This window comes from Podarcis tiliguerta, assembly GCF_965153285.1.
Source record: "Podarcis tiliguerta genome assembly, chromosome: Z".
NCBI classification, from domain to species: Eukaryota; Metazoa; Chordata; class Lepidosauria; order Squamata; family Lacertidae; genus Podarcis; species Podarcis tiliguerta.
Genome location: NC_139553.1, coordinates 26,998,059 through 27,241,851, shown reverse-complemented (window position 1 = coordinate 27,241,851; position 243,793 = coordinate 26,998,059). Strand labels below are relative to the sequence as shown.

At 42.0% G+C, this 243,793-nt stretch overlaps 1 long non-coding RNA gene across 1 annotated transcript; it reads right to left on the bottom strand.

Annotated features, from left to right (window-relative positions):
• Positions 1–389: 389 nt before the first annotated feature.
• LOC310669777 lies at positions 390–176,836 on the bottom strand. The gene is made up of 3 exons (XR_014507379.1): positions 176,289–176,836; positions 3,891–3,971; positions 390–639 (listed from the first exon to the last, which is right to left on the bottom strand). It is a non-coding gene; the product is annotated as an uncharacterized lncRNA (long non-coding RNA).
• Positions 176,837–243,793: the final 66,957 nt, after the last annotated feature.

Sequence of the window (243,793 nt, the reverse complement as noted above, 5' to 3'; positions counted from 1 at the left end):
CTTCTGATTTTAGTAGCATCTGCAATATTTATCAGCATCTTACATGTGTTGAGTTTAACTAAATCAATAATTAAAGTATCGAGGGGTAAATGGCTGCAGGATAGAGAGCATGTGGAATTCCTCAACCTTTTAACCACAACACATGGCTTGCTTTTTCGTCTCCTGTAAAGTGTTTCATCAAATATATTCACCTCTTGCCTATATTTGCAAGGTTTATGCTATGGTCTATTTATGTGAGACATTATCTTAGCCTTCTGCTTTCACTGAATATTGAATGCTGGTTCATATATATTAAGGAACAAATCGTGTTTCCTTGACTAACTTTGTATTTCCAATTCCTTGGCTTGCTTTCTACAATTGATGCTGAGGTTTCTAAGAATACTAAATACCTGTAAAGATACCAAAGTTTTCTAAAGCTGCTAAACAAAGGAGGGGTAGTTGACATGGTACTCTCCAGAGGTTGCTGGACTGCAGCTCTGAACATCTTTGACAACTGGCCTTCCTGGGTAAGGCTAATGGGAGTTGTTGTCCACAATAACTGGAAAATACCATGTTGATTACTCCAGGCATGGAGCATAGACACTGGCTAGCCCAGGACTGAAGGGCTTGCAGAGATTTGAGGAGTCTCTGGAGGCAACACTGGAAAGAAAAATATGTAGTAAACTTTATACACAAAGAAAAAAAGGAGATCCTCCCCCCACCAATATACAATATACAGAAAGAGTCTATGAGGCCCATAAACAACGTAAAAAAATACTATTGCTATTTCCAATAACATTCACTGTACAGTGGTACCTTGGTTTGCAACCATAATCCGTTCTGGAGGTCCGGTTGTAAACCAAAACAGGATGTAACCCAAGACGCACTTTTGCCAGTGGGGCCTCCCCACCTCCAAAAAGGGTCGTAATATAAAAAATGTTGTAATCCAAAAAAAGGGACACGCACTTCCGGGTTTGACGTGGTTGTAATCCAAAACGGTTGCAAACCAAGTTACTGCTGTGTATATATATATTTTTTTTGTGTGTGTGTACGTACGTGTGTGTATGTATATATATATATATCAATCCCACAATATTCTCATCTAAGATTCAGCTTCATAGGGGAATTCTGTATATTCAGTTCATTCAGTGGCCTTTTGACTACAATATGAGTCTCTCTCGCATGTGTTTTTATATAGCATTGTTGCAATTTATATCATACAGTACACGCTTTTATGCATTCCTGTTACTATAGATTGTATTGCTTTTTCCAGCAATAACATCCACTGTTTATTATATTCTTCACGGTCCCCATTGACTTTGTGTGTGGTATTTTTGAATAGCTAGCTTTATAAAAATGAGTAAACACTCTGTATGAAGATAGAAAAACTTCAGCTCCCATTGCCCTCCTAACTAAAGCGCAAGTCCAGCAAAGAGTTACTCTTTCATCATGGTTACAGCTAAATCTTTGTAACACATGCAATAATGATTAGGAATGGTAGGCATATCTCATTAAAAGAAAAAGAAAAATCAAAGTCACACATCCTGACCATTGGACAAGCTTTATAAACATTTGGAGAAGCTTGGTAGTTATCTACTAGGAAGCTAAGATCACGCTCCTTTTTATCATTTTCATCATTCTACTGCCAAGATCACATTGCAATGCCTGCATGTCAAACGATGAAACACTGGGCAATATGGTGCCTCAGTGTTACGACTGCCAAGGGGGAAATTTCATCAACCTGCAACAGTTAGCCATTCCTCTCCTGGCCTTCCCTTTATTGTTCATCCCTTGGAACTAATGGAAACAGCACATGGTGCCATCATCACTCCCAAAGGAAGAAAAGAAAAGAAGCAAAGACAGTCATTAATAAAACAAACAAAAAACAAGACAAAAAACAACAACCTAGCACCAGTCATTAGAGAAAATAAAAACTGGAGACTTGAAGGCTTTCTTTTCTCATTAGACAGCAGATCTGCAGAAAACTCAGAAAAATCTCGACTCCCCCTCTCTCCTGGAAGAACACAGTTGATGGAGCAAACCATTTTTATGGATGTGAGTTGTATGGGGTGCAATCTTCAAAGAGGATCATGAGCAGCATGATTGCTGCTGCTGCTGCTGCTGCTAGAAACCTGAAGTCACATTGTGAATGTTATGCTGTTTTGCTTTCTTTCTTAATGTTAGTGGTTCAGATTCCCCCCCCCCCCCCGAATCATGGAATATGGGTGGGCAACAATGGGCTGTGAGTAGGACCATGCTCTTCCCCGTTTTACTTTATCTGCTGGAAATGACTGGTCTGAAGATGTTAGCATGGTACTGGACCCTGGAGGCAGCTGATCCTAGATAGATAGCTGGATAGGCAGGTAAGTGCAGTAGGCAGGCAGATACTTCATTGCATCAGCCACTGGCCTTTGAAATGCGAGTTAGAAGAAACAATACATACTCAAACAACTAAACAGGTAAAATTGCCAAACGAAATTAAAACACCAGTCACTGCAATCTGAGTAAAAATACAAGCGGAAGAACACTACTGAGAAACTAAAATTACCAACCTCAATTAGAATTTTCAGATTAGCCACCTAATAAACTATAAGTAAGAATGGAGCGATTAACTCTTTAAGTTACTCACTCTGTACCAAGAGCAAAATGCTGATACATGAACAACAGTTCCAGCACTTCTCTTTCTCTCTATCTGGTATCTGAAGAAGTGTGCATGCACACGAAAGCTTATACCCAGAACAAACTTAGTTGATCTCCAAGGTGCTACTGGACAATTTTTAATTTTTTTTATTTATTTTGGCTGCATCAGGCCAGCACGGCTATCTACCTGAATTGCTCTCTCTATGTATGTACACATCTGCTTTTGCAATGGGATTCTCTTACAATGACCTTCCAGCCAGTGGCATAGTGTGTGGGGGGTTACTAAGGGGGCCATTGTCCTGGGTGCATTTTTTGGAGGTGGCACAACCAGGTGGCCCCACCATCAGAGCCTGGCTTCGGCGTGTGAGGGAGCTGTTGAGGCAGCTTCCTTGTATCCAACTGCAGCTCCACTCCCAGGTCAGTTCTGACCCGGGGGCGGAGTGGAGAGTTGGCAACAGAGAGCTGCTGCCCCTCTCCTCTACTGGGCTGTGGCAGGCTGCAGTGGGCTTCTTCCATGCCTTGCGCCCCTTGAGGATGCTCCCTGCGAATGCACCCAGGGCAGCAGAAGCATACGCTCTGCTACTGCATCCAGTACTGCTGAAGGAATTCCATTCAGTCATGCACATATATGATCAGTAGTGGTGCATTTGGTAGAATGATGCCACCTTCTCAACACCTGTGTCACAGCTGTTTGCCTGGACTGGGGTGGCAGCAGGGAGGGGCATGTAGCTGCACTTGCTGTATTATCTGATTGACAGCGGCTATCCCACTTGTGCAACCATGTTGCATTGGCTTCACCATCACCCTACTTTTTATTCAGGAAGCAAGAGCAATAAAATAAAATAAAATAAAATGCTGCCCTACTTCACCATGCACTGCTACTGTATAGAATGCACCCAAAGAGGCTGTGAATCATGGGTGGCAATGACATTCAAGTATAAGCTAAAGGAAAAAGCATAAGGCATTGTATAATCATTCTATTAATTTCTCTTGATGTCATTGTGTAAGTATCGTCTCAAGGATACATTTAAGTGGGAAAAATCTTATAGCTGTGTTATAGAAATACTGTTTAGGAAGCTGATAACAATATACGGTACTTATGCCTGTATCTGCATCACCAACAACAACACAGCACATATTGAAATCAATGAATGCAGTGTGTGTGTGTGTGTGTGTGTGTGTGTGTGTTTGAGTATAACTCCTGTTATCTCTCCCCCTCTAGTTTTCAACCATTTCAAATTCTGACCTTATACTGGTAAATTTAAGGTTACCTATTTTCATTGTGCTTTCAGGTATTAATTTCCAACCTGTTTCAACTTCAGATCCAGCTTCAGAGACAGAAACTCTTTTTCCTGAAGAACATAACAATGAAAACGACATGTTGAGAGAGACTCCATAGTACCAGATTGCTTTCAAAGCATCTTTCAACGCTGTAAAGTGAGAATTTGCAAAGTAGTTTGATTCTACAGCAAGTGGGTCAGGAGCAAACTCTGTTGAATTCATTGGGGCTTATCCCTGGTAAATGAAGTTAGGGTTGCAGTCTAAGTCAGCCTCCTCCACCCTGATGCCCTCCAAATGTTTTGAATTACAAGGTCAGTCAAACATCTGGAGGATACCAAGTTTGGGATGTATATCTAAATGTTAGGCAATGTACACATATATTTAGGTGGCACAAATTATAACAGCTTATTTTGTTTATTTATTTAGAAAAAGAGGGAGTAGACAGTCCAACTTCCATGCTGTGACCCTCCAGATGCCAGTGGTTTCCAACTCCCATCAGCCACAACCAGCATAGCTAATGGCCAGGGAAGATGGAAATTGAACAATATTTGGAGGGTCACATGTTCCCCATCCTGGCAGGATAATCAGGGAAAGGGTCAGATGAATCTTCCAGATCAGAATTCCATAGGTTGATGACACTTCCAGACTTGCTACATTCAGATGGGATTCAGCCACAACCAGAAAATTCAGGCTGCAGAATTATTGGTGATTGGGAGGTCTTCTGCAACAAAACTACTTGCCCAAAAGTTTATATTTGCTGTGGTAAGGAAAGTGAAGGGAAAATGCATTGCAAAATTCATAGCCTATGTTATGAAGCAACATAATCTAACCTCCTTGCAAACAAATCAGAAGGAATGCTAATTATATAGCCAACACCATCTAATAGCCCTATAAATAAATAAATATTTTCAGGACAAATACTTACTAAATAGCCAACATCATTTAATCTCCCTATAAACAAATCAGGATGAATGCTCAATAAACAGGTCACCTGGAAGCATTCTGGGTGCTATAACTGAGGTACTCTGTCCTGCCTGCCAACCATGCATTGGTGAGGCTCAGAGCAGGGCCTGCATTAAAGATCTGAGTAGGTGGGTAGGAACACATGGTTGGAGGTGAGCCTCAATATGTTGACACTAACTACTTAAGGCTTCAAAGATAATGGATGGCAATTTGAATTGCAAACAGACTCAGAAACAGACCAGAGACTGGCATTACTGTTCACCTTTAGACAATGTACACGTAATCTGAAATATTCCGGAAAGTGGGTCAAACAGCTTCCATCTGATGGCATATCTGCTTCTTACTTTGTAACCATATATTCACAGTTTTTTAAAAGTCAAAACCTTCCACATGGACTGGCTTACATGATGACTTGTAAAGTGTAAAAGGATGCACAAAGTGGTATCCATATTCAGACACTGAGCAAGGACCCATTATTTGGGTCTGATGAACAGAGAGAGAGAGACAAAGACAGAAAAAGTTGTGGCCTCATCACCAGCTAGCTGTCTAGAGCATAAATGGTGGAACACCAAACCCAAAGTTCCTACACATAGCATAGAAAATTATGTTTCAGCAACCCACTATGACATGTCTGCTAGGGATTTTTCAGATTGTCTGGAAACATCTGCTGTGTGCATAATTCTTTAACTATCTATCATCACCATCCTCTATTACAATTATACTTGAGGATGCTGTGAGTAATAAAAAGGGGAGCTTTTAAAAGTGAGCTCTCACTTTGATTGCTTATGGAGAGATGTGAGTTGAACACGGCTCGACCACAGGCTACAGGAAGAGCTTGAGCACAAGAAAAACCCAGTAGGACCAAATCAAAGGTCTATTTAATTCAGCATTCTGTCCCCACAGAGGCTAGACAGATAGGAAGTCCAGAAGTAGGGGGTCAGTACAATGCGCTCTTGCTATTGTTCCCCAGCAACTGGCAGTCAAAGACAAGCTATCTTTGACCCTGTAAATAACACACAGTCATCGTTAGAAGTAGCCACTGGGCACTTCACGTGCCTTCCATCACTTCCATAATAGCCTTTCCTTTTTGTCTCCCTCCCCAATAGCTTTCACAATGCAAATGAACTGAAGTGGGATTTTAATCTGTGACTATAATGAAAGGTTTCATTGCCCCACTCCCAAATGCTGAACAATTTTAATAATTGGCAATTCAACACAGGCACATTAAAATTAGGGGATCCTACACTTTACATTTTGGCATTCCTTAAGTGGGATCCATGAAGCATAAGGAGCCTGAAGTCAAGAGTGCGATCTTACGGTATTTCCATTGCAATGACTTTATCCCTTAGGCTACCGAGAATAAATTCCCAAGTATGACAGATGGAAGGCAGGCTAGTCATACTGAATATATGTGTTTGATGATGTCAGCAATACAGATTATGGCTTCTATCCAGAATAAAAAAAGTGTGATAAAGAGGTTCATTTACAAAGGGAATTCAAGCAAGACCTTCTCAAGTCCACAATCACCTTCTGACTGAATTGCTTTTCAGTTATACCTAATGCAGTTCATACATTCTTTCTTATTAAGTTACACAGAAAGAGGGGGATATTCCCCCCCCTTTTCTCGAAGGGTGGTTAGTTAGAGGTGTAACTGTTGAGAAGGAGTTATTGGGACATTTAAACAAAGCTCAAGAATTTCTGGTCAAAGGTCTCATAAGTTAATGAAAATCACACAGTTGGACAAAATGACTTGGAAATGTGTCCTTGTGAATAGATTGATAAAAGCCAGCCCTCAAGAGGCTGTTGATGAAATACCTTTTCAAATCACAAAATGTTGTGTTAGAGGCTTCATATTTCTTCTGCTTATGTCAGCACCACCATTGATGTATTAATGTTCCCATTTTGATAATAGTGTATAGAAATTGTAAAAGGAATTTTGCAGGGATGAACGAATCAGTCTATTACACATCTGTGCAATTTTCAGTTTTTTAAAAGCAAACCCATCCCTTCCCATTTCTATATTAATCTGATTTTTTTAAAAACAACAACAACCCACACAAGCATTCACGTTTATATTTAAATAGGCATCCACATAAGCACTCACATTTAAATAGGCATTTTCCCCACCTCACTACATGCATTTCTATACAAAAATCATTTCAAAATAATAGATTCTTAAAACATGTTGATACACTTTGTAACCAGGAACTGCATCACAACATCTGGAGAAATGTGATATGCTATGGACAGCTCCTTTCTGACCTACGCTTTATACTCAGAGTTGTAGTCAGATCCATTTAATTATGATAATAATTACATTCCCACCCTTCACTATAAGGTCTCAGGATGACTTACAACAATGTAATAATAAAGTAATAGTCAGTTAAAACAATTTACAGTTCGTTAGTATTGGAATTCACAAACAGCGAATTGCTCAAGCGTCATTAGAATTTTGCTGCTTTAACCACAGTCCGATGTTTAGCTGAAACCCACTTTCCTGCACTTTTCACCTAATGGTTTTAGTTAAGTAATCACATTTCATTCCTTTAAACACCACTTTTAATTGCACTAATTTTCTGATAAGTAGCTGCAATGTAATGGTGCCCTTTCCCATTTAAAACTTATTTCTGTGTTGCTTTGGCAGAGACTAGAGGAGTATTTTTCTTTTTACCAGATTACCCATCGTTTAATAATAAATAACACTGGACACTCATTAAATATAATAATAAATAACACCGGACACTCATTAAATATTTACTGCCTTTAAAGCAAGAAATCAAGCATTTTTGAAGAAGACACCAAAAGATATTGTATTCACTGGTATTCCTCAGAGTGATGGAAGACTCTGTCATACATTGGATGGCTCTATTTACAGAACAAAAGGGAAACAGATTCTGGCAATTTCCCCTCCAGCTAATGCCCCCCTTCTGCCCCCCCCCCTCTAGAGAGTTGGGGGAGCTGTCAGAACTGTGTGGGAGATGACATGAAGGAGGGAAGTTAGCAAGATTTGTCTCCCCCCTTCCTTTTAATGGAGGCTTCCCCTAGATAAAAGAGGCTTCTCTCAACACAGGAGACACTACCTGAGCTGGGCCTGTCATGAACTGCACTGAAGAACATGACTCAGGGGCAGATAGGGGCTGTGGAATAAATGTCTCCCATGTGCCTTGAGCCTACACTGGCGGAATAAGTGTTGACTCATCACACAGTTACAGACTCATTACTCAAGTTCTAAATGGCTAGCAGCAGCTGTTTGGCACAGCTAAAGCAAAAAAAGAAAGAAAAAAAGGACCTTCTTGGTGGCTGCTCCCAGACTCTGGAATTCTCTCCCTAGAGAAGCTAGACTGGCTCCCTCCTTGCTGTCCTTTTGCCGGCAGGTGAAGACCTCCTTGTTCCAACTGCTTTTAATGAAAGAGCTGGTGCCACACTGTTTATATTGTACTCATTTGTATGTTCTAAACAGATTTTATATATGTATATAGGTTTGATTCTGTTAACATTTAATTGTTTTTAATTATTGATTTCCCTTTTTCTTTTCTTTTTACTGATTATTGTTTTTCTCTGTAAGCCATACTGAGTCCCATCAGGGGAAAAGTCAGATTATAAATAAATATTTAATAATAAAGTGAGGCCCCATCTACACTGTACATTTAAAGCACCATCATGCCACTTTAAACAGTCACAAGGCAGTCTTTGAAACTGAACTTTGCTAAGGGAAAGGGATTGCTTGTAAAATCAGTATGGACGCTGAGCACCCCTTTCTGAAGTTTGTCTTCCTGGTATCTACCACCCACTGTAAACATTTCATGTTTTGGCTGAATGAGGAACAAAGCCCCTCTTCCAGCCCCAAATCTCCTCACATTTTTAGTCTTGTACTGGATTATAAGATCGAGGGTGAAATTCAAGACTGTAGGGGTGAGGAAATGATCTCCAATATAATTAGGAGCTGCTTCACTTCTGTGGTCTTCACAAGAATAAGTCACTATGATTCTGACAAGGTGAGAATTGGCTACCTTTCCTTCTTTTATTTGCTTTCTGACATGCTGTCTCTTTCCCACCAACTGGGAATGGCCTGCAGTTATTGCTTAGTAGTGAAGTAACACCTGAAAGAGCACCTCAGCATGTCTTTCCATAGCTTCTAAGAGGGCAAACAAGCCTTTAAGTGCCCTTACCAAACTCAGCCGTGGTGCTGTTCTTTTTCTTTAACAAACATTATGCACCCGCACAGCAAGTTTACATTTCCTATTAAGATAGCTGAGAGGAATAAGCCAGCAATCAGTGAACCACACACAAACATTGTGTTGTCTATTGCATTTAGAAGAGCAATGCAGCTTCTCAGATATACAGTCTTACAGCAATAGTAGCTCTGAGGAAGTTACGGATCCACTCCCCAGTCCTTCTGGAATAAATCTGTCAACACTTGAATCTGAACTCAATCCCCTGAACCTCAAGGAAGTGCCTCTGCCATTAGGCTCTGATTAAAGGATCTCAGTGTATCAGTAAAGCCTTCCAGAGTTTTCTCCAAAGACGTTTCTGCAGCTCAAAACCCTGTTGCATAGAAGGAACCAATGACTGCATAAATTGGCACTGGACCTTTAACTATCCAGACATAGGACAGCACTTTGGTATTAACTTTCTAAGCCAGGCTATAAGACCCATGACTGTCAAAATGTTCCTTCTATCTCAGCTTCAGGGTTGCTAACTATGCTCCTGAGCCCTAGCTCCTGAACTCAGTACCTCGGTCCTAGCCTTGCCTCATTACTAAAAGAGGCTTTGAGACCCTGGGACTACTCATTTCCATATTGCTTGGGCCTCCCTGCAGTTGTGGAAATTCAAATTTATTTGATTGATTGCTGAATATATTGATATGGGAAAGACAGGAGTCTCTCTCATGCATGCACACACACACACACACACACACTTCAGAATGGTAATATAACTAGAAACTTGGGGTGCTATCCAGTGTTAGTCATATACAGATTAGGTTTATTGAAATCAATTGACTTAAGTAATTGATTTCAGTGGTTCTATTCTGAGTACAGTCATACCTTGAGTTGAATGTGCTTCGGGTTGAGCGCATTCGAGCTGCATTCTGCGGCAACTCGGAAGTAACGGAGCGTGTTACTTCTGGGTTTCACCACTCGCGCATGCGCAGACGCTAAAAATGACGTCACATGCATGCGCAGAAGCGGCAAAACGCGACCCATGCATGCGCAGATGCGCCGTCGCATCTTGCGTTCAGTTTGGGATGTGAACGGGGCTCCGGAACAGATCTTGTTCGCATCCCGAGGTACCACTGTACAACTTTGCTGAATATTTCTTTTTACAGTTGTCCACACCTGCCTTATCTGTAAATACTTCTGTATTTTTACATATAAAAACCATACCTTATTTCTTTTTGTTGATAGGCTTCCAAATATTAGCCCTGAAAGTGTTGGAATGTTAAATTTTGAACAGATCTTGTGGCAGAACTCTGAAAGCAGTGGTTCAAGATGACACCAGGGGAAGTTGATGCTGCTCTTGGAGATTTTGATTAAAGAATCGGATTCAATTTTTAGAAACTTATGTGTCTTGGTGTGTATAACTCACAGAAGTTGAAACAGCAAGAAGATAAACTGGAAAGCTCAATCGCTCTGTGATATCTTATCATAGCCAGCAGCATTATTAATGTCCCTCAAATTAAGTGATTTAGGAAACCTACAATTGCATTTCAGCTGGAAAATTTGACCAAAGAAATCAGACTTCTCAAGGACCCTTGAGTGCCTTTGAATATTATTGCTATCTATCAACTTTCTGACAGTTTGCATATTAGTGTCAAATTTTAGTTACCAACAGCATCACATTTTAAAAACTGAAAGACACTATGGTTTCTATTTCTTTTGATGGACAGGATCTTAGCAAGGATATTTCTACCCCAGCACAAAAAATGTTTTCTACCTTTTTTAAAAGAAGCAGCAGCAGCAGCAGCAATATCCCAATTCCAGCCATGCTTCGTTTTTTGTAGCAGTGTGGTCGAAGAGGGTAGACTGTCAGTCATGGATATAAGAAACCGAGTTTCATATCTCATAAGCACAGTGACCCATAACAGATATTGGCAAATGACTATCCATTAATTTGGACATTTACACCATACCCTTGAAATAACTTTCACAAAGTGGCTTGCAACCAAATAAAACTCACAAAATTAATGCAGTAATAAGACAATCAAGCAGCAGATAAGATCAGTATATCAACCATTAAGAATAAAAAGTCTTTGGGACCACAGGTCCCAAAACCCTGAGCAACAAGTCTACAGAATCCCTTTTCATCACAATAGTGACTAGAGGTACTCACCAAGAACCCAGGAGGGCATTAAATTTTAGTCAATTTACATGACATAATTAATTTAGGACTACACCAAACAGGACTTAGTAGCATACAACCCACTGAAATTAATAGACATGACACTATTTCAGTGAATCTCCTCCAAGCAGAAATTAGATGGGTACAACTTTCCATTTGTAAATCTATGTTCCCACAATACTCTGCCGCTGTGACCACCCTGCCTAATTATTCAGCGCCACTCAATATAAAATTCTTGTCCCATTGAATTAGTATGGTGTAGTGAATTAGTATGGTTATGTCCATGAACCGAACATTCCATAGATGACGAACTGCTGTACCTACTTTACCACTGTTGGATAGATGGATAGGTAAGTACCATGAAGAGGGCCAATGAAGGAATGGCTTGGATTCGTATAGCTCTTTTGGCCCTGCCACATTTGCCAGCTTGTGTACAGATAAAACATGACTTCCACATGGTTTCAGATGCCCCTCCAGCTTGGACACAAGTCCGTCCCGACCTGATGCTCTTGCTTAACTGACTACTGACAACTTTGTTGAGCAAACTGAATAATGGAAGCCACCAAGGTTGAAAAGGAGGACTTGCTATAGGTTATTTGTTTTCTACAGTGTACATCTAGGTGCCAGTAACTTGACACTGTCTACAAATAACTATTGGTGGTTTCAAAATAAAAGAGCAAGTGTCAGAATAACCTGTATCAGTACTGCAAGCAACACGCATATATTTAATACCAAATTGTGCAACTCTTAAAAGTGATCTACAGATGTCTCTGTCCAGTTGGAAAATATTGGCTCTTGGTCTTTAACCAGTTTATTGCTAGCTTGGAAAATTACTGGCAATGGACTCATCTGTCTCCTTCTGTCGGAGAAGGTCTATTTATAATTACGGACTCATGGCCTTTAGTGGATGAAATATTCATGTAAACTCAACTGCCAAACTGCACTTAACAGCACTGTAAACTGCAAGCATTACCATATTAAAAGTGATTCAGCAACGCGCCCCATGCCAACTTCATAAAACTATCACTTTCAATGTTGTTTAGGAACACTAATTCTAACAACTCTTCAACAGAAAGACCACCAAAATATGTTTATTCATCCTGATATATTTGGTGACACTAGAGTTTAAATGGGAAAGAAAAGGTTGACGCCAAGCATATCACTTCCAAGTCATGAAAAGCAATAAGGGGAAAGCTGTTCTATATGGGGAGGACATCCCTCTCTTCAATTGCCCCTCAATGTAATACTTTATCTTCTTTGTTTATTTTTGAAGAGTTCTCTGCTTGGCAGACATATGATAAGAATCGCTTGCCATTTTCTATGCACAATAAATTTAGACAATGTGGATCATCCAGGAGATATATCTACAATGTGTTGTTTACACGAAGCATTCATAAATCTGTATTTAGTCCACATGTCAACTGTCAAGATCTGCTATCTCTCTGAAAACCAACTAGGTATAGAGAAAATGGGTGAAAAGAGTGACATATCTGATGCCAACTGAGCCTGCAGTGGAGGCATGTAAATAAGGATGAATGGCACACTGACCCAACAACCTTAGTCTGTCCTCAACCAGCACCTACCTGCTTACTTATGTGCAGCTCAGGTGGTGACTTTGGCTGTTAGGTTCCTCCTCCTTGGTCTTGATGTTTCCCTTGGAGAAATAATTAGGGAGGTGGATGGAAACAAAACCAGAAATAGTCGGCTCTTCTTGTCATTGGCTCTTGGCTCTGTCTCTCACTGGCTCTGGCTCCACCTACTCTTGGCCTCTCTGGCTTCTGCCCTATCAGACCCAATGGTCACCAACCACCAGTGTGTGCCCCATCCTGGGTTTTTTGTGTCAAGCAATACTGCCTTGCAGATTCAGGTTGTCATCCTACATACCAGGGCTAGGGAAACTTTATTCAGCCTGAGGCTCACAATATCATGGCCAAAACATTGTTTGGAATGGTTTTTTCGAACCTCCAGAAATACCATTTTTTGCTACTGTATCCAACAGTGGGATTTGTTTCTGAAGGTCCTTGTGATTTTTATTTTTTGTCAAGGAGCTGCACAATTGAATTATTGTGAGGGAATACAGGCAGCTTGCACCATAGGGAAGGTTTATAGCTTTGTGTGTTATACCAGGTCTCAGTTCAATCCCCAGCATATTGAAATAGGACTGGGAGAGATCCCTGTCTGAAACGCTGGATAGGCGCTGCTGGTTAGTGTACATAATACTGGGCTAGATGCAGAGCCATAGCTAGGTGATCTTGTGCCCTTGGCAGAACCGTCCAGACTGCGCCCCCTAGCCACGAACAAATTAGCTCTTCTTTGTGCCTCTCCTCCAACCCGCCCCCCCCCCAGTTCAATTCACCCTCTATTTAAAACCATTTCTTATGAGGCAATAATCAATATTTATATTTATGGACATATTTTTAGCCGATTTTGCACCCCCCCATCGCCTGTGTCTCTGGCGGGGGCCCACCTCCACACCCCCTAGCTACATCCCTGGTTAGATGGACCCAGTTTGTCTCTGAATACCTGTTGCTCTGAATGACTACTGTGGTGCTCAGACCCTGCTTTTGGGTCTCCAACATTTCTGGTGCCTGTATAAAACTTTATTGCTTAGGCAAGCCTATTCAGGCACATAGATGCTGATGTTTTAGTCTCTTTTTAGTCTACTGTTAATTTTAATTATCTTTTAAACATATTAGTTATTTCTTTAAAACTTTTTATTTTAATATTTACTGTAAATAGGTTTTGTTAATTAATTAAAAAACCACACACAGAGACACAAAAGTTTCTGGGGAACACATGGGGAGGAGCTGGATGTGGGCACCTCACAGGTATGTTTGGCCATACCTGAATAAGATGCTGGATTAGATGGGCCTTTGGCATCATCCAGCAGGGCTTTCTTTACATTGTTAACCTCAAAAGGAGACGCTAGAGATTGAACCTTGACATTTGATATCCAATGCGTGCACTCTAGCACTGAGTTTTTGCAGCATGGACTGGATATGGGTGCAAGTATATTTTCCCTTGTGCAGCTAATAACAGCTTGAGGAGAAAGAATTCACAATGGTGAGTAAGCATCAAGAAAAAATTAGATTGTCTTCTCACTATATAGTGGTGGATTTTGGGGCTTTCAAATTTCAGTGTTCCCCTGTGCAGTGCCAAAATTCAGCAACCCCCACCTCTTGCCTTCCAGTCCACATGATTGTTGTGGTATACCCTGTGGCACCCTCTTGGCTTGGCGGGTAAACCTGTTGTGCTCCCCTAAATCTGCCTCTGACCTCTACTTCAGATTACATCCAAATCAGGTGTTATGTACTGAAGTTCTCACCCTGGGCCAGCAGGGGGATACTGTAGATAGTTTTCACTCAGGTCCACGTCAGTTATTTTAGGCGGGAAACCCTGGGTTGTTGTTGCTACAACGTTGACAGCCGGCTGACTATAAAAGCAGGCCGGCTGAGCTGTTTGCTGTTCAGTTCTGTTCCAGCTTACAAAATAAAGAGCTGCTTTGGAGAAATCACTGTGTCATTTGCCATGTCTACCCACTATTCAAATCAGGGATTCTCATGGCTGCCTTTGGAATAAGTAAATTTCATATACTGTTTAGCTGGGCCCATAGTTCTTGCCCTGTTTTTGGTGCTACTGTTAAAACTTCGAAGCTTTGTTTTGTGGTGCATTGCCCTCGTGCACTGTTGATGTCCATATGTGCAGGCATAATCAGAAACTTTTTCTCCAGGGTTGTTGCTTGAGTTTATTATTTCTGTGTGATGCAAGTCCACTTCCAGCATCAAAGTTGTATGCCAAATAATTCCTTTGAGTGTCATCATGACTTTAATTTAATCACAGCAGTAATTGATTCGGATAGTAATCTTCATGTTCTTATCACTTAGCTGTTTTGGAGAAACTCAGAAGGAACCCTTCCTGGCTTGTGACAATGAAACAAAAACACGCTCTGCTCTTAAATACCACATTCTGTTTCAGATGTTCCTGTGTTATTGGCATATTATGAGGCTCTGGAGTTGACTGCAGATGGCATTAAAGGTTGCCAAAAACCCATGACAATGAAAAAGAACCCTAGTTCAAAACTTTAAATGAACCTGCTCTGTTTTTCCATAAAGCTAGTTCATGCAGCAGGGTCAAAAAGCGATAGCATTCCTACAGAAAAGTATTTTCATGTGATGGAGAACCGCTATCCATGATGAAAGATTTTGAGAACAAGCCTATCTTTTGATAATTGCAGTTCATGAAAATGGCAAAAATAGCAAAAAGAAAATAGAAACATATTTCAGATGCTGTTTATCTATAAATCTATAAATCTGTACTTACATACTAAGTTTGCATGCCAACTGTCACTGTGTGCTGAATCTCCAAAAATACAGGCGAAATAGTTGAATTGTGCATTGTGGAGAACAATGCAGTTATATTGATCCATCTATTAAAAAAATAATGTATTGCCCACCTTGCCTAGCAAGGACTGAAGAACAGGTCCCACTGGCAAAACAATAATAGTTGTAAAAATAGTACTGAAATTTGGGAGGCTTCATACCATCTGAAGGGGTGACAATGCCTGTAAATTATCTCTCTCTGTGTGTGATATAGAAATACATTTCCTTTTTTAAAAAAAATCCTGATCAAAATCTATAGGTGACTTGCACAGAAATCACCCAAAATATGTCTGAGTGCAATATGGCAGGCTTAATCCACTCTGGGGTGGCTCCTATATCTGCAAATTTCACCCACTTCTGTCAATAAGAGAAAAAGCTTTAGCCATTATTGTGTCCCTATATTAGTAAAAAATGGAAACAGATCTTCATTTTTAATGAAGCTGATTCAGACTCAAAATACAAGTTTAACCAACAGATGTCAGAACTCAGAAACTGATTGAACATTCTATGGCCTTTTAAATGTGTAATGGTAAGGCTGCTTGTTTGAGAATGAATTTTTACCTGATGACCTGATTGCACTTGGGGTAAAGGTAAAAGGTAAAGGGACCCCTGACCATTAGGTTCAGTTGTAACCAACTCTGGGGTTGCGGCGCTCATCTCACTTTATTTGCTGTGGGAGCCAGCGTACAGCTTCCGGGTCATGTGGCCAGCATGACTAAGCCGCTTCTGGTGAAGCAGAGCAGCACACGGAAACGCCGTTTACCTTCCCGCTGGAGCAGTACCTATTTATCTACTTGCACTTTGACGTGCTTTCGATCTGCTAGGTTGGCAGGAGCAGGGACCGAGCAACGGGAGCTCACCCCGTTGAGGGACTCGAACCGCTGCCTTCTGAGCAGGAAGTCCTAGGCTCTGTGGCTTAACCCACAGCGCCACCCGCACTTGGGGTAGGAATGGATAAACTTGTCAATTTCCGTTTCTCTGAGTTTCTAGTTTTTCTAAGCTTATGATCAGTTAATCACATTCCCACATCAGTTTGTGATTTATTTATTTTTAGAAAAAGATGTTTTCATAAAAATTCATCAGCATTTTATTGCACATTTTACTACACAGTTTTCCCCAATATAATGTATGTTTTGTATTGTATTTTCATCAATATGTGTGTTTTATGCACACTTCTTCCTAATATAGACAGTTCTTGTTTGGAGCACAATATCACAATATTTTCCAAGAAGTGCAGATTTTGAAGGACAGCAGGCATTGTGGTTTGTTTGTGGTTTTGGGAAGTGCAAGAGTTAATTAACTAGGTCACAATTTAGGCAGGGCCATAAAATGACTAAGCAGGGTAAGATGATCACCCAGAGGAACCTTTATAGTGACAGGGCATTGCCAAGACTTACCCCTTAGTGCAATAGGAGCCATGGGTAGTGGTGGTGAAGAAACATATTAGAAGCCTAACCAGAGTATACAGCCAAAGTTGTGGAGGTTGGGAAAAATGATTTGGTAGGTCCTCTCTCAACACCTGAAAAGTGACACATACTACTCAGGTCACATCCTACTCCTACAGATGTATTATTTGAGTGTTGGGCAATGCTATTTTTACTTAGGAGCACAATTGCACTTTTTGGCCATGTCAACAATATCCCACCAGCTTCCTTAAGCAATTAAATATTCCATGTGGACATCTGTAAATCAGCACAAGGGCATCATTCCCTTCCAGTGGTCACATGCCAGTGAAGCAGGAGCAAAAGTGAGTGGAGCAACCAATGGTAAATTTCACTTTTGTACTGTAGGTTAGCTTCTACGCCCCTCACACAATTCTCTTTAGTCTCCATCCAGGCAAGCAAGAAGCACTCCAGGAGTATGTGAAACAAGGTCAGTGAGTGGTGTAGTCTGTGAAGAGGGGGTGTAGCTGGGGGGGGGGAGTAGCCTGAGGAGAATCCCAACAGTCAGTTAAGCAAGAATGGGGAGATACATTTGGCCCCCAGGCCTGAAATTCCCCATACCTGAACTTGGTCATGTTTAAAGGCTCCAGTTGATCTGGGCACCCAGTTGTGCAGGTATTGCCCCCCCACAGTTTGGGCAATGTCTTCCCTACACTGCACTGCCATACACCTGAAAAATGCATGTATCCCTTCTGGCTTGGGACAGAGCTAGGTTGACTCATACATATGTGAAGAGAAGATTGACCAATATATCCATCACTAGTGATGAGCATAGGGACGCGGGTGGCGCTGTGGGTTAAACCACGGAGCCTAGGACTTGCCAATCAGAAGGCCGGCGGTTCGAATCCCCGTGACGGGGTGAGCTCCCGTTGCTTGGTCCCTGCTCCTGCCAACCTAGCAGTTCGAAAGCACATCAAAGTGCAAGTAGATAAATAGGTACCACTCTGGTGGGAAGGTAAACGGCGTTTCTGTGCGCTGCTCTGGTTTGCCAGAAGCGGCTTAGTCATGCTGGCCACATGACCCGGAAGCTGTACGCCGGCTGCCTCGGCCAATAATGTGAGATGAGCACCACAACCCCAGGGTCGGTCACGACTGAACCTAATGGTCAGGGGTCCCTTTACTTTTACCTTTAGTGATGAGCATAAGTGCATAGGTGAGTTATGTACTTATGGTGAGTTAGACTATTGGCAATGTATAATTCTTAAAATGGCTCTCTGTGGATTGAAGGAGGGGTCTAACCTAGCCCTATCTTCAGATTCAGCCTGAGACTTTCTGCATGCAGGGAAAGTGCTCTACAACCCCCATGTTGAAAAGAGTGATATATGCCAGGTGACTAAGTAGTTTTTGCATCAACGTATCATTCTGGACTTCAGGCAGAATCAAACTTGCACCTGGGACAAAGCTGAAATCAGTCTCCCCTCCTCCTCAAAGTGGGATCAGTCAAAATAGTAACATCCCTTTGTCTCAACAGGGTGACTGTGACAAAATCTGAGAACTCTTTCTCTACTTATACCTAGCTGTCTAAGCTGCCAATTAAGTGAAGGGTAAAATAAATGAAGGAGGAAAAAAAGAGTTGTAGATATTTCTGAAGTGTTGGCGAAACGGCTTTCATTTGTTTGAGTTCACCAGAGGGTGCTAAGCATGATTCAATACCTCAGCTCAAATGCCCTGTAAAATGGCCTCGTCATCTCCCTCCATTACAGACTGTGAAATGGAGTCCTAGATTTTCCTAAGCTACTCTTAAAATTGTTCCAATCTTCTTTAGGACATATGTCAAATAGCATATTCAACCTCTGCCCAGAGCAGTGGGAGATTGAACTCATTACATACAGTATTGCTATATCCTCTGATCCTTTTAAGGTATTCATAGCCAAATAGATCAAAAACTGAATGCACATTCTCTCTCTCTTGGTCTGATTTGATCCTTGACAGCAAACAGTTATATTATGTGGACTGCCAACTAACCAGGATTTCTGTAGTCTAACCAGCTGAAATAAATACTATAATATTGAGTTGTGGGTGATGCAATCAGAATACTTAATCAGAATGAGAGCAGGGGGTTCCCTCTCCTTTAATGAGACAGGATTCGAAGGGGGAAAACCCCCACCTTAAGCAATATTATTGTTGTTATAATCAAGAAAAGCATGGTTGCTGGCTAGCAAACAAACAAAGAAGATCTATTACTTCTGCTTGGATAGCTCAGTTGATTAGAGCATGATGCTGATAATGCCAAAGTTGCAGGTTTGATCCTTGCATGGGACAGCTACATATTCTTGCATTGCAGGGGATTGGACTAGATGATCCTCAGGGTCCCTTCCAACTCTGCAATTCTATTATTCTCCCAGGGCCTTTTAACTGGAGTTGCTGGGGACTGAAGCTGGGACCTTCTGTTTGCTAAGCAGATGCTCTATCACAGAGCTATGGCCCCTTCCATAACCATGCCCCAAATTATTATTATTTCATTACATTTACACCCTACCATTCAAGGTGGGTTTATTCCATTTTATTCTCCAACTCTCTAACAACTCTATGTGTTAGAATGAGAATGTGTGACTGGACCCAAGTCACTTAATGAACACCATGAATGAGCATATTCAAATCACCGTTGTTCTGGTTATAGTCTGACATTCCAACACAGCACATTGAGATAAATATTTTGTGCTCAGGGAACGCTATAGGCTTCTGGGAAACAGGAAAGGGGAACACTGACAATTCTTGGGCTACAGATGTCCTATTCTCCACAAGATTGGACCAACAAATATGGGCAATGTTCGTGCTAACCGACACTATCTGAATCCCCCAAACAATGAAAAACTGGCCTTTGGAATTGCAGCTTCAATTTAAATACTTTCTTGTTTACACCCATCAAGTTGTGTTTTGTAAGTTTTATGATGGCAGTAACACTCTTTCATGAAGTATTTCAAATCCTCTATTCATGGGGTTAGGTCCATCTCTCATTTTGTAATGTGACGGTTGGGACACATTGTAAATAAAATGATTCTGATTTGTGTGATTTACACAGTATAATCTGGATTTTGCAAATTTGTCTTTCCCAGTGTCGATATGAATCATATCACAAGGTGAGTGTGTGTACATTTACAGCATTGCTACATTAAACTCACTGATACTGCAAGAAGATTCAGATGAATGAATGTGTTTGTCCCTGAGACATTCTGCTGATCAACTACTTCGGTTTAAAGCTCTCTAGCTGTCGGATTTGCTTCCCTAGTTTTCTGAAAACAAAAAGACACTCTGGAAAGAAACTTAAGGAGAAACAAACATTTAGACAGAAAGAAAACAGTGAGATTCGACTGAATTTAATTATATATATGGAAGCTGCCAGATTAATAGAAATGGTATGTTCTTCTTGTTGTAGGGGAAGGGGGTATAACTAAGAGGTACAGCATCTACCTTGTGTGCAGATTGTCTCTGGTCCAATCCCTGGCATCTCAATGAGTGGTTAGAAGAGAGCCCCTTCTATCATCTATCTATCTATCTATCTATCTATCTATCTATCTATCTATCTATCATCTTACTGTTATAATGAGCCAGTGTGGTGTAGTGGTTAAGAGCGGTAGTCTCGTAATCTGGGGAACCGGGTTTGCGTCTCCGCTCCTCCACATGCAGCTGCTGGGTGACCTTGGGCCAGTCACACTTCTTTGAAGTCTCTCAGCCCCACTCACCTCACAGAGTGTTTGTTGTGGGAGAGGAAAGGAAAGGAGAATGTTAGCCGCTTTGAGACACCTTAAAGGGAGTGAAAGGCGGGATATCAAATCCAATCCTTCTTGAATCCTGGAGAGCTGCTACCAGTCGGTATAGATTATACTGAGCTAGGCAGATCAGTTGGTTTGACCTGGTCTAAGGTAGGGTTGGCAAAAACGGCACTACCAATGTGAGCTGCCATACGTCCAGATTTTCCCAGACATATCTGAAATACTGCTGTCTGCAGCTGTTTTCGGACATATCAGACAAATGTACCGGAAAATCTAGACGTATGGCAGCCCATATCGGTAGTACCATTTTTGCCACACACCCCCCCCCCAAATAGCTCAAAAATGGCAAAGTTTTCTTTTGCAAATTTGCTAGAAAAGCTCAACAGCTTTGGGCAAAAATAAAAGCTCAACAACTTTTCTGTCCAAACTTCCACTGTTTGAAATATGGCAACCCTATCTATGTATAATAATGCATATCACAGGCAAGAATTGTTCCTATTTTAAGCAGATCTAGTTAAAAAAAATTGAACTAGTGTTTTAAAGTTACGAAGTGAATGGAAACAAGGAAAAAAGCAACCTGTGCTACAAGCTTAACATTGAGATTTTGAGCAAGTTCCTTCCCCAAGATATATTTTATCTTACTCGGGCAGACTATGCTTACTGCAAATCACAGCTCATTGCCAAACCTGAATTGGTAACCCAGCCCAAACTGCGTTTCAAGATCGCTTAAGACTTTGTATAGTTGTAAAATAATGACAATAGTATGGTGTAATATACTTGGGAAGAAGAATGATCATGCTTAGTAGTCTTTGATTTCTCTATCTTAAAATTTAAAAAGTCAGTTTGGTGTACTGCTTAGGATGTTGAACTATGACCTGAGAGACCAGGGTTCAAAGCCCCACTCAGCCATGAAGCTCAGTGGTTGACCTAAGGCCGGTCACTCCCTCTCAGTCTAACCTACCTCTCAGATTGCTGTGAGGATAAAATGGAGAGGAGGAAAACTACATATGCCTTCTTCAGCTTCTTTAAAGAAAGGTGGGATACAAATGCAATAAATAAAATCAAATGAACGTGAATATGAACATGAAAATTCCTATACAGTGGTACCTCGGGTTAAGAACTTAATTCGTTCCAGAGGTCTGTTCTTAACCTGAAACTGTTCTTAACCTGAAGCACCACTTTAGCTAATGAGGTCTCCTGCTGCTGCCGCGCCGCCGGAGCACGATTTCTGTTCTCATCCTGAAACAAAGTTCTTAACCTGAGGTAATATTTCTGGGTTAGCAGAGTCTGTAACCTGAAGCGTATGTAACCTGAAGCGTATGTAACCCGAGGTACCACTGTATACAGAAGACAATTCTGTGCATCTCAAAATTATAAATACCAACAAGGAAGACAAAGAATCAAGGGGATGTAAAGGGCCTTGCAAGAAATTCAGCATGGGAGCATTCCCAACAGATGGCTGTCCAATGGGAACCCTCCATTGAGGGGTAGCCTTCCCCAAGTATTGTATTTCAAGGATACAAATATCTTAACTAAAAACCATCTCAACCTGTTAAGTTCACTTGTTCAGTACAAATGTTCAATTGGTGATCACATCAAAAACGTTATAATTACTTAAGAAATTAATTACTGTCGCTGCAGTGTTCAGGGACTTTGAGTATTCCCCAAACTAAGTAATGTGAATGCAAAAGGGAATCCAATCTAATTGCAAAGTCAAAACTGTTAAGATGTCAGGGCAACCATTCTATATGCATCTGTTAATTTCCTATCTGCATTGCAAACATCAATTAATTAACACCAACCCTTGCGAGCATGCTCCAATTTTTGGCTTCAGTACTCAAACCACTTCCACTGAAGCAGGTCCACCAATTTAAGAGAGTTTCATCTTCAGCAAAAGAGTGTTAAAGGTTCAGTGTAAAACCAAGTTAATGCAAATATCTAACACTTAATGCTGCAACCCAAATCCCAAACCCACTGTTCTGGGTGGGGTGGAAGTCTCCTTCCACTAAGCCCAAACAACTCTGCCATTCCCCACTTGTAGAATCATCACCCATCCAGGGTAGAGTACCTTGTTTCACCCGCTGAAAGTGCAGATGGGTGGAAGTACCACCAAGGAGATTCCAAATGGCAGTATCCTATGGAAAGCCCCCAAATTAGACATTCATTAGCAGGGAGGTGCTGAGCTAGCTCAGGTTCCACTGGATCCCAGGCCTGACCCATTGCCATAGCTTGATGGCACTGATCCTCATAGGGCCCTGATCACTCTGTCAGCTCCAGTATGGAACAGGCTTTTGCTTCCCTCCCTCCTTTCCCTTTTACTCCAGCTGGCATGAGTGGCACGGGTTCAGATGCAGTATTTGCTATGCCACACCTGCTGCTGCCCAACTAAGGTTATGTTTGCTGTGTTAGTCTGGTTTTCCCAAAAAGACCTATTGAGCCTATTATGCTTCATATTACCAACATTTTTTTGCACCAAAATCTACCAGTAATTTTTATTTTATTTTAATGATGGGTTCAAGGTTCATTTAAGTTAGTGGGGAAGAAGTGAAATTCCTATAATTATTAAATAATTTGATTTTGCTTCCTCAATTTACTTCCTTGCAATTTCAGTGACTTGATTGCTCAAATTATCTTGTTATGTTGAAGTTTGCTAGCAATAGTAGGAACTGAATTAAAATTTGGATGGTGCAAAAAAAAAAAAGGTGTTGCTTTTGGGGGGCAGCCAAGTTAACTTTAACTTTAAAGCATAAGCAAATATGTGAAGTAATTTGTCAACAAAACTTGGAGTGGGGGGAGGATGTTTCCTGCTGGCTTTGAAGTTCATTCTTCATAGGGAAAAAGTGAAGGGAAAATAGTGAAGGATTTGCTTTATCAGCTCTGCAACTTTTACAGATCAATGATCATTTTATTAGTTATATAATATAGACTGCTTTCTTGTAGAGAAGAATTCCCCATCATATATCCTTTGCTCTTAATTGATTCTTGCAGCACTGCAACCAAAAGCTAAACGGATAACTTTTACTACATCCCTTGTCTGCAGGAGAGAGGCTGGGTATTAGAGAAACATTATCTACTTGGTGTCTCAACGCTGCAGGAACCATGTGTCCGCAGCAGCAACAGTAGCTTATGTTCCAAAAATAAATAACTGGCACCAGCAATGGTGCATTCTGGGCCAGAATGACAGTTTTACCCCCCCCCCCCGGTGGCAATGGCAAGATTCCAAGGGTTCCAGGCACTCACCTAGGGTTTTCCTTTTGGAAATGTGGCACAGCCAAGACTGTGGTGTCTTTATGATATATGGTTTATGTGCACATATATACAACCTGAACATATGATGGAGGTGTTCACAGTGATACCTTATGTTACATACACTTCAGGTTACATACGCTTCAGGTTACAGACTCCGCTAACCCAGAAATATTACCTCAGGTTAAGAACTTTGCTTCAGAATGAGAACAGAAATCATGCTCCGGTGGCGTGGCGGCAGCAGCAGGCCCCATTAGCTAAAGTGGTGCTTCAGGTTAAGAACAGTTTCAGGTTAAGAATGGACCTCTGGAATGAATTAAGCACTTAACCCGAGGTACCACTGTATCAGCATTCCAATAGGGTTTTGCTTCCCCCATAGGCACAGCTTGGATTCAAGCAACAACATCATGCTCTGCCTCTTCCTCTCTAGTGCACATCACAGCTCTCACCTTTGTTGTCCTAATAGCCTCTGTTGTCCTAATGGTCCTAAAGGAAACCTGGTTTAATTAACTAATTAAAGCCTGGTTTAATTAGCTGTTAACACATGCTGATTCCAGAAGATGTAGAAGTGTCTAGTTCACAGCCTAGTACACAGGATCTTGCTGTCATTTCACACAGTGTCAGGGACTGGACTGAGGAGGAATGGTGGGGGGTCGCCAATGAGGGACTTGTGAGGACTGAGGGTCCTTCTCCCCTGGGTCCTTCCCAAGTAATCTGAGATGGCGGGGTGGGGTGGAGGGAGAAAAGCTGATCACAGCAGGAGGAGAAGACCCCCTGGCTTCTTCAGCAGCCTGCCTAATCTCTGCCTCTTAGTCTCACCCTGCTTCTGCCTCTGCCTCAGACTGCTCTCTGCCTCAGACTCTTCATGCTCACCAAACTATGTTACCACTTCTGACACCTCCTACTCCCGGTCTTCTCCCTCTGACCACTCATTGTCATCCCACCACCAATCCCCTGGCTCTTGGCCTTCTTCCCCTGGATTCGGCCAGTCCATGACAGATGCTCAGTAAGGTGTGGTGTACTGGTTAGGGTGTTGGAAGAGAACCTTACTCACCCATGAAATGGACTGGGAGAACTTGGGATAATGACTAGGGTTGTATTCAAGAAACCTCTACTCAGAGTAGCCTCATTGACATTAATGGACCTTCTTTAGTCATGGTCATTAATTTCAATAGGACTGCTCTGAGTAAACATCAGTTGTATACAACCCACTGCCTCTCTTAGCTTCATCTAGAGATAAAATGGGGAAGATGAGAATCCTGTATACCACCTTGAGTTCCTTATAGGAAGAATATGTAAATGATTGGTTGCACTATTGCCAAATTAATGAAATGCTTAAAGAGGGCTTAAAGAAGAAGGGATTTGGTTATACTAAGTCAAAATTTGAAACGGAAATTTTAAATAATAATTTTAAAACATTATCTAAAATGTATAAATTGCTGTTGGAATGGCATTTGAAAGATGAAGAGGTTAAGTTGGTTATGATACATTGGGCCAAAGATTTTGGTTATAATATAAAGTTAAAAGACTGGGAGAAATTGTGGAAAGAAGGAATAAAATTTACTGTATGCAATACCCTGAGAGAAAATATGATGAAAATGATGTACAGATGGAATATTACACCAGTGAAATTAGCTAAAATGTATAAAATAAGTAACAAATGTTGGAAATGTAAGGAAGAAGATGGTACTTTTTATCATCTGTGGTGGGAATGTAAAAAGGTGAAAGGTTTCTGGGAAATGATTTACAATGAGATGAAAAAGATGTTGAAATATACATTTATAAAAAAGCCAGAAGCATTTTTACTTGGGATTGTAGGTATGGACATTAATAGGCAAGATAAAAAACTGTTTTTATATGCAACAACGGCAGCAAGAGTATTATTGGCACAGAAATGGAAGCAGGAAGAATTGCCGATGAAAGACGAATGGCAGATGAAATTAATGGACTACGCAGAATTGGATAAGATGACAGGAAGAATTCGAAACCAGCAGGACCAGAAATTCTTGAAGGATTGGAGTAAATTTGCGGGTTATTTGAAAAACAATTGTAATCAGCTGACTATGCTTGTAGGACTACAAGAAGTTTTGTAAGGAGAACTATATGAAATATTACAGGAAAAATTTAGGAGAATGGACTTTAAAGTATGGATTATTAAAAGTAATTGTTAAGACTAGGAAATGCAAGACTAAGAGAGGAAGGTCGAAAATCACTAGTCATAGTTGATGGAAATCTTAGGCTTATAGCCAAAATGTAGTATAAAATGAGAGATGTTATGTTTTATTTGGAAAATATATGTAAAAACCAATTAAAATATTATTATTATTTTTTAAAGAGTTCCTTATAGGAAAGTTGGGATATAAATGTTTTAATAATGACAGCTGCTTCCACCATGGGGAAATTAAGAGTTAAAATATGACTTTCCGTTGGATTTTGCTCATAAATAAAGCAATATAATAAACTAAAGAACTGATAAGTCTGAAAAGAGGGACATCCAAAGAGAACCACCATTACAGTTGCTATTTTTTAAAATCCAGCTTAGGTAATTGAATCTATTTTTTTAATGAATTCCCAGTGACTCCTTTTATTGATTCTTCTCTATGAATAACTGAATAATAACATTTTTTTTCTGGTGCTTAAATTGCTGTAGAATTTGTATCCTACGCAGACACACCTAAACAGCAATTCCAATAATTGCTTTTTTGCCAATGATCATACAATTTGCGTATTTATGCTGACTTTTAATAAATCAGGAAGAAAACAGTTGGCAATTAATGTATAGATGGCACAGGAGATTTTTATATTTTTTTTAAGAACTACATTCTATTCACATTATGACAAAACGACATCCAAATATATAGTTATCTTTGTCAAAGTCCCAAAATTCACAAAAAGCAAATGCATGAGGTGCATTAGCAATTTGAACTTTGCTGTAACTGTATAGCAATTTAAAGTATCATAACAGGGATCTATAGTGTCAAGCAAGGATAGCCAATGCGAGCGCTTGAGTTGATGTTGGACTACAACTCACAGCATCCCCAGTCAGGGATGACAGGTGTTGTAGGACAGCAGCATCTGGAGAGCACTGCATTGGCTACCCCTGCCGAAAAGCACTCAGGATTATTTGGTGGTGATGAAGGCTCTAGCCAGTGGTGGCTGGTGCTTACTGGGGGGGACCAGCAAGTGGAGACAAAGCCAACAACAAGTGGAACAAACTAGCTATTGTATTGTCCCTATCCTCTTCCCTGATTAGTTCTACAAAAGCAACTCAGAGACTAAGGATGAGGAAGCTGACAGACAGTGGCAACCTCTGGACAGGTTGTAAGTAAGAAGGCAGACAGGTAGGGGCAGGCTGAGGTTGTTGGGGAGACAACTGTCAATGTCTCTTGCAATAACTGGATGAAGTGTTACGATATTATAAATGGGTTCCTTCGCATTACGAGAGGAACTGAAGCCAGTGTTACCAGAACTACTTATTACAGCCATTTTTGACTGCCTCATATACTAGAAATGTAAAAATGTAAAACATTTTTGCCTGGGGAAATTACTTACTTAAGAAATACTATGGAGAAGATGAATGGACGAATTGGTCAATATATGGTCCATGCCACTTTCCCATGTGTTCATTCATAAATTTGTTCTGTTCTGTTCTTTTCCAGCATTAATGTGATTTTAAATAAATGCTTATTTTTTATTTTAAAAAATCTACATACATATTTTGGAGTGGGTTCCCCCACCCTTTTAAGTACGTTTGGATATTTATGTATGTATGTATGTATGTATGTGTGTATGTATGTATGTATGTATGTATTGCACTAAGAACTGTGTCACAAGATCTGGAGCAGTATAAAATCTGACAGACAGCTATGTTTCAATGCTCACATTAGCCTAGCAGGCAGGGGATCAGGTCAGTTCATATCACAATTTGCAAATACTGAATTCCTCAAGCTTCCCTACTAAGAACTACAGGCCAACAGCACTCTATGTATTGTTAGAAGTGACATTTTACTCTGACACGAGCCCATTGTTATAATTACAACCTATTGCTGAATGGCTCGTTTTGCCTAGGATATGTCAACATGAGAGCAAGGCATAAAAGGAAATAAGATGAGTACACATTTTTTAAAAAAAAAAAATTGCAGGGCTGGGCTGACATTGGGAGTGGGGGCTCTAGGATCCAGACTTCTCAACTGTTTCCCTTTCTTTGCTGCTGTTACCTGCAGTGATCTCAGTGCTCATTGTGGTGTGCAGAGCCTCCATTTCTGCCTCTAGAATAACAATCTGTACATTGGGAGTTGCTTTATGCCAGGTCAAACCATTGGTCACCTTTGGCTCAGTATTGTCTACATTGGCTAGCACTGGCTCTGCCACTGCCAGCTCAATGGTCCATCTAGTTCAGTACTGTCTACACTGACTCACAGCATCTCTCTAGGTTTTCAGGCAGGGAGTGCCTCCCATCTCTAACTGGAGATGCCGGGGATTGAACCTGGGACCTTCTAAGCAAAAAGCAGATGCTCTGCCACAGAATCGTAGCCCATCTGGGAGCTGCAGTTTGTTAAAGGTGCTGAGAGTTGTTTTCCTGTCCCAGAGCTACAATTCCTAGAGTTCCCTGAGAAGATGGATTGATTATTAAACCACTCTGAGGTTTCCTCTCAGCATGCTTAATGAATGAGAGAGATTCATTGAGGAACATCAAGACTCTTTAAACTGGTAACATACTGCTTTAAACGTATGGTGTTAATGTGGCCCAGGTGGTGCTGGGCAGAGAGATATTTGGTAAGAGAGCCACTGCTGGTTGGTACAGTGGTACCTCGGGTTACAAACACTTTGGGTTACAAACTTCGCTAACCCGGAAGTAGTACCTTGGGTTGAGAACTTTGCCCCAGGATGAAAATGGAAATCGCACGGTGGCAGTGGGAGGCCCCATTAGCGAAAGCGCACCTCAGGTTAAGAACGGTTTCAGGTTAAGAACGGACCTCAGGAATTAATTAAGTTTGTAACCCGAGGTACCCCTGTATAAGCAATGCTGCATTTAGGATCAGTATAGGACCAATGATCTGACTCAGTGTCATCTGACTCTTGTGTTCTTAAATGTGACATTGATGGATGCATTTGTTTATTCATGTGTCTATCCCATTCACATGTAATGCCTAGCCAAGAAAGAGGGCAATCTTCTTCCCTGAAGAAAAATGGAAGGGTGATTGGAACTGAACCCTCCGCTTCATCTAAACATGTCTTTCATCCCAGATAGAGAAGGATAGAGCTGTGCATAAATCATTTCTCCTATTCCTGGATTGATAATGTTTCTATTTTTTCCAAAAACAAGACAAAACAAAAAACCTGCCCGAAAACATAGAATCATCGAATCTTTGAGTTGGAATGGACCCCTACGGTCATCTAGTCCAACCCCCTACAATGCAGGAATCTCAGCTAAAGCATCCATGACAAATGACCATCCAACCTCTGCTCAGAAACTTCCAAGGAAGGAGAGTCCACCACCTCTTGTGGGAATCCGTTCCACTGCTGAACAACTCTTACTCTTAGGTAGTGCAAGTAGATAAATAGGTACCACTCTGGTGGGAAGGTAAACAGCATTTCTGTGCATTGCTCTAGTTTGCCAGAAGCGGCTTAGTCATGCTGGCCACATGACCCGGAAGCTGTATGCCAGCTCCCTCGGCCAATAAAGCGAGATGAGCGCCGCAACCCCAGAGTCGGCCACGACTGGACCTAATGGTCAGGGGTCCCTTTACCTTTATGAATTAACTAAAAATTATTTAAATGTGTAGATCACATTTCAAGTCCAGGTCACTTTTAGTATCATGGCAGAGGGTAGTGAGGGCCTGTTCTTTCTTCCTTTGTACTGTGTCTTTCAGGTTCTAAGTCAAATATTGTCACATCTCTCTCTCTCTCTGTGTATATATTATGTACAGATTGTTATTCTAGAGGGAGAAAAAGCTTTGGGGGTGTTTTTATACCTACCTTCATCTGAAGATGAAGTAGTTGCTTGGGAGAGCTCAGTCAACAAAGCATGAGACTCTTAATTCCAGGGTTGTGGGTTTGAGCCCCACCTTAAGCAAAATATTTCTGCATTACAAGGGGTTGGACTGGATGACTCTCATGGCCCTTCCAACTCTGTGATTCTGTGATCACAGGGTGGTTCCCAATATAGAAACACAAAACAAATACACAAAATAAAATAATAATAAAACAATAACAAAACAAAACAATAACACCCCTCCCACAGACATATCATGTTAGTGGTGTGGGTTCCGCGCTGGCTGCCTATTAGCTACTGACCCAGTTTTAAGGTCCTGTTACTTACATAGAAAGCCCAAAATAACTCTTGACCAGGTTACCTGAAAAACTGTCTTCTGCTATCTGGTAAGGCCACTACAATCAGCTGGTGGAACCTAATTAGTTTTGCCAACGCCTGACCAATATCAGCTTGTGGTAACATAGAGAAGGGATCTTTCACTGATGGCAGCTAGTCTTGTTGAACACCCTCCCTACTGGAAAATGAGAGGCCCTATCTAAGTTGGCATTTGGCTGGCTCCTATAGACCTGTTTAGGCAAGAACTTCTGGTTTTATTGTTTTAACCCCCCCCCCAACTGTTTAATTCTTATGTCTTTTAACTGTCTGTCTTTTAATTAAGGATGTTTTATATCATCTCAGTGCTATAAAAAGGGGTGTCAAAACTCACCATGAACTTCTCCCTTGCTCTCTTAGAATGGCAATGGCATCCACCTGAGAGGTGCTAGAACTGAGTTCTGGCTGAAAAAAAGCTCTGATTGATCTTGTAAGTTGTAAACTGCTTAGGAGCCATTTCGGCAGGTAATCAATATCTGAGGAGGATGATATGTGCAGCCCACATCAGTGATGGACCCTGGCATCAGTGATGGACCCTGAAGCAGCGCTGTGGCATCAACAGAGGACGAGGGAAGCTGTGTGCTGCTGGTGGTGTGACAGATCTCAGGTGACTGCTTTAGCCATTTAACAGAGAACTTCAAGAGGAAAACCATTTTGGTGCCCATTTAGGAATAAATGAATAGTGTGAATCTCAAGGGAATGTTGGGGGACTGCCAAGTCTGAATGTTATTTTGATGCCTGATATGAAAACCACCAACTCAGCCTAGCTTTGCGTGCTTGAGTTCTAACTGAGATAGTAACCAAGGTTTTCAATGCCTTCATCAAGGCAAGGGGAGAGGGAGAGGGAGAGTGAAGGATTTGAAATATGAGACTGGAGGAAGCAACAGATGCACATCTGTTTGCTTACCTGCTTCGTTATTAAGAAGATCGGATTTTATCAGAGAAGGGAAATTAATGAATGAATTAAATCAGCATAACTATTGACTTTTGATCTATCCTTGTATTTGACCTTTTGATCCTGCTTGTTTTATACAAAAAGAAAATGTTTTAAAATAAAAGGCTAAAGTAAAGAGAACAGCCCCCATTCTTCTTTTCCTGGACAATGCTATTTATTTCTGTTCTACTCACTTGAGATTATAGCTTCCTCACTAGCGAAACTGGTAGCTGTTAATGTTGCATACTCCCCAACTTCTAGGAAATGGTTGTCACTCAGGTAAGAGGTCTTGGCCTTTCACACTGGCCCTGTGGGCGTACAGATGTGCTTGCCTCCATCATGTGTCATTTGGCCTTACATCAACACAACATGATTAAATCAAGGAATGCAATTTTAAAGTTAAATGTTCACTAGCTCAGATGTTCATCAGAGTTTTATGTCTTTGGCCTATCTTTCAGTCTGTATCTATGCAGTCCATGTTCCCGTTCTTAAGCAAGCTTAGTTTAAAAGGAAGAACATTTGAGTTCTTAGGCACAGTTAGTTAAGGAAATTTTACTTTCCCATCTCTCTGTATCTTGATTCCAGGTCCAGTCAGGTGAAGCGGCAGAAACCTTCCTTTCCATTCCAATACCCATGCCTAATCTCTCCTCAGCAGGGACTTTAATTTTAAATTTCGTATAAGAACTAGTTCAAGATTAGAGGAAACTGTATATTCAGTTAGGCTGAATGTGTAAAGTAAAATGGAATTTACAATGTGGTCTTACTTTTCCCTTAAGCACAATTATGAGACCAATGAACCAGCATTTTCATAGAAGGCTTCAAGTGTGTGCTTATTGATTTATTTCAAGGATGTATAGGCCACATTTCAAAACAAATGTTTTTTCAAGGCCTTTTATAGTCTGTATCATAAAAAGCCCTTTAAAACAGTATCTGTAAATATTCTCCACTAGCTGAGGACTGAAGTTCAGTGGTAGAGCATCTGCTTTGGGTACAGAAAATCCCAGGTTCGATCCCCAACAGCTGCAGCTAGGGCTAGGAGAGGCACCTCTCTGAAACACTGGAGAGCTTCTGGCAAACAGTGTAGGCAGGACTGAGCTAAATGGACCAATGGCCTGATCTGGTATAAGGCAGCTTCCAAGATTCCTATGCAACCATCTTTAAAGGAGTAGATTTAATAAACATCTCATGCAGTATGCTTCCTTGCCAGGCTTGGATCTCTATTGCCTGCTTAATCTCTATAGGCATAGTGTTCCACAATACTAGCCTGATGAAACTTAAGGCTTTATTTCTTGGTGTTATCAAATGAGTCTTGCCAACTTGGGTAACACCAGTAGTGCTTCTGCAAATGATCTCAGTGATCAAGCTGGGATATAAGGGCTGAGGCAATCTCTGAGCTACCCTGGACCTAAGTTGTACAAGGCTTTGTAATTAATACAAGGACTTTGAGCCTGACTCGGTGGAAGATGGGAACCCATTGCACCTGTTTTAATCATGGTGTCACATGTTGTCAGCCAGTCTGGCCACTGCATTCTGCTGCATCTTCCAGAGAGAATTGCTCTTTTTCAGACCATCTCTGCCCATTGTTTTTGTTGTTTGGGGGAATACACTTCCTTTACATCTATTTTATTTTATTGCAATAGTTATTTGTGTTTCCAATTCTTGCTGTTATCTCATGAGATGTTATTCCGCCCAGTTTTCTGTCCTATGTAGTTGAATTATTGCCCTTTCCTCTGTGCACCTTGCTCTTGGCTTGCACTTCAGTCTTCTCTATTTCTACCTTCTTTCCTCACATCTGGACATTCCTTTACATCGGTACTGCACAATGCAACTAATTGGTTTTGACAACTATACCTGTAAGGTGAACAGCTATTCTTACCATTTGACAGATGAGTAAAACTAAGGAACAAAGATTATGCATCTTAACAAGACCACTGAGGAATTTGCTGCTGGTACCCAAACACAGTGATTCTTAACACATTAGAGTTCCTCACTGGTATCTCTCCCTTCATTACTGTGGCTTAGCAAAGGAAAGTAGGGCTAACAAAGAATGCCAAATACATCGTGCTGCTCACAACAGCTTCCTCCAATTTTCCAGTGCTCTGAGCTGTTTTGAGAAGGCTAATTAGGTCCCACCAACACACCACAAAATGGACAAAACTGCACCTTAAGAACACTCCAGGAATTCAACATGGAAACCAACAAGGAAAAAATAGCTAACTGGAAACATTTGCTTATTATTTTGAGGCAGAAAAACTAGTAGAAAATGTAAATTGAACTTGTTGCTAATAGAGGTTAAAGCTCAGCGAACAATGGAAAAACCAAAGTATAAAAGTTTAAAAATTGGTTGCATAAGGTCCAGTTTGATCTGTAAAGCATTTTTGCACTTCTGTATGAGGCTCATATTTCCCAGGAAATCCAGATTCGGGGGGGGGGGGGCGGTTCTTAGCTTTCCATTTTTGGAGAAACAAATTCATCTGAGATCAGCAGTGGAACAGGATTGGGATATCATAAAGCAGGGGCTGGTGAACCTTTCTAGCCCAGCAGACCAAATTGTTATCTCCCTACTGCTAAGGGCCAACTTTGGCAGATGAACAGAGCCACTCGCCTGTCAATCACTTCTATATTTTTATTTACTTATTAAAAACACATTTATTCAAAAGTTAACACTTCAGCTTTGTCCACCATTTGTCCTTTCTCACAGTTACACAGATTTTAAAAGCTTTACCTTTTTCCCCTTGAACTTTTTGTCCACTCATGTTCACCCTTCCAAAACATCTCAACGTTCCCCATTGCATTTTGTACACTGCTGTAAACCACCCTGGGATCATGTTGACATGATGAAGGGTGGTCTACAAATTTGGTGGAACCAAAGTACAAAAGAGCAGTTTTGTTGTCAAGTTTTAGCATTTTACCCTCAAAGACCCTGAAGGACAGATTAAGGGCTCATTGACACTTCCTCTTGTCCTGTACCTCAAATATTATGTTCTGCACAACATTATGTGCTGCACAATTAGACTCCCTAGTCTCATGTAAAAGTGAGAGTTCATCATTAGCTGGCCTGCATAGCTCGGTATCTTTTGTTGAGAGCTGAAATTGGAATGGAATGAAATCTAGCTTCTCGTATGTGAAGAGAAAGGAGGCTGTAAATTTGAAGGGAGTTCTTAGTCTCTGGAGAGCGAACTGGAATTAATTATTCTAGCGCACTAATTTTTATTAAAGTTAAGATCTTTTTATGTACCTTCTTCAATTCTGGAGAAGTGAAGGGCCCAATATGATAAGCCCACAATTTTCTCAGGGGTGTAATGCTCAGTTGATCCTTATGCCCTCGTTTCCAATGGCCCATTAAAAGGCCATTCGAGAAGGGGGGGGGTGGAATCATTTTTGTCCAGAGTTTAATGGAATACATTTTCCTCTGTTGTGAACAAACTGCCCTCTGGCACAAGAACCTCAAAAATATTTGGCAACAGCCCTTCTGAAACCCATCTGTTTTTGAAATTAATTTCTTGGTAATGGATACATTATATTTACATATTTGGTTTTTATTTCTCAGTATCTAATTTAGGGAGGGAATAGTCTCTTAGGTAATTCATATAAAGCTCTTGACAGAGCCTTATATTTTTTTTAAAAACAGAGCAATCTAGAAGGCATGCTAGTCTGTGTTAGACCTTTATCACTAGAAATCTTTCAGCTGAAGGTCAGCATTAAACCAACCAACCAACCAACCAACCAACTTCTTTTATCAAACACTGCTGGGGATCCTGGAAAGCTGTCACTGTCATTAAACCCCTGCCCCATTTCAACCTTTTTTCTTTCTTTCTTTTTTTGCAGTAGTTTGGGAGTTAAGTTCACACAACACCAAACTATTTGTACTATTTCAATGGTGGGGAATCTTTAGGTCCAGGTACCAAATGCATCTTCAACTTTTGTGACTCCTCAAAGAGATCACCTCTTCCATAGGCCTCAGCTGTCCTGCTCAACACCCTACTTTTGGCCTTATATTGGCTGAAATGTATCCCTGAACTGTGATAATTCCTATTCTGCACCTTCTTACACCCCTAATTCTGAGTAATGTAAAAGCCCTCATCCAATCCACCCCCCAGTAGGAAAGGCTATGCTTGAGAAGGCAGCACAGTTGCACAAACGGAATACATTTCGTTTCCTCTTCCAATATTAATGAAGGGAGCGCGCGTACACACACACACACACACACACACACTGCCTTTGAAGAAGCATAAATGTTTAGGATAGTGACAAACAGATGTTGCCACAGTATCCAATAGAACAGAAAAATACAAAACTGAACAGCAGTTAAGATGTCACCCAGTGTTTTAAGTGGACAAGTGCAAGGCAGCAGTTCTGGCAAAAGGAAGAAAATGAATTTTGTGCTCTTGAATGCAGTGATAGGTCCTGATATTTAATTTATTTTCTGGATGCTTTAGAGAAAGGTCCACACATCATTATGGACAGCTCAATGCCAACATCTCAGTTTTTATACTGATGGTCAAGCAAATGGAATATCCTGTCATGTAGGCTTCATAAGGGGAATGGCAATGAGTAGACTGCTCAGCTATTTGTTTGTTTCTTTGAGGTGGCTTATTGCAGTAGATGCCAAACATTGTCTCTACATACTATCAGTGGCTCTCCATGGTTTCAAACAGTGGCTCTCCATGGTTTCATACAGGGGTCTTTCTCAGCCCTACCTGGAGATGACAAGAATGCAAAGCAGATGCTGTAATATGAGCTATGGCCCCCATTGCATCCTCTATTCATTTTCTGTCAGGGACTGCCACGTTCAAGGGAGCTTCCCGTTGCTGATTTCCTCCCACAAATGAAGTTCTGGGAGTGGGAGGCTTGTGCGTGCCTGATGGTGTACTGTATGGCATTGCACTTTAGTGTGATTGTATTATCTCCCATGAGGAGATAAGAAGAGGGCTCTTCCTGGATCAGAACCTGAACCAAAGAAATATTACCACCTGAGCTAAAGGATAAGAAAGCATTCTCAGCCCCACCACCCTTCCATGTGCAGATGGCAGCTGGTTGGCAACTGAATATTCAATTCTGACAACAGCACAGCATCATCCAGTGCAGATGTGGGCAGCAGTCTAGTTTAGGGGGTGCATGACGCACCTCTGAAACACATTATTCTAATCTCTGGCAAAGAGGAATGTGCTGGGAAATTAGGGAGGGGACTGCCACTGCTACTCCACCCGGCATTCATAGCCAGCCCTCAGAACATAAATCCATCTAGTCCAAAATCCCCATTTCTCCAGGTGACTAAGGCATGCTTCATACATATTTGAACTTTTAAATCTGTGATAGGGATTTATTATTATTATTATTACTCACCTTTGCAGTGAAAAGACCAGAGATAACAACATTACATGGTTTATAGGGTGGCCAGAAGCACAGGTTGCACACAATACTAGTCCTACTCAGAGTAGACTCATCAAAATTAACAGGCATGGCTAACTTAGGCCCATTAATTTCAATGGGTCTGAGTAACACTTACTTGGACCCCCATGCTTTTGAAATCCCACTGAGCTCAGCAGGGGGTTCTCCTCAGAAAATGTGCATATGATTGCAAACTTAATGGGCAATCCTATGCATGATTACTCAGAAGAAATACACATTGCATTCAGTGAAGTCTGCTCTCCAGAAAGTAAGGAATGCACACTTACCTGGGAATAATCAGCACTGAATATGGCGGGGCTTACTTCTGTGTAAACATGCATAGGCTTGCGCTGTCAAGCTGTCATCATCCATCTGTTAAGTTTGTTTTTAGCCAATATTCATAAGCTCTAGTTATAGCAGTGGTGTGTGTCTTTTGAGCACCTATGCAAATGAACCATATTTATCCCATCCCAGCTCTTCTCTATGCACTCACTCTAGCACATATAATAAGGATAATAAATACTTGAAGATGTCTATTTCTGCATTATTCATTCTGGCTCACTACAGTATCATCAAGGTATCAATGCTTGCACTTTTATCTCCCAGTGTGACTGACAGTAATTTGATTTCTTTTGTTTCTGCTGTCCCGTCCCACCCCACCCCCCCGCAAATACGCTTTTCCTTGCTGTTGTCAAATCCTTTTCATATCTACCACTTCACTCTTTCCTTTCCCTTTCTTTCTGTTATGTTAAGCTTTGGTCCTTGGCTACAGTTAGACCATTCATTAAGGAAAACTCATGAAGGAGACGTATACCTGAAGAGGCATCTCCACCCCCATCATTCAGCCCTGACACTGAGGTCCAGCTCCGAGGGCCTTTTGGCAGTTCCTGCACTGCAAGAAGAGAGGTTGCAGGGAACCAGGCAGAGGGCCTTCTCTGTAGTGGCGCCCGCCCTGTGGAACACCCTCCCATCAGATGTCAAGGAAATAAACAACTATCTGGCTTTTAGAAGACATCTGAAGGCAGGGCCTTGCAGAGCCAGGCTGAGGCCTGGGCCAGGTAGATAATGTGCCCCCCTTTTTTTACCCTGGGGATAAATGCTTCTGCGTTCTCCCCAGTGATTGTGAATATGCTGACTGAGGCCCCCTTTGGAATCAGAGGCCTGGGCCAAGTGGCCCATATGCCCCCCCCCTCTGTCTGGGCCTGTCTGAAGACAGCCCTGTTTAGGGAAGTTTTTAATGTTTGGTGTTTTATTGTGTTTTTAATATTTTGTTGGGAGCCACCCAGAGTGACTGGGGAAACCCAGCCAGATGGGTGGGGTATAAATAAATTGTAGTAGTAGTAGTAGTAGTTATATCAGTGGTGCACAATCATGAGCAGAAGTAGTCTATCTCTGAATACCAGTTGCAGTGCAGAGGCAACAGTGGGCGAGGACTAGTGCCTTCACATCTTGCATATGTGATTCTTGGAAGAATCTGATTGTTGACAGCTGGAAAGAGAACACGTGACTTGATGGACCGTTTGATCTTATCCAGCACAGGCAACGACCAATTAATGTGCACTCAAAAGACACATGCACACAGTGCCGAACCCAGAGTCTCTTAAGCCAATATTTTGAGTCCAGTTATTTTTTTGGAAATCCATGGGCAGAGGGGTGAAAGGAAATAATTTGTAGAGGGATGGCGGGGGACATTCAGAGCATTTTACAAGATTGGATGAATGGCTTTTCCTTAGTTTATTGGATAAGGTGGCCTTTGGGGGGGGGGGAGTCTAGCTTAGGCCCCATCTACACTATACATTTAAAGCAGTATCCTACCACTTTAAACAGTCATGACTTTCCCCCACAGAATCCTGGGAGTTTTAGCTTGTTAAGGGGTCTGGAAGTTCTTAGCTGGACCCTATTCATCTCACAGATCTACAATCTACAGAGTGGTTTAACACAAGAAGATCATCTGAACCCTTATATATTTAGCTGATCACTATTCTTTGCAAAACGGGGCCTCTAGCAGATTCCATCTCATCAGAACTTCCACTCCATATTATGTAGGAATTAGGCCTTTAGCATAGTGGTCCCTCCCCAGCACCAGAGTACGGTGTTAATAACACCAAGGTTGCAGGTTTGATCCCTATATAGAACAGCTGCATATTCCTGCATTGCAGGGGGTTGGACTAGATGATCATCAGGGTCCCTTCCAACTGTACAACTCTACAATTCTACAAATGCTAGATAGGTACTGTCCTTACTGTGTTTTTTGTGTTTATTTCTGTTTTCAACAAGTCTTTTGAGTTCTTTTTCTCAGTCTATATTGGAATTAAAATTGTTTTTACATATCAAATTGTTGCAATTGTTTTTATATATGAAATTGTTGTTTTTATTGTGAAATTGCTTTGAGATATTTTATGCAAATTCCTATAAAAACAAACAAACACATATATATATATATTTTGTTCTCTTGATAATGTTGTAGCTTTAACATTTTATGTTGATTTTTAATAACCTCTATCCACCTTATGGATTTTTTTTTTTTAATGGAAGGATGTTTCAAATAGATAAATAAACGTTCCTGTGCACACACAGAGGTGCAAATGGGCAATATGTGGCACATAAATCATGAATCCTTATTCCATTAATGTATTATAGATGAAAAGAATGCAATATGAACTTCTGAAGTACAGCTTTCTCTTGTATGAACCTGCTGATTCCTTAAGATCTTCATCTAAGGCAGAGTGAGAAACCTTTGGCCCTCCAGATGTTTCTAGACTACAAGCAAGCATGGCCAGTGACCAAGGATGAGGGCACTTACAGTTCAGCAACATATGGCAGGCCAGAGGTTCTTCATCCAAGTTTTAAGTCTGGAAACCCTACTTTCAGGAAGCTAGGCAAGTGGCAACGGGAGTAGAAACATTTCTGTGTAGGTGACCCACCCCATAGAAATTCCCCTCACCTACTTTTATTCACAATTACATCCTTACATCCTATTCAGCAGCAAGCCCCAGTGAGTTCCATGGGACTTATTCCCATTCCATGTGTGTGCACAGCTGCAATCTTTGGTACTAAGTCAAAAGAATCTTAGAATTCAGCAGGTATTTCTTCCTCTTCTTCTTTTTCCTATTATTATCTTGCTGCTGTTGATATTTCTCTTCCAGGATTATGGTACTTGGATAGATTTTAGTTTGGTTTCATTTGTATAAAATCATGAATGGTTTTATTTTGGGTTCCCAAGCTGCCTTGAGTGGGACACAGGTGGCGCTGTGGGTTAAACCACAGAGCCTAGGACTTGCCGATCAGGTTGGCGGTTCGAATCCCCGCGATGGGGTGAGCTCCCGTTGCTCGGTCCCTGCTCCTGCCAACCTAGCAGTTCGAAGGCACGTCAAAGTGCAAGTAGATAAAGAGGTACCACTCCGGCGGGAAGGTAAACAGCGTTTCCGTGTGCTGCTCTGGTTCGCCAGAAGCGGCTTAGTCATGCTGGCCACATGACCCGGAAGCTGTACGCCAGCTCCCTCAGCCAATAAAGCGAGATGAGCGCCGCAACCCCAGAGTCGGCCACGACTGGACCTAATGGTCAGGGGTCTCTTTACCTTTACCTTTAAGCTGCCTTGAAGGCTCAATAGAGGAGAGGACCTTACCCATCTGTGCAACTTCCACACATATTCACTCATAGGTTTGCTGCATCCCATTTCCACATGCTCTTTTTTTAAAAAAGAAAACCTTTGACATAAATTTGCATTTAAATAGGGTTTTTTAATTAAATAGTTATTTTTATCATTCATTTTCTCTCAAGATATTTTAAATTCATCATGCTACTTGGGAGTGGGAGCTGAAACCCTTTGTTAAGGGTGGGGCTGAAACCGCTTTGAGGTTTTCCTTACCATATAAAATAAACAAAATAAAATAAACCTGAAAGAGAACATTCAGGAAGTATGAAAGAATGTATCACTAAGCATTGCATCCCATGTCAGTCCTAGGCTACATACACACTGCAGTTTATTCTGCTTTCCTTTTATTTTGCACATTATATTTGAGTTTTCATACAGCGTAAAAGCCATTAGTGGAACGTAATGGATTACCACGCAAGTTCAGTGCTCATTTGGTGGTATTTGATTCAAGGAAAAATCCATTTGCAAGCCTGGAATCTGCTTGCAAGCCTGGAAGTTTGTACAAGGCAGTGCACCAATTGAAGCCCTTCAGGTTCCTTCACAGATTGTGGAGCCTCATTCCCTGCTCTTCCATTGCCTCCTCTCTTCAACAGGTGATTCTGCAGCCCATGAAAGATTCTGCAGCTGGTTTCCTTAGAGAAAGTTGCTTGTGGAATTCCCCCCGCCCACATCACCCACTCCAAATAACTGCTTGCAGATTATCATCCCCATCCATTGCTCAACTGGTGGGTCAGATCCATTGCTCAACTGGTGGGTCAATCCTGCTGTTGGTGGTGATGCTGCACAGGCAGATTTCCTAAAGTTAGTGTGCTATGCCCACCCTGTCCCCAGGACTGTCTGAACAGTTAAGTAGTTGATGGGTCGTGGTAGTGGTGGTGATGCTCCACAAGTAGGTTTATTTTATTTTATTTTTATTTTTAGGAAAGCTATTTGCAAAGCCTCACTCAGAACCTGCAGGATCACAGCTGCTATAGGGAGTGGGAAATGTGGGGGGAGAGATTCTCCTGGATCTCTCTGCTTATCAGCTGTTCAGCAGAGACTGGATTCTGATATTTAATCTTCCTTTCACACTGCAGTACCTACTGGTGTGAATGAAATTTTGTGCAACATGGAAGTATACAGGAACTGCAGTATGAGAAAAACATTAGAAAATGCAGTAAACTCAGAGTAGACCCTCTGGAATAAATGTGCATGCCTGACTTATATTCATTAATTTCATTGGGGCTACTCTGTGTAGGACTTAGTTGATACAACTGTAAGTTCTGATCCACACATTACTCTGGAGGTGCAGGTCAGCACAGCTTGGCAATCTTTGTATCAGAACCAGAACTGTCAATTGTTCAGATGTGGGGTGTGTTGACCTCTTCAAATGAATACAATCCAATGTATCTAATGCGAACTTAAAGCAACAGAGCTATCTCCCAACGGGCAAAGCAAATATTACAGAGTGATAAAAACACTATCTTAAGTATTCATATGTGTCTTCCAAAATATTTTATGTATTTCTAAAAGCAAACATCCTCACAATATTTTTTTTTGGGGGGGTGGGGGTGGGAGGGAGTGATCAGGGTTTTTCCAAAAGTCCCCTTTAAAAAACCTATCCCTCCATACAAATTGGTAAAGTCTGTGTTGAAGAATTTGGTCTTTCTCCCATCTGATTCACCGCACAGGCTTGAGAGACCGTAGATTTAGTAGCAGTATTTAAAGAATCTCAACATATGAACTCACCCAATGCCCAGAGGGATTTGTTTTTGAATGAACCAGATGCTCCCCTTCCTGTACTGTCAGAGACTATGAACTTTGCAGGCCACTGCGCCCAAAACTACACCAGATTCTGAATTGCTTTTAATTTTAGAAGAGCACCTATTATGGTTTTTTATAATCTTATGCTGCAGGAAATCTATTCTGCAAAGATTTCCAGCAACAATTCACAAAAAAATAGGTGTGTGTGTAAGTATGCCTATTCCTTTAGTGGAATGTCCTCCCATCAGATGTCAAGGAAATAAACAACTATCTGACTTTTGGAAGACATCTGAAGGCAGCCCTGTTTAGGGAAGTTTTAATGTTTGAAGTTTTACTGTGCTTTTAATAATCTGTTGGGAGCCACTCAGAGTGGCTGGGGAAACCCAGCCAGATGGGTGGGGTATAGATAAACTATTATTATTATTATTATTATTATTATTATTATTAGGCATAATGCACAACTGCATTTTCAAATGTATTCAGTGATCAAGACATTACTGGACAACACATGTACTAAATTTTAGTTCTCCAAGTTGTGGATGGGGAACCTCAGGCAAATGCAGCCCCCCAGATCCCTCTATCTGAACTCTCTCCAAGCCACACCCTTCACTGGTCTTGCTTTGCACCCTGAGTGCCTTGCTGGAAAGTGCATTTAAACTCTGATAATGCTTCTTGCTTGCCTGCATGGAGGATGGATACATAAATGTTGCTCTATCCACTGTTGTGTACAACCCACTGACATGTGACTATCATGGGCAATTTCTACTCCTGTTTTTGTCAAACTTCTCAGACATCTTTAGTTCTTCACTTCCTGATTCTTGGCTGACCACACATGTGGAGGGAGCTGAGACAGTCCACGTGAGTGCAGCACAAAGCCGGCAGCTTCAGCCACTTATTGCAGAGAATGGATTGACTACCCCAGATGCTGACATTGGCACTTATTTATGGTCTATTATCCTGAGATGACAAAAGAGCTGAGGACGCAGCTTCCAGTCACTGCCTTTTAACTCACATCAGTACTGGATTTATGTCCTTGATTGTGAAGCTAAATCAGATCTTGACATGAAGACTTCTCCCTCCAACCCCCAGGATATTAATGTCAAAAGGCTCTTATTGGGTCCATAACATAAGTGATGTTAATTTTCAAAGGCAAAGAGGTAAAGATGCAAAACTGTGAGGCTAGAACAGCAGTCAGAAAAGGTAACTAGCGATGCTTGACGCTTTTGTGCCAAAGTTGGGGGATGGGAAGAAGACCACTTTATCACGAGCAACTCCACTTCAGTCTCTAATCTCTAAAACATGTTGCTCCCTTTTCCTGATTTTTGTTGCTGCTCTTCTCCTCAGTTGCATAATAAACATTGTCATGACCTACAACCAGGGATGTAAAATGTTTTTTTGAATCAGCTTGCATTTAAAGGTGAACCCACCTAATTCTCACTTTCTGAAACAATATGCGAACCAAAACAACTAACCTTCAAAATTCACACTCTTCCAAATTTTGCAATGCAGTTCTCCAGCCAAGTCATGTATACTAAAATGAATAAACTAGGGTGACAAGGGCATACAAATGCAAGTACAGTGGTACCTCTGGTTAAGAACTTAATTCGTTCTGGAGGTCTGTCTTTACCTGAAACTATTCTTAACCTGAGCTACCACTTTAGCTAATGGGGCCTCCAGCTGCTGCTGTGCCGCTACCGCACGATTTCTGTTCTAATCCTGAAGCAAACTTCTTAACCCGAGATACTATTTCTGGATTAGCGGAGTCTATAACCTAAAGCGTATGTAACCTGAAGCATCTGTAACCCAAAGTACCACTGTATTAGGGAGAACATACAAAATAAATAAATAAATAAGGCATTGTGTTAGGAAAAGCAGGATTGCAAGAATTTTGTGTATTAGGCAAAATGGATACATTTGGAGAAAATTGTGCTAAAATGTGGAGAACTGAACATAAGATTGGGATGCCTACCTCCAAGTTTTGCAATGCTGTTCTCCAGCCAAGTCACGTGTACTAAATTGCATAAACTAGGGTGATAAGGGCATACAAATGCAAGTATTAGGGAAAAGAACATACAAAAAAGGCATTGTGTTAAGGAAAGCAGGATTGCAAAAATTTTGTGTATTAGGCAAAATGGGTACATTTGGAGAAAATTGTGCTAAAATGTGGAGAACTGAACATAAGATTGGGATGCCTACCTCTCTCTGGGATAGGGTTATGGCTGCTGGAAACCTCATTGTTGCATGTAATTGGGCGAAATTGGATGACATGTTCCCTGGTAAGTCCCATGCATGTGCAGGGGAGTGGCAGCAATATTGTGCCTTTCCTTCATGCCTACCCATCTGACCTACCACACTGAGTTGACTGCAGAATCTGGGCCTATAACCCTGAATGGACAGCTGCTGATGTTGCAGATTGGGGAGGCATGTTGGGCAGATAGAGGGCAAGTGTGCATCTCACTCCTACATGAGTGATACGCAACACTTGTGACGTAATCAGCTGTCTATGTGGATATGGCAAGCTATGTGTCTGCATGTGGTTACAGGCTCTCAGTGGTGATTGGTGCTCCTTCTGGGCACATGTAGACTTCCTTTTGCACTGCACTTTCCAGGCACAGGTCCGTGCTCTAAAGCTCTGTGTTCAAGCAATGCTTTTTTCTTTGTCTCAGTGCTTTCCTCAACAAAACCTGTGTCTTACTGCTGAATCAGAGCAAATGGCAATCAGAGGTAAAATGTGGGCTTTCCCAGGGAAAGCACCAGGACAAAAAACAAAAGCATGGAGCTTTAAATTGCAACCCTGTGCCTGGCAACACAACAAAAAAGAAGTCTATGAGCCTAAGACAGGTACGGCAGCAATCAGGGACGCCAGTGGTAGGTGGAGCTAGAGTCAGTGCTATTTTTCTAGAAAAAGAGGTGCTGGAACTCACCATGAACACATCCCTTGTTCTCTGAGAATAGCAACGGCGCCCACCTTAGCCCTGGCTGGAGTCAATGATAGCCAGAGGTGGAGCCATTGACATAGTTAACTAATTCTGGTTTTGTTTCCATCCTACTTCCTGCTGAGTTCTATAAGGGCTAAACTGAGACTTTAAGGAGCAGGAAGCTGAGAGCCAGGAACACACACTGGACTAGTGGTAAGTAAGAATGCAGGCAGGTGGGGGCTGTCTTAAGGCAGGGACGAAAGTAGGCTTTATTTCACCTGGGCCAAATACCCAGTTTGGCACACACGTGCATTTGCATGCACACACACAGGCTGGGAGCCTCAATGGTGCTTCTCCGGAGGCAGGGTTGGATTTAGGTTTGATGAGGCCCTAAGCAACTGAAGGTAATGGGGCCCTTTATTTAGCAGGCGGGGCCCATTAATTACATCACAGGAGCCCACACAACACAAAACACTGTTGATGTATGTAGGTTTATTTTATTTGTTTTTTTACCTTATATTTTGGAAAAGTACATCCACTTGTTGTTCTTCCTTTAAATTTTTCCTTTAAAGCTATATTTCCATATAGCTTGTTTAGCTTATATGTAAATCCGGCACTGTCTGGAGGCTTCACCCAGGGCAAAAAACCAACCACCACCCCCATCTCTGTAGCTACAGCACTGCTCAAGGAAAACTGAGATTGGTGGGGCAGTAACCCATCTGTCCTATCTGAACAGCCTCCACTGCACACTCAACCATTGCATAAAGAATATTCAAGGTGGTTAATAATAATAAAAAAACCATAATGGAAAATAACTTGTCCTCACAATGTATTAAGCAAAAACATAATAAAAATCTGATAAGAGATGATTAAAAGGTCTTTTTTTAAGCAGGCTTTTAAAAACATAATTAAATTAAAATACAGATTAAAACACAGGACAGAAGAAAAGAACAGTAGGCTAAATACCTATGTAAATTAAAAAAGAGGATGCCTGCTGACAACATCCATGGACAGGGAGAGAAACCTCCTTCATGGAGACTTCCAAAGCCTTCTTCAGCTTGCAGAGAATAAATAGGGAGATTTCTGAAAGCTTTGGAGATGATGATGTTGATGGTAATGATGACTTTGCAACTCAGTGAACAACAATGAACCATGTAGTTCATTGGACAGGGGAACTGTGGTCCTGGACTGCAGCCCCATTATCCCTGACAATAGGCCATGCTTGCTAGGGTAGTTGGGAACTATAGTTCAGCACCATCTGGTGGACCCCACGGTTTCCATGCCTGATACAGTACACCAGACCCAGACAGCCCACCAATAAAAACCTCTTAATTTTACTACACAGACTTCCATCTAAGGTATTTCCTTCTTTGCACAACAAAAACATAGCATAAGTTCCTCATCTTTTCCCATTAGCTTTTAATACATCTCGCTGCAATGGCGTCTGTGTTCCCCTCCCTGTTGATTTCATTTGAATAGCAAGGCAAATGAAACACATTCCTATTTGGAGTGGCTCAGAATGATGCCTCCTTTTCTATAAATTCACGAAGAAAATGATTATCATTTGTTGCCTGATGGCTTGCAAATGAAACAAAAATAATAACGCTTAGCAAAATCCATTAGAATACTTTCAGCATGAGTCATACTGCCCTTGAAGGTGCAGCTTAAAAAAGCAGAGAAATAGATTTGACACCACTTGGACTTGAAGCTCGGACATGCTGCATTAAACTGTTCAAAATTAATTTAATCTGAGCATGGAGAATAATAGCCTCTCAGTTCAAGACTTCAGATAGCAGCAATTTGCACCCGAAAGTACTTCCAAAGGGAAAGAATAAATGAAGGACGACTCTCCAAAACCGAGTGAGCAAATGTATTCAACTCAATAAAAGCCACTTGATCACCCTGTAAAAAGATCAGCCGCCGAAGCATCTTTGGAGGGTTGGGTGGCTGTGTGACGGTGCATGAGCTGGGAAATTTTCTCCTTCAAAGTCTGAATCATTCCTGAGGCGCATATATAACAGATCATTCAGGGAGTTTCTTTGAATATACCCTTTCAAAACCAGCCTTTCCAACAGGTAGAGTGATACAGCTTCCTGTAACCACCTAATTTGGGGTTTCATAAAATGGAAGCAAAATCACTGCATTTTTACTGCCAGGCAAGGGAGAGGCACTTGTGCGCTTCTCTGGACCTGACCATCCTTGAGGTGCCATGCAGTTTGACTTGGGAGGAGGGTACTATCTGTTGGGGCCAGCTCTAACAACAGGCAGAGTGAGTCAGCCATCTTAGGCAACTGATAGGCGGTGTCAATAAAATTCAATTTGTTGTTGTAATTTGACTTCCTGGGGGAATAATATTTTTGTTTCCTCACCACCACCACCCCATCTCAGATGTCAGAACAACTTGTGTCAGAAGCCTACTGTACTATGTTGATAGACTTAGACAGGTGGGTAAAGAGTGGGATGCCATTTGCTATTGCACCTCAGGGACCAAAATGACTTTGGCTACTACTGCACACTTAGAAGCAGGGATGATGTGGGGCCTGACTTAACTGTGAGTCTAGCCACAGGCAAAGCTCCTATGGGGTGTGCAGAGGGCACTCCCCCAGGACAATTAGTTATGGATGGGCTTGCTGCTAGGGAAGAGGCTGGATCAACTGGGGTTGTCGTTGGGCATGTGAGTTAACTTGGCCTCTGAACGAGAGTTGGAATAATGATAAGCTGCATCTGTGGTGAAAGCATGAGTGTGACTGGTGAGTATTTCATGATTTAGAAATTGGTACTTGAGTTTTGATTTTCCTCTTCCTTGTCCCCTTTGCCTTGTGTGCCATATTTTTTAGATTGTATGTCTTCAGGTGGGGACTGTCTTGTTTTGATCGTTATATAAGCTGCTCTGGGAGCCTTTTTGGCTGAAGAGGGGGTTACAAATGCTCCGGATAAATAAATATTTGCCCAAGCTTTTGAGTGACCACTAAAAAGATATGTTGACACATTGCTCGTATTGCCATGCTGCATTTAATTTCAGTTTTTTTAAAAAATATTTATATTTACATTAATTTTCAGTAAAACACTGTTACAAATAGTTTCATTTCTCATGTTTTAAATCTCTAGAACCTGATGAGCTGCACTCAAGGGTACTAAAGGAGCTAGCGGATGTAATCTCAGAGCCTCTGTCTATCATCTTTCAGAATTCTTGGAGAACAGGTGAGGTCCCTGCAAACCGAAGGTGGGCAAATGTTGTCCCCACCTTCAACAAGGAGAACAAAGCAGACCCAGCTCTGGACCACTCTGGTTGACCTCAATACTAGGAAGGGCCCTGCATCAGATAAACAGTCTGCAAGCACTTAGAAAAGGATGCTGCGATTACTCAGACTCAGCATGGGTTTCTCAAAAACTTTTTTATTTTATAGAGTTACAAGCTTGGTGGATTAGGGGATTGCTGTGGATGTAAAGTATCTTGATTTCAGTTAGGCTTTTGACAAAATCCCCCTTGATATTCTTTCAGAGAAGCTGATAAAGTGTGGGCTGGATGAGACAAGTGTTAGGTGGATTTGTAGCTGGGTTGGCTGACTGAACCCAAAGAGTGCTCACAAATGGTTCCTCATCATCAGTGGGATGCCAAAGGGTTCTGTCCTGGGCCCATTGTTGCTCAATGTCTTTATAAACAACCTGGATGAAGGAACTTTAGTGGATGATCACCCAATTTGCAGATGGCACCAAGCTGGGAGGGGTAGCTAATGCACGGAAGACAGAATTGGGATTCAAAATGACCTTAACAGATTGGCGAACTGGGCCCAAACTAACAAAATGAATTTCAATAGGGACAAAGGTAAGGTTAATAAGGAATAGCCAGCTGCACAACTACAGTGGTACCTCAGGTTACATACGCTTCAGGTTACATACGCTTCAGGTTACAGACTCCGCTAACACAGAAATAGTGCTTCAGGTTAAGAACTTTGCTTTAGGATGATAACAGAAATCGTGCTCTGACAGCGCAGCGGCAGTGGGAGGCCCCATTAGCTAAAGTGGTGCTTCAGGTTAAGAACAGTTTCAGGTTAAGAACGGACCTCTGGAACGAATTAAGTACTTAACCCGAGGTACCACTGTATAAGATAGGAGACATCTAGTATGTAAATGGAATCTTAGTAGACTACAAGCTTAAAATGAGTCAGCAGTGTGAAGAAGCAGCAAAAAAGGCTAATGCTATTCTAGGCAGCATCAATAGAAGTATAGCACCCCAGTCAAGGAAAGTAATAGCATCATTCTACTCTGCCTTGGTCAGACAGCACATGGAGTACTGTGTCCAGTTCTGGGGACCACAATTTAAGAAGGATATTGACAAGCTAAGGTGTATGCAAAGGAGGTTGACAAATATGATCAAGGGTGCATTGTGGGAGGCGGTTACTTGGTGCACAGTTTTATGGAACACACAGTATTTTTCTATAGAAAATAAAAAGAATGAGATTATGCAAATAAGCATTCACCAGCATCTTGATGAAATAGAATGATAAAAAGAGCTAACAGCAGTTCTTTCTCCCCTTTTTACCTATTCAATGTACCCGTACATGCAGAATGTTGATATATAGTTTTGGTATATTAATTGTGAAGGCTTTTCTTCTGTTCAGAGATATTATGACTCTGTGCAAATGCACAGCAGAAGTTCCATCAAGTGGCAAAGGGCACATATCATATCCACATTAAAGTTTCATTTCTAGTCCCTCACTTGCCTTTTCCTTTTTGCAAATTTGCAAGAAGGAAATGCAAAAGGTCTTTTAAATTCTCAAACACCACATAATTTCTTCCGAATTGCCTGCCACTTGCTGTTTGTTCTATAATAATTCAAAGAAGACTGGTTATGCCAAGAACCTAAGAAAAAGTGACTTTGGAACATATTAGAAAGTTAAAGGAAATTGAAAGCCTTCATGATGTTAAACTGCACAACACAGCTGGGGCTGAAGCACACTGTCAATTACAAGTACTTGTAAAAGTACAGAAAGATTTAAAAGAAGAAGAAGAAGTATGATTGTGGTATTTCCTGCTAGGTCCAATCTAGAAGCTATATCACTAACTCTGCTGGTTTCTTTTTTGCTTATATCATAGCCATTTTCATAAGGAAATATCAGGTTCACCAAAAGCATTGGGTGGGGGGAAGAGAGAAGCACCACACTTGTTGTGCCCCCCCTCCCCACAACCTCCAAGTGCATAGATTCTGCATGTGCTCTTGGGGACCTTGAGAGGCAATCAGCTATGTTTTACTCAGAGCAGACCCTTAAAAATAATAATTAATGTGACTAAGGCTGCATTCAGACATGTGGTTTAGTGTGTTACCTTGCTTTTCTTCTGGGGGTACTCAAGGATATGAAGGGCCAGCACACAGAAGCCTGTGCTTCTGTCCCAATGTCTTATTGTTCCTTTTACACAGCAAAGTTTGTTGCTTTATGGAACACATCAAATTTTAAATGGAAAGAACCGTATGCTGGGATTCTGCCCCAAAATTAATCCACGTGAAATTACAATGCTAAACTCCCATGCTCTTCTCAGTTAAAACAGTCTCCCCGCCCCCGGCAGCAAGCAGGATAGACATGACAGGACAAGACAACATGACATGCAACAGGACCATAAAGAAAGCAATGCCCTAGAGACTATTACACCAGTCTCTACATCCTTGAACCAATGGGAGGGTGAATGACCCAGCAAATCCTACACTCAATCTCTGAACATCCAGAGGTGGGAGATATGCTAACTCAAGACATAGAAGAAGCCATTGTTCACATTACACCAACAATGTGGAGGTTGGGAGTGGGTGCAGTCAGTGAAGTCTGGCCCATTAGGGTGGGTAGGATGGTACGTCACAGTGTAAGCCGGCCAATTTTCCAGCCCCCAACCATCTGCCCTCTTACGCTGGTTCAATGGACAGGTGCACCCCATTGATCACAGAACAGAATTTGGGGCATGTTCTTAACAGATGTTTTTCTCCCACTGCACTGTTGCACGGAAAAACAGGACCTTATGTTTCCCCATAGACATGAATGGTAATCATTCTCTATGGTGTTCACTGCAGTGAGGACTTTATCCTCTTGATGTTCCTGGGTGGTTTGCAATATAAAAACATAAAAAATACATATCATAGTAGCAAACAAAAACAATACCCCACCCTAGTTTAAAAGGCCATGGATTGTTTAATTAGCCAAAGGCCTAGGAGAAGAGGAATGTTTTGTCGAGTGCTTAAAGATATGTAATGAAGGTGCCAGGTGAGCCTCCCAAGCATGGGAGCCTCCCAAGCATCTCACAAACATGGAGCCACTGCAGAAAAGGCCCATTCTCATTTTTCTGTCCTCCAGATTACGAGGAAACATTCAGTTGCATAATAACAGGACCGAGCTCCTGACAGAACCTGAGACTCTACATTTAGGCCTGTATAAGGTACTAAACTCACACACTGAAGTCCTGCATGCACTTCAGCTGACATTAAGGAGGATTTAAGCATCTGAGCCATATGCACAATGAACAGCCAAAGGCTTTAAAATAAAAGCACTGTGTAGTTCTAAAATACTGCAGCATAACACTCCCTGTTCTATTCTGAAACGTGAAATTAGGAGCTACTTTTTTATAGGTTTGGAAACATTCTTCAGTCTTGGCTTTACCTTAAGTATTTATAGTTTAGAGAGGTAAAAATAGGTATGTTCCCACTGCTAGTCGTAACACCTTAATTTTGTTATACCATAAAATTTGATAGCCCTTGTACATTTAGAAACTAAATGCTGTAACACCAGTTGTCAGGGATTAAATGCTTTAAAGGGGTTTAGTCTAAACATCATAGCTCAGCCTTAAAAAGATAAGTGGGTGCAATTAACCCATTCAGTGACCTATGGCTCTAACATCTAAAAAAGGAACTCCCTCGTGGCTTCACGCAACCATCCCTCATTCTATTCAGGTTACAGTGGCTACATTAAAGCAGGCCTAGACCCAGAGTTCATCTAATGTATGGGTGCTCGAGTAGTTAATAATGCAGGTTGCTGTGGAGATTTATTTCTCCTTGTGGTAGCTGGTGGGATGAGGTGTGTTGGGGGGGAGTGGAATTTGTACTCTCAGGGGTTTGTTCTGCAAAATCGCCACCACATTTATACTCACTGGGGAACAAGATCTTGTAACAAGTTATTCCATGGTCAGGGCTACTTCAAAAGGTCTGGTGTCTATGTTGTGAGTACCTTTCTTCCTGTAGCGACAACCACTGAACAGTTCAGTTTACGATTGTTTCTTAGGCACAGTATATTAACATGAATGCGCTGCAGCAGTTTCTTGTTGGATATAGTCTGAGGCATCACACCTCACCCTGTACCCTGCCAGCCCCTCAAGTTCCTTCCCAGCACCTTCTGCCTTCTGTGCTTTGGTTCAATGGTGGACCCATCCTCACTATACATTTAAAGCATTATCATGCCACTTCAAACTGCATCCCTCAAACAACCCCCAAAGAATCCTGGGAAGTGTAGTTTGTTCAGACTGCTGAGAGTTGTTAAGGTACCCCTGTTCCTCTCTCAGAGCTACCATTCCCAGATTTCCCTGGGAAGAGATACACACTGTTAAACCACTCTGTAAGCCATAGATCCGTGAGAGGAATATCCTAACAAGGCCCTTTTTTTGTCTCATGCTTTCACTTCCCGCTCAGTTACAAGAAACTCTGATGTCTCACTGTCCACAGCTGCATCTCTCCCCAGCTGTTTCTTACCTGCCTTATCAGGCCTCCCTGCATGGAGGAGAAATAACATGGTTTCTCTAGCTGCAGGCTTGTCTGTATGTTTGGACATACGATTTATTAAATGATTTATGACAGCAGTAGCAGCAAAATACTGTATTTGTCTCTGGTGGTGATCAAGGAGGAGAGATTACTTACTTGGATGGTGGTTTAGGGCCAAGCTTCACTTTATGCAGCTTGCCCATACCTCGATATCTTAATATACATGGGTGGAATTCAACATCTTGCTAACCTGATCGTTCCACATGCCTATGTAATATATGGAGAGGCTGGCTAAGCCCACTCCCTGGTAGCCCGTGCCCTCACGTGATTCGCTGATTAGGCTAGCAGGTGGGACCAATTACCGAGGCAACAAGCTCAGCCCAGACACTTCCTTTCCTTGGGAAACAGTCCCCGGGACTTCCCATGTCGGATTCCAGTGTGTGTGTGTGTGGGGGGGGGGAATGCCAGTCTGCACTGGTGCCCACAAGAGAGGGTGAGAGGACTTACCAGATGGAAAACAACAACAACAACCTCCCTTCTCCTCCTGTCTCTCCAGAATGAATTTGGGGGCGGTGGGAGCAGGAGACAGAGAAACCCCCATTATATTTATGGGAGTGCTTCCACTAATGCACCACTTTAGTTAAACTGGGCCCATTATTTCTTTTCCTAAAATCAGCTGAGGGCACAGGTGCCATCTTGCACTGAATATTGTGGCTACCCGCAACAAAGTGCTTCAACTTTGCCCACTGATTTTGAGGAGGCCCAGCCCCAGCAAATATATTATTGTGAGTGTTGAATCACCCACGGCCCCCTGGAGTTGGCTCCAGTGGCTGAGGGAGGGGAGGTGAATTTAGGATTGTCACTTTCATGCCTCAAAAACAATAACCAGAACAAAGTAGATGCAGATTTGCATAAGCCTTGCATATGCTGATTTACATGTATAGATAAAATCTAGAAATATATACAATAATGCATATGGAGATGCAATATATCTCACCACATTGGGGAGCACTGTGACCAAATATGTCTACTAAGTTTGCTGTCCAGAGGCTCACTGTTGACGGGCAACATCAAGGCCCCTGTAGGCTCCATTCTCATCATCCATCATTTTATCTGGATTTACATTGGTCAGCCCATCAAACAGAGGATGTCTTCAAATGATGAACAGTCCTCCAACCACCCTTCAAATAGAGGATTGTCCTCTGTGAACTAGGGATGGGAGAAAAATCTCATTTGGCTGGTATTTTAATATGAACCCATGTAAATCTCATTGCCCGAAATAATACACAAACTGAAATGCAGTTAGCCTTTGAAATTCACATGATGCCAGATTTTGTGATGCAATTCACCAACTAAAAATGGGTATGTAAATTAGGGGGGAAGCTCATAAAAATCTATACATTGATGAAAACAACCTACCTAAATGCATTTTATTAGGAAAAAATGTACAGAAAAAATATGAATATATTAGGATAAATGTCCACCAAGATGCTGAGTTCTCATGAAAGAAATATTAACAAACAGATGCAGGAATGTGGAAAACTGAGCATAAGAATGAGAGAAACTGTAATGGACAGCTTTGTTCATCCTTACTGTAAACTATAACACATAGCCACCCTGACCCTACATTTTGGATCGGGGCTGCAGTGTGAAAGGAGGGGATTTATACTTTCTGCAATGCAAATCTCTCATTTTCCTGAATCTTCCTTGAGCCACAACAGGAAAATACAGAGGTAGAGTAATGGGTCCAGAAAAGCAGAGAACATATTAGTGAGGGTTGGGGTGTTTTGTTTTTGTTTTAGGGTGGAGGGAGCTTGTGTATCTTCGAAGGCTTCATTCACACGCTTAAAGCCAGTAGGCAGAACCAGTTCTTAGATGGGATGACTGGGCAATTGAGAAATACATGCCAGAGTGAGCTATGCAGTAATAAAGCAGTGGAGGATCTGCCTGCAATTTCTGGGTCACACAATGCAACCTCACAGCCAGCTGGGAGAAGGAGACTGATCATGCTCATCTTCCATTACCCACTTCCTCTGTGAGTCTAGGGCATGAAAGCAATAGCTGTTATACTCTGACTTCAAAGCCTAGAAGTTAAATATTGACTGTGTTTTTGTATACAACTGTAAGGGACAGGAGTCCATTTTGAATCAACTAGCCACTCATCCAGTATCAACATGGTCTCAGAAACCTCTGTCCTTGCCATCCTCCAACTCAGAAACTCTACTGCAACCTGGGTCTCATGCACTGTGTTGATTAGCTGATCAGTGGTGCCTCAACCCTTCTTTTGCTCAGACGTTTCTCTGCCTGCTCCACATATAGCATCAGGTGTAGGGCAGGTGGGCATGACGTGGCATAAATGGCCTCATGTGCAAAATAAGGAAGTTCCTCACTCTTGCCTTGCCAAAAGTGGTCAGGGGCAACATACCGATGGCAATGGACGGGGTCAAAGCAAAAAATATATGAATGGGACACTCCTTCTCTCCCTGCCTCCCTTTCATTAATCATCCATACAATATTTTGTCTCTTTCTCTCACACAAATGTACATTCATACCAGGTAGAGGGCCTTTTTGGTAGTTGCACCTGCCTTCCCAACAGATGTTATGCAGATAAACAGCTATGTGATTTTTTAAAGATACCTGAAGGGAAGTTTTTAGTGTGTGATGTTGTATTGTGCTATTACTACTTTTTGTTAGGAACCACCCAAAGTCGCTGGGGCAACCCAATCAGATGGGAGGCATAATAAATCATCATCTTCATCATACACACTTATTCATTCATCCAAATGAACCACAGTCATCCTCTCTCTTCAATCATTTATCCATCACTTATTCATTCTTTCTTGGCTGGTGGTGGGGGTGAGGAGTGCACCAAAGGAAGTGGAGGGCTGTGCACTTTTATGTCATTTTTACTTTATAGGCTCCTGGGATGATGAAAAGCAAGATACACTTTTTAAATGACCACAACACACCTTTTTATGCAGTTGTGCAACATAGGGTGTATCTGGGCAAGTGTTCCAGCACTGATAACCACTATTATGAACAGTATGACCCCCACACAAACATGGTGTGATACTTGATGTAATCTCTGACTGAGGGATAAATCACAATGTAAGGCAGGAGACATCCCACAAACACCACAACAAAAACAACAACTTGCTTCTTGCTTGCATAAAATCTAGTTGCTATTTTTGCTAGGTATTAATTGTTTTATGATAGCTTTTCAAACTGCTAAAGAGCTGAAATGATGGGTATACTCTGTCTCAGACAAGAGGCTTAATTGTAAAATTGCACAGTGTTTATTGATTCTCCCTGACCATGCCATGTAATTATTTGTCTGGCAAAAGCTCTTGTCCTAGTAGGCATCTGAAGAACCAGCTCTCCTTGAATATTAATATGAGGTCATCATTGCAAAAATAAAAATAAAGAATCCCACAGCAATAAACCTGTTTATGCACTGCCTGCAGAGAAAGGAATATAACCACAGCTTCCCACAGCTTCTTACTCAAAGCCTTTGATCACAAAGTGAGACCCTCTTGTGGGGGCCACATGTCCAGGAAGTATATTTAGTGTGATTCTATCCATTACTTTGGAATACACTCCCCTTGGAAATTCAGGTAGGACATCCTTTCCCCCCCCAACCAGGCTTTTTCAGGACAGCATTGTTAGATATGGTTCCTATAAGCTTTGCAAATGGATTTAAATTTTTGTTTTGTTTTAGCTCTTTAATTATTTCAATCCTTTTGTTGATGTTGTTGTACACTGCTACAATATTTTCAAATGGTGGGTATAGAGGTGGATTTAGGGCAGTGTAGCGGGTGGCGCTGTGGGTAAAAGCCTCAGCGCCTAGGGCTTGCCAATCGAAAGGTTGGCGGTTCGAATCCCCGCGGCGGGGTGCGCTCCCGTTGTTCGGTCCCAGCGCCTGCCAACCTAGCAGTTCGAAAGCACTCCCGGGTGCAAGTAGATGAATAGGGACCGCTTACTAGCGGGAAGGTAAACGGCGCTTCCGTGTGCGGCTCTGGCTCGCCAGAGCAGCGATGTCACGCTGGCCACATGACCTGGAAGTGTCTCCGGACAGCGCTGGCCCCCGGCCTCTTGAGTGAGATGGGCGCACAACCCTAGAGTCTGTCAAGACTGGCCCGTACGGGCAGGGGTACCTTTACCTTTACCTTAACTGGTCCCCAAGCCCAGGGCACAGAGGCCAACTGGGCAGGGCGCCTTTCTGCTTCCTTCCCAAAGCCTAATTAGTGCATACTCTGCTTTGGGAAGGAAATAGAAGGGCTCTAGAACCCTGCCAGAGCCTCACACCTCTACGCCAAAGCCCAGACCCTCTCCTACAGGCATCAAATTTTGGCCTTGCACAGGGCACCTGGTGGGAAACTTATAAACAATGGAAGGAAGGAAAAGGCAAGAAATTTGAGAATGTGGTAATATTGCAATTCTCAAAACACTGGGGATGAGCTTAGTAGTAGCCTCATTCTTAACACTAGAACCCGGAGTTTTCCAACGAAGCTCAATTTTGGAATATGAGCTCCGGAATTTATCACTGCAGGGTGTTCTGAGGGTCTTCAACTTGAATGACTTGAAGAGGATTAGACAAATGTGTTGGTTTATGTATGGATGAAGAAATATATACTCGGAAATAAATCACACTGAGGGTGATTGGTCAGTCTTACTCTTGGGTAAGTGGATAGAGGATTGCAGCCCAAATCTGCTAGAGTTCTAATTGGAAACCACTGCTGGCTTGCATGAAAAATAGGGCAAGGAATGCCTAATTAGTCCTAATTAGTGAGATATTTGCCTAAAAGTCTCTAATTGGAAGCTTTCTGCAACAAGTGGTACAGTTGTTTACTTCCATGAAATACTCAGCAATCAACTGACAGTATGAAGGATAGAGCAGGTTTTTGTTGTTGTTTGTGCACAGTTCCATCACAAACCTATGAAAATATTTTCAGAAGGAGAATTAGATCATGTTGTAATTTCAAAAATAGTAGGGACCTTCTTGAACTTTTCTTACAGTAATTGGGCATGCATAGCACAAATTGGGGACTGTACTTTAATTCCTCATTGGGCCCTTTCTTGTTGTTGATAAAAGGACCCAATAAATTAGCAAAAAATGATTTAGCATTCATATGGAAGGCATGCTGCAGCATCCTGTCTATATAAAATAAAAATAAACATAGCATGCAAATGTGTTTCAGAATATAATGCATAATGCAAGGACAGAGAATATCTAGAAAGTGGTAATATTAAGATAAATATCTTTAAATATCTGCTTTTTCAAAACAAAACAAAACCTGAGTGATATTGTGGCCTTGCATATCAATCAATTTCTCAAAAGCCTATCAAAGATGGTGTTCATGATCTATTTCTGATCCCTGATTTCCCATTCTATGATTTCAAGAGAAAATTCTATTTCACCAGAGAAGGCACCCCCCCCTTCCTCAAGGACCTTTAACGTTAGAGAAGTGTTTGCTCTTCTCTTTTTCCCTCCTAGGGAAAAGCTTTGATGCCCACGACACTTATAAATATTTGCAAGAGGCTTCAAAGAACAAATTCAACCCATAAAGTACTGCATGGAAGCCCTGGGTTTTAATGACTTCTTGGTCAAGATTACAACCAGTCTGCAACCGAAGCTCTCTTTTGAACTGTGCTGACACAAGGTGAATGCAAACTACAAATAACCAATTTTAAGACCTCTGCAGAGATACATTCCTTTGACAATTGACAGAAAGGCTGCAAAATTAGCATTGTGGTAAAACCTTTATTTGTATAAGATGCCTCTTTGCCAAGGAGAGTGTCTGTACAAAAGGATTAACCTATTGACAATGACTTTCAAAATCCAAACTCATTGAATAACAAGTACTGAATATGTTTACCTTTCTAACACCCACAATTCACAATGAAGCAAGCTTTCTCTAAAAGGTCAACTTCCATGAAGAGCTGAATCTCAATAGAAAAACACATACACATCCAAAAATTCACCGCCAGGGAAAGCATTTTAATTCAAGAGACGCAACAGTGGGACTAAATGAATTGTAACTCTCCAGACAGATGGAACATTTTCAAAATTGCAAGAAAATAAAACCCCAGACTTTTTCCTCTCTTTTTTTGCAACTGTGCTGGCAACACATTAGAAGGAAACAAAGACAAACACTTAATCACCGAGGTCCACATTCATGGTGACCTGGAGGGCTTGATTTACATTTGCATAATCTGCACTTTTTATTTCCCCATCATAAAATCCATTTGCATAATATGTGTATGAATGTAGTAGAGTGCAGGTCAGTGGATTTGGTGGAGACCCAAGATTTTCAAGGTATGAAACTGGCCTCCCTAAGGAGTCCTAGGCAATTGCTAGGGGAAGCAAAAACAAACAAAAATCCTCCTCTCTGACACTTTCAAAGCTGATGCATACTCATGACATGCATACACACACACACACACACGTGCACTCACTTTGAGGAGTATATACCTAGGCAGTGATATGCATTTCATCAATCAGATGTTTATTACAGTTGACCCTATCATTAAACTGTACTAAATATAAAGTACTGTATTTTATGTGTGTGTGTGTGTGTACTGTACTAAATATAAAGTAGTAGAGAAGCAGAGCTGCAGTAAAAACAATTATTAATTATTAAGACTGATAAGCTTAAGCACTAATAATCATGGCAGGTCTGGGAGATATTGCAATATTCAGATATATTCAGTAATAGATTTATTAGACCACCTCAAGGAAAATTCTCCAAAGGCTTTCTAAGGAGGTATGAATCTCTTTTTTAAAAAAAAGAAATTGACAAACAGAAGCAATGGTATAATTTCTTGTTCTGCTATAAAGATTCTACTTTAGGTTTCAGGGTTGTACCCAACCCCAAGTACCCAATACCACCAAGGTCTTCTCCCTTAGCAGTGGGACTACCTCTCCTTCCACTCCCCTGAAATCTGTTATGGGGGTTCTACAAATATTCCAAGGCAGATTGGTGGGGATGTTGGGGTGAACAGGGAGAGGAGAGGAAGTCCTTGGAATATTGGGAAAATTATATTGGATGCAACCCTCTGGGTTGTATTCAGCTAAGTCCTCCTCAGAGTAGACTAATTGAAATTAATGAACTCAAGTTGGTCATGTTTATTACCTTCAATGGGACTATCCTGAGTAAGACTAGCATTGAATACCATCCTCTGTTTCCAACTATTCTGATTTTCTTTTCTTTTTGTGCCCCAACACCTGGTATTCGGAGAGCTCTTCTTATGCATGTGGAACTTCAAATTGGTTATCATCACTAATACCAATTTAGGCTAGACCTGACCTCCAGGAAACAGCCTAAACTTGCCATGTCCCATCACCATCCAGGCACCACCAGCCCAGAGCTGCTTAAGATCTCAAAAGGAGCTGTTGCCATCCTAAAAGGAGACTATGAGTGATTTTGTAATGTCCTCATATGTGTGTACACTTATTTCTGAGGAAAGGAATAAGCATTGGTCAGGGTGTAGCCTGCGAGCACTATACTACACCAGTGCTGCTCTCTGTTGCCTAAATAAGCTCTTTCTCCACACTTAACGATGACAATAAGTGGCTGAACGTCTTCACACAGCACGTAATTAAACTATGGGATTTGCAATATGTAATGATGGCCACTAACTTGGATTGCTTTAAAAAGAGCTTAGACAAATTCATGGAGGTTAAGGCTGTCGGTGGCTAGTAGCCATAGATGTGTTCTACCTCTGCGGCTGGAGGCAGTATGCCTCATCGTTTGCTGGGAATCACACATGTAAAAGGTAAAGGTACCCCTGCCCGTACGGGCCAGTCTTGACAGACTCTAGGGTTGTGCACCCATCTCACTCAAAGAGGCCGAGGGCCAGTGCTGTCCGAAGACACTTCCGGGTCACTTGGCCAGCGTGACATCACTGCTCTGGCGAGCCAGAGCCGCACACGGAAACGCCATTTACCTTCCCGCTAGTAAGCGGTCCCTATTTATCTACTTGCACCCAAGAGTGCTTTCGAACTGCTAGGTTGGCAGGCGCTGGGACCGAACAGCGGGAGCGCACCCCGCCGCGGGGATTCGAACTGCCGACCTTTCGATCGGCAAGCCCTAGGCGCTGAGGCTTTAACCCACAGCGCCACCCGCGTCCCTATCACACATGAGCAGAGTGCTATTGTACCCAATTCATGCTTTTGGGTTTCTCACAGGCATCTGCTTGATAACTGTGAGATCAGAAAGTTGGACTAAATGTGCCTTTGGTCTGATCCAACAGGGCTAGTACATTCTTACGATAACTACCAACTTGTGTTGCTAGAAACTTTGCATATTCAACACTGGGAATGATTACAAAAGGGATTGAAAATCAAAATGACAAGTAACATGGTGCCATTATAAGAATCTATAGAGTTTCCAAAAATTACTTATGAAATTGCAGAACTGGAAAGCAATTTGCTGTGATTTGTACATAATGTGTCCTAAGATAATATTTTATTATTTGTGAATCATTAAAGGTCCTATTAATTGGTTCTACCACATTGCTTGAACAGTTTGCTTAACTTTATCTTATAATTCTGCCCCCCCCCCAAGTAATGAGATATCCCTCGAGCCAGCATCACTTCTAGGATTATATATTGCTACAGCCTGTTGACTATATAATAATATCATGATTGAGAAAACTGGGAAAGGTACAGGAAAGAGCAAGTTGAATGATGGAGTACTTTCTCAAGTGACATAAAAATTAGAGACCCAAGGTGTATATTTTTGATTTTAATAATGTTTCAGTGATTCACTTATAATTGCATTGAAACTTTTAGATGGAATGCACAAAGGGAGAGGTTTGATTTCTGTATGAGGTCCTAGGTTTTTTGGTTATGCCCTAGAGAGTAAAATGTTGTAAAATGCAGGCCCACATGAACCTCAGGAAAAAAGGCGAAAGTGTTTGTGGCATTCTAGTTTAGGAGGGTTTTTTTTCGTTTTTTTAAGCACATAGTGGAATGAGCAGTCATACCAAGACTACCAAAGAGCATGGGAAAAAATGACATAATGCAACAAAAGCCACAGAGTGGCATTACTATGTGGTTTTATTCAAGTAGCCATTGCATTCTGTGCAGTGTAAGCAAGTTGCAGTCAAGTTCTTTTTTAATTGCTTAGGATTCTTTTTAATGAAGCATGTGGTGTTGATTAAAAACCCATACATGCCCCAATTTCAAAGGATGTGTGCGAATATTTATATACACACTAAATTTGGCATCTTCAATCTGCCTTTAATCTGATGTTCAAAAATAGCTGGCACATTCTCACAGATTTTAATGGAAAATACACATTTAAAGCACATTTAAATACTCATTTAAAGTATACAATTCCTAGCACCTTTAACAAACTACACTCCACAGGGTGCTTTGCAGGAAAACATGTGCTTTGAATGTATGGTGTGGAACTGCCCTTTCATCCAAAAGAGCTAAATATTAGGGGAATTACACATTTATGGCAATCCATTTCCGGCCAGGGATGGACTAAGTAGCCTAACTGAATATTGTTTCATTTTGATAGATGCTCAATCATAGGTGCTCAATCATAAAAGATAAAAATCTGTTTTATGCAGACTTTTATCTTAAAAAAAATTTCTAATGAAAAGTCTGTATTTAAATTGTACACATTTTTGCATGTACATTTTATAAAGTACATAATTCCCAATGTATTTTCCTATAAAATATGCATTCTGATCACCTTTAAAAAAACTTACTTATGTGCACACTTTTTTTTTTTGCACCAAAACTGTATTGTAAAGATTGAGAGAAGTGCATAATCTACCTGTGTTCTGACCCGCAAAGTGTGTTCATCCCTAATGGATGGCCACAGGCAGTCATTGGGTAATTGAGTTTCTGGGGAGATGTTGCCAATTTGGGGTTGGGGCACAAAGGTTTTAAATACAGGACACCAGCTTTGGGCGTCCTCTTTTGCTGCTTGCATCAGATCACCCGCCCACCCTCCCTGAACTGGGGGTTTTCACTTTGACCTTGCTATGCCCGTCACGGGGTTGCCTGCTTTTGGGGCAGGGGCCTGGTAGGAATTTTGTCCATTTGGCTGATTGGTTGGTGCCATTTGGTTTTTGCCTACTGCATAGCAAATCGTCACAACTTGTAAGGTTTGCGGTTAGGCATTGGTTAAAAAATTGGTTGGTGGAGGGGTAAGTGCCTACCCCTCCAATGCTGGTGCTGCAAGGGAATTCCGTTAAAGGAATCCAGGGGCTTGCCATGCTTTCGTCCAAATCCCTGGCATCGGGCTTGGGCCGCGCAAGCCCCTGGGAGCATGTGGGGAGAGAAGAGGGTCTGTTGCCCAGCTTCATTTCTCCCCAATATTGTTTTCCCTGACTGGCTCCCACTGGAATCTGGAAGTCAGTTCTGTCCCTGGGCGGGTCATAACCAATGCCTAAGCAACCACACACATTTGTGTATTTAAATAAAGTTGTGGCCAAAATTACGCCAGAAACCTTAAACAAAAATTCTCTGTGAAGTGTGAGTTAATTTTGGAGCGGCTTGGGGACCTTGACACACAAACAAATCTAAAGCTGTTGAATCAGGTTATCCACTGTGAAAAGCAAACCTAGGTTTGAGGGTCTTGTCACTTCAGTCCAGGCATGTCCAAAGTCCATTTCAGGGGCCTAATCTGGCCTGCCGGTCGGTTTAATCCAGCCCCTGTGGCAGTTTATTTCCTGGGGTAAAATCCTTAAAAAAACTAAAGAATTTCAACCTGTGGCATCTGTGGTCGGCCTTCGCGGCCCTTTACTTCATCAAATCTGGCCCTCTTTGAAAAAAGTTTGGACATCACTGCAGTTTAGTCCATACAAAATTCTTTCTTTACTTTACTGTTGTTGGCACTTAAGCAGGAGATGTTGCATGGATAGGAGCACATGAATGGGGTCCTCCCCTCCAATATGTGACACAGCACTCTCCCTCCAAAGACGGTCACCTGGCACCAGTTTTTGTAGAAAATGAGGTGTCAGTATTCCTTCATTGACAAAAGTGGCAGGGGGGCCAGCAGAAAATGGCTGCCATGAGCAGCAAAAAAACCCTGAGGTTCTGGTGAGTAGCATCACAAAAATAGCCCTGGTTATTATTAGATAGTTGAATGCTTTTCAGCAGTAACAAAATATAGCGACCTCTGCAAATTACATTTGAATGTCATATGGAATGTACCTAAAAATACTCAAATACAAAAATACACAATTGGTTGATTGCTATTTAGATTTAGATTTCTCTGCATTCTGAATACTCTTGAGGGTATCAAAGCCAAACCCAGCCAAATGGAAAAATAGTTCATCTAATTCAGTGAACTGTCGGCACTGTTTCCTAAGTAACCTATTCTCAATTCTAATGCCAAACGCCAGCTTTTAAGGTCTTAACAAAGCTCCCGAAAGGTGCTCAGGCTTGAATCTGCACTGTGTGTGTGTTATGGGGAGGAGGAAGGATGCAAGGAACCCACTAAATATAAATCTTTGTACCGCTTGCTGATTAAGCCCTAAAGTGTGGATGGTATCATTAAAGCAATTTTAAAATACACCAGCTGAGTACAAAAAAGAGGGGGGGAACCAGTTTCAGTAGTGTGAGGGAAAGCTATTTTACGTAAAAAGGCTTTCATATGTCAGATAATGCAGATGCTCTCAGCATATTATCTCATCAGTAAGAGCTGGGTTCTCACAAGGAACCAATTTCTTTATTACCTAGAGGCCTGCAGGGAACCAAATCTTGGTCAAGAGGAAAACCTTTTCTTGGTAGGGGCGGCTTTCAAATGGACTTTCAAACAGCCCCACACTATTCCTTGAAACTCTGGTTTCCAGAGGTTTGAAGAGCAGCGTTGGGGGGCAGAAGTGGCTTCCAATAAATGGAAACTGCTTCCTGCTTCTGGAAACTGCTTCCCTCCCCCAGCTGATGGGTGGTGGAAGCAACTCCATCAAAGGGGCAACCGGGAGCTCATTTTTGCCACCAATGCTGCCCTTGAAGCCTCTTCCTTACCTGCCCAACCCCTGGTGCCATCTTTAGGGGATGGGTGTAGCTTGCCCATATGGTGCCATGAGCCAAATGGGGAGGTCTGGAGGGCCATGTTTGGCCTGTGGGTTGGAAGATCCGCAACTGTGCCAGATACAAAGCTGAGCTAGGGTTACCAATGGTCTGACTTGCTATAAAGCAGTCTCCTGTATCCCTGTGTCAGTAAGGCCACTTTGTCATAGCTCCATTGCAACGACAATTTCCTAAGCAAATGATTCCTCACTGACTTGGGCTCATAACCCATAAAAGAAGCCATTCATGGGCCATTTCTGCTGCTACCAGATGACTGGATATGTGTGTGTGTGTGTGTGTGTGTGTGTGTGTACACACGCACACACACACATTTTTAAGCAAACACACTTGGTGACATAACAAGTAATTAAAGCATTTCACAGCTTGGGAGGAATTTATTTCTTAACAGATGGCTGGATATTGTATTGAGACCCTCCCTCCCAAAAAGCAAACAGCCCTAAAGCAATAACTATATGTCTTTCAAAGCAATTAAAGTCAACGCATATTTATTATGGAAATTAAGCAGCTGGGTTATATTTTATTATTAAAACAGATTTGGATATTATTTATCTTAATGGTTCTTCTACTTTGTGTTGTATTCTTTCATCCTTTGTGAAGCGTCATTTTACTAAATATTGGATGACAGGGTGAAATCTAAAGTCACCTCAATGTCAACATACGTCAGTGAGAATGATTGATGAATCTTAACTATACGGTGCAGTAGCTAGAACTTGAGATATGCAAAACTTATTTTGTGATCCTTCCGCCCCGCCCCCGCCAAGCTCCTCACAAACGTTTTCTAGCTTTTTAGTTCATATTTCCCCTAATATACTTTTTCCACAATGTTCTATGTGTATATGTGTATTAACTGAAGTATGTGTTTTGATGCAAACTTTCCCAATACACACTTTTTATTTTAAGTTGGAGAACAGCACTGCAAAATTCAGAGAAATCCAAATCTTGAAGGATAGAAAGCTGCATTCCAGTTCACCTTGCTTTGGAGGTGAGATGTTGGTTCATATTTAAAGGTGAAATCAGTTATCTCCCTTACCTCTACTTCTGATCAATGACCAACCACTTGTCTGTTAGTATGACCACTCCCCACATCAAATGGGGGATGCCTTTTGTGTGGTCGCACACAGCCCCCCGGATCCCAGTGCGGCTCCCAGTAGTTCGGGTTGGCTTTGCCCTCCCCAGGCTGGATACCTGGAGGTCTCTGCCTACCTCAGCCAATCACCCAATCCCGGCTGGGGAGGTGTTGCCAGGGGAACGGCCAGGTAGGGGAAGGGACCGCCCTGCCCACACAACAGAAGGTGAATCTTACCTGCGAAGCATCAGTTGGCTCCAGAGCTTCTCCCACCCTGCCCCCCTCAGTTAAGCCTTCTTTTGCAGGTTAACCTTTTCTCCACAGGTACGCGGGCACTGCTACGTCATTGCTGTTGAAGGGCTGGAAAGTAATTTTTCTGCATTGGCAGGTTTTGCCTTTCCTGTAGCAAAACGTCACAACTTTGGCGGTTTCAGGCCTTGGGCGGAATCCTTTAGTCTATCTTCCTAAATGGGGGGGGGGGTGCGTGAAGCGGTGACCCCCCCTTGCAGCAGTGATCCCAGGGTTCCCCGTTAAAGGGGTATTGAGGGGAGGCATTGGCCGTACGCCTAGAGGTTGTCATTGCTCTCCCCTGTGACGGCAGCGAAAGGGGGGGCCGGGATCTCTGCTTGAACATATGTTCTCCAGAGCCAGCCGAATCCCCACACATTCTGGATAACCCTGATGTCTCCCAGATCCCCGGCTGGGGACTGGGAAGGATAAACGCCCAATGCCTGAGCCTAGGTCTCCCTACATCTGAAACGTGATAAAGCTGTGGCCAATTTTAATCCCATAGCATGTTGTCTTGAGTCATTATTCCACTCAGGGGTCGCCTGGGGTTGGGGGGACTCCACCTGTCCACGCAAATGAGCCACTATTTTTATACTATAGATAAAACAGTGCTCTAATATATAATACCCCTTATACAGTGCTTTTTTGGGGGGGTGCAGGGGTATGCATACCCCTAAATATTTTGTGAATCTTTGTACTTTTGTCCATCTACTGTATTTATTTTTCCTGATTTGAACTATAAAATGGTGGTTTTCTTGAGTCATAATGAAAGTATCCCTAAACATTTTTTTAAGAAAAAAAATGTATCATAATATGTATCATAATAGGATAATCCTTCCACAAAAACATACGCAGCACTATCCAGTACAATGGTTCGTCCTCAGGCACCTTCCCTATACGGAGCAGTATGGGCAATATGAAAGCTAGAGCTCTCACTCTAGCTGTCTTTGGCATATTCTTCTCCCTCTTGCTCTCCTGTGCCCTCAAGTCAACTGAAGACAGTGTGAGAAGGAATGGCGGATGTTTGTTCACACCAAGACAAAAGTGTGATAGGTCCTTTTCCAAGAGATGTTGTTTGCAGATAACATAGCCTTGACAACCCACACTGAGGGAGCTCATCAACTGTTTTGCCCAAACCTGCTTGGAGTTTGGCCTCACCATCAGCCTGGCAAAAGCCAACATCCTGGGTCAGGACATCACACATCAGCATTGGTGACCACATGCTTGAGGTGGTAGACAATGGTTCTACCTGGGCACCACCTTTCTATCGACACTGAGGTAGATAAGTTGTATTGGCAAGGCAGCTATGGCAATGGCTCACCTCTCCGAAAGGGTATGGAAGAATAACCAATACCAAGATGAAAGTCTCTTTTGTGGAAGTGAGTTCTGGGCAACTTATAGCCATCAAGAGTGAGGCCTCAATGCCTTCTATATGCACTGCATCAGGAACATTTTGGGCATCGCATGCAGGGTGGAGCCTCAAACAAAGATATGCTCTCCCAAGCCCACATTCCCAACATGTTCACACTTCTATCTAAGCAACATCTATACTGCCTTGGTCATGTACACAGAATGGAAGGTGGTAGGATCCCCAAGGATGTGCTCTATGGACAGCAGGCTTCAGGCACCAGGCCAATTGGAAGACCAACTCTGTGTTACAAAGATGTCTGCAAACATGACATGAAGGCTGGTAACATTAACCCCACTGTGTAGGAATCCCTTGCAGATGATCACAATGCCTGGAGACAGACAGACAGGTCATGTATCCATAACAGTGACCAGATGAATGACTGCTGGGAGAAACATAGAGAGAGGAAATACCAGGGTACACCTTCATCCGCCCCAACTGCAATAAAACATGTGGTAAGGGGACAGAAAAACCAAGATAATTTTTATACTGTATGGTATGATTTTATTAAATATACACATGAAACAATACATGAATAAGAAACGCCTACAAAATATACTGCAGTATGGTGTAGATAAACAGGCAATTGTTTTCCAAGATGATTTATTGAAGAATTCATTGAACTGGTTGATTGTAATCAGTTCATTATTATGTACTGTAAAATAATATGTTTTGTATTTAGCACCCTAGTGATCCATTTTTTTTCAGTCTTGTCAAGTTTTATGATTTATGTACAGTATGTACAAAGAAAGGATAGCAATTGTTTTGTTACAGGTTTTGTAACAGTAATCAATAAAAAAACTAAAAATACATATCAACATTTGCAGAGGAACTTTATTTTATTTATTTATTTATTTAAAGTGGTAAATAAAGAAAGACATGAAAAATCCTGTATAAATAAAATTAATATAGGAAGCAGACTTGTGGAAAACCCTGAAGAAATAAGACAGCAATTTGTGAGTTTCTATACAGAATTATATTGAGCTAAATGGGGTAATATAGAAGAAGTGCAAAAATATCTAGAGGACAGTGGAATATCTATAATATCAAAAGACAAACTGGCCATCTTGAATGGACCAGTGACAGTGGTGGAATTACAGCAAGCAATCCCACAGGAAAAACTTGCAAAGGCACCTGGACCTGATGGGCTCTCAGCAATATATAATAAGAAGTTACAAGATTACCTAATACAACCATTAAAGGACATTATGAATATGATTTTAAATACAGGTGTGCTCCCAGAATCTTGGAAGAATTCTTATATAACTCCGATTCCTAAACAAAATAGGGACCCTGAGCAGCTCAAAAATTATTGACCTATATCTTTGTTGAATAACGATTACAAACTTTTTGCAGATATATTAGCAAATAGGCTGAAAATGGTACAAAAAGTGGTAATCCACTATGACGAGGCTGGATTCCTGCCAAGAAGACAAATGAAGGACAATATTAGGAATATAACTGATATGTAGGATGCAGGATGCACATTCGCAACCCACAGCGTTCACAACCCGCAGCAGTGCTTCTGTGCATGGGCAAAGCGCAATTTAGCGCTTCTGCGCATGCGCGGCCGCCGAAACCCGGAAGTAACCTGTTCCGGTACTTCCGGGTTTTGGCGCGTCCGTAACCTGAAGAAACGCAACCTGAAGCGTCTGTAACCTGAGGTATGATTGTAATAGAATAGAATGAGAAATGAAAAACAAGCGGCTTAATAAGAATTTAGATGCAGAGAAAGCATTTGACAACGTCTCCTGGGATTTTATGTATAAAGTTTTAGAATAAATGAGCTGTGGAGACACTTTTATAAAAGGAGTCAGGGCAATATATACTGAGCAGTCAGCCAAATTGATAGTAAATAATGTCCTGACTGAGAATTGCAAAATAACTAATGGAATGAGACACCTGTTGTCTGTTGTCACCCTTGTTGTTTATATTAGTTTTAGAAGTATTGGTGCAAATAATAAGATGTAATCAAGAAATCAGGTATCAGAGTGGGACAGAGACAATATAAATTAAAAGCATTTGCGTGTCGAGGTCCCCAGGGCCACCCCAATAACTCACACATCACAGGGAATTTGTGTTTAAGATTTTTGGCATAATTTTGGCCACAACTTTATTAAAATACAAATTTGTGAGTGGTTGCTTAGGCATTGGTTGCGACTATCTGCCCCCACCATGGGGGAAGACTGACATTTCGCACAATGCGAAAGTCAGAATAGGGGAATACACTTGGGGGTAGTGACGGAGCAGGGAACCTGCCCTTACCCCAAATGCAACCAGGAGCTCATTGCTATGGCCCGAGCCCCCTTGACAGAGTGGACAATCAATAGTTAGCCCCCAATTCCTTTAACAGAATCCCTTGCAGCAGCAGCATTAGAGGGGCAGGCACAGCCAATCCATGTCCCTCAACCAACCAAACCATAAACCAATGTCTAACCGCAACCTTACAAGTTGTGATGATTTGCTATGCAGTAGGCAAAAACCAAATGGCCCCAGCCAATCAGCCAGATGGACAAAATTCCTACCAGGCCCCTGCTCCAAAGCAGACGACCCCATGACAGGCATAGCAAGGTCAAAGCGAACAACCCTATTCTAGGGAGGGAGCGATGGGCAATCTGATGCACGGGCGAAAAGAGGAAGCCCTAGCCTCGTGCAAGCAGTTTTAGCATTTCTGGCTGTCAATCAACAAATGGCAAGATTAACCTCTTCCCAACAACAAGAGAAGCCCCAATCGCATCAGTGGCCAACGGTCAATTAGCCCGCCCCCAACTTTGGAGTGTCCTGGCGGCCCCCACCGCAACACGTGCTCTCCATGAAGGAGAACACGCTTTACAGACAACGTGGTGATATCTGTAGAAGAACCAACAGAGTCAATCCTGAAAGTATTGAAAGTATTATAAGAGATGGAAATGCAAAGAGAAAGAAGGTATTTTTTATCATATGTGGTGGTCTTGCAGTACGGTTAAAGCTTACTGGGAAATGATATATAATGAATTGAAAAAGATGTTTAAAATAACATTTGTAAAACAAACCAACAAACCAGAAGCTTTCCTTCTGGGAATTATAGGGGTGGACCTACCTAAACATAGAAATTTATATAGAAATTTATTCATGTAAGCGACAACAGCGGCAAGAATGTTATTTGCCCCAAAATGGAAAGAGGTCCTGACTAAAGAAGATTGGATACAAAAACTCATAGATTATGCAGAAATGGCAAAACTTACCAAAAAAAAAATAAGAACTCAAGGCAACAAACTGTTTCAAAAAGGAATGGAAGTGGTTTATTGAGTCTTTACAAACAAACTATAAACAGATTAATAAATAATAATAATAATAATTTTTTATTTATACCCTGCCCTCCCCAGCCAAGGCCGGGCTCAGGGCGGCTAACACTGAATATAAATACAGTAAAAACATTAAAAACAAAACAAAACAAAAAAGATATTGGCAGGATTATTGTAAAAACCTGCAGTTTCATAAGAGTAAATAATGAAAGTAGATGAATAAAAGAATAAGTTAAGTTAATTTAGAATATGCCGGAAATGATAAATATAAATTTAAGGAACAATTGTAAATGTAGGAAGTAGGTCGAGTTTTGAAATATTAAAATGACTATTGAAATGTATATAATTGGAAATCACAAATATTTTTTTAAAAAATAAACATTTGCAGAGGAACTGCTCCCCAATGAAGCAGTGCTTTTTGATGAGAATCACACCGTGATTATGTGTGTGTGTATATTTGAGTGAACTATTGAAGAAAACCCCATCCTTAATTACATCTTTATAGAAAAGAAGATCAAAAAGAAGGCTCAGGTTGCAAGCCACAAACAAGTCAAAACATGATGCCTGAGCTCAAATAAGCATAGTCTCATTGGGACTAACCTACTTTAAAAACAAACGCAGAAGAGGAGTCTTGCACTCAACCTGCTACACCTGTGGTTAGTCTGCAGCATATAGATAGAGCATCAAAACAGTAGTCAAGCTTGTAAAAAGTCCTGTTTTCTTCAATGGTGCCTAAGAAACAACACAAAGATCACTCTCTTCCTATTTACTCAGGAAACAACATACAATTCACATGATTACAGACCTGAACACTCTACTTTTTCAGAGATTTGACTGTCAACAGTATGTTATGAGTAACCACAAATGATGTATCTATATAATACTGTATATCTGTGGGTATGCGTGCATACTTTTTTTTAAAAAAAATAAATGGATCTCCCCCTCACAAGAACCCTGTGAGGTACATTAGGCTGAGATACAATGACTGACCCAAGGTCACCCAGTGAGTTTCATGGTTAAGTGGGTCGCTAAGTCCAACACTCTGACCACTGCACCATACTAGCTAGCTCTCACCGCACCAGATACAAATAGTGAGCTGCATACAACTAAATTCTACCCAGAGTAGATCCATTAAAATTAATGGACCTATGTTAGCCGTGTTTAATAATTTCAACGAGTCTATTATAAGTAGACTTTACACTGGATAGGACTCATTGGTCTACTCATTGCGCTTTGAGGCCCTCAAGCCCTTCCCCTGAAAATAACTTCACAGTGACAAGTAATTTTAGTTTAAGTTATTGGGCAAAATGTAGGCCACAACTTTATTGATTACAGCAAAGTGAGCCGTGTTGGCTTAGGCATTGGCAACAGACTATAAGTGACTCCTGCCTCTCTGGCTGGAAGTCTGAAAGGGTAAACACCAAACGAGGGAGCAACAGTGATGAAGACCAACCGAAGCTCACCCTGGGGTTCCTGTGGTCCTGGCACGACCCTAGACCCTCAAGCGGACCAGACCAGATCCAGGACCCCCAGATTCCTTTACCGGAATACCCTTATTCATGGAGGGGCAGGTGATGGCCGCACCGCTCCTACCACACACTTCAATAAGCCAATGCCTAACCGCCAAACCTTACAAAGTTGTGACAATTGCTAAGGGGGTAGGCAAAAACCAAGTTGCTACAGCCAATCTGCCAAATGGAAAAATTCCTACCCAGCCCCTGCTCCAAAGCAGGTGACCCAATCCAAAGCACGGCCAAAGCAGCACCGCCTAAAATTAGGGAGGAAGGGCTGGTAATTGCTAGTGCAAATCAAGTGCCCCCGGTTAAGTCGCGCTGCCACTTTTATAGGCCCTAGGAATTGCGCCAACCACCACGATTGGCCAAACAGCCTGGCGCGATCCTGGGGCCTAACGGTTAAGGCTTGGGCCCCAGGATCGCGCCCGGCAACAACTCTCCCAGCGGGGATGCCTTAGGGGCCCGTGTGCAACCAGGACCCTCATTAAGGAGGATCCCATTTGTATGACCAAAATACGATGCAACATACACACCAGAACATGATGCATTCTCAGGAAATCATTTGCATAATGAGTCAACGATTGCCATTGGTTCCTATGGGAAAAACTATAATCTGTTCCCAACCATTGAATTGCCCCCAAAACCGCACACGCAAAAGGAAAACCCAAGGAAACCAAGGAGCTTGGTAAGCAAGGTAGAGAGTTCAAAGCTCTTTTTGTGGCAGGAAGACCTGCTAGGTGTGCGGGATGAGAAAAAATAAATAAATGGAGAGTGAGGAATGGCTCCATTTATTTACCCTCCCCCTCCCTAGTATAAGACAGTGATAATGTAAATAAAGTGAGCACAAATTGCGAGCCCACTGTACTTAAGACTTTCAGAAAGCTTTGGGTGATGTACCTTACCATAGATCCTGGAGTAAGTTTAGAAGCCATTGATTTTTTATTTTGATTTTTTGAAAAAAGGTGTCCTCTTGCGAATCAGGAGTTCATTAAGAAACAGAAAGCAGAGAGAACGAATAAATGAACAGATCTCCCGATGGAAGGTTGGAAGAGGTGAAGACCTCCAAAAATTTCACCTTGGGGCATCAGAAAAGGAATTGAAAATAAATTTGTTACTATCTTAATGCCACTATGTACAACTTAGGTCCAAGTTATCTAAAATACCACATTCCCTCATACGAACCTGCCCTGGTTTTGAGATCTTCAGGGAAGGCTAATCTTTCAGTTCCACCACCCACATAGGCACGGGAGAGGGCGGCTCCCCAACTTTGGAACTCCCTCCCTAGAGAAGTTAGACTGGCTCCCTCCTTGCTGTTCTTCTGCTGGCAGGTGAAGACTTTCTTGTTCCAACAGGAATTTTGGTAACTGACTTCTTTTAACGAAAGGGCTGATACCATGCTGTTTTTTATTGTAATAACTGGTATGTTTTAAAGAGATTTTATAGATGTATATAGTTTTAACTGTATCAATGTTTAATTGTATTTTAAGGATTGGTTTTTCTGATTTTTAGTTCTTATTTTTATCTGTAAGGGGAAAAGGTGGGGTGTAAATAAGTATATAAATAATATTCAAATCTATGGTATGATCACACTTGGAATTCTGCATACAGTTCTGCTTAAGAAAAACGGATATAGTAGAGGTAGAAAAGATTCAGAAAACAGCAACCAAAATGATCAAGGAGTTGGAGCAACTCCTCTATGAAAAAATATTACAGTATTTGAGGCTTTTTAGTTTAGAGAAACGGCGTTTCCGTGTGCTGCACTGGCTCGCCAGATGCAGCTTGTCACGCTGGCCACGTGACCCGGAAGTGTCTCCGGACAGCGCTGGTCCCCAGCCTCTTAAGTGAGATGGGTGCACAAGCCTAGAGTCGGACACGATTGGCCCGTACGGGCAGGGGTACCTTTACCTTTTAGTTTAGAGAAAAGGCGAGCAAGAGGAATAAAATTGTGCATGGTGTGAGAGAAAGTGAATAGAGAAAAGTCCCCCCCCCCCCCGCCAAAGCCCCTGACTCTAGGCATTGGGGCAGCCAATTAAGCTGAATGTTGGAAGATTCAGAACAGACAGAAAGGTCTTCAGATACCTCATAGTTATACTATGGAAGTTGTTGCCACAAGATGCAATGAAGACCACCACCTTGGTTGGCTTTAAAAGAGGATTAGACAAATTCATGGAGGATAAGGCTATCAATGGCTACTAGCCATAATTGCCATATTCTGTCTCCACTGTTGTACACAGTATGCCACAGAAAAATGTGGGAAATCACAAGTGGAGGGAGCTAGTGAGTACTGTTGCACTCAGATCCAGCTTGGAGGCTTCCCTTCAGCCACTGTGAGAACAGGATGCTGGACCAGATAGGACATTGTCCCAGTTCAGCAGGCTCTTCTTCTGTTCTGTTCTGTTCTGTTCTGTTGGGTTGGGTTTCTTAGAGAAACAGAATGTTCCAAGTAAGCAATATAAATAAATCAGCTTTTTGTTAAATTTCAGCAAAATTTCAAGAGGCTTCACAGTAGAAATGCTTCCACGTATCAAGAAAGGTTTAACAAAATATGGGAATTACTTACATTGGTGAAAATATTGCCCAGTCATAACGTTTATATTGTGGTTTTAAAATGTGTATTATCAATTAAGTTGATCCCTGGCAATTCTGAAGAGAAAATATGTAAGTCAAAACTGGCCTTTGCATTTTAAACAAATGCTTAGGTGTAACTAGTGGCCCTTTAATAAACCCACTGAAAGCAATGAATCTAGTTTAGTCATGTCCATTAATTGCAATGGTTCTACTCTGAGTAGGCCTAACATTGGCTACAACCCATTGCTAGTTTGTTCTTGAAAAAACATTAAAATGTTTATACTGTAATAACAACAAAACGCTGCCTAACAGTATAGGGAAGTGGAACAGCTCCACATTTTGTAAAATGTTCAAATATTGTCAAGCATGAAGTTCCAGGAATGCACTTCTTTGATTGCCCATCTTCATTGAATGCACGTCAATAAAGTTATAAAACCTCATTCACTTCTCAGTTTGCAGCGGTTAAAATGAGTAAGAGGCAGTGAGAGGGAGAAGAGAAACTCATTACAAGTGGGAAAGTGTACCTAGCAATGGCAACAGGGATGGCTGGAGGGACAGGTGATAACATGAGCTGGTCGGGGCTTTCAATTGTCAGAGGAGAAAACTGCCTGCACTGAAACCTTTATGATAGTCTTGGCAGTGCTTGCCATTTCCTAGGTGGAGGAAAAAAGAAGCTAATATTTGAGTATTGGACATAGGTGAACAAAGTCAAGCAATGTTATTTCCTTTCTTTTTATGCAGGAAAGAATTTGAGCTTTCATTTTAGGGTTGCATTGTTTCAGTGGCGTAGCGTGGGGGGTGCAGGGGGGGCCGGCCGCACCGGGCGCAACATCTGGGGGGGGCGCTCGCACTCGCAGCTCTCTGCCCCTACCTGGCTCACTCACTCTCTCTCACTGCAGTGCTGGCTGTGCAAATCCAATCCGAGCCGCCGGGTCGCCGCCCACTGTGTGGGGGGGGTGCCAGGCATGCGGTGCGGTGCGGAGAGAGCGCGAGGGACTATCTGGGGGAGGGACAGTGCAGCGGGGGGCACAAATTACTTGCCTTGCCCCGGGTTAGGGGACGCAAATTACTTGCCTTGCCCCCGGTGCTGACAACCTACGCAACGCCACTGCCTTGTCTTCTGAGTGCTATGTGCCAGTGGTGAGCAAGGCCAGAAGCAAAAGTGGGTGCAGCAATCAGTGGAAACATTACCTTTGTACAGTAGACAAGTTTCTACAGACATTCAAACACTGCTTTCCATCTTCCATCTAGGACACATTCTAGCTAGGCAAGGATGAAGTGAACCAAGACTGGTGCGGGATGCATGCTAGCAATGCAGTACCGTTTTCTAAACTGCATTGGAATATGCATTCAAGATATGTACCTCTGGAAGTATAAAAGACAGGCTGTAAAAGAAAAAAAAGTGTAAATCATATGATTGTTTTTGGATTGCTTTACAAAAATCTTCCTTCCATATATTAGCTTTATGGGGGGGGGGGAGAGACATTTCCCTTTCATTGCCTTAACTAAATCTTAGCTTTATGCAAATAAACATCTGCTCTTTAAAACAATGCTGGATAAATAATCCAGATTTCCTGTGAAACAGTGAAGCATCCAAGGGTATTGCTATGTAAGTTTGGTTTTTAAATTATTTTCTCTGAGCGGCATCAAAGGTCTAATGGTGATTAATTTTATTGCTGTTCTCCTGATGATAAACATATTTCTTCAAAGGGTGAGAACCGTAATTAGAGTAAATGCATACGAAGGGCATGCTACGAGCACCACACGGAATCTAAATGCGGCAGATCTAGTGAGAAAGAAGGAAGACATAGCCGAGTGTCAGAGCACATACTTCACGTTCAAGAGCTTCTAAGTTTAGTTTCTGGCTTCTCCATGTAGGTCTCTGAAATCCATGTAGGCCTTAGATCTTGGAGACCTTCTGGTCAGAAAGAACAGATGGATGTGCCTATTTCTGGTTCATCTCAGTTGTGAGTGTGTTCACATCCTGTTTGTGCATCATTCTGGATCTTGCATAAAACAACAGCAAAGAAACACACAAAACAGTTGCCTCTCAAAATGTATTTTGCACAAATACTCTTCTTTGCACAATTTTTCTCCTAAAATATGTACTTTTCCATGCAACTTCAAACATTCCAGCACATCTGCAGAAGTGCTAAAAATCAAGGGATAACTGTCCCAACTTGCATTAGTCTAGGAAGTGTGAACGAAAATGGTTCACTTCGAAGTGTGGACCAGGGGTCACTAACCTTTCTGGGCCTGCTGGGCACATTTGCAAACCAGAGAAACTGTTGTGGGTACCACATGTGCACCACAACTGTCCCCTTCCAAGCTGTATTCTGCACCAAGGAATCACTCCAACACCACACTTGCAAAAAGAAGAAGCCATTTGCTTAAAAAGGACTTCTTTTGGTGGAGAGACAGGCAAAAGAATGCAGCCATGTGGCCATGGGGAAATGCCTTTTAAGGGCACATGGGCATCCATGGCTGCCACAATGATGATACATGACCAGGATAGCCCTACTATTCTGTGTTAACAATACTGGAATTGATGGACCAGTGTTGACAGCTACTTAAATGCATAATACTTTTGAAAAAAAGAATGCCTCAAGAAAGGGAATCTATATACAAAAACACAGCTTGGATGCTCTAAGTTCAAGCAGTAGCTTGGGTGGGGGAAGTAAATAAGGGGAAATAGGAAAGAGGATTATAAAATGATGCAGTCTGTGTTCTTCCTCAATTGCTGAGGTCTTCTGTTGTGGACATGTTTGGAGGTCCCACATGCCCCTAAAGTCTGGCCAGCCTTTCCCCTGGGTCTGAGCGTTTAGAGTGAAAGGCTCTGTCCTGTGGAACTCCTTGCCCACCGACATTCTGTCGGAGTCATCTCTACTGTTTTTTATAGGTTTTCTAAAAACTATTATTTAGGGCTTTCAAACCAGATTTTTTTTTTTGTCTCCCATCTTGTACTAATGTGGCTCCCCTCCCCCCAATTATAATAAAATTTTAATTGAAAGTTTTCAACACAGAATACAATAAAAGCCAAACGAATCTAAATAAAAACAAAGAAGAGAGAAAAGATAGGAAAAGAAGATAAAAAGCCCTCTATAGAGGTTGTATCTTAACCCTTATTTCACACAAAGAAGAGTCAGGTTTTTGTTAGGAGCCACCCAGAGTGGCTGGGGAAACCCAGCTAGATGGGTGGGGTATAAATTATGATGATGATGATGATGATGATGATGATGATGATGATTTGATTGTTTCTTAAATTTGTATACTATCCTTTATCCAAAGATCCCAGGGTGGTTCACAACAGAAAAATACAAAAGGTGATGGGTTTGATTTTGTTCTTGTAATAGTGTGTTTTTAGTCTGTTTACTGCCTTGTGATATTTTATATAAGACTGGTTGATTGGTATTTAAAATGGAAAGATTTAAAATAAAAAATGATAGAGGAAAAATTGATGTTTTGGGTACTCCACAGTGCCTTTATAGGAAGGATTTGGTTAGTTCAGATAGATTATTGGCAATGTAACATTGAACATGAACACTGAAGCATGTGGCAAGGACATGTCTTGTGATGGTGTCTTATTTCTGGTCAGAAAGTATTGTTTGCATTAACTTTGTATTTGAGGAATCCTAGATATTTGTGGATGTCACACACTCTGAAATTATATCATTGCGGTGTGGGAATTAACAGATGTACAACAAAAGTGAATCCCATAAGCCTCTGTGGTAGCTAAGAAACTTCTGCTGCAAAAACTGGACAGATGAACACCCAACAGTGGTCTGCAGATGTCACTGCCCTTTCTGTTTTCGAACACATGGCTTATAATCACCAGTCTTGTTTACACTCCTGTTTGGACTGCTTTTATTAATCTATACATTTAAATAAGGATTGTTGGAGTGTTCGGGTTGTTAATGTAGGCAGGCAATGTTTTTGTTTTGTTTTTATTTTGTTCTGTTGTTTTGTTGCATTAGCATTTAAAAAAAAGGAAATTTAAAATAAAATTAAAAAAGAGTTAAGGATCTCTGGGCCTAAAAAATGCAAGTTCCTTCTAATCTTTACAAATATTTTTCATTACATTTATTAATACATTTCATTTACATTTACTAGCACAACATGTTCAATCACAGCATTTTATTTATTTATTTATTTTAAAAAAAGAAATGGGGCTTTGTTTTAAAGTTTTGTATGTTCAAGATTAGGCAAAGTTATACAACTCTTCTTGGGAAAAAATCGATGAGATATTTATTATCATTTATATTAATCTATTTGTGATATAATGAGGAGAACGGCTGACCTCATTGCCCAGCAATGCAGGATGTGTGTGAAGTGACAGACTAATTTGACTACTGGAAGTTTCACTGTAAGCTAATTACATGTGGTAATTTAGTCTGGAGGAAGACCAACTTGAAAGCGAATCCAATTTAACGGTGGGGAGATTGTTATAAGAAACATCTCATTGTGAACTCAGAAGGCCCTTAAAGTGCTAATTTTTCACTTCAATAACCAGATTGCTGCAGCTAGGATTTGAAAATTGCTTAATATTCACAGTGTATTACTGGCACTAAGAGGAAACAGAAAGTAAGAGAGTGGGGACTTTTTAAATTCCAATTTTATGTGGGCTATTAAAATGGCTGAGAGGAATTAGTAATATGCATTTTAGAAATTTCGCATAGCTTGCATACCAAACTTAGTAGGATTAATGGTAATAGTAAATAAATTATATATAACATGTCATGATGGGCAGACTCCATCTATCATATATAGATTTGAAAGAGTCCCATTAAACTGGATTAATTTGGAGAATGTCCACTGGACATTTGAAATCAATTCAATTTTATATACCTGTTATTTCCAATCAGAGAGGCTTCCAGGCTTTGGGGGATACCCATACTTAAAACCAAACCATTCCAGATTGACTCAGACATCAAGGAGGGGTGTGGAGTAGCTCCAAAATAGTTCTGGGAAATGGATGCATGAAATCTTGCATCAGACTGACCTTCACTCACTAACAGTAAGTCCTTCCACATGTTGATTTGTCTGTTTCATCAAAGTGCAAATACACCTGTGATAGCATCATCTTAGGATTTAGAGGTATTTAGTTCAGGTATGGGAAACCTGTGGCCCTCCAGATGCTGCAGAACTACAACTTTGATAATCCCAAGCAAGCATAGCCAACGGTCAGGGACAATGGAAGTCGTAGCTCAGCAACAGCTGGAAGGACAAAGATTACCTACAACTGATCTAGTTGGTCACCCTTTTAGCTCAGCGGCAGGGCTCATGCAGTGTTGAGATTCAAAAGAGAACAGGGATCCTGCACCTCTAATAGTTAACAGAGCAGGGAATTATAGCAGACATAGCTTGTCATGAAAACTAGTCCTGTTGAAATTTCCTCTTCTGCACATCTATTACAGATGCAGGAGCCTGATCTTCTTTTGCATCTGTCCCCCTTTGCATTGTACCCAGAAGATCTCAGTTACGATCCCTGGCATCTCTTGTTAAAATAATTAGGGAGCAGATGGAAAATATATTTGTCTGCTTGAGACCTTGTGGAACTGCTGCCAGTCAGAGTAGGCAAAACTGGACTGTTTTCAGACGTTCCCTGTTCCTGCCATCCTAGCAGTTCGAAAGCACGTCAAAGTGCAAGTAGATAAATAGGTACTGCTCTGGTGGGAAGGTAAACGGCGTTTCCGTGTGCTGCTCTGGTTCACCAGAAGTGGCTTAGTCATGCTGGCCACATGACCCAGAAGCTGTATGCCGGCTCCCTCGGCCAATAAGCGCCGCAACCCCAGAGTTGGTCATGACTGGACCTAACGGTCAGTGGTCCCTTTACCTTTACCTTATTATGGACGTGTGCACTGCATTGGTTCTTTGGGGAGGAAAGACAGGATAATAAAAAGAGAAATTCAGGAGTCTCCCCACTTACACAGGGGTTACATTCTGGGGTACCATGGGTATACAGTGATACCTCAGGTTACAGACGCTTCAGGTTACAGACGCTTCAGGTTACAGACTCCGCTAAACCCATGAAATCACATATAGTGGGGAATACTATCTAAAAAGCCAATCTCTGCCAAAAATCTACCACAATTGCTCCCTCAAAACCTCCTTTCTCAAACCCCAACTCTCCACAGGCCTCAAAGGTTGGTGCAAAGGCTAATGGGATGGCAGTTGCAAGGGCTCCTGGAACTGCTAGGTGTTTCACCACTCTTTTCAGTCCACTTTTGTCCTTTTCGTACCTTTTAACAGTTTTAATCAATTTATTTAATTATTTCCTAGCACCGCATGTGTATGCAGTTGCGTGCAAGTTGAACGTGCATAAGTGGTGAGACGCCTGTATATTTTTACACTTGCAAATTTTGACGCTCCTCTATTTGAAGGACTGTTCAGTCCAAGTATGGTATAAATGTAACACTAAGAAGTGAGCAGTGGCAGAGCTTCATGCTCTGGCACCAGGGGTGTGTGTGTGGAGAGCAGGCGGGGGCAAGACTGGCGGGTATCCCGGGGGGATGGTGCACTGCACCTGGGGGTGGGGCATGCCGCCTGCAGGAGCATGGCGCCCAGCGCGAGTGGGGGCACAGCCGCGATGGCACCCTACCAGGATTGCGCTGCTGGGGGCGGTGCACTCCCCCCGCACTCCTCTTCCTCTGCCAGTGGAAGTGAGAACAGGCTGGGCTGGGGTCTTGAGGTTGCCCATCAACAGGTAGGAGACTGAGCAGGCTCACAGATCACCTGCTCATAATCTTTCCCACTCTGGTGAGATGTATTTCTATTTAAATTGCAATACACATAAAGCATATGCACATTTAATGACAAAACATTTTTTGTTCTTTCCAGTGCTTTTTCCTTCTTCCTGGGGGCACTCAAGGGTACATAGTACCGGCACCCCCCCCGAAGAAAAGCACTGGTTAAAAATGTGCCACTTACTGAAATACCTTCACGGCGAGTGCTGACACCTCCCCCCCCCCAGAAGAAAAGCACTGGTTTTCTCTTTCCCTTTCCCTAATGATGCATCAATGGCCACCTACTCTATACTAGACTGAACCAATGGATTAAATTAAATTAAATATTAAATGAATAAAAGTTCAACCTAGTACAAGGTGTCTTCTTATTTTTCTTTTATTTTTAAAAAACAAACAAAGAAGCAAACAAGCCTCACTTGCCCTGAATTTCTTTAGAGCGGTGCTTTTTTTCCCATTTAAAAAATGTTTAGGGGTACTCTCATTTTGACTCTAGAAAATCACCATTTTATAGTTCAAATCGGGGAAAATAAATACAGAAAATGGACAAAAGTACAAAGATTAACAAAATGTTTATGGGTATGCTTACCCCTGCGTACCCCCAGAAAAAAGCACTGCTTTAGACTGAGTGTCATTATTTGAAAGCTTAGCCCCAACAGAAAAGTAGCTAGAAATTAAAGTTTTAGAGCAGCATACCAGGCTACATCATGTCGGTATGTTGAGGCTACTATGAATGTTGCTGCATTTAAGTATGCAAGTACCCTCCCGGAAACCAATGTCCCCACTGTGGAAGGACGTGTGGATCTAGAATTGGCCTCCACAGTCACTTACGGACTCATTGTTAAAACTGTGTTTATGGAAGACAATCTTACTTGGCTACGAGTGATCGCCAAAGAAGAAAGAGACCCTCTCTCAGTGGGCTATTGCAAACACTCATTTTTTCCCCCTCTTGAGCAAATTCTTACTTCTGTGTGTTCCGTCTTTAACTTTCGTTTATGATCTCCAAGACATATTAAATTAATTTTAATAGCACAATATTTTCATTTGTACTCCCAGGCAACGGAGATTAAACTAATTTATTTAAAAGATACAGTTTAGTGTTTTTTGTTATTAGATGCTAGCACAGGACAAATACAAAGTCATTTGTTCACACATAATGTTTTATCTTGATCGCTCCAACAAAAGGGCTTTGTTTCTCCTGGTGCAGAAGGCCTATAGAGCAATAGCCGTGGCTGCACAAAGAATTCCGGGGGGGGGGGGGGGACACACTCATAGTTTCTTAATTATGAGCGTATATGGTGCCTACAGGGTTACACGGGCAGAAATTAAATGTCTCTGCTCTCAAGGAACCTGCAATCTGAAATAGTCAACTGGGGAAAGCAATGGTGGTAGCTGCTGTATGGGGCAAATGGGGCACTGCTGCGCCAAGCTCAGCCTGGTCTCAGAGAACCCCCATCTGTATGCTTCCTTCCTTTCATGGAACATTGCATGTGACATTGGCTGTCAGCCTCCTCATCCATCTGCCATTGGCTCTGCCTCCTCGTGGTCTCCCTGCCTTCGCACTGGGCACCAGTCTCCACTGGTGGAGAGGGAGAAGCCAATGGACTAAGTGGAGGAACGTGGGTAAATGTAGTCACAGGTGCTTAACAACTGCTTACAGTTTGAAATGAGGAATAAGAATTTTAGGCTATATGGGCCACATTCAGAAATTACATTAAACGTGTATGTATGGGGCAGGGCTGGTCCAAGACATTTTGCCACTTGAGGCAAACCATAAGATGGTGCCTCCCAACCAGGGAAGAAGGTGTAAGTGAAGTTTTCCATCATGGACAAGGGAGGAATAAAGACCTACATCAGGAGCAAGGGTGGGACTCTTGCCCAGCAGCACTTCCTATTCATGAAGAGGCTGCTGTAGGGAAAACCGTAGGCGGGCTGCCGAGGAGGCAGCGGATCCAGCCTCCAAGGAGTGTGCCGCAGCTGTCGCTGCTACTACTGCTACAGCAATGGCAGCAGCAGTGGGTGATATATTCCTTGGCGGCTGGATGTTTTGCCCCTGTGGATCCTGCTGCTTGAGGCCGACACCTCACCCTACCTCATTGGGTGGCCCAGCCCTGGGTGGCAGAATGAATGCACTAATCCCACGCTCGAAGTTGCATGCCCCACAGACCCCATTCCAAATGCCCATGCATAGAGCAGAGTGTCTGCAAAGCCGAGGGGAACCAATGCACCAGTAGAGGTTCGTACATTAGATCAAACTGGGTGCTTCTCCACCAACCTCATTCTGCCCACCTGCCTGGCTTCTTACAACCACTGTTAGGGGTGGCTTATTTGTCCTTAGTCTCAGTGTTATGATTTGTAGAACTCAACAGGGAGGAGGAAGGGGACACACTAGGATTACAGGCAGGCAAGCATTGATTTACGCATGTCCAATCACTTGCAACTGCAACCGCACACATTGTGGCGAGCTGGAAGTGGCCAGAAAACTCTAAGTGGTATACAAACGGTATATCATTCAAACATTAAACATAAAACATAACCAAAAAACAGTAAAACAGCTGTATAAAAAGTCAGTGTGCTATAGTGGCAGCGATTCTCAACCTTGGGTCCCTGGAGGTTGTTGGACTACAACTCTCGTCATCCCTAGCTAGCAGGACCAGTGGTTAGCACGTCTGACCAAGACCTAACCAAATCCTCACTCAGCCTTGAAGCTCACTGGGCAACATTGGGTCAGTCACTGCCTCTTAGCCTAACCTACCTCATAGGGTTGTTGCAAGGATAAGATGAGGACCAGGGGCGGGCGGGGGGGGGGAAACGACAACAACAACAATATGCCATGTTGAGTTCATTGGAGAAAAAGGTGAGATATAAATGCAATAAACAGCATAATAAATAAATAAATAACATGGGGAAAGCATGTAAAAGCAAGTTAAACAGAAATTCAGAGGAGTCAAATACATAAAACAGGGCATGAACATATGGGTCGGGGAAAGTTTGGGCAAAATGTGCAAGATTTCTGAAGCAACTGCAATGCATATGGGAGAGGGAAGGGAATTTGACAGTGCAAAAGGGTAATGGCAGAACATGTTGATTCTTTGGTCCCTGTCAGATTCTGCAAGGTGTGTGTGCTGGTCCTGGGGGCTAACCGAGAGGCGAGGTCTGAGTCCGGTCCGAGGTCAAGGTATGGAGGCTGTCTGTCAAAGCTGTAGCTGGGTCCAAGGCAGGGAGTCGGGAGGAGTCAGGAACTCTGGCAGAAGAGCAGGACAGGGTGCAGGCAGGACAGGCTAGCAACAACGTTGCTCCCGTAACCTGGGACTGGGGCTGGCTGGCTTTTATCTGCCCCGAGGCATAGGGCGGCCCCGGTCCACAGGTGACTCGCCTCTCCTGGCCTGGAGGCAAGCACTCCTCCTGCAGGAACTTAGTTCCCTCCACCTCTCTGCCCCGAGCCTCTGCAGCTCAGGAGAGGCTGGAGGGTTACCGGACCCAGAGGCAACCTCCTCTTCCCCTGATGGGGCTGAGAGTGGAGCACCTGCAAGCAATGGGTCCTCCATCACCTCAGGGGCCAGAGCAGACTCAGCTGGTGCCTGCACCTGAGGAGAACCCTTCAGGCTCAGGGCCCAACCCAAGCTTAGCTGGTTCTGGAGGCGGGGACTCCTGTGCAGGCTGGGATTCTTCAGGTTCAGCCTCTGAGTCCGAATCCCAGGCCATCACACAGTGGTACCATGAGTATTATAAACTATTTTGAGGTTTTCCTCACAATCAAGTGGCACATAAACTTTATTGAACAGACTTTATTATTTTTTTTTATGTATTTATTTATTTAAATATTATTTATCCAGATAATCTAGTTATCTTATAGGTCTATACAGGGGCAGGTAGTCTTCAGGTAACCTGGTCGTGAGTTGTTCAGGGCTTTGTATGTTAACAACATGGCTCAGTAGCTGACTGATAGCCAATGCTGTTGACTCTGGCTGCTTAGTCAAGGTTTCTGACAGAGGCCTTTCCCACCACTTAGGCTAGTGTCACTTCACAGGTGGTGGCTGGCAGAAGCCAGCAGGACAATGAAGAGAGATACCTTCACCCAACCCTACAGCAGCCTGCCCTCCCCACTGCACAGAGAGGGTTTGGATTGTGCCTCAGAAATTAAAACATTTCCTGCTCCTCTCGTTGTTATAAACAGCACTCTTCATTGGCTCCCATGAGATCAACATAAATGATGATCTGGATAAAATGAATACAGCAATCAAAAGCTATTATCTAATGGGGAAAGGAGAAAGAAAAGCCAGCTAAGATACCAAGGAGGTAGCAGTGTTAGTTTGCTGCAACAAAAACAGAGTCCTCTTGTGACACCTTAAAATACTAGCAACTTTTAATACGGCATAAGCTTTCATGGGCTAGACTCCATTTCATACCATAATAAAATTTGTTAGCCTTTAAGGTGCCACAAGCCTCTTGATTGTTTCTGTTGCAGCGGAAATACATAACCTTAATCTCTGAGCCTGGATTTTCTTTCCTGTGAAATTCACCCAGCAGCTCCTGTCACCATGCAGTTAAAGAAAGATACCCCTTGGTAGCCAATTCACATCACGTTGGGAAAGCCACTAGCAAGCCTCCAATTCATTGCTTTCTAGTCTCCAGATCTATGCAATTTACTTGTGAGCACTGAACTATAACCACCTATCATCCATCCTGATTGTGTTATTGTGAATTCAATCATTGTATCACTTATATTTATCTTAGGGAAATTGTCACCTTCGAAAGCCGAGTGACTGGCAAGATCTATTACATTACACAAAACATCACCTGAAACTCCAAGCAATGTAATATATGTTATAGACTGCAAGTGCCCTGGGAAAAACATCTATGGACTCCTCCCCAGCTTATTGGTAGGGCACATGCTTGGCGTGCAGAATGTTCAGCATCCAGTTCCTGGTATCTCACCTGGTATCACCTATAGCATTCTTATCTTCAGAGCAGCTGCCAGCCAGGGTAGGCAATACTGCACTCAATGAAGCAATTCAATTTAATAAAGCCATTTCAGAAATCACGTCAGCGACTAAAATGTTGACAGTATATTGCAAGTTAGTGTAATTTAGATGACCACAACCTGTTAGGTTTGGGGAAACGGTCTAATCCTGGGTTATCAGAAGAAGGAGAAACATTTTGGCTCATCCTAAGATGTCGTGGCCTTAATTTTAAACTTCTCCCTATGATTTCAATTATCAGCAAGCAGAAATAAGGAGTTGAGACACCCTATATGCGTAGAGCAGGGCCATAATTGAAATATGTGCAGGGTTGATATTATTTGCAAACTAACTGGTTTATGAGTTCCCAGAATTCTTTGGGGGAAGCCATGGCTGTTTAAAGTGGTATCTTAATGCTTTACATGTATGTTGTGAATGCAGCCTAGGGCATGCCTCCTCTTGCCTCTGCCTGCAAATTTACTCACCAGACACTATACAGTAGGTTGGGGAGTGTATTAATGTTAATGATAGCCTCTCCTTTTTCAAGAATGAATCATATTTTGCATTCCATGCTTGTCTCAACTGTCTCCAAGTCACCGAAATTATGCTCTCGTTTTGAATATGATCTCATATTTATTATAAAGTATCTGGAAAGATTAAAACACAATAACTTGCAGGGAAACATAAAACTGTGCTGGCATTAACTCCTGCATATGATTACAGTGGTATACAAATTATTGTTTCCTTTGACAAAAGAATCAATGAAATGGATGTTTATGTAGTCTTATTTCTTCAGCATAACAATGTGATACTATCTATATTTTGCTTGGCTATTGTATTCGTTATTAAATTTTCAAACAGTAATACCCCCCTCCCAAGTTAAAAATTCACAGGCGGTTGTAAATACAAAATAGCTGTAAGATGGAAACTCAAGGGATCACTAAATTATGCATTACTTACTGTGGGTTGGCCCCCCCCCCTTTTGACCAGACTATTCAGTGCAGACTGTTAAGTGCAGTGCCACCTATAAATAAGTAAACTTGATGGTCCCGTTTTATTCTATTTTCACTAGGAAAATAAATCCACATGCTCAAATTTAAAAATAATATCCATTGGCTCCGAGAAGGGATGAGGAACACTTCTGGCACTCCAGATGTCATTGGATGACCAGCGATCATGGATGATGGGAACTGTAGTCCAACAACAAAGAGGAAGGGCTATTACAATAATGACAATCGGAACAGGGAGAAAATTATATTCACTTCACATTTAAAGGCGAATTTACCTAATTCATACTTTGCAAAAACAGTACGCAAACCAAAACACAGCCACCCTTTGAGATTCTCACATCTCGAAATTTTGCAATGCAGTTCTCCAGCCAAGTACATGCACTGTACTTTGTTAAAGCATGCACAAAAATGCATGCATAAGTGACCTCTGGTTACAGATGCTTCAGGTTACAGACGCTTCAGGTTACAGACTCTTCTAACCCAGAAATAGTATCTCGGGTTAAGAACTTTGCTTCAGAATGAGAACAAAAATCACACGGCAGTGGCGCGGTGGCAGCGGGAAGCCCCATTAGCAAAAGTGGTACCTCAGGTTAAGAACTGTTTCAGGTTAAGAACGGACCTCCAGAACGAGGTACCACTGTACTAGGGAAAATATGCTTTACAAAAACGTGAATATTAGAAGAACTTCACTTTTCATATTTTTTTAAAAAAATTGCAAACTTAAGTTGAAATTTATTATTGTTGTTATTATTGTTAATTGAATTTATATTCCGCCCTATACCCAGAGGTCTCAGGGTGGTTCACAGAAATGTGTGTGTGTGTGTGTGTGTGTGTGTGTGTATTGCATCTAATGCTCTAAACTGATTTTATTCTTGTTTCATCACCAGTGTGTCTTTTCTCACTACATTAGCTTGATTTAATGGCTTTCTAAAAAACATTTTGTTAGTCGTCTTTTTGTTTTTAAAGACAGAAAAGAGGGATGCAAAATATGCATTATTTGTTACCCACTCCCAGAGCAGAATGTTGGGAAAGTCTAGAAACCAGTATTAGTTGCATGTCAGTGGTGGCGAAATGGTAAGTGGCCAGCAGAGGGCGACAGGTAGGGCTATAGGGCCAGTCTAGGCCTTTGTCAAGGTCACTGGGCCAGACACAGCTGAGTTTACAACAGATATACACATGTCAAAAGGAGAGAAAAATATAATGTGTGAACACTCAGTAATGTGAAGAACTGGACTTAGGACTGGAAAGTTGAGAAACTGAGGAAAAACTGCAGTGGATTCATGTGTTCAGAATGGAGAAACATGTGCGCTTCATTTGTAGCTCCAGAGAAGAAAGTAAATGATCTAAGGATCATGATCTGAGGATATCCCAGGACCCCAATCTGTGTTCCGAAGCTTTCAAGACAACATAGGCAAATGTACATTGGCTTGAGATAGTTAAATTGGTTGAGCTTGAGGCTCTTAATCTCAGGGCTGTGGGTTCAAGCTTTGGGCTTTGGGCAAAAGATTCCTGCATTGCAGGGGGTTGGACTAGATGACCCTTGAGGTACCTTCCAACTCTATAGTTCTATGATTGGATTATAATCAGTGTTATGATGAGCTACAGGAATAAATGTTTCTGCAGTTCTGTATCAAGATATGTCATGTACAATGTAGCTGAGATTCCTACATCGCCAAGAGGTTCGACTAGATGACTCTCAGGCTCCCTTCCAAATTCTACAGTTCTATTATTCTATATGGAAGCTCTTTGTGGCAAAAATCCTTCAATACAGGGTTACAGACACTTCAGGTTACATACGCTTCAGGTTACAGACTCCGCTAACCCAGAAATAGCGCTTCAGGTTAAGAACTTTGCTTCAGGATAAGAACAGAAATCGTGCTTTGGCGGCGCGGCGGCAGCAGGAGGCCCCATTAGCTAAAGTGGTGCTTCAGGTTAAGAACAGTTTCAGGTTAAGTACAGAGCTCCAGAACGAATTAAGTACTTAACCTGAGGTACCACTGTATGTCTTATTATAGAATTGCTTGAAGGAGGGGATGTGTAAGAGGATAGGGGCAAGAGAGCATGAAGCTTGCTAAATAATCAAGCCAAATACATAGCAGTCTGGAAGGCGGAATTAAGGTCAAAAGTCTAAGAGGAATGGAACCACTGGCTGAAATGAAGAGTACATCAAGTGTACTGTACCGTATTTAGGCCCCATGATAGGGGAGGAGGAAAGAACTTTGATACAGGGGTCATGTGAGGGACACTTCACAGAAATATTGCATTAAGGTTGGGAAGTGGAGAAATATGTTCCTTTTAATGCATCACCCACAGTAATGGGCATATATAACGGCAACCTGTATCCCCCCCCAGTTCTTTCAGAGTCTGCTTTTCAGAGTGTAATATAATGGAGACTAAAATACATTTCACAGCAATCTTTTTTTGGTCTCACGCATCAGGATAACTGTAGTACCTTTTTGCTTCCCAATTCTCTGCCCCCACCCAACAGACACTAAGAAAGTCAGTGCACAGAACACTTTGGCCTTTAACCAATGCTAGTCCTACTCAGATTAGACCCGCTGAAGTTAATGTACATGGTCCACTTAGATCCATTAATTTCAGTGGGTCTACTATGAGTAGATCTTTGTTATAAAGTGAAACTTATTAAGAATAAAGCCCAGCTGTGCAGAATGTTATTTAAAAGGGTTGCGTATCAATTTTGACACAATTAAGGCCCAATTACATGGGGCTTGACTTGCCATTCTGAGAGGAAAACCTTTTTAAAAATCCACCCCCATACGGATGCAGACCTTGACCATTCAACTGAGAGTGTGTAAAACCTCCCCAATTATTTTTTCAGATATTTTCTCCTTGCCTTGAAATAGGCATTTGTTTGGGGATCTTACTTCCAAAACAGAATATGTAGTTTTCACAAAAAGGGGTCCCCCCACCCAAATGGTTACTTACTGTGGTCTTTTGGTGTTTTTTAAGTCAGAATGCAATAAATGGCTTGCCATTTCAATTAGTGCTGGGCTATTGCTCCTTACCATTTGACCTTCCAATATCTGACAATTCTCCTCACCGTGCAATAAAAATCTTCCACAACTATTTGTGGGTGCATGTATCCAGACTAACAGTTCAGTGCATTATTTTCTATGAAAGCTTGACTTATACATAATAAAATAAATAAATTTGTAGCTCTGTTTAAGACACGTCCCTAAAACTAGACATATATGACTTTCACCCCCCCCCCTTCTCCTCCCAAATATTTTTTTACATATCTGCCAATGGACTGTCCGAAGCCGGTCAGCTCTGCAAAGGGAAATACCCACAAACAGAAATCTTATAATAACAATTTTACATTTGAAAAATAAATGTGAGAGTAGGCTATAACTACACTCTTTTTAATTTCTTTTGAAAGGGTCTTTCTGCACTTCTATTTTATAGTGGTTTCTCTGGAGGTTTGTGGGTAGTGTTAGGGGATGCTGCTATATAATGTTGCCATCTTCCAGATGGAATAATGTGCTCATAAAACCACTTTTTCTTATAACATTTGTGAAATATACGGTATGCATCCTCAATATTTTCCATTTGTGTGGAATATGTTTGTGCATAGTCCCACTTTCTGTGTGGCGGGGTTAACGGGCACTGCCCTATGAATTTTAATCTGTCAGGCTCGGCGTTGCACTGAGAAACTACTCAGGCAGACACTGGTATTGTTTCAACATATTACCCATGGCAGCGATCACTGGCTGAAAGTAAAATGTAATCGTGATAACTTTTCATGTGCTTGTTGCAGTATTGTGAATTGAATTCTACTGCTTGGAGAACTCCTGGACCCTATGAGGAGAGTTTTTTGATCAAGCGGTTTATACACTTTCAAAACAAATAAGTAAGAACAGAAGTATTGCTGTTCTGAGACACATGGATCTCTTTCACAGCTCAGCTGAATTGCTCACATGATGTCTGGGCGTTGTACCTCCCAGACTCACTTGCCAAATTCTGATTGCAAAACAGACTCACCAGATCAACACCTCCTGAATTAATGTGTGGGTCAGACTTGAGTGCTGCTTCACAATTCATAGCCCCAGATAATGTCTTACAAAGTGATGCAAGGGAAGGGTTAGTTCCTCCCTCTTTATTTTGCCACACATTGTGAAAATGGGGTACACATGCCCGCTGGAAGCAATAGGATAGAATGAAGTTCTCTTGTTGGCAAAAACCACCATGTCTCAATAAGGATACTGCCCTCAAGGGACAGCCATATATTTCCTCCCCATACAGTGTTCCTGTGAGATTGTTTCAAGATGCACATGTTTGAATTCCCAGAGCATCCCAACACCCTATATCTCACTGCATTTTCTCATATGGATTGTACTTAAGGAAAGAATATACCATTAATTCACTGCACCTGGATGCAACACAAACTGAAAGATGAAAGTGTATCTGAAGATGTGTGCATGCATACGAAAGCTCATACACAGAACAAACTTAGTTGGTCTCTAAGATGCTAGTGTGGAATATGTTTGTGCACACTTTCTGTGTGGCAGGGACTTGCCGATCGCATGGTTGGCGGTTCGAATCCCCGCGGCGGGGTGCGCTCCCGCCATTCGGTCCCAGCGCCTGCCAACCTAGCAGTTCGAAAGCACCCCCGGGTGCAAGTAGATAAATAGGGACCGCTTACCAGCGGGAAGGTAAACGGCATTCCGTGTGCTGCGCTGGCTCTCCAGATACAGCTTGTCACGCTGGCCACGTGACCCGGAAGTGTCTGCGGACAGCGCTGGGTCCCGGCCTATAGAGTGAGATGAGCGCACAACCCTAGAGTCTGGCAAGACTGGCCCGTACGGGCAGGGGTACCTTTACCTTTATGATGCTACTGGACAATTTTTAAATTTATTTCTAGACTGTGTCAGACAAACATGGCTACCTACCTGAATCTTGAAAGATGAGATGTTATTTATTGTGTACCAATAGAAGCTTCTGCCTAAATCCCTCCAAACTCTTGTAAATTAATAAATATTTTTAGTTTATCAAAGAAGTGTATTAGGGGTGTTCTGCTCATCTCAACACAATATAAAATTTCAACTTGCACAATTACACAATCTGAATGTGTGTGTCAAAAGGCTAAGAAGGAGTAGCATCAGTGATGTTAAGTTAACTGTGTATCATCTCTCCCTCCTCTCTCTCTCTCTCTCTCTCTCTCTCTCTCTCTCTCGCCTTAATAGCAGATTCTCTTGGGATTATAAACATATTAGGCTATTAAATTCTCAGCAGTTTACTATAAATAGCTCACATTACAGTGGATTCAAGACCCATAAATCCATTTCTACTGGGATCCATAATACACAGCACTAAATTGGTGTGTTTTTACTTCCACTGCGCAGTCTAATAGATTCACATGTGTACTGAGAAAGTAGAACAAAAATAGTGCTCTATTACCAAAATTGGAGAAAATGTTCAAATCACACAGGAATTCGAACCCTCACTTTTTCACTTTTCAAAATTGCAGAAGCTTAAAACGGGAGCTGTTGGATACAATTTCCAAAATGGTACACATTTTTCCCCCCAGCAACAGAACAACCTTGTAAACTTGGCTGCTGGGAAAGATAATTCCCCAGCTGTTGATGTTTTGAAGCATTGTCAGCCATTTCAGTTCACATTACATGGGAGACCAGGCATTTATAAACACATATGTATAAGGAAATGTAGTATTGTATACACACCAGGGCTAAATCAAACCCAGTGACCTCCTAGGCTGAAACCCTGTCTACTTGCCATGTATTCTATAGTAGCCTGTCTTTTGCTTTGTTTTCACAGTCCCCAAGAGGAACCAAACATAGGCCGTTTATTGAACCACAAGTGCCCTAACATGGATTGAGCTTGCCTTCCTGGGTCACAGCTGTCACTTCCTGAAGATTTGTGAAGTAGAGGGGAGGGCCAAAGAGGCAGGTGAAAACATAGAATAGTAAAAATAAGAACCGAACAGCAACAGGAGACAAACACAGAGCAAACTTTCTTCCTGAAAGGCAGGAAGGAAGAAAAGAAAGTGCCCTTGTGGACATGCAGAGGTCATTTTCATTGCAAGGGAGAAATTGAAGGGAGTCCTTTATGCAAGTGGACAATTGCATACCTGCCAGGTGCTCTGGAAAAAAATGAGACATCAGAATTTTTTTTGTGCAAGACTGTGGTAGCCATTTTAGGTGCTGCACTCTTGCCCCCAAAATGCACTGTTTTCAGGGTGAGTGAGAGAGGCACGGGTCACATGACTCATCTGGGAGCACGTCCCGGAAGACACGCATCCCAGTTTTGGTCTGAAAAAGTTGGATGGTATGCAATTCTGGCAGCCTTCTCCAAAGCTTTTAAAGTGTGGATGGAGGGTGCCCCCCCCTCCAGTTAAATGAGTTTTGCGCAAGGGTACAGGCCTGTGGTGGGTGAGGCCAGAGGTTAAAAATGGGCAGAGATAAACAAATGTAAGGCTAGTTTCTACACAAACATTCTCTCTATATTTGCCACCTAGACAACCAAGATGCAATATCAGAATTCAAGGAACATCCCAGCCAGGCAAAAACATTCAGGCAAAGCTAGTGACATTGAGGCAAAGCTAGTGAGATGTCCTAAGAAAAAGAGGGACATTCTGGGATCAAAGCAGAAACTGGGACGGTTGCTGTAAATCCAGGACTGTCCCTGGAAAATAGGGACACGTGGAGGGTCTGTTAATGTTTTATTATGTTTTTATATACCGTATGTTAGAAGCTGCCCAGAGTCTCGGGGCAACCCAGTCACATGGGTGGGGTATAAATAATAAAATCATTATAATTATTATTATTGAGTAGGACACCACTATTTTCATTGGAGAAATGTTGGAGGGTATGTGATAATGCCTCTTGCTTGTCTGGCTAGAGGATGGAAATATGTGTGGGGTGTTGTGTATGAAGGATCCTCTGGTTTTTTGTGCAGCTGGAATGTAGCCTGCTGAACAGAGGCTAGAGTCTTCACTGATTCACTAGAATGTGATCCCCAGAAAGCTTCCCTATAAAGGAATGGAGCCCTCAAGCTGAAAATCCTTCCTTACCCAGAAGCTAAGGTGTGTACATGTGACATCCTATTGAAAGATTCCTTTCATTCTTAGGGGCAGGCCTTTCTCTCAGCCCCACCACCTTCTCGGTGGCTGGTCCCAGACTTTGCAACTCCATTTCTAAAGGTGCTAGCCTGTTAGCCTTCTTGTTGTCTTTATGCCAGCAGGTGAAGACCATTTTATTACAGCAGGCTTTTGGGAACTCACTGCTTTAAAGGAAAGGGCTTTTAATAGGGCTTTTAATCTATCTATCATCTATCTATCTATCTATCTTTCATCTATCTTTCATCTATCTCTATCATCTCTCTCTATCTATATCTATCTATTTCAGTTATAGTTTAATTACTTTTTATCTATCATCTTTTATATATTTTAGCTATTTGTGTTCATCTGTGGTTTTTTTAATGTTTGTGAGGCACCTTGAGTCCTTGTTCAGGGGAAAAAGGAGGGATATAAATAAATTAAATAGAATTTATAAATCAATAAAACACCTACTTACCTGGAAGGAAGCATCATTGAAATCAACGGGACTTACTTCTGTGTAGACATGTACACTGCTTTAATACATTTCATCCATTAAATATTTCTGAGGGTCAGTGATTATTTTCATTGTCAAGCCGTTTTTAAATTGCAAATACCTCATTCCAGATCCCATGCATGCAAGCAAATTCCACACACATAAATCAGATGCATAGTCTCATAATGTCCGTCTATCCACACCACATTGATTTCAGTGATATGTGCATTTGGATGCTTATCTGAGCGCATTTTTCCATCCTGGTCCTGATGTGATTCAGGAGGCATACTCAAATGAATATAGCACTAAAATCGATGCAGCATCTGAACTCAAATAAACATTCCTATGCATGCGATTTACATGATGGAAAAACTAGAAACACTGCTCATGTCTTTTTCTGGGTCAAGGTGGCATTGTTTTAATTGGGACATATTTGTCATTTAATATGTTAGTTCATACATTTGGAAAAGTGACCCCTGTCCACTGTCCCTCAGACCTTGTGGGGGGGGGTCAGACTATATTTTGAAAAATAATAATGATACAAGAGCACCACAAGCCCTGGTGGCTGCTTACCTGTGTCCTGTGAGTGGCAGGGCCTGGCGGTGGCGGCAGAGGGACGATGAGTGGCACACGAAAGGGCTCCGGAGAGAGGCTGCTTAAAATGGCGGCCGCTTGAGCACTGCTGCTGTTGGCACCAACAAAGCCCAGCTCCCTTCCTCCTCTAGGCAGGGCGGGGAGAAGCCAGGAGGAGGGAGGGAGGAGATACCGCCACCACTGTGTGAGGGAGGGAGAGGGAAAGAACGCGTGCACGGGAGATCCATGCGGCAATCTCTGGACCGTCTGCGGGCAGGATCCAGAAGGTAATTGGGCCTGATCCGGCCCACGGGCCTTAGTTTGCCTACCCATGCCTTAAGGTATGTATAAATAAAATGCTAAGTAAAGACTTGGACTACATTTCTTTCAACAGCAAAGCTGAGGGCTCATCCACCCATGCTTTCTAGGCATAGGCCCCTGCTTTAAAGTGCTGTGTCTGTGGGATTTTTTTGTTATTGTTGCCCTCTGTAACCACTCTTTAATGCTGCATCAGAACAAACAGTAATTTGGGTTTTCTGCGGATTGCCATTTGCTCCAAATCAGAGCTAAAGAGTGGGCTTCCCCAGGGAAAGCACTGGGGGGAGGGGACAAAAAATGCTCTGATGTAGAGATTTAAAGCCTAGAAACACAGCACAAAAGGAAGTCTGGATTAGTGTAGAGTCTCAAGCCGACTAAAGTCACTTCCTCCTTCCTTTGCTGAGCAAATATGATAAATTGAAGAAATTAATCAGATTTATTATGAGGGAAAAAAGTAATGGCATAGAAAATGTTCTTTTGCATAGTCACAGCTATCAGGATATATAAAGCACCAGCCACCAGTAGATGTGCTGAAATAGATATGAAGTGGGTTTATGATATTTTCCTCCATTTTTGAACATTGTACATCCACTTCTGCAGGGAAATGGGACTACACATAGCAATGCTGTTTAAATGGAAGTGTCACGGATGCTGCTGTTATAGATGCTGGCCTCTCCAAGCCCTATCTTTTGTTAGGGATACTGCATTTAATGGCTCTGAATCTCAATGGGAGCTAGTGGTCAAGATGCACAGAGATCATCCCATGAATGCAAGAGCTCTTTTGGGAAGGTGACTCATCCTCCCTGGAGCCCCTGTGAGGGGTCTTAAGGGCTTTGTGTAAAAGAAGCAGCAGTTTGGAGAGAGAGAGAATGAGACAGGAGCTGAAGGGGAGATAAGAAGTGAAGGTAGCTGTGAAAGCTGAATAGTGGGAGATTCATGATAGACAAAAGGAAGTACTTTTTCACACACTGCAGAGTTAAACCCCTGAATTTACTCCCATAAAATGTAGCTGGTCACTATTCTGGTCAGCTTCAAAAGGGATCAAACAAATTCATTGAGGAAAAGGTTATCAATGGCTATGAGTCATGATGGCTAAAATGTTGTTATGAATTTTTGGGGGGTGGGGTGGGGCAGAGAGTTCCAAGCAACTCCAGACAAGAGATAATATTTGGGAAGGACAAAAATACTAAAGTATACGGGGGGGGGTAAGGGGTAATAGGAAACAATATTATTTCTAAAAATTGTCTTCATTAGTACTGCAGTTTCTACAAGGCTCTTAAAAGGAAAAAAATGGAGACTATCAGCTTATCCCAAAGAAAATCAGTAAAGCAGACATGACAGAAAAAAAATTAGTTTCAGTGAGAACCAAAATCCCATTAGAAATGAAATCCTTAGTGGAAAAAGAAAGGAAGAAAAGTCTTCACACTGACATTTCTGCATTAAAAACCGGTCACATTATATTCCATTTCACTCTTGCATTATGAGATGTAGATGTTTCTGCAGCAATATTTAAAAGACAGAAGGAAAGGGTTCTTTTGGTACCTCTACCAGTGTCAGAAATGTAGGGATTTGTGGCCTTGAAGATAGCTTTCTTTGTTGCAGCCCTTGAATTGTGAAACTCTCTCCCCATAGAGCTGTGCCTAGCATCCTCATTATACAGTTTCTGTCATATGTTGAAGATGGACCTCTGCACCCTAGCCCTTAGCAAATAAAGTATTTTTGTGGAACCCATAAGTCTTCTCTTCTCTTATCTCACCTCATCTTATCATCTTTACTGTGATATTTTTGCTTGGAATTGTTTTACTTGCTTATATAATTGTGTATAAACTACTTGTATGGTTATATTGCTGTAATCTGCTCTGGGACGTTGCACTGAAGGGCTGGTGAGAAATCACACCTATAAACAAATAAATGTTATCATAAATGCACCCTCTAAGTAATGCCCTCAGAAGTGAATACCTTTTATCCAATATTTTGAAATTCTGAGACTTAAGTTCTCATGTAATGCCAAGCCATAGTTTGGTAAACACTCCTTCCTACCACTGAGTGCTAAATTCAACAAATTATTTCTTGTTTAACACAAACCGTAATTTTCTGCTTGCCCTCCAAGCCAGACTGGAAAACCATGAATCAATAAATAAAACTGATACAGTACAGTTAAAACTATAGGATTTGCTGCAAGTGGTAGTGCTAGCCATCAACTTGAATGGCTTTAAAACAAGACAATTCATGAAAGATATCTCTATCAGTGGCTACTAAGCATGATGCTTATGTTCTTCCACCACTGTTGGAGGCAGTATGCATCTCAGCACTAAGTGGGATGATTGTAGATCCACCAGAAAGAAGCGGGCTGCAATCCCACCAGACTTTGACCGCTAGAACAAACAGATACGTACTACAGAGATAATAGGCTGTATCTAATTAAGTTACAGTTATTAAAATGAATGGCCCTAAATTAGTTGTGCCTCTTAACTTCAGTAAGTCTACTCTGAGTAGAAATTGCATTGGCAACAAGCCAACAGCTGCAGAAAAAGAACCAGTAAAAAGTTATGGTAAAAAAAATGTCACGAAATCTTCCACAAGTCATCCACCACATTTCAAGTTTACACAGTCCTTTCATCAACAAATGTTCGATACAATCAAAGGCAGATATGTGTCCTTGTCTTTTCTCAAGTTCCGGAAAGCTTTAAGGCTTATGGAAGATTTCATTATAGACATTTTTAGACTACATAAAAGAGGCTTCTTGTTTTCAGGCTATGGTACTACAAACATTTCTTGAAAAAGCATTGTGAACTGGTTACAAACAATGCTTTAAAAATAGGGACAAAGAATCTATGTATCTTTTTTATTGAAATCCTGACATTTTCAAACTTTGACTTCACCATCAAAGCAACAAAGCTTCAAATGAAACCAAGGCTGTCTTGCTCTTAGCAATAATATTTTTCAACAAATAGACTTTTACAGCATGGCTAAACTTTGAGGATTGCAGTTTGATACTATTCATCAGTCTTGGCCATAGAAATGAACCTTTCATCATAGTTATGAGAAAGTACTTCTTTGGGAGGATGAAGGGGTTCCCTATTTCCTATAGATTGCAGCCCCCTTGTTTCTTCTCAGTCCTTGTGCAAACACGCCTTAGGAAGCAGGTCTAAGTAGAGATTTATGCTACTGAGAAAACCAGTCAACTACCATAGACAGAATACTTTACAAGAACTACAAGAACTAGAAAGAGGTTGTGAATGCTCAGCAGCTTGGAAGCAAACATTATGCTGGGGGGGGAGCGGGGCGGGGAATGGAATATTGCCATTTTAATTCAATCCTAAATTGAGGCAGGCTAAATCTGTCCATATTAAGTCCTGCTTTGCTAAGTGGGGCCCATGACCTAACATTAACACAGACCGGATCCAGGCACTCTTGGAGGAAACTGATTTTATATATCTTTTTTAATCAGGGTTTAGGCCTAGTTTTGGCACAGAAACTGCTTTGGTTGCTCTGTATGGTGGCCTCTGTTGGGGAAGAGACATGGGAAAGGCATCCCTGTTAATTCTCCTTGAGCTCTCAGCAGCTTTCAATACCATCAAGCATGGTATTCTTCTGGAGCAGCTGTCTGAGTTAGGGGTAGGTGGAACCAATTTGCAATAGTTCTGGTCTTACTTGGATGGTCATTGGAGCCTTTAATGTGGGATTCCTCATGGTTTGATTTTACCCCCAATTGTAACATCTACATGAAACTGCTGAGTGGGGTTATCTGGAGTTTTGGAGTATATTGTCAGCAATATGCTGATGACACACAACTCTACTTCTCCTTTACATCTGGAGATTTTCCTGTGGAGGTGCTGGACTGTTGTTGACGTGTAGGTGGTTTCCCACAGAGCAAGATACAGTGTTAACAGCAAGAACCTTTATTGACTAACAGAACTGGACAACAAGGGCAAAGCAACTGCTTATATTCATTTCTGAAGGGCTGGGCCACTGCAACTCTCAATGTTATTGGATGTCTGAACTCCTAAGCTATGAATCATAACTCAGAGTTTAAGGACCATTGACACTGGCCCAAATCAAATCAAAACACAGGGGCTCAGTATCCTTAATGCAGACTGAAGCTCAAGCAAACACAGGCCACTGAATACATAACACCCCTCTCCCTTAGGCATGGATGCTCGACTGAGGTCCTTCTTCATGTGCCTCCTTCAGGAGAGACATAAAGGGTGGCAACATGAAAACAGGCCTTTTCTGCAGTGGCTCCCTGATTGTGGAATGCTCTCCCCAGAGCCTTGTCTGGCACCTTTGTTGCATATCTTTAGGTGACAGGCAAAAACATTACTCTTCTCCAAGGTCTTTGGCTAATTTATAAAAAACCTATGGCCTTTTAAACTATGTGTATGTGAAGGGGGTATTGTTTTTGTTGGTTACTATCTTATGCATTTTTGTGGTTTTATATTTTTTATGGAGCATATTATAACTGAACAATATAAAGCGGAAATAAAAAATGAATAAAGGGGAACAATATTTTCAATCCATTGACTGAATAGGGCCATATACTTCTCTTTCCAGTTCACCAGTATCAGTCTTTTGGTCATAGTAAAAAGGTAAAGGTAAAGGTACCCCTGCCCGTACGGGCCAGTCTTGACAGACTCTAGGGTTGTGCGCCCATCTCACTCAAAGAGGCCAAGGGCCAGCGCTGTCCGGAGACACTTCCGGGTCACGTGGCCAGCGTGACATCGCTGCTCTGGCGAGCCAGAGCCGCACACGGAAACGCCGTTTACCTTCCCGCTAATAAGCGGTCCCTATTTATCTACTTGCACCCGGGAGTGCTTTTGAACTGCTAGGTTGGCAGGCGCTGGGACCGAACAACGGGAGCGCACCCCGCCGCGGGGATTCGAACCGCCGACCTTTCGATCGGCAAGCCCTAGGAGCTGAGGCTTTAACCCACAGCGCCATCCGCGTCCCAGTTTGGTCATAGTAAGGGCACAAAAAATCCAGTTATGTTGTCCAGTTGTCAAATTCCGTATAGTAGGAACGTAATTCAAAAGAATATTTTCATCTGAAAATTTTAACTCTTTCCACACAGTCCTGTTTAAACAATCTAATACTTGCTCCCAATACTTAGTAAGCAAAGACATTGTAAATCATGTGTTTCAAAGACGTCTTATCATTATAACATCTCCAACAACATGCTCTCTTGGACAGTCCTTTTCTATTTAAATGTAATGGGGTTCAGTAAATTCGAAATATTATTTTATGTTGTACAAGTCGTAGTTAGACACCTTTGCTACAGAAACCAAAACACTTTCCCACTGTCTAGATAGGAATCTCAAATTCTTCGTTTCACTAATTTCTTAAAAAGTTGATGGTAAATATCTATAACAAGTAATTGCAGACCTTTTTTTCAGCTTCAAATGATTTGACCAATTGTTCTAATATCTCTGGTGTCTCAGAACCTTTAAAAGCTGCTGTTGTTACCAAGTATTGCAGCTGCAAAGATTGCCATGGGGCTACATCTGAAGTAATAGTACCTCTCTGTTCTGCCTTGGTCAGACCCTACCTGGAGTGCTGTGTCCAGTTCTGGGCACCACATTTAAGAAGGATAAAGACAAGCTAGAACATGTTATGGAGGGTAGGACCCAAACCAATGGATTCAAGTTACAGGAAAGGAAATTCTGACTAAACATCAGGAAGAACTGATGTTCAACAGTGAAACAGACTCCTTTGGAAGGATGTAGACTCTTCTTCCTTGAATGTGTTTAAACAGAGGTAAGATGGCCATTGGTTATGAATGTTTTAGTTGACATTCCTGCATTGTAGGAGGTTGGAGTAGATGACCCTCAGGGTCCCTTCCAACTCTAAAATTCTATGATTCTAAACAAAACCCCAAATCCTCTGGTATTGAAACCTGATGATTACAACATTCCAACACTCTCAAAGAGGCTGACATTCTCCTTTTTCTCTTTTATTTGTCTTCCTTGTACCTTCCTTGTGAACCCACAGTTAATAATAAAACTGATATTCTTGAAAACACAAGATATCATCAAAGCTTCCGCACAATTCCTATCATAGTACATCCAGGCTTTGTGCAAAATCAAAGAACTTTTGAATCTCACTCATCCACTGTGATTTGTCAGAAACGGCATAGGATTTTTAAAAAGACAAGGAGAAAATGTCAAGACTCACTTGAAGATTTCAACTGAGGGGTGCGCTTCTTATTCAGCTCCTGCTTTTGGTCAAAGTAAATGATACTGACTAGATACGGAAATAGTTCTGTGGGGGGAGGAGAGAGAAAGCAGTGGGGGAATCCAGAAATGATTTTGCTCTCTCCTCCAGCCCCCAAATTTCCACAAACCCTCCAACAATTCTCCATGAAAATAGGGATGTCCTATTCCATCATCATCACCATTTTATTATTTATGCCCCACCCATCTGACTGAGTTGGCCCAGCCCCTCTGGGCGGCTTCCAACACATTTAAAAGCATAATAAAACATTAAAAGTTTTCCTATACATGCCTTCAGGTGTCTTCTAAAGGTCATATAGTTACTTATCTCCTTGGCTCAGGGGTCACATAACTCCATACCCTCCAACATTTCATCTTAGAGAAAAGTTAGACATTCTGGGATCAAATCAGAAACTGGGACAGCTTCTGTAAATCTGGGACTGTTTCTGGAAAACAAGGAAATTTGGAGGGGCTGTTTCCTTCTTCATTTCACCCCCTACCCCACCCAGCTTCACCATGTCATTTGACTTCCCTGTTTCACAGTATCATACTTAATATATTTCCATATTTCCAGTGTTAGAAAAATATATTATGAAAAATGCTTTGCAAAATGTGTATATTAGGAAAAAATTCATACAAACATGTGTAATAAGGATACATAAAATGATATTGGATTTTCATAAGGACTTAACATTTTAAAAAGCTACAAACTGATGCAGAAATGTGAAGAACCAAACTTAAGAGTAGAACAATGAGAAACTGAAAGAAATCCAAATTAAAATGTTTTCTCATCCCTAGCAGATAATTAAACTGTGGGACTCACTCCCAAAAGATACTGTTCATGATGGCCACCAACCTGGATGACAAATTCGTGGAGGATAAGATTATCCATGACTAACCTACTCAACTAAATGAAAGTATCATGATAGCTATGCATTACCTCTGGTATCAGAGGCAATACGCCTCTTAATTCCACTTGTTAGGAATTACCAGTAAGATCCTATTTATTTATTTGAATGTTTATATGCTGTCTCAGAAAAAATATATCGCAGCAGTTTACAACTATATGAAAACATAAAATCAAACAATAAAATCATAAAAAGAAATTAAAAACAAACGTCAATAGACGCCTTGTTGGGGGATGTGTTCTTCTTAATTTCCCACGTAGACCTGGCAGAATAGAAAAGTTTTCATCAGGTATTTAAAAGTAGGCACAGATGGTGCCCGGTGAATTGTCAGGCTGTTCAAAAGAACTTGGCTGATGAAGGCTCCATCTCTCATTGTTGTCCAATGAGCCTCACCAAGTCTGGGAAAGACCAAAGATGCTCCTGCATATGATCTTAGTGAGTGATTGACTTGGGATCTAAGGGTTCAGGTTATCCCCAAGTTGTTCAGCGCTTTGTCAATCAATACATGAACCTTGAACCTGGCTTGGTAGCAGATAAGAGAGGCAGAGCTTGCAGGTTCCCCATAGGTATCTGGTTGGCCAATGTGAGAGCAGGGTGTCAGTCCTTTCCTCCAGGGCTCTTCTGTTGTCCTCAATCAATTGTTAAAAAGGAAGCATTCTCATACGCCTCCATTAAAACCTGATTACAGAGGCCCAGGAAGTGTTGATATTTCTGCCAAACGAAGAAAACATTTCTCTTGAATATGATAAATTTGACTAACCTACTCAACTAAATGAAAAATCCTTGGAGTCGGTGGTAAGAAAGCCCACTGGAGTTAAGGAAATTGATTTTTTTATTTTTTTTGTTCCAAAGGGCAAAAACTATGCTTCTTTATTATTGAACTAGAACCAAAGTAGCAAAGTAGCAGTATTGGAACACTCCTATTTTAAGCAAAACTAAGCCCCACTGTGGACATTTAACCAACAAATGAAAAATATTTATTGGTTTCCATAAGTTAACTACAACTCCACAAATTGCCCAGCTGTGTAATTAAATATTTTGAGTCTGTGGAGGGATGCTGCAGTGATAAAGAAGGGGAGAAAATGCTTCCATCAGACATCACTAGCAGTAACTACAAGCATCCTCAGGTGCAATGAGACTTCCATGATTTCCTTCTACTGTTGCAATCCTTTAAGGGTAAGGGGGAAATGTGGAAATATGTATCTCATAAAAATAGCTCTTTTGTTATTTTGAAGACAGATTGTTTGAAACATCCTGATGGCACATTCGTAGGGCTGATCCGTGAAGTGTTGGGATAATTAATACCTTTGCAGTTTCTGTGCATTGTCCCCCCCCCCCCCAAGAATCTTTCTGTAACAAAAAAAAGTTGCAAGTTTTATGCCAATTATTATTTCCCTTCTAAGACTCAAACTTTCTGCTCTTTTGACAATAAATATATGTCTTCAGTTTCAGTCTAAAAATGAGTGTTTGAAAAGAACTTTGTCAATTTACCTAAATTGAATACCACTTTACAAAATGGGGTGAAAATAGACCTTAACTAAAAGCTATGCTCAATAGCTTGTCTTTATTTCATTTAACATGGCTGGCTCTCACTGTTATTCTTAGAGCACACAAACTGGGATGCCTTGTTCCTGCCTGTCAATAACTCCCTCTTTTTCCATTCTGAAAACTGTTAAATTGTAGGGATCTCAGTGTTTTGGTCGAAGATGATCAGGGGTTTCTAAGCTTTTCCTTTGAGTAGTCACAGAAACCAGAGTTTTGGTGAGTGCTGGGGGCCGGAACTGCTCAGAGAACCTCAGGGTGCCCATTTAACTAAATGGAGAAACTAAATGTTTCTATTGATTTCAGATTGTAGGAACATGAGAAGCTGTTCAGCACCAAGCCGGGTGATTGGCTGATCTAGAATAGGAGTGGGGAAATGTTTTTAATACAAGAAGCACATTTCCTTCTGGGCAGCACTCTGGACAAAAGTGGGTGGAGCAACAAATATGAATTTTACCATTCTACACACACTCACACACCCTTCTGTATACTTCATCCAGGCAAGTAAGAGGCGCTATCAGAGATTCCAGCCAGGTAAAAGTGCCTATGGAGTGTAGATCCTCCAAGTGTGCCTATTTTCCAGGGACAGTCCTGGATTTACAGAAGCTGTCCTGGTTTCTGACTAGATACTGGAATGTCCCGCTTTTCCTTAGGACATCCCTATTTTCATTTGAGAAATGTTGGAGGGTATAGAGTTATGTGACCTCTGAGACAAGGAGATAAGTATACACCCTTCAGAAGATATCGGAAGGCAGCTTTGTGCAGGGAAGTTTTTAATGTTTTATTATGCTTTTATATATGTTGGAAGCCACCTAGGGTGGCACCTCTCAGGTGGGTGCCATTGCTATTACAAGAGAACAAGGGAGGTGTTCATGATGAGTTCTGACATTTCTTTTTCTAGGAAAACAGCGTAAGTGTGGTTAGGGAAGGGCAATGGTGTGGGGAGAGTCTCAAGGGTAAGACAGAAAGGCTTGGGGTCTCACTTGGGCCCCATGCCTGAGGTTCCCCTTCCCTGATCTAGTTCAATTTTTCCCAATGCTACCTGGTTGCAGATCTTCAGCATTTCACTCCTTCCTAACTTTCCTTGGATATGTTGGCAATTGAACCTGGGGCCTTTAAGACACAAACTGTGCGCTCTGCCACTGAGTTACAGCCTCTTCCCCCATTGTGATTTGTTTTGAATGGTTGGTGAGGAGAAAAATGTGACACATCCCTGAAGACCTCTGGGCCAAGAGGGTCTCCAGGGAAAGATTGCCGCCACAAGTTTTCAGAGCTGCAGGCTTTGTAGCTGAAGATCAGGGTATGGACATCAATGTCAGCAGCTACTATATAGAGCAGCAACAGTCAGCCATCACAGAACTGTCTAAGGAAGAGGAAAAGAGGAATGGGGTACAAGAAGAATCAATTTGGGGGAGGCTACTCAAGGTGAACCATGCTTGCTTTGATCAGGGTTGGCTCAAAATATTTTGCTGCCTGGTACAAGGGACAAGATGCACCACCATAACACTATACAGAAGACAGCTAAACTGTGTTTGAATTATTTCTTCACGACTGGGAAACCTCAGGCCTGGGGTGGGGTGGGGAAGATTGGATAGTAAATGGTTAAAAAGTTGGCACACACTCCCTGTCAGGGATTAATGTGTGACTGACATCACACCAATGCATAGCTGGTCAGAAGTGGCTATGTGTGGCACTACTAAGGGCAAAAGAAGCAGTATAACATTTGCTCTCAATGTGCGAATGACTTCACATTGTTTTACTCAATGAGGGGTGTGTCACCCAAAATGCCCATTTCCTATCCAATCCAACTTGCTTTTGTGTTTCCTAAAACTGCTTCAGTGTTTTTTTCTAAAAACACAAACCTGTGACCACTGTGATGCATTTCATTAAATACGCATCCACTTCCACCTGAATAAATTATTATAAGTTAGCATAAAAATAAACTCCTGGATGGGTTTTGTATCTCAAGGCAAAAAAAGGAAAAAAGAAAAAAAGCCCAGGTCTGTTATCAATGCAGCTTAACTGACTCAAGTTAGAAAATACATTTTTAACAGTCTTATCCCTGTTCCCTCCAGGAATTGCTGTACAAGAAAAGATAAGGCTATGTGCTTTTTAGGGGCTGCTAGCAATATTGGAAAGTGGTCATCTTTCTCATTAAAGGAGCCAAGCTTACCAGTTTATAACCATAGTAGAGGTGTGTAGAGGCTTAAAGATTTGCCTTGCATCTCTCTGTGTGTATACACATACAAATATCTGATCAGTTTCTGGGTTGTTATACACTCTCTCCACTCTAATCTGTGCTTTGGGTTCCAAACCACTCTTTATAATACAAAGCTCTGCTTTTCCCATTCACAGTAATAGGGGATCCATAACCTCCCCCCTTTTTTTTTTACAAAAGTGGGTGGAAGTTACAGGCACAGGAGCCCCTTCAAAACAAAGACCAAGTCTATAATATTTTAAACCTCTGCCAGAATTATATAAATTTACAGAAGCGGTTATCCCTTCATTTGAGGAGATGGAGCCTGGCATATTTCATAACAATAGTTACAGTAATTCTCTTGTAAAGACAGACTTTAGTGGGGTCAATAGGTGGGGTCAATTATTCCTTTTGTGTGAGAACGTCTTGTGGGTATAGCGTTAAGGGTAAACACAACTGCATAACAAACACACATAACTCTAGCAAAAGATCCTATATCTCTTGAACTACCAAAAGTGTGTGAATAAATGTGAGTGGTGGGCATGCCTGTGGGTTCAGATACATTCACTGGAACAACCCCTTCCCTTGCTGTTGCTTAGATTATGTTAAATTTTCCATGCATGGAATGGGCAGGAAATATTCCAATGCAGCAGGACTGACTAACCACACTTTGAAATAAGAGAAATAATACACACTGTCATCTAATGCAGGTGTGGGGCTCCTTTGGCCCTCCAAAATGTCATTGGTCAAGTTTGCATCAGCCCTAGCAAAATGCCATTGGTCAAGTTTGCATCAGCCCTAGCAAACTTGACCAATGGCATTTTGCTAGAAAAAGAGGTGCCGGCACTTACCATGAACACCTCCATTGTTCTCTTACAATGGCAATGGTGCCAACCTGAGAGGTGCTGGAACTGAGTCCTGGCGAGTTCCAGCTGAAAAAAAGTCCTTGCTACCAGCCACAATGACTATGTTCCATATCCATTGTTAAAGGTAGTATGCCTCTAGATACAGGCACATCCAACTCCCAAGAGACTGCGATCTACTCCCAGTATAAAAAAATCTGGCAGTGATCTATCCATTGTCATTGGAGAGAGGAGAAGCGTGGGTGGAAGAGGAGGACAGGACAGACCAGAGTTGTTGAGCTTTTTTTGTGAAGGATACAAAAGAGTTGCTGAACTTTTTTACGGGGAAGTGCCGTACATCGCTCACTGAAAAATCCACAACTAACAAACGCACACACTGAAATAGTCAATCATTGTATCCACAGTCAACATCAACAAATGACCGCCCGCATGATGCGACGGAGGAACTGAGAAAGGGGGGAGGGGAGCAGAGACATTCAACCCTCTCCTTTTTAATCCCGTGATCAATAAGGATCCTGCGACTGACCACGATCACCCGGGGATCTACCTGTTGATCACTGTCAACCAGTTGAACATGTCTGGACTAGATGATCCTCACAATCACTTCCAACTCTACAGTCCTATGATTCTATGATTCACATTTGAATGAGAAAGAAAATAGCAAGACTTGATTAATCCTTTCCATTCCAGATCACAAATCATTGTAGACTTGAATAGTTTTTTTGGGTTGCTTGTGTTTTTTAAGTTTCTTCACATGGTACTTACGGAATTATTCAACCAGTTCTTCATTTTGAACCCATTTTTGTTAAGATGCCCACTGAGCTTAATTCTGCCACGAGTTGCTTTTTATGTTATGCTTGGTTAGCAGTAGCTATCCCACATTGCTTAAAATAGCAAAGAGGCAATGGTGAGAAAAGTCTGTACTGACATTCTGGAACGTTTGATTCCAATTTACATAAGTTCCTCATCTAAAGCACCACATTGCTTCATGTGTATGTTAGTGTTGCCATATTGGCTACAAGGATAAGATCTGGTGACATTCAGAGAACCCATGCTTTCAAGGAGATCAGCTTGTCCTTTCCTTTGCAAAGCTTATCCAAAACACACATTAACACATTTTCGGAAAATATGCATTTTTGTATGCATTGTAATATAAAACATTTCTGAGCTGAGCCTCATAAATTTCAGAGCAATGTGAAAACCAAATAATAACTGCATTCCAACTCTCCTAGCAATTTGGAAAGTGTGAATCAGTTTGCCTAAGTTAAAATGATGCATAACCTTCAAATACTCCACCACATGAAGGTACTTTCCTCAAACCTCTGCTGTTGTTTAAAATCACAATTTTCTTCTCTGTTCCCTCTCTCATCCTTGCTTTACTGAAGCATCTGCCATTGTTTTAAGCCACCACTTTCTTTGTGGGGTTGGAACAGATGACCCTTGGGCCACATTCCAACTCTACAATTCTATGATTCTCTCTTCTCACTCCTATGCCATGGCCATGGTGCTGTGCAACCTGCATTGTGTTTTACTCATTACTCTGCCCTGACTTCATGCAAATCCAGGATTGTGATGAAGCATTACAAATCCTCCAATAGGGGCTGCATGATGGCAGCCTTACACTCTTATGTGCACATGCATGTGCAAACACACACACCTGCAACTCAGGCTAACATTTCATGTGTCAGTAGAAATCAACTGGTCAACATTTGTGCTATAATAAATGTGGTTTTCTTAAAAATAATAATGTCACAAACCCTCTGTTGTTTATAGTACTCAAATGCCACATAAGATTCTTTTTAAAAGATACTGCTTATTGCATTTAAAGATATTTAGCTCATAAAAAAATCTTTATACATATTATTGTACTGTTATTATCTTTGTGGTGTAACCGCCCCATTATCAGTCACCAGCTGTGAAAGAAATAACTGTTTCTGTCTTGTATATTTCCATTTTGTTTGTCTCATACCAAAGAGAAACAACTGGTTAAAGGGAGAAGGACAGAGGTTGTATTGCAATGCGTGCAGCAGGCTCTGCATCTCAGCTGGAAACTGGATTTGACAGTGAGTACCTGTGATTGTCTATTTCCTGCGGAGGATATCGCGAGGCAATGGGCTAGCATTCAAAGCAGCAGTTTCTCTAACGCATTTCTCTGGCTTCATTTATCTGTTCAGTGAATAGGAAATCTGCTTAAGCCGCTCTGCCAAGATATGCTATTCCTTTGGCCTCAAATACATTTTTCACTTTGCCATATAGGGACGAAAAAAGTGCTATAAACAACACGAATGTCTTTTATCACAAGGAATGCTTAATTCGTGCAGCAAAGTTTCTCTTTGCGGCATTTTAAGGAAGACCTTGAATACATCAAGCTTTTGGTTCTGGCAAAGCAGTTTCTCTGAATTATGTGGATTGTGGCCTTGCTAAATAAATTTGGTATCCCGTGAACATGGAAATTATCATATGCAAACAGTGTCTTCATTTGCTAACAATGCATATGGCTTTCGTGTACTCTCCATTCATTTCCCCCATAACTTTTTCTGCACAGTGAAAAATGATTGAAGCATACAGAATTGAATCTCATTGCTTGTGCACATCTTTTTCTAGAACTGCCTACCTGTCACAAGGCTGGGACCAACCACCAGTGATTATACCTCTGTCAATTCATACTTGGCTACACTGTGCTTAAGCAAACCATCTTTTTCAGAAGCTACATAGATCAAAGATTTAAATTTCTCTGCCTCAATTGCATTGCTTTGGTTGCCTTATACCATTTAAGGGTTATACTCTTTATGGCACTTAAGAAAAGATTTACCCTCTGTACTTGTATATTCAAAAGCCTTCATGGATTAAGAGGAGGAGAAATGACCTCCCCCCTCCCCCCGTTCTAAGAACAATAAGTTAGGATTTGCTTGTGCTATGAGAGTTTTATGATATTGTTTCATTTTATTTATTCTCCCTCCGCTGTTCTTTGTTGTCTTTTATGCTGCATTTGCCTTTTTATTGTTTTAATATTGCATTTTCAAAAATAATAAAAAAAATGGACACCACCCAGAAATCATTGGTTATGAGGTTACATTGAAATACCATAAATACACACACCCACACACACACACACAACTGTAAAAATAACAGAAATTTTGGCTGTTAGTGTAAATGTGTCTCTTTTATAAACTCAGAGCTAAAGGATGCTCCATAATACAAAGGGACAACCAATGCCAATGGTTGTCAGATGTACGTAACCTGTAAGATCAGGACATCTAGATGCATAAAATTTGAGTTGTTATTGTGGACCCATGTGTAGGAAGCATGCAGCATGGGCAGGGCCACTGAAGGGCAGAAATAAGACACAGGGCATTAGTGCTGGGTTGACATAGGCCACAACAATTATTGATTGCAGATGTAAGTAGGCTTTGGTGAAGGCACTGGGTATGTATCAAGTATCAATCCTGCTGGTTGATGGATCAACCCTAGATTGAGGGTCATACATTAAATTGGAGTGACCTGTCAGGGCTACCACCCAGAAGGGCACTGTGGCCCATCGGTCCCTGTGTGGACTACCAGATGGGAAACACCACCGCAATGCCTTATCCGCCAAAAGTTGTGATGATTGCTATGAGGTAGATGAAAAGTATACCATAGCAAGGTCCATACACAAACTGGCCCATTCAACTTTGGGGTGGACACTCAGAACAGGGCAAGTGGATGGGAAGTCCAACAAAGGCCTGAGGTGGGAGGCCCAGGCACAGCTTGGATTTATAGAAAACTCACAGGCTTGAACAAAGTCAGGTCCACTATTTTGGGGGCATTTTGCAATTGACCTTGCTATGCCGTCGTGTGTCGTCTGTACTTGGGACAGGGGCACAGCAGAAATTTTCCTCACTTGGCTGATTGGCTGTTGCCATTTGGGTTTCGCCTACCGTGTAGCAAATTGTCACAACTTGTAAGGTTGCGGATAGGCTCTGGTTCAGGTAATGGGATGGGAGAACGGTCTCGCCATCCCTATATGAAGGGTATTCCGTTAAAGGAATCCAGGGACTCAACTTGGTTTGGTCAACCCCCAAGAGGGGGTTGTCCCTGTGCATGAGACCAGGGGAGCATCTAGGGAGAGAACAGAGTCTGTTCCCGGGCTTTTCACCTACCTCAGGTGTTCACCCTTGGCTGACCTATGCTGGTGCCCTGCTAGTCAAACCAGAGCTTATGCAACCACTCACTTTTCTGTAATCAATAAAGTTGTGGCCTAAATTCTGCCAAAAACCAAAACTAAAATTTGAGTCAAATGTGTGTTTATTTAGGGGGGGAGTTCTCTGGGTCTGAACATGCAAATAAATACTTTTAAAGAAGTAAATAAATAAATAAATATATTTACTAGTGTCTCATCACATTTTACAGTCTTGATGAGAAACTGAGACAACACATGGCGTTTGGTAATTGTTTTTAACATTTTCAACAAAGTTTGTTAAAAAGGAGGGGGGAGGGTAGATATGTGCCCCACTTTGTAAGTAACATTATTTTTACGTTTTCATGTATGTTTCTTCTTTTTCTGTTTGTTTTTATAGGGTTGCCATATTTTGAAGAGCGAAAAAGAGGAGACATTTGCCAACTTTTACTTTTAACTATGGATCGCTATGACAACTCTACCCATGAAAAAAGGGTGTGTCCTGGAAACAGAGGACATATGGCAACACTAATAGAATCTATATCATCTGTCTGTCTGTCTATTGAGGGTGGGGGTAATGCAGTGTAAAAGAAGTGTTATCATGCAGGATAGAACCACTAGCATTATAATCAGGACAAGTAACACAATAATATTCACAATAATTCTGCCATGGCTGGACTTTGGTCTTTCAAATTTCAGCGGCTCCCTGTGCAAGTCCAAAATTTGGTGGCTCCCAGACTGTCACGTTCCATTTTGCTCAATTCAGTAAGTTATAAGCTGTAGCACCCCGCAGCACCTCTAGGCTCGGTGCCCAGTGCGACAGAACCGGTTGCACTGCCCTAAATCCATCTCTGATTGTGCATTCAGAAGTGGGAATATTCTGTTACTATTTCAAATTATAATGCTAGGGTTTCTGTCCCAGTTTTGAATGTTCTTTTTACATTGCGTTGTGTTGTGGAATGGTGGCTTTTTGTCCTATGTAATGCCATGTCTCACTAAATTTCATTCAGGCTAATGGGTGTGGTATGGCACAACAATGAACATGGTGGGACAATTTCACTACTCCTTCACCCTTTCTGCCCCCCCCCCCGAATGAAATAACACAGAAATGAGAGCTAAACATGCAGTATGATCCTTTAGTTTTCCAGAAGTGGTGCTTTATCATGTGAAAGCTCGAATGGAATGTGGAAATGAACAGTTAGGAAAACAGCTGGGAAATGAAATAAACTGCCTGTGAATGCAGCCCGAGTGTACTTGATGTCAGTTCTGCAGATATTTTGTATTCTACACTACCAGGGAGTTACAATCTGAAGATTTACGCTACAACCATGATTTTGGGGGTCCAGGCTAAAAGTTATAATAGTCTTTTTAAAAATAAAATAAAATAAAATAAAGACAGACTTCTTTTTTCTTTTTCTTTTTTCTTTTAAAAAAAACTTCTGAGCAAACAGTATTTTGTTAAGGATGATAATAGATTTCTCAGACGTATTTATTGATAACCTCCAACACATGATTCACAACCCTATTATAAATATACTTGCTTAGGTCAATGATGTGATGGAGGTCAACTTGTTCCTCATTTTCAAAAATCATAGGTTTGCTTCTTTGTACCTGACTTCACATGGCTGCCTACATACAAAGCAAGTGTTCAGTGCATTATGGGCTGGCATCATAGATTGTTTATGTATTTCAATTGAATTGTGGGGGAAATGAAAGCCCCCCCCAATTATCTTATTTTGTATTCTCTACAATTAGGAACTTTTAGAGAGAGTTACTGTGGTAGTCATAGCAAACACAAAATGTGTGTTTCATTACTCATGCCCTGCACAAATCACAAAAACTTATTTTATGGCATTCCAAGCTCTGGAAAGCAAAATGGGAAATAAAACCATTTAGCAGCTTGAACTGAATGAAGCTCCTTTCAATATTTCTTCAGAGGAATTCGACTTTCAATACTTCTTTCTTTTCTTTTGATAGAGTGCTATTCTGGTGCAACTACTGGAGAATGCAAGAGGGAGAAAAGTAGAAATGATTCAACCTCTTCAGACATTACATAGTGTTTGAGACAAAATGGGGAACACAAAATCATTACTTGGACCTTCAGCAGTGAATAAGGTTAACCAATAACACAATTTTCACGGGAGGCTTGCATGGGAGAACTTTTACTGTGGTGTGTACATTTGTTTTTCAGTGCTGCAGTCTAAATCCTATGGATGCTTCTCCTTGGGCTGACTCTTCCTTCCCAGCCAAAGTATACTCTTTCCTGATCCTCTCCTTGGCAGCCATGCTTCTAAGTTATGCTGCCAGCTACATGCTTAAGTTCATTTGCATGGATTAGCTCACTATAAACAGTTTGCTCTGCAGTTAGCAAAAATCAAGGTCCCACAGAAAATCAATGGCACTTGGAAATAACTTAACCTTGGCTGTGTTCTGCCCTTGATTTACAGATGGGGTATCTTAATATGTGCTAATATGTACATTAGAGTATAAAGGGTCATTTCTGTGGCTATTAGAATCAACAAGTTAACTGTGGACATGTGGAACCAGATGAGGTATGCCTTTCCAGCCCTCTGAACCAGGAAGCGGAAGCATCCAGTAATAATAATAATAATTTATTATTTATACCCCGCCCATCTGGCTGGGTTTCCCCAGCCACTCTGGGCGGCTTCCAAAAGAATATTAAAATACTGTGATACATCAAACATTAAAAGCTTCCCTAAACAGGGCTGCCAGCCATGTTAGCAGCAGAGCCACCAAAAGGAAGATACTGTACAAGGAGGTACTGATCCACAAGGTAACTATTATCCTCCAATGACCTCAATGTGTCATATATGGTTCTTGTTTTCTTTTTATCCTCACAGCAACCCTGTTAGATAGGTTAGGCCAAGAAACAGTGATTGGCCCTTATTTCCTATCATGTTTCTTCCTGTGCCCTCTGCTCTTCCAGCTTTAGCATTCTTCTCTTATCCTGCCCAATCTCTCCTTCTTCCCCTATGGATGTAATTTCATATGTGGTAGCACCTCTCCTCTTCTCTCTCTCTCTCTCTCTCTCTCTCACCTTCCTTTCTTTGTCTCCATTAAAAAAACTATTTTTACTACACAATCTTCACCTTCTCCCTCATAATTTTCAAAGGTCTTGCCAAAACAATCTTAGGAATTAGTGCTGCATTTGATAATTGTGCTATTATGCTAAAATGCAGAAAGCATCGTTTATGTATGTAAGTGCAGGGCGGGGAACTAAAATTTCTGATTAGACAGGTGGTCAAAACTTACTAATTAAATCAAATTGAGGAAAGGATGATAAAAATACAACAGAGTTTTTTCACAGCTGGATATCATATATTGAACATATGAAAAACCAAAGCATTCTTCAGTAGATCTTGCATGTATATTTAGCAGCGGTGTGCACCAGATTCACTTTGTATCCTGCTTTGGGAAAGAAGAAGAAGAAGAAGAAGAAGAAGAAGAAGAAGAAGAAGAAGAGGAGGAGGAGTTTGGATTTGATACCCTGCTTCATCACTACCTGAAGGAGTCTCAAAGCGGCTAACATTCTCCTTTCCCTTCCTTCCCCACAACAAACACTCTGTGAGGTGAGTGGGGCTGAGAGACTTCAAAGAAGTGTGACTGGCCCAAGGTCACCCAGCAGCTGCATGTGGAGGAGCGGGGAAGTGAACCTGGTTCACCAGATTGTCTACCGCTCTTAACCACTACACCACACTAAAGCACTTTAGATGTTTCTGATTCAACATGAAGCCAGAATCAGAATCCTGAGTGAGAAAAAATGAAGTTTTGTGCCTTTCCATTCACTGTTTTGAGGGATTTTAAAAAAAGAAAGCTGTAACTTTTTCATGTTAGCATATGTGAATGTGAATGAAATCTGAAGGCACAATAACTCCACCAAAGAAAAAACAAAGCCTTCCAAATTAAAGACAATGAGCACTCACACTTTACATTGAAGGTGCCCTTTGTGGGATTGCACGCGGTGCTACAGTTCCGAGGGAGCTTAATGGCAAACAGAGGCCCAGCCTTGGTAGTCAAGTTTCATTGCTGGGAGGTGGAGCCAGTCCCATTAATATACAGGGGGTGCAGCCAACAGTAGCCAGGCAGTCGGTTCGGGAGATTCACCCACCCTACCCTCCCTTAGTTTAATGTTTTCTTGATTGCAGGTCAACTTTTTCTTCCTGTTTAGTGGGTGCTGCTGTGGTCTTTGACTGGTTGCTGTTGAAGGACCGGGAAATTTTTTTCCTGCATTGGCAGGTTTTGTCTTCCCCATAGCAATTTGCACCACTTGGGTGGTTTATGGCCTTGGGTGGAATCCTTTAGTCTTTTCTTCCCTATAATGGGGTGCTGGTGGTGGTTTTGAAGTGGTGTCTCACCCCCTGCAGCGGTGATTCCAGGGTCCCCCTCTTAAAGGGGTTATATATATGGGTGTCACTGGCCATGCACTGAAAGGTCGTCAGTGAACTACCCTGTGTGTGGGGATATGGGCTTGGCTGCCTGCTACACATACATCTCACAGTGCACCCCCATATCCCATTTACCCTGATGTTCCCCAGTTCCCCCAGCTGAGGGGCTGGGAGGGGTACACACCCAAGGCCTAAGTCAAGGTCTTCCTACATTCGGAAGTTTAATAAAGTTGTGGCCTAATTTAATTTCATAACACGTTGTCAGAGTCTTTATTCCTTTCCTACGATCCCTGGGGCCTGTGGCTGTCGTGGCCTGGTCACACAAATAGATCCAGTTTGTGTGTGTCCATGTGTGCCCTGGACACCTTTAACAAGAAATCCTGCAAAAGTAGCCATCTATTTTTCATTATTATTTTTGGCAGAATTGGATGGCGTTTGTAGGCATGGCAGACCCTTTCGAGGGCATGAAACTGTCGAATTTCAGAGTGCTAACTTTTGTGGTAGTCAAAAATAATTCACTTAATCTCCTTTATTCATTATGGGCAATTTGTATGAAAATGGCATACTTCAGATAAGTACCCTTACACAGTAAACCTGGCCAATTGCAGACAAATAGCTACAGGGGTTATTTGTGCTAGGACCAGTTTTTTGTTTGTAAAAAAAACATGACTGACATTGTTTTTATGTTAATTTTGCCTGGGAACTTTTCATTCTAAAAAAAGAAACACTGGGCACTTAAATCTGCATCACAGGAAACAGTGGATGGCAGTGAGGGGAGGCACCCAACAGCAAAAAAGAGAAGACTACTTGAGATATTGCTTGCCCCAGGTGCTTTCTGTGCATTTGTTGTGCCTTGAAGAAAAAACAGTAACTTCCAAATAGTTGACTTTTGCAGCAATGGGGTGAGGAGCGATTACTGCTGTGCCATTAGCAACACGCTAGAAGGAGTGCATGCAGAATTACTTCTGTGTGAATTCTGTCATGAAATTCTGCAGCCAACAAATGTACCAAGGGGCCTAGGGTAGTTACATGGGCTCTAAATTCATCCTTGTGTGCGCTTGGTGGCATTTTAGCAACATAAAGAAAACTGCATATCAGAAATAAAGGGACTCTTAACACAGAGGATTCAGAAATACATGTCTGTTTGACCACCCTGTCTGTTTGACCCAAGTTTTTCTTTCCTCCCAGCCAGCCATTAGCTTTATGCTATGAATGGAGTCAGTATCCCCCACCCCGTCACTTGGTTACCTTTGCAACAACCAGCTGGCTGGATCCCAATGGAATTAATCATTCACCTCACAATGGAATCAATTGTTATTGTAGTTTAGCACACTCATGTAGTTGGCTGGAGGCTTGCCCAAAGAATGGTAACCATCAGTTCCCCCGAGTCTCTCTAAAAATGACCTAATGACACGAGAGTCCATACATCTGGTGGCAGCAAAACTCAAAGAATTGAGTGCTCTAATCCCAGCCTTCTTGTTTCAGAAGGAATTCTTTTTAGAGATGTTAAAGATGCTTCCAAAGGATTTGCATAATGGATACTGTGTTTGGGTAACACAGGAGTGGCAGCATTTATTTTTTCTGTTGAGGGCCACATTCCACTTGGGATAATATACTGAGGACTTCATATTTTCTCTCTTTTATACAAGGCAATACAAAAGTACTTCCTCCTTCAATGCACCCTATAATTTCCCAATACAACATTATTAAAGGCAGCCACCACTACTCACCAATTACACCTTAATTATGAGTGAAAAGCAGCATGCTAAAAATCATTCCTTTTATATTCTAGGACTACTCTAAAGTATGGATAATATTTAACCTTAGACAAGTGGATTTTCTCATTAATTTTCCTGTGTACTTATAAGAAATGTCAATTTTATTTATTTATTTAAACCTTTTTTCTTTTTGCCCTGCTCTTCAGTGAAGAGGCTCCCAGGACATCTTACAAATCAATAAGAAAATGAGATAGTCACTGATCTCAGATATACAATCGAAATTACATGATGCAAAAGAGGGGGGGGGGGGAGGGAGGATGAAGAACAGGGGGGAGGGCAGGGAATAAACTCAAGCACCAGCTGTTACAATCACAAAGTTCTCAATAAAGATGAGCTGGTATGGAAACAACCCTGGAATAAAAGGAATCAAATTGAGTTGGCTCTCAACAGAGCTGATTTCAGTTTGCAAAAAGACAACAACGAGACATTAATTAATTTTCTAACCTATGTCTTCTGTACCACCTGGTCTAATTCATAGTATGCACTATAATTTGATAGAAACATCATCGACTTGACATGGCAATCATGAATGCTTTTTTTAAAGAAAGAAGACTTGCGGTAAAATAAAAGAAAGGGCAGTATAAACCAGGGATGTGGGACCTTTGACCTCTCCGATGGTCTGGATTACAACTAGGGCTGTCTGAGAATTCTGAAGAAAACAAAAATTGGAGCAGAAACTGGCAGTGTTTGTTTATTCATTCCATGTCCGAAACAGAAATCATTTCAGCAAATATAATCAGTATTCACTGTTGCGGTTGTTGCTTTCAGTACACAAATAACATGTAACTGATTATATTCTCCCTCATTTGCATTGTTTTTCCTTAGCGCTGAAATGAATGGGATTGCATAATGTAACAACAGCATGATTTTTAAATATAATTTAGCTACTTAATTATGTAAGTTACATAAGCTACACAATTTCTCCAAAGCAGAAGTCAAACTGCAGTGGAATATAAACAGTGCTGCATGAGACGAATAAAGGGCAGAATGGAAAGTGATGCCTTCTTACATTTCTAGCTACCAGTCTCATAATCTCTGACCTCCGGCAATTACAGCTGAGGCTGATATGAGCTGGATTCCAACAGCCACTCACTATATTTCTGCATATATATTTTTAAAGGGAAGCCCCCTGCAATTTTGTCAGCAATTCACACAATTTTGTATGCAGTTTTGCCTAATATGCACATTTTTTTTCAAGCAATTTCACCTAATGTAATATTCATTCATGTTTAGAAAAGTATTTCTGTACCTCCATATTATAAAATATCAAGGCAGTGGTACAAGAATACACCATTAAAACAATGAAAATAATGACTAAAATGGTAAATGAATTAAAGCAACTGCAAGGGCCTGCCAGAGAAAAAAGGTCTTCAAGAGATGCCTGAAAGTCAAAAGCAAGCATGTTTGACGAAACAAGGCTGGAAGAGGCAGTTCCACAGTACAGAACCAGCAACACCTACATGCTGTAGAGGCTAGTGGAGGCTAGTTGTTCTTCTGTAACATGGGATACAACTAAAAGCACTCATCTTGATGATCTCACTGATCAAACTGGGATATAAGGGCTCAGGTGGTTCTTAAAGTATACTGAATCCAAGTTTTTCAGAGGTTCCTATATCAACACAAGAACCTCGAGCCTGCCCCAGTAGCATATGGGCAGATGTATCACATGTTGTTGGCTGCCATCATCATTCTAGCTGCTGCATTCTGCACCAGCTGGAGCTTCCAGGCTAGGCCCAAGGGCAGCCCCACAAAGAACACATTGCAATAATCCAGCACATGTGTATGTGTAATTTACTCATATAAAGGCTTTCCCCACCAAACTTTCTCCCCAGCAGGAAAAAGAGAAACCCTTTCAAAGGGGATGAAAGCTATTCAGAAAGTAGAAGGCAGATTTTGGCACAGCAATGCCAAAAAACACCATCATTTTACTGGCACAAAATATGGCACAATGCATTGAACCCTGAGGCAATCCTTTATGAGCTGTTTCCATGGAAGAACAGGGGTTGTGCTTATCTGCAAACATATGTGCAAATCCTCTGAACTAGGTATTGACATTTATTCTGCAACTGGTAATACTAATTAATACTGACATGTAATTTTTCAGAAAACAGAATTCTGGATTTTGTGGTGAGGGTTAATTTTCAAGCTTCTCCTGAGAAGTTGGAGAGTTTCAGCCCCTTACTTCCTGGAAAACTTTGGTAGACCACTTTTGGCTCAGCCCTAATAGCAATGCAGAGTTAATATCTATACTTGCTAGCAATAAAAAGAAGTGGGTGTCCAATTTTGTTTTATATTATCTCAGGAAAGAGCAAGATCTTGCTTTAAATATATTTTCATTATAAACCCGCACTTTGGATCAATGAGATTTCTCTGAGATACCAGAAACGATCTTTGTGAGGAACAGTAATTCTTCCCGAACCTTGATATTAAATGTGATGCAAAGTAATGTATGCATTCATCTTGCTATCAACCATCTTGCCGGGATATGTGCTTATCAGGGTTGCATAGTACTGAATTAGGGCAAGAATGAGATGCATCTATGGAGAAAGTAACACAGAACTAAGTTCTGGATCCATGTGTCAGGAGTCCTGTTGAGACATTTGGGTGGGAGTAGTCAGATGGGGAGGAGAGGTAGGAGGAGATCAGAGACTTGAAGAATTCTGAAGGATGCAGTGGGAGGAGAGGCAGTGATCTGGGGCCAACAGAATGGTTAGATCCTGGGGAGAAGCCAAACAGATTGAAAGGTTGTGATCTGGACCCAGGGATCCAGCAAAGCAACAGCAACCAGCCAGCAAGGGAGCTAACATAATGACTCGGCTTCATTCATCGAAGCACTGCTATTTAGTTACCTGTCAGCCTGGATCTCATAGGCCAATGAGTAATTTAAGACAATGACATGCATATTTGTTGGCAGACCAGCTCTGCATTACAAAGATGTAATGCAGCAACATGAAGGCTGGCAACATTAACCCTGCTATATGGGAATCTCCTGCAGATAATTGCAGTGCTTGGAGACAGACAGACAGGTTTTGTATCCACAGCAGTGACCAGAGGAAGAATGACTGCTGGGAGGAGCACAGGGAGAAGACGCACCATGGTGCACCTGTAGCAGCAAAACCGGACGCCTTCATCTGCGACACCTGCAATAAAACATGTACCTGTATCTCCCATATCTATTTCTATAGCAGCAGCATGCACTGTAACTCTCTAATGGTTTGACTTTATCTCCACAGGCGCATTCTTCCATTGTCTCCTGAGACAGATGGGTGCCAAAAAACAATTGTTTGTCTCTCCACACTTTCCCCTTTTCTTAGTAATGACCATGGCCATGCCAGAGACTCTCTATTATTAAAATATACCATCCACTTCCTTCCCACTTCTCTGTTTGTATGTGCCATGCACAGCTGTCCCTGCACAGCTGTACGGCCTGCTTGCTCGCCTTTTTTCCATTCCTGCTTCACCTCAACCACATGAACTATATTTCCTTTTCTGACACAACTTGCTAACTGTGCATCTCCCTCCTCCCCTAAACACGTTCATGTGCCTAAGTCTGCAGTCTCATGCTACTGAAAGAAGTTACACATTTCTCCTACAAGACAATTTTTTTTGTCTGTCATGTGAATATGTTCTATTCATGTTTACTCAGAAGACAGCTGCAATTATTTCTTTGATTAGCTAGCAAGTAGGTTGTAAGGATGCAGAGGACTGCAGAGTACAGCCACAGCTGTTCAGATGTTGCTGAACTCCAGCTCCCATAAGCCCTAGTTAATAGTCAGAGATGATGGACATTGTAGTCCAACAACATCTGGAGGGCAACAAGTTGCCCATCTCTGAATTCAAGCAACTCAATCCAGAATCTAATTTTTAGTGTATTCTGTCTTTGCTAAACACACTTTGGAATATCTATCTATCTATCTATCTATCTATCTATCTATCTATCTATCTAGTTATCTCCCGCTTGGACTACTGCTCTACGTGGGGCTACCTTTGAAGGTGACTCGGAAACTGCAATTTATCCAGAATGCGGCAGCTAGACTGGTGACTGGGAGTGGCCGCTGGGACCACATAACACCGGTTCTGAGAGATCTGCATTGGCTCCCAGTACGTTTCCGAGCACAATTCAAAGTGTTGGTGCTGACCTTTAAAGCCCTAAACGGCCTCGGTCCTGTATACCTGAAGGAGCGTCTCCACCCCCATCGTTCAGCCCAGACACTGAGATCCAGCGCCGAGGGCCTTCTGGCGGTTCCCTCATTGCGAGAAGTAAGGTTACAGGGAACCAGGCAGAGGGCCTTCTCGGTAATGGCGCCTGCCCTGTGGAATGCCCTCCCAGCAGATGTCAAGGCAATAAACAACTATTTTACTTTTAAAAGACAACTGAAGGCAGCCCTCTTTAGGGACGTTTTTAATGTCTAATGCTGTATTGTTTTTAATATTCAGTTGGAAGCCGCCCAGAGTGGCTGGGGAAACCCAGCCAGATGGGCAGGGTATAAATAAATTATTATTATTATTATTATTATTATTATTATTATTATTATTATTATCATCTATCTATCTATCATCTCTATATCTATCTATCATCTATCTATCTATCTATTCTATCTATATCATCTATCATCCATCTATCATTATCACTTACCTATCTACCTACCATCTATCTATCATCTATCTATCATCTATCTATCTATCTATCTATCTATCTATCATCTATCTATCTATCATCTATCTATCATCTATCTATCACAGCTTACTCAAAGGAGAATCACTTTACACAAAGAAATTATAACTGGTAACTGTAAAATATTGTTATCCTTTCCTTGCTACTGTTTCTTCTTGTAAACTGCAATCTCTTTCTTGTAACTGTGGGTTATAAAATGTTTATGTTGCCATACCTTTGTATTTGTTCTTGCATTTTACTATTGCATTCTACATCATTGGGTTGCCTATATAAATACAGTTAAAAACAATAACAACTGAACAATAAACTGGAAATTAAAATAAGGCTACAATCCTAAACCACCCAATTAATCAGCCAGATTGTCATTACAATATAAATCACATACGCAAATAAAACAATGGAAGATTAAGTTAAAACATATAAATTCAAAACTGTAAATGATCAAAACTTAAAATGGTAAAGTTCCCCAAATCATTTAGATTATTATTCTTTAATCCCATTGGTGGTCAACGCCTGTTTAAAAAAAGTAGGACATAACTTTCTCATTATTAGAGCATGTAAAAGTACCCTATAGGCAACACATTTGATTACATCAGCCAGCCACCACCTAATTTTGAAATTACCTGGTTTATTTCTAGGAAATGCTGAAAATAATAGAATAATCTATTCCTTGGTGCAAGGTATAAAGGATGTAGTGCATGAAGTATCTGATCTGGCCTGATCCATATACATGATAATTTGTTGCCCTACTGAAAGTATTTACTGGTTAAATATTCTGTGGGCATAGTTTGAAATCTAAGTCAAGTAAATGCATATGTAACAAGGGGGGGGGGAGTTAATTCTCATAGTCCTTTAAATTTAATTTGATTTTGTATTATAATCTTTATAAACTGCTTAGAGCCTAAAAAGTTAAGTGGTATATAAATTGTTTAAATAAATAACATTATATATGTGTGTGTGTGTGTGTGCGCACGAAACTGAGGATTTAGAATTTGTCATATATTGCAGATCTTGTGGTCAGAAATATCAATGAGATCACATTATAGTTATCTTTAAGAAAATCCATCAAAATCGAGAGGATTTACTTGACCAAAAATATGTTTAGATTGGCTGTGTTAATAAATACTTACACTTTCAAACACACTTTGCCATTCACATCCCCACCCCCATTGCATTTCTTTGCTATCTAGCCTGATGAAGACTTCAAGAGAACTTGAAAGCTTACGCATCATTTTGTGACATTTTTGCCGACCTAATAAAGATAAAGGTTGTCTCCAACTAAGCCAGGGCCAGCTCATGCATCAGGTGGAGTAAGGTCATCTCTACCTGCTGATTTCAGGCAAGATCTCGGCAATTTCGGCCAAGATGTCACCTGAAATCAGTGCTGGCATCTTCGGCGACAGCTGAGCAGGTGGTGCAGGTGGCAATGGCAGGAGCAAGTATGGTGGAACTGGTGTAACAGCATACTCATAGTAGAACCACCAAAATGAATAGTTATATCTATTAATGTCAGTGGGTCTACTCTGAATAGGGCATTGGATACAGTCCATTGCATTAATATGTATATCAGTACATCTACATAGTGTCACCACAGGCTAAGTACATGTTATACCCAGACTTAAGTCAGGCTGGTAAACCCAATTTCCAAATGGAACTGTGGCAAGCTGCAACCAAATGGTGTCATGAAAGTCCTTTTTGTTTTTGTTGTTTAAAAGCAACAACAAACCTCTATCAATTTGCAGTAAAAGTGTTATAATGTGACATCAAGGACAATACATAGCATGATTCAGACAGGGATGTATTGGAAAAAAGAAAAGGAGAGAGTTTTATTTGCATGATTTAGAAACATCTGACAGGCACTGTAATTATTTGAGGTACTTATGACAAAGTAGCCTAATTTGTCAGTATTGCAAACATCCCTGCAATTGCAGTAGTCAAAATAATTGTGATTAAGCCACTTCTCCAATAGTGTTTGGAAGAAGATATAACGAGAAAGACAAGCACTCCAGAGGCTGACATTTGGAGCTCTTGGAAATACTTGTTCAAAAGCCCTCCAGGATAATTTGTATATGGGAATCATTTTCCCATTCTGATATTGAAAAGTTTTTTTCATAAGACAGTGTCATAATCTTACAGCAAAACCACATAAAACCATTTCCTGAAAAACAACAAAGAGGAAAACAAGATGATAGTATCCACCTGGGAAGCCATTTTGTGGATTATTGGACTAAAATGTGTGTTGCTTGCCTTGTACAAACTAATGAACTGATTGTATATTTTATTATAAACTGCACATACTCTAATCCTGGAATGAATTTTGGAATGAATCCTTGAGGAGTAGAATGTAAGGTAAATTGAACCCATAGATAGAACAGTCCCCAACTTGTTGGCCTGTATATGTCTTAGACTACAATTCCCATAACCCTTGATCATTGACAATGCTGTCTGGAACTGATGGGAGCTGTAGGACCAGATTTGGGAAAGCTGCCATAGCACATAGGCAGTGATGGCTTTAAAAGAGGATTGGGCAAATTCATGGCAGAAAGGGCTATAAATGACTCCTAGCCATAATGGTTATGCTCTTCCTCTATGGCTCAAGGTGGTATGCTTCTGTATACGAGTTGCTTGAAACTGCAGGAGGGAGAGTGCTCTAGTGTTCAGAAATGGTTTCCTAATCTAGTGATAAACAGATATTCCTGGCTTGTTCTTTCTTCTATGGCACCTTTCCCCAACCTGGTGTTACATCAGCCCCAGCCAGCATGGCCAAGAGTCAAGGAAGACTGAAATTATAATTTACAACATCTATAGGGCACTCAATTGATGGATGCTGTTCTATTTGTGGTTTCCATCTGCCTTGCATTCTACTCTTCATGGATTCATCTAACAAGGAGAATAAAATTTATTCCAGAATTAAAACAGGTGCAGTACTTCCCTCCCTTTGTGCACAACCATTGTATGTGTGCACATGAATAAAACACATCTCAAGAAAGGAAATAGCAGTTCTGATAACATTGTACCCAGTAGCCCCATTCATACTTTGGGGCCAGTGTAAGCAGGCTTAAAGTGAGGGGGCCAATGGCACAGGTCCCTCCTAAAGTTTCAGCATGTGCTAGCTCCACTGCAGGCCACTGTTCCCAGTTGCAAGGAGGTGTCTAAGCGTAGTCAGTTGAATGTGCGAATGATCCCCTTTCAGGTCATTGTGTACAAAACATGGAGGGTGGAAATGGAATTGGTACTTGAGTGTGGGGTTGCAAGGGCAGAGCTTATGCACATGTGTGTTCTCTCCCCCTGCCCCTTGAAGTCCTCACTCATACATTTATCTGAGCATCTGCTTGCTTTACCGGTGCTTGTCTGTTTTTTAAAGAAAAAATAATGGGGTTTGATCTGCTTTTGTTGCTGTTGTTGTTGTTGTTTGAGTCTTTCTTCAAGTGCTGGATGATTGACTACCTGTCTGCCATAAAAGTGTCTCATATATTTTGCCCCCTTGGCACACAAAATTTTTGCTTCAATATTTCAGAAAGTGCTATCTCCTAAATTACATTATGCCATTTTTGTGCATTTAAACCCTTTGTGGCTTTCCAATTTTTAGCTATCAATAGTTTTGCTGACAATTTGCACAATTAATTATGTAAATTGCATAAGTTACATAATTTTGCCACAGCAGAGAGAAAGTCAAATAATGTAGTTTCTGGCAGAAGACAACTTGTAGCTGAATGGAAACAGTGCTTGCTGCATGTGACAAATACAAGGCGGAACAGAAAATGATGGCTTCTTACATCCATAAATAAGGGTGTCTCCAAATGTGGTGTCTCCAGGTGCTGCTGAAGTACAACTGACTATTGACCATGGGAATTGGAACCCAACAACATCTTGAGGGCCTGGCTTAGATTTTGCCATAGGCCAGAGATGGGGTAGCTATGGCATTTCAGATGTTGGTGGATTCCAACTCCCATCAGTCTGGGTCAGTATGGCCAATAGTCATGGATGATGGGAGTTGCAGTTCACCAGCATCTAGAGCACTCTGTGCTGGCTGTCCCTAGACTAACCTTGTTTTGAACATGGAAGCATTGGGAAAGGGAGCAGAACTCACTAGTGCTTTTTCTCTTTTTACTTTATTTAGTCTGCAGTAGAGCTTTTAAGGTACATTGCTGCCTCTCACTGTGAATGTTGGTGCTTTTGTTGTATCTGTATCTCGTAGGAATGGTCTGATCCATGCTCATTGTTCACCACCATAGGATCCATTTAGAGGAAAAGCAATATTTAAAAATAAATAAATAAAGTTATGTCAAACGCACGATGTCGCTCTCAGTCTACCACTAAAAAAGTGAATAGGGGTGCCTCAGTTCACAACTATGGCCATTTTCATGTCCCTTACAATTGTGCTCAGAAGACTACAAAGAAATTTTTAAGCCAAAGGTTTCTTAATGCACCTGAAAGAAACAAACAAAATGCACTTAAAGTTAAAAGGTGTGCTTCTTATTTATTTATAACTTAGCTGGAAATATGAGATACAGGTGTTCATGGAAAAGATATTGGCTGGTGGTTCATTTTAGAAGGTCACGCCATCGTTTCAGCTCCATCAAAAGCATATATACAAATAGCCTGGTGGAAAGTGCATGCTACATTATCCAATTCCTAATGGAACTGCTGTGCTCACAAATCCTCAAATTCTAAGGAGAGCAGCAGAAGTCAGAAATGCATGTGCCATTTTAGGAACGGATATCTAGGCTCTTCAGCTCTAAATACCAGGCGGAGATACTATGAAGCTGTGTCAAAGGACTATCTTAAAAAAAGAGAGAGCGAGAGCTGTAATCACTCAGCTTTACACTAAGCTCAGACATCTTGGGTGCCTGCAATTTTTCAATAACTACATTGCCAGCACACTTTCAGAGCAGAATCATATTCAGAAAGAGATAATAACAGAACCCTGATAACAGATATAATGCTAGTTATTGAAATCCATCTGACGTGATCCTTTCTGGCTCTGCCAAGAGCCTCTCACTAAACTTCCCGTGTATATAGACATCATTAGCTATGTAATTTAATAGACATTGCTGAAATACATAAAGAAAAAAAAGGAAAGCAGTAGTTACCAAAACAACACTTTGATGTGTTTGTTTATTTTATTAAATATATTTGATCACCTACAGCAGAAATGAGGAACTTCTGGCCATGGGCAAATGTGGCCCTTCATGCTCCTGTATCTGGCCCTCAGGACTTTCCCTAGGACCACCTCCCTCAGTGGATTTGCTTTGCACCAGGAGTTTTTTTGCTTGACTGGGGTGTGTCCATGAACTGGGATGTTTCCATTCAATGGAAACCACTTCTCCCTCCCAGGGCTACTCTTTGAAGCAATCCCACATGGCTCTTTTCCATCTCCGACATTGAAGGGGACCATGCAGAGGTGTTATGAAAGCTCTTTGCTTCCCTCCCCATTTCCTTTATACCTCCAATATCAAGGAAGGGGGTAGGTAGCATTGGTAAGCAATACAAACCAGTGCACAGCCCCAAGTTGTTATATATTATCCTTGTCATGGGTACTTGGCTATACCCTGGAGAATGTGAGGAAGGGGGATGAAGCCAAACTGAGTGTCCCCTTCTCATTTGCACTTCCCTTCCTGTGACCTTTCCGCTGTCACCAGGTGGAAGTCTTTATTCAGCTACCATCCAGCTTCCTCCACCAAACAGCCTATGTTCCCTGGGTCACCCTGAGGTACCCTTTATGTAGTGTGGGCTCTTACGTGTGGGTGGATAAAATCACAGACAAGGAGACCACAATGGATTGTGAACCAAATGTAAGTTTAAATTTAATAAATAAATAAAAATTTAAAGAAATGGTTTTCACTTCTGAATTATTACACACACGACAAAACAATCCCAAAAGAGGAAAGGGTAATGAAACCCATCCGGCTAAAATTCTGCTAAGCCAAATTCATTCAGGGAGAATTTTTGGGAACTTAAAGTAAATTAGAAGCCCTTTCTTCCTCCTCCATGCTCTTTAGTTCCCTCCAAGATCCTCAGTCTTTTGTCTCCACAAGTAGCCTTCTTCCTCTATATTCCATGGGTCACCATTTTTGTTATGTCCCAATCCAGAAGCAAACCAAACATCAGACAAGTACCCTTTTGTTACTTTCATGCTGTTAAATTTTGTTTTGCAATGGTCTGATGACTAGATGCAAAGAAATCTGAACTCTCACCTCCAGCACAGAACTAACTAGAGCAACATTTTGTAAGTATGCTCTTTTCTTATAAAGTGCAGGCCACATTATTATTCCTAAGAAAAAAGGCACGTGAATTGGTGGGTTAATAAAGTCAATCTGCCGCCTCCCATGTGGCAAGGCATTCTTGCTGCTGGTGATTTAACAAGCACAGTTCAAAAGTGTAGCATATATTATTCATATTCAAATTCCTAGTTTGCGATCTGAATGTTCTTACACAAAAGTGAAGGGTGATTTAGGAGTCTGTTTGCTATAAAGGATATTCTATGTTTTCTCTAACAACATTGTAACAAATAATAAGTGGGGGGGGGGGACGATAGCTACAATTCCTTTAGAACAGGGTTCATTGTGTTACCTGTGAGATTACATTGTCAGGACATAAATAGACCACTGTTGCTTTTGTCTTGGGTGTGTGTATTTTAAATTGAGAAAAGCAAAGACTTTAAGCTCTATTTGATGTGTTATCATCACTATGAATGGGTTCTTACACAACATCCTGAACAGCTATGATAGCAGAGGCTATGAGAAGGTAGACAACCTGTACCATGAGTGGGAAGGAAGGCAACCTAATCGTAACGACACACCTCTTTATTGCTAATTTCACAGCTACCACCAAGTCAATATATTTATTATCCTCTGGTTGCCTCCACTAAACAGCTCTTCAACCTTCTGAACTTTAACTGGCCCAACCTATTCCTAATACTGGGTAAAGTGGTATAGCAAGGCAGCAGACAAGTTTAATAAATGAAAACAGGGACATTCTAGGCCTGGGAGAACCAGTGTTCTGCCCTCCAGCTATTATAACTACAACTCACATCATCCTTGACCACTCAGCATGCTGACTGGAACACATAGGAGTTGTAGTTAAAGATATTTACAGGGTGCCATATTGCCTAAACCTATTCCAGACTGAGTCCTATTATCACATCAAGAACTGTTTGGCCATGTACTTTTGCCCCATTTACACGTTGCTCTAGACTTGTCCCTGCCCAGGTGACATTATATTATGCTACTATTCAATAACCTGCCTTCACTGTACTCATTCTTGTTTAGACAAGCCTGCCTAGATGATTAGAAGCTGAGGTAATTTAATCTGTTTTAGTATTTTAACTATTGTATGCTTTAAAGTATGGGATGCGGGGGGCACTGGGGTCTAAACCACAGAGCCTAGGGCTTGCCAATCAGAAGGTCGGCGGTTTGAATCCCCGCAACAGGGTGCGCTCCCGTTGCTCAGTCCCTGCTCCTGCCAACCTAGCAGTTTGAAAGCACATCAAAGTGCAAGTAGATAAATAGGTACCGCTCCGGTGGGAAGGTAAACGGCGTTTCCATGTGCTGCTCTGGTTAGCCAGAAGCGGCTTAGTCATGCTGGCTCCCTCGGCCTAAAGAGCAAGATGAGCACGCAATCTCAGAGTCGTCCGCAACTGGACCAACAGCCAGGGGTCCCTTTACCTTTACCTTTTATGCTTTAAAGTATAGCTGTGGTTTACTGTTTTTTATTTTACAGTTTTAACTTTTGTCAACCACTTTGAGGTTTTACAATCAATTGGTGTGTAAATTTTATGAATCATAGAATTGTAGAGTTGGAAGGGATCCTGACGATCTTCTAGTCCAACTCCCTGCAATGCAGGAATATGCAGATGGCCCATATGGGGATCAAATCCAAGACCTTGGCGATCCTTCATTTTTTCTACCAGTGATCATGGATGTGCAGATAAACTTCCACAAACTACATTGGATATTTGGTCCAGGCATAACTGACTGTTGCAGAATTTACAGATGAAATTTCATCACTTGGATGTGTTTTCTGGTATCTGTCATTTGAAGTCATAAATCTCAAACAATTCCAGGTCTTGCATATTGGATCACATTCTTATTGTAGAGGCACATTTTTGTTCTTGTATGCATATTGCTATGGGAAAAGGAGGAGGGAAGGTTTCATTATTCTTGTTGTTTTCCATTCTAATATGCTTTGTTATATTTTCTCAATAAAATATTTATTTTTTTTAAAAAGAATAGGTTGGATCCCAAGAATCACATCTGAAAGAAAACTCATGCAAGGGGATTTTTTTGCATCTTATCCACTGCTACCACCTTAGGCACCTAAAAGTGATTTCTGATAATGTGAGGAGAAAAGTGGGGGGCGGGGAGTTCTTTTAGAATTTTCCTTACTGCATTGCTTTCACTATTATCTGGATCAACCTTTCTTAACCTTGGGTCCCAAGTTGTGTTGGTCTACAACTGCCATCATCCCTGACCATTGATCCTGCTAACTAGGTGTGATGGGACTTGTAGTCCAACAACATCTGGAGACCCAAGATTGAGAAAGGCGGATCTTGACAAATAAGACTTGGGGCAAGAGAAGAAGAGTGTGTTGGGGCATGTTTGGTAGGGAGGGATGCTTTGGTGGTTGGGTTTGGCTCATGTAGAACTGAGAATTCTCTTCTGACTTGGATCTAAGCCAGAGAAGGGCTTTTAAGAGCCCCCAGACACTGGGCTCACCCAGACTTCCTTTTGTGCTGCACTTTGCAAGCACATGCCTGCATTTTAATGCTCCGTATCTGGGCATTTTTTGTTTCCCCCGGGCACTTTCCCCAGGAAAATCTATGTTTTTCCATTGAATCAGGATTGATGTTAACCAGCGGAAAACCTGATTGCTGTTTGCTCCAGTCCAGCAGTAAAACATGGGTTTTCCCAGGGAAATAACTGGATATGGAGCTTTAAAGTCCAAACCTGTACTTAGAAACATCATGCAAAATAAAAGTCTTGATGAGCTCATACTTTCTGAACCAAGCTGGGGGTAAGGACCAAAGCACATTGGTCAAGAACTTGCTTTGAACTAAAAAAAGGCTCAATCCATGGTGTCCCTTGTTATTAATCTGGGCCCTGCCAAATGGATCAAAATGGATGACACTATCTGGATCATGAGAATAAGACAGATAGGGCTGGGAAAGACCCTTACCTGGAACCCTGGAGAGATGCTGCCCATTAGTGTGGACAGTTCTGAGCTAGGTAGACTTCAGTATAATACAGCTTCCTGTGCCAGCATCCCTTGTTATGTTGTAACTGTTAAAGGAGCCTCAGTATACATAGTCATTTTGTAAAATTATAGCGGCCGACAGGTATTCTAATTAAAAAGAGAGCACAAGAGATCCAAGATTGAAGTCAACCCACCTCCTGGGCTAAAAATTGAGGAAAATTTCCATAGCATATTTGCAGGCCACGTACTAATGAATGCTTACAATTTGATGCCTTCCTCTGCTGTTTTTATAACATGTTGTGGATTTATACTGCAATCACATTAACAAAAGGAGCCCATCACCATATTTGCTTATTACACTCCATTACAGTACCTGTGCTCCCTTGTTAAGGTATTCATTAACCTTTTCTGAGCTCATAATAAGAAATCTGAACTAATGGAGGTGATAAACTGCATTCTGAAAATGAGAACAGTTGTCATGTATAGAAAGTTTAATACACTTACTAAATTGGCCTATTTTTTTAAAAAATGGAACAAGGTTCACCCCTTTTTAATCAGTTCTAGCTGTACAAAACAGAGATGTTTTCTGCTCATAAAGAACAATGAATATTTCTGAAGTTAAATGCCACAGAACATTTTAAATCTTTCTAATGAAAGGTTTCTCATTTATTATTTTTATGTCTCATTGTTCCCCCACCATCACATGAATTCAAACTTGATTATTGCTGAGTTCTAAGTATGTATACTTAGAATTAACAACTACAGTGGACGCTCGGGTTGCGAAGGTGTGGGATCTGTGTGGGATGCACATTCGCAACCCACAGCATTCACAACCTGCGTCTGCACATCTGTACATGCGCAGGTTGCGATCTGATGCTTCTGCGCATGCGCGAAGCTCTATTTAGCACTTCTGCGCATGCACAACTGCCGAAACCAAAAGTAATCCCTTCCGGGTTTCAGTGATCCACAACCTGAAATAATGCAACCTGAAGCGGCTGTAACCCGAGGTATGGCTGTACTACAATACGTAATGCATATCCATCTAATAATATAGACATAGTCAAAGGAAAAGGGATGATAGGAAGGAGATAGGGCTTGCAATCAGAGTATGAAATTTTGCCCACCATACGTGACATCAAGTGTGGGGCCATGTAGAAACATGGCTGCTTCTGTAGTAGAGAATTCACATACAAAGTTGGTCTCTGCAGCTAATGGGCAGTGAGTTCAAGCCTACTTGGTTTGGCTGTGTGAACAACCTTCCCATGAGGAAGTAATATATACAGCTGATAGTTGCAGAAACCAGCCTTGAACTACCTGACTACCTGCTGATGGGCAGAGCATTTAAGCCCGATGATCAGCAGCTACAAAGAACTGTGCAGGGCTTCTTGCAAGCCTTGAGTGGTCTTGAAAGTGAAGTTACAATCTTCCACACACTTCCATGGACCACCTTTAAGAGGTAGGTAGTTTGTCTGATGTCAGACGATTGACATGTGGGTGGTCTCACCCATCTGTCTAAGTGGACCTATGAAGAGAGACAAGTATCTGGCCCACTGGGATAAAAATAACACCCTTAATGTAGGAGGTACCAGATTCAATCCCCAGTATCTCCAGGTAGGGCTTGGAAAGCCTTCTATCTAAAACCCTGGAGAGCAACTGCCGGCCTTTATAGGCCAGGTATAAGGGACCTTGGACAAATGCAGCCATCCAGGCCTCTCTCCAATTATTACTTTCTCCATAGCCACTAGGATGCATCCTCCATGAACTCTGATAGTGCCTTTTGCTTACCTGTAATGGAGGGTATAGAAGGGTATTTAAATGCATGTAGAAACTGGCCAACTGTAGTAAGGTAATATTTGCATGTGTTGCTCCACCCACCCAGCAGGATTATAATTCAAACCTCTTTGTGATCCAGGAAAGGATTTGCATAGGAATCTTGTTAAATGAAGGGCTTTCAAATATTCCAGCTCTCCTGTTTTAACCTCCCACTCACCTGTCAAATTTGGTCTGCTAGGGGAGGGGAAATAAAAAAACCTGACCCCCCCCCACCAAAAAGCTTCCCCACCTCTACTCTAGACTCATCCCCATGACATATTTCCATGCATATTCTCACCATTTAGTGTGCATTCCACTATTAATAAAACCTTGATGGATATGTGATGGTTTGATGCTCTTGTATCAAATTCCTAAAAGAGGCCTACAAGATAGCAACTGGTTAACCATTGCTAATTATTCAACAGATTATCTCACATACATAATTACAGGTTTTTGGTCCACTGATTCTATGTAAAATATTGGCCAATAAAAGCCCCAGTTAATCTGACCTTGCTGTAAAAGGTATTATGAAGTGTCTAAAGCTATTAGCGAGGACCAGGATATGAAAGACAAGAACTACTTCTACGTTAAAATACTCCGATTATTTGATGACAGTGCATATGAAAGCAAGGTCAATTACTGGTTCCTGTTGGCAAATTCATTTTGAAACTCAGCTGTGGTTGAAAGATGCAGCAGAATGAGGAAGCAAGGACCCGAGGTGGCACAATGGACGGACAGTTCCACTCTAAAGTGCAGGTGGGGATTATTATTAATTTTTTCTACTATCTTCTGTTTAAAAATCTAGCTGGGAGAATAAAACTGGCAACACAGCAAATAAGGTATTCAGGTTATTTATGAATTTGGGGAAGTGGCCATTGGTCATTCTATCACAGTATTATCCACAGAATGCAACAGCTCTCCTAGGTTTCAGATTCCCTGGAGATGCCAGGGTTTGAACCTGAAACACTGAAGATGCAGGGTTTGAACCTGCATGTGAAGCAGATGATCTACAACTGAGCTCCAGACCTTCCCCAATATCTGTGTGCGCGCACACACACACACACAGAGAGAGAGAGAGAGAGAGAGAGAGAGGAGAGATGGGGAGAGGGAGAAGTCAATAATAATATTTCTATCTGCTTGTTGAGGTTGTGTGGTCTATTTTACTATCACAACCTATACAAAATCCAACATCAGCTCTTAAGAGGTTTGCCCTGGATAGATTCAAGGTATTAGGTCTGCTCCATACCTTCCCGTCTATGCATGGAAGAGGACAAGGGCAGCCCCAATATCCATGAGTGAACTGCTGTTAGTTGCTCCATTAAAAAAATATGCAATTGTGGTACCTGGCTAAGTAGAGAGTCTATACATGAACACAGCTGTAGGCACGTAGACTCATTTTTCTCAAGTGTGTAGACTTTCCACCTACAACCTTGGATCCTAGATGCTACTGGACAACAACTCCTGTAATCATTGTCTATTGGCTAAGCTGACTGGAGGTAATGGGAGTCGTACCCTAACATCAGCAGGGAGGGAGACAAGGCTGAAAAAACACTAGTGTGGACTATGTGTATGAAGGTGAACATGAACATAAGTCTATTCTGTACAATTTTATATCATTATTATGCAAAGTTGGATATGATCCATGGGGTTTCCATTTATATCCAACATTTGATGGATTTATCCCCGCCCCCAAGATATTTTTCCCACCAGGGATATATTGAACTAAAGAATGAGGGAATCTTCCTGCTTTTTGGCCCAGTGCTCTCCCAAAGAGATGTAACATATCCTCCAGCATGGTTTGTGGACTGGTCATTGCCACAACTCAAAAATACAAGAACTGGCTATGCTGGAAACCAGTGCTTTTTTCTAGAAAAAGAAGTGCAGGAACTCCCACCTTGTTGAGCTTTTTTTTGGGAAGTGCCCAAAAATGGGGTGGGAGGGCAGAAATAGTATACTGGTCCTTGCACCTACCTCACCTGTTGTTTTACCTTGATTCTTGAATGCCTGAAGAGGGCTATCATCTTCTAAAATAGTTCTACACTACACATGGAGACATATATTCTCAATGCAACTTCTAAAAGGCTTCAAATGCATGCAGCCACATTATTTCTTAACCTGCAACTTACAAAACTCACGTTATTTCTTGTATTCCTTTTCACAAAGAGCAGTGACTGCAGAAAGCATTTACTATAGTTAGTTTTAACAACATGCACCAGCTTGTAATACAATAGCCAGGTTCTTGTTTAAGGCATTTCAGCCTATTCCACTATTGCTGGGGTACAGAACCCTCCCCCACTCCAAAGACCACATTCTTTTCTGAACAACCTTTCTAGGGCCACATGTCAGAGGTTGGCAGGGCCAGAGGTAAAAGTGGGCAAAGCAACAGTAGGCTAGCTTCTACACACACTCACACAGCCCTCTCTGTCCTCCATCCAGGCAAGTAAGAGGACACATTCAAGATAAGCAACAGCACTCAGGAGGATGCAAATTGCAGCCAGTGAAGGACATGGCTTGGGGCAGGGTGTGTGACTGAGGTGTCGACTGAGGAGTGGGTCTGGTCTAGGGATAGTTCTGAGGGCAAGATAGAAAGGTATAGAGGGCCACATTCAGGCCTGCATATCCTCATTCCTGCCCTATTGTCTCCTACTCACACCCTCCCCCTCTACTCCTTTGCTCTTCGGTTTCCTGCCTACTTTTCCCTTCATTCCAGACTTGCATGCAAATTTCTCAAAACAAGCCCTGGCTTGCTACAGACTCTACTTCCACAATTGACCTTCCTGGGTGTCTGTCCCAGCACTATATCTGGCTCTGATCCTAAACTCACTCTTTTGCTCTTGTTGGTCATTAGACAGCTTTTGTATGCATGCTGAAACTCCTCTCTGTAGGAAGGCATTACGGGCATTAGTATAGTCACAGAGAGTGGAGTTTAATACCGCTGTTCCATCCTCCATCATTCTTAGAGGGGATAATGGCCACGGACACTTTTTATGTCTGAAAAGGAGCTCCATTAAAACTTAAAAGCTTGCATTTCCTTGCCAATGGCTGGTCCAACAAAGATATTGCCTTCTGTAGGATACTGAGCCCTCTCAAAGCATCCTTCCCTGATTTCTGTCCAACCCATGGAAGGATATCAATTCCTCCCCCCGTCCACCATATGTCTCACTGTGAGCAATAACCCAGTGTGTCCAAATTGGCAGTATCATCAGAAAGACGAGACCTTCTTCTCTCTTTCCAGTGTTTCCTATCTGTGGCCAAAAGCTCTGCCTTACCGAAATTGTCAATTCCATCTGCCAGTAGCCTCTCCGACTTGCATTGCCATCTGTCAGCTATTGACCTATTATTCCTCCTGGTTCTGATACCATTCTGCCTTGTATCCATGGCATTTCAAAACATTCCCTGCTGCCTAATTCTCCTCCCAGAAATAAAGGCTGACTGACAATGCCGTGTTATATTCAAAAACTAAATCACAACAGTGCACTGTTGCCTCTTTTGTATATGCAAAGCTCCCCAATGTATTCCAAGAGTCTCATGCAGCCGGTTTAATGTAACATCCAAATTGCAGGCTTTCTTATGTATTCTATTTCAGAACTCCAAATACCCACAGAGAAGGAGAATACATGAATCACATTCACCCATCATTCCTTTCCCTCCTTGGTTTTTGAAGTAGGTAAAGATGCTCTTGGGACAATTAGAGTGGCTAAGCCAGGCATAGGCAAACTCAGCCCTCCAGATGTTTTGGAATTACAAATCCCATCATCCCTGACAACTGGGCCTGTTAGTTAGGGGTAATGGGAGTTGTAGTTCCAAAACATCTAGAGGGCCAAGTTTGCCTATGCCTGGGCTAAGCCATTCAGGAGCGATAGGTGATATTCAAAGTCAGATGTACTGATGCTGGTTTTGGTTGCATTAAAGCAGGGATCACCAATACAACACCCGTAGGAACCAGCATGCTGCTCCTGAAAAGATCCACAATGCATCACAGATTGTTTGCTCTTTCCATTCACTTCCTATGTGCCCTGGCCCGTTCCCTCCTACACTGAGCACCCACCATTAAACATTGTATATTTCACTGGATGCCTGGATTTAACACCTACCTTCCCTTCCATGATGGAAGCTGAAAAATGCTTCTCTCTGTGATTGAGCCTGGAGGTGGGTGATATATGTGCCTTTTTCTATGGGGTGTGTGTGTGTGTTTGGCTGACTGGAGGCATGCCCACACCATTTGTGGTTCTATTTTTTAAAGCTCTTTTAGATGTGGCAGCCATTTTGGTTTTTTGCCACGTTTGCCCAGGACCATTTTTTGAGTGCCACCCACTGCACTTCCACCCCCACCCCCCAAAATCCAATATGTCTGCTGACCCAAGGAAAGTTGGCAGTCCCTGGATTAAGGTAGTGGCTCTATTATTGTGCGAAACATTGATTAATATTTAAATGTTCTTGCATGTGTTTCTTTAACATTGAACTTACAGGTTTTAACCCTTTTTTAAATGTATGCCACCCTAGTATTGTAACTGATGAAAGGCAGTTAACAAATTGACTGATTAAATAAATAAGTCTGAAAAAATATTTTATTGCAGCCGGCAACAGATAAATAACAGGTGAAATTAGTGGGGGAAATGTGGACTTTAGATTTGGGTTAGCAACCTGCAGCAAAGGGGCTGAATAATTCCTTCTGTTCCCAAGCTTCATCCTTCAATGGCCCTGCTCTGCATCTACGTACAGGAGAAAATGTCAATGTGGTTTCTCTCAGCATTCCCCTCCCATCTTTTTGTTTGTAATTGTTTAAATTATCATTTCATTTTATAATGTATATAAAACATAGAGAACTATTATAACAAGAGAAGAAAACTAAAAGATGAAAAACAAACTATAAAACAGGCACATAGAATGAGTAGTTGTACACGAGTTAAAATAACAAAGCCCAAGCAAAGACTATTGACTTTATAAGATCATCAAGTTTAGTTGCAGATTTGTCAGGCTTGTGATAAGGATTGTCTTGAAAATGATGGTTCTGCTATATAGAACATAAAGGAATTATATAAAAAATGTGTCTGGAGGTTCTAGTCCTTGTTGAAATCTTAAATTACACTTGATCTTCTCTACTATATTTAGAGTGAACTGTAGGAAGGAGTGCCTGGCGTGCTCTGGTCCATGGGGTCACGAAGAGTCGGACACGACTAAACTACTAAAGAACAACAGTAGCAAGAGTTCAGATTTTGGGCTGTTTTCCATTAAGCTGCAGTTACTATTTGTGCTGTCAATATCATATATAAAACCAATTCTTTTGACAATATATTTACATTATCATCATCATCAAAAATATTCAGAAACATTAATTTTGGACAACAAACTATAGTTTCTTTAGTAATATTTATCATTTCTGTCAAAATTTAATTCCCAAAATCTTGCACCAACTGATATTCCCAGCATAAATAATGATATAAACCAAATTTATTGCAACCCCTTCAACAATTATATGATATAGAAAGTAGGGTGTGTGTGTGTGTGTGTGTAATCTATGTAATAATTTTAAGGAGTTTTCCTTAAGGAAACTAGAAACTGATTTTAAGGGTCATGGTTCACAACTTTTATTCCAATCCTTGATTTCCCACCAGTCTTAAATTCAGTTTCCCACATGACCACACTACTGTGATTTTTTTTAAAAAGTTCCCAGGAAAATTCACCAGCATTTCAGTGTAAATTACTTCCTAAAATGCACTTTTATATGCAGTTTTGCATAATATGTGCATTTTTGCAAAACAATTTTCTAATACAATTCATTTTGGTATGTTATGTTCATGAAAGCATGCATTTATATACAGACCTTACCCTGGTATGTGCATTTTTGTATGCATTACTTGGCTGGAAAACTGAAATACAAAATTCAGAGAAATTTGAAGGATGGTTGGCATTCAGTTCACATAGCATTTAGAGAAGCATAAATTAGGTAAATTCACCTTCAAATCTGAACTGAATCACATTTCTTTCTCATGCCTGCTTGCATCCTCATTGCGTTTTTTTGTCTGCCTAGATTGTGCCCTTGAATTGTGCTGTTGCTTACCTGGAGAGGAAGTATCTGCCTGTCTCTCTCTGTGTGGAAACGTGGCTTTTGTGTGCCTAAAATGTAACCCAATGCATAATAAGCAAGAGTCATATCCATCCCTCTGCCTACTTTTGCCTCTGGTCCCACCCACCACTGACATGCAGCCCAAAAGACAAAGCTTTTCCAAAAATTATTTTGTCATCATTAATAGAAGCCCCTGGGGACTGTTTTGAATGGAGGAATGATGGGGAAAACTTCTTAAAGACTATCCATACCAGTGATTTTCTTGCTCAAAACCATCTCCCTCGACACAGTTATTCTCTCTACTCCCTTTGCATGGCTCCATATTGCTATTTGCATTGGCATGTTGTATCTATATTGTAACCTCAAAGGAAGGGAAGCAGAAATAAAAGGCACTTTTGAGCAGAAATAACAGACGGCAGGAAAAGGGTAAAGCACTTCTTCCCCTCTTACTCCTCTGCTGAAGAGCCAGCCTCCTGAGGCTGCTTTTTATTTTTTAAAAATAAATTTTAACCTCTTTTATTTAAAATTAAAATTTGCATGTTATATACTGTTTACTCAAGACCACAGAAAGCTGTTTCATCCTGAGTCAGACTCATTATTGCCAACACTGACTGGCAGTGGGTCTTCAAGGGTCTGAGGCCTACCTAGAGATTTAACCTGGGACCTTCTGCATACAAATCAATGCTCTACCAGTGATCTAAAGTCCTTCACCAATACTTTTAGGGATCAAGATTACTAACAAAAACATTTAGAAATATAGCTGGGAAGGGTAGGGGCCATGTATTTATGAAAACACATGCATTTCCTCTACCCCAAATGAATGTTTTCTTTTAAGGGTTTTGTTTTGTTTTAAAATCAAGTACATTGTGTTCACGTGTTGTGAGCCTACCCTTTTGTTTTCTGAAGTAGATCTCATTTTGACGGCGGTGGAAGCCTTGACTGCTTTTCTGTCTGTGATCTGTGATCCTATTCAGTTAACAAAAATCACTGAAGTTCTCTGTTTGCCTCATCAGTTAAGAAGCAAATAAAGGACAAATGCATATGGGGGGATGTGCAAAGATATCAGTTTGTGCTCTGAACAATTAATTATGCAGACAGCATATTAAGAGGGGTCCTTTTCTTAATCAGAATGTGTTAAAGTAGAAGGAAAATATTAACCCTTTCCCCATTTCCCTTCCCTGAATTGCAAAGGTGCAAACAGCAGCCCATGGGGGAGTGTCTGGGAAATGGCAATAACACACTGTGTGCCCAACCTGCATAAAAGACCTATGCCATTGCTTTGTCTGGAAAAGAGAGGAAATGTTTGCTTCTGTTTTAACATAGACCAGCAGATGTCACAGAAGTGATGGTAACAATACAAAGAAGGCCTAGCCATAGGAGCTTTGTGGAGATCACATGAAATATAAGGGTAACTTATTTAGTAATAGCCAACTGAATATTAAAAAACTGTGCAGCTAGCACTGAATTTGGAAGTGAAAGGGCACTTGTGCTACTCTCAAATCCAGAAAAGCAGATAGATATTTTTGAAGCTGTCTTGTAAATGGTCTTGATAAGAAGCTCACAGGGCACAACAGGGCAATATAACTTCCAAGTAAATAACTTGCAAGCCTATACTTGCCGCAATGAAGTCTAACCTGAGTGAAGTCTGTTTTGCTTCCAGGGCCTCATCACCCTTTCTAGGCTTCACTCTGTCATTGAAGGCCTATTCACTGGAATTGAAGGCCTTAAAGGCATTTCAACTGGAGTCTAGCACTCCTGCTTTCCCCCAGACGATCCCCTCTAGGTGGGGTGGAAGATGCTTTGCCCAGTTGACACAGAGGGATAGGTCCCTGCCATGGTGGTTGGGGTGGATCTCAATTTAGGAACACCTGACCCAAAGGGCTCAAGCTGTGCCTTGGGCCTGAACCTTACGCTGGGGCCTGGGTATGCAAACTCAGAGCCCAGGCTAATGATTAGGGAAATGGCAGCTCATACAAGTAGCTATCTTAGCACAGACTCCCAACCAATCTTTACTTCAATATTAGCATTTATAGTATTAGAGTATCACACTGCCTTTACCCTACCTTGTTCTGATGTACTTTCTTTCGCACATAATCTAAGTAACCATCAGAGCATTTCCACCTTTTAAAAGCGCCTTTCCTTTGAGGCCTATTTCTGCGCTCTCGCTGAAACAATTACTCCTCCTGTTGCCGAGATGAGTGTTCAAACGACTTTATTGTTGCCATTGATGAAGCATCCTCCAGATTTCATTAAAAATTAAATAAAGACCCAAGGGGACACAGGGAAATGGATTTTCCATTTTTCTCCCTTTTGCTCTTGAGAGTGATTTGTGAAGTACAAGTGCGTTCATAAACTGAGCTACTACACCCCAGAGAAAACAAACTAGGAATTATTCAGTTGTTAGTGGTTCAGGTTATGAAGTAGCCTCCACCAAAGCTGCATTGGGTGTTGAAACCATTTTTATCTGTCTAAGAATATTTCAGTCCCTAAGAAAGTGGGTGGTCAGAAATACTCCAGTCATCATTTCAAGAACAAACTTCTGCAGAGCAATTGACTTTATATATTCATTTCGAATTCCTATAGTGCAGTCATGTATGTCTGTTTAGAGAGCCAACTGAATTCAGTGGAACTTACACCCAGGTAAATGAGTTTAAATTTATACCTACTTATTTGGTACTGAGCCCAATTGATCTCAAAGGGAGTTATATCTGGATAGACATGTATAAACATTGCACAGAGCAGATATTGTGCTGATACACTTGCATTTATATCTCCTATATAGTTCTTTGTGCATAAAAGATGGTGGTTTTACTCTCTCTCTCTCTCTCTCTCTCTCTCTCTCTCTCTCTCATTTTTATTTTTGTAAAAGTCATATTCCATTTTTCAGAAACCAGATATCTACCTTACCCAGCAAAGATTCAGATGCGCAGAAGTGGTGTAAGAAAATCTGTTGCATCCCCTACACCCCCCCCCCCAAAAAAGTTTTTCTTAAGACCCAGGAAAACATTTTCCAGCCTGAGGGACATATTACTTCAACGGCAACTTTCTATGGGCCACATGTGGGTGCAGCCAGAGGCTAAGGTGCATGGAGCAACATGCATATGTAATAGGCTAATGCAAAAGCCATAGGTTGTTGTTGTGGTGGTGTTTTTTTTAAAAAATATATCTCCCATATTACACACACATCTCTCCATCTTCATCCATTATCAAGAATTCTAATTTAAGGACACATTCCAGTCAGGCAAAAACATCCAAGGACAGTGTGAAGCATGGCCTGGACTTGAGGGGTGTAGCCTGGTAAAAATCCCAAGGGCCAGAGCAGCTTGAAGGGTTACATTTGGCCCCCAGGTCCCCCACTCCTGCCCTGCAATCCGCAAGACACTGATTTCCCTTCCTAGCTTGTTCTTAAATCCAAAACCTTTTAAAGTGCGGGCCAGAAGTGGGCTCTTACAGAAGGAAGTCCTCATGTGCAAAGTACAAGGAAGCTTCCTTCCAACATAATAAAATGTTAAAAGGGCTCAGCTGTTTGAGGCTCCATGTTTGCCATCAGCAGATGATGACACTAGCGAGGATGGCATGACTCTACATATTATGTGTCAGAGCTGGCTCCGGGTCCCAGCTCACCAAGGACCAACGCTAGCCGATCGTACAGTATCAAAGTCTTTATTGAAGAATAGTCTCCATTTACAAGTCTCAGCGTCCCAGCCCTACGTCTGGACTTTAGACCGGCGAAGCTCTGTCTGGATCTCCACCCCCTGTGCACCAGTTTAATACTCTAATCTTACTCCACCTCTTCCTTCTCTCTCTCTTCCTCTGGGTCTTACTACCCCCCGGGGTCTCATTCCTCCTGGACTCTTCCGACGCAGAGCTTGACCCCTCTGACTCCTCCCCCTCTCTTCGGCGGGCTTTAGGACCTGGCTCCCTACCCGGGCTGCCCACCTTGCCGCCCTCCTGTACATTTGAACTTGGCGCGCGCGCGCGTTTTACTTTCCGGATGACCGTTTCCTCGCTCCCTGACGAGGGTGTGGTCAGTCCTGCCTCACGTTCTCCCTCTGCCTGCGCGCTCCCTGATCCCGATGCCTTGGACTCCTCCCCCCTACTGCACTCTGGGGGGGACGCTGGCCCGGATTTCCAGCTGCTACTCTCTGAGTCCCCTCCTTCCCGAGGTGTCCCCCTGGGCACTCCCCTTGCCCTGACCATGGGGGCCCCTTTCTGTGAATCCTCCGAGTCACTGGAGAGGCTCAGAGACCTCGGACTACTGTCGCCGCTGACATTTCCTTCCGACTCCTCCCCCTCGCTCTCCGTTTCTTCCCTCTCCTGTGACTCTGCTCCTGAACCCCTGACATCCATCCCCCCCTCAAAGCCCCCCCTTCCCCCCTCCCCTTCCTCCGGCGGGGGTGCTGGGTGCTCCGTCGTTGTGGGGGTGAATGGTGGATACAGTTCGTCCCCCGTGGCGTGCATCCAGTTAGAGAAATCCGGCTCGTCCTCCATGTCGTCGCCGACCTCGTTCTCCTCTGCTTCCATCTCCGTGCCGCCATGCTCGAACCTAACGTCCTCCCCCATCACGTCCATGTCCCTCTCACCCTCGTTCCCCTCTGGGTCCGTTGCCTGCCAAGGGCCCCTCAGCCACCTCTCCTCTCCTCGATTGTCCCACCAAAAGGAGCGGTCTGAGGCAAACCCCGAGGGCGAGCCCTCCGGTGAACGTGTTTCTAAAGTTGGTTCTTCGTCCGAGGTGAATCCCTGGAACGTGCTGGTAGAAAGCGTGGGTGTGAAAAGCCAGTCGTCGAAATACTCGGCTGGCATGGGCCTGTGTGGGAACAAGGCATGAAACTCCTCTTTGAGGAGAGGCTCGTCCAGGGCATAGTCCGGCACCCAACTGTTGGCGCTGGCCGGGGTACCTTCCCTTGCGAGAAAATATTCTACTCCCTCTTCCCCCCATCTCGAGTCCAAAATCTCTGTGACCTGGTTGATGGGTTCCCTTCTTGGCGACTCCCTCCTTGGGGGGATCTCCTTATACTGGTCTGATGCCGTGCCCTGCGCCTGAAATCGGTGAGGTGCTTTGTAGGGCGTGAGCACCGACCTATGGAATACTGGGTGCATTCTGGATCCTTCCGGAAGTGTCAACCGGAAGGCCACCGGATTGATCTGTGCCTCAACTAGGTAAGGTCCTAGCTGCTTATGTCCGAGTTTCTTCTTAGCTAAGGATCTTGTCGGCACTGCGTGGGCCGCTAACCACACCCAGTCTCCCACCTGTATGTCTTCACCAACCCTCCTGTGCTTGTCAGCCTGCAGTTTGTATGCGTGCTTTGCTAGCTCTAACTGCCTCCTAAGCTGCTCGTGGACTTCCTGCAATTCCGCCGCCAAGACTTCCGCTGCCTGTGGCTCCCCCTCCCCCAGTCTCTCTAATCCCGGGAAGGTTCTGGGATGCCTCCCGTTGTTGGCGAAGAACGGCGTCACCCCTGTGGACACGTGCTTCGTGTTGTTGTAAGCGAACTCAGCGAGCGGCAGGTAGTCCACCCATGTCGTCGGCTGTTGATTTGCATAGCATCTCAGGTACTGCTGCATGACGGCGTTGACGCGCTCCGCTTGTCCGTTGGTCTGCGGGTGTCTCGCCGACGCTAGGTTGATCTTGACATTCAGGAAACCCATCAGCTTCTGCCAGAAGCTCGAAATGAACTGGCGCCCCCTGTCGGACAAAATAGACCGTGGCAGTCCATGCACTCTGAAGACGTGGTCTATGAACAGCTTGGCGGTCTGTTCTGCCGTGGCCACCTTCGCGCACGGAATGAAGTGGGCCATTTTAGTGAACATGTCCACCACCACTAGCACTGCCGTTTTACCCCTTGAGCTGGGTAAATCCGTGACAAAGTCCAGGGCCACCCTCTCCCACGGTTCGCTCGGAGTCTGCAGCGGTTCGAGCAGTCCCGCCGGAGGTTTGTGCACTGACTTGGCCCTTTGGCAGGTGTCGCACCTCGAGACGTACTCCGCGACTTCCCCCCGCATCTTGGGCCACCAAAAATCCCTGGCAACGAGGTCTGCCGTCTTCTCCTTGCCAAAGTGCCCGGCGGTGGGTGCGTCGTGTAACTGCTGCAGTACCTTCGCCCGGAGGTCGTCTCCCGGTACATAGAGAGCTCCTCTGCGGATGAGCAATCCGTCTCGTACTTGGAACTCGTCGTCCTTCACCGTGCCCTTGTGCACCTCCTCCATCTTGGCTTGTGCAAAGGGGTCCCCCTGCAGTGCTCGACGGACCGCCTCCAAGTCCACGGTTGCTGCAGCGCACGCCCACGCTTTCGGAGCGAAAATGTGCTTGGCCGCTGCTGGTGCCGCCTCTTCAAGGTATTGCGGCTTCCTGGACAGTGCATCCGCCATGATGTTGTTGTCGCCTGGGATGTATTCTATCCTGAAGTCGAAATCCGCGAAAAATTCCGCCCATCTGATGTGCCGCTGGTTTAGGAATCTTGCCGTGCGCCAGTACTCCAGGTTCTTATGATCCGTGCGAACCTGCACGGTGTGCTTGGCCCCGACGAGGAAGTGCCGCCACGCCTTGAATGCTGCATGAATGGCCAGCAACTCCCTGTCCCAGATGGTGTAGTTTTGCTCCGACCTGCTGAGCTTCCTAGAGTAGAAGGCACACGGTCTCCAGTCCCCATGCGGGTCCTCTTGCAACAGTACGGCGCCCACGGCTCTGTCTGAGGCGTCTGTTTCAACCCTCAGCGGTTTGCTGGGATTCACATGCAGTAGCTGCCCTTCGGACGAGAAGAGACGCTTAAGGTTCTGAAAGGACTGCTCCGCTTGCTCCGTCCAGATGAACTTCTTCTTCTTAGAGCTGAGCGTGTCCGTAATGGCCGCCGTCTGCATCGCGAACCCCTTGATGAACTTGCGGTAAAAGTTGGCGAACCCCACAAACCGCTGGACCTCCTTCCGATTGCGCGGGCTCTTCCAGTCCAACACTGCGCGAACCTTGGCGCTGTCCATGGCAAGCCCCTTGTCCGACAGCTTGTAGCCCAGGAAATCCACCTCCTTCCTGTCGAACTGGCACTTCTCCAGCTTGGCATACAGTCGATGCTCCTGCAGTCTCTGCAGAACTTCCTTGACGTCTCTCTCGTGGGTCTCCTCAGATTCTGAGAATATCAGGATGTCGTCCAAGAAGCAGACGCATGTCTTGTAGAGGAGACCCGCCAGGACATGATGCATGAAAGCTTGAAAACAGTGGGCGCCATTTTGTAAACCGAAGGGCATAACTCTGTATTCATATGTGCCCAGGGGCGTGAACATGGCAGTCTTCCACTCGTCTCCTTCCCGTATGCGAATCAGGTTGTACGCCCCTCGCAGATCCAACTTTGTAAAAACGCGTCCTTTCCTCGCCGTCGCCAGCAGGTCATCTATCTTGGGCATGGGAAAGGCCGCGGGCTTGGTCTTTGAATTTAAGAGCCTGAAGTCTACCACAAGTCTTTTTTGGGGCGTGTCCCTTTTCTTCACAAAGAATACAGGACTGCCCCCCGCTGCCTTCGACTCCCGGATGAAACCGCGCTTCAAGTTGAGGTCTATGAACTCCTTGAGCTCCTGCAGCTCGTCCTCAGACATGGAATACAGTTTCCCGGCTGGCAGCGTCGCTCCTGGCAGGAGGTCAATCTTGCAGTCATAGGGCCTGTGGGGAGGCAGCTTGTCCGCTTCCTTCTCGCAGAAAACCTCCAAAAACGCTGCGTACTTGCGCGGCACTGCTTGCAGCGTGCCTAATTGTAGCTGCGGGTCGTCCCCTCCTTCTTCCGGGCTAGGAAGGATGCAATGTTCCGCGCAATAGGAGGAGCCGAAGGTCAGTTGGCGCTGGTACCACGCCAATGCTGGGCTGTGCCTGTGCAGCCAACTCATGCCCAGGACTACAGGCGTGTCCGACAGGTGGGTGACGTTAAAGCTGATGACTTCTCGGTGATTTCCGATCCGCATCACCATTGGTTGCGTTTGTTGCACCACCTGCCCCCCTAACAAGTCTCTGCCATCCACCGTGACAACGTTCAGGGGCAGTGTGGCTGGTAGCAGTGGTATATTGTGCTGCTGAATGAATTCCAGTCCTATAAAGTCAGCGTTGCTGCCGGAGTCAATGGTGATCGGCACCTCCAGAGTGCGTCCATTGGGCAGTTGGAGAGACGCTGTAAGCTGCACCACTGGTTTGGGTGGGAGGGGGTCTGTGGGTTGCAAAAGTGCTGGGGATTGTTTCATTGACTTGTCTGGCTGGACCCCAGTACCTCTTCCTCCAGCCAGACTCCGTCGTTTAACTGTTGCTGCGTTTTCAATTGAGCTGCTTCTGCGACTGTTGCCGAGGCTGCAGTGTGCTTGTGGAGCCTCTGGGGACACTCTTTCGCCATGTGTTGAGCACTGTCGCAGATGTAGCACTTCCTGTTCCCTCTAGGAGGCTTCGTTTTGGCTGCTCCCGGTGTCAGGGCTCTGTTAGCTGACTGAGCCCTGGCACCTCCTATCTCCATCGGCTCTTCTCCCCCTCCCTGCGAGGGTGTGGAGTGCGCACGCGCTGCTTCTCTGGGAAAGAAGGGAGGTGCTCTGGCTGGTGCCCTTCCCCAACGCCCTTCTTCCCTGTTGCAAGGACGTTCTTCCAGATGCACCCCGATCTCCAGAGCCCTCTGGACTACCTGCTGGGTGCTCCTTGGTCTCTCCCCTCTTCCAATCTCCGCTTTTACATCTGCATTCAACCCCTCCCAAAAGAGGTCTCTGACTGGCGCAGAATCTTTTTCCCACCCCAGGGCATGAACCAGTCCGAAAAATCGAGTATGGTACTGCCGCACGCTGGCTTTGCCTTGTTTAAGTCCATGTATGTCCCTCCTGGCAATATCGACGTCTACCTTTGATAAAAAGCATGAGTCCATTGCTTTAATAAAAGCCTTCGCATCTTGGAGCGCTGGATCATTGTCCCTCCATAGATTCCGCAGCCACGTTTTGGCTTCCCCATGCAAATGGGACAGGATAAACCCCGCTCTCTCTCTCTCATCTCTGAAGTCTTTGTCCAGGAGATCCAGCGCAAACAGCAGGTCTGCTCTGAAGTTGGGGTACTGCTGCAAACTCCCGTCGAAATGCGATACCAGGCTGCCTCCCCTCCTCCCCAAGCCAATGCCTTCTGCCTTGTATCCCGTTTGCCCCTGTTTAGAAAGCACGTCCAACCTGGCTTGGAGATCCCGGCAGGAGGTAACCATTTCCTCCTCTCTCTTCCTGGATGCAATTACCTCCGTGCTGAGGTGCGTCACCGCTTCTTGCAGGGCTTTTATCTGCTCTTCCGTCGTCATCTTGCCTGAGTTTTGTGAGCTCTGTAAGCACCCCTCCTCTGTCCTCGCTGCGTCGACTCACGTGGCGAGGTTCTTGGTGCCAAAACTTTAAAAAAGGAGACAGAGCTTACTGTCAGAGCTGGCTCCGGGTCCCAGCTCACCAAGGACCAACGCTAGCCGATCGTACAGTATCAAAGTCTTTATTGAAGAATAGTCTCCATTTACAAGTCTCAGCGTCCCAGCCCTACGTCTGGACTTTAGACCGGCGAAGCTCTGTCTGGATCTCCACCCCCTGTGCACCAGTTTAATACTCTAATCTTACTCCACCTCTTCCTTCTCTCTCTCTTCCTCTGGGTCTTACTACCCCCCGGGGTCTCATTCCTCCTGGACTCTTCCGACGCAGAGCTTGACCCCTCTGACTCCTCCCCCTCTCTTCGGCGGGCTTTAGGACCTGGCTCCCTACCCGGGCTGCCCACCTTGCCGCCCTCCTGTACATTTGAACTTGGCGCGCGCGCGCGTTTTACTTTCCGGATGACCGTTTCCTCGCTCCCTGACGAGGGTGTGGTCAGTCCTGCCTCACGTTCTCCCTCTGCCTGCGCGCTCCCTGATCCCGATGCCTTGGACTCCTCCCCCCTACTGCACTCTGGGGGGGACGCTGGCCCGGATTTCCAGCTGCTACTCTCTGAGTCCCCTCCTTCCCGAGGTGTCCCCCTGGGCACTCCCCTTGCCCTGACCATGGGGGCCCCTTTCTGTGAATCCTCCGAGTCACTGGAGAGGCTCAGAGACCTCGGACTACTGTCGCCGCTGACATTTCCTTCCGACTCCTCCCCCTCGCTCTCCGTTTCTTCCCTCTCCTGTGACTCTGCTCCTGAACCCCTGACATTATGGCTCTGATTTAGAGAAAAGATAGTCATGCACTTGCCAGACAAATGGGAACAGAATCAAAGGAGGGCAATGGTGACAGTCAGGGATATGGGAAATAAGTCCTACAAGAAACATTTGAAGAAACTAGCCTGGGCAAGAGAAGGGTAGGAAAGGGCATGACAGCACTTTTCAACTACAACTACCTGGAGTGCATCACACAAGAGAAGGCAAAGACTTGTTATCTGCTTTGCTGCATGTCAGGAGTAGATCTAAAGAGCTTATGTTTGTTGGATATTCCATTCCACCTTTTGTTGCAGACATGGGATTGTTGCGTGTCACATGTCTGTTTACATTCCAGCACAGATTGCTGGGTCCCGTGAGCGGAACTTCCACTCTGTGTATTGCTTTTGTTTTGAGTCTCTCTCCGAGAAGACGGCAAGGAGAGACGACATGTTTCTTTGTCCTGATTTATGTAAAATAAATCTGTAGTTTTAGTATGTATCCACAGCCTCAGCCTCTTCTGTTGTACAGTTTACTTTGCTATGTATAGTGTGCTCAAGTCAGTAAGCTTGATTCGCTGATTTACGTCAGAGCCAGAGGTTGATGAATTTCCGCAGCGTGAAGGCTGAGAGGGAGATGATCCAGCTGGAGCCTAGTCAGCTGGCCTTTTGACCCCCGGATGCTGACAATGTTACCAGAAGCTAGATTGCGGCTGAACATCAGGAGAAGCTTCTTAATGGTTAGAGCAGTTCAACAGTATAACCAGCTAGTTATTTTAAGGAGTCCTAGTTTCTTCTCACTGAGAGTTGTTGTTTTTTAGCAGGGAGTGGAGATCAATCTTTTGGAGAGTCTCTTGTCTGGATTTCTTGCAACCAAGAAATAGATTGAGAAGATGGCCTACAAATCTCATTCCAGCTCTATGACTGCATTAAAAATTGCACAGCAAGTTAACAAACTTAGTTCTGTTAATTTTAACAAGACTAAATTTCACCTACATGGGGAAAGGCTTCTTAAGGGACATAATTAATTGTTTGGGGGGGGGTATAGACTAAATGAGAGATATACATTGTCTGGACATATAAAAGGATGATCAGAAATAAAAAAAAAATAAACAGAGAGGATTGGATCTAGAAAAAAGCAGGTGGAACTTTGCTCACCACCACTACCTGATGTTCTCACAAACTCATGAGCACTGACAGACCTTCTGGAACAGTCTGGAATAGGGCAGGCATTGGCAATGTGGTGGCATTCAGATATTTTAGACTACAACGGTCCTCATCCCTGTTCATTGACTCATTTTGGATGGAGCTGATGGGAGTTGGTGCCCACAACATCTGGAGGCTACCATATTTACTATACCTGAGATAGGGCTTGGGATGAGACAGGAGCATGATGGGAAATTTTTGTGGGGCTGCCTTGTGCTAGCACCAGTTTCTTCCTCCTCCTCACATAAGAAACCTTTGGATTCAAGCTAGAGATAAAAACTGCTGATAAAAGCTTACAGGTATTATAAGTAGTAATGCCCATCTTGGGAGGGAAAGCAGAAGTTCAAGTCACAACCTGTTCTGTCTTCCTACTTCATTTGTCTTTCATTTTTGGTTTTAAGTTGTATTTCTCCTCCTGAAATCGGCATCCTAATTAGCATACAAGATTTAAAAACAAGAACAATCTTAAACTAGTTCGACCCACTCCCCATTGCTCATATTTTAAGGGATAAAGAGTATTAGGGATTGGTGGTAAATTAGATTTTGTCTGTATTTTAATGAGAATATCTAATTTGCACTTGGCTATCCATTGAAATTCACACTGTTCCAAGTTTTGCAATGCAGTACCTCAAACAATATGTACAAAAAATGAATATATTAAGGGGAAATGCGCATGAAACCACATACAGTATATTGGTGAAAATAATATGAAAAATGCACTATATCTAGGTAAATTGATTGCACAAATGTGTATATTAATTTTTTAAAAAGCATTCGAAAATGTGTTTGTTAAGAGAAATGAGCACTAAAATACTAGCAAATTCTCATGAGGATTTTTTTAAAATGGCAAATTGCTGTGGAAATGTTGAGGTCTGAATTTAAGATTAAAAAAATGACAAACTCAGAGGATCAAAATCAACAGATTTGTACATCTATATTTTTGCAGAGATACAATCCTAGGTGTCTAAGATAGGACACTGTGCATATTAATGTGCATTTATGGACATGTATGTGTATGGAAGGACACACATAGGCATGGGTGGAGGGAGCAAATTTGCCTGAATGTAAGATGCTCTAAACTTCCTGTGGTTTTTGTTTTTTTTAATGCTAAGAATAAGGATACAAGGTCCTCCAGAAAACAGTTAACTGCTGTGAAGAATAGTTATAGCATAATGAACAGCAAGAAAAAGGCTAGGAAGCCTACCATTTAGATCATTCCATTGATCCAGGTATTGACCATTTTATGAGAGAGTTCTGCATTTTAATACCCCCTACTGCAATCCAAGTGAAATCACATTACCAGTTTCTTTCTCCATTTCCACTACAAGCTATCCATCAACAGCTGCCATTTCTCAATCTCCTCCTACAGCATTATGGAGATCATTATGGACACATGGCATTCACAGTGTGTTTATGGACATATATTTTCCTTTAACAATAAATATCAAAAAAAGATTAGGAAACGGTGAACCATCAGTGGCATATATCCCATTCCTAGTATGCTAACTTCTTTCTAATTAATATTTTTAATGCACTGTTCCATGTACTACACTTAAGACGTATGCTTAAGATGCTTAAAATGGCTCTGACGTTAAGAAAAGCTGCAATTAAAGCTACCAAATATCAGATGTGGTGCCAATTCTCACTTCCCCTACCCCCCCCCCATGTACCCTGGTACCCTTAACAGAAGAAGGGCAAATATGTGTACCAGCCTGCAGGGCTGTCTCCCCCAGGTCCAGTTGTGGCCGACTCTGGGGTTGTGGCGCTCATCTTGCTTTACTGGCAGAGGGAGCCGGCGTACAACTTCCAGGTCATGTGGCCCAGAATGACTAAGCTGCTTCTGGCGAACCAGAGCAGCACATGGAAACGCCGTTTACCTTCCCGCCAGAGCGGTACCTATTTATCTACTTGCACTTTGATGTGCTTTCAAACTGCTAGGTTGGCAGGAGCAGGGACTGAGCAATGGGAGCTCACCCCGTTGCAGGGATTCGAACCGCTGACCTTCTGATCGGCAAGTCCTAGGGTCTGTGGTTTAACCCACAGTGCCACCCACGAAGACAACAACTAGCAACCATTTAAAAATCCAAGTAGACACACAACAACCAGAAACACTACCCCACCAAAAAGAACTCAGTATCAACAGCCCGGAAACAGTGGGGAAGATGGGAAGGATTTTAATGGTCTGCAAAATCAGCCCATTGTCAGTGCTTGCTGATCATCTCACAAAATGGGTGCCACAACAGATGAGGCCCTCCTTCAAACTCAGAAAACTGGACTTTTACGTTGTGGTACTGTCAGGAGAGTCCACCATAAATTATAGCTGAAATAAGACCCATAAGTTGGATCAAACAAAGTACCTATCTAGTCCAGCAATTTGTTTTTGTAGTGACCAACCAGAGGCTCATCCTGGGAAGCCCACTATCAGAATATGAGTGCAATAGCACTCATCCACTTGTGATCTCCAGAAACTGGCACGCAGTTCAATGAACTGGTATTCAATGAACTTGGGTGTGCTACCACAATCACTGGTAATAGAACAAAAAGGGTGCCCCCCTTTCCATGTGTACCCCACCCTATCCCCAAAACTGCTCTGGAGGACTTGGGGAACCCCCATTTGCTTTACAGTGAAAGGCAGAAGAGAACATTCTGTTGCACAAGGATAAATCTTTGCACTGATGGTCTTAGCACTACTTTCAATGCTACCTACTACCCCTGATGCTGTGGGTAATATAGTCATTCACAATAAATAAGGACTAAGGGGGATGCAGTGAACACCCAAGGCCATGGTCAGTAACTGACACTACAGGGATGGTTAGCTGTGATTCCTGCATTGCAGTGGGTTGGACTAGAGAAGGGGTGGCCAATTCCCAAGAAACTGTGATCTTCTCACAGAGTTAAAAACTGGCAGTGATCAACCCCTTTTTGGGGGGTTCAGGTCAAAGTTGTTGAGCTTTTTTTACTGAGAATGAAAGCCCCACTTTTGAGTGGTGCAGGAGAAAATGTTGATCTTTTTTTAAGGGAGCCAGTGATCTACAGTGATCTGCCACAGATGTCCAATTGTCTGCCAGTAGATCACCATCTACCTGTTGGACGTGCCTGGACTAGAGGATACTTTGGTTGTCTTCCAACTCTACAATGATTATTAGTCCCAGGAAGCAGAAGCCTCCCATGGCCTGTCATAACCACATAACCTAAAATGGCACAGACAGGCAGCAATTCACAAATGTTTCTTTGCAATGCACTGATTATTAACATTGATTGATAGATGCATCTGTGGATGGGATTGTGGTCTTGTTGTGAACAGTTTGCAAGAAAGAAAAAAGGGCAGCTTTTGTCCTCCCTTCATGTTGTAGTTTAAAGTTATTGGGAAATGTTAGGTTTATTTGTCCCAAGGACTCATTGTTTCGTTCTTTTCTTTTCTTGCTTTTAGGATTGTGATGCACTTTAATAGTGCATTTGGGTCTTTGAATTATTTTGTTCATTAGCTTCTCTGAGGAACACATGATGTATGAACAAAGGCCGCCACAATTCTGACATTAGCATTTCTTGCTAAAATCCTAGTGCACTAACATCCCCTTGACAGGCATGTAAGCAACACCTACTCACTGGGGTAATGGGGAAAGTTTGTGATTATGTATACCAAAGTGATGGAAAGAACAACTGCTCTAATGGAGGGAGAAAGCTTGATTAACAGCAAGTGCCATGGAGAGAACTGATTGTTTTATGGGACGAATGAATCACACAGAAGGAAGATAGCAATTCAATATGTCTCTGCCCATTGGCAAAAGATGTAGGGAAGGAGAGAAAGAGAGGAAATAAAATGCAGCTCTTCTGCAGCTACTAACTCAGAGATCTCAAAATATTAAGGTCCCATTGTAAATTACTGAGACCGGACAAGGAAAATATTGAAAATCCTTGCTGGATGCGCAGATTACGCAGGCAAAATTATTAGGTATGATTATTGTACACTGTAATTTGTGCAGCTCTTATACATTTTTATTTATTAAATTTTATACCGCCCTTCATTTGAAGGTGACAGGGTGGTCTACCACATAAAAATACGAAATGAGATCTCAAAAAAAAAAGCAAGTAAATAACTCCCCACAAACACATTTAAAAGGCCATAAATTGTTTAATTAGCCAAAGTCCGGTGACAAGAGGAATGGTGAGCCTCCCTGAACAGAGCATTCTACAAGTGGGGAGCCACCTCAGAAAAGGTCCATTCTCAGGTTGCCATCCACTCATGGAGGGGACATATGAAAAAGGGCCTCAGATGATGATGATTTGTTTCATTTCTCTCAAAGTGGTTTACACAGGGAACGGAACTCCCAAGTAAAATGCTCATCCCTGTAGATAAACAAATCAATTTGGTAAAGTCTTTAGGGCAGTGGCAAGGAACCCTTTTCAGATTGAGGGCCAATTTTCCTCCAGGGGCCACATACCTCTGGAAAGTGGGGATAAATGTGAAAGTGGGCAGAATAATAGATGTGAATGTCAACTTCGTACAGAAAACTACTCTCCAATCATGCAATAGCTAAATGTTTCCACACACGCGTACCTGTCCTATCCCCTTCCAAGCAAGCAAGAAGCACTTTCACAGTTTAATGATACATTTGAGTCAGGCAAAAACGCTCAAGGAAATTTTTATTTATTTATTTATTTATTTATTATTGTTATTATTGTTGTTGTTGTTGTTATTATTATTATTATTATTAACGTTTCTATACCACTTTATATATTTAAGAAAAAAATCTTGAAGTGTTTTACAACCTCTTAAATCATCAAAGAAAACAACTCAGATCACTGAATAAAGCCAAGTATAAATTCAAAGCAACATGATTAAGAGGAAACTAAAATATTATCTTTAAAATTTCAAAATAAAACATTTATTATTATTATTATTGTTGTTAATAATAATACTCCGCCCATCTGGCTGGGTTTCCCCAGCCACTCTGGTTGGGTAGCTTACAGCATATATAAAAAATTGTAACACATCGATCAGACATTAAAAATTAATAAAGGAAGCTGAATATAAAATGTACATTTAAAACAACATAATTAGTAGGAGAATAAAAGCATAGAACATATCTGCAGTTGTTGTTGCTAATCCAGCCAGTTGTGGTTCATGGCAGGCAGCTGCGGAAACTCATGCTCCATGACCTAGGTCTGTAATAAGAGATAGCCAAAATGGTCTCTGGCCATTTCAATAGGTTCAGCTTCTGTTGCCAACCAGGGCCCTGCTCTCCCAGGCCAGGTGGAAAGAAAAGGCCTAACATGATGATGATGATGATGATGATGATGATAATGCAGGGTCTGGGTCAGTTCATATGGCAAGAACTGGTCCTTGAGGTATTGCAGTCCTGAACCGTTAAAAATGTTATAGGTAAAAATCAGCACTTTGAATCAGGCCCTGAAATGGTTGGCAGCCATTGCAGTCGGGCCAGGATCAGTGTAATATGATCCTCAAACCATCTTGTCCCAGTGAGCAACCCAGTGGCAATTGAATTCTGCACTAGCTGAAGTTTCTGAACTGTATTCAGAGGCAGCCCCATGTATAACCCCCCGATCTACATACCTGCTCCTTCAAAGAGAGTGTAACCCCACTATGAGCAGTCCACTTCCCATCCATCCAATCTAGGGAACCACCTCAGTCTTACCTGGATTGAGCTTCATTTTGTCGGCTCTCATCAAGTCCATTACTGAGGCAAGACATGGAACAATGCATCTGTTCCAAATTCATTTTAAATATACTAATGCTGACCCTAATCTTTCAGTTTAAAAAACGAAAGAGAACTTTTCAATGAGCCACACACAATTATAATTGCCTTGTCTAATATTTTTGAAAGTTACAATTCATTACCACTTATTTTTAAAAAAGTTAATTCCATTGTTTTTCAATACCAGTTAACTAATTTGTTTTTGTAATTAGCACAAGTATCAATTCTATTGATTATTAGAATACTCTTTTGTTATCATAAAGTTAATGCTTCAGTTGTGCAATCTGATACATGTTTATTCATAATTATATCCAATTACATTTCTCAGACGCGTGTGCATAAGGTTGCAGCATCAAATATTTTTAGATCAATGTAATTTCCAACCTTGGCTCATCTTTAATTATTAGCATCCAGGGCCCAAAAGCATCTGGCTCAAGTGCATATATAATAAACTATTCACACAACAATTATCCAAATATTACAAGGAGTCAGAATATACTACCAGTCACTGAGTCATCCTCTCTATTCCTGTCACAAAGCCTTTGCATTTAAACTTAGATTGAGGTTTAATTCTGGATCAGGATGAAAATGAGCTTCCTAAAGCTGCTACATTTGCCTCAATTCTTTCAATTTATCACTTTTTTTCTGGAAAATAGTAAAATAAATTTATTTTCTCTCTTTCCATCTCTTTCTCTGCCTTTTTCAGTTTCCTTTTCTTTCCCCCTTCCTTAGAACCCTTCTGCAGTTAAACATTCCATTGACATCATACATTAAAGGAGGGGTTGAAACAGTCTGTAACTGAAGTGTTTTAAACAGAGCAGAATTATAAAGTCACAATGTCATGCGCAATCCCATTGTGTTCAGCATAAATTGAGAGGGGGCATTTCATGAAACTGTTTCTCCTTGAACTACTGGGTCAATTCCCCCCCCTTTTTTTTACTTTAATCACGGTTTCTCGCTCGCTCTAACTCAAGGTAAGCTTATGTTTTAGTTCCTCCAGTATTGAGTCTAACCTGATAGGCCATTCATCAGAGAATTTCGCTGAGGGTCAACAGCATTCCTTATAAGAATGTAACCCGTTTATGATTTCATGAACTGCACTCATGATTTCTCTTGTGTTTACTGTATTCTTCCAGGTATGCCTGCTGTTAATAATGTCAAGATAACATTGTAGACTGGGATCTGCCACATTAACACATAACCTCTAAAACATTTTGTCATTTTAAATGAATACACAATTGTTAGGAAGCAAATATATTTCAGCAAACAGGGCTATAGAACAGAGATAATTATGGAACAGCCTAGTCCTTTGAATGACTGAAATCTGCATCTCTAATTTTATGCCCATTATTTCCATAAAATATGGAAATTATCTGTCTGTCTCTCTGTCTGTCTGTCTCTCTCTCTCTCTCTCTCACTCACACACACCCCATTTTAATATATAAAAAGGAGGAATAGGAGAAACCAAAATAAAATCCAAGCATTAAAAAGTTTGCTTCTACTAGGCATTGACTGCTTTCGGAAATATTCAGTCACATAGGTTAGGTAGATAATGTTTGGCTTGTGATGCTCTATGCAATTGTGACCTCAAATCTCTGCTTACCTCTGTGCTGATAAATATCATTTCTGGGATATCTGCACCCTTGCTTCCATCAGGACTTCATTCAAACCCTGTTAACTGGCTCACTGAGAGTGATTGTGGTGAGTGTGTTGGACTTACTAAATCACACTGAGAGTGGACCCACTCTTAAATGGGTGAGATTTGGATTTAAAACCCTGCTCAGCTACAAAGCTTACTTGGGCTAGTAACTAGTTACTTATCTGGGCTAGTACGTATTGACCCAACCAATCCACTTTCTCTCCGGGAAGGGGCTTCTGCAGATACCATTTCATCAGATGTGATCTCAGAACCACTGGCAGTCATCTTTGAGAATTCCTGGAGAACAGGTGAAGTCCCGGCAGACTGGAGGAGGGCAAATGTTGTCCCTATTTTCAAAAAGGGGAAAAGAGAGGACCCACAAAATTACCGCCCAGTCAGTCTGACATCAATACCAGGGAAGATTCTGGAGCAGATCATCAAGCAAACAGTCTGTGAGCACCTAGAAAGGAATGCTTTGATCACCAATAGTCAGCATGGATTTCTGAAAAATAAGTCATGTCAGACTAACCTGATCTCGTTTTTTGACAGAATTACAAGCCTGGTAGATGAAGGGAACACAGTGGATGTAGCCTACCTTGATTTCAGCAAGGCATTTGACAAGGTGCCCCATGATATTCTTGTAAAGAAGCTGGTAAAATGCGGTCTTGACTATACTACCACTCAGTGGATTTGTAACTGGCTGACTGACTGAACCCAAAGGGTGCTCATCAATGGTTCCTCTTCATCCTGGAGAAGAGTGACTAGTGGGATGCCACAGGGTTCTGTCTTGGGCCTGGTCTTATTCAACATCTTTATCAACGACTTGGATGATGGACTCAAGGGCATCCTGATCAAATTTGCAGATGACACCAAACTGGGAGGGGTGGCTAACACCCCAGAGGACAGGATCACACTTCAAAATGACCTTGACAGATTAGAGAACTGGGCCAAAACAAACAAGATGAACTTTAACAGGGAGAAATGTAAAGTATTGCACTCGGGCAAAAAAAATGAGAGGCACAAATACAAGATGGGTGACACCTGGCTTGAGAGCAGTACATGTGAAAAGGATCTAGGAGTCTTGGTTGACCACAAACTTGACATGAGCCAACAGTGTGACGTGGCAGCTAAAAAAGCCAATGCAATTCTGGGCTGCATCAATAGGAGTATAGCATCTAGATCAAGGGAAGTTATAGTGCCACTGTATTCTGCTCTGGTCAGACCTCACCTGGAGTACTGTGTCCAGTTCTGGGCACCACAGTTCAAGAAGGACACTGGACTGGAACGTGTCCAGAGGAGGGCAACCAAAATGGTCAAAGGCCTGGAAACGATGCCTTATGAGGAACGGCTAAGGGAACTGGGCATGTTTAGCCTGGAGAAGAGGAGGTTAAGGGGTGATATGATAGCCATGTTCAAATATATAAAAGGATGTCACATAGAGGAGGGAGAAAGGTTGTTTTTTGCTGCTCCAGAGAAGCGGACATGGAGCAATGGATCCAAACTACAAGAAAGAAGATTCCACCTAAACATTAGGAAGAACTTCCTGACAGTAAGAGCTGTTCGACAGTGGAATTTGCTGCCAAGGAGTGTGGTGGAGTCTCCTTCTTTGGAGGTCTTTAAGCAGAGGCTTGACAACTATATGTCAGGAGTGCTCTGATGGTGTTTCCTGCTTGGCAGGGGTTTGGACTGGATGGCCCTTGTGGTCTCTTCCAACTCTATGATTCTATCAGAAGGTCTGATCCATAAGATATAGGAATTGGGCTTTAAGTGGGGTAGCACCTACACTTCGAAACTCTCTTCTGGTACATATCAGACAGCTGTCATTCTGTTGTGTTACTGGTGCCTACTGAAGACCTTCCTTTTTCAACAAGTCTTTTAAGCAAGGATTTTTATCCCAGTCTATCTGTATTGGAGATAAAATTGGTTTTTTTTACATACATGCAATTCTTTTTAACTGCCTTTATAGGTGGAGGTGTGTTTAATTGTTTTTAACCATTGTCATAGCTGCTTTTATATAATAAGTGGCGTAATTATTTTTATTTCTGGTTTTAAAAATTGTGAAATCACTTCAGGATATTAGATGGGAAGCAATTCATATGTGGAAACAAACAAACATTGCAGTTTGACTTAGATCACAGGGTTGTTGTGCGGATAAAAGCATATACATATGCTACCCTGAGCTCTTGGTAGGAAGGTTGGGAAAATGAAATGAATAAATTGGTAGGAACCTTACCCAATGAGTGTCAGGGAATTCTTTAGAATGAACACTGGGCCCAGGACACCTGAAAGATCATGTCTCTTCTGTGGGTGTTAAGGTCTCCAAGTGAGCACCTTCTCTCAGTCTCGTCAGCACCAGAAACCTGGTTCGTGGAGAGAGAGCCTTTTCTGTGGCTGCTCCCATGTTGTCCAATTACCTCCCAGGAGAGGTTAGATTGTCTCCTTCTTTGTTATCTTACTGTTGGCAGGCTTAGACCTTCCTCTTCAGATAGGCCCTGGGAAACTATGGCAGAGACAATGCTGATCATGAGGCTGCTGTCAAGGCAAACTATAGTTTAACCCCAGAGCTTCAAGGCTCTGTCTCAATGTATTTTAACTATTGGGTTTAACTAGCTTAGTTTTATCACTTTGCATTTTATAATGATGTTTTTTAAATCTTGTAAGCCGCCTTTAAGAGAGAGAAAGGCAGGATATAAATACATGAAATAAATAAACAGAATGAAAACGATAATAATAATAATAATAATTATAATAATAATAATAATAATAATAATAATAAAATTTATTATTTGTACCCTGCCCATCTGGCTGGGTTTCCCCAGCCACTCTGGGCGGCTTCCAACAAAGATTAAAAATACATTAAAATGCCACACATTAAAAACTTCCCTAAACTGGGCTGCTTTAAGATGTCTTCTAAATGTCAGGTAGTTGTTTATCTCTTTGATATCTGATGGGAGGGTGTTCCACAGGGCGGGCGCCACTACCAAGAAGGCCCTCTGCCTGGTTCCCTGTAGCTTTACTTCTCGCAGTGAGGAAATCGCCAAAGGCCCTCGGTGCTGGACCTCAGTGTCCAGGCAGAATGATGGAGGTGGAGACACTCCTTCGGTAGTGGTGCCCTCCCTGTGGAACGCCCTCCCACCAGATGTCAAAGAGAACAACAACTACCAGACTTTTAGAAGACATCTGAAGGCAGCCCTGTTTAGGGAAGCTTTTAATGTTTGATGTATCACAGTATTTTAATATTCTTTTGGAAGCCGCCGAGAGTGGCTGGGGAAACCCAGCCAGATGGGCGGGGTATAAACAAATTATTATTATTATTATTATTATTATTATTATTATTATTATTATTATTATTACTGGGCTGAGGCTGTTTAGGGCTTTAAAGGTCAGCACCAACACTTTGAATTGTGCTCGGAAATGTACTGGGAGCCTTTCAGGACAGGTGTTATATGGTCTCGGTGGCCGCTCCCAGTCTAGCTGCTACATTCTGGATTAGTTGTAGTTTCTGGGTCACCTTCAAAGGTAGCCCCACGTAGAGCACATTGCAGTAGTCCAAGTGGGAGATGACTATAGCATGCACCACTCTGACGAGACAGACCACGGGCAGGTAGGGTCTCAGCCTGCGTACCAGATGGAGCTGATAAACAGCTGCCCTGGACACAGAATTGACCTGTGCCTCCATGGACAGCTGTGAGTCCAAAATGACTCCCAGGCTGCGCACCTGGTCCTTCAGGGGCACAGTTACCCCATTCAGGACCAGGGAGTCATCCACACAAGCCCACACCCTGCCCCCCAAGAACAGTACTTCTGTCTTGTCAGGATTCATCCTCAATCCATTAGCCGCCATCCATCCTCCAACCACCTCCAGGCACTCACACAGGACCTTCACTGCCTTCACTGGTTCCGATTTAAAAGAAAGGTAGAGCTGGGTATCATCCACATATTGATGGACACCCAGTCCAAACCCCCTGATGATCTCTCCCAGCAGCTTCATGTAGATGTTAAAAAACATGGGGGAGAGGCTGGAACCCTGAGGCACCCCACAAGGGAGGGCCCTGGGGTCTGAACACTCACCCCCCACCACTTTCTGGACACAGCCCAGGAGGAACACATTATCAACCCCCTTCTCTATATAGTACCTGAGATAAACCATCCTCCTCACTAAGTGCAGATTGCTTGAGATTTTCTAGGCTTTGTGCCAACTCCTATAATCTATATATGTCGCGTGCACACAAATACACACACACACACACACAGAGAGAGAATTTCCTGCACAGCTCTCCTGCTAGAATCAGAATACATGACCGTAGCTCCTAAAACATTAACCACAGTGTCACACTATACAAAATCAATCCAAGTGTTTTATTTGTTGCTTGACCTTTTTCTTTTATTCAATAACATAGTATTGATAAAGGTATCACATACTGAATGTGCATTTTTCTCCAAAATCTTCACATCTGGAGAGCCATTCTAATACTCCAAGCATTAACAATAAGAGGATATTGACCCTGGATTTATTGAGATTTGTTGCTTCAGAAGAACCTAGTTACAGCAGGTCAATACTTGAGTATGATAGCTACCAAAATCTACAACAAGAACAACAAAAAAAAGGAACTTACATATTCTTATTGCTCTTTGTTTCTATACTGAATACATTTTTATATGTAGTCTATTCATTTTTTATGAATTCTATTTTTTTTACATTGAAATTCTTCTTCTTTGGCGATCACTCATAGCCGAGTAAGGTCGTCTTCCATAAACACGGTTTTAACAATGAGTCTGTAAGTGACTGTGGAGGCCAATTCTGGACCCACACATCCTTCCACAGTGGGGACATTGGTTTCCGGGCAGGAGTTGATCATGGTGTGGATTTGCCAAGCATGCCTTCCTCTTAGCATGTTTCTCGCTTGCATTCTGAGTTCGAGTGTCTTCAAAGTCCATGACACTTTTGGTAAAGGCTGTTTCCCAACTGAATATTGAAATTATTCACCCTTTGGGAAAAGAAATAAAGGTAAAGGTAAAGGTACCCCTGCCCGTACGGGCCAGTCTTGACAGACTCTAGGGTTGTGCGCCCATCTCACTCAAAGAGGCCGAGGGCCAGCGCTGTCCAAAGACACTTCCGGGCCACGTGGCCAGCGTGACATCGCTGCTCTGGCGAGCCAGAGCCACACACGGAAACGCCGTTTACCTTCCCGCTAGTAAGCGGTCCCTATTTATCTACTTGCACCCGAGAGTGCTTTCGAACTGCTAGGTTGGCAGACGCTGGGACCGAACAACGGGAGCGCACCCCGCCATGGGGATTCGAACCACCGACCTCTTGATCGGCAAGCCCTAGGCGCTGAGGCTTTAACCCACAGCGCCACCCGCGTCCCATGGGAAAAGAAATAGCAGGGACCATTTCAATACATTTCTCCATGTGGGAGGAAAGATTCTTGACATTGAAGCTTGCCATTAGCAGAGGCAAAGAGATGAGAATTCAGGTGACCATACCAGACTTAGTAAAGAGTGAGCTATAGTGGTATTAGATTCCTCACCATACTCACTGGCTACTGGAGTATATGAGACTGAACTAAGCTTGCCAGACTTCCAGGTCTGACCTGAATTCTCCCAACATTGCATGGTCCCCCCCAGGTAACAGGTAGAAGGCTTGAACCTCCAGGTGGGTGAGAGTGCCAGACCTACCCCAGAGGAGCATGTGTTTGTATTCCTGACATTTTTGCAAAGTGAGTTTTGGAAGTAAGCGTGTCACTTTTCCTCTTTGAAAGCTTGGCGAGTGGACTATCGAAACTGCTGGGGCAACTTCATTGCTTCTGTCCAGTTCTGAATCATTCCTGAACTCTTGAATTGTGATTCCTAAACCCCGTGTCTGCTGCCAAGCCTGTGCTTTTATTTGCCAGAATAAAGATTTCCTTATTACTTACATGTAAGAGCTTCTGTCTTTGTGCATTGGGACTCAGCAGAATAGGTAGTTTCCCATGTTCTTAAATAAAATTGTGGCTATCTCATAGTTCTGGTGCCTCATCTCATTCTTCCAGAACATAGAAACAAATTAAAAATTTGTAGTAGGTGAGGAAACGAGTTAGGCTGCTCTGGAAAAAGCCCAGTGCCTTCTCTCCTGCAGCCCACCCCATTTATGCAACAGACGATCAATCCTGCAGACTACAAAGCCTGCAAAGGGTCCATAATGGACCAGCAAGGTCAGTTTTTGTTTGAACTTCCTTCTGTTGGGTATGTTCATCTGGATGTGATGTCCTCAACTTCCTGTGGGTTATTCTAAGACAGAATAAAGGCTTTGTAGACCCCTGCCTACGCAGTGCCAACCTCTTCCCACATATAAAATAGAACAGCATTCATCCCCTTTCCTGCGATTGTTTAAAATAGCAATAGCACTTTTAGCTAGAGGAATAAAAAAAAAAAGCCCACAAAGGAAAACAAATTGCAAATGGGAAATAAAAGGAGATCACATATACTGATTCCAGCATATTATTAATATATGACCTGCTCTGAACTCGTTTTGTGTTATTAAAAAATAATGAACTACACTGTTAAGTGGATGATATACAAGTCTCAGATGAAAAATTGTAAATCAGTATTTTCATTTCTTTTTCATCCCCCACCCACCCACATTTTAAGGTGGGGGGCTATATAAGGCTGATTTCACATTCCAGTGAAATCTTGACCTTTTATCCAGTTTCAAAAGCAAGCTCTCTTAATGTAGAAAGTGTTCTATGTGCTAATATAGAGGGTGCTCTGTGTGGGACTGCTTCTAATAAGCAGTTGGGAGATTCAGCTAGTGCAATATTTCTGGATCCTGCTTTGCTGATATACAGTAATTACCCAAGTCTTTGTTTCATGTGCATCATCTACATGGAGGAAGAGCCGTAACTCAATGGTAGCATCCTTGCTTTGCATGAAGACTGTCCCAGGTTCAATCCCCAGCACCTTCAGAACTGTGCTGGAAAGGATTCCCTGCCTGAAATCTCAGAGAGCCACTGCCAGTGAAATGTTGATGATATTGAGCAAGATGGAACATAAGAAGAACCTGCTAGATCTGCCCAGTGACCCACCTAGTCCAGGATCCTGCTCTTACAGTGGCTAACCAGATGCCTGTGGAAAACTTGCAAGCAGGACCTGAGCACAACAGCACTCTCGCTTCTTGTGGTTTCCTCCAGCCACTGGTATTTGAAATCATGAAGTGCTCACCCATTCTCAGTAGCATGGTGTTGACTCTGCAGCCATCCTCTGTCCTATCCTGTGGTCTTAGGCTCCAGAAGCTTTTAGGAGAAGCTATAGCCTCTCAGGTCAGCAACAGGATTAAAATTTGCCCACCTGAGATTTTAGACCAATTGCGGGTAGGCTTGGGGGCGCAGCCATGAGGGGTGGACCTGGGTCAGACTCCTGCAGTCTTCACTCTGGTCCACTCCATGAGGGTTTAAAGTCAGGCTGGCCCCAGCCTGAGACTGCAGTCAACTTCAAATCTCCCTCTCATAATGCATAATATATACCATATTGGCCCGAATATAAGACGCGCCATCAAATAAGCCACACCTTTAAAATTGAAGGGGGAAGGAGAAAAAAAGAAAATAACGGGGTTGCTTCCTGGGGGGGGGGGGGAGCCGCGCTGCTTTGCAGGTGGCCTTCCCCCCTTCCCTAGGTGGCTCAGAGGAGGTGGGAGCGGCGGGTGGGCACCGCGTCGTGTAAGGTCACGAATATAAGCTGCACTTGTATTCTGCATGGGAGGAACTTGGCGGGAAAAGTGCTGCTTATATTTGGGCCAATATGGTACTCTTCTGCTCTGCAACTGTGTTGTTCCTAGATCAACCTTGCTTTGGTTCTTATGGTCACCGTATTTGGGGCCAGAGATGGATTTTTCCCGGTTGGATGAATTGGGCCTGTCTGAGGGTTTTGCCTACCTCATGGCAATTGTCACAACTTTGGGTGGATAGGGCACTGAGTAAGTTTCTAGTTGTTGGCAGACACTGGCCAAGCCTAAATCAGTCTTGAACCCCAGCATCCCTCCAGCAGGTGGGCTGGAGGAGTTGTTGGCTACCCAATGCCAAGCCAAAACTCACTTACAACTGTAATCAATAAAGTTGTGGTCTGATTTTTAATCCAATAATGTTGCCTGGGTCCTTGTTTACTGATATGGCCAATGGGGCAGGACTCAGCGCTCGGGCACAGCATGCCTAATAGTCATCAATAGCCCTCTTCCCCCTGAATATATATATTTTTGGAGAAAAGTTGAGATAATTCCAAATGTTGTTCTCTTGAATTGGATGAATCTAAGTTTATTATTGAAAAAAAAAAGATGTGAGCTCATACTGGCTCAAACAATTTGAGAACAAAAAAAAATACATATTTTAATGAAAAGTGACAAGGTTAATGATGCTTGCTCTCATTTCTTAGGGATGTCTAATTAAACATCATTACATTTTACAAGGCTAACTTACTGATGGTGTAATAAAGAAACAGAAATACTAAATTGCATATCAAAGCAGCTGGAAACATTCAGCATTAAGATCTTGAGGCAGAGTTTCTGTTTAGTGCCAAAGTAAAAAATGAAAACAGAACAAATAAGAAATGGGAAAGAAAAGGAAAAAAAAGGTGGGGGAATCTCACCAGACTTATTAGCCAAGGGACAGCTAGATGGGGAAAAAATACAGAGCACTTAAAAGATCTAGTTTGATTGTAGTGCATGCTGTCTGCCTCCTTACCCTGCTGTGCTTCAGATAGAAATCTAAATAAATGTCCAGTAATTAAATTAAGAGCTTAAGCAGGCTGCTTGCTGTGCTCTGGGAGACTTCAAAGTGAATGTGGTACTCAGGACTTAGGCAGCGTTGTATAACATTTTCTGCACAAACTGACCACACTTTGATACAATATTGTGGGAGAGGGAAAGAATATTTGATGCAATATTGGGGAGGGAGCAATCCCACCAGCCCTATATGACACCCAGTGGCAGGAAGTGCTCCTGCAAGCACAGGCTCAAATTGATCACCATAAAACAGCAAGCACTGAGAAATAAGAGAGGCAGAGGAAGGGAGTGAGAGAGGCAAGCAGAGAATTATCAATACAACAAATGCTTGGTTGTTGTCGTTTTTAAAGACCAGTTTCAAGCAGTTACTGAAATACATTCGATTTGAGGTGAGGCACAACTCCCTTGGAAGAGGAAACTGGAGAAGAAATTGTCACCAGTGCAATTGTTTTTCTCATTTCCTCAAAGTAATATAGCTAGCTTTGCTCAGGGTAAGCATGTTGTCAGACCTTGAGCTAACACACAAACGTGCTTGGACAGGTTATGGAACCCAGGTGCATCCAACCCTCTCTTTCCTTCACAGAAGCCCACATGAAGGAAAGCATGATAACAACCTTACAATTTTATTATACAATAAGAAAGCATTCCTCCACATTGCCATCTGATGCAATCGCTTCACCTTCCCTCAGGGTGGACTGGCCCTGCTGGGAGGTGGGGACTGACTATGAGCCCCACCTCCCAACACCACTTTGAGAAAAACCATTGCATTCCCTATCAATTGAAGCTTCTGGGCCATCTTCAGAGACATTCATGTATGGAACATATCAAGCCTAGAGATTACAGAAGCATCAACCTGCATAGCAAGATATGCTGAAGACTCACCTCTTTTTCCTTACTTTTGACGCTTAGGGTATTTTGTATAGAACTCTTTTTTTGAATTTATACTGCTGCCCACAAAAGATCAAAGAGATCCAAATAATTGTAGAGTTGGAAAGGACCGCAAGGGTCATCTAGTCCAGTGTTTTTCAACCTTTTTTGGGCAAAGGCACACTTGTTTCATGAAAAAAATCACAAGGCACACCACCATTAGAAAATGTTAAAAAATTTAACTCTATGCCTATATTGACTATATATAAAGTAATTCTCTTGAATAGGAATCAAATAAACACAGAGAAAGTATTTTATAATTACTTTATTATGAAATAGTAAGTAAACAGAAATATGAAAAATTATAAAATACTTTATTCAGTGCGCAACCTGGGCCTGTTTGGCTGAACACAAAGCTGATATTCTGGCTGGAATCGAAGAAAGACACACACATAGCTCTTTGTCAACAGCTCTCAGTCTCTCTCTGTATTTAGTTTTTATAGCAATCATGCTTGAAAAGCTCATCTCACACAGATATGTAGTGGAAAATGGGAGCAATGTCAAAATAGCTTTGTTTGCCGGAAGGGGGAACTCCTTGGCAGTATCCAACCAAAAACTGTCTAAAGGTAGATCAGCAAATCTTAGCTTGAAACCATGATTTTGTCTCAGTTCAGTTAGTTCCTCCTGCTCCTGTAAAGTCATGTCCTTTCCACCAACTGATGCTGAGCTATAAGGGTCCCTAACCCAGTCAAGGCATTCAGTGGAGACTGAAGAGAAATAAAATGACAACTTCTCCAGTCCTCCTGGTGACTCGAGTCGCGACGTCTTCTCTCCGCTGCTGCGCACACTGTGCTCGGGCGGGAAGGAAGTCGGAAGATGATGTCCTACTGTGATAGGTCCAGGCTGGAGTCTGGACCAATCACAGCCCGGACATCAGAAAAGTGGAGGGTGTCCCCCTGAGGAGCGCCAATCGGCGCCCCTGCTGGCCGAGGGTGGGGTCAAACCCCCCCCCCCCCATACCCAGGACACAGTTCGGTGCCCACCTAGTGGGCGAAAATTTGAATTTTTATTTTTTTTTTATCTTTTGAATTTTTCAATTTTTCCCACGGCACACCAGGCAACATCTCACGGCACACTAGTGTGCCACGGAACAGTGGTTGAAAAACTCTGATCTAGTCCAACCCCCTGCAATGCAAGAATCATTTTGCCCAATGTGGGGCTCAAACCCATGACCTTGAGATTAAGAGTCTCATGCTCTACCAACTGAGCTAGAATCCTGGGAACTATAATTTGTTAAGGGTGCTGGAAATTGTACCTTTGTTCTGGCTGGAATGGATTTTATAATTGTATAATCTATTGTAAAGTAAAATGTGTTGTTGTTACTTCTACTATATGACCCATCTTAGGTGGGGGGAATTCTCTTGTCCGTCACATATGAGAATTTTGGGTTCTACACAACTAAGTTATTCTCAAAGTAGAGGCACTGAAATTAATGGATCTAAGTTATCTCCATTGATTTAAATATGGTCTCTGAGTAGGACTAATACAGACAGTCCCCTGTAATAATACAGGGGAAATCTGATCTGCTTCTCTAGGAGCAGAACTGGGTACATAAGCCATTTCTAGACTTTTTTCTAACAGCGGTTGTTAGAATGATGAACCTTACTTGATTTTGGCATAGCAACAAACCACTTGATACTTTCCAAAGACTAAAATACACAATTCCCAATTCTGCTCCCGAGGGTTGAGAGGAGAGAGAGGGGCAGTTCTATTGTATGAGCAGAACTCATTTCACTTGGATACAATCTTTGTTTGCATTGATGTCCCTTAAAGATCAAACAAAAAAGCAACTAAAAGTATTTTAGCAGCAAAATTCTCCAAGCTAAGAGAAATTACTCTGCTGACAGCAAAGGTGTTCCAGAACAAACCTGGCTCAAATTAATCGCAATATCAGAGTATTGTATTAATCTTTTCAAAGTAGTTAATTTTTTCCAAAATATGATTGGATAGTCAATTTGCTGATCGGCTGCAGCACATTGCTCCCCACAGAGGCTTTGATGAAGTGAGAATAGATTTAAACAAAGAGCTGCTTCTTATAATTAAATAGAAAGACTCCAATAACTTTGTTCTTTGGGATGAAGATGGGGATAATTTTCATTCAAACAGAGCCCTGTAAGCAGGTCCCATGTTCAAAATTCTAATTAAAGCTTAAATTAATGTCACTTGATAGGATTTCAAAGCAGAACTTGCTTTTTGACATTTAAGAACTTTCAAAACTATATTTCATCTAATTGCATTTCAGGGTTTCGATTTTAATTGATCCATATCTATGGTTTTAAATGGCTAAATACATTTCTGTAGCTTCGTCGTTTTGTTGAAATAATAACCTCCCCACCTTCAAAAGATGTATGTTACTATAATCTTCCATCTTCAAGCCACCATTATTACTACAAGCCTCTGTAATTACTACTGCTTCAAGCCAGGAACACTATAGAAATTCTTACACTGCTTAGGGGACCTTTAAGGAAAGTTTCCTATGATGTAGGCAAGGAGTGATGGACTGATGCAGAAGTCACCACCGCCTGCTCCAGTGGGACTGTCCTCCCTGCCACAGGGCTGCCACCAAGTGCCTTGTGGGAAGGAGAGGAGAAAGATGATGGGCAGGCAAAGAAGATATCAGGAGTCTGCTCCTGTCACTGCTGGATTCCCTCTGCAGTTTGCCTGGTGGGAAGGATCCTGGTGACTAGCTATGCGTTTGCTTTTGTGTGTGAGTGTGTTGCTGCTGCTGCTACATATTGATGCTGTTGTTGCTTACCAGCAGCAGCAGCAGCAACAACAACAACAACCCTGTATTCATATTACTTGTAAGCCACATTGGAAAGATCTGTATCACGAGAAAGTGAGAAATAAATAAATTTTAGTTAGAGAATTTTGCTGCTGGTTGTCTAGAGCAAATGGTGGGGTACCTCTGGCCTGCAGGTCTAAACGGGCTCTTCAAGGATCCTAATTTGGCTTGTGCAGATGGTTTACACAGACAACACATGCCTCCTTTCACATCTGCAATGGAACAATCAGGCTCCCAATTGTTCCCCAGAAAGCTGGGCTGCTAATAGGCACCTTTCAAATTTGATGAAAACTGTATGACCAATCCCAGTAGTATCTGCAGTAATCATTGATGTGGGGCCAAATGTATACCCATTGGCATTAAGTTCCAGGGAATGGACACTACCCCGAGAATCCCCTTTTCTAAAATCCTCATCAATCTTTCTGTGCTAGGGCCTCATCATTAATGAGTTTCTGTGGTCATCATTAATGAGTTTCTGTCTCTATACTGGATAAAGTTGAGGGAAGTTGTCATGAATGAGCCAGCCCCCATGGGAAGTTTGCAGCCAGCTCTCAGTGAAGGAAGCAGCCAGGGAGAGAGGGGGTTAACTGCAAGACAGGAGGTTTATAGCTGAGAGCCAACTCCCCTGCCCTTAGGAATGCCAACTGATAGCAGAGTTGAGGAGAGTCATCGGGCTGCATGCCAGCACGCCAGGGAAGGACAAAATGCAGGGGCTAGAAATGAAAGCAGCTCAGAGAGTGGGAAGAATCATGGAAGTACATTCTTAGAGAATGAGGAGCTGACCCCCTAAGTCCATGATCTAGGCGTATTGGGGGGTCTTCAAGACAGAATACGTCACAAGAGGAAGTTGGGCTGTTTCTGGTCTCACCGGAAACACCCTCCTTAGAAGGGACATCTTTGATTTATGGACAGACAGCTGTGATCACCGCTCCGATGAACTCTGTTTGTTTTTGCAATGAATCCTCTTTTTAATTAACTATGCTCGTTTGTTATCAAGACTCCCTGACAGAAGTGCTACATCAGCCCTTCCTTATGAGCAGTGCTCCCCGCCCCCTCTAAAACAATGTTTAGGGGTACTCTCATTTTCCTACTCATATTGAAATACTGCCCCTCAATGAGGCCAAACTTAGATTCACAAAATGTTTAGGGGTATGCATACCACTGCGTCCCCCCCCCCCGAAAAAAGCACTGCTTATGAGTACCATGTAACAAGTTCTGCAGGTTAGGGTTGTATGCAGGGCACGAGAAGCATTTTAGGATCTAGTGCTGTGGATGTGGGCTAGAGACAGTATTGCTCTTTCGTAGCTTCACCCCACTACTCTAGTCATGCCCCTCATCCCTGAAACTAGGAGGATATAACCTGGTCCCTCCAATGCTTTTTCAGAACCATCAGGTCCAGTCTCGGACTTGGGCCATGTACCTTGCTATCCCAACTACAGTGATCATTTGGTCTAGGGGTAGCAAATGTGATGCTCTCCAGATGTTGCTGGACTACAGCTCCTATCATCTCTGACCCTTGGAGGCACTGGCAATGGGATTTGTAGTCCAACATCTGGCACAGTGGCCACCCATGAGTTAGACACACCTTAAAAATGAAGCACACCCAGAAGCTTTCCCACCTCACCTGGCATTCTGTTTTAGAACTGATTGAAGGCAAGAATCATATTTGCTTAATGCTTCCTTTCCTCCCCTCCCCACTCCGGAAAATAAAATAAAATAAAATACAGTGATGAAAACTAGTCACTACTGCAAACAACATAAGAATCAACAACTCCACAGAATATGACAGATAATTAGCAGCAGCAACACATTAGCTGCTCTTAATAAGAAATATGCCACTTCCGTGCTGGAAAACCTTACTTATGAATGATTCAAATCTATGAGAGTCACCAAGTGATTCATCTTTTCTTATCAACAAGATTAATTCTTTGCTTTATTTTTTTTAAAAAAACTTTCTATGCTCTGACTAACCTTCTTCAGCAATACTTTTCCTTAACCTTCAACTGAGCTTCTTTAGATTTTCAACAGAAAGAGCTTATGTATGTTTTCTTTTAAGAATGACTTTCTCTTCAATCTAACATTTGCCTACTCCCTAATTTCACCTCATATGAAACCGCAGGCTTAAAAAAATTGTTGGGAAGTTTAGCTTGTTTCTTCAGTCACAGAATTAATCTGTGCCCAAGTTAGGCTCGGGAATCTTCAGTTCTACTATTACCACCACCCTTTCAATTTTCCACATGCCAAATGCAACTTTACATGCAATTTCCTACATGTGCAGTGCAGTTCACTCTGCAAGAACAGCAGCAAAAAACACCCTAACCATATAAATGCATCATTACAAGAAACAGTCAAATACAAATTCATTTCAAAGTGCAATATACCCATCTCAATAGAGAATTCATTTTGATTATATCGACATTATAGCATTTAAACTCATTACAGAGGATGCAATATCAATCCTTAAATCGCACACCAATATTATTTATCAATTGTTAAAACATATAAATATGAAAACACCTCTCAGTTCAGTCAGGTATTACGAAATAATATAACCAGCAGTCATTTGTTTATTTATAGCTCACATTTCTACTGGGATACTTCAAGATGGTTTACAACGGAAGCTATAAAAAAACACAGCAGGTGTGGTGTAGGTATGTGTGAAGATATGTTGCAAATATATAGTATAACATTAAGGCTTAACCTCAATAAAAAAAACAGCAAGAAAAACTTAGATCAGACTACTAAACTAGCAGATATAAACTCAAAGAAGCAGAGAGAGAGAGAGAGAGAGAGGAGGGGGCGATATAATTATGGCAGGGGGCTGAGACATGGACCTGTGATTGTCAGGAGAGGATGCCAGGAGCAGGTCAGCAATAACTTACACAGCTTCAGTGAAGCTAACTCTTTATTCAAAGAAACAAGACAGCTTGAGAGGGCAGGCCAGGAGAGCACAGCAACGCTTCCTGCCCTATGAGGCAGTGGGTCCCCACCTTCCCACAGTTGCCTAAGTCTCCCCTTCAGCTTCTGACATTTCCTCCTCTCAGTCTGCTCCCTCTTCTCACTCAGACCGCTCATCATTGTCCCACCACCAATCACCTGGCGCTGAGCCTTCTTCCTTTTGGGATTCCCCAGGTGGTGCCCCTACCAGTCCTCTGAATCCAGCCAGTGGTACTCCAGAGGTTGTTGCATGGCCAATGGTCACAGATGATGGGAATTTCAGTCCAACAACATCTGGAGGGCCATAGGTTTCCTATCCCTGGCTTAGTATGAGCCAAACAAGCATCTGTCTGAATGCTTTAGTTGAGATTTCTGCATTGCAGGGAGTTCCACAGGGGTCCCTTCCAACTCTACAATTCTATGATCTCCAGTCAAAGATCTAATATGTAAACCAGTTTTTTCTGTTAGCAGCTGTTTGTTTGACCATATCACATGGCTGAAAGGAGTCCTCAGTTTTTTATTTAACAATTTGGTTCAATAAAACAATGTTTATCCTTATTTCTGGGGGAAGAATAACTCATAAATTAAGGGTATCTCGGGGTGCAGCTAAACCTATGGATTTTGCCTTCATTTGACAACTATTTGTTATTTATATGACAAGTCAATTACAGGGATGGCAAATCTTGATGAAATATGGCATTGTTTGGTATTCATAACATTTGTATCAGGGCCAGCCCACCCATGAGGCAAGGTGAGGCAACTGCCTCAGGTGGCAGGATCCACAGGGGCATCAGATCCTGATGTAGATATTTATTTCCATCCTTGTTGTTCATGTAGATTTTCACTTGCCCCTTCTTCTCTGGCGGTGAGGGGGCACCATTTTGGCATTTGCTTCAGGAGCCAAAATGTTTTGGGCTGGCCATTTTGTATTCTCTTTGTCTCAGGTTGGTTTTTGTTGTAACATCTGATTTATTGCGTTGTCTCTCAGGAATGTACTTCATTTTATGTGGTAACAGCTGTGAGCTCAAGTTTGTTTGTTTTTTGGTACAGGTTTTCATTTTTTTCTCCTTTTGTTATTTTATTTAAAGTTATATTTCTTGCTGGACTGTTATTTCAACTTCATAATAAAGCTTTGTGTGTTTTTTAAATTTTCCTGGTGATCTCTCCCCCCCCCCCCAATACTTTATGAAAACTTATATTCCTGTATATACAGGAATAACAGCTAATAACAGTATACATCTGTAAATACTGTTCTTATTAAGGGATCCACAAGAACTAGTCTTAACTGAAAAATGTGTAAAGAAAACGATGTTCCACCATTCTGCCACAAATGTATCTTTGTTTTGCTCTTCCTGCCAGTCTTAATTTGTGAGTCAGTTTTTTCTATAAGGGCAATATACCATGCTCTCTTGTACCAGGCATTCAGGTTTACACCTTACAATATGTGACTATAGCCATATGTGCAGCCACTAAGAGGAGTCCAATTATTAGTTTATCCACCAAGTCCCAATTCTCATTTAAATACAAATTCAGTAATGCAAACCCGGATAGTTGCATTCTGAACCGATCAAAGCCTTCGGGTGGTCTTCAATTACCCCCCTTTTATAGGTGATTCTATATCTTGTCCCTTCAAGTCATGCTTTTATCATGGGTCTGGCCAGCATAATCACCCCCCAAAGGACTTCAGGTGTTTCGTCCTTTGCTTCCAGCAATGTGCAATGTTGTCCCATCACTGAGGAAGCCCAGACCATGTAAGGAGGCAGCTGTTATGAAATTAAACTGTGGCTATAGTTCATAAGCTTTAGAAGCCGCAGCTGAATTATACAACCCACAATGGCAAATTGAAGAGCCAGCAAACAATGCATACTCCCCCCCCCCCCAATCCAAAGAGCTTCTTCAAAACTCTTTTCAAACCTTAATTTGTGTAGGAACATGCTCAAGAACTGAAAACATCCATGCCAAAGAACAAATGACTCACTTAGCACTACAAATTACTCTCATCCAGAATCAGCCTGGGCTTTTTTTGTACCCTCTCTGACTTCCAGAGTATCTGATTCTACATATAAGTAAACGAAACCCAGCAAATTGCTTGGATCAATGTAGCAAACTCCAGTTTGTAAAAATTAGGATGCACCACATGAATACATTTATCACCCAACAAATAAAGTCTGAATGCCACTGATCTTGAATATTATTATTATTATTATTATTATTATTATTATTATTATTATTATTTCCGAAGCTACTCCCAGCTCTCTTTTGACAGATGTGTTATGCTGCATTTCATTACTTTCTGTCCTTACCTTGTTCTTCTTTTGTTTCAGATAAATGATGATGCTTTCAGGAAAGATTAAGCACTGCCAGGCAATAAAGCAATGGTCCAGACACAGCTTTAATTGGAACTTCAGATCCTGCAGGAAAAACCAGAAATTAAATCATTAATAATATGATTTTTACCAGCCGACACAATACTTCCACAGATCTGGAATTTTAAGCAAGCTTTTGTTGTTGTTGTTGTTTTTTCTTGATCTCAAATGCTGGTTACCACTATGTGCTCAACACTATCAAATCACACTGAAATCCTCACCAATAAGTTATGTCCGTTGCTCTGGAAACTGAGCACCGGCTCAGTTTGGTGGGACTACAGCTGCCTCCCCACCCTCTAACATCTGCTGCCTGAAGCAGCTATACCACCATGCCCAACGATAGGACTGTCTCTGCCCTGCATACCAAAATGGTGTTTACTGCTGTCAGCATGGTCAGAATAACTGCATGCACATCAGTGCCAAATGCTACCACTGTCAGCTACCATATTTGTCCCTATCAATTACACATTGCTTCTCCCACCCAACCTCACCCAGCCCCAAGTGGTGATGACTGCAAAGCTGAAGCTCTAAATGCATGAAGGCTTTCTGTTTTGTAATAAAATGTGGGACACCCAGTGGATTAGGCATTCTTTTGATTTTGGGGAGTGTTGCTTCAATGGGGTCACTTTGGATGCATCGGCAGAAATATAGGCAGGCACTTTTGAATGGCACGTAGGAGCTATTCAGGGAGTGTTGGGGAAGGGCCTTAACTCTGTGATAGCTCATATGCTTAGCATGCAGAAAAACCAAGCTTCAGTCCCTAGCATCTCCAAGCAGGGCTGGAGATTGGAATAGGGAAATATTCCTGCCTAAACCCCACGAATGCTGCCGCCAATCAGTGTCAATGCTACTGAACCGGGCGGATAAAGGATATGACTTTCTTACATTGGCATACAGAACCTTTCATCTGAACACAACACTACATTAAAACATACAAAAGTTAAAATACTAAAACAGATTAAAATCCCTTCAAATTTCTAATCATACTTATTTTTTTATTGATAAATAATAATTTTATAAATAATAAATCAAGATACACCAGGATGAGTGAATTGAAAAATAGGAAGACCTTGGACTGTCAGGGATCAGCTGGGACTATACTGGCATAATTCCTTCAACCTGGATCAGCTGGAGCTATGCCGCTTTGGCCAGCAGAACTTAAACTGGTGGAGCTTATTGTATTTATTACAATTATACCCCATCTTTCCAAGGAGCTGAAGGTTGCGGCAGTAGTGGACCCTCAAGCTTGAACTGTTGTGGGGACCCCTTCACAACCAGCAGCAAGGTCTGGGTAACCACTGTTATCTTCCTCAGTAGGGTTGTTCCATGACAGACACCACAATTGTTTGGGTTTTCCAATATCCTCTTCAGTAAGGGCTGTGGCAGGTGAAGGGAGGGCCACAGGAATGACCCAGAGGACTGGTATTGGGTTGAAATAGGCCTTAACGTTTTTGATCACAGGAAAGAGTAGGTTTGGCAAAGGCACCGGGCATGCATCCTGCATCAGGCAGCCCGCCTGCTACCGGATAGGAACCTGGTGGGGTCGAACTTGTGCTAGGGAGTTGCCCCCAACATGGAATGGAACCCACAACCCCACACAGACCACCATTGGGAGAGGTATACAGGCCCACGATTGGCCAAAAAGGTGGCCAACACCTGGCCACCCAATTAAATAGGCTGGGCTGGGCTGCACACATCCCGAAGCTCCAGCTACTGACTCACAAACTTTGGGATTGTTGAAATATATACAACAACAACAACAAAATAATCAGTTTGAGTTCTGTGAATCAAATTTGGTCTACTAAACCCAAAATTTTAAAGCAATGTGGAAGGAAGTCACTTTTGGGGCCACAACATGACTAGGGGCCCCAAAGCTTAAGCTTCATTAGTTTCATAGTAGATCCCCCCTTCCCCCCTCTACCTCTTGATTCCTGCATTACAGGGGTTGGATGACCCTTGGGGTTCCTTCCAACTCTACAATTCTGTGGCTCTAACCCTGTGAGGAAGGTTAGGCTGAAAGTGAGTGACTGGCCCAAGGTCACCCAGTGAGCTTCATGGCTGAGTGGGAATTTGAACCCTGGTCTCTCAGGTCCTAGTCAAGCACTGCAATCACTATACCACACCTTCTCTCAAGCATAAGCCTCAAAAATGTTGAGGGTGGGATGGGGCAAGGAGAGACACCTATTCCAAACCTGTTTCAGCTCAACAAAGCCCAGTGAGAACAACACCAGCTAAAAGGATGGTGTAATGCTATTTTAAAGGTTTGTTTCCACTCTGCCAGCTCAGCCAGCGATACCCCCACTTCTGAGCACAGCTTGGAACTTACACTGACTTTCTGTACCTATGATTGCTCTGTTAATATCAGACAGTAAATTTGCAGTCAACCTGAGCTTCTTCCCTGGGCATATTGTGTCCTGTTTATTTATCCCATCCTATCTCCCTGCTAGGCTAAACCAAGAGCTCTCAGGGCTGCCTTATAAAAATATAGGTTATCACCCCCACCACCCCTCCCTTCCCCTGACCCAAGGAAGAATTTAATCAGTCTCCTGAGGGGGAGATTTCATTGTCTGAGTCATTGCTGTTCCTGCTGCCAGCATGCTTAATTGAGTTCTTTCATAGTTGCTACACGTGTCCACTGGCACTAATTATACAGTGATCAATTCTTCTCACTAACAGTATTTGATCCATAGCCACTCCTTGACAAACTGAGAGTGAGTATTGGACTACACTGTTGTGTCAGTCACCTTGATTGAAATGTAAAGATTGTTTTGAAAGGAATAACAAGAACAATTGCATCACCTGTTGCACATTGATTGGAATGGGGGAAATGTTAAATGACCATTTTTCTGGGTGTTTCGGAGAATGCATTTGCCACTCTCCACGGCACTGGACAACAATGAAGTAGGCTTGTAATGTGACTGTTGAAGGGAGGACAAACTAACCCTTTCAAGAAAAATCTACAGGTGACTACCAAAAATAAAGGAAGGATAGAAAGGAAAGGAAAGGAAAGGAAAGGAAAGGAAAGGAAAGGAAAGGAGCTTCTGGAGATTTGCAAAATATGGATTGTTACAGTGGAATCTACAGCTGTTAAACTGCATGTAAGGACTTTTCTTGATTGACTGATTGATTGATTGATCAAGAGGCATTGGTCACCTCCCTGACCCAGCCAGCTGTTACCTCCCTGCTGCAAGTGGTCGCTCTGGCCAATCCGAGCACCTTGTCTACATCCTCAGGCCTTACCAACTGAAACTCATCCAACACAACAGGACTATACTGTGCTCTGGACACCCCATGAGATTCATCTGCTATAATAGCAGAGTCAAGGTCTTGGTGGATGCAAGTGATTTTAGTTTTGAGAAAAGGCAAGTAAGAGATGACATGATAGAACTTCATAAAATCATGCATGGCATGGAGAAAGTGAAGAGAAAAAAGTTTTCCTTCCTTTCACCTAAGACTAGAATTCGTGGACATCTCAATGAAGCTGAATATTCGAAGATGCAGGACAGAGAATAGAAAGTACTTCGTGCAGTACATAACTAAACTATGGCCTCCCACAGGAGGTCACCAACTTGGATGGCTTTAAAAGAGGTTTAGACAAATTCATGGAGGATAAGTCCATCAATGGCGACTAGCGATGTAGGCTACATTCCATAGACCTTGGAGGCAATGATCTGCCTCCATGGTTGAAGGCAATATGCTTTTAGCTATTAGTTGCTGGAAACTACAAAAGTGGAGAGTGTTCTTTAGCTCACGTCCTGATTACAGATTTACTGCAGGCATCTGACTGGCCACTGTGGGATCAGGATGCCGGACTTCATGGGCCATTGGCCTCATCCAGCAGAGCTCTTCTTATATTCTTATTTAAGATTCTTTTGAGCTGCCAGGAGCTAAAAATGGACATGCAACACATAATCTGAACCACTAAGCTATGGCCTACTTCAGGTGGGATCTACCCACTCATGCAACATCTTGGCTCCTGTGGCTTACTGCAAGAAGAATCAGCTAGAATAAGTGGCGTCTCAACAGACAACTACAGCTCTGTTGCTCTTGCTAGTAGCTGAAGATTGGCACCACACTCGGTATATGACTATCACCATCTAGGTCATCCAGTTTTCACAGCAAGTATGAGTAATGCACCTGCTGGGCAACACTACACACAATCAGAAAGTGTGTGTCCAGTATACCTGAAGGAGCGTCTCCACCCCCATCGTTCTACCCGGACACTGAGGTCCAGCACCAAGGGCCTTCTGGCGGTTCCCTCACTGCGAGAAGCCAAGTTACAGGGAACTAGGCAGAGGGCCTTCTCGGTAGTGGCGCTCGCCCTGTGGAACGCCCTCCATCAGATGTCAAAGAGAACAACTACCAGACTTTTATAAGACATCTGAAGTACTGATGTGTTACATTATTTTAATATTTTTGGAAGCCGCCCAGAGTGGCTGGGGAAGCCCAGCCAGATGGGCAGGGTATAAATAATAAAATTATTATTATTATTATTATTATTATTATTAAAGTGAGAAAGTGTTCCAGGACCAGCTCAGGTCTGAAAGATCTAGAGATAACAAATTCAACAATGGAAGGTCTTGAACAATCCCAGCTTACAAAATTTGATGCCTCTTTTTCAACCTTCTTCCCCACTCTATTTTGATTCAAATCAGGAGTCAGGAAACATTTTTCAGCCTGAGGACTACATTCCCTTCTGCGCAGCCTTCCATAGGCCACATGGTAGAGGTGAGCAGGACCAGAGGAAAATGCGGGGGGGGGGGGGCGGACCAAATTTCCTCTTTGTGCAGTATACTAGTGTCTCTCACACTCCTCTTTATCTTCAATCCACCCAAACAAGAGGCATCATCAGAGTTCAAATACAAAAAGCATCTCTGAAGGGTCAAGAGTAGGGATGTCAGAGAATTGCATCAGAAACAGAAATGGGGAGTGGAAATATCTGCCATTTGCATTTTCATCCAAGGTGAGGAATGGAAATCACACACATCATTATTTTTTTTGCCCACGTATGCAATGTGAATAATTTTATTACTTTCTGTAAAGTTTTTGACATTACCCTTCCATTGAAATGCAATTACATTAATTACATACATTTTGGCTATTGCAGATAGTGAGATGAATGATATAGGTTTTTGTCAGATGACCAACTGTATAGCTGAACAGAAACAGCACTGATTGTGATCAACAGTGGATGGAACAGAAATTGCTGCCTCCTTATGTCCCTAGTTAAAGGGCACCACCAAACAATGCTTGATGGGGGTTGCTGTGGGAGGATGGATTTACCCAAAATCAGCATTGGACCACTGCACCCTAACAGAAGGATTGTTTCCTAGCCCATCCTTCACCTGAAGACCACTGCTCCATGACAGAGTTTTCTTTACTCACAGCAGGCTATGGTAGGAAGGAGGAGACAGGAAATCCTTCTGTTAAACTTCCATAGGTTATCTTAGGATCAAGCCCTGGTGAATAAAATACATTTTTGGAACTAAATAAGCCACCTACTTTGTAAAAACAAGCACCAGGCATTTAAATAATCTGCTTCACTTCTTCTTGTGGTGGTGGTGGTGGGGTATGCACAACTAAGACATCTGTCCCTTCATTGTTAATTAGCTGAAGATGCCTGAATCTTATAATAAATCAACATATAGACATTCCATCTGTCCTAGATACAATTTTGTTCAAAAATCTGTGTGAGAGAGAGACATCTACTACTTAAAAATGGTGTGCATCTCACAGTTTCTCCTTGCAACACATGAACAGTCCTCCTCAGCTTGAAGCGAGACCATCACACTCATCAATATTATGATCCATATATTTTAGTGTATTTGCAATACAAACTCCTTTCATAAAAAAAAAACCAAATCCTGGCTGTGCTCACATTTGTTCTACCGCAGACTTTGACTTATAAGCTTTTAGTTGAATTCTAGAAAGCCAAATATTGGAATAATAAACGCCTTTTGATGATCATGAATAAATATAATCTACAGAAATAGAATTAATGCGCCTCCATCAAGGAGAGAATATTACCTTCTTCAGGCATTATAATTCCTTTTACTAGTGTCATCATGTGAGGGAGAATGGGGATGATTCCAAAAGTTCCACCCTACTCCATTGCTGCCTACAAGTTGGGGGGTGACTGCCTTGAGAAGGGGCTGTTGTGGAGGTTTAAAGCTCAGGAAGATCAGAACTCATGGACTGTAAAACCTTGTAGGGAGCCTCCATCTTGCTCCCACAAAATGTTGTGATAGCCCCCAGATCAGACAGCATCTAGATAAGAAGTGAGGAGTGAATGGTCAGTGGTGAGATTACTAAGAAATATTTGATGGATTGGTGCAGTTGTCATGCTCTTGAGGAAAGGGGGCATATACCATTCTGTACAACTGTAATGGACAACATGTGAACCCCCAGATGAGGAGCCTGTGAGTCCTTAGCTCCAGATGGGGTCAAAAAATTGTCAGCTGTCCAATAATTGTAAACTAACTGCATTGACTAGTCCTCCAAATGTCTCCGGGCTGCAGTTCCCACCACTCCTGACCATTGGCCATGCTGGCTGAGGCTGGTTGGAGTCAGTTTGGGAACATCTGCGGGGAGGGCAGAGGTTTGCTCTCACTGTATTTATTATTTACGATATCAGCACAACTATATTATCTACACTATAATGTGATATCATTCTGATAATTTACTGAGAAGCAAATTCCAATGAATTCAATTTGACTTTTGTCTAAGCAAGTGTATTAAAAACTGCAGCCTGTGGTTTGTTATACATTTTAAGTGGTAGATAAGAGTTGGCAACTGTACCTAAGGCATTGGGCAAATGCTTTAGGTTGCTAACTCTAAATGGGGCTCAATGATTGCCAGTTGGAAGCTGAGATTAAACTTCTTTTGCAAACTAACCAATTTACCTAGATCAGGAATGGATAACCTGTGACCCTGAAGATGTTGTTGAATTACAATTGCCATTAGCCACAACTACCATAGCCAATTGTCATGCAGGCGGTGGATCGGGGAGGGAAGTTCAGGCACCAGAAGGAAAGGCTAGATAAAAGAAGGGTAAAAGAAGTGAGTAAATAAGGCAAAGAAAATTGTAAGCTTAATCAGCTAAGGAGAGTTATAGCTACAGCCTCAAACGATGCAGATGAGGAAGATCCCCAGCTCTGTTCGGCAGCGTGAAGCAGGTGCTTGGCACACGCTTTTATACCCCCCACAATAGGCCTGGGGTGATTGTGGTGCCACCCAGGCATGAGGGTATTACTTCGCCCACGCCAGGGTGGGGGAAACTGGGTTGAGGGCCTGCCCGCAACCAGGACCATCTTTTAAGATGATCCCACTTGTTGAATTACAATTCCCATTAGCCACAACTAGCATATCCAATTGTCAGGAATGATGGGTGTTATGGTCCAACAACAGCTTGAAGGGCCACAGGTCCCCCATTCCTGGTCTACAACTCCCATAATCTCTGAGTGTTGACCTTGCTTTCTGGAGATGACAGCAGTTTTAGTACAACAACATGTGGAGGGCCACATATTCCCCACCCCTCACTTTAGTGATGAGGAAAGGCAATATAACCTGTTAGGTATGACATTGGTGGAAGGGATCGCTTTCCATTATTGCCCAGAGCTCCATAGATTCTGGGTATAGTGCTCCAAATAAGGAATGTTTCAGATTAAATGGGTCCAGGAGACAGAGACTTTAGAAAACTGTAAAAAGAAATTGTCAGAAGTCTTAAAACCCATTAATAAATAAATGCAGAAGAAAGAACATTTAAATAGATCTTGTTAATTGTGTTTATCTCAGTGTGATGCCATGTCAAAGAGCCTGCAGCTAATGTAGTTTGTTAAAATCCCGATTTGCACAGCAGGAAGTGAACATTAGAAAGGAAACTCTTGTCATTACTGGCAGAAGCTGAAGAGGCTACTAACACTTGATTAAATCATTAATATATCTTTTAAAATTTGAAACACTGAATTAGAGATCTATTTGCATAGAACATCATTTTATAAAACTGCTTTCATCTTGCATTTGCTCCTCTGGTATAGCTCCATAAGCCACTATCTACGCAGAAGGAGCTCAATATGGCCCTTTTGAGGTTTATGACTTGTATTGTTGATTACTTCTTATTTAGTTGGGGAAACTCATGACTGCAGCTTAGAGCGCCAATATTTTTTTTAAAGCCAAAAAGCTCCTCCCAAAGCAGAGGTTTCTATTTTGCCTGTCAATTTTTAGTTTATTAGGCTGCAATCCTACCCACCCACCATGTTGATAGCTGAGTGGTGGTGGTGGTGGTAGGGTGCAGTACAGCCACCTCTCCACCGTACTGGTAAAGAGGAGTGGCATTGGTGGCCATGGCATGCTAACAGTGGTGGTCCTCCCACTGATGGTAGCCTGCAGAAAGTCCTAAAATAAAGAGTTTGGGGTGGGTGCAAGCCACCATACTTGTGTCTCTCAGGGATAGCAGCCAGGAGCTGACAGAGCACCTTCCACCTGCAACGGTCCATAGCCTGTCCCATGCCTCTTAGGACCCTTCTTAGGAATGCTCTGTTATTAAATCACGTGGCAGAAAATGAAGACATCTGTTTAAAAGGTTTTTCTCAGTTGCTTGCAGCTATTTCAAGAAAGAAGAGGAGAATGGGAATTAAGAAATTATGCAGAAACATTCCATGCATAGAAGGTGTGTTAGAAGGGAGCTGCCAGTTTAGCTGCTCACATATATAGGAAGAACCAAGTTGTCACAGAAAACCTGATTGTTGGTTGTTCCAGAGTTTAGAACATTGGCACTGGACATACGTTTCTCTACATGCCAGAGTTTCTTTCTTTCTCTTTTTAAAATTAGCAATCCTGCTTGTAATTTCTCCAAAGCAGACTGGGTTGTACCCAGTTCTGAATCATTAACCATGGGTTTTAGTCCTGTCCAGTCATTCAGCCCCACTGAATCCACAGGACTCAATTTTGAGTAGACATGGTTAAGATCACACAAGTAGCACAGCTCTTTGGATTCCAGCCAAGGTACAGGGATGGCATTACTGTTTGTATGCAAAACTATGCATCTAATATAATTTTATCTTTTTAGCTGGCAGTACAAAATGCTTGACATTGATCTAAGATTTTCTAGGCCTGAAATAATTCAGCAAAATTGTCTGCTTACTGGAAAAGCAGCTCAAAGCTGTTTCCAGGAAGCAATCTCTTTAGCCTCCTTAGCAATAACAAAGCTCAAGGCTCATCACTGAAAATGTATTAGTTTGTACATTAGCCCTCTTCACAAGAATATACCACTCTTGGGGGCATGGAGAGCTGGTTCTCATGAATGTTTGCACATTACATCAGAAGACTTCCTTCCCTCAGGTTTATCTTTCTGTTTTCAGGAATTTTGGGACGTAGTGATGGTGTGCCATCAGTCTGAGTATTTTTCCAGCATTCAAATCCCAGCAGTTAGGGGTGTAACAACACAGCCCCTTCTAACCTGAACTTGTCACAATCAGTGATGTAAGTTACATAACTTGCATTTGTTTCATTGTAAAGGAAACATCAAAATAAATGTTTAAAAAGTATTTAATTTCATTGCAGACTTCAGAATATTAGTGATGTGAATGAATACCAGTTATATTCACTTGACTGATTTCCATTCCTGACCACAGACAAACATGCAAACAACAGCAATTTTCACTTCCCTTTCCATTTTTGGCAGAATCATCTGACATCCCTAACAGCATCATCTACAATCACGCAGGAATGCTCTCTAGTTCTCTTCATTTATTCAACTTCCCCACTAATTGTATTAGGGGAATTATTAGCTCATTTGCCCTGTCTAGTCCTATAGACCTCCACAGCTGGATTTGCCACCCTCCATGTGTTTGGAAGGGAACTTCTGCTGTAGATGTATAGACTCCCTATGCAACTCAGAACCATGATCTTCCAGAACACTGCCTTCAGAATTTCCATTTATAATGTGTGGAAGGCAATGCAGCTGGTGACAGGAAAGTGGCAGAAGAGGTAGGAGCCATTTGGCTCATCCCTGCTCTCCTTCTCATTGCACGGAGCTTGAAAGAGGGCTAATTTCTAGAACAGGTTTAGCCAACATGATGTCCACTGGATGTTGCTGGGCTAAAGCCACCATGCTTGGCATTTCAATATGCTGGTTGGGGCTGATAAGAGTTGTATTCCAACTATATATGGAAGAAATTCCATTAGGTATCCTTCTCTAGAGGTTTGGAATAGAGACAGCAGATATGATCCCACTTTCAACCCATGTGTTCATGACATACATATTTCTAAGTTCTTATAAAGGGTTCTTGGACCTTCTGGGGCTTGTTTCTTCAAGGCAAGGACTTGGCCTTTTGAGCTGCAGTGCCCAAGATCTGGAAAAGTATCTCCTCCACTGCTTGAGTTAAGACAGGAAGCAAGAGACAATCTTATCTCAATAGGCTTTGATTGTTTACCATTCTTAAGTTGTTCAATGCCCCTGCTGCTTTTTTCAAATTTTAAAGGTTGTAATTGGTTTTATTGATATTTTATGTTTTATATTGCACATGCTTTTTACTAAATAACAGGTTACTGTTATTATTAAAACTACTCTGACAGACAAGAAAAAACCACTCACAATTACAATATTAATTAGTCCAAAAACTAATATTTGGTGTTTTTGCAGCCCTCTTTCCCCCCAGTTGCATTACAACATGCCTTCCATTGCCTCAGAAAGTTTCCCAAATGGAAGATGTATATACTTCTCTATTTGTTGCTTGCTTAGGCATCATTAGGGGAAAATGCAAGTACACACTTCTGGCAACTAAATAGCTTGCCTCCACTCCACATGCTTGTGCTTGGAGCTGGACTGTTGGAGCAACAGCATCACCCTGCCTCCACCCAAACTTAAGTACCCCCATCTGACAGCATGCATGCAAGCAATCTACAACTCCTACATGGAAGTTGCTCTGTGCCTGTTGCTTCAAGCTTCTCCTGGTGCTAGGTGACAGCAGAGGAGAGGATTCTGCTGGCCACCCCAGACACCATCTCTTCCTCTGCTCCTGGTGTGTCCTTTCCTTCTTCCATCCCTGGCTCCTGCCCCATTACCTGCACCCCCTTCCCCATCTCCTTCTGTTCAGACTCTTCTCCTCCCTCCAGATCTGGCTCCTGCCTCGTGGGAGGCACAAAATCCATAAATTGCTGCCCCATTCCCTCAGGTCCTGTGGCTTCTGCCACCCACTCTTCAGCACCCTGCCAGTCCTTCGGATTATAACCTAGAACCAAGTATTCCAAAATTTATTAAATATATTTTAGTAAGGAAAGCAAGCTTGGATAAGTAAGAAGAAGAAGAAAAAGGGAGAGATTTCTACGCATATTAAACATGCCAGTCAAGAGAGAAAGTGCTAAAAGTAGAATTTAGATATTTTAACAAATGGCCTAATAAGGCTCTGCTTCAATAGTCTCTGAAATGCAATCTATCTCAGTTCAATAACTACAGATCATGACCAGTTAACAGTCTATATTACCAGACTTAGTTTTAAAAGGTCATGCATTAATTAGCAGGCGGCAGTTCAGTAGCTGCTCTTGATATATCCCATGAGCTTTAGATCGTTGCTTGCATTTGTGCCTGGATTAATTATGCACCTTTAAATACTGATTTTCAGTATCATCACCTGAATGACCAAGTGTCCCCAAGAGATACATTTCAACCATTTCTTTTCTTTTCCCCTTTTTTAAAAAAAGGTTGATGTTTTTGCAATGGTGCCTTACACTTTCCTTTAACCTCCCCGCCCCCCACCCCCGGAACACTGTAAGCCCTGAGCACATGTTACTCACTTGTGAGGCCTATGAGAGAACAGAGTCCCACATTTATGCCTACATCCAATGTTCCGTCTCCTTGTTTTAGAAAAAGAACAACAGCCTTATATTGTCTCTCCACATCTGTAGGGGACTATGCTATCAGAATACCTGCTTTTTGGCGCGGGGTGGGGGCCTGATCCTATGGAACCTCTACAAGTGAGGAGGAGCTCATATGTTGATTTTTGTCTATTCAGACAACCATGCACAACGGGCAATCGTTAAAAAAAGGAGACCCTGTGATAGGCATGGGGCTAAAAGCACGGTCCCACTCTGCTCTGTTCATGCACTTGTGTGTTTTTCAAGCAAATGTGGAGGACTGTGGTGGGGGCAAAGGTTGAATCCCCTGCATTGATTCCCCGCCCCTCCTGCCCCCGTAACTCATATTTATCATGACAAGCATGTACTAATGACATAAATAGTGTTTTACCTAGTTTCTCCCTCAGATTTGCTGGCCACAAAGATGACTTTATTACCTCCAAAACTTGATTTTTTGTCATGACTGGTCACAAAGCAAATTAACCTTATGTTGGTTAACTCTTTTCTCCTGACATATTGGTTTTACCTTTGCATCCTGCTGACAAACTCAATAAAGAATTATGAACATAACAAAATAGGCTGAAATAGATTGTCATATCTTGTCGCAGTGTCCATATCTTGTACCAGTGACCAGATGTTTGTGGTCCTTGCTCCAGATTATTTTCCTTGGCTTCTATCATTTAAATTTTATATCATAATGTGATGATGCATGAACTTAAACAGTAAGATCACCTAATTGCATCACACATAAAACATGAACCCCTTTCCAGTCTTCCAGACCATTAGCAAACTGAAAATAGATATACATTAGAATGTACTGTGACTTAGTCAAAGTTTTATATCTGAAGCTGTGCTAGCCCAGCCATATCCTACTGGCACATGTTGAATTTTAATAGACTTTATTATGGACCTTCAAATTAAAAGCTGTCAGGAGAGATAAAAGGTTGGGGATTTGGATATAAAAGTACTTTGATTAGACATAAAGGTCAGCCCGTGTGGCAAAAAGTCAATGCATCCAAATTAAGTGTAACCCTTTGTAAGGAAATATGCTAATCTCTCGTGTAAAGTACTTGCATGGTTAATAGTTAGACTATTTTCTGTGATGAAATTTTAACAAGAAGATAATCCACATGTAATTTGCCTGTCAAGAATGTCTCATTTCTTGGGCTCCAGTTTATCTAGCGTGGTCCAAAAGTTCTGTCAAATCCATTCTCAAACAGATTTGCCTCCTGTCCTGAACACAAATCTACTTTTTTTAAAGCAACAACAACAATAACACAGGATCCTAGGTATTAGTAAAGGTTAAGTAGAAATTACCCTTTAATTAAATTGCTGATGAAATTGCTGAGAGTTACAATATCATTTAGTATTTCTGGGAGTGATATTAAGATTCTGCAGAACTGCTGAAGAAGAAGAAAACTTATTAAAGACTTAAAAGGGTGGCAGGATGAAAAGGGGTTTACATTTGTAGAATCTCCTGTAAAATTATGGAAAGTGACAGATTCTGTTTTTTGATCTCTGAGTCAGGGCTGCATGCTTAAACCATTGTGACACTTCAGCTGAATCTGGCATAGCCGAGAACTAATACGAAATTAATAGAGTATAATAAAGGTCTATTGGATTCCAGACTAACTTTGCAGCTTTGAAGTGAAAGAACAGAAGGCATAATTTCAATCTTTGTTTAGTGCCTTGGACAGCCAGCTCGCTGGCATTAAAGTATGGTCAGGATTAAAAATCTGATGGATAGTAGCACAGCCCCTTCTTGACAGCTTTTCTGTTCAAATACAAATTACTGTCAGAGCTCCAGAATGTTTGAAGGCACATTCAGAGATGAAATATCATGACTGAAACAAGCACCGTGTGAAGCTATTATGTTTTGAAAGGAGAAATAATTACATACTGTACATCTCCTAGGCACAGATCTGAATTAATAATGCATAATAATAAGTACAATGAAAAGTATACTAATGAAATGCTACTGAACATAACAATTTTGAAAACCATGGGATTATCAGCCTGCCATGGAAAATGTCAGTGCATGTATTTTTTATTTTAGATTTTGTTATTTTCCCCACCTTCTAAATAGATATAAGCAAATAAATACTGCATTGACCTTATGATATATTATGAGGTATTTAAACTTCTGCAGCATTTCATCGGGTATTTGTGTGTGTGGTTGTTGTTGCTGGTTTTTTTTTAATATGGGATATATTTCTGAAATTTCTATTCATATGTTTGTCCTGTAGACAGTGTACCCCCTCCTCCCATAAAAAGGTATGTGTCTGTTAATCTAAAAATTGCATTGCTTGCTACAAACACAGTGCATGGGTTGTAGAAATGACCTGAAGTTGGAATGTTTTGATTATTGGTACAAGGGGAAAAATATAGGCCACATTTTATAGATCTGGCTTCAAAATGCCTCTCACAAAAGGGGCTGAGAAGTGTAATGGAATTACAAAAATTGAAGAGCTAATATACAGAGCACTGTATTCCCCATTGTGGCTGGTCTTTAATGGAAGAGAGGGCCATTTCCTTTTTCCATTATATTATGTTTTCAATCTCCTTGTATAAAAATCCAGCTGGCAAGCTCACACATTGTTCCCTTCGACACTGCTTCAGTTTGATTAGGAAGAATTTTCCAACACTTCCCTCTTGTGCAAAAGCGTCTATATATAGAATGGTTTCAGCTGAACTTCAGAACACAGATGTCTCATCCTTTTGGGATTTACACACTTTTAACATAAATAAATACAATAAAATGCCAAAATAGTAATCTGAGAGGCACTTCCATCAAACTGCTTAATCTATTACTCCTACTATTCAGATTAAAACTATAACAAAAATTTAAACTCAAAATCATGAGGCTGAATACTTTGCTACAGTGCAAAGATCTTTGGAGAAGCTGCATGGCAAAATTATAATTTTGTCACAGATTTCCATTTTTTGCCACATTTATTCAGTATTCTTAACATAGAGAATTTGGTAAGATTCTCCTTAGTGGTACATGGGGTTGTATCCAGTGTGAGTCCTACTGAGAGTAGACCCATTGAAAATAATGGACATGACCTACTTGGATCCATTAATTTCAATGGATCTGTTCTGAGTAGGTCTTAATTGGATACAACCCATTTTACCCATTTCAGTTAAGGCAACAATTCCAGGCCCACTTACTTGAGACTAAACTCAAATGAATTTATGGGTTTAAAGTTAATAACAATGTAACCTGAAACAAGTCTACTCAAAACTGATGATTTGATAGTCAATGTAAAGCGGCCAAGAAAGTTATGGCTAAGACAATTAGGAATTCTCATAAGAATCCAATTGAGGAATCTATGGAAAATTTGATCAAATGTAGGTTGGAATAAAAGAATAGGTTCAAAAACAATAAACCTGAAAACCCAGTATCTGGAATTGGGGACTAGCAATAATGGAACAGAGAGAAGACAAGTTCTGGGAACTGGTGTCCTGGAATTTAAATGAAATGAGATGAGCACAGGTAGCCTCAACTCCTGTCTCTGATAGGCTTAAATATTTATCCAGTATATTTGGTGGTCAAACACATGTACCAGCATTGTGTAAGGATTTTTTGAACCTACCTGAAAGGAAATCAATCTCCCATAATGAAAGGCCCTTGTTGTTCAACTTTTAGCTTTTAAAAAACAAAAAGCCCTGCTGGCCACTTGTTATGTTATGCCTTATTTATAGGCCACAAATGGGTCAAAAGCCCCACCCACACCCCCAAGCAGTGAAGAGTTTCTTTTTTATAAAAGAAACTAAATAAAACTACAATACATATGCAATCACTCAAAACAGTATAGAAACAAAAAAGAAATCGCAAAGTACCCATTAATCACACTGGATATAGCCATTAGGAATTGTCATTAACCCTGTAATGTGGAAACAGAAAAACCATCAGTCAAGCCACCTTATATCTCAGCTAGGTACATACTCTCACCCAATATGTTCTCACCCTCTGGCACAAACTACTGCAGCCAGTCAACAAGCCAGCAGACAACACTTAGTGTTCTGTTGTCTACAAAGGTTACATCACTCTCCATTAGGGGTGGAGAGAAATTTGATCCAATTTGCATTTGAAGATGGACCTACCGTATTTTTCGCCCTATAGGACGCACTTTTTCCCCTCCAAAAATGAAGGGGAAATGTGTGTGCGTCCTATGGGGCGAATGCAGGCTTCGCGGACCTCTCCGCAAGCAGCGGGAGCGCTCCCGCTGCTTGCGGAGAGCTGCCTGCATGCTGAAGCCTGCGCGCGCTGAGCTCTGCGCGTCCAGGCTTCGCGGACCTCTCCGCAAGCAGCGGGAGCCAGCGCTGGGCTCCCACGGCTTGCAGAGAGCTGCCTGTTTCCCCAACCTCGCGCCTGGAGGGGAAAATAATTTTTTCCCTTTATTTCCCCCACAAAAAACTAGGTGCGCCTTATGGGACGATGCGTCCTATAGGGCGAAAAATACGGTACTTAATTCACACTTTCAATTCAAACCAAAAGACAGCAGTTCTTCTGCTAAGTAGTGTGTACAAAAATACATATACAAAGTTAAAATATGCCTGTAAATGCATATATTGGTGAAAATAACATGCAGGAATGCATTATATGAGTGTTTCCCATACTTGGGTCTCCAGCTGTTTTGGGACTACACCTCCCATCATCCCTAGCTAGCAGGACCAGTGGTCAGGGATGATGGGAGGATGGTCCAATAACAGCTGCAGACACAAGTTTGGGAAACACTACATTATATTAAGAAAATAGCTTTCCAAAAACCAGTATGGCAAGATTGTGTGCCGTACAATATTAGGTGAAATTTGCATGAAAATGCAAAATAATTCCCATTGTGACTTTTAAAACAAACAAACAAACAAACAAACAAACAAATAAAAAGGGGGATATGAGAATCCAAGACAAATTGACATATCAATCTGTCCCTACCTTCAATGGGTATGCACTCTGGTTTGGACCAGAAGTGAGAGACTGTGCCTATCTTCAAAGCAGCCCAGTGAAAGAGTCACATGCTGCATCATAAAGAGAACATCTGAGCTGTGTGGATAAGCCTAGTGCAGACATACCCCTCCCTCCCACTTTAGAAAGCTGCAGCTGCAGACCCCAATGAGCAACAGCAGCAAGCATTTGTCTTTCTTTTATATACTCCTGTTGTTCATCTCCCTCACACTTCCCTTCCCATATTCGTTATACTCGGAGGCTGATTTGCTAAATAAGCATAATTTCTTCCAGTGCTTCAGCTGTTTGCAAATTGCATCAGAAGCTTCCAGAAAACTGTTCCTCCTAGGCAGATGTTCATAATGTTTCGGTGTCATTTTCTGGCACTGCAGTATAATGTGTGCCGGGGAGAGGTGCTCCATGTCAGAGTCAATAAAACCTGATTTCTTAATAAAATATAAATATTAAAAAAGAGAAAACCTGCTTTCTTTTGGAAGCAGCTACCAGACCATCTTCACAGTCACATAGAGATGCTTCATACACTACAAGTTTTCTGAACCCCCCCCCCAAAAAAAAATTGCATAAGAGTTCTACATTACCCCTATCCACTCATCACACACATTTTCAGTGATCTGGCCAGCTAAATTCATGGGGCAAGGTGAGAGGCACATGGTGGTGGGAGGGAGTGGACACTCATTTAGGCTCTGAACATTACATGCATGCATGTTGCCCTGCCTTACTTGTGTTTAAGGCAAGGGTAGCCAGTATGTGCCCTTGCAGACTTCTCTGCCTTCCACTTGGTTCTTTCCTAGGGCCACCCCCCCACACACACACAACCCAAGGCTGTGCCACTCATCAGTCCTGCTCCATAGCCTCTCATGTGCTTTTGCTCACTGGGATGTGCCCTTGAATAATCTTGCTTGCCTGGATGCAGAAATATAGATTTGGGTGGTGGAGTCATCTTACTCCTTGCTCCACTTATCAGCCACTTCTGTACCTCCTACTCTTCTCCCTCTGCTTCCTCTTCCCCCCTCCATGTAACACAGCAATAAGGAACCTTTTGTGCCCCATAGCATCAGTGGGGTAGAGAAAAGCATGGCACTTATATAGAGGTCTTATATCTGCAGCAGATATTCTGGCTGTAACACTTTCAAGGCAAAGGGTGAGCCCAGAGGTCTATTCTGGCATAGGATTTTTTTTAAAAAATATATCTTATCTAGGTCACAGGGTGATGTGGGAAGCATACAAAGACCTCCTAATTCTCTGAATTGCTCTTTGTACTGCCTCTATATGCTCCTCTGAACTGAGGGGGCAGGTAAAAATTGGGCTTATTTGAACCCTGTAGGGATCTGTCTGTACTCAAGTGCTGTGCCTGTATCATACTGAATGAGTTATTTGAGGGTTTTCTCAAAGGTTCCCATGACCAGCAGTAGGCTGAAATCCTGTGAACAGCCTGTGTTCTTTTAGGGAAAGGACATGCCAAGCCTATATCTGATATGGTTTAGGAGAGAACTTCACAATTTTGAATACGACATGACATAAAGAAAACAACAACACCCTGAACCAGTTATAATTGCCCACTCCTTAGGGAGATATTATCATTTCAGTTAATTACATCAAAATGTCAATGAATACAAAGGAAATTGAACTTTTCCTCTTAGATTTTTCAGGGTCTGAAGGGGATTCTTTAAGTAAAAACAAAGAAAAGAAAAGAAAAAAAGAAAGCAATCATCTGTGTAAAGTATAATGTGCAAGATAGAAGATTAATTATACAAACCGCTTAGTGTCATATATATATATATATATATACACACACACACATACATACACTTATATACATATATATGCATACACTCGCTCACTCTCTCTCTCTCTCTATATATACACATATGCACACACATAAACATGACACTAAGCAGTTTGCATATATATATATATATATATATATATATATATATATATATATATGCAATTGCTTATGAACAATATTAAAATATTCTCTTTTCCTCTTTGTATACCAGTTTGGACTGAATTAAGATAATCTGCTGTGATCACGATATATTACCAGAGAATGTAATAAATGTAATACAGTGAGCCCGCAACCTATGTGGGGGTTACTGTCTGGGGATCACACCTAAAGTTCAAATTGCATATAGCCAAAACACAGTGGGTACAATGGCAGGTAGGATTGCCAAAGCCCTTTTCCCTCCCTCTTTCTAATATGTTTTTCTGTCTTTGCCACCTGCTTAAAGCTGAATGCACACAAGTTAAATGTGTGTAAGTTTCAGGCTTAATGTATTACCATTATTCTACTCTGTTCCCTTTCATTCTTATAAATGTGAACTCTCACAACGTTAGATTAAGATTCAGCTGCGTCCAATGCTACATTAATGGAGTAATCCTACTGCATACTTGGATATAAAATATGGGAGCATAGGAAACTGCCTTATACCCAATCAAAGCATCTATCAATATGGCTCATTATTGTATACCCTGACTGGCAGTAGCTCTCTAGGGTTTCAGGTGAGCAACATTCCTAGCCCCAACCTAAAGATCCCAGGGAATGAAGCTGAGACCGTCTCCATGCAAAGCAGATGGTCTACCACTGAGCAACATTCCTATGCACTGTTTTAAAGGTTACAAGATATGATTGAAACCCTTCAACACCAAAGATACACAGAATATGCTTTGGACATAACAGTTATACACTGGTGAACACTCCATGGAGACAGCTGTTCCGCTATTGAAAATACACAAGTGGAGTTGCTATAAGATTGTATAGCTGTTAATACCAGGGGCAGGACAATGGAGGACCACACTTACGTTGCATCCAGAGGTGGAAGACATGTGGCCCTAATCAGATGTTCCTGGATTAGAACTCCTTTAATCCCTGACCATTGGCCAAGCACAGAATTTGACTGGACACAGGTTTCCCATCTCAAAATCACAGCCACATCCCCAACAATGATGGAACTCTACATGGGCCCTAGAACTGAAGCAAATAACTTCCCTCCCATTGACCTCAGTGGGAAAGCAAAAAAGCTGCCCTCTATGATGCTGACCACCCCGCTATAACAAAATGGGGGCTGTCAAAAGTCACAATCATATCATAGCACACAACTAGTGGTACATAAATGCCACACAGGGGCACCATTACACAGATCATTAGGGATGCAACATGGGGCAACCTCTCTTTGGCCTTAGACCGCACACACTTCAGGCCACTCAGAGCTCAGAAAGGGGAAGCCTGGTGGGGGGAAGAAAAGGTGCTTTGCACAAAAGAGAGCACATTGCTAACACTTCTCTGCCACAGGCATTCCAGACACAAAACAGCCAACAAGAACTCTCACTCTACTCCAACAGCAAAGGGAGCTGGAACTGAGTACCCCACCAGCAAGCGAAAGGGACAAATGCTTTTAACTCTGTTTATTCCCAGGGATTCATGTGTGCAGGGATGGAGGAACTCTATTTGCTGAACCCACCCTATTTCCTCAAGTTCATCTGAAGCTGTGAACAGAGACTATAAATATAGTCCACACCAGTCTTCCTCATCCTGGTGCTTTCCGGATGTTTTAGACTATAATTCCCATAAATCCTGACCTTTTGCAACACTGGTTGGGGGTGATGAGAGTTGTAGTCCAACAGACAGAGGGTTCTGGGTTCTGGAAAGCTGATCTATGCACACTTTATCCAGCATTCTTCTTGATGTTTCTGTTCACTGATGCTGTCTCTGGGTGGATGGTCTTTAGATTGAATGAAAACAGTACATTCTCACATAAATCCTGTTATTCTGAGCAAATTAGTCTTGACACCAGACTCTCCCACCCACCTCAACCTCTTGTAGCCAAACTGTGTTAAAAGTAACCTGGCTGGTTTTGATAACCACCTGCACCTAAAGCTGCGCGTGTAATCCTTTTTAATCAGCCACATGCAATATTGGATATTTCGTTCTGGCTCCCATTTGAGGATGGTCTAATACTTTAATTAGCTATTTACACATAGTTAAAAATTACAGGCATAATTAAGGATATTCAGATTAATTAAAAGCATTAGGCAGTATTAAATGCAAAAGAACAGATTTTAATTAAATCTTTAGAGTGTTTTCCCCCCATAATCTCTTGGTGTTCAGGAATAAATGAACACTGAACAATCATATCTGAATCAGATATGCCACCCGAGCAGGGCTTCAGTTAAACAAAGGCCTTCTGGCTTGTTTTTTAAAAGTCTTTACTGTTATTGATTTAAAATTTTTGCCTCTGTGTATGTGTGTGCATTTTTAAATCTTCACTGGTCTTGAAATGTGAAAGCAAACAGACTGCAGGCCAGGTTAAAAGATTTCTAGGTTGGGTTTCATCTCTGTTTACACTTTTCTGAAAACTGATTCTTGAAAAATGAATTTGCTTCCCAAGATTCTCCTTGAAAAATAACCTTTAGAAATGATTATGTCTCTGGATACTCAAATATTTTAGGTGATACCTCTGTTTGCAGCTTAATGGTGTTTGATTACAGTACTTGACATCTGATGGTTTTTAATCTGCAATAGTAGTTAATTGATAACCAATATGCAATAGTGTATCACAACAATTTTCACAAAGATTGTTCCAATATATTTTTTGGGCTGGTCACAAGGGAAAAGTGAAAAGAAATCCTCCTGAGAATGGCTTTCATAAGTTTGTTTTTTGTTCCTATAACAATAATTGAGGAACTTTAACCACTATGTAACGAAGCTATGCTTTACTACCTGTGCATCTTTAATAACTGATGTGTGGAAAAGCACACGAATCTGATCTTTAGAGAGTTTGTAAGTAAACCATTTTAACTTACCAAACATGTGGTCTTTTCCTATGCTGGGGGAAAAGGGAAACTCACTTTAAAGGGCATATCTTAAATGTCTTGCAGCCTATACTTCCATACTTTACTTTACTGCCTGTTCTGTGATTTTAAATCTCCACCGGGGTTGTCTCACCAAAGAGTACTTGCCCCAAACTAACATCTTGGCATCCAAGAAAATTCTCCTTTCATATTTTACTGAACCAATGCTTAGCTCATTAATGTTACAAAGTGGCTGCGGGCTGTCAGTGTTCTAGTTTTTAACTTAAAATGCTGTTCCCATACACCAACTTCAATTGGTTGCTCCCAAGGAGAGGGGTCTAGGGATCACAAGAGAACTTTAGTCCAAAGGAAAATGACATCTGGCCAACTATTTAAGCCAGTTCTGTCCCTAACAGCTCCTTCTTCTAATTCTTCCTTGCAGCACCATCCCTTCCCATATAGTGTTAGGTTTCCTAGTTCCCTTGTTAGGAGCAGAGCAGGATTTTTGGGGGAAGTCTCTGACTGGCCCTTGCTACTCTTGTTTTTCACTCACTAAGCACTGTCAGGCAATTCTGTTTATCTTTTGGTGTGTATTTATTAGCTTGGGTTGGAATTTAGTGAGGGCAGGTAAGGGAACTTAAGGATTTCATGGACAGGCACCCTGAGGCATTATTGGGTTATCTTCCATAGCCTTTACTTGAGGGTGCCTTTTAAGCCTGGAGTGCATGCCTTGGTGAAGTGGGCTTTGGGTGCACATGTTGGGATCAGCTACCCAAGGCTTACTTACCCAGAGGGAGCATTTTCTTCTAATCCAGGACTGGGGAGAATGCAGCTCTTTAGGATGCCCAGGGAATTTGAGAGATGTTTCCCTGTTAGATGTTAACTGAAACCCACCTGCCTTTCATAATTTGATTAACTGGTTTTGCAGATTTTCTGTTGTTAAAGTTAATATTTATAACCACCCCACCATTACTTTATCTTAAGTCTTCTTCATGAGGGTTGTGGCAAATAACCTTTCCCAGTGCTTTGCAACTTTTTCTGCGGGTCTCACTTCTTGGAATGACCTCTCAAGGTCATGAAGCTACCTCTGCCATTATTCTGGGTTTGGGTGTCAACACACAACAAAACAAATGCAAATTGAAATTATTAAAACACATTACTGTAGGCAAAATAATGAAGTTGGAATTAAGATTCAGAAACATTCAAAATGTGCCACCTTCCATAGTTTCATTTGCAGCCATTAGCATTACTGAAGCACTGGAACTTTCCAGTAGTTATCTGCACATGGGACTTGATTGGCATAGTACATACCTTTGCACATGTCACGTCTAGCAAGAAACGTTCTAATGGTAGGCACATGTGGAGTTTATCCAGAATTGTAGATCTTTCTCTGGTAGTTCATTCTAGTCAAACTCTTCCCTAGGTGACTGAACTTACAACATTTTTCTCTTATTACAGTGCAATTCAGATCTCAGCTGGGCAGCAGTACAGCATGACGGAGAAACAGCCATTGCCTCATTAGCAGCATTGTCACCCATGAGCAACTATTGGGCCAGGGCAGTGAACTCTCATAAGCCAGTGGACCGTGGCCCAACTCGGGTCCTCCCTCTTCTCTTCCAGTGTAGCATATTTGTGATCTTTCCCCAAATATCTGAGTCTAAGCCCACAGCTGTAAAGCACATTTAGAGCAATAGACAACTCTAAACAGCCTCCCAATGAATTCTGGGAACTGTAGCTTGTTAAGGGTGCAGAGACTTGTTAGGCCATCTATATTCTTCTCACAGATCTACAGTCCCCAAGGTGGTTTAACCACCAATCCTTGGGAAAACTCAAAGAGGTCCCTAAATATCAAGGTGGTGGTAGGGGAACAAGTAAACAAATATATTAATAGCTTAAATATACATGCCTATTCAATGGAATTTTTCAAGCTACAGCTAAGAGGATGTCAGCAAGCTGACGTGGGACACTGGAAATATACATTAATTTAAAACGTTTCCACATACAAATGCTGCCTTTGCTACAAAGCAATTTCTAGAGGACCCTAACCCACTCCACACTTCCCCAAAGACCTTTCTCCACCTCAAAACAGCCTCAAGCATTCAGAAGTTTAATATTACAGCAGACAGAACACTGTGAGTAAGTAGACAGATTTCCCCCCAGCTTTTGTTTTCTTTTGTTCTCCCAGTTACCACGTGATGGGAATTGAGCAGCACTGATGTCTGAAGGGGTCTTAGTGAACAACAGGCTCCACAGACAGTATTCGTCTGAAAAGCTTCAGGCAGCTTAGCTGCCCTCAATTCGCAGCAAAGAACAACTGCAAAAGCCAGCGGCCACTGGGAAATAAATGGTTGTCTGAATTTACCCTGTAAGGACCAGCTGATATGCCCTCATTCATCATGAGATAATTGCAAGTGTCAAGTGATAGGTAGAATAAAAAGAGCTCTCTTGGACAGAGTTTTATCATCATGGGAGAACAGAAACTGTGAACAAAGTTAAGCTCATGAAGTGATATGCTGCTTACCATTTCCTCAATGGCTACCTCAAATAATCCTATGAAACACCCTTGAGTGAGATGGGTAGTAGGGATACAGGAGATGTTTTGTTAAGCCTAAATACAGATCTCTGCAATCCATGTCTATGAGATGTAAATTGTATTTTTATCAGTTGCTACAACTTCCTGTAACTAATGGGGTTCCAATTGCACCAGAGGTTTTTTTATAAGTTGTATCCAATTCCAAACCTACTTAGAGTAGACCCATTGACATTACTAACAGGTTCATTAATTTCTATGAATCTGCTCTGAATGGAAGGAAGTAAATGGGATACATCCCAGTGATTCCCCCCCCCCCAAAATATAAAATGAGAAGTTCAAATGCAAATCTTGGGCGTGAAATTTTCAACTAAGAATATTGCATGCTCCCCCCCCCCCCAATTCTACCCCATTAACCCTCACCCTACCTCTTTTGTCTTCCTTGGCTCTGGTATTACATTGCAAGTCCATTGGGGCAGAGAACAATTATGCATATACATAGATAATTTATTTATTATTATGTCCTCCTCCTCCAGTACTTCCACTAGTTCTACATCTCAGATTTGGGTATCCCAGTCTGAAGAGGAATCAGAGTTGTTGCTTAGAACACCCTGGCTGGCCAAGACATATGCTCAGGACTGGCCCAGTCATCCAAGTTGGCCATTGAAGCCTCTTGAACAAGAAAGACTATAAAAGGCTTGTCTGAGTCACTGCTTGCAGTCTGCTGAACTAAGTCCCCGCCCAACTCCTATCTTGCAGCTCAGTCCTCAGGCTGCATCTACACGATGCATTTAAAGCACTATTATACCATTTTGACACTCATGAAGAATCCCAGGAACTGTAGTTTGCTAAGGGCAATGGGAATTTCAGTTCTCTGAAGGACATACCCCCTAACAAACTAGCTTTCTCTGGGTTCTCCATGACTACCCCCCATAATGAGGCTTTGAATGTAAGGTGTGAATCACCTGTGACACTGCAAAATACAAAAATTAAACAACAACATTTAAACATTTACTGATTAAAACAGCAAATTTCTGTAAATTAAACTGGAACTTTCCACTCAGGAAGCCCCTGCCAAAGGAATATACTATCTTCCAACCTGTTATCAGCTGGCCTGAGAACAGAAGGACACTCTTGCAATTTGTAACAGCCTTTACTAATCTAGAGGCCTCGGGGTGTGTTGGACTATAACTTCAGCTAGCATGGCCATGTTGGCTGGGGTTGATAGATGTTGTAGTCGAAAAACATCTGGAGAGCACCAGATAGGTAAAGCCTAATCTTATTATCCCAGCAATATGAGGGTTAATATTTCCTTCGCAACTTTCTTGGCAGGAATACACATAATTTATTTTCAGATCAATTCCTGTTTTATTGCTTAAGATGGCCTAATCAATTGCTAATGTATTTTTAAACATGTTCATCATTATCGATTACATGCTGATTTATGCCTCCAGCATAATGTTTTTCCTAATTATGAAAATGTGTACAAAAAAATAAACTACACACTATAGTCATAATATAGTTCAATAAGGTGTTGAAACAAGCAATCATTCCCAAATTCACAAATCAACCTTGGCACTTCAAATGCTTTGATTAACATTAACTGTCACCTAATTTGAAAAAGATAAAAGACATTTCAGTGCCTCTCATTAACTCTACCTTCAAACATTCAAATGCATATCCATTTTCCCCTCCAGGAATACTAGGGCTACCTACACATTACTAATTTCTTAATTCTGGTTAGTAATATTCACAAGATACATACACCTCAAGTGTCCTGGAAAAAACGGGACATCCTGTTTTATCGTGAGAGAACACAATGGCCATTGAGGGTGCCATGATGTCACACTATTTTGTGCCAAGATCTTGTTCCTTAGGAAAAAAAACACTTTTCAGGGTCATGATTTCATGTGGTGCCCCAAAATACGTGTTTTTGGGTGCTGTGCATGCACAGCCCACAGGGCCCCCCCCCATATTTTGGGCTCTGTGATCTCACACAGGCCATGTGACTTGCACAGGCAGCAAGATCCGAGTCTTGGTTTTGGGACTCAAGATGTTTGAGGGTATGAGACTAGTTACAGTCAGCCAATGTGACAGTTTGCAGCAGTTACAACTAGTATAATTAATCTACATGGGAGATTCAAGAATGCTGTATGGAGGTCATGAGGTTTTGCCATTTTTCTGGAAAACTTTTGACTCATAAGGCAATTATTTCCAATGATACCACATCACCCACAAGAGCATGTCATTTGTAGGTGTGAGGAACTTTTGACCCTCCAGATGCTGCTGAACTTCTGTCAGCCCCAGACAGCATTGCCAAAGGCCAAAGAGGGTCAGTGTTCAGAAACACCTGGAGGCTGAAAGATCCCCCACACCTGGTCAAAACCCGTAGTAGGGAAACTCTTGATTACTACATATTTTTACCATCTGTTTAATTCAATGACAAATATAGCTCAGTCAATAGAGCATGAGACTCTTCATCTCAGGGTCATTGATTCTAGCCCCACATGGGGCAAAAGATTGCACTGCAAGGGGTTGGACTAGATTACCCTGGGGATCACTTCCAACCCTACAATTCTATGAATCTACGATTGCAGTTTTTAACACAGGAAAGGCCACGTTCAATCATGGACAGCCTTCCAGGGACAACATGCCAGTAGTAGATAGGATCAGGAGCAAAAGAGACTCCTATTACCTTTATACAGCAAGCCACATTTTAGCCAAAAGTGTTTGGTTTCGACACCAACACAGAGAGAATTTGAAAGCTACGTGGAGCAGTGCCAATGAGGTGGTGGCCTGGGGGTGTACAGCTAGGGGAGAGTCCTGAGGGCCTGATATAAGGGTCCAGAGAACAATATTAGCCTCGGGGCTGAAGTTCCTCACCAGGGTCTAAAGAGTCAAAACAGTGGAGTCATTTCTATGTTAAAATTGGCCCTTGAACTTAATATATGGTAAATATCTGAAGGAACAAAGCAGGTTTGCTTTCAAGATCTGAATATTTCCTCACAGTTGAAGCTAAGATGTGCAGGAGTCGTCAGCTAAAATATAAATTAGCCCATTAAAATGATTCAGGCTGTAAAAATGTGAATGAGGCTTTGCAGCTGCATAGAAATATGTTTGAAAACCCAGGATTTCTACTTCTCAAAATGCAGGAGGATGTGAGAAAGTAAGGTCTGAAGCAGGGAGGAGGAGGAGGAAGACAGCTGCAATGTATTGTTGGAAAGGAAAAAGTGACTGATGATGAAAAATTGGAGGGACAGATGGCTCTGTACACTGTAAAAAAAGAGGGGGGGGAGAGTTGCATGGAAATCAATAACTTCCAATGTTGGGTCTTCAAGACTTGTGGAATGGCAAAGTTAATTAGCTTTTTACTAATGTACATGTGAGCACACACATATAGGCCCAGACTCTAAGTTAGGGGTGGAGAACCTGTGATCCTTCACATGTCGGTGGACTGCAAGTCCCATCATCCATTGTCCATGAGAGTTGTAGTCCAACAACATATTGGGGCAGGGGTGTGACAGGATCCCTGCTTTAACTGTATCAAAAGATGCTCAGAGATTGGGGTGTGGGTAACAAGATTTCCCATGTGTATGGTATGCTTCAGGTTTTCAGAGCACTTCATACATAATATACTGTTGTAATCCTGACAACAGACATGGCAATTCCAGAGACAGCAGCAATTTTAAAAATGTAAACTTTTAAATGCACAATAAATTAGCAGCATAATCGAGGCAGATAAAATCACAAATAACAATGTGTTAATTTTCCTGGTTATAATGTTAGTGATTCTGTTCAGGTTTCTAGCATTCCTTTCCCACTGCACTACCTGATGTGTTACTGAACTGTGCCTTTTGGCTGATATATTGCCATATCACTCTACATTTTATTCACACCAGTAGTCATGGTAGGACACAACAGTGATGGCATTGGACATACAGTTGTAACTTAAAAGTTGAAGGGAATCCGTTCCGGTAGTCCGTTCGACTTCCAAAAATGTTCAGAAACCAAAGCGCAGCTTCCTGCAGCCAGTCAGAAGCTGCGGAGGTCCCATTGGATGTTCAGGTTCCAAAAATAGTTTGCAAACTGGAACAATCACTTCCGGGTTTGCAACATTCAGGAGCCAAAACATTCGGGAACCAAGCTGTTCCAAAACCAAGGTATGATTGTAGTTCCATCCTTTATAAAAAAGCATTCTTCTGTTCTCCCATGAGTCAGGCATGAAAACAATGGTAAAGAACTGTGAACCAGGATACTGTTCCGAATTTTGTTGCATAGCATGATACATGAAAGCAGCAGAAAAATTCCAGTGCAAGATTTCTACAGTTTCCTGGGTTAACAGGGTTGCAAATGGATTTATTTTTTTCCTGGAAGCAATCAACATGAACACTAAACTTCTGCTAGATTTCCAGAAGTGGCTTAATGTCATATGAAAGATCACAAAAACCCAGAAATTATCAGGTTAGGAAATTTTCGGGAAATGCAATAAAGTGCTGACTGAATGCCAGCTTTCAGGGTTTATTTATTAACTGAATCTACAAAGGCAAGTTCAGCCTTCAAGCCCATCTGCTTCAACAGGCATAGTATTGAGCCGGAGCATTTTCTAGTTAAACAAGCCAGTGAATACTTCAGCTGTTAAGGATACTTCAGGTGGATAAAAGCACAACATGATTATTACTATGACATGTATAACAGAAAACAATAGCAACAAATGACCTTTCCATTTTTTATCAAGTGGGTGCTTCAAAGACAAACTACACACAAAGATATGTAACAAAAGCAGGATTTGTTTCACAATGAAAAGCAGGCTTTGAAAGTTCTGAGAATGATTGGAGGACCATGGAGGACCATTAAAACCTCCAATTTTTATTTATCTCTGTTTTTCCTCTCCCCTACCCTCAATCATTTATTTACCGTGTAGGGATAAATAAGACACAAGGACACATGTATTTTAGGTTAATGGGCAAAAGAAGGCCACAACTTTATTGGTTACAGCATGGTGGTCTTGGCTTAGGCATTGGATCAAACAACCTATATATGACCCCACCCCACGTTGCGGCAGGTCATTTGAAGCTTAACAACCAGTGGGAGGAGCTTGTTGATGCAAATACACCTGGAAGCTTCTCCTGATGTCACCGGGGGCCGTGCCATGGCCCTAGCCACCAGCAGGGCATCAGACAGGATCCACAACCGCCAAATTCCTTTAATGGAATACCCAACAAGGGGAGGGATAGGTGATGGCCTCACCCCGCCCACCAACACACGACACATATTCCAATGCCACTACTCCAGGAAGCAGAATGAGGCACAGGGCTGCCGCAACCACTTGAATGTGGCTGGACCCCACCCCCAAGCTAACACTATTGGCTGGCTGGATGGGCGCGGTGCAGCAGCCGGGAAAATGACGCAGGGGACCAAATAGCCCCCCTGCTGACGGAGGAACGGCTCCCGCTCACAATACCTCTCATCTGGGAGGAGGAGAGGCTTTCCAGAGCAATTAGGAGAAAGCAGCGATAGGGGCTTTTGGGTAGAAAAGAATGGCTTTGGGCAGAAAAAAACCTGCACGCAGTGTCAGGATTACATCAGTCAGAGGGTGGTCTGGGAGAGTAAACTGAGTCCTTATGCCTGGTAATCTAAGAGCCCTTAACCCCATGCCTATCCCCTTCTCATGTATCTTTCCAGACCTTTCAAGATGCAATTAATGTAATGGCTAACAGCTGAGGTGAATAATCTTCTGACTGGGGGAGAAGTCCAGCCCCTGAGCCCTGGTTGGTGGGTCCTGTCTCTGGTGTGCAAAAAAACCCCTTATTTACCTCATGTTTGATGCTTTCCTCACACACACCTGTCTTTCTGCTATCCATATTGATTTGTCTACTTTTACAACCAACCAACTTTTTGCCTTGGGGCACGATCCAGGCTGGTGAGCAGGTTTCTGGTAAGCTAGCTCAGCCAGTTCTCTTTTTTATTTTTATGTGTTTTTTTATACTCCAAATGCTCTTAAACTGTTGATTTATATTATTTGTGATCAAGTTGACACCCCTGACAATGGTGACTGGTCATAGGAAGAAGAGACAGTAGACTAGGAGGAGAAGGTATTGGAAGCAGAAGAGGTAACAGGGTTTAGTGAGCAGAAAGTGTTTGTGGCAGAGAGCAGCCCAGTTGCTGTGCTCTCTAGCTTTGGCCTTCTGAGCTGTCTTGTTTCTTTAGATAAAGAGTGAACTTCACAGAATTATTCTCCCCAATATTTTTATTTTCACCAATATAATACATTTTTATGTTATTATTTTCACCAATATGTGAATTTTTAATGGGCAGGTTACTTTAGTATATGGAAGTACATATTTTTTGGCTGGAGAACTGCATTGAAAAATTTGGAGAAGTGCACATCTCGAAGGGCTGCTGTGTTTCAGTAAGTGCAAATTTAGTAGGTGTGCCTTTGCATCCAAACTGAAGCAAATTTCTTTCCCCATGTTGCCAGTGGAACAGGTATACCACTAAGTGACTAAGATTGGACATACCCCAATCTTTCTAACATGAACATCCTTGCTTTGAATTAGGTGGCAAAGCTTACATTTTTCCAGCATATGATAGAAATCAAGAAGAAATGTTGCTACTTGGTTGGCAATGGGATTCACTAAGAAAACATCAATTTCTCATGCTTTCCCCAATAGTTCTACTAAGTTTTATGAATGACTGGCAAATGTAAACGTTAGCCAGGTTTTCCAAGCTATTGAATAAGACTATAGTAGCAGTTTTGCTACTTTAAAAAAAAAGAGTACTTAACACCCCCTCAATACATTATCTTGTAAGGTCTTATTAAAAAACAAAAAAGCCACCATTTAACTATCTATGTGGCATGATAATCACCATACAGAATGATTGAAATTTGACAGGTTTCAGAAATGTCAATATTGATCAACAAGGGTGGTTGGGAAGCGGCAGTCTTCACAGTAGCAACCTATCAGTTTAATCCCCTTTACTCCATTGGCACTCACCATCTGATAAGATTTGACACTGCCAAGTCAGCTGCAAAGCACTCTTATGTCTTCCTGGAGGCCAATCACTTTATAATGAGTTTAGTGGAAAGTACCTATGCAATACATCATAGCTGACAGCTGCTCAAGGGAGAATCTAAGTCTTCAAAATTAGCAACCGAAGGATGTTCCATCTCATCCTTTTGATGAGAGAAAACAGATTTCCTTCTATAATGCAAGTCATTTAAAATACACATAACTCAGAGCCAGGCGAAGAAAAAACATTGTTGCCACAAGCTTGTGTGTCAGTTTTGGACCTCCTTCCCTGTGAGACAGACAATATATAGGCACTAGGGGATTCAAAATACAGGAGAATTATGCTGCATGATGATGGATCATTGCTTGCAATGCCTCTGGCACACAAGTTTAAAGAATGCATTCAGTAGCAAAGACTCTTATATGGTGACTACCAAGAGAGATGAAAATTGAAACTGAGTTCATTGGCATGTGGAGCAGCTTTTAAAACCAGTCTTGTTTCTGCGCCGAAATCCTGAACTCAGACCAGCTTCTCATGGTCTTCTTAAAGGTGTGGAGGCCCCTTAAAGAAGGATCCTTACTGAAAGGTGTGGAGAGTAGGGATGGATGAATCTGTTAAGTTTCTCATTTTTCCAGTTATCAGTTCCCTTCTTCACATATCTCCAGCAGTTTAAGATTGTCTTTGGTTTTTTTAAACTCCTCATAAAAATTAATCAGCAGAGCAATTTCTTTGTTAAGGCAATCAATGCATCACAAAGTTTGAAAGTGTGCAGATTTTGAAGTATACTTGTGTTTTGATTTGCATGTACTCTTGGAAAGTTTAAATTAGGTAGGTTTGCATTAAAATCCTAACTGAACTCCTAGAAAACAATTGCTGTGTCTACAGGCTGAAAGTTGTTGTGTAGACAGACAGACAAATCTGGGATTCACTTCAGTTGTACTCAGGTAGCACACACAGAGAAAGAGAGAGAGAGAACACAAACAGAAGCAGATTCCCAACATCACTTTATTTCATGGAATCACCAGTCTCGGAGCAGCTCTGGAATGACTGGAAGTCACCATTTTAATTTCCCATAGTGCTTCCAAGGTAGTGATGCTCCAAGGCTTGTCAGGAATTAAAAAGGCAGCCCCTAGTGAAAGCTACAATAATTGCACAGTGGAATAGAGGAAGTTGCTTTATGCTGAATCAGACGATTGGCCCATCTGCTTTAGTATTGCCTCCCCTGACTGATAAATCTCTCTAGGATTTCAGATAGGGAGTCTCCCCTTCCTCCCTAGAGTTGCCTGGGATTGAAGTTCAAAGTAAGTGCTCTACCACCTTCTATAGCATGGTGGACAGCTTAGAAGGACTCAGTAACAATGGTTACATGAAAGAAGAAATGGAAATTACAAGGGATACCTCCAGACTATCAATATTTTGTAGCATTCACATGGAAACAAGAATTTCAGGTTTCCTCACTGAGGCTGCATTCACATGGCAGTTTATTCCATTTCCCCAACGTTTCCCTGTTAATTTTCACATTATATTTGAGCTTTCAGACAATGTAAAGGCCACTTTGAAGAAAACCTATCGAATATAGGGCATGTTTAGCATTCATCTCCATGTTACCTGAGACCAGAAAAAACTCTTTGCAGCCCACTTAACCCTGAAAATCACAAGAGTAAAGTGAGGAAATTTGGGGCGGTATACTGGCATGTGGGAATTATGGGGAATAGAAGAAAGCATGCGCAAATGTGCGGAAGGCATGGGAGTGTTGAATGTAAATTAGGGTGATTTGCCAGTATATTGGTCAAAAATCAACAATTCCTTTCAAAAAAGACCTCCAGACACCTTAAAAATATGATTTGACATTCTCTTATGACATATACAGAGAATCCATAATTTTCAAGACAACCCTCCCCACGAGCCTGGAAAATCTGGAACTATAGTCGATAACCTCATAGTTTTTACTTAGACCAGTGTTTCCTAAACTTGGGTCTCCTGCTGTTTTTGGACTACAGTTCCCATCATCTCTGACCACTTGTCCTGCTAGCTTGTCCCAAGTTTGGGATACACTAACTATTTTAACCCATATGTTGTTTTTTCATCTTTTAATTTTCATATGTTGTTTGAATTGTTCTCTCTTTTATAAACATTATAGAGTGAAATAAAATAAATTTTCCAAAAGAAAAGAGAAGCCACAGTTCCATAACATAGCAGGTAAAGGTAAAGGTAAAGGGACCCCTGACCATTAGGTCCAGTCACGGACGACTCTAGGGTTGCAGTGCTCATCTCGATTTACTGGCTGAGGGAGCCGGTGCACAGCTTCTGGGTCACGTGGCCAGCATGACTAAGCCACTTCGAACTGCTAGGTTGGCAGGAGCAGGGACTGAGAAATGGGAGCTCACCCCATCGCGGGGATTCAAACCGTCAACCTTCTGATCGGCAAGCTCTAGGCTCTATGGCTTAACCCACAGCGCCACCCGCATCCCGAACATAGCAGGTACTGTGGTGTGAAAGGAACATTAGATTGGACAGAAGCACTAGAAATATAACCAGGAAAATGAACACAATATTCCCCACATCTGAATGCACCATTTTAGTGTATTAAAGCACTCTGTTGCCATGGTGCTTTGTGAACTTTTTACAGTTTGGGTTGTGACAAGAAAATGCATTGCAAAGTGGGATGGACAACTGCTTAATGGATGATTTATAACCCCCAGGGCTGGACACAGACCCACTCCAATCCAACTTAAGGCTCTGATCTGTATAGATTAGGTCTGACCTGGTCCACATCTGAATATGGATTTTACAAATCTCCAAAAGTCCCATTGACTAAGATAGTGAAGGGAAAGTAGCCACAATTTTCTTGTTTTTTAACACACAGACATGGAATTTTGGGATAACCCCTGCCAAATTTCAGATGAGTAGCATCAATGATTTAATTCTAGATACCTTTACATTTTTGGCTTTTATCTTAAAAAAGTAAATGATATAAAAAAAGGCTGTGAGTGCTAAGTCACATCAATTCTCCTGCTTCTGTGTTTGCCTAATAATAAAAATAATGAATTCAGAAGGCTATACTTTGGCTGGCTGGCTAAAAATTAATAAAATAAAACTATGTAACCCCATTAGGCTACAAAACTCCAGTTGGGTCCCTCTTGTGTTTTGTGGTTAGCAATTGTAAATAATAATAACGAAAACAACCATAATAATTCTGAGCAATGGGAGAGGATGCTGGATACAGCTCCATATTTTTTTAAAAAAATTAATCAGAAGTTCTGTTTAACCTCTTTGCTAACATCTGTCAGGTATGTCTAGCGCTATGCAAGGGAAAAAAAGCATCAAACAAATCAGTTATTCTGGTTGGGTACTTAAATTTTCTGCTGCATTTAGATACAGGATTCTATTTGTCCCACTAGATAAAACAAAAACATCCAAGTCTCCCAGGGTTAAATATAATGAAAACACCCTTTTCCATAAAATCAGTAATACGAAACTACCCTGCACTTTGCCTTACTGCTAAAGAGCCCATCATCATCCAACTGAACAATCAGTTCAGTTTAGATTAAATGAGTCACAGCAGGACTACTGGAAAGCTAACATATGATTTAACAGCAATTCCGGTGCTATTTGGACAGCTAGACAGCTGCATCATGTTTGAATGTGAAATTCTGGGATTTTTAGGAATTATCATAAAGGTTGGCGGTGGCCTCGTAGTCCAGCTACATCTGTGTCAATCTTGATAAATCCCTTTAGCTTTTTGTTGTTGTTGTTAAAGTGATGTGTGTTCACAGCTCTTGTAGCCCTCTCTTCAGCCCCCCCAACACCCCTTACTAAGCTACGTACAGTGAATTTAAAAAATACAGTCTCTGCCTGCAATCTCATCTACAATTTAAAAATTCAAGGCTCACAACTTCCATCATCTCCAGACAGCTGATTGGACTACAGGTTAGGGAAGCCTAGGTTACAATTTGTATTTCTTTCAAGCAACCCAAGGGGATTCAATGTACTTCTCTGATGGACATTTATCCTTATTTATCCCGCCCACTGGAGCTGCCTAGGTTTATTTCTCATCTTTCCACCATTTCAAAGTGGCTAACACTGGAGGAAGGGATGCAGCTCAGCGGCAGAGCATCAGCTTTGCAGGCCAAGGGTCCTACCTTCGATTCTACGGCATCTCTGGGTTGGACTGAGAGATACTCCAAAACACTGGAGAGCTATTGCCTGTCTGTAAAGGCAATGTAGATCTTGAGGAAGAAGTGGTCTGATTTTGTACAAGGCAGCTTTTGGTGTTCCTATGAAACATCACAGGACCATGGGGTCCCAAGTTGAGATAGGGACTGCTTTTGAGGCCACATGCCTCAGCCACCAGGAGTTATGGCTCCCTGGGGAGACGTGGCTGGGAAAGGGGTAGGAGGTATCACTGTATCCCATTTCCCACAGACAGGTGTTGCCCTCTTGGCTGCAAGCATCACCTAATATGTTTAGAGTTAGTTCCCACACTAATAGCATTTTCCCCTCCACAGTTTGTGTTGTTGTTGTTTGGTTTAAACATAGCTCATAGCCCATAGCTCCATCCAGCCTAGACATCTGCCTCTTTATTCAGCTCTCAGATGGCAACTAGTATTCACTCTTGCCACTGCTTTCAGTTTACCAGTAGTACGTTATTGATTGCATTTCCCCCAATTTACACTGTGTTTCCTTTGTATTGACATGATGGGGGTGCAACAAAATAATTCATGAAATTAATTTAGTAAGTTATGTGATTTCACCACCTTGGACATCAAGATGAATAATGTAGTTCTTGGTGGAAAGTGAACTGAAGCAGAACGGAAACAGCAGTTCTTGTGACAAATAAAGGATGCTATGGAAACTGATGCCTTCTTATATTCCTACCTTTTTCTTTCTATCACCAAGTCCCCTGGGGCAAGGATCCTAATAAACTGTTATATTTTAACATCACTGTACAATTCTGTTAATCAATCTTAACATTGTATGTTGTAAGTCACCTTGGAAGGATTTAAAAGGCATGGTACGCTATGTAATTCACCCTCACAGGGATGGGGTGTGTGAAAGTGAGACAGTGGTGGCTACCAACCAGGATGGCTTTAAACCTGGATTAGACAAATTAATGGAGGATGGGGCTATCAATGAATCCTAGGCACTATGGCTATGTTCCATCTGCACTGTCTGAATATCAATTGCAGGGAATTGCAGGTTGGCAGAGTGCTGTTGCACTCAGGGCTGTTTCTGGGTGTCTCATCTACTTGGCCATTGTGAAAACAGGATGCTGGACTAGATGGGTCATTCACCTGAACCATCAAGGTCAATTTATATTCTTAGGTAAATAAACATTATTTCTTCTCCTTCTCCTTCTCCTTCTCCTTCTCCTTCTCCTTCTCCTTCTCCTTCTCCTTCCAATACGAAGCAGGGTTAAAAATCACAGGGGGCTGAGGAAATGAAGGCCTTTCTTCCAAACATTCTAGTTATGGTAGGTATGAATTTTACATCCTAGCAAATCTGTCTAAGGTTCTGCATACATTTGAGATGTCAAATGTACTGCAAGAAGGGGTCAGGGTCGGCAAATAGCTTGGGAGAAATGCCAAACATGTCCATAGTCAGTTCTCTCTGAAAGTTTAAGTCAAGCCCTTGAAATTGACTTAGTGTGGAGTTATACCCCCCCCCTTTGATTTTTGTATCTGAGAGCCCAGGCAAAATTATTCAGCCTTCTTAATATTTCCTTGAATAAAACATTGTATAATGTTTGAAAAATCATCCATTACAAATTGCTGTGCAGAAAGTCAGTGCAGCAATGGTTACAATTTCTGCTATTGCCTTTCATTTTCTGACTAAGGAAATCACAATATTCTGACACCAAGGTGTGTTAGAAGGCAGGTTCAAAAACTCTTTGAGAATCTATTCAGGCTTCAGAAAAGTGAATTTGTTAAAGTAGTTACGCATCATCCTTAAAAAGTGCAAGATTTGCTTTGTAAAAAAGGAATATTCTGTGTTCTGATTTTTATGCACAAACCATAATTTATTTATTTTTTAATGTGAGCAAATGAAGAAACCACAATGCTGGAGAAGTCAAATAACTAGCAGTTAAAAAATATCATCAGCCCTATCTTTGTTTACAGGTGGAAAGAGATTATTTGAGCAATATCACATCTTTGTCAGAGATAACAGGCTGATTGATGAGGTAATATATGGAATGCGCTATCAAAGACTGGGAAAAACCTATTTGGCATTTTCTTATTTTCTGTTGCTATGCTACTAAAACAAATAAGATCAAATAAAGAGAGGGATAGGAAGACAAAACTGTGACAATTATAATCCAAAGATAATAAAACACACATACTTGCTTCATGAATGAACACACACACACATATATATGAGAGAGAGAAAATCTTCCCTTTTTACAGGCCACACATGCAGCAGTTCCCAGTGGGAACATAATCACAAGGAAGAAACAAGATTGTGCAGCCTCAGCAAAAATGGGGAAGTTTATGTACCACAAATCAGTTAGTTACACAGTCTCATTTCTTTTTTACTGGCAAGCAACGAACAAGCAGGTCAATGCATTTTGGCACCTCAACATCTCCCTCAGGACCAGATGTGGAAGATACTTGCTACGGTTCAGTCAGTTTTTGCCACAGAACACTAAGTTGCTTGTGCCTCTAAATATTGCATACATTTCCATGTCAAGAGGTCAAGAGAAGACCTTTCCTTCAAGTGATGATGACTCAGCACAGTACCAGAGCCCCTTAAAGCCTCCTCAGCTTCTTGAAGGTTGTAGAAGAAGAATAAAATTTAAATAGTAGAGAGAAAGCAAACATTTGAATGCATGCCTGTGGCACAGTTATTTGGTCACACATAGGGATGGGAGTTAAATATGAATTGGTTCATATTTAAAGGTGAACCTACCTGTGCATAATCGATGCACAGACATCCTCTGAAATTTGCACTTCTCCAAATTTTGCAATGCCAAGACAATTTAAATATATGATAAAATCAAAGTACTGTAAGCCAAATCGGATAATATAAATAAATAAAAAATCACAATACTTTGTAAAGCATCCCATAATTTAAAATAGCAATTCAGCAACTGGGCAGGATAGCACTATCAAGCATTTAAATAGGCCAGAGTAAACAATTGAGTTTTTAGATGTTTGAAGGGACAGGGTTGATACCAAGAAAGGGACAATATTGTGAATTTGCTAGGTGGGGAGGAGTACCATGTATGCCTGAGTCCTTTCTAATTCCTAGATTCAAAAAGGATTAATTGTTGGAATAGGCAGGTAAGTTTCTTTTTAATGACCCCCTTAAGTATGTACCCTGGTAGTTTGAAAGACAAAGCCCAAGAAATCAGTCTTTTAATGTCCCCATGCGAATCAGCCCCTGAGGACAGCCAGCCAGGTGTATCCCCAGCAGTGTGTCATCTGCAAGGGATTCCCACACTAAAAGTCATTTCTTGCAAATATGGAATAAGTATAATGTGGCACATGTTAAGAGTGTCAGTTTGGAAAATCAGAGGGGTCAAGTGGGAATATGTGGGGCTTTCTTTTTCCAGCCAGGACTCGCAGGAGCTCAGTTCTGGCACCTCTCAGGTTGGTGCCACTGCCATTCCAAGAGAACAAGGGAGAAAGTCGTGGTGAGCTCCGGCACCTTCTTTTCTAGGAAAACAGTACTGCTCACAAGTACCATATTTTTCGCCCTATAGGACACACCTAGTTTTTTTTTGGGGGGGGGGAATAAAGAAACAAAAGTTTATCCCCCCCCCAGCCGCGGGAACTTCCGGAGGGCTCCCTAGGCTGTGGATATCTGCCCGAAGCACAGGGTGCTCTGCTTCAGCGCACCCCGCGCTCCGGGCAGCAGGCTGCTATCCGCAGCCTAGGGAGCCCTGCAGGAACTCCCGCGGGCACCCCAGGCTTGCGGATATTCTGCCTGAAGTGTGGAGCGCTCTGCTTCAGTGTGCCCCACGCTCCGGACAGCAGGCTGCTTTCCTCAGCCTAGGGAGCCCTGCGGGAACTCCTGCGGGCTCCCCAGGCTTGCTGATAGCTTCCTGAATCCTGGAGAGCGAGAGGGGTCAGTGCGCACCGACCCCTCTCACTCTCCAAGCTTCAGCGAAAGCCTGCATTCGCCCCATAGGATGCACACACATTTCCCCTTCATTTTTGGAGGGGAAAAAGTGCGTCCTATAGGGCAAAAAAAAAACCACGGTATATATGGGAGGTATATTTGGACACTCAGGACACTTAGGTTACTTTTAACTATTTATATCCCACTTTCCTTCCATGAAGCTCAAAGTTTTTATGGGGACCCTAGGAAACCCCATTAAAATTTTAACCAGAACCATACCTACTTAGTTTCAGCAAGGTTGATACATTATGTGCCTTTTCAGATATTATTCTGAGCCAGCTAGTCATTATATTCAATTGCTTCATACACAAGTATTTGTACTGGGCTTGTTAAAAAGATGCTTTTGTAAATGATAGGTCCCCCCCCCTTTTAATTTATTCATGGTACTACAGTTCTTTGCTATGTTGTCCCTTTCCCCCTTCACCTTTCATCTTATCCCCCCCCCCCCCGTTTTTTTATTTCTTTTCTTGAGAAACAAGGATGTTTGATTATAATGGTTTTGGCTACAAATTGTTATAATATAACATTAATAAATTTATTTTTAAAAATGCTTTTGAAAACAGTGTACTGAAAAACATAGAATTAAATCAACAGATTTTACCCCTAAGGTTCCTCCTCCCCTACTGCAGAAATCAGATTTCAAACCTCCTCCTGACTATACCTACATGGGGGGGGGTGTATAATATGGACATCATGGCCTGCTATAACACGAAAAATGTTTAAAGATATTAGATTTGCATCCTCATCAGAATTAAATGTTGCATCCTATTGAAATATTTATCACCAGAATCATCATGCAGAAGAGCAAGTGTGAGAGCAGGAGTCAAACATCATAAACCTGACCTTTGGGTCTTCTGTGGAATGGAAAATAATGCTGAAAGGCACTGAAGTATATTACAGTCATTCACATACTCTGTTGGACATCAACACTGCAATATGTTAAGACTCCAAGAAAAGCAAAGAGACAGAAAATGGAACAGCATGATCCTTTTCCTAGAGAAGAATGTCTAAGCATAAACAACAACAAAAAGAAGAATCATGGGTGGGTATTGTCCTGTTGAGATTTTTCTCCCCTGCATTGTTTCAAAGAGTTCAGCAAAAGTGGAAGTCTCTTGTTCAGTTCCCAAGTGCTAACAGGTTTAAGTCATCCAATGAAGAACAAAGAGGCATTGCTGGATCACATTAATGGTCTGTCCACACCAGCGTCCTGCTTCTCAGAAGGAGCCAATCAAATGCCTTTGGGAATATAAGAAGGGCATGAAGGAAATAGCCCTTCATTCATTCTCTCCTCCTTGGAACAACAATTCGTAACACACCGCCTCTATGACTAAAAGTCATTCATATATATATATATGAATGCTTAATCACAAAATTCTTTAATTCTCTCCTCCTCTATGAATGTGTCTAATCCCTTCTTAAAACTTCAACTGAGACAAAAATAATTCTCAGAATACATTTTCTGAGATTTTCCACCCCCAATCTCCTGGGGTGAAATACAAGTGAAGATAGGAAAAGCCCACCTGGATCAGAGTAATGGCCTCTCTAATCCAGCAACCTGTTCTCACAGTCACCAAACGGATGCCTTTGGGATGCTCACAAGCAGGGTTGGAGTGCAACAGCACTCTTTTCACTTATGATTCCCAGCAACCTGTATTGCCCCCAATACATTGTTCCATGTAGCCATTGTTAGTATTACCCCCTTTTAGAAGTCATTCAGGTTGGTGGCGAGCACTACAATAGCGGTAGTAAAGCCCATAGTGTAACTGTTCACTGTGTGAAGAAGTATCGTACCTCCCTTTGTCTGCCCTGAATCTTCTAACATTCAGCTTCATTAGAGGGGTTCTAGCATTATGGTAAAGAAAAACCTTTCCTTATCCATTTTATTCACAACATACATAACCCTATACACCTTTATCATGTTCTCCATTACTCGCCTTTTTTCTAAACAAACAAATCCCCAAATGGTGCAACCATTCCTCATAAGGAAGTTGCATCAACCCTCTGATAATTTGGGTTGCCCTTTTCTGAACCTTTTCCAGGTCTGCAATGTTTTGAGATTCAGCAACCAGAATTGTACACAGTATTCCGAATGCGGCTGTATCAGAGATAATGGCACTATGATACTGCCAGCTTTATTATACTCAATTTCTTTCTTTCTTTTTTGACAAAATAATAATCCTAAATAAATATGAATAATATTGTGCACCCCACCACTAAGACCATTCCATTATAACTATCCAACCTCCCAAAATTTCAACACCTTGTGTGATGGTTTTAACAGTACAAATTCTACAAACACCCTCCATATCTCCTTAAAATCATTTCTCCTTCATATTCCCCATCTTACCTTAATGGCACATGTTAATTTATTATTAATAGCAGTTTCTTTCCTAAAGAACCCCTAGCATGGAATTCACTTTTTTTCCAAAGCTAGGGAAGCTAGACTAGGCTGACCATAGAAAAAGGTAATGTACCAGTGCTTTCTCCTCTCTGCCTTCATTATTTGGGTGAGAGGGAAGCAGCTGCTATTAATGCTCCCAGAATGGCCCTAGACCTGGGACATCATGGAGGCTGCAAAATGATGGCCAGGTTAACAGTACACTGCTCCCACCATCCCCTTGCAGCCACAGAATAACAGGACACCTTTAGGAAAGCAGAAAGAGACTATTGCCACTAATGGCTCCTTGTTAGAGCTTCACCTTCCTGCCTCTCTTTGCCAAGTCAGACATGTAACTATGGGGTGGGCCTGTTCAGTGCTGTGCTGCTGCTGGAACTGTGCAACTTTAGGATAAAGTCTATTCAGTTCCCTTTCGGACAGGTAGGTATTCCTGCCACTCCACTTGGAAAGGAGCTCCCTTGAAATGCTCCCTTTATGTTCAATTGTGCGTATGGGATGTGCTCAAGCCCTGCGGGTGATAACATATAGGAGTTCAAAAGGTCCCTGGTGCTGATAAAGGAGTTCATTTCCTGCGTTTGTAAGAAGCAATGCTAAAGCCTGTTAAAATAATTTTCTTTTTGTAGGGTTTTTTTCTTCTTCAAAAAAAAAAGAAAAGAAAAAGAAAGAAAGACAAATCTTCTCCCTGCTCTGTGGGGTGGTTAACTTGTACCAGCTGTTGAGGATCACTGCAGGTGGTAAACCCCCTTAAAAGTCTGATTAGATGAGAATTGAAAATGGAGGGATTAGCATGGTACTTAACTCACTCCATGGTGCTCAAGCCTTAATAAGAAGGAAGAGGCTGAGCAGTATTCTTACATTCCAGATGCATGCCAGCAGCATTTCAATATTTCAAAAACAACAAGGAGTCCTGTGGTACCAAAAGAAGCTGGCAAGCCTACTGCAATATACAGAAGGCTTTGTGATCTAGAGCCCAGTTGGGCACATCTTCAGTTAGGGTACTTGTGTGTGCGTATGTGTGCAGAGTATCTCTGCCTCCCCCCCCCCACTGCATTATATGACAATTGCTAGAATTGTGTTTATGGCTTTTCTAATGTTATTACACTCTTTTATGGGATTTTTGTGCTTCCAAAAGAATGAGGAGTCAGACCAATTTGTCTATGCAGCTCGCTACTGTCTACACCAGAGGTCGATCACTGGTGTTATGATGATCATGAAGGTCTTCCTTGATGCCCCTAGGCAGGGCACTCAGACACTACTCTCTCTCTCTCTCTCTCTCTCTCTCTCTAAACCTCTAGCCCCTCTCTATAAAGTCATTTATGAAGCAAAACATGCAAGTACTCATGTAAGTGATTGCTGAGAAATGAGCTGGCCTGCCTTCTCCTCCCTATCACTGTTTTTAGCCAGTTAGTGAAGTCAGAACACTAACTGATAATGAGTTGTTTGAATAGCCATTCATAGAAATACCTGGGGTCTTAAACAGCTGCTGTTCCCACCACCCTTTTTACATCTCCCCTTTATCATGAACCTTTATTATTCATTGGACGTTCAATGAAGCTGAATGTCAAAAGGGTCCAGACAGATAATAGAAAGTATTCCTTCACAATGCGCACCATTAAACTATGGAATTTGCTTTCACAAGAGGCAGTGATGGTTACCAACTTGAATTAGTCAGATTCATGAAGGGTGAGGCTATCAGTGGCTCCTAACCCTGATGGCTATGTTCAGCCGCCACTGGTGGAGGCAATATGCTCCTGAACACCAGTTGCTGAAAACTGCAGGAGAGGGGAGTCTTCCTTGCAGGCTTCCTTCAGGCAACTGGTTGGCCACTGTGAGAACAGGATGCTGATGGAGATAGGCTTTGGCCTGAGCCACCAGGCTCTTCTTATTTTCTTTTTGACTGAAGAGTGGGATAAGAATGCTTCAGATAAATGAAGTTTTCATTGGAAATTTGTTATTATTACATCAAACTAACATGGCTACCCTAGTGGAATACTGATAAAAAACAATAATGTTGAATGAACTCTAGTTAAGCGGTTGACAGTGACTTTATTTCATTTTCTCCCTTTCCTCTTGGAACAAACCCTCCTGCTGATGAGCCTTCTGCTTAATCTCCATTTCTTGTGGCCACAAAGTGTGGAATGAAAATAGTGATAATAAGCTAAGGCTGTATCGCTAACACAAGAGATGAATTTCAACATCAGCTTCCCCTCTGGCCCCCCACCGATCCAGAAGACATCCATGACCTGATCGTTAAACTCAAAACAGGGAAAGCGCCTGGGCCAGACCTGATCCCGGCAGAAGCAATAAAATACCACGCGGACTGGTGGGCCAAAGTTCTGGCGACCATCTTCGATGCCGTTAACAACTCTGGAATGATCCCGGAAGTATGGAAGGACGCTGTTATCGTTCCAATCCACAAAAAGGGCTCACCAGATGACCCGGGGAATTACAGAAACATCAGTCTGCTCTCAATAGTGGGGAAACTGTATGCCCGCTTCCTGTTGAACAGACTTAACCAATGGGCCGAAGAGAAAAAATTAATTGGGCCCGAACAAGCTGGATTCCGCCCAAAACAGTCAACAATTAATCACATTCTAACTTTACAGCATCTTGCCTGGAAATACTCCACCCCAAAGGGTGGCCAACTCTGTGTAGCATTCATTGACCTAAAGGCAGCATTCGATAGTATCCCCAGGAGCATCCTCTGGGAAAAACTCATCCGCTGGGGCATTGACAGAAGGCTTCTCTGGCTAATAATCAAACTCCATGAGAACTCAGCGGCCAGAGTGAGATTCACCCCGGAGGGTGATCTCACGAATTCAATTCCCATTAACAGAGGTGTCCGACAGGGTTGTATATTGGCTCCACTCCTGTTCAATTTGTTCATAAGTGACATGAGGACTCCCCTAATAGAGGCCCAAGAAAGGATTCATGCACCCCGCCTAGCACTTTATCGCTGCCCCTTGTTACTATATGCGGATGACGCAGTCATTCTTTCTTTTTCTAGAGTAGGTCTCAGGAGGGCCCTAAAAATTTTTGGATCATACTGTAGCGCAAACTCCCTTACAATTAATTATGGAAAATCTAAGATCCTGATTTTCTCAAAGAGCCGGAAACTCCATAATTGGAGAATTGATGGGAGAGTCATCGAACAAGTCTATAGATTCCAATATTTGGGAGTTTGGTTACAACATAACCTCAGATGGAAGGCCCATGTAGCCTATGTTACAAATAGAGCCAAAGCTATCTCCTTGGCGATCTTGCGATTCTTCTTCACCGATGGGGCCCTTCATATCCCATCGGCGCTGAAAGTCTTCAAGGCCAAGGTGATCCCGACAATAGCTTATGCCATCTCAATCTGGGGGACCCTTGCCAACCTATCTCACCTGGAGGTCATTCAAAATCAGTTCTTAAGAGGGATATTGAAACTACCCAACTGTGTAAGTAATACAGCGTTACGCATGGAACTTAATATTGTATCCCTGGAAAATGCTCTGTGGAAGCACATACTCTGTCACTGGTTATCTCTATGGCACAATCTCCCAAACTTGTACTTGATACAATGTATGTGGAGAGATGATTTCCAGAGCCCATGGGTAAAAAATTTACAGCTGAAAATTACGGCAATGGGAATCTCCCCATCCAAATTATTAGAGCAGGACATAGTCCCAGCTAAAAGAACAGTAACCTGTAAGCTAGAGGAGATGGACTTGCAGCAGAAAATGATCTTGGGCAATGGTACCTGCTCACCTCTAAATCTTGGTTTATTACCCCTCTTAAGGCTCCCAAACTATTTGAATTCCTTAACTTCCTCAGCTCATAGATATGCCTTTGTAAAGGCAAGATTCAACACCTTCCCATCGAACGTGCTGAGAAATAGATTCTCCAATGGACAGATATCGCTCTTATGTGATTGTAACAGTGGGGCACCGGAATCGTTGCATCACATAATTTTTGACTGTGCTTTTCACCTACCGGCCAGGAGCAAGTTTCTTGCTCAATATCTTAAGGGAATTGCCGATGACACAATTGAAGCCAAACTGAGATATCTACTAATTGATGATGACCCCCTAAAATCACTCATGGTTGCCAGATTCCTGATCAGCGTCCTATCCCTAAAGAAGAGAAACGGTCTCCTGTGTGATTCGGACAACCCCTTTAAACCACGACCTATGTTTTAGGTGATATCACCATTGTTTTAAATCATGATCTATGTTTTGGGCGATATCACCATTGATACCCCTGATTAATTTATGAGTAGAGGGTGATGTATAGGTTACAAATTTATTGCAATGTATGGTGGTGGTTCCTGTTTTGTATGATGGTGGTTTTTGTTTTTGTTTTGCTTTGGTTACTGTTTGTCTTTTGTAAGCTTTGGCGATTTTAAATTTGGAGTTTTAAGTATAATATGTTGGTATGGGAAACTGTCGTGTAACGGGCCAATGGCCGTAATAAAGATCAATCCAAAGCTAAGGCTATTATTACTTGTCAACTATCACTGACAAAACAATAAATTAGGTAATTATGCTAATGTGATCATATTCACAGTACATAAACCAAGGGATTATTATGTAAATCAAGCCATGAATAAGGAATGGAATAAATAAATAAATAAAGAGCAGACTCCCCACAGCATAGAGACAAGCAATATTTGGAGATGGGGGTCATTTTTTAAACATGAAAATGTTTAAGAACAAAGATGCATAAGAAATAAAATGCTGTCTATTCAATGGAGGCCATTACAATGCTTGCTTTGTTTCAGATACAGAATAGGCCTGTTCAGCAAACAGGACTAATGAAATAATAACACACACAGTAACACAACAACAAAGCATCCAAAATTTCAACACAAAATGTTCAGGTCAAACCACTGTGTCTTACATACATAGGAGGAGAGATACATAAGAGTGGAACGTGGGAGGGAGGCTAGCAAATTAGGATCAACTCTAAGGGGCCCAGACACCTTCTTTCTTTCTTTCTTTTTTAAATGATATTTTATTGTTTTTACAATCAATAAACAAACAATACAATCAAACAAATACAAACAGAGAAAGAAAAAACAAAAAAACAAAAGCAACACATACAAACAATATAAAATACAATGTAGAAGAACAAAGTAAAAATAAAAAGTTAAAAAACAATCATTGTGTCTTTGCATTATTTAACATTTACCTGAGCCTGCGACTTCCCCAGACCTTCCCACTCTGTATTCTTGATCTTATAATCTGAGGGGCCCAGACACCTTCATGCCCCCCCAAATGGGGGCGACCCTCCCAAATGGACCGAGCCAAGAGGCCCCAGCCTCCTTTTCTGCCACCACCACATGAGAGCACAGGTAAGGCACATGATCACCCACCCACCCTCTCTCTTGGGGAGTCCTCACGCCTCTTCCCTCCAGCAGCCTCAGCTTGGACCCAGCGCCCCATGAACTTCATGCCAGGGAGAGGACTTGGTCACTACCTACTGGCATATAGTGGAAAGAGGAGGGGTGGTATCTGGGCTAGGCCTGCTGTCATCGGGGAAGCCTCCCCAGCTCAGCCTCCCACACCTGGAGCCCAGCTGCCCAGGCCTCTGAAGCAATAGAGCAGAGAGGAAGGCAATACAGCCTCTGCCGGGCAAGGGGGGGTTCACCCTGGGCTGCGCTCGCTTGGCTCCGGCCTCCCTTCCTCCATCCTTCCTGCAACCATCTGATGCGGGGTGGCAGGCCCCCCAATATTTTATTAAAGTTGGTGCCACTGATTCTGTGAATCTCTGCAGAGTGAGACTTGCAACCCAGTGACAGGCCTGAGAGGGCACCTCTGAGGCCAATCTTAGGACCCAGACAAGTTCATATGGGTGTATGTCCTTCAAATATACTTTAGCTAAATAATGACATTATATATGTATGGGGGCTTAAACATACTTTGCACACTCCCACACATGATACCTAGGTATTATATTAGTATAAGTCATACACCCGAGGATGGAATGACGCATTATTAAGTCTAAATCAATATCAATCTTTCATGAAAGGAAATTCTGAAAAGATTTAGAGCTTCTTTAATGTATCTCCTAATGAGGAGGAGGGGATTGTGATATGATGGAAGCTTCTCTCATTAAGCTGTCAATTTTGCACCTTTTTTAAAAAAAAAAATATATGAAAAGGAATATATCTCCTGATGATCTTGTGAATTTCAAAAGCTTCAAGTCAATCACACCAACATGCTGGCAGACAATTACAGCAGGTGCATTTGGCCTAGCCCATTTGAATGAAACTGGGTCTTTCATTCAAGAGGAAGGAAAATAAGAGCCCAACACAATTCTTCATGGAATGGATGTAGGGGGAGATTGAGGCAACTGTCAACCTCCTAGGAATGTAAAAATGCAGTGATTTCTTTCCCAACCTATATTTATCACAACCTGCATCCATTTTGTTCTGCTGCAGTAGTTTTTTTCTGCCATATTCTACATTCGTTTTGCTGCCCACTATTTTATGAAAGTTATGCTCTGAATGTAAAAGGAAAGCCAAAACAATGCAAAATCCTCATAATTAAAAATGTATCATTTGCAGAATTTAAAAACAACAACAATATGAATGAATACTAATCATTATTGCTGGGCTGATTTCCAGTCCTGTCTGTTGGGGAACATGGAAATGCCAGCCATTTCCACTTCATTTTCCATTTTCGTTGGAATTCTCTGACATCACAGGGACATGATATGCAAGCTGGAAGCTAGGGCTGAACAGGTTTTTTTCTCTTCTATACAGTCTTCTGACAGTCTTCTATATACACAGAATGTGTACATACATAGAAATACAAGTGTACAAAAGCTAAGGTACCAGGCTGTGTGCCCTTACACACACACAGTGAAGCTGCTGAGGTTTATGTAGAACAGTATTGTCAAATAGTTGTGTTTCCTATGAAGTAATTGTATGGCGCAGAATGGAAGGTGAGAGGTGGGGGGCATCAAATGTTGGTCTTGCACAGGCACAGCTGAAATGAGAAAGACTAAAGTCCACCCCTGCAGAAGTTTACCCCATGTAGCCCCCCGGCTGAAAATGTTTCTCCACCCTGGTGTAGACACTACTGAGCTACATAGACCAAAGATTTGACTCTATATAAAGGGAGGCTTGCTGTCTTCCTAATAAAGGGAAGGTTATTTTCTTGCAGTGTTAAGTTTGAATAAAACATAGTTAAGGTGCGGCGGAGCGGGGTGGGGGTGGGGCGTTGATACCCCTTTCTCATAAAACAGCAGAATTAGCACACAAAAGTTATAGAGAAATATTCAATCAATGAGACCTTGATTTATGAAACACATCTTGATAATTTTTATGGAGAACCTTTTCCGTTATAGCTAGGTTTACTTCTTCTTTTTGTTTTTGTAATAGACCTCTTCTCATTTGAGATACCTCCATTGTAATAAAACCTTGGTTTTGTTTGTCTACCTGGCAATAACAAGATTGTCTGAAGGATGAAATGTGTTTTACGGTTAGCATCTTCATTAGGTGAAAAATGAGATTCCTGTTACGATGAGAAAGGCATTTGTTTTAATGGGGCGTCCCTTTTTGTGCAACAATTGTATCAAATCACTATGTCAGGTGGATTTTTACTGGCTGGATACAAGTAATTTTGGACCAGGTTACTGCCTGGCAAATCATTGCCATGACTGTATCAATTTCAATCCTATTTCATTATTCAACACAAATGTAAAAGATTTAATGAGAAGTCCTGGGGTAGAGTGGGGGAAAGACTCATACTGTGTAACATATCCAGATTGAAACAAAAGTTGGATCTTGATACATTTCCCTGGTTTGATAAATAAGCATATGCAGACACACATTTTAAAATTTGATTTTGTTTTAAATAACACTATGCCATCTTTTTCTATGAGACAGGCTAGATGTTGTGATAAAGTCAACACATTGCTATTAACATCTAATGTAAATACCCTAATAACATATATATCATGACTAATGTGATTCCACTGTGAAAGGAAGAGCATGTATGTTTACGTATGTAACATGCATATTAAGCTTCACTAAGAAGAGCTGTATGGAAGCAGTGTGGTAAATGGGAAATATCCAACACCCAGTGGAGAACCTCTGGTTCATGGGTCTAATTCAGCCAGTCATTCCTCCCCATATGGTCTACAAGACAGTTTTGGTCAATCCATGTCCACCTGTCTACATCTGGCATTACATATATGAGGTGCACAGCAGGTAAAAGATGCAGCTGGGCCAAAATTACGTTTTCAGTCAGGGACTCCTGATGGTTGGGCTTCCAAAGTGGGTCTTTGCAAAGACTGGTGACCAGCTGGTCATTGGCACTTGTGAAATCTCATGCAGAGGGCTTTGCTGGTTGTCAGGGGCTTGTGAAGCTTATGTTTTCGACCTCATTGTTTCATTTCAAACCATGGAGGTAAATTAAATTAAATCACCTGGCACCAGGTGATTGAAGGGTGGATGGACACACTCATCTGTCACACATGGCCTACAGGAATGGCTGAGCTAAGAATTCAGTTTCCCATCCCTGCTAAATGCAAATGCTGGATTTGTCCACAGTAACTGCATGGTTGTGGCAGGACCACCAAGTTATGAACATTGCACAGGCTGTACATACAAATGGAAACCCTGCATAAAGCAGGATTTTAAATCACACACACAAGTAGGGATCTTTGAGGATTTCTTTGTGAATTCCAGTGCCAACTAACCTGATCCACACCTCCTAAACCAACAACTGGACTAGAATGTAGTTATCCACTGGTCTTGCTTTTTACATTTGTTACTACATAATGTAGTATCATCTAGCAGAAGCTAGAGAAAGTTGTGGTCCTACTATAATGTTCACTCACGATGGTGGCCTGTTCAGCAAAGGTCCCCTGAAACATTAATTAACAGTTTCCTCCTGGAAGGTTTAGCCTGCCTGTTGAGCACAGCTGGATAATTCATGATGAATTACACCTTCATTAGTCTGCTTCTGTTCCCTATAGGTGATGATGGACTTTAATTACTGGTTTCCTTTATTTTGCAGAAATAGTACCATTTGCTGTAAAGTGGGGAGAAATCAAGGACACCAGTAATTAAAGTTTTGTCCCCTCTTGGATGGAAAACAGAAGTGAACTCATTAAGGGCATTTCATAACTAATACTCCCGACATGTTCCATAGGAACAAAAAAAACAGGCTAAACCAGCAAGTTTTGATTTAAAACAACAACAGTTTGTTTAAAATATTTTAAAGGCCAATTCTTAAGTTTATGCTTCACAAGGAGGTTTAGAAGTTATCAAACCAAGTAATCACAATTTTAAAACCCTGCAAGACTGTATAATATTCATTTTAAACAGGCATTTCTAAAACCAGCACAATAGAAACAAATCCCCAACACACCATATATAATAATAGAGTAAAGGCACGGTAGCCCTTAAAGGTCTCAGCAGTGCATTAACATTCCAGAAGCAGCTCACCAGCACATAGTCAAACTTGCATGTTCTGGTTTCTGGTTTCCCATAGGCATCTGTTTCACCACTATGGGGAGAGGATGCTGGACTAGATAGGCTGTTGGCATGATGCTGCCGGCTATTCTTCTGTTCTTAGGGGTGCAGCAGCTTTTGTAGCTTCCCAGCAGGCAGGTCACTGTTGCTTACTAGCAGAGGGAGGAACACAGAGATCGGCCCTGGATCCTGCCAGTGCTTTTGCACCACACTGACCTCCCAGTTCCTCTGCCTGCTGGTAAGCAATGGTGACTCATCTGCCAGGAAGCTAGAAATGAGAATAAGCACTGAGCACTGGACCTGCGAGCTCTGGAATCACCACCACTTACTGGGAGGGAGAGGCAGCAGGGAAGTTGCACTGGACAGGCTGGTGCTGCAATGAGGCGTGCTTGAGAATTTCAGTATCTGCAAATTCCAATATAAACTTTCCTAATTCACCACCTCCCAGTCTAATATTCAAATCAGAACACAATTTCCTTTGGAATTTTGCCCTTCTCTGAATTTTGCAATATAGTTCTCAGATAAAATAATAATGATCAAAATGTGTATGTTGTAGATGTATATTTAAATGAAGTTTCAGATGCATACACACCAGAAAAGAGCCACCCAACTTTCCTGTTGGGTGCTCAAATCTTCAGCATGATTCATTAGATATCAATCAGGTTGTGAAGCTTACAGCATTAGACTTCATTATAGTGCATTATAGTGTTTGCAGGCACATCAAGGTGTAAACTAAAACTCGATGAGTACCATTTACTTGAGATGACAATTCAGCAGATTGCAAAGACCTTTCTTTTAAGATGGTGTTAATTGCAGTTGTTATTTTGTTTTTCTTTTGCTGCATTTATAGATTTTACTTTTTTAAACAATGTTTGTTTTGCTGCTTTAGGATTTTTGTAATCACATTTTAGTGTTTTGATAGTTTAATAAAAAAGTATGTTGTCTTTGTTAGCCCCTATTTTTGGCAGCTATGAAAAGCATACGCATCTTTTTAAATTTTATTTATAAAACAAAGGTGTGAATAATCTAGCTACAATATTATTTGTGAAGTTTTCCTTCTCCCTGAGTCACAAATGCATCACTGAGGCCAAAACACAGTAGAGGGTCAGGAATAAGGAAGCTTCAGAAGTAATCAAAGCTAACCATGAGATAAAACTATTGAGCAAGTAAACCTTTTCTGCAGGAAGCAGTATTATTTTATGCCTTGTTTCAATATAATGTCCAAGTTTACTTTATTTGCTTTTAATTTCTACATAATTAAAACTTTCCAATCCTTTTACAGTCCAGCTAACTTTTCCACAGCCATTCAGCATAGGAATTAATTAGTTAAACCTTTAATTGACTATTGTAATTGAACATTGCACAGCTTAGAATGCAGCCCTGCACAAAGTCAAATTGCTCATTCAGCTGTTGACTTTAAGGACTGGAAAATAATTTTGTGAATTTCAGCCTCCTGTTTATAAAGCAACATTTGCAAACTTGCTGATAAAGTTGAGTTGAAGTTTTTGACTCAGCTTTTCTTTTGTTCCCAAGAGAGAAAGAGTAACTAGAAATGCACTGCTGGGAGCGGTGACTTTTTGAGGGTGGGTGGAAGGGAGATCTTTTTAAGTTTTAACCCAGAGCTTTGGGAGTATAAAAATCACACCACAGGTAAGGATGGAGGACACATGTGATTCAGTTTTCTTCCAAAAGTGCACTCACTCTATTCACTCTTTTTGAAGCAATGCACAAACCTAGTCATCTTTCAAAATCTGCAGTTCTCCGCCAAATAATGCATGGAAAAAGAAACCTGTAAAAGTTCACATATAAATGCATGCTACTGAAAATAACAAGCACAGATATGTTATGTTATGGAACATTGTTTGATTAAAATGTGTGTATTGGGCAATATTGCCTGTGAACTTGTGTACATTATGAGGGCTGGATGATGTTAGGTTTTCAGCATGGTGTTATTTCACTGGCCAAACAGCACGGTTTGGCGATAAACTGCAATATTGAAACAAGCTGCTTTGGCCCCAGCTGGCGAGGCATGGGGTGAAACTGTGTCAGCTCTCACCGTGGACTGGAGCCAATGTAGCTGGCCCCAGCTTGCTGCCCAGCTGAGGGATGGAAAGTCTGCTGCCCCCAGCTGAGCAAGCCTTGACATCCCTGCCACTCTTGCATGAGCAGCAGGGTTCCTTTCTGAGGCTCCCTTCACCTTCACTTTTGGGGGTGAGATACCTTGCCAGCTTGCCACCCACTCCCCAAAGACGGATCAGGCGGCAGTAGCCAAGCAAACCGAGCCTGTCAAGTGGCAGGTTGGGACTCCATAAAACTGCTTGGTTGAGGCAATGGCAGTAGCGCACTCCTCAGCCAAACAGTTTAAAGAAGATCAGGCTCTCTTGTCTTTTCTATCTAGCTCAGTGCTGTCTACTCTAACTGGCAACAGGCTCTCCAGAGATCTCAGGAAGGGTCTTCCCCAGCCCTGCTGCCTGAAATCTGTTTCACTATGGCAGCAATTAAATATGGGTCCTTTGATGAGCAGATCATAAGCTATACATCTTTAATTTTAAAAAAAATCCTGCTTGATTGGAACAAAACCTAGGGATGGTTGAGTAAGTCTCCAAAAGACTGAATTCCTCAAGCATTCCTAGTTCTGTTCATGGGCTACAGACCCTTCCTTCAAAGCCACAGGCTGTGTTCTGTAGCTGGGGTTGATATGTTTTTGGGTTCCTGGAATCCCACACTGTGGAGCTGTGCGTAGCTGTGTAGGGGCTTATGGTGTTGAGACTTTTCAAACAGGCTTTGCAGACCAAGTCACAGCTGTTCTGTAATGACCAGGAACATCACCAGGAAAGTGAAAACTTTGGTAAGAGATCTGGTGTAGTTGAAGCAAATACTAAGCAAAATAGACAAAGGCTGGAGCTTTTCAAATAAGAAAATAGTTAAGATGAAACAAGTGTTACTAAATAAAATGCTTGGAGAGGCTTTCCTAGTTCTCTCTCGTAATGTCTTTTCCTTGGAGAAGTCATCACAAAAAGTCATGCTGACTGATCAATAGCATTATTGAAGCACCTAGTCATCTCTTTGTTCTCCTTCTCATTGTACCTAACTTTCAAGGACTTGCTCTCTTCAGATAGCTTCTAATTGCTATGGCGGTAACTTGGGACTGAAAAACAAGGTCAGGTGGCTCTTCGACTCCCAACTCTGCTTCAAAGTGTGCCCAACCTCCCTTTGCTTTTGTGCATCTTACCCCTTAAAATGTCATCATAAATAATAGGAACACTTAGGTTCTAAATGAGAAATGAAAGAATGCATGAAAGGAATAAGTGAATAGTTGGGTTGCTATCTATCATGCAACAGAGCATTGCGACAGAATAAGCTGACACATTAGGGCTCACTTTAACTGGGCATTATCTTATCTGTGTAAAACAAGGATAGAGAACCTGCAGCCCCCCCCCCAATGTTGTACAACTACAATGCCAATCGCAGGCTGTGTTGGCTGTGGCTGATAGGAATTGGAGTTCCCTTGGAAGAGGAATTGATACCTAAACCACTCTGAACAGGAAACCGACCATAAATAGTTGCGTGGCAAGACCCTCAAGGTGACCCACCTTAGGATAAATAAATTCACACGGACACGGATATATTGTTTAAGGTTTTTGGGCAAAAATTTGGCCACAACTTTATTGATTACAGGAATGAGAGTGATATTGGCTTAGGCATTGGCAAGACTATATCTGACTTCTGCCCCCTTTGCAGGAAGTCTGTAAGAGTAAACCACCCAAAGGGAAATTGCTTCGGGGGAACCTGCCTGCATCTCCCCTGGTGTTCCCAGAGGCCTGGCATGGCTCTCACCCTCAAGCGGACTTCAGACAGGATCCAGGCCCTGGATTCCTTTAATGGAATACGCTTGAAAATGGAGGGGCAGGCGATGGCCTCCCCTCCCCCACAATTCAATGAGCCAATGCCTAACTGCCAAACCAGTGTGGTGTAGTGGTTAAGAGCTGTAGACTCGTAATCTGGGGAACCGGGTTCGCGTCTCCGCTCCTCCACATGCAGCTGCTGGGTGACCTTGGGCCAGTCACACTTCTTTGAAGTCTCTCAGCCCCACTCACCTCACAGAGTGTTTGTTGTGCGGGAGGAAGGGAAAGGAGAATGTTAGCCGCTTTGAGACTCCTTAAAGGGAGTGAAAGGCGGGATATCAAATCCAAACTCTTCTTCTTACAAAGTTGTGACAATTGCTAAGAGGTAGGCAAAAACCAAGTGGCCCATGCTAATTCTCCAAATGGAGAAAATTCCTACCCAGCCCGTTCCAAAAAAGGCGACCAACTAAAATCCAAAGCAAGGCCAAAGGATCTAAATTAAAGGGAGGGTGGGCACCCGCAGTGTGAAGCAGTGTGAAGCAGGAGCCTGGCACACATCGCACTGCTGCTTTTATACTTCCCCCCACTATCACCCTTTGACATGATTGGGCAATAGCCCTGGGTGATTGTGGTGCCACCCCGGCGTGAGTGTGATAGCTCCACCCACACCAGGATGGGGAAAACCAGGTTGAGAGCCTGCCCATCTATTAAGACGTATACATGGTGCTTGAACTTCAGCCTAACTGAAGTCTCTGGTCTTCAACTGATGAGTTGGGTCATGACCTGATCCAAGGTGAATCACAACAGGAGCACCGTCACCATGTAAGCATATGGTAAAAGATTGTCATGAGAAAGATTAAGAAATGAGTCCCCCAGTGTATGTTTAGGTTAAAAGTGGGTCCTGGGTCTGAAAAGGTTGAAGATACCTGAACTAGGTCATGTGTCAGACACTACTTGTAGTCAGGACAGGACAACTTATATGACTTGTCTGTTCAGACTAGAGAAGACACCAAAGCTTTGTGTGCGTATGTTTCTTTTTTTAATGTTGGCTCAGAAATAGGAATCTTCATGGTTATTAACACTTTGCTACAAGAATTACACCCCTCCCCCATTATTCTCTGGCTTGAATTGTTATTTTCAAGATAATTGTGTGCCTGGAGTTCTGCTGCACAACATACCAAGCTCAAGCAACCATCAGAAATGCATCCCACACACTCCAAGGACTTCTGAGATGGCAGTAACCATCTTTGGGAAAACTGTACTTCCCAAAGGATTATTATGCTTGGTACAAACTCTCAGAAATAACTCATGATAATACCCAATTATATTTTGCTTGTTTTGTTAGCTTTTTGCCTCTTTACCTCTTCCTTGTCTTTGTTTGTCTTGTCATTTTCCCATATCCTTTCTTCCTTTGTTGAAATACCACAATAGAATAGATTTGTGGGTGCACACCCTAAGGAATGTGTTGTGCATGCTTATGATGTGAACTTTTTCAAAGGGTCATAATCATATAAGTACTTGATGTGCAGTCTACAGAAACCCAGATACCCTAAATGATTCAATGCCTAGCAATTATCCCTCAACAACTGCAAGGTTGGTAAACATTTGGAGCCATTTATGCAAACATGATTTAGTGCTACGTGAAACCCAACGCTTACACACTACCCTACTCTTCACTCTGCTTGCACACGTCCTCATTGGATCAAGTTCGATCATGTTTCAGTCAAACCATAGTTTACTGTTACATCCAAACCAGAACAGTTTATTTAGTGCTCTTTGCCATCCTCACACCCCAAAAAATCCTAAATGTGCTTGCTCTGCAACATGGGTTGAAATGTTATTTTTGTTATTTAAGGCATTTATGTACCTCTGAATCATTTCCATTTCCAAGTGATGAAAATCTTGGTTTTGAGGCTAGCACAAACCATGGTTACACATTTGCCATTAATGGCAAACAGTGAATTGATCAAACCAAGATGTAACTAATTGCAGAGTATAAGAGGAGGAAGAAACATGAGTACACACAACACATTCACACGGTAACAATGTGAACAGAGTCTTTGCGTCATCACAGAGTCATGAACAATGGCGGAAGTGAGACAAACAATAAGCAGCAGATTCAGGTCTTTTTGGAGTACAAGATAAAAAAGGTGTTATTGTTTCTTAAACAAAACAATGTGACCTTTCTACTCTGCATTATGCTGTGCTTAATGCTTACCTCACTTCCATCAGCAACTCATCAGCATCTCCTGGAGCTCAGAGAGTGAGTAAATCAAAGGCATTGTGGAGCCTGCTTTTCAGAACTTGCTGCTTTTGACACACACTCCCAACATGAATTAAAACAGTGCAGTGGTACCTCTACTTATGAACTTAATTCGTTCTGGAGGTCCATTTTGAAGCTGAAACTGTTCTAAACTGGAGGCGTGCTTTCGCTAATGGGGCCTCTTGCTGCCGCTGTGCTGCCGGCACACCATTTCTGTTCTCATCCTGGGGCAAAGTTCTCAACTTGAAGTGACTCTTCCAGGTTAGCAGAGTTTGTAACCTGAAGCATTTGTAACCTGAGGCATTTGTAACTCAAGGTTGAGCTCCCCTGCCCAGAGGAAGACAATATTTTTTTTTTTTTTTAAAAAGAAACACATATTATTTTTAGGACACCCCCACCCCCCAATCAATTATTAATATTTCAATTTTTCCCCTTAGAATTAAATGGTAAATAAAAGGAGCACATCGTGGACATGGTAGTAGAGATATAGAAAAATTACTTGGCAGCATCTCTGCAAGGAAGGAGAATTAAAGTGAATTTTAAAGTAGCAGCAGACCTACTTAAAGGATGCAATCTAGTTTGCAAGATGCACAAAGTATGTCATGTCAGAGAGCCACCTGCCAGTTGTTCATGAAAGGCAAGCGAGCAGACAAGAAGTCTGAACAGTTGGATGTTTCGTCTTAATCATTCTGCTCAATGAGGATCCTTGAAATCTAAACTGTTCAAGCAGGCACTTCATTAATTGAGAAAGTAGTGTCTTGGCTGTGGCAGTTCTGCTATAATGCCCAGGTGTCCATGCACATCAAATCTTATTTTAGCTACTTTTTTTTGTTTGTTTTTTGCAAAAAGTTATTGCTGCCGTCTGCCTGAACATTTGCAACCCACTTATACAATTCCAAGGAAAGGCAAACCTGGCAAGCACATGGTACCTAATGTCTCCCTTACTTCGGTCATGGGACAAGCAGCTGGGATGACATAGAATGTTTGACCATCTCATCACTGACGAAGTCTGATAAACGTACTTAAAAATGCCTTCTATATATTGGAACTGAAAAGTGCCCATCTAAACTTGTGCTGTGCTGAACATTTCAATTGCTCCCCTACCAACCAATCTTCATCCAAAAATAAATAAATAATAATTATTATTATTTTGGAGGGAGAAATGCATCGGGGAATTATCAAAGAAGTGAGAAAATGTCCATGCCAATCTCATGGGTTGGGTGCAAGGTTGTTGGTCCACTTTGTGGTAGCCTTGGAGGTGTTTGTGAGTGTCCTTTATTTCATTCTAAAAAGTAGTCTCTCCAGTGATCTGCACTCTGCAGCAGGTGCCTGCAATACCCGAAATCCACTTGTCCTCAGCTGGTAAAAGGTAAAGGGACCCCTGGCTGTTAGGTCCAGTCACAGATGACTCTGGGGTTGCATGCTCATCTCGCTCTATAGGCCGTGGGAGCCGGCGTTTGTCCACAGACAGCTTCCGGGTCATGTGGTCAGTATGACTAAGCTTCTGGTGATGCAGAGCATGGAAACGCCATTTACTTTCCCACTGGAGTGGTACCTATTTATCTACTTGCACTTTGATGTGCTTTCAAACAGCTAGGTTGGCAGGAGCAGGGACCGAGCAACGGGAGCTCACCCTCTTGTGGGGATTCGAACCGCTGACCTTCTGATCGGCAAGCCCTAGGCTTTGTGGTTTAACCCACAGCGCCACCCATGTCCTGTCCTCAGCTGGACCCACACCTTCCACTCTCCACTGCCCTCACAGCACATTCAACTTCCCACCACTTCATTAGCTCCCCAATTCCCCCACCAGCTCATGTAACACCCAGTACCTCAACCCCCTGCCACAGCACCTTCAACCCTGCCCACATTGCTCCAGTACAAAGCTGCACCCCCAGATGTTTTCCCCACAGTACCTTCCTCTCACCCCGACTCCACCTCACAGTTCTGTCCCACCAGCTCCTTTCCCCCTCTACCAGCTCCCTCCACAGCACCTTCAACTCCCTCAATAGCACCTTCAACTCCACCCTATCAACTCATTCAACCTCCCCAGCTTCTTCTGTTCACCACCACCCCATCTCCTATTTCAGGAGTCCAGGTCCCAGCTTGATAACACAGTAAGCATGGGTAATTTAAAAAGGAGGATTTATTGCAAAAACAAACAGATAGCTCCAGCCTCTAGCATCATTACTCAAGTCAACCCTTCTGAAGACTCCTTCCAGCATCAACAGAAGATATTGAACTTAACATCTCTTGTTTTGCTTCCTATCTAGCAGCCCTCCCATTTGCTGACTCTTCGGACTTAGTGAATCAGCTCCAACCTCTTCCTGTTCTGAGAGGCTGTCTCTAAGTCTATTCATGTCTATTTGTGCTTCCTGCGAGCTTTGGCTGTGTTCTAGCCTGCTCTCAGCTACACCCTTATCAGCCTGCCTGTCAAGGACAGGAAGAGCCGAAGTCTGCAGCTGCCACTTTTCCCTGCCTTACTAACATCAAAGCCTCTCTGTTCCTGGCTGCTTTCTGCAGTTGGCTGCAAACCTTCACTTGGAGCTGGCTCATTCCTGACATCTTGCAACCTCCCCATAACACTCCTTGAACTCCACCACTGCCCCATCCACTCCCTGCCATTGATGAAGATGTGATCTCAAAAAGTCTTTATCTAGCCTGATCTCCCTGCAGATATTTTTGAACTACAACTCCCATCAGCCTCAGCCAGAATGACCAATAGCCAGGTATAATGGGAGTTGTAGTCCAAAAACATCTGGAGGACAGCAAGTAGTGGAAGGGTGTCCTAAAACAACACTCGAGTAGGCATCTCCTTAAAGAGTTTTTCCAACCTCTCATTGGAGAAATTGAACATTTCTTAATTAATGGAATGAGATGTCCAGTATAAATGTTTATAAGACTAATCTTATAAGATACTGCACTTACACATGAACAAAATAAAGAGAGATGTTTCCAAAGCAACAACTTTCAATCAGTCATGAGTTCCTTTGCATTTTTTCCCCAGCAGTATAAATTCAATTAAAAAGATCTATTAAGATGAGATTTCCAGGGGATATTATCCGATAGCTGCTCATTTAAAAAGAAAAAGAGACTTTAGACTCTCTAGGCTGAATGTTTTTGTAAAATTAATGTCTTAAATAAAAAAAGAGTAGAAGTAATAAACCCAGGAGATTAGCTGTACAGCATCTGCTAAGTAGTATATTTTTTATGCTAGCATAAAATCAGACAAGGAGGTCAGCCAGAGTAAGTGTGAGTCACAAGTTGCAAAACACAAATTTCAATACATTGTAAAATATTTACCATAATGTGGACTGTTGCCAGTATTAAATAATTCCATCAAAGTCAAATGATATAAATCCAGCTCTCTGCTCATTAGAGTTACAGGGGAAAGAGTATCCATCTCCCGAAACTCCATACATTTAAGCTTCTTTGGGGGGGGGGGGAGAGGAAAAGAAGAAAGACCTGCAATGTATTTTTCAAATTAGTGCTTCCATAAAACTTAGTAACAATTTGAAGATCTCACTTTTTGTAAATTTAAGTTTGTATAACTGAGCTAAAACTGCATCACTTTACAGCTGGGACCAAGGCAGGGAAATTGCAATTTGCCCAGTGTCATTTAATGCTTTCATGGCTAAGCCATGATTTGAAGCTAGGTCTTCCAGACCCATCTGTAGCAGCTCGTTCTGTTTTACACAGATATTGGATGCTCCAGATCTCTACGAAATCTACCCTAACAAGGCAGACTAAAATGCAGTGTTAAATTATTTATTTCAACTCTGTGACTCTCATTCCAAATGTCAGTTTATTTTGCTGGCATGTGATGACATAGCTTGTATATTAACGTGGCAGCATCTACCCCTTTGGAACTCCCTCCTGTTACATATCAGAAGGCGCCAACTCAATTTGTCTTTTATTTATTTATTATTTAAATTTTATATGCTGCTTTCCCATATAAATATGCTCAAAGTGGCTCATAACTGAGCAACAAAATTGCTAATCAATACACCACAACAATAAAAACCAAATGCTAAATAAATTCAACACGTAAACAAGACAATCCAACATATAACTCACTTTGATGTTATGAACATTACAACATTAAGATTATTTTCAGTCCTTATTGAAGACCATTCTTTTCAACAAGGTTGTTGAGTGGCAATTTTTGCCTACACACCCATACAGAAGACTCGAGAGACATAGCATTGGCTAGAAATGGTTCTATCTTTTAACATAACAAATGGAAGATCTGCAACCAATCAAACCAAATTACTGAAGTGTGGGAAAGTGGAATCTGGATAACTATTGCAGCGACACGGTGCTCCAGTTCCCTGGGCATGATCACAACAGCAGTCTCTAGCTCCAAAGTGTTGGAAGCATGGCAAAATACTCCATGTCCGCAAAGGAAACACTGGGTACATGTACCTAACATGAAGCACCCAGCCCCTCTGTACAACATTTATCAAGGTGCACGTGCAAGGAACCGTCCAATAGCCTACCCAAGTAAAGGCAATGAAAAGTGGTTGATGAGTGCTGTTAACCCAATAATGCCTGAGAGTGCCAATCCTTGTAATTCTTGAAATCCACTCACCTGCATGCACTAAATGCCAATCCAGGAAAACAACAGTGTTAAATGAACCACTCATTTCCAGAAAGGCAATTAAAATTCCAGGCAGTATGGAGGAGGTGGAAAAGGGGGAGTCCAAATGGTCAATCTAAGATGCCCCCCCCCCATTCCTACTCAGCCCTCTGTAGGATGAGTAGGAAGGTGGACACTGGAAGAGAAGGGGGTAATGACTAAATTTAGAGGTAAGTAGCCAGATACTGGCCACTGTGGTGAGAGCCAGTGTGGTGTAGTGGTTAAGAGCGGTAGTCTCGTAATCTGGGGAACCGGGTTTGCGTCTCCGCTCCTCCACATGCAGCTGCTGGGTGACCTTGGGCCAGTCACATTTCTTTGAAGTCTCTCAGCCCCACTCACCTCACAGAGTGTTTGTTGTGGGGGAGGAAGGGAAAGGAGAATGTTAGCCGCTTTGAGACTCCTTAAAGGGAATGAAAGGCGGGATATCAAATCCAAACTCTTCTTCTTCTTCTTCTACTTATCTCTAGAGCCCTCCATGTCTGGCCCAAATGACCTATGAGGTCCTGTTCCACCCCTCCCTTTGGGAAGAGGTCTCTTGCAACTTTCTCTCACTTGGGGTAGGACTCCCTCATCCTGCTTTTGAGAAAGACTGGCAACACCCCATACTGTCTTAATTTTAATTACTTAAATATCTATAAACCACACTTTCATAGAAAATATCACATTATATATAAACTAAAATGACAGTATTGTAGTAAAACAAACACATCACGTAAGAGCTTGTTGTTACCAATCATTAAGTTTCTGCACACTGAGCTTGAAATTGTTTCATTGTTAAATTGCTTGAGGGTCTTTTACAGGAAATGTTTCATAAAATAAAGCAGAGGACACCAACCTTTAAGGAACTGTCATGGATACCACACACACACACACACACACACACAATTTAACAGACAAAAAACTGGCAATGCCCTTCACCCCTGCAAAAAGAAAAACCCGAGTAAGACCCCAACACCATCATATAACAGAAACAAAAGACCCCCAGAAAGAGTTATGGAAGCTGTTCTCCACCCTGTAGTTTATAGTTACAATTGCTCCTAAGAAAATGTTTCCCATATAAACTGTGGTGAGTTTGAGAAGGGCTAAGCCTGAGCCCACTTTTAATGGCTGGATTCAGCATGAGTTCAATTCCTGGAATAGCCAGGTTAGCTTCCTGGTGAGGCAATGGCCAATATGGGTCATTATGGTAGCAAAGGTAGTGGCTCAGCATCAAAGGGCAAATAGTGAGGGATACCTTCAACTGTATGGTAGTTAGAAAGACAAAAGGCAAGGCCAGAGTTGAGTTGGCGGTAGAAGCTAGAGGCTAGAAGCAGACTGGGCATCTGAGAGACATAGCTATGCTTGATCTCTGTTTGAATCCAAGGCTATGGGACAACCAAGGCGCTCTTGGGATGTTAATGCTTTGAGCCCCTCCACTGAAGGCTTGGGTTGTATATATGTGTCAGTAAACCATATACATGCTATAGACAGCACAGTCTCTGCTGTCCCTCCTTCTGAGCAAAACTGAGTAAGCCCCTGGAACCCCTGGAACCTCATAGGGATTGCGGTGGACAACAAAACAATTCTTTTCCACTTAACTTTTTATGGGTGGTGCGGGTGGTGTCCTCATAAAAATTCACCTGCTTTTTAGTGCTACTTTGTGCCAGTACAGTGGTACCTCGGGTTAGGAACTTAATTCGTTCTGGAGGTCTGTTCTTAAACTGAAACTGTTCTTAACCTGAAGCACCACTTTAGCTAATGGGGCCTCCTGCTGACACTGCACTGCCACTGTGCAATTTTTGTTCTCATCCTGAAGCAAAGTTCTTAACCCAAGACACTATTTCTGGGTTAGCACCAGCGTCTGTAACCTGAAGCGTCTGTAACCTGAAGCGTCTGTAACCCGAGGTACCACTGTATACATATTTTTGTATGAACTTTGCCTAATGCACACATTTTTGCAAATCAACCCCCCCCCCAATATAATGCATTTTTGTACAGTAATTCCACTAATATCATAACTGCCAAGTGCCCTGGAAAAAAAATGGGACATCCCATTTTTTCGCACAAGATTGCAGCAACCATTTTGGGTGCTGTGCTCTTGTGTGCTCTCATGCTGCGCTCTCACCCCGAAAAAAGCCCTTTTGGAGAGGCCCTATTTTTCACCCAAAAAAATTTAAGGTGCAGTTCATGTGACTTGCCTGGAAGCACCCCAGAAGATGCACATCCCGGTTTTGGCTCTGAAAAATTTGGGCGGTATGTAATTAATTATTTTTTTGTGTACACATTACCCTTGTAGTTCCTTTTTTATTATTTTTACTTAGCTGGAGAACGCTTCACAAAATTTGGAGAAGTCCAATTTTGAAGTCATTGAAGTCATGTGTCATGTTTCAGCACACATATTGTTTTGGAAAGGGCAAATCAGAGAGATTTTCCTTTCAATACAGACTGAACAGAATTTCTCCACAACCCCAAGATTCCGCCCCACCAGAAAGTAAAATAGTTATGTTTTGTGTCATAAAATTGGCATGGGTGGTTTCATTTTGGCTTCTTGGATGGAATGAAAGAGAAACGTTTGAAAACTGAGCTCATCTTCCTTTCCCCATAGTGAATATCACCCTCAGCCCTCTCCCCATATGATTCCTTGCTATTTGAACAAGAGAAAAACAAAGGAAAAATATTCAAATTCAACAAAACTCCCCCCCCCTTTGCTACAGTCTGATGGAGGAAGGGACATATATTACCAGTCAGTGCACAACCATTATTATTTGAGGGCCATTCAATTTGCTGCAAAATACAAGTTCCATAACCCTTCACAAAGCTTTTCATTAGAACATAAAGGAAATGCTGGCCAGATATTTGTGGGGACCGTAATCTGAATGTATGAATAGGAAGTAGATGCTCAAATATGAACCTTATTATAAATGCTTGGCTTCAGATGCTCGACTGGTACAGATTTCACACAGCTTCAATAACAGTGCTACGTAATGGGACTTTCATTTAAATTATGCATCCGAGATAATACAGGGCAGAAGGGGGAACTGAACCAGACTTTACAAGCAGCTGAATGTTTTAGCAGAATCTAATATTTAAAATAGTGATTTGTAAATCAAAAGGTCATTATTTCTATTATCAGCTTTGCAGATGAGGCACTCACACTGGTTAAATAATAGGCAAGCAATCATGAAGATTGGAATGCAACTTGAATGGCAGAGGAACTGAACACCAAAGCACCAGTACCAATGTAATAATGCTACTCCCTCACCCAGTAGCTTCTTCAATGATTCCATTTCAGCCACTGATGAAATGCACAACACCATCCCTTAAAGAGTCAGAAATCTGAAGGTGTTAGAAACCACAGAATAGTGTTAATCTCATCCACAGGATGTGAAATGAGAGCCCCTACTGCAAATTTCACAACAAATGCCATGGCTTTTCTGCAGGGACATAAGAACCTAAGAAGAGCCTGCTGGATCAGTCCAATAGCCCATCTAATCCAATATCATGTGCTTCCCTGTGGGAAGCCCACAAGCAGCATCTGAGTACAAGAGCAGTCTCCCCTCCAGCAACTGGCATGGCTGCCTCTAGTAGTAGAGGCCAAACATAGCCATTGTGGCTGGTAGCCATCAATAGCCCTCTCTCCAATGAATTTCTCCAGTCATCTTTTTAAGTCGTGTAAGTTTGTGCACATCATTGACTCTATAGTTTAGCTATGAGCTGTGCATAAAAGTACTTTCTTTTATCTGCCCTGAATCTTCCAACTTCGGCTTCATTCGATGTCCACAATTTCTAGTGTTCTGAGAAAGGGAAAATAAACTCGTCTCTATCCACTTTCTCCACACGATTCATAATTGTAACCTATTATTATTTAGACATATTAAAACCAGCTGCAGATCTGAGGGGCTCTCTGGCGACCACCGATCTACCTTGGTGGGCCCCTAGCTGCAGGCTTCCCCAGTGGTAGCAGTGGGCATTAGGCCACTTTAATATGCTACAATGCCATGGACTGCCCAGTGTAGGGTTGTTCTGGGACATTATGGGATATTTATACTGTTACCCAGCCTTATGTGGCATTTTAATGTCCCACAAGGTCCCAGAATAAGGCTACACCAGGACATTGTGGCTGCCCACTGTTGTTGTCACCAAAGTAGCCTGAGGCCAACAAGGCTTGAGGTCCAGTTACAAGAAATCGTGTGGTTGGCCCTCTTATTTCCTGGTTTTAAGAAGCAACAAGAAAACTATGGTTTTTCTAAAATTCTAAGTAGTAAGGGAGTGGGCCTTGTAGATTTCATCACCCCCTCCCTAGGTTTCCCCCATAATTTGCACACTGGTGAGATTTTATCATTCTACTCACTATTTTACCATGCAGTTGTCTATAAAACGAGGGGGACTATTTTTCCTTCTTCACAACAATGTGATCACAATAGACAACATGCACCAAATATGAGTTATTAAAAACAATCCATTAAAAAATAAAATTAAAGCAACAGTATGAAAACAATAAAATCAGAATGGTTCCTGTTGCACTTGACAGCAAAAACCCATCGACATCACAGCCATCCAAACTTCCAGTAGAAAACCATTCCTGAGCTAAGAGACCACAACAGAATCACAAATAAAATCATAGAATTGTAGAGTTGGAAGGAACCCTGAGGGTCACTGAGCCAACCCTGTGTGATGCAGGAATCTCAGCTAAAGCATCTGTGACAGATGGCCATCCAACCTCTCCTTAGAAACCTCCAAGGAAGGAGAGTCTACCACCTTCTGAGGAAATCTGTTCCACTGTCAAACAGCTCTTACTGTCATGAGTTCTTCCTGAGATTTAATCAGAACTCCTTTCTTGAAACTTGAACCCATTGGTTTGGGTCCTACTCTCCAGCGCAGGAGAAAACATCTTCATCTTCCACGTGACAGCCCTTTAGATATTTTAATATCTCCTCTTCTTCAGGTTAAACATACCCAATTCCTACAACCATTTCTCATAAGGCTTGGTTTTCACACCTTTCATCATCTTAGTCGCTCTCCTCTGCACACATTCCACCTTGTCCATATCCTTCTAAAACTGTGGTGCCCAGAACCGGACACAGTACTCCAGGTGGGGTCTGACCATTGTTCATTGTTCATTCATTGTTCACCAGTTTGGGCTCTGCTTTCTTTTTGAGTGAAGGCAGAGACAGAGTAGGTGTTGAGCCAATAGCATTTCTCCATCTTCTCCATGCAGCAGACCTACTACTTGCTCGTTATAAATAATAACTATTTACACATAATCAAGAAGCAGCCAATGGAAATGACAAAGGAGGAGGAGGAGGAGGAGGAGGAGGAGGAGAGTTTGGATTTGATATCCCACTTTATCACTACCCTAAGGAGTCTCAAAGTTACATTCCCCTTTCCCTTCCTCCCCCACAACAAACACTCTGTGAGGTGAGTGGGGCTGAGACTTCAGAGAAGTTTGACTGGCCCAAGGTCACCCAGCAGCTGCATGTGGAGGAGCGGAGACGCGAACCCGGTTCCCCAGATTACAAGACTAGCGCTCTTAACCACTACACTACACTGGCTTTGAGAGCCAGGCTCAAAGTTGCT